Source organism: Dasypus novemcinctus, chromosome 3, assembly GCF_030445035.2.
Source record: "Dasypus novemcinctus isolate mDasNov1 chromosome 3, mDasNov1.1.hap2, whole genome shotgun sequence".
Classification (NCBI taxonomy): domain Eukaryota; kingdom Metazoa; phylum Chordata; class Mammalia; order Cingulata; family Dasypodidae; genus Dasypus; species Dasypus novemcinctus.
The window spans coordinates 124,271,594-124,508,996 of NC_080675.1; the positions used below are offsets into that span (position 1 = coordinate 124,271,594).

At 37.9% G+C, this 237,403-nt stretch overlaps 2 protein-coding genes and 1 non-coding gene across 6 annotated transcripts in view; 2 read left to right on the forward strand and 1 right to left on the reverse strand.

The window, feature by feature from the left end:
• The first annotated feature begins 34,481 nt into the window (after positions 1-34,481).
• TRPM7 (transient receptor potential cation channel subfamily M member 7) lies at positions 34,482-194,840 on the forward strand. Its single transcript, XM_058294201.2, has 40 exons — positions 34,482-34,791; positions 63,255-63,334; positions 69,539-69,577; positions 78,549-78,747; positions 92,176-92,389; positions 93,908-94,032; positions 94,868-95,039; positions 96,433-96,607; positions 97,214-97,337; positions 98,326-98,398; positions 101,208-101,308; positions 106,272-106,406; positions 109,167-109,220; positions 115,622-115,762; positions 116,031-116,165; positions 120,360-120,640; positions 121,968-122,196; positions 143,578-143,733; positions 143,807-143,950; positions 145,776-145,904; positions 147,440-147,718; positions 150,827-151,001; positions 153,659-153,785; positions 154,791-154,975; positions 156,438-156,570; positions 157,695-158,410; positions 160,544-160,608; positions 162,234-162,299; positions 164,778-164,874; positions 167,552-167,619; positions 170,254-170,288; positions 172,496-172,521; positions 174,826-174,876; positions 174,956-175,021; positions 175,628-175,911; positions 176,033-176,115; positions 176,279-176,484; positions 179,685-179,736; positions 179,844-179,950; positions 193,315-194,840. The coding sequence occupies exons 1-40, from the start codon at positions 34,789-34,791 to the stop codon at positions 193,443-193,445; spliced, it is 5,661 nt and encodes a 1,886-aa protein (XP_058150184.1). The 5' UTR covers positions 34,482-34,788; the 3' UTR covers positions 193,446-194,840.
• LOC111767368 (U6 spliceosomal RNA) lies at positions 43,285-43,393 on the reverse strand. Its single transcript, XR_002799206.2, has one exon. It is a non-coding gene; the product is annotated as a U6 spliceosomal RNA (small nuclear RNA).
• A 17,521-nt stretch (positions 194,841-212,361) lies between the features above and the next one.
• Positions 212,362-237,403, forward strand: part of USP50 (ubiquitin specific peptidase 50) — a 40,653-nt gene continuing 15,611 nt past the window's right edge. Inside the window, exons 1-6 of one of the 4 annotated variants that reach the window (XM_004471547.4) lie at positions 212,362-212,598; positions 213,975-214,169; positions 214,437-214,632; positions 217,740-217,949; positions 219,303-219,445; positions 222,703-222,835. In XM_004471547.4, the coding sequence (XP_004471604.2) occupies positions 212,546-212,598; positions 213,975-214,169; positions 214,437-214,632; positions 217,740-217,949; positions 219,303-219,445; positions 222,703-222,835 (930 nt within the window). In that variant the 5' untranslated portion in view covers positions 212,362-212,545. The remainder of the gene's footprint in view (positions 212,599-213,974; positions 214,170-214,436; positions 214,633-217,739; positions 217,950-219,302; positions 219,446-222,702; positions 222,836-237,403) is intronic. The other 3 variants (XM_058294207.2, XM_058294206.1, XM_071214196.1) reach the window with 3 other exon arrangements.

Genomic DNA, 237,403 nt, shown 5'->3' on the forward strand with positions numbered 1-237,403 from the left:
TTGAGTTGTTTTTTTTTTTTTTTTTTCCATTTGTTTGCTTGGTTTTTGTTTGTTTGTTTTTTTCTTTTTTTTTTTTTTTATGCTACATTCAAAAAATATATGGTCCCCATATAGCCTCCCACCCCCCTCACCCCACTCCTCCCATAACAACAACCTCCTCCTCCATCATCCTGGGACATTCATTGCACTTGGTGAATACATCTCTGAGCAGTGCTGCACCACATGGTCAATGGTCCACATTATAGTTTACAGTCTCCCCCAGTCCACCCAGTGGGCCATGGGGGAGATGTCCAGTAACTGTCCCTGCAGTACCACCCAGGACAACTCCAAGTCCTGAAAATGCCCCCACATCACATCTCTTCCCACTCCCCACCCTCTGCAGCTACCATGGCCACTTCTCCATCTCAATGCTACATTCACTTCCATTACTAATCACAATAGTTGCAGAATAGAATATCAGTAACTCCACTCTAATCCATACTCTATTCCTCCATTCTGTGGACCCTGAGATGGTTATGTCTGCTCCACCTCTGTATCAAGAGAGTGCTTAGATTCCACTTCGATGAAGGATGCATTTCTCCTGTTTGCAGTTGTAGGCACTCTTGGTTCCCTGGTGTGGTGGTTGACCTTCTTCACTTCCCTGTTAGCTGGCTGGGGTAAGTCCAATAAACCAGAGGGTAGGAGTTGCAAGTCTGTTGAGGCTCAGGGCCTGGCTATCACATGGACAGTCCAGAGATTCAGGTTCCCTGAGTATACAGTAAACCCCAGCGCCAACCACAGGTCTGATAAAAGTGACAGGAGAGGCTTGTGAACAAAGGTCACATCTGAGTCTAACTCCACTGCACTCAGGAACACAAACTCCAAAGTAGGGCCAACTGACATGGCACTGAAGTCCATCTGCCATGACCACAGAACCTCTTGGTCTCTCTAGTCCTCAGAATAACCAATACCTGGGGTTGTATCTACTATAGCTGTCTCTGGGACTCTATAAAAGGGCAACCCCTCTGATGACCTCCTGGTTTGTTTTTTTTTTGGAGACTCATAACCATATAAACTCATTTGTCCTTTTCATTTCCCCCTTTTATTCAAGGTCAAAAAGCATTTTTAACTCCTGATATTACATGTAGGCTGAGATATTCTGCTGGTCTGAGTTGACCCTTTTATTCAAGGTCATTCTCCAGCCACATCATCAGCTGGTACTTGGTAGTAATCCCTCAGTGCCAGGGAGGCTCATCCCCGGGAGCCATATCCCATGCTGGGGGGAAGGCAATGCATTTACATGCTGAGTTTGGCTTTGAGACTGGCCACATTTGAGCAACATGGAGGCTCTCAGGAGGTAATTCTTAGGCACCCTGCAGCTCTAGGCCTAGTTATTATCTCAGACACACAGGCTCATAAGCATAGTCCTTAGCATCAAGGGCTCATTATTGGACCATCCTTCCTTACTGGTCTTAGCCATTGCACTCGGGATTGTTGGTATTCCATTAGGGAATGCGACAGAGCACCCCCAACCAGGAACTCAGCACTCCCCCAGCCATCGTTCCCAACAGTAACCACTATGAAAATATCCAAACATTTTTATGCACCCCACACATATGCCCTGGAGAACTCCCTCCCAACCATGCACTCCCCCACCAATAACACACCACACCAATATTCCTCCCCTGCCACCATTGAAGCCCTCTGTGGTCCAAAACCTCCCCAAAAATGAAGCCATATATATTGCCAGGTTCCATTAATAGTAAAATGGAATATAGTGATGGGTTTAGAGGTTAGATATAGAATACATACTAATTTAGAAAAATTAAAGTAAAAATAAATTGGGGTATCAAAAAATTTAAAAATGAAAAAGCTTTATGTTTTATGTTTTGCCTTCCATCACTGCAATAAGTGTTACCCTGTGTACACATTGGCAAAGGCAACCTCTTCCATCTCTTCCTCAGTGTCTATGTCCTTCCTTTTTTTTTTTTTTTCATAATTACTAAGCTTGTCTTCACAAACGTTTTAGACCACAGTAATTCATATATACAATATACAGCACTCCCACATATTCAACATCAGACACTTTGTCCCTTCCCCAGCAATACTCTTTTTACATGTTCATACTATATTTACTACAACTGATGTATAGATATTGAGACAATAGCTTTCAAAACAGGCTACACTTGGGTTTTCCTTCAATCTGTTTATATGGTGTATTACATTGATTGATTTTCTTATGTTGAACCATCCTTGCATACCCGGAATGAATCCCACTTGGTCATGGTGTATAATTCACTTAATGTGTTGTTGAATATGGTTAGCAAGTATTTTGTTGAGGATTTTGCATCTAGGTTCATTAGAGAAATTGGTCTGTAATTTTCCTTTCTTGTGGTGTCTTTGTTTGGCTTTGGTACTAAGGTAATGCTGGCATCATAGAATGAGTTAGGCAATGTTCCTTCTGTTTCGACTTTTTGGAAGAGTTTCAGCAAGATTGGCATTAGTTCTTCCGGAATATTTTATAGAATCACCTGTGAAGCCATCTGGCCCAGGGCACTTCTTAGTTGGGAAGTTTGTAATGACTGATTCTATCTCTTTACTTGTGACTGGTTTGTTAAGATCATCAATTTCTACTTTTGTCAATAGAGGCTGCTTATGTGTTTCTAGGAATTTGCCTATTTCCTCTAAATTGTCCTTCTTGTTGGCATACAGTTTTTCAAAGTTATCCTCTTATGAGAATCTTTATTTCTGTGGGGTCAGTGGTGATATCTCCTTTCTCATTTCTTATTTTGTGTATTTGCATCTTCTCTCTTTTTTTCTTTGTTAGTCTAGCTAAGGGTTTGTCAATTTTATTGATCTTCTCAAAGAACCAGCTCTTGGTTTTGTTTATCTTTTCAAGTGCTTTCTTATTTTCTATTTCATTTAGTTCTGCTCTTATCTTTGTTATTTCTTTCTTTCTTCTTCCTTTAGGGTTACTTTGTTGTTTTTTTACTAATTCCTCCAAGTGTGCAGTTCTTCAATTTTATCTCTTCTTTTTTTAAAAAAAAAATTTATTTTTTATTTATTTCTCTCCCTCCCCCCCCCCCCAGTTGTCTACTCTCTGTGTCCATTCGCTGTGTGTTCCGCTGTGACTGCTTCTATCCTTATCAGCGGCACTGGGAACCTGTGTTTCTTTTTGTTGTGTCATCTTGTTGTGTCAGCTCTCCACGTGTGCGGCGCCGTTCCTGGGCAGGCTGCACTTTCTTTTGCGGTGGGCAGCTCTCCTTATGGGGTGCACTCCTTGCACGTGGGGCTCCCCTACACGGGGGACACCCCTGCATGGCATGGCACTCATTGCACACATCAGCACTGTGCATGGGCCAGCTCCACACAGGTCAAGGAGGTCCGGGGTTTGAACCACAGACCTCCCATGTGGTAGGTGGATGCCCTATCCATTGGGCCAAATCCGCTTCCCTCTTTCTTCTTTTTTGATGTACAAATTTATGGCTATAAATTTCCCTCTCAGTACTGCTTTTGATGCATCCCATAAGTTTTGGTGTGTTGTGTTATCATTTTCATTAGTTTCAAGGTAGTTACTAATTTCTTTTGAGATTTCCTCCTTGACCCACTGTTTTTCTAAGAGTGCGCTGTTTAATTTCCATATCTTGTTGTGAAATCTGGCCCTTGCAGATTTCCAGCTTCATCCACTGTAATCAGAGAAATTATTTTGTATGATTTCGATCTTTCTGAATTCATTGAGACTTTCTTTGTGGCCTAGCATATGGTCTATCTTTGAGAATGATCCATGTGCACTTGAGAAAAATGTATATCCTGCTGTATTTGGGTATAATGTTCTGTATATGTCTATTAGGTCCAGCTCCTCTAATATAGTGTTCAAAGTTTTTGTTTCTTTATTGATTCTCTTCTGAGATGTTCTGTCCAATGGTGATAGAGTTGTATTAAAGTCCCCCACTACAACTGTAGAGGCATCTATTCTTTCATTTACTTTTTCCAGTGTTTGCCTCACGAATTTGGAGGCACCCTTGTTAGGAGCATAAATGTTTATGATTGTTCGTTCTTTTTTTTTTTTTTTTAAGATTTATTCATTTATTTATTTCTCTCGCCTCCCCCCCCCCCACCCCGGTTGTCTGTTCTCTGTGTCTATTTGCTGCGTCTTCTTTGTCCGCTTCTGTTGTCAGCAGCATGGGAATCTGTGTTTCTTTTTTGCTGCATCATCTTCTTGTGTCAGCTCTCCATGTGTGTGGCACCATTCCTGGGCAGGCTGCACTTTCTTTGTGCTGGGTGGCTCTCTTACGGGGAGCACTCCTTGTGCGTGGGGCTCCCCTATGTGGGGGATATCCCTGCATGGCACGGCACTCCTTGCACACATCAGCACTGCACATGGGCCAGCTCCACACAGGTCAGGGAGGCCCGGGGTTTGAACCGCGGACCTACCATGTGGTAGACAGATGCCCTAACCACTGGGACAAGTCCGCCACCTGTTCATTCTTCTTGAAAGATTATCCCTTTCACTAATATGTAGTGTCCATCTTTGTCTCTCACAATTGTTTTGCATTTTAAAATCTATTTTGTCTGATATTCATATAGCTACTCCTGCCCTTTTTTGATTATTGTTTGCTTGTAAGATTGTTTTCCAGCCACTCACTATCAACCTCCTTGAATTCCTGGGTCTAAACTGAGTTTCTTGTAGACAATATATAGATGGGCCATATTTCCTTATCCAATCTTCCAATTTGTGTCTCTTAACATGTGAGTTTAATCCATTGACATTTAGTGCTATTACTTTCAAGGAATTACTTACATTGGTCATATTTTCTTTGGATTTGTGTTTGTCTTATGTTGTTTGATTTTTTTTTCTCTTTTTGTAGTTTTAGTTGTTCTTACATTCTCCTCCAACTCTGTCTCTCCTGTTTGTTTCTTTCCTCCTGCAGAACTCCCTTTAGTATTTCTTGCAGGGCAGGTTTCTTGTTGGCATACTCTTTTAGTTTCTGTTTATCTGAATATTTTGAACTCTCCATCATTTTTTAATGCTAACTTTGCTGGAGAGAGTATTCTTGGTTGGAAATTATTTTCCTTTAGTACCTTGACTATGTCATACCATTGCCTTATTGCCTCCATGGTTTCAGATGAGAGATCAGCACTTAATCTTATGGAGCCTCCCTTGTATGTGATAGTTCTCTTTTCTCTTGCTGCTTTTAGTATTTTCTCTTTGTCTTGTGCAGTGAATAATTTGACAAGTATGTCTTGGGGTAGGTCTGTTTGGGATTTATGCTGTTTGGGGTGTGTTGTGCTTCCTGGACATGTGCATCCATCTCCCTCAATAGGTTTGAGAAGTTTTCAGCCATTATTTCCTCCAACACCCCTTCTGTCCCCTTTCCCTTCTCTTCTCCTTCTGGGATGCCTATAATGCATATGTTTGTGCATTTTGCATTGTCATTTAGGTCCTTAAGTTCCTGCTGGATTTGTCCTTTTTTTTTTTTTTTTAGATTTTAAAAAAAGATTTATTTATTTCTCTCCCCTCCCCCCAACCCTGGTTGTCTGTTCTCTGTGTCTATTTGCTGTGTCTTCTTTGTCTGCTTCTGTTGTTGTCTGCAGCATAGGAATCTGTATCTCTTTTTGTTGAGTCACCTTGTTGTGTCAGCTCTCTGTGTGGGTGGCGCCATTCCTGGGCAGGCTGCACTTTCACGCTGGGAGGCTCTCCTTATGGGGTGCACTTTTTGCGCATGGGGCTCCCCTACATGGGGGACACCCCTGCATGGCACGGCACTCCTTGCATACATCGGCACTGTGCATGGGCCAGCTCCACACAGGTCAAGGAGGCCTGGGGTTTGAACCGCGGACCTCTCATGTGGTAGAAGGATGCCCTAACCACTGGGCCAAGTCTGTTTCCCTGTTCTATCTTTTTATTGATTAATTCTACTATCTGTTTTATTTCAGATGTACTGTCTTCCACATCACTAATTCTTTCCTCTGCCTCTTCAATCTGCTGTTATTTGCTGAGAGTGTATTTTTGATTTCTTGGATTGTGCTATTGATCCCCATCATCTCTGTGATCTTTTTGTGCATGATCACAATTTCTTCTGTATGCTCTCCAAGTGTTTTCTTAATATACTTAATCTCTTACTTCACTTCATTGAATTGGTCCATGATACATGTTTTGAGAGCTTTAATTACTTGTTCAGTGTTCCATTTCTCTTCCTGGGTTTTAGTTTGTTCATTGTATTGGGCCATGTTTTCCTGATTATTGGTATGGTCTGTAGTTTTTTGTTGCTGTCTGGTCATCATTTTATCTTGTTGAGTTTATTCTGTTGGTTATCTTCTTATTCTAGCCTTGGGGTTTAACTGGGTGTTGTTTTTATGTGTGTGTTAAGTCTTCTCTTTGTCACTTTTTTCTTCTTATTCTATTTCCTTGTTGTTGGCTAAGTTCCCTCAAAGGAAAATATTAGGTCCAGAGAAAGCAAAAGTGGTAAGAAAAGAAAAATATAATAGTAGTACTGATAGTCAGTGTTAGCAGAAGAACCATGTGAGATCTAGGAGAATGAATATAGAACTCATGGAAGCTGTGTATAGTTAAAACTGTAAAAAAGTGGACTACCTATAATGAGATATTAAACTGAATATGGGGAGGAATATACTATGAATTAAAAGGTCAGTGTGATCAGGAGAGAGGGAAAAAGAAAAGAAAGGACAATAACAAAGAGTGAATAAATGATAGTAAACAGATTAGAGGTATTAAAGATAAAAAGTCAGAAATATTGGGGGCTAAACAGAGAGAGGCAGAATGTAAGAGAAACAATAAATGATGGAGGAGAGAATGATGTAAAGGAAAGGGGATAGTGTTGGTCACCAAAATCAGTACACACAGAAAAGAGAAAATTGAGGATGAGGAAGCACAGCAAATAAGAAATGTTGCCTGCAGTATTGATATAAAAAAAAGAAAAAAGGGGGGGAAGGAGAAAGAAAGAGAGAAGGAAAAAAAAGCAGAGAGGGGAGAAAAAAGAAAGAAGAAAAAGGGCAGTGGGGGGAATAAAGAGGAATAAAAAACAAGAGAACAGACCAACAGAAAAGACCAGACAAGGCCCCAGGCAAAGAATCCTCTTTGCAATTGAATAAATTGCTTAGGAGTCTAACCTTCTCTCTTTCTCCCTTCTTTACTTCCCTCTCTCCCAAGGCAGCAGGAAGGCTGGATGAGGGCTCCTGTAGGAAATTCAGATGAGTCCCTTGTGAACCAACTCACCTGAGAAAACAATGACTCTTAATTTCTTGAGAGAGCACCCACCCCTTGCCAGGAACCCTGAATATGCTATTGGAAGCCTGTAAAGCACGTCCTACTGTCCCTCTCCCTTAGGGCTATAAGGGGGCTGGTTAATTTTCTGACTCCACCTTCTCCCAGACCAAGTTTCCTATCCCAGAGTGTTTAGGTAAATTGGGCGCTCTCACCAGATTTGCCTCTTCTCTATTCCTAGGCTCTCCCCAGGTCAGCTAATATCTCCTCCAAACTCAATAAAAAGGGGGGGGGAGGGGACCAGAAAATTGAACCTGCACTCCTTGGCCCCTCTGCACCTCCCACCTAAACTCTCCCACTTCCGGAGTCAGTCTGTGCCCGGAGGGGTAGGACAATGCCGGATTTCAGGGATGCTGGGCTCGGGAAACAGAGGCCTGGGAAAATGTGGACTTGGGGTATTTAGCGTGGGCCATGGGGGTTCAGGGGACACAGGCTTGGGGTTCACACATTTGGGGGACACAGGGCTTGGAAACTCTGCCCCACGACCAGCAGTTCTCAGTGAAGCTGTGGCTCTTAGCCCTAGGCAGGGAGGGATTTACCTTCCCAGGGCTTCCACGTTAAGTGTTAGAAACCCACAGTTCTACCTTGGACAAACACCAATTCTGCTGCAGTCTCTCCAGATCAATGTCCAGACACCTCCACTCTATAGGTTCCCAAAATAGCCTGCTCCAGTAGAACTCTGTCACCACACAGCCGATCTTTTGTAAGAGAGATGACGACAGTGTACTTACTCAGATGCCATCTTCCCCACCCTCCTGTTTGCTTGTTGTTTTTTAAGGAGGCACCAGAGACCAAACCCAGGATCTCCCATGTGGGAAGCAGGTGCTCAACCACTGCTCTAGCCACATCCCATATAGGAAACTTTTATCCTCCTTCCCCCTCCCCCACTCTGCTCTTTTTGCTGTCTGTGCCCATTCACTGTGTGATCTTCTGTATCTATTTCTCTTTTTGTCTTCCTTTTTTCCTCCTCTAGGAGTCACCGGGACTCAATCCTGGGGAACTCTGATGTGGAGAGAGGTTCCCTGTCACTCGCATCACCTCAGTTTCTGGTTTCTGCTGTGCTTCACCTTGATTCTCCCCTTCATCTCTCTTCTGTTGTGTCATCATCTTGCTGTGTGACTCACTTGCACGGGCACTGGCTCACTGTGTGGGCACTCAGCTCCCCACGTGGGCACTTGGCGAGCCAAGTGGGCACTGGCTTGCTGCATGGGCACTCGGACAGGCCCTCAGCCCACTGTGCAGGCACTGGCTTGCCGTGCAGGCATGTTTTCTCTTCTTTTTTACCAGGAGGCCCCAGGGATCTAACCCAGGTCCTCCCATTTGTTAGACAGAAGTCCTAATCACTTGAGCCACATCCACTTTCATATGGGAAGCTTTTAAAATATGATTTTCAACTGGGCAAAAATTTTCTAAGTATGACATAAAACTAAGAAGTCATGAAAATACTAAAGAACCCAAGTAAAAATTCTGTTTGGAAAAACACTACACAAAGTAAAAAAAAAACGTGGGAAGTTATCTGTAAAATATTGCAGAAAGAAAACATTTCTTTAACCTATAAAGAGCTCCTATAAATCAATAAGAAAAAACTAACAAGCCCATAGAAAAATGATCAAAGGTGATTGACAGTCATGGAAGAGAAATACAAGTGTATTTTTACATATATAAAGATGTTCATGTATGAGAAAAAAGATAATTAGAACTGTAATGAGACATCATTCTTAACCTTTCAAAGTAGCAAAGACCAAAAAGTATGATAAAACATTCATGATGCTATGGAGGAAATGGACACTCTCATACACTGTGGTGAGACTAAAAATTGGTTCTTCTTACCTGGGAGGCAATTTGGCAGTATATAATCAAAATTTAAAATCCACATCCCCTTTAATTCAGTAATTCCATCACCAATATTACCCTACAGATATACTCTCACATAAGTCCAATGTTCTCTGTACAAAAGTATTTATTCATTACACCATTGTTTGAATAGTGAAAACTTGGAAGCAAGTAAAATTCCATATTTAGAGGACTAACTAAATTATGGTCTTATAATAATGGAATACATTAAGAATTTGATGCATTATGAACAGATATAGGAAAAGCTAAATTGTTAAAGCAAAATGTAAAAGTCTTATAAATAGTGGGCTATAATTGGAGAGTATTTTTAAAAATAGGATAAATTTATATAGAAAGATTCAAGAGAAAGGAAAGAATGTGAAAAGTTATCTTTAAAAGTTAGGGGATAGAAAACAGAGAGTTGACTGGTCTAGGGAACTGGTTCTCAAAGTGTAGTCCCTGGATCAGCAACAGATCACCTGGTAATTAGTTAAAAGTGCAAAATCTTGGTCCCGACCCCAGACCTAAACCAGAAATTCGGGGGATGGGGCCCTGCAATCTGCATTTTATGAAGACTTACAGGGAAGCAGATATGGCTCAAGGGATAGGGCTCCTGTCTACTATATAGGTATAGGAGGTCCAGGATTTGATTCCCGGGGCCTCCTGGTGAAGGCAAGCTAGTCCATGCAGTGAGCTGGCCCAAATGGAGAGCTGGCCCGCACAGGGGTGTTGATCTGCATGGAAAGCTGGCACAGCAAGATGATGCAACAAAAAGAGACACAGAGGAAAGACAATAAAAGACAGAGCAGACCAGGGAGCTGAAGTGGCACAAAAGATTAAACACCTCTCTCCCACTTCAGAAGGTCCCAGGATTGGTTCCAGTGCCACCTAAAGAGAAGACAAGCAGACACAGGAGAACACACAGTGAATGGACACAGAAAGCAGACAGCAAGCACAAAACATGAGAGCTGGGGGAGGAGGGCAGGAATAAATAAATCTTTTTTTTTTTTTTTTTTTTTTTAAGATTTACAGGTAGTTGCATGGTGAAATTTGAGACTCAGTGTATCAGATTCTCCCAAATTGCTGAGTCCTAGCCCCAGGTCTGGGTGGAGTTCAACTAAGAATTTCCATTTCTAACAAGTTCCCAGGTGAAGTTGATGCTGCTTCAAAGATGGGGACCACACTTTGGGATATACAGGTCCAGGGAAATATAGTAGGATTGACGGGTTCCATAATGGGTCTGCTTGAGGTCTTTGATCTTAAATTTAAAGTGACCACTCTGCTTGGTTGTGTGTGTATACTTTTTCCTCCAGGCTCATTTGGTTACACATGTGCAATATTGAATTCAAGGCTGTGATTTTTAAAATTTATTTCTCTCCCCTTCTGCCCCTCCCCACACACACACACCTTGTCTGCTCTCTTGTGCCCATTTGCTGTATGTTCTTCTGTGTCTGCTTGCAACCTTGGCACCAGGAATCTGTGTCTCTTTTTGTTGCATCATCTTGCTGTGTCAGCTCTCCATGTGCGTGGTGCCACTCCTGGGCAGGATGCGCTTTTTTCGCGCAGGGAGGCCCTCCTTGCAGGGCGCACTCTTTGTGCGTGGGGCACCTCTACATGGGGGGCATCCCTGCGTGGTATGGTACTCCTTGCGCGCAGCAGCACTATGCATGGGTCACCTCAACACATGAGCCAGGGGTCCCTGGGTTTGAACCCCGGACCTCCTGTATGGTAGGCGGATGCTCTATCACAAGGCTGTGAGTTAACCAAGCAAGTTCAAGAAAGAGAGGAACAAAAGAATTTAGGTTGTGTTTGAGGGAGAAATACAGTTGATTGATCATGGAAATCAAACTGGATAAGGAGGGGACATGAGGATTTGAGAGGCATGATTCATACTTAAAAAGTGTTAGGATAATGCATTGTAAGTCCCACTTGGGTTTGGGATATTAGAAGGCGTAAATTGGATGGCTGGGCAGAATGGCATGTTAGAAACTGAGATTACAAGGAATTGCGATTATCGGCAATGACAAGGGCAATGTTGTGTTGCCAGATAAAATATTAGGTGCCCATTTAAATGGGTATTTTAGTTGAACAACAAATAATGTTTTTAGTATATATGTCCCAATGTATATATAAGGCGCATTTTGTGTTAAGTTCAATTGCTAAACCTATCAATCCTTGGTGAGTATAAAGAATAAATGTCATTAATTAAATTCATTGCAAAGGATTTTTGCAGTGACCTTTATGCCTTTAATATTTCTAGGGTTACTGAAGACTGAGTTATAGTTTCATGAGCCAAGTTACTTTCAGGATACTTATTTTGAAAACACTTGGAAAAATAACTATATAATTATATCATATAAAGCTTATATGTTTATTAAGGATTTAATAGTATGGAGAATAATCTTATTTTTTAAGTTTATATACTTATCAAACTTATTCATACAGAGAGTTTGCTAAGAAAAATGACTGTTCCCAGCTCCTTCTCACCTATTCCATTTCCTTCCCCAAAGGCAACTATTTTCAGTTCTGTTAGCTGGTTATTTTGGTATTTCCCACCACCACTCTCAATAACATAATTGCATCAGTATTTACTTTTCAGTTTAGGTTCTTTCATATGAGCGATAAGAATTTATCTCTCTTTTCTCCCCACCACAGAGTCATATTTTCCTTTCCTCTTCACTTCTCATATAGTAATATCATAATTTCTGTTAGATCAGGATTCAGGTTTCTATTATTATGACATTTTTTCCCCTTTAGAGTTGAGACATATAATAAACTATAATTGCTGTTTTAGTTTCCTCCAGCAATTAGCATGAAAAAGGCTGACTTTAAACAATGGGAATTTATTAGCTTATAGTTTAAGGCTTTGAGAATGTCCAAGTCAAGGTATCCTCTGCCATATGGCAGGGCACATAGTGGCATCTGCTGGCCTCTCTCTTCTCTTCTGGGTTCCATTGATTTCAGCTTCTTGCTCCCATGACTTTTTCTTTCCCTGTCTGAATTTTATTCTCTTATAAAGGACTCCAGTAAGAGGATTAAGACCCATCTTGGCCATACCTTTACTGAAGTAACCTCATCAAAGGTCCTACTTACAATTGGTTTATAGCCATAGGAATGGATTAGTTTTGAGGCCATGATTGTCTGGGGGTACATACAGTTTTAAACCATCAGAAGTACTTTTCCAACATCAGCACCCCTTTATCTCCTGTATTAGTCAACCAAAGGGGTGCTGATACAAAATACCAGAAATCAGTTGGTTTTTATAAAGGGTATTTATTTTGGGTAGGAGCTTATAGATACCAGGCCATAAAGCATAAGTTACTTCCCTCACCAAAGTCTATTTCCATGTGTTGAAGCAAGATGGCTACCAATGGCTGCCAGGGTTCAGGTTTCCTGGGTTCCTCTCTTCCCAGGGCTTGCTTCTCTTTTCTCTGTGTGATTACTTTCCAGGGCTCCAGCTTAAGACTTCAGCATCAAATTCCAACATCAAAACTCCAACATTAAGAACCCTTTAACAGAAGCGGACATGGCTCAACTGATAGAGCGTCCACCTACCATACAGAGGGTCCAGGGTTCGATACCCAGGGCCTCCTGACCCATGTGGTGAGGTGGCCCACGCTCAGTACTGCCGTGTGCAAGGAGTGCCATGCCGTGCACGGGCGCCTCTGCGTAGGGGTCCCCTATGTGCAAGGAGTGCGCCCCACAAGGAGAGCTGCCCTGTGTGAAAAAAACACAGCCTGCCCAGGCATGGTGCCACATACACAGAGAGCTGATGCAGCAAGATGACACAACAAAAAAGAGACACCGTTTCCCAGTGCTGCCTGACAATGCAAGTGGACGCAGAAGAACACACAGCAAATGGACACAGAGGAGACAATGGGTGGAAGGGGAGAGAAATAAATAAAAATAAATCTTTAAAAAAAAAAAAAAGAACCTTTCAACTCTGTCCTCTGCCATGTCTTTTATCTGTGAGTCCCCACCCCTTGGTGCTTAAATGTGTTCTTTTTTTGAAGGAGAAAGCTATTGTCACAGTTATTCTTTTCCTTGTTAAATTGATAGGGTAAAGGAGCGATTTTTAAAAAAAACTAGTTTCACCATGGAGGACAGTAGGTTAGTCAGTCAAATCATGACCACCCAGTTTTGTTATAGTCCACACCACTGAAATACAGTCTATAAAACTAGCACAGCTCTTCCAACTTGGAACCATTCATTCACATGATTGGCTGAAGTGCATTAAAAATAAAACTTCTATTAAAAAGTATCATGCCACAGAAAAGACCAGAATGGATATAGGGGTCCTGGAGAATGTGGATTTCTTCCAAAGTCTGTCGCTACCATTTCTACTCTCAACCTATTCCCAAAAATCAAAAGCTACTTTCTTGGAGGTGCTGTTTTTATGTGGAAATTTAAAACTTGCTAGGAATACCAGTTTCCTTCCTTTGGAGATCAAGAGTCAAAACTAGGTCTTTACTCTGTCTAGCTCCCTGGAGATGCACTGATGGGGAGGGGTGTACAGGGTGGTTGCAAGAGATGTTAAAACAGCGGGCACTAGATATAGTCTTAGTTTTCCATGGTTGAACTTTGCATTATGAGAAACAGTTGATTGAACAGGCTGGGAGGAAGCCAGAATGGTGCTTTTTTTTTAAAAAAAAAATCCTATTGCTGTTTCATTGATGCCATATATTCTCTTAACTCTGAAATTATTAACGATAAGGTTTTGGTTAGTTTGTTTTTTAAATTGGTTATCTTTGTATAGGCTCTTTCTTCCAATTCAATTTTTATTTATGTTATATTAAAGAAGCTTTTTCAGAGGGAGGGTAATATTTCATTTTCTGCTCATGTTTAAGAATGAGACACTAAAAAAATCAGTTGGACACTTTGAGCACCAGAGTGGGATTTATTGAATGTGAGGTTAATTGTAGGATGATCTGGTTCTGCTTCAGGGAAACCCCCAACATCAGTTTCTCTTGGGCTGGTCAGATTTCCCCCATGTGGGATAAAAAGGTTGGGGGGTGCTATAATTCAACATGTATACATTTACTCCCCAACAACATTTCAGTGTGTTACCCAGGCACTCAACCATGACTTGTAACCCTCTAGGCCAGAGAACTCATTATATTCTATCTAGAGAACAAATTCAGTTTTCAGAGTGGAGGAGGGACATTGGCCCAGCCGTATGAAGTTGAGGAGGGGATTAGTGGTTCCAGGAGACCAGAAGAGCATCCTGCAACATCCTTGAAGGAATGGAAGAGGGGACTGCCCATCTTCAGAGAAGATTCATAAGTAGAATGCTCCACGCCCCAGAGGCCAGTGCCAATCCTCCACTGGTGGCACAAGCCTCCTCAGGAGCTATTCCATGGCTGGAATTAGAAACTCCACTTGCAAAAAACGGGGGAGGAAGAGATGGTTGGGCACCAACTTCAGCTATTGATGAGTAAATTCAGCAGGCTAAAGTATAATCCTAAGAACAACTAAAGTTTGAACCTGTCCTCGTCAAAAAGAGGCCAGTAGCCCCCATTTTAAATCTGCCTCTGGCACGAGGGGAAGCAGGGTAGGCTGAAACTCACAGTGCTGGTAGGGACCGGTTTCTTTTCACCCAAATCAGACTGCAGGTCTAGCCTAAGCCACGGCCCCACCTTCCACAAGGAAGAAGCTGGGAGGACTTCTCTGGGAAAATACAGGCCACAATGTGGGAGCCAGTGATCATCCTAATCTGGCACAAAAGCTGCCCCAGGAGCTATTTTATGGCTGTCGTTGAAAGCTCCATTTCCCAAAAACAGGGGAGGAAGAGATGTTTGGCCACTGATTTCAGCTACTAATAAGTAAATTTGGCTAACTAAAGTATAACCCTAAGAACAGCTAAAGTTTGAATCTGTCCAAGTTGGAAAGAGGCTGATAGCCACCATTTTCACTCAACCCCCAGCATGAAGGGAAGCCGGGCTGACTGAAAATCACAGTGATGGTAGAGACTGGTTTCTTTCACCCAGATCGCCTTGCAAGCCAACCATAGACTTCAGTGCCAACTCTAGCAGGGAGGAAGCTGGCAGGCCCTGCACCAGCCTCTCCAGGTAACTGCAGGTACATTCGACTGACACAGACAGAATAGTCAGAAGTATACTGGGGCAACTGTGGTCATTTTTAGATACACATGGCATAGATGGCTGCCTATACCTGCAGCTCCATCCCTGCCCTAGGCAAGAGAGGAAGGGACACGAAACTTCATCAGTCTCTCTGGGCAACTACAGTCTAGGCCTGTACAACTTGGATTATTACACACAGATATGGCTCTGTCCCTACCCATGGTGAAGGAGAAAGGTGGTACAAGCTTCATCAGTCCCTGGGGCGATGCAGGCAGCTTGAGCCCCCCACAGCTTACAGCACCAACTATATCCTTGGATCCTGCTACACAACCAGAAGGGAGAAAGGGCAAGAAAGCCCTAAACTAAAGAGAGAAACTGCACCCAGAATAAATACATCTAGTAAGTCAGACTTCAAGACACCAACAAGACATTACAATCCATACCAAGAAACAGGAAGATATGGCCCAGTTACAGGAACAAGATAAGCCTTCAGACAACATAAAGGAGTTAAGACAAATAATCATAGATGTTCAAACAAATTTTCTTAATAAATTTAGTGAGAGGGCTAAAGAAATTAAGACTATTAAGAAGACACTGGATGAGCACAAAGAAGAATTTGAAAGCATACATAGCAGATCTTATGGGAATGAAAGGTGCAATAAATGAAATTAAAAATACACTGGAATCATGTAAGAGCAGATTTGAGAAGGCAGAGGAAATGATTGGAAGGATGGTAAGCTTGAAGACATAACCTCTGAAAGCAAACACAAAAGAACAGATGAAGGAAAGAATGAAAAAAAAAATGGAACCAGGTCTCAGGGGACTAAAGGACAGCAAGAGATGTGCAAACAATGTGTCATAGGTGTCCCAGAAGAAGAGAAGGGAAAAGGGGCAGAAGGAATATTTGAAGAAATAATGGTAGAAAATTTCCCAACCCAATTGAAGGACATAGATATCCATGTCCAAAAGGCACAATGTACTCCCATCTGAATAAATCTGAATAGACCAACTTGGAGACACATACTAATTAGAATGGCAAATGCCAAAGACAGACAATTCTGAGAGCAGCAAGAGAAAATCAATGTATAACATATATGGGATACCCAATGTAGCAGTTTGTTATTATTGATGAATTCCAAAAAGAAATATTGAATTATGTTTATAAACTGATCTTTTCCTCTGGGCAAATTAGATTATATTGGATTCATAGGTTTACTTGATTAAGTAATTATGTAAACCACTTGTGCCATTAGGGTGTGTGGGGACTCACAGAAAAAAGTCATGGCAAATCACAGAGTTAAGGGTTCTTAATGTTAGAGTTTTGATGTTGGAGTTTGATGCTGAAGCTGGAGCCCTGGGAAGTGAGGAACCCTGAACCCAGAGAGAAGCAAGACCCTGGAAAGGAGGAACCCAGGAAGCCTGAACCCTCACAGATGTCAGCAGCCATCTTGCTCCAACATGTGAAGATAGACTTTGGTGAGGGAAGTAACTTATGTTTTATGGCCTGGTATCTGTAAGTTCCTACTCCAAATTAATACCCTTTATAAAAACCAAACAATTTCTGGTATTTTGCATCAGCACCCCTTTTGTTTGACTAATACACCCAATAAGATTAAGTGAGATTTCTCATCAGAAACCATGGAGGAAGGAAGACAGTGGTATGACATATTTAAGATACTGCAAGAGAAAAAGTTCCAGCCAAGAATCTTATATCTGGCAAGACTGTCTTTCAAAAATGAGGGGAAGTTTAGAATATTCACAGATAAACAGAAATTGAGAGAGTTTATAATGAAGAGACCAGACTTGCCAGAAATACTAAAGGGTGTGCTCCAGTCTGAAAAGACAGGAGAGAAAGGCTTGGAAGAGAGTCTAGAAATGAAGATTATATTACTAAAAGTAACTAAAAGTCTCAAAAAGAGTGGTGAAAATAAAATATGACCAATAAAACTCAAAGGTCAAAATGGGTGAAATAAGAACTGCCTTTACAGTAGTAACATTGAATGTTAATAGATTAGACTCCCCAATCAAAGGACACAGATGGCAGAATAGATAAAAAAATATGAGCCACCTATATGCTGTCTGCAAGAGACTCACCTTAGACCCAAGGATACCAACAGATTGAAAGTAAAAGGCTGGAAAAAGATATTCCATGCATTATCGTACACAGGGGAAAAAAGCCAGAATAGCTATACTTATATCAGATGAAATAGACTTTAAAAGACACTAGAATGTACAATCTCAGGAGGAAGTCAGGGAAAAAATTCCATTTACAATAGTGACTAAAAGAAACAAATATTTAGGAATAAACTTAACCAAAGTTCTAAAGCATTTGTATTCAGAAAACTATAATACACTGTTAAAAGAAATTTTAAAAAGACCTAAATAATTGGAAGAACAGTTCATGCTCACAGATTGGAAGACTAAATACTGTTAAGATGTCAACTCTACCTGAATTGATATAAAGATTCATTGCCATCTTAATAAAAATTCCACTAGCATTGGTAAAAAAGCACTGAAGTGGTATAAAGTTAAACGCATAGACCAATGGACCCAAACTGATGGTTCAGAAACAGACCCTCACATTGATGGTCAAGTGATTTTTGACAAACCTGCCAAATCCATTCAGCTCAGGCAGAACAGTCAACAAATGGTTCTGGAAGACTGGATATCCATAGCCAGATGAAGGAAAGAGGACTCCTATCTCACACCTTATATAAAAATTAACTCAAAATGGATCAAAAGCCTAAATATAAAAGCAAGAACCATAAGGCTTCTAAAAGAAAATGTAGGAAAACATCTTCAAGACTTGGTGGTAGGTGATGGATTCTTAAAGGAGATAAGAGGAGGACTGAGGTGGACTACTGATTCTTTTTTTTTTTTTTTTTTTTTTAAGATTTATTTATTTATTTAATTTCCCCCCCTCCCCTGGTTGTCTGTTCTTGGTGTCTATTTGCTGCGTCTTGTTTCTTTGTCCGCTTCTGTTGTCGTCAGCGGCACGGGAAGTGTGGGCGGCGCCATTCTTGGGCAGGCTGCACTTTCTTTTCACGCTGGGCGGCTTTCCTCACGGGTGCACTCCTTGCGCGTGGGGATCCCCCACGCGGGGGACACCCTTGTGTGGCGCGGCACTCCTTGCGCGCATCAGCACTGCGCATGGCCAGCTCCACACGGGTCAAGGAGGCCCGGGGTTTGAACCGCGGACCTCCCATATGGTAGACGGACGCCCTAACCACTGGGCCAAAGTCCATTTCCCCTGATTCTTAATGTATGTAGAAGTTTTAATTAACTTTGCTGTAAAAGTGTGGAAATAGAATTGATGGTGACACATTATAGTAAGTAAGAGTTGGTTTATAAATGGGAATGTGGCTGAAAAGGGAAGTCTAGGGATGTAAATGTCAACTGAAAGCAAGCTAGGGAATAATCTAGGGACCAAATAACATGGTAAACCCAGAGGTGGATGAGAAATTTGGTTGATGGTACAGATGCAAGACTGTCCTTTGTGAGCTAGAGCAGATGTACATTACTATTGCAGGGTGGTGGGAATGCGGAAAAGCTTGGTGAAAAATACAACTCAACTGGCCTATGGACTGAGGTTAACAACAATACTGAAATATTCATGCATCTATGCTAAAGATATACTGGTTGGTAATGGGGGAGTATGGAAAAAATGTGCCAAATGTACACTATGGACCATGGTTAGTGGTAACAGCTGATAATACTATCTCATAATCTGTAGCAAATGTTCCACCATGTTGTGGTGGGTTGATAGAAGGGTGTTGTAATTCTGCACATGTGCATGATTGTTTTGTACGTTACAACTTCTGTAATAAAAATAAATTTTAAAAAATAATAGGGTGGGTTGGGGGAAAAATACACCAAATGTAAGATATGCAGTATAGTTAGTAGTAAGATTTTGACAGTATACTTTCATAATTTGTGACAAATGTCTCACAACAATGCAAGGTATTGTGGTAGGCTAATGTATAAGACTGCTGTATAATATACATGTATGCTTTGTAATAATAGAGTGTGTTGGGGGGAAAATACACTATTTGTTAGATACTTTGGTTAGTAGTAATAAGTTGAGGATGCTCTTTCATCATTAGTTAAAAATGTTCCACGATAATGGAAGGTATCAATGGTACAGTGAGGTATAAAAGCCCTGTATGATGGCATGTTTGTTTTTTTGTAAGTTCACTACTATTGCTATACACTTATTGTTTTTATGTATGTTTATATGTGAGTGATAGATGTCAATAAATTTTTTTAAAAATAAAAAAAATTTCTGAATATATATGGAATATACTCTATTTTGGAAATATATAATTGTATTAGTCAGTCAAAGGGGTGCTGATGCAAAATACCAGAAATCTTTTGGCTTTTAAAAAGGGTATTTATTTGGGGTAGAATCTTACAGTTACCAAGCCACAGAGCATAAGTTATTTCCCTCACCAAAGTCTGTTGCCACGTGTTGGAGCAAGATGGCTGCTGACATCTGCCAAAAGTTCAGGCTTTCTGGGTTCCTCTCTTCCCATGGCTCATTTCTATCAGGGCTCAGCTAGCTCCACAGCTCCACAGTTCCAGCTGTACACTATCAGGCAATCAGCTCGTCTCTCTTCCCAGGGCCTCTGCTGTGTCCAATTGAGCCTTCTCCCCTTCCTCACACATCTGTTTCTCTATGTGTTTACTTTCCAGGCTCCAGGATCAAAACTCCAAACTCCCTTCTCTGCGGTGCAGTTTCTCTGAGCGCCCCCTTGGTCCTACGGACATGGCCCAATTAAAGCCTTAGTTATTATTTAATCAAGTAAAACCTCTGAATCCAATATACTCTAATATGCCTAGGGGAAAAGACCAATTTACAAATACCATCCAATATTTCTTTTTGGAATTCATCAATAATATTAAACTGCTACAATAATATATACCCCCCAAAAAAGAGGAAAAAAATTGTACACAAACTAAATGGATATACCTAATTTTGTATCAAGGGGGAAAATGTCAAATGACCCAGAACACAGTATTGTTTCTGTACATCTTTAGGGAAATATTAGGTTCAAATAGAGGTAGAGGGAAGCAGACTTGGCCCAATGGATAGTGTGTCCGCCTACCACATGGGAGGCCCACAGTTCAAACCCCAGGCCTCCTTGACCCATGTGGAGCTGGCCCATGTGCAGTGCTGATGCGTGTAAGGAGTGCCCTGCCAAGTAGCGGAGCCCCACACACAAGGAGTGCACCCCATAAGGAGAGACATCCAGCATGAAAGAAAGTACAGCCTGCCCAAGAATGGCACTACACACAAGGAGAGCTGACACAACAAGATGACACAACAAAAAGAAACACAGATTCCTGGTGTCGCGAATAAGGACAGAAATGGTCCCAGAAGAACACACAGCAAATGGACACAGAGAGCAGACAACTCGGGGGGTGGGGGTGGGGGTGGGAAGGGGGGGAAGGAGAGAAATACATAAAAAATAAATCTTCAAATAGAGGTAGAAAGAAATCTTATATTTCATTCTAGTTTTAAGATATGCAGAATAAAAGAGAAACAAGTTAATTACCTGTAAAATTACCTGTAATATTACATTATAATTGAAAATATCAGTAATAGTTCATGATTTTCTTTTTTTACAAAAAAATTTCCTAATTCTGTACTTTGTAAAGACCTACCAGAAACAACAACCTAATAGCATTAAGAACTCCTAGCATCCAGATTGTGGTCTCCAAATATCACTACCCATTAAAAAGAAATTAAACTCCTTAGAGGACAGGCTAATTCTCTTAGAGGAAGGTCTAGGACATCTTATTGTGCCACAATGCAAGAAAGCTTTCAAAGACTGAAGGAGTCACCTCAAAAGGACAAAGAAACCAAGATAAAGAGGCTTCCATTGACCAAATGTGATGCAATCTGGGCACCAAAAGAGTACTGAATGTAATAAATATTTTTAAAAAACACATTATTTTATAAAAATGAAAGAAGGAAAAAGAAAACCACAAATCAATGGACACTGTTGGAAGTAATGTTTGCCAACTCTTTAGCCTTAAAACTGGCAATTAAAAGGAAATTATTAGATACTCATTTTGTCTCTCCTCTGTAAACTGTATTTCAGGGTATTCAAATAACCATAGCTGAAGGGAGATCTCTTTTCTTTTATGACTAATTATATGCCACAGTAAACAAAACCAAAACAGGGGTGCTCCTGAGGGCTCTAGAGACACCGGACATTATAGACGAGGCACATAACCCCATGAAATCAGTACCCCACTAGTGGACCTTACCCTGGAATATATTATAATTTCTCCAATGTAGCAGAGTTAGAATCGTTCACAATTTTCCTACACATGACTTCTTCTACCCCTGTTATTTGAACCTACAATTAGGATTATATTCATTAAATATATGTTCCAGAGACTTAAATCTTTAGGCTGTTCATATGGTGGTTGAACTCTGAATCACAGCAGAGTTGTGGCCAACATGCACTCCCCAGTTCATTGGACTTGCCCAGGACAACTAACAAAATGATGATGATGGACAACCCCATCCAAAAATGCAAAGGGTATCTAAAACTGCAAGCAAAACAGTTCCTCTCATCTACCCCATAAGATCTAAGTCCTCTCTCAATCTGAGGCAGAGTGGGCATCACCAACCCCAAATCCTAAAGATTGAGGAATGAACAAACATAAGGGGAGAATGCAACCATGGACCAAAGTAGACATTATTGTTGTAGTAACGGAAAAGCTTGTAACATTGATATAAAGATAGTGATTACCAGAGGTTCTACAAGGACGGGGAGGAAAGATTAAGTGGAACATAGGGCATTTTTAGGGCATTGGAAATGCCCTGCATGACATTGTAATGACTAATACAGGTCATCATGGAGGAACAAGTTGAATGTCACTCAAGGAAGCAAACTTACAAACACTGAATGTGCAACATTCCAAGGAATAGCTCAATTTTGTTTTAAAGATTTAAACAATTTTTTTTATTTACCCCTCCCCACCCCCCCGCCTTGCCACCTGAACTTGCTGTCTGTTCTCTGTGCCCATTTGCTGTGTGTTCTTCTGTGCCTGCTTTTCTTCTCTTATCGTCTTCTCTTTAGGAGGCACTGGGAACTGATCCTGGGACCTCCGATTTAGGAGAGAGGCATTCCATTGCTTGAACCATCTCAGCTCCCTGGTTTGTTGTGTCTCTTCTCTGTGTCTCTTTTTTGTTGCGTCATCTTGTTGTATCAGCTCTTTGTGGTGTGGGAGCTTGCCTTCACCTGGAGGCCCTGGGAACCAAACCCAGGACTTCCTATATGATAGAAAGGAGCCCAATCACTTGAGCCATATCTGCTTCCCTGAATTTTTAATATACGTGTAATTTTTCTTTTTTTTTTTTTTTGAGGTACCAGACCAAGAATTGAGCTCAGGACCTCGTATGTGGGAAGCTGGCACTCAAACACTGGGAAACTGGTGCTCAACCACTGAGCTACCTCAGCTTCCCTGAGTTGGTTTTTTCATTTGTTTGCTTGTTGTTTGTTTTTCTGGTTTATTTTTTTAGAAGGCACCAGAGATTGAACCTGGGACCTCCCACGTGGGAAGAAGATGTTCAACTGCTTGAGCCACATCTGCTCCCCTAAAATTTTTTATTAGAGAAGTTGTAAATTTACAGAAAAATCACGCAGAAAATATAAATACCTCCCCTTTTATTAGCACTTTGCATTAGTGTGCTTCTTGTAGCTATAATTCATAGTTTATATTAGGGTTCACTGTTTGTATAATTTTATGATTTCTTAAAAATTTTTATTCTAGTAACATATATACAACCTAAAATTTCCCTCTTTTGACCACATTCAAATACATAATTCAGTGCTGTTAACTGCATTCACAATATTGCACTACTATCACCTTCACCTATCACTAAAACTTTTCCAACACTCCAAACAGAAGTTCTGTTAACAATTATGCATTAACTCCCCATCCTCTACTCCAACTCATAACCTGTATTCTAGTTTCTGACTCTACACTAATAATTTCATATCGGTATGAATTACAATTTTTTAAATTGGGTCCTTTGTCTTTTTGTTGTTGAGTTGTCGGAATTTTTTAAAAAATATATTCTGGATATTAAACCCTTATTGGATACGTGGTTTCCAAATATTTTCTCCCATTCTCTAGGTTCTTTTTATACTCATGATGAAGTCCTGTACTGGTTTTTGCAATAAATCAATGATGTAGGGGAAAGAGACCTGAGGAGGGAATGTATGCGCCAGAGTTAAAAAATTTCTGCGACATGACAACCAAATCCCTAGTGTAGACCTTGTTTTTATCCCAGTTCAACAAACCAACTGAAAAAGACATTTGCGAACCAACTGGGAAAATTTGATTAAGAAGTGGGTATAAGATGATACCAAATAATCATTGTTAATTTTGTTAGATGTGATAATGGCATCATAGCTATAAAAGAAAATGTCTATTTTGTTTTTATAAATGCATGCAGCCATATAGAGGAACAAAATGATAGGATGTCTAGGATGTACTTTTTTTGTCTTAAATTGAAACACTGTATTTAACTCTTTCATTATTATTGGGAATAGAGATTGTTTCCAACTCTTTTATTGTTCATGCTAAAATAAATAACAGGTTCATTTAACTCTTACTCCTCTTGAGAATTATTTTCTTGTAGGATTTATTTTTGAATCATTCCACTAAGAAAATGGGAAAAATAGGAGTGTAAAAAGGATAAAGCAAACGCAATAAATTCTTGATAATCATTGAATCTAGGAGGTATGTCTCTATTCCTACATATGTATGACATTTTTCCTTTAAAAAACTTTGAAAAACTGATTGCTTTGTGAAGTTTCAAGAGTGAACACAATTCGATTTGTGTTCAATTCATTATCTTTTACCTGCAGCTCTCATTATGTTTTTACTCTTCATTTCAGCCATACATTTGTAATCATTTACTATTAAGTGCTTTAATTGTATTTAAATATTGGTCAAGCATAGGACCAATTCTTGTAATTAATAGCTGGTTGCTTGGTTGTTTTGTGTTTACATATTTTAGTTTTACTTAGTTTTATGCACACTGCAGTTGGCTTTTAGTATCTTGAAGTATATTAGGCTGTGTTTAGCTACCTGAATGTTACCCCTTTGAGATATTCATGAAACAAGATGGAAACCTCTTAAGAATAATGAGGCAAATATACACATATTCATATACATAAACACACATATATACTTACATTAACTCCATATCATGGTCCTTTAACTTGAATTTTATGATCTTCCTTAGATAACCTTGTTACATTAAAATTTAAATAAACTGCTATTAAATTAAGATATATGTTAGCAATGTTACTATGTAGTAGAAATAATAGTATCCAGCATCAGAAAATCAGATCTTTCCTTGTTTTCAATTTTTTACTAATATTCCATGCAGAAAAAGGCCTTTATAGCAAGCCAGAATAATCAGCAAAGTAAACAGCCTAATTGTGAAGCTAGATAATCGTTTAAATATGCTTATCTTTTTTATATATCTTACTACTTGATTTGCTCAAAAACATTGATGTATCACAGTAAATGAATAGCAATTCACAACTAGAACTGCTCATTAATAATGTACAAAATGATGTATATTAAAATAAATAACAGGGAAGCAGATGTGGCTCAACCAGTTGGGTGTCTGGCTACCACATGGGATGTCCCGGGTTTGGTTCCCAGTGCCTCCTGGAGAAGGCAAGCAAACAATGAGCAAATAGATGAGAGAACCATGGGGGAGCAGGGGGAAATAAGGAAAAATAAAAGTAAATAAATAAATCTTTTTTTAAAAAGTCTCATGATCCTTAACACACAAAATCACTTGTGTATAATCTGATCACCCCTCAAGTCTTTGTGATTACACCTCAAAATATGATAAAAACGAAACCATCCTTCTGCCTCAGACAATTTAAGGTATATAAACTTCATCAGGTTTATTTCAATTAGCATAGTTTGATACATTTAGTTTTAGATCCCTTTAAATTCTCTGTCCAAAGAAATTCCATTTGCTATGCTCTCACATATGCTTCAGAAAAGTTTATGTAGTCCCAGTTATAACATTTTTCATTAACACAATGTCTTTGCTAAATTTAACAGGGAGTTTCTCTCTATGGTTACTAGTAATTTCTTCTAGCTTTTGTCCAAATATAAACAGTTGGAGCAGCTTTAAAACTTTCGGAAAATATGTTTTTCCCCTTTTAAAATAAACTAGGGCCAAAGAAAAGGATTAAGAAAAATGTTTATTATTTGTATATTATATAGTATCAGAATATTCACATAAAATAAAATTGAAGAAGCCTAACATTCACACTTTAAATTATTCAAGAACTATTTATTGAATACTATGGTAAGCTAGGTACTTGTAGTAAGGTACTAGGGTTAGAGATTAATATTTCAAACATTCCAAATATTTTATTTTGTAAGTTTTTGTCTTCCAAATTAGATTCTTTCAAAAGAATGCATTAGAAAGAAACCCACTAATCCTCTATCCAAAGTATAGCAAAAATTGTTTGAACTGGCTTAATCACTCTCTGCTTATATAAACACAGGATTCTGTAATGATTTGCCAAATATTTACTAGTGTCTTATTTCAAGTTACACAGAAAATGACACAAAATTGACATTTCATATACTGGCTGTCTTTTTCATTGTTTTGGTGCTTTAATCGATTTTAAGTGTTTTAGTGTTATAAATGTTCTAAACTGTTCCATTCCAATTTTGAGATATAGTATTCCATTCTCATTTTCCAGGGACTCCTGCAGATCTGTTCAGGAAGAAGTCAGAGGCATGAGTAATGTGGAAAAAATCGTATAAGCCAGTTGTGTGGGCCAAGTGAAGTAAAGATCCTTGATTAAACAGGTTGAGGAAAAGATTTTGTGAAAGACTTAGTTTGACTGAACTGTATATACTCTTCTTTATTATGAGTGACAGATTTCTCAGTTGTGTCACAAGACATAATATAGCATGAGAGTTTAGGCACAAACTTTGGAATCAAGACTGTCTTGTTTCAAACTCCTGCTATATCAATTTCCTCCTCTGTACAATGGGAATAATCATTGTATCTAGCTCAAAAAGTTGAGTTAATACATGTTAAGCAATTAGAATAAGCACTAGGCAGTTAGAAACCACTTAATAAGTGCTGCTATTCAATGTAAGGAAACAAGCACTTTCATGTTTTTACCTTTTTTTTTTTTTTCACTATGGAGCCTGCTGTTATTTATTGTAATGTAAACTTCTATATTTGTATGGACATCAATGTTTTACATAATTATGGAAAGTCATAAAACCTGGCTAATGTAAGAGACAGTAATCACTCATAAATTGTTCTACTTGTTACTTCAAATATAACTTAGAAAAAATTTACTGCTCTCTAAAAATATATTTTCTAGGTTGGAATTAAGTCTCTTTATTATTAAACACCATAAAACCTCAGAGACACTTGTAATGTTTGAAACAGTTGCTTTACAATTACTATATTCTTATTGCAACTGTTTGAGTTTAATCAACAATCTGTGTTTCTGATGGTTTCTAGGCCTAAAATGCAACACCAAGTATTGTATATATTTTTAAAAGTTTAAGTTACAAAGAAAAAAAAGAAGAAATTTTATTACTGATATTGTGGAACTAATCTGTGTTGGACTGACCGAGGTTTGTTTTGTTTGTTTGTTTAATTTAATCTCTCTTCTACTGTCTCTGTGTTACATAATCTAGTTCTATTCTTAACTATAATGTTTTAGACTTTAAGTTTCTTAGGCATATTAAACAATTATCAGTATCTCTACCCTCTTTCCAAGCAATAAAAGGGCATTAGAATGATGGTCCTCAAGTTTTTTTTGTTAGCATACTACCAAAAATAACTTTTATGGTGGCAATGGTATCACACATTATCAATTTAAATAACAGCACTGAATTGTATATGTAGAAGTGGTTAAAATGGGAAATGTGAAATTGTATATATATTACTACAATAAAAAATTTAAAAAACAATATTGGTTTTGAAAAATTACTACACAATCCTCTCAAATCTTTTTATTTTAAAATTTTATTTTGAAATAAGTTCAAACTTACAGGACAGTTGCAAAAGTAATACAAAACCCATATAGAGAACTCCAACATACCCCTCACCAGAAAAATTAAAAATTTTTCTAACTTTGTTATATCATTAATCTATCTACCTACCTACTTACCTACCTACCTAGCTACCTACCTACTTACCTATTTTCTGAACATTCGAGAGGAGAGTGCATGTATCATACCCCCTGAATACATAATACTTCTATGTACCTATGAACAAGGATATTCACTTATGTATTACCTTAAGTGCAGTTATCAAGTTCATGAAATTTAACATTGATATAAAGCTTATGGTCTATATTCCATTTTTTCTCTTTCTTTTTTTTTTTTTTTAGGAGGTACTGGGGATTGAACCCAGGACCTCATACATGGGAAGCAGGCACTCAGCCACTTGCATTACATTCTTTTCCCCATTTTTTCTTATGTCCCAATAATGTCCTTTTCAGCCTTTTCTCCTCCATTCTTATATCCTATCCAGTATCATTTATTGCAATGGTCATTATCTCTTTAGTTTCTCTTTCTTTCTTCTTTTTTAAATTGTGGAACCATATATACAACATAAATCTTCCTACTTCAACCCCTCCCAAGCAAAGCATTCATTGGGATTAATCACATTCACAATGCTGCAGCACTCTCATCACCACCCATTATTAAAACTTTCCCTTTACCCCAACCAGAAACCCTGCACTCGTTTTGCATTAACTCTCCATTGTCTCTTCTCCCTACTCTTGGTAATCTGTATTCTACTTTCTGTCTCTCTAATACTTTCTTTGTGCTTACCATGGGACTTAAATTTAACATACTAACCCTACAACAATATCATTTACTTTGATACCAACTTAACTTCAATAGCATACCTAAACTATGTTCTTATACCCTTCTGGTCCCCACTTATATGTAGTTCTTGTCACAAATTATACATTTATACCTTATGAGTCCAAAACCATTGATTTATCATTTTATGATTTTATCTCAATAATAATAGTACTTGCTTGAAAATCTTCTATTGACTGCACTGTTATACTTCTCTACAACAAAAGTATGTATTTACCAGTAGTTTGAAGCATTAAGATAGAAAAGGAGTTGTAGCAGTTTGATATTGTTTATGAATTCCAGAAATAGATATCAGATTATGTTTGTAAACTAGTTTGTTACTCTGGGCATATTAGATTATATTGGATTCAGAGGTTTCACTTTTATTTGATTAAATAATAACTAAGTAGGATGCTGAGTCCCTGCCCCTTTGGTGGGTGGGAACTCACAGAGAAACTGCACTGCAGAGAAGGGAGGAGAGAGACTTAATGCTGGAGCCTGGGACGTAAGCACACAGAGGAAGAGAGAAGTCTCCTTTAGATACCACAGAGGCCCCGGGAAAAGAGATGAGCCATTTGCCTGATAGTCTAACAGCTGACTTTGTAGAGAAAGCAGAGCAGCTGAGCCCAGAAAGAAATGAGCCCTGGGAGAGAGACGAGACTTGTTGCAGCCTGTGGCTGAGATTGGAAGAAGCTGAGACCATGGAGCTTTAAGAGGAAGAGGAAGCCTGAACCCTTGCAGGGACCAGCAGCCATTTTGCTCCAACATGTGGCAACAGACTTTGGTGAAGGAGGTAACTTATGCCTCATGGCCTTGTGATTGTTAAGCTTCTACCCCAAATAAATACCCTTTAAAAAAGTACCCAGATTTCTGGTACTTTGCATCAGCACCCCTTTGGCTGACTAATACAGGAGTGATTAGAGTTATTGCTCTAGGCCAGTGGTCTTCAAACTGGGGAACATATGCCTATAAAAAGACTTTCCAGGGAAACGGACTTTGGCCCAGTGGTTAGGGCATCCGTCTACCATATGGGAGGTCCGCGGTTCAAACCCCGAGCCTCCTTGACCCGTGTGGAGCTGGCCATGCGCAGTGCTGATGCGCGCAAGGAGTGCCGTGCCACGCAAGGGTGTCCCCCGCGTGGGGGAGCCCCACGCGCAAGGAGTGCGCCCATGAGGAAAGCCGCCCAGCGTGAAAAGAAAGAGCAGCCTGCCCAGGAATGGCGCCGCCCACACTTCCCGTGCCGCTGACGACAACAGAAGCGGACAAAGAAACAAGACGCAGCAAATAGACACCAAGAACAGACAACCGGGGGAGGGGGGGAATTAAATAAAATAAATAAATCTTTAAAAAAAAAAAAAAAAAAAGACTTTCCAAGGAATATGACAAGTATTTAAGGAAATGATGTTTAAGGAATTGATTTCCTATTTCCCTTACATTCAATTTCTTAGGAGTATCTCTCGTTGTCCTTATATACAGTGTATAGTAGGAAATTAGAAACTTAGATCCCTATGTTCAGAAAAGAGGTATAAACAAAAGGCAAAACATTTCAGGAGAGAGGCTCAATAGGCCTAAGCTCTATGCAAGGGAGTGACCTAGAACATACAGTTTGGTTCACAGATGTTCAACAAATACGGTGAGTATATGAATGGCTGACTGATTAAACAATAGAATATAGAATTTCAGACTTCCCTGTTCTGCCCTATTTCATGTAACCCTCTACTATAAGGTTTAGTATGCTGCCTTAATCTGTCATGAAACTCCGCATGCCAGAAGCAGAGGACATAGTTACTTAACATCTTTAGATTTTGGCCTATTAGGGGTTTTGTTTCTTCAACAAACATTTACTGAATACCTACTAAGTATGTGTCATCAAGTATTGGGTTAGAATACACTGGTGTATAAAATGGATAAGATTATGATCCTAATGAAGTTGAATTGTTTTTGTTTTTTTTCTTGTGGGGGTGGTTGGGATAGAGTTAGTGTTTAGTTTGCCAAAGAGCTACTGGTGCAAAGTACCAAAAATATATTGGCTTTTATAAAGGGTATTCATTTGGGGTAAAAGCTTAGCCCAATCAAAAGCCCTAGAGGGATCTTATAAAATAATCTAATCAAAGGACCCCAACTGAATTTAATGCAGTGAAAGGGCCTCAAACATCCATAGGAATGGATTGGTTCAAAAACATAATCTTTCTCTTTTTGGGATTCACCAAATTCAAACTGTCATGGTTCACTCTCTGAATCCCAAAAAAAGACAAGTTCCTTCCATATGCAAACTACATCCATTACAACATAATATTTCAAAATCTTTAAACCATGTCAGTAACAATGCAAAGTACAAAATTATAGGCACACAGTTTGTTTTGCTTCAAAAGCCCCCTCTGGTTGTAGACCTGTGATCATTGAGGGATACACTTTTGGTCTGCTAGGCTGCTGAAATGCAATATACCAGTTCTGAGGCTGTGAAAGTGTCCAAGCCAAGGCATCATCAAGGCGATGCTTTCTCCCCAAAGACCAGCTGCTAGCAATCCTGGACTCCTCTGTCATATGGCACAGCACATAGTGGCATCCGCTGGTCTTTCTCTTCTCTGAGTTTTGTTGCTTCAGTTTCTTGCTTCCAGCTTTCTTTCTCTGGTTCTGTGAGTCTCTCTGTCTCTTTCTTTCTCTCTGTTCATTCCATTTATAAAGGACTCCAGTAAAAGGATTAAAACCTACCCTGGAGGAGCCAATATGGCTCATGATTGAGTGTGCGCCTCATGCATACAAGGTTCTAGATTCAATCCCTGGCCTGGTACCTCAAAAACACCAAATCAAACCAAACCAAACCAAAACCAAAACCAAAAACAAAAACAAAAAAACCCACCCCGGGCCACACCTTACTGGAGTAATCTAATCAAAGTGTCCCCACCCACAATAGGTTTGCATCCACAGGAATGCATTAACTCTAAGGATATGGTTTTCTGGAGTCCATAAAAGCTTCAAACTACCACAATTACATTGGAGGCTGGCTACCACAGCAATTACATTTATCTTCACTATAAGTTAGACATGTTTCTGTCTCCATCCCTCTAGGCCAGTGTTTCTTACTCTTTTTGTTCCATTATTGCCCCCCTCAGAGCTTTTTCAGACATTTTTCTGAATTACATCTTCTCTCATGAAACTTTTTTATTTCTCTCCCCTTCCCTTCCCCCCTCCCCCCCCACCCCATTGCCTGCTCTCTTTGTCCATTTGCTGTGAGTTCTTCTGCGTCTGCTTATATTCTTGTCAGTGGCACCGGGAATCTGTGTCTCTTTTCGTTGTGTCATCTTGCTGCGTCAGCTCTCCGTGTATGTGCAGCACCACTCCTGGGCAGGCTGCACTTTTTTTGCGCTGGGCAGCTCTCCTTACGGGACCCACTCCTTGTGCGTGGGGCTCCCCTACGCAGGGGACACGCCTGCGTGACATGGCACTCCTTGCGCACATCAGCACTGCACATGGGCCAGTTCATCACATGGGTCAGGAGACTCTGGGTTTGAACCCTGGACCTCCCATGTAGTAGGCAGACACTCTATCAGTTAAGCCAAATCCACTTCCCTCCCATGAAACTTTTAAAACTTATTATTGTTATATATAAAACTCAAAAATTTTCCATTTTAACCATTTTTAAGTGTACATTCGTGGTATTAATTACATTCACAATATTGTGCCACCATCACCAAAATCCATTACTCCAAGTTTCCCATCACCTCAAACAGAAACTCCGTAGACATTAAGCAATAACTACCCTGTCCCCCCATAAAATTTTTAATGCCACAGATATATTGTATGTTTATGTAATGTAGGTTTATCTATCTGTTACTATGCTTTAAACACAAAAAGAGTAATGCTTTTCACTCCCCCTCCCCAAGGATCAATTTTCACTTCCTTGGAGGCGATATCACCCGCTTTGAGGTTAAGAATGTATGTACCTGACTGTGAGCTAAAACTCCAAGAGTTGGTATAGTACCAATCCTTATCATCTTTTTATCCCATTTGAGTTTCCAAGCTGCTAAAACAGTTACCATACAATGAGTTGGCTTAACCAACAGGAATTTATTGACTCATGGTTTCAGAGGCTAGAAGGTTTATTTCCTCCAGGGAATGTTATCTTTTGACTGGCCAGTAATCTTTGGGATTCCATGGGTTTTTTTTGGCATTGCACATGGTGGCCTCTTCTCTTCTAGGTTCTGTTGACTTCCACTTAGTTTCTTGCTTTCCCGTGGCTTGCTTCTCTTTTTGTGTTCAATTTTCTTTGTTTACCAGGATTTCAGCCATATTTGATTAAGGCTCACCCTCATTCAGTTTGGGCACACTTTAACTAACAAGCATCTTCAGAGATCTTATTTACAAATGGCTTCACACCCACTGTATCAGGGGTTGGAACCTGAACATGCCTTTTGTGGGGAACATAATTCAATCCTTAACATCCCCTAAAGGATGCACCTAGCTTAGTGCTTTAAACAGAGTATAGTAGAGGACAGTAGTGTTCGTTGAATTGAAGTGCTATAAATAACTGGGCACGCTCTGGGAGGTCTGAATAAATGATCCAGTGAGAATGGGAAAATAGAGATGCCTGACCAAAACAGAAACAGAGTTCCTACTGAAAAGAGGTGAGAAAGAACATTTAATAACTCCTTCAGAAACATGAAATTTTTCAATCTTATTCATCAGTAAACTGAATAGGACTGCTCCTGACATATACTTAGGACACTCAACACATATTTAAAATTTTTTGAATGGATAAATACATCCTCCAGAAGTAATTGCTCACTGAAAGTGGCCATATGTGAATTTCAAGGCTTTCTGATCATCCATAAAATAAGAAATTTATTTTTATTGTTCAATTAATAATCCTACTCCCTATTTCCAACTTTACATTCTCCAATTTACCAAAAAGTTATGGAGTAAATGTCAAGGTTTTATTCATGTTTCATCATCAACCAAGCTAGGGCGACCGTATTGTGGAAACAAAGTAGTCAGAGCCACAAAGTGCTCTCTTATCTTTTCTCTCTCTCTCTAATCTGTTTTAGATTTGTCTCTACCTTCTTGTTATAAACTCTCTAAGGGCAGGAACTGTGTAGGTGTAGCTGAAACTAGAAAATAATCAAACATTTTTTGAATGCATGCATAAATTAGACAAGATCCCTGCCCCAGGGGGCTGGCAATCTAAATTTAGAACATTTTTTTTTTTAAACCCTGATCCTGTTGGACCTGACATTTGGGGAAGGAATACTTAAGACCTGAATATTGTTCACAAGCACGGTTAAAACTTGTTAGGGAAAACAAGTTTTGTTGGAGAAGATTCTGCTTCAGTGAATTGTGGGTCATAACGTTTAAGAGGTAATAATTATGCTGAGTGAAAGCAAAGCAGCCAGGCAAAGAAGAGTCTGTGTTGTAAGTTCCAGCATGTAAAACGTGAGAATATGCAAATCAATCTACAGTAATAGATCAGTAGTTGCTAGGGGATGGGGATACGGAGGGTCAGAATGCAGGGATTACAAAGGGCAGGAGGATATTCGAGATGATAGATATGTTCACCATCTTGACTGTGATGTTGATTTCATGTATGTACACATGTCAAAATTTATCAAACACTACACTTTATATATGTATAGTTTATTGTATGTCAATTACTCCCCAATAAAGATGTTTTTTTCTTTTTAAAGAGGAAAGGTAGAATTAGATGATAGAGGGTCACACCGAGAAATATTTGAATTTTTTGGGAGCAGGTAGTGATATGTAAAGGCAATGTTTTAGGAAGATTACACTGATTTTGGTTTTCAGACTGCAAAACGAGAATCAGGAACAACATTCAGTAAGCTATTACTAAAACCCAAATCTGTGTGGCAGCAAGGGAAACGCAAAGACAGAAATACGTATTAGACACCGGTAACAATTTAGTCTTCAAAGTACCTGTATGCGTGTCTAACAGGATTTAACTCTGGAGGTAAAGGGTGGCGTCCATAGATAATAAATCCAGGAGAATTCTTGCTGGCAGAAATAGGGGAAGCCATTGGAAAAATATAATTTAGGATAAGAAGATAATTTCGCATTTTGGACAAGGAGTAATATTTAAGGCATAGAGAAAAGGTTGGGAAACGCCGCTCCAGCATGCAGCGTAGAGGTCAGGCCCAGTTCGCACGCCACAACTCCAGGCTGGATGGAGGCCGGGAACCTTACCCGTCAACTTTTGTTTCATCAAGTTCCATTCAGGGAGCAGAGACGTAGAGGTGTGTGCGGCCGACAGAGATCTAGAGAGAACACTCACCCCAGCTCGTGAAGCAGAGGTTTGGGGGTGGAGACGCTCGTGCCCGGCGCGTGCGCGCGGCGCGTAGGGGGCGGTCTGGAAGTTAGGGAGCGCGCGCCCTTCACGTGACCCGGCCCGCGGGCGGCGACGCACACTGCGCGCCCCTCACGTGGTCTCGCTACAGCCCCGTCGCCGGCGGAGGCGGGCGCGGGCGCGGGCGCGTCCCTGTGGCCAGTCACCCGGAGGAGTTGGTCGCACAATTATGAAAGACTCGGCTTCTGCTGCTAGCGCTGGAGCTGAGTTAGTTCTGAGAAGGTTTCCCTGGGCTGTCCTTGTCCGGCAGCCTCTGCTGTCGCCTCGAGAGACGCTTCCCGATAGATGGCTACAGGCCGCGGAGGAGGAGGTGGTGGAGTTGCTGCCCTTCCGGAGTTCGCCCCGTGAGGAGAATGGTACTGGACCCACGCAGGCCCCAGCGCAGAAATGGCTCTGGGGTTTGCGGGCGGGAAGGGGAGGACCGGGAAGGCAAGTTTGTGTGCGGAGCCGCGTTCCCTCGGGCGAAGGATCCCAGAATTGCTTTGAGGCTTCCGGAGTTGCCCAGGCGGGACGCGTGTGCAATTCGTCTGGGGGGTGAGGGGCGGGAAGCAGGTAGCAAACCTGGCGCGACAGCTCGTCGCGGGAATCACTCTCGCGGAGACCCGGCTTCAGCGTGAGCCGCTTCGAAGCGGCTGCGGCGCGAGCGGCTGATTACCTGGCTCGGCTGGGCAGCCGCAGCACGCCAGACGCAGCGCTCAGCCTCCAGGCTCCGCATCTCCCGGGAGCGCGGTCCTCCCGGCGCCAGTTGTAGACTGATAAGGGAGCCAAGTGTTCTGCTCAAGTTCTAGATGGAAGGGTAAGGACTGGGAGGGAACCAAAAGGAGGAAGAGGACGTGGGCTTGGAGCTGTGCCTTGTGTGCTGCGCAGCGGGCACTCCACAGGTACATTTTAATTTTTGAGCCAAAGGGGAGGGATTTGACGGTATTGACCGTAAATCTGATTTGGGAAGGATTAAGGATTTTACTGGGACGCTGCTTTAGGTACCAAAGCGATGTGTTGTCTAGATGTAAGCCGAAAACTCCCTAGAGAAGGGTTGGTAGTATTTTAAACCGATGCAAAATGGAAGAGGAGGCCGTGCACTGCAGCTCTTGGATAGAGCTTTTGTTAAGGCCAGGATGCATATTTGAATTTCTTACAAAGTAAGTACTTCAGATCAGGGACTTTAAAGCAGGAAAAGTATTTCTGATCAGCACTTGAACTTGATAGACTTTATGCAAACAACTCTCCCTCTGCTGGAGTCTGGCAGATTTACTTTTCCCTGGAAGCTAACTCAAGTACCGGAGAAAACTGAAACCAAGGTTCTATACCACGAAAGTAGTTATACGTTGAATGAATACTGTATCTTCCGCTGTTTTGCACTTCATTGGTAATGTAAAGTCAATAAGAAAGTCATTTTACCTTTTTCTTAAAATTTAAAAGGAGGTAATTAGATCCATCTACTGACCGCGAATTTTCGAGTTTATTTAAAATAAATGTTTAAGGGAAACTGTCTTGGGGGAAAAGTTGAATCGAAGTGCCTTTTTGTTTAAAAAAGCAAAGCATTAATCCTGATTTGTTTATTGTTATTTTTTAAAGAGGTACTGGGGATTGAATCCGAGTCCTCGTTCATGAGAAGCAGGTGTTCAACCACTGAGCTTCGCCTGCTTTTCCATCCTGATTATTTAAAGATATGTCTAGTTTGCCTTTAAGGTGATAAATAATTTAAATTTGAACATGATATTTTAATATTTTGAAATTTTCAAATACATTAAAACCTGGAAGTGGAGATGATTCATCTTCAAAGCCATTTCCTCCTAATGTTTTACGAGAGCAACCAGACTTCTTTTGTTTCTAGTGAAAAACTTATAATTTCTTAGCCTTACTTCAGGTGCCCTTTTCAAATCCAGCCTCTTACCTTAACATTTTGCTAAGTTTCTCCTGATTCTATTGCCCTTCCATTTGTGTTGTCTCTTTTGTAACAGGAGTACTCCCCCAAATAAGACTAGTCTACATAAATAGTGTAGGGTACTTGACACATTGTATGCATTTACTGTTGGTTGAACAGATTCTTGAAGCTTGGCACTTTTATAGACATGTTAACTATGTAGCTGTCAGTAGTCCTTTTGATCCTGCAGGGGGAAATATCTCACTTTAAAAATTGAAACTGTTTCATTTTATTTTATTTTTACTGCTTGAGTCCTGACTGCTATTGAGTTGTGTGATTTTAAAATTTTAATTAATAATTTTTTTGCTAAATTGTAATGAAATCTTTCGGTAGTCTAAAACCTGGGGTCCTCCATTCAATAATGATAATTTGCTTAGCTTCCTCAGCTTTCGAAAAGGTCAACACTGTGACCTAAGTGCTTGCTTAAATGTGTTGTATTTGCAATGTATAGTTTTTAAAATTTTTGTAACTATTGTTTAAAACATTGGCTTCTCTGATAATTGCTACTTTGACACTAAAACCAAAGCACACAAAATTTTTCTGTATTTAAACAAAGCTTTAAAAGTAGTCAGCCTCCTGGCCAAAAAAGAAAACAAAACACAAAACAAATACAGCAAGATTAAAGCAAAATACCAAAGAAACACAAGTTAAAAAACTGAAGGGGAATCAAAAAACAAGCTACGGAAAATACTTGTTTTATTCATTTTCTAATTTATTTAGTGTTTAATATGTTCCAAGCACTGTGCTAGGCACTGAAGAGGCAATGATGTGTTATACAAGGCCCTGCTTTAAAACAGTTACCTTCTAGATATTTATTAAAGATAAACTTGTCTTTGTCTAATGGAAGATACACCCATTACTTTTTATAAAACAAACATTTAGTCTCTACTATGTTTCAGGCACTTTGATACTTAGTAGTCTAGAAGGCAGTATGTAGATGGGCAAACACCAAAAGGATAGTATGATACTATGGCATGGATTATTATGGAAGTTTTGGTAATCAGGGAGAGAGGAATGTCTGGGTAGGTTTGTAAGGGAGCTTGTAGTATTGTAGAGTCAATAGGAATTGAAATTAACCTGGAACTAGAAGGGATATTTAAATTTGTGAACTTAGTGAGAGAAGAACATCTGTAATTTGTTCTGGGAACTACTGTAAAATACTGTACATAAGTTTGGAATGCATGGAGTATAGGGTGAAGTGGAGTGCTGGTGGGAGTGTTATAAAGATAGGCAAGGGTCAAATTTCTGCCATATAAAAGTGTTTGGATTTTATTCTATAAGTGTTGGGGATCCACTTAAGGGAACATAGACAATGTGCTGGTGTAGGGTTATACTGGAGAGAGTCCCATAATGAGGAGGCTATTGTTAGACTATGACCAAAATTTGAGGGCGGGAAATGAAGTAGTAGAAGAAAAGAGTGAATAGATTTAGGTGTTTAGGGGTTAGAATTTTGAGGACTTTGTTACTTTTGTGGAATAATACCTCTAATTGAGCGTGTGTTGTCAAATGGCAATCATCAGGACAAGGCATAAAATGGAAAAAATGTAATAGTTGAAAAATGCACTTAAAATGTGCATTTTTTGTTTTTTTCCCACCCCCCTGCAGGATGCCTGTACCTACCCCAACCCCCACCCAGGACAGGGCCCTGCATTTTTGATGTTTAAATGAAGATCTGTTGAAGCAAGCACATGCATAATTTAAGTTGGAGAGTTCAGTCAATCATAGATACTTTGGTCTAGTACTCTGATATTCCCTTTTACTCCTACATGCATTCTTATATGGAAAAGTTCAAACATTTGTAAAAGAGGAGCCCTCATATAAAGTTAGTAGATAACACAAAATGTTATATTAAAAAACATGAGGTTCCCATACACCCCACTCCCCACCCCCTATCATTTATTTTGTTTTATTTTTTGAAGATACAAAGATCACAAAAAATGTTACATTAAAAAATAGAAGAGGTTCCCGTATACTCCCCCACCCCTACTCCACTCCTCCCACATCAAGAACCTCTTTTACCATTGAGGCACATTCATTGCATTTGGTGGATATGTTTTGGAGCACTGCTGGACCACATGGATTTACACTCTCCCCCAGTCCAGTCAGTGGATTATGGCAAAAATATATAATGTCTAGCATCTGTCCCTGCAGTATCATTTAGGACAACTCCAAGTCCCAAAAATGCCCCCATATCACATCTCTTCTTCCCTCTCCCTGCCCTCAGCAATTAACATGGCCACTTCTCTACGTCAATGCTCCAATTTCTTCCATTACTAGTCACAATAGTTCTATAGTAGAATATTAGTAAGTCTACTCTAATCCATATTTTAATCCTCCATCCTGTGGACCTGGAATGGTGATGTCCACTCCACCTCTATATTGAGAGGGGGCACAGATCCCGTATGGATGATGTGGCCACATTTGAGCAATGCGGAGGCTTTCAATTCTCCTACTTGCAGTTGTAGGCACTCTTGGTTCCCTGGTGTGATGGTTGACCATTTTCACCTCCCTATTAGCTGACTTGGGTAAGTCTAACAAACCAGAGAGTAGAAGTTGCAACTCTGCTGAAGCTCAGAGCCCAGTTGGCATGTGGACAGTCCAGAGATTCAAGTCTCCTGAGTATACACCAACCCTAGCACCAATGACACGTTTAGTAAAAGTGACAGAAGAGGTGTGTGTGTAGAAAGGTCACATCTGAAGTCCAACTCCATCACACTCAGGAACACAAATTCTGAAGTAGGGCCCACTGACACAGCTCTGAACTCCACAGCCATCTGCCATGACCATAGAACCTGTGGGTTTCCGTAGCCCTCAGGAGAACCAGTACCTAGGGTTGTACCTACTTTGGCTGTTCCTGGGGTCCTGCTGAGGCGTGCATAAGCATGACCCCTCTGATGACCTCCCGACTCTTCTGAAGACCCTTAGCCATATAAACTCATTTGTCTTGGCCATTTCCCCCTTTCATTCAAGGTCAAAAAGCAGTTTTTAACACATGATCCTACATGTAGGCTGAGATATTCTGCTGGTCTGAGTTGACCCTTTTATTCAAGATCTCTTTCTAGTTGCATCACCAGTTAGTGATTGGTAGTAATCCCTTGGTGCCAGGGAGGCACATCCCCGGGAGTCATGTCCCATGCTGGGGGGAAGGTAATGCATTTACATGCTGAGTTTGGCTTAGAGAGTGGCCATATTTGAGCAACATGGAGGCTCTCAAGAGGTAACCCTTAGGCACCCTGTAACTCTAGGCCTAGTTTATATTTCAGGCACACAGGCTCATAAGCATAGTCATCAGTATCAAGGGCTTATCATTGGACCATCCATCTTCATTGGTCTTTGCCGTTGCACTTGGGGGCATTGTTGCTGTTCCATTGGGGAATGTGACAGAGCTCTCCTGGGTAGGAACTCAGTACTCCCTCAGTTGTCTTTTGTAAGTCTTAACTACTATGAAAATACCCAACATATATCAGAACATTTTATATACCCTATATAGATGCCCTGGAGAACTCCCTTCCAACCATCAATAACACCTCTCACCAGTGTTCCTTCCCTGCCATAGTTGAACCTCTGTGTGGTCCAAAACTTCTTAAAAAATGAAGCCTAATATATTGCCAAATTCAATTAATAGGAAAATGAAATACAGTGATAGGTTTAAAGATTAGAAATAGAGTACATACTCTTTAGTCTTTTAAACCTTTTATTGTGGTAACATATAAAACACAAAATTTCACATTTTTAACCACATTCTTATGTACAGTGTTCAGTGATGTTAATTATATCCATAATACTCTGCTGTCATCACCACTGTCCATTACCAAAACTTTTTATCACCCCAGCCAGAAGCTCTACACATTAAACATTAACTCCCCATCTGCCCAGCCTCGGGTAACCTGTAATCTACTTTGTCTATTTATATTTATTGATTCTAGATATTTAATATAAGTGAAATCATCTAATATTTATCCTTTTGTGTCTTTCTTATTTCATTCAATGTGATCTCTTTAGGGTTTATCCATGCTATGGCATGTATCAGAACATCGGTCCATTTTAAGGCAGAATTACATACCACATTTTGTTTATCCGTTCAACTGTTGATGATCATTGGGTTGCTTCCACCTTTTAGCTGTTCTGAATACTGCTGTTTTGAACATTGGTATAGAAATATCTATGAGAGTCCCTGTTTTCAATTCTTTTAGGTTCTCTTTCTTTTTGGAGAACCATTCAGAACATGAGTAAGTTTCTAAAGTCTATTTTAAAATGATTGCCCCTTAAATGCCTGTTTTAAGTTTGGTACCTGGAGGAAAGATTTAAGTGGTTGAGAGGAGTTTATGGATGTGAGCATCATTTGGCCATTTATGAGGATTTGAATTGAGTCATTTATGTGAACTGATGTATAAGAATTTAGATGTGTGTCACTTTTAGAAGGTACTTTGCAATTGTTAGATTAGTTTGAAAATGAATGAAATGTTTGGCTCAGAATTGGATCTCTTCTAGTAAGTTTACAAAAAGAAGATGGTTTCAGTTTGCATTTAGTGCTTTTAGATATTTGGTGACCCTTTGGTTCAGTTTATCTTGTATTTAGAAATTTATTCTGGGTCTTTTTAACCTGGGTTTTGGGAGTCTGTGTAGTTTGCTCACCACTTAGAGGTTTTAGAACTTTGTTAAGGAAATTTTGGTCTGTCGAGGTAAGCAGTTCTTTAACTTTGATTGACTTGGCTCATGACTTAAGCTGCTTTGCCAAGTAACAGTCTTTTATGAACATCATTGTTACCTTCTCTGTAAAAAACAGATTATAATCTTTCCTCTACTTGACTTCAGAAACAATACTAGGATTAGTCTGTGAAAAGCTATTTGTGTCTCCTACCATTATGTAAATGTGAAATCTAACAGGCTTAGTACCTTTTTTCAGACAATCTGGTAGTAAGTACCTTAGAAATAATAGAAGGAAAATTATCCAATTTTCTATATTGGTTATAGTTAGACTATAACTATAAGGAAGAGACCAGGGAAACATTAGAGAAAGGTAGGGCTGTAAATTACCCTGTTTAAAAAAGTAAATAAATAAATTACCCTGCAGTATGGAAATCAGTGGTCTTCCTAATCTTTAAAGAGTATAATTTGCAATATCTAGTACCCAGAAGGTACTCTTGGCCAAAACAAAAAAGTGCATAATAGGCTTAAGCAGCCACATTTTCACAATATTAGCTAATATGTATTAGCATTTATCTGTGATCATTGTTCCAAGTACTTAACATATATCAAATTATTATTCCTCAAGAAAACCCTATGAAGTAGGCACTGTTGTTATTTCCACTATTTACAGAAGGAACAGAGAAGCAAAATAATTCTCCCAAGGATATGAGCCTAGTAAGTGGTGGAGTAGGTGTTCACCTACCAAATTATAGAAACTTGGAGAAGTATCTTGATATTTAGGGGTATGTTAGATTTATGAGATCTCAGATGACAGGTATTGACAAGTATTAAGTAAAAAAGTTAATGTCATTTAGAGAAATGTCTTTTTTTTTTTTTTTAATTGCTGTACCGTATTTTCTTCAAGTGATATTGAAACCTAGTAGAAAATTTTTTGACCCAATTGGAAATCCAGAATCTACTAAAACAAAAAGATAGAAGGACACTTATTGGTTTCTTTGTCCCTACAATATAGGTTCTAACCTAACTTTAATATGAATCTGCTAAAATGAATCAATAGTAGAATTTTTTTTTTATTACTAAATTTCTATGTAGTAATGTTGGGATAGGTTATTCACAACTTATTTATATGCATTTAATTTTGACAAAGTACAAAGACTTAATAATCTGAGATGATCCTTAGTAGATTGGAAACAAATAGATTTCTGTGATGGGTAGAATTCTTCATTCTGAAGTTTAATATGCAGGTATTTGTTGCAACAATTCCCTATCCCCACTTAAACCTCCTTTTAGTTTTTCCATGGTACAGGTGCTTTTTCTTTTAGTTGGCACAATTAAGGGTGTAGACGTATACTAAAACCTCCAGAAACCTATCTTGAATGTATCAACAAGTGTCATCACACTTCACACTATTCAGGGATAGAAAATAGGTTGACATTATTCACAATATGAAGGCCTGAGTTTTCTAAAAGACAATGTCCTAATACTTTCTTTAGATTTCTTTTTCAAATTAATTTTTGTGCCTTTATCTGAAAATAGATCAGTGGTCATTGAATTAGATATATGTGATGAATCCATTAAATTTAAAAGATTCTGTTGCTTTGGGGGAAATGTTTTATTAGTTAAAGGGGAGGCAAGAATAAAAATTAAGATTAATTGGTGTCATTTGACTTCAAGTATATAATATTTTAAAATAAATGTATGGGGAGTGGGTATAGCTCACTGGTTGAGTGCCTGCCTCCCATATAGAAGGTACTGGGTTCAATCCCTGGTATAGGGGTGGGGGAATAAATATATGTAATTTTGAGTTCTTTGGTAATTATTTTTATTATGGAATTCAGTTATATAAAATGGTGTAGAACCCATGTATGTACCTGCACTCAATCTTAATAAAATATTACAGATAAAATTGAACTCATCCATATATCCAATCAAAATTTCATTCCTCTTTCCATTTCTACAGACCTATCATCCTAAATTTAGCCTTTATTCCTTTCCATGCTTTTGTGGTATTGTCACATATGTTATAGACAGCATATAGTAATTTGTATTTCTAAATTTTATAAATGTGGAATTATGTACACCTCTATGGATCTTGAGGATTTTTTTTTTAAACCAGAATTCGGTTTTGGAGATTTATCCATGTTGATACATGAAGTAGTCTAGTGTATCCCTTCCCCCTTTTTTTTCAAAGAGCATAAACTATTTTCAAGAACAAAAGAAAGATATAGTAAAAACCAGATTTTGGGGGGGGACATCAGTCAATTAACTTGGCAAAAAAAATATAGAACACTTCACGAATTTGTGTGTTATACTTGCGCTGGGGCCATGCTAATCTTCTCTGTATCATTCCAGTATTAGTGTATGTACTACTGAAGTTAGCGTGCTAGTGCATCCCATTCAACCACACTATATTATTCCATTACGTGATTATGCTGTACTTTGCCCATTTTCTTATTACTGGGCATTTAGGTTTTTTACCTTTTTTTTTTTTTTACGCAAATGATGATGCAACACTTTCATATGTTCTCGTCTTATGAGAGGTTTTTTTAGTATATATACCTAGAAGTGGAATCGCTCATCATAAGGTAAGTGCATGTTCAACTTTATAAATATTGCCCAAGTGTTGATCAAAGTTCTTGTGCATTTTACATTTCCAGTAGAAGTTGATTTACCATTTTTCGTTTATCTTTGCCCACTCTTAGTTTGTCAAACTCATGAATGTGAAATGGTTTCTTTGTTTTAGTTTATGTTTCCCTGGCTACTAATAAGGTTGAATATTATTTCAGGTTATAGATTTTTTGTTAACTTACTTTCTATGGTGAATTGTCTGCTCTTTTTTTTTTTCTTATTTGTTTGTAAGAATTCTTTATGTATCTTGGATACTAATCTTTTGTTTTATGAGCTGCAGATATCTTCTGTGCTCACCCCCTACCTCCACACCCCAATTTACTAATGACAGGTTCTTTTTTATTTTTTGGTTCTTGGTGTATATTGGTGTTTTGTGGGTTTTTTTTTTAAGATTTATTTTATTTATTTCTCTCCCCTTTCCCCCTGTTGTCTGCTCTCTGTGTCCATTCGCTGTGTGTTCTTCTGTGTCTGCTTGCATTCTTGTCAGCGACACGGGGAATCTGTGTCTCTTTTTGTTGCGTCACCTTGCTGCATCAGCTCTCTGTGTGTAGCGCCACTCCTGGGCAGGCTGCGCTTTTTTCGCGTAGGGTGGCTCTCCTTGTGGGGGCACACTCCTTGCACATGGGGTTCTCCTGTGCGGGGGGCACCCCTACGTGGCAAGGCACTCCTTGCACGCATCAGCATTGTGTGTGGGTCAGCCCACTGTGGGTCAGGAGGCCTTGGGTTTGAACCCTGGGTCTCCCATATGGTAAGCGGATGCTCTATCAGTTGAGCCAAATCTGCTTCCCTATATTGGTTTTTAATTTTAGTGTAGTAATTTGTCAATTTTTTTTTATGGTGCATGTTCTTTTCTGTCTTGCTGAAAAGTCAATCCTTCCTTATCTATAAATATCCTTCTATTTATAAGATAAAGTTATTCTTTTTTTTTTTTTTTTTGGTAAAAGTTTTAAATTTGCTTTTCACAATTTGGCTTTAATCCACCTAGAATTCATTTTTGATGTAGTGTGAGGTATGGAAAACCAATTGTCCCACCATTATTTATTTAACAGTTCATTTTTTTCCTGATTTGTATTGTCTTAATCACATATCAAGTTTCCTTCTATGCAATTTTCTGTTGCAAAGGATTCCATTTTTCGAGTTTTTTTTTTTTAAAGATTTACTTATCTCTCCCTCCCCATTTCCCTTCCTTTTCCCCTCCCCCACTGTTTTTGCTGTCTTTATCCATTTGCTGTGTGATCCTTCTGTATCTATTTCTCTTCTGGTCTTCTCTTATTTCTCCTCTAGGATTCACCAGGGTTCGGTCCTGGGGACCTCTGATGTGGAGAGAGGTTCCCTGTTAGCTGCACCACCTCAGTTGCTGGTTTCTGCTGCACTTTACCTTGATTCTCCCCTTTGTCACTCTTTTGTTGTGTCATCATCTTGCTGCGCAGGCACTTGGCTCGCCATGTGGGCACTGGCTTGCGGCATGGGCACTAGCTCTCTGCACGGGCACTGGCTTGCTGCACAGACGCACTTACTCTTCTTTTTTTTCACCAGGAGGCCTCAGGGATCGAACCTGGGTCCTCCTGTATGGTAGGCGGAAATCCTATCTCTTGAGCTACATCTGCTTCCCCTGTTGTAGTTTTCTTTTCCTATGGTAATATATTTATTGTGAATTTTTTAGCATTCTTAGTTGTCCAGGTATAATTTATTGATTTAGCATTAGAAATTTAAATGAGTTTGTTTTTCCTTCTGCTGATATAATTATCACCTTTATCCTTTTCCTCCTAGAAAGAGGTTTTTTTTTTAAAGATTTATTTATTTATTACCCCCTTGTGGCTTGTTCCATTCTTTGCGGTTTCTTCTCTGTGTCCATTCACTGTCCATTTTTTCTGTATCTGCTTGTCTCCCTTTGTTGCATCATCTTGCTGTGTCAGTTCTCCGGGGTGCATGGGCCATCAGCTCTCTGTGGCGCATGGGCCAGCTTGCCTTCACAAGGAGGCCCTGGGATGTGAACCCAAGGCTTCCCATATGGTAGACGGGAGCCCAACTGATTGAGCCACAGCCCTTTCCCCCTAGAAAGAGTTTTGATCTCTTTCCATTTTCCTAATACTTTTTCATGTTAAAATGAGTTGTTCTAGTAAGACGTTCTTTAAAGTACCTGAGGAGAAATTACTGTTTCAGCTAAACTGAAAAGTTGCCACTTTTTAGTCTGAGTGTGCCTAGTGTTCAATTATTTAAACTTTGGCACCCCAAGATACCTCATGGTGGTAACTGCTTGCATTTCTTTTTATCAGACATATTCTATTCACAAATCTGGGGAGTATTTGGTGGTTAAATAATCATGGTAGCGTTTTCCCTCAGGTCAGCAGGAAAGCAAAATGAGCAGGAAAAAAAGGTTAAAACTCTCTTTACAATCACGGTCATGGTCTTAATTTGATTGAATTTAATTTTTTTTAACAAATCAATTTTATTGCTATATATTAATAAATCATGAATCCATCCAAAAGTGTACAAACAGTGGTATTGTTTTAATCACGTAGTTGTGCATTAATTCAATCATTTTTAGAGCATTTTCATTATTCCAATAATAATAATAAACAAAAAACTCATCACTTCTCAGTTTCCCCTTCCATACATAGCTCCTCTTCTGTTTCCTTCTTTCTAATTTATTTGTATTTACATTTTGTAAAAACAGTCTTATGTATGCAATATCACCCATATTCATATTTCACTTGAGGTTTCACTATGTTATACAGTCTGTTATTTTTTACCTTTCCTTCTAGTAATATACATGACTTTAGACTTACCCTTCAACCACTGTCATGTCCATGTAATAGCTTGTCTAGTTACAAACACAATGATATACTTTCACCATTTCTCCTCATTTCCAAAGATTTACAAACAACCTTTTTACCAATTCTGCACAGGTTAACCCTCAGCTTTCCATTCTCTACCCTCATTATATTTTCTGGTGACCTACATTCTAATTATTAACTCCATGAATATACACAATATATTTTGGTCATAATAGCATAGGCATACAGTATTTGTCCTTTTGTGTCTGGCATCCTTCATGCAACATAATGTCCTCCAGGTCATCTGTGTTATCATATGCTTCATGACTTCGTTTCTTCCCACAGCTGCATAATATTCCATAATGTATATACACCACAATTTGTTTATCCATTCATCAGTAAATGGACACCTGGGTTGTTTCCATCTTTTGGCAATCCTGAATAATGCCACTGTGAACATCACTGTGCGGATGTCTGTTGATTTCACTGCTCTCAGTTCTTCTTGGTATATGTCTAGTAATGGTATTGCTGGGTCACATGGCAAGTCTATGTTCAACTTCCTTAGGAACTGCTAAACAGTCCTCTATGGGCACAGCTTTTTCCTATCTCAGCTGTAGGCGAGCATAAAGCTAGTCCCTGTATACTCCTCTCCCCCTCTTTTCTTTCTGGGCTCAACTGCTCTGTTCTCTTCACAAGGTCACCTTTAGATTATCAGGCTCATCTCTCCTGGGGGCCACAGCCGTGTCTAATGAGCTGTCTCTCTCTCTCTTAGTTCTTCTCCATGTATTTACTTCCTGTGTGAGAGTCTGTTTTATCCCACCAAAGGGGTGGGGACGCAACCCTGCACACACTAATGACGTGGTCAAATAAAAGCCCTAATCTTTTTTTTAATAAAGTAGAAGTGAAGCCTCTGAATTTAATACAATCTAATATGCCCAGAGGAACAGACCAGTTCACAAACACAATCCAATATCTATTTGGAATTCATAAACAATATCAAACTGCTACATGTGGTGTTAGCATGTTTCCTCAGGCAGAAAGGGATCTTAAATGGCCCTTTATGCACAGTAACATATAACCACAGTTTTTATATTGAGTTGCATATTTCTTTTAATCCACTCTTAACTGGATTAATGTAGACTGGGAGGTGCTTGACTTCTCATCTAAACTGAGACTTATTTACAGTGAGAAGAGGTGTCTCTAGAACCACTGGGAAGTTAGTCCTTTCTGCTTGGATAATATAAAATTCAGATATCCCTCTTTTGGTGGCATTTTCATATCTAGAATCATTGAGTATATTTAAGATGTAAAATAGAATATTTTCCAAATGAAATACCTTGAAGGAGAATTTTTAGTAATCTTTAATTCCCCCCCCCCCCAATTTTTGCCAGTCATATCTAGGCAGGAAGGATGCTCCCTAATTTGTGGGAGAGTGGAATGTAGTTTGAAGGCTTATTTGTAGTGTATGTGCCCATTATTGGTGGAAGACTGATGGGAAGAATAGTTGAAGTGAAAATAATGAACTTGGTTAAGCTGTGACTATGTGCCAGGCATTGTGCTATATAGCATCTTCAATGAATCATTTTGTTTAATCTTCAGAGCAACATTGTGAGGCAGGTACTGTTATTATCCTATTTAACAGATAAGAAAATAGAGAAAGAAGTAAACAGCAGAACTGGAATCCCAGTTCAGGTTAATTTGACTCCAGAATCAGCGCTCTTTAACCACTGATGATCATTGAGTTTAAAGGCCCCTTTTTGTGCTAACACTGTTGTGATTATAGTTAGACATTTTACTTGGAACATTTAAGTTTGGGATTTTCAGATTTGTGGTTGTAGTTTGCCATCTTTTGGTAAAATTTGGTAATGCAACCTTGAACAAATAGTATGCTGCATTAATATCTAGCAACAGAAGGAAAAGAAAAGTGTGAAATTAATATATATTTAAAAACTGCAAAAAGTTATCATTGCATGGGATTTACAACTCTCAGCTAGAGTATGTGAGGCCAGTCCCTACTGTAATGAGCAAAGGCCATAAATAGTGAGAATATTATGTGTGGGAGAGAATATATTCACAGTTGGCTGCTACCCTAACAGAATGAGAGGTAGTAAGTCCTTGAAATAAACAGAATTGGTGATATTGAAGAGTGCTATTGGTTGAAGTAGGAAGACGATCTTAATGAAAGAAGGGTAATTAATTAAGTTGGAGAAACTGTTAGAGATAGTCTTGCTGATGTCATTGTACATTCCAGTATGCACAGAATTTAGTAAAAATTCATGAACATGGGAGTGATTTAAGTAACTTTTAGCAAAATAATTCTGGGTGAATTTGTCAATTAGAAACTATTATAGAAGGCTTGAGGTGGTGAAGGGATAGTACTGACAGTATTGGCAGTTATTTATTTATCTATTTATATTTAACAAGAATAATATAATGAAAGTAACCTGTGAACAAGATTTGTACTATGTCTTAACTCAGAACATCATGCTGAGTTGCTTTATATTTTATCTAAAATACTCCTAAAAATGATCGCTAAAATCAAGTAAAGTGTGTCAGAAGAGCTGTTCTTCGGTTGGTGGTGAATGAGGAAGGCCATATAGTTTTAGCTAAAACTTAAATATATGTACTCACACATCAGATTTTGCTCGGTGATGTGTTCGTTTTATAATTATATCCATATCACTAATAAAATGCCCTTACTATTAAAATTCCTGCAGGAAAAGTTACTTTGTTATCTATTCTACCTCTAAAACTCATTAGGCCCACCTCTTTTCTCCCTTATTGAAAAGTAACCCCCAGTACAAGGATTTATTGGGATTGTAGAAATGGATAAAAGAAACATCAGTGTCCAAGAAATAGTGTAGCAGAAGAATCTGAAGTGTCTTCATATGTGCTTGTTGGATTGAATTGACTCAGTGGGAAAGTAATACAATACTTTGGTGGGATTTAGATCATGGGTTGGCAAACTGTGGCATGTGGATAAAATCTGACTGAGAGCCTGTTTTTTTGTTTTTTGTTTTTAATTGTTTTTATTAGAGTAGTTGTGGGATTACAGACCAATCATTCATAAAATATGGGAATCCTTATACATCATGCCACCACCAACACCTTGCTTGTATTGATGTGGAACATTTGTTACAACTGATGATAGCACTTTTTTGTAATTGTACTAATAATTATTCAGCAGTAGTTACCTTTGTTATAATTGATGAATGATTATTAAAACAGTACTATTAACTATCATCCATAGTTTATATTAGATGTATTTTTTTCATATAGCACTCCATTATTAAAACCAATTAGTGTTGTACATTTGTTATAATTCATGAAAGAACATTCCTATACTTGAACTATTAACTAGTCCATCGTCTACAATAGGATTCACTGTGTTATACATGTAGTCCTATATTTTGTTTTTTTAACCTTTTTTTAATGACTCACATTTTTTTTAAAGATTTTATTTTTTAAAAATTTATTTACCCCCCTCCCTTGCTGCTTGCTTGCTGTCTGCTCTGTGTCCATTTGCTGTGCGTTCTTCTGTGTCTGCTTTTCTCCCTTTGTTGCATCATCTTGCTGCACCAGCAGGCCAGCTTGCCTTCACAAGGAGGCCCTGGGAAGCAGACCCAGGGCCTCCTGTACGGTAGATGGGAGCCCAATCGGTTGAGCCAAATCCCTTAACGTTTATTCTAGAAATATATATATCCTAAAATTTCCTCTTTTTAACCACATTCACCTATATAATTCACCCACGCAATGTGCTACCATAGCTACCATTCATTTAGAAATCTTTACAATCAACCTAAATACAAATTAAGCATCAGCTCCCCTTTCTCTGATCCCATTCTATCCCCTGGTAATTGATATTCTGATTTCTAACTCTGTGAAATTACTTATTATAATTAGTTGTACAAAGTAGGCATCAACTCCTCATTCTCTAACCAATCTATCCCGAGTCTTCCCAATTCCTCTGAAATTGCTTATTATATTTAGTTCATATCAATGAGATCATACAATATTTGTCCTTTTGTGTTGAGTTTATTAATATTTCACTTAGCATAATGTCCTCAAGGTTCATCCATGTTGTCACATGCATCAGGACTTCATTCCTTTTTATGACTGTATAATATCCCATCATATATATGTATCATATATTGTTTGCCTATTCACTGGTTAATGGGTACTTGGGTTGCTTCCATCTTGTAGCAATTTTGAATAATGCCACTATGAACATCAGTGGGAAAATATCTGTTCAAGTCCTTGCTTTCAGTTTTTCTGGGTACTAGTAGTGGGGTGGGCAGGCTATATAGTAATTCTATGCTTAGATTCCTGAGGAACTGCCAAATTTTCTTCCACAGTGGCTGCACTATTTTACATTCCTAAGCAATGAATGAATGTTCCTATTTATTCACATCCTGTCTAACACTTGTGGTTTTCTGTTTTTTTCTTTAATAGTAGCCATTCTAGTGGGTATGAAATGATATCTCATCGTGGTTTCAATTGCCATTTCCCTAATAGCTAGTGATGCTGAACATCACTTTATGTGCTTTTTCACCATTTGTATATCCTTTTTGGAGAAGTGTCTATTGACTGCAGCTCCACTGAGATTCTTGCCACTTCATTTGAGAATGTAGCAGGACTCCCCCGGATGGGAATTTATTATTTTGTTATTGTGTGGGTCTGCATCCTCAGAGATAACACCCTATGACAACATGAACACATACGTGTTCCATAGAGGCATGCCCTGTTTTGGCAACCACTTGCCCTCCTGGGCTTGCCCCGCTTATAAACCCTCTGTGCCACTTTGACTTCTCACCTCCTTTGCCATATCATACCCTCTGGGGAGCTAGACTCAAAAATGGTTTTGTCACTTCTGTTTCTCTTCCTTTTCAGACAGGGTCTGGTCTTCTTGGCCAATCTTAAAAATAATGAAATGAAGGAAAAACAACAGCAAAACATCACAGATCAATATTTGGAAAACAGATGAGTGTGAAAAAGAGAACATTACCCATGTACAGTCTGTCCTCACTGGTGTATTTGGAGTCTGTTGTGCACCTCCAGGGTGGCTTAGTTGGGTTTAGAAACTTGGACCCCTGTGCTTGTCCTGGCTTTACTTTCTTCGCTCTCCCCCTCAGGCTTGGGATGGAGAGGCTCTCTCTGGGCTCAGCCTTTCACACTGTCCTTCCCTCAGGCTGTGAGGCTACTGCTGTCAACTGTGTGGAGACTTTCCTGGGCCATTTCTCACCTCTCCTGAGCCATACCCTCCACACTTCCAAGATGAGTGAATCCCCACTCTGCAGCCGAGCAGGTGGTTTTGGGCTTTCTGCCTAGGGCTGCCAGGGTGGGGTGGGCTCTCTTCTTAGATTCTCTGCCTGTCTTGTCAACAGGGAGACAGTGGTTTGCCCTCCTGCACTTTCTGGTGCTGGATTAGGCGCAGACAGCAGGCTGCAGGATTTGCCGCAGGCCCTGCACCGGTATGGCGTCTCACTACTGTGGACTCGGTAGTACTCTTTGAGGGTATAACTGACAAAAAGCCTTGCCATGCACTGTGCTTTCGAAGGGTTCCCCTTACTGTGGATTTTCTGGTGAAGCGTGAGGTTGGATTTGGGACTGAAGGTTTGCCGCATTCCCAACATGCGAAAGGCTTCTCGCCCATGTGCAGCCTCTGGGATAGCAGGCGCAAGGAGTTGTGTTTGAAAGGTTTCTGGAACACTGTGCACTTGTAGGACTTGACCCCTCTCGGGGTCTTCTGGGCTGATCGAAGCAAGGGTCTCTGGCACTCCCGGTTTCCCTGGGTGTGGCCCTTGGCGTGCAGCTAGTGATACTTCAACAGTGAGGACTTGTGGATGATGCACTGCCCAAACTGCAGGTACTTGTAGAGCCTCTCTCTGGGGAAGCAGCAGAACATACAGTGAAAAGCACTGGTAGGCCGTTGTGTAATTTCTGGTGCTGCAGCAGCTGGGAGCTGTGCCCTAAGGCCTTGCCACAGGCACTGTACTCTACCCCGCGTGGATCCTACCTTCAGGTAACTCAGGGTCACCCTGTGGTAACACCCCAAAACTGTGCCTGATAGTCCTTCTGGCTTAGAGCCCAACCGCCATCCAGGAATCTGGGCAGGGGCTAATCTTGATCCCTATTTCCTCAGCCACTTGCAGAATCAAGGCCCCTAGCTCCTACCCTTGCTCCAAAAGAGGGAAATCAGGGTCAGTTTGGTGATGAGAAAACCCAGCAAAGCCATGTTCCCGTAGTTCTCCAGCATCATGTCCCAGGAGAGTGCCTGCTGGCTAGGAACCAGGCAGTTCCCCTCTTGCGAAGTGCACTGCCACATGCTCAAATACAATGGCCTCTGGGGCTCCAAGCATCAGTTGCTCCACTGCTATTCCAGGGTACCTGTCTTGGGGTGAGGGCAGTTAGTGTTCTTATCTTTCTTCCCTCATGAGGTCAGGCCTTTGATCTGCTGCATCCTCAGGGCTAACCATGTGCTCATTGGTCTTGTGAAATGAATGAATCGATATGTGAGGCAGACTGTTTTTTGCCAGTCTCTCTATTATAATATAGGTTCCAGGAGGCTGGGGACCATGCCTGTTCACTGTAGTATCCCCAGCACTGGAAGAGTTCTTAGGACAGTAAGTGCTCAGTAACTGCTTGTGGAATAACTGTTGTTCAGTCAGTGACTAAACGCAGGTGTGGGAAAACTGGCCCAAGGTAATGTGATGGCCAAAGGGTGTTGGGCTGCCAGTTCTTGCAGAAATTGCTGGGGAGAAGCCTCTAGCCGGCACCTGCAGCTTCCTTGTTGGGCTTGCGCAAATGCTTCACCTCCAGGCGAGGCCTTGGGGGATGCAAACCAGGACAAAACAGGGCTTCCCAGGAGGAGTAGCCACTTCCCAGGGCCTCTCTGCCCCAGGCATACAGGGTTCAGGGCAGTGGCCTGCACACCTCCCACTGTAACTGGTGGGGATTGTAGGTTCCCGAAAGACAATGCAGACTTCGGTGGCCAGGACTCTCCCCGTGTCCCAGAGCTACAGGAGAGCAGGCCTCTTCAGTGCAGGGTGCAGCCTCTGCCAGGCCAGAATGAAGGGCCATGCCCCTCCTTGGTGCCCACCCTGCTTGGGGGCAGCTTTGACCATTTATATTGCTGAACTGGTGCCTGGGACCACGGTGGGAGGAGTGCTGGGTGCAGAGCTGCACTCTGTGAGTTTTAAAATGTTGTGTTCTCGTTTTGATTAGTGTCAAGGTATTTATTGGTTTCTTTTGCAATTTCTCTTTTGACCCACTGATTGCTTAAGTGTGAGTTATATAACTTCCATGTATTTGTGGATTTTCCAGAACTCTGCATATTGTGGATTTCCAGCTTCTTTCTGTTATGGTCAGAGAAGATGCTTTGTATAATTTCAGTCTCTTTAAATTTATCGACCTGTCTTGTGATCCAACATGTGGTCTGTCCTGGAGAAGGATCCATGAGCACTTGAAAAGAATGTATGTCCTCCTGCTTTGGGGTGCAATACTCTCTAAATGTCTGTTAGGTCTTGTTCATTTATCATATTATTTAAGGATCTCTGTTTTCTTATTTATCCTTTCTCCAGGTGTTCTATCCAATGATGAGAGTGGTGTATTGAAGTCTCCAACAATTATTTTAGAGATGGCTACTTCTTGCTTCATTTTTGCCAGTTGTGCCTCATGTATATTGGGGTGCCCAGGTTAGGTGCATAAATATTTATTATAGTTATTTTTTCTTGGTGAATTGCCATTTTTATCAATATAAAATGAACTTCGTCTGTTGTAACAGTTTTGTGCTTAAAATCTATTTTGTCCAATCTTAGTATTGCTATTCCAGTTCTCTTTTGGCTGCTCTTTGCTTGGAATATCTTTTTCTAACCTTTCACTTTCAACCTAATTATGTCCTTAGGTCTGAGGTGAGTCTCTTGTAGAATGCATATAGATGGCTTATATTTTTTAAATCTATTCTGTCAGTCTTTGTCTTTTGGGGAATTCAATCCATTAACACTCAGGGTTATTAAAGGCATTACTTCATTCATTTTATCCTTTGACTTTCTGTTGTCATATCTTATTATTGTTTGTCTTTCTACCCTTAAGTTACCCTTACTAATAACCTTCATTTCTACACTCTTCTTCAATTCTCTTCCAACCCCAACCCCTTTTTTTTTTCCTTTCAGGCTGCAGCACTCCCTTTAGTATCTCTTGTAAAATCTGGTCTTTTGGTAACATAGTCTCTCAGTTTTTGTCTGCGAAGACTTTAAACTCACCCTCATTTTGGAAGGACATTTTTGTTGGATAGAGAATTCTTGGCTGACAGTTTTTCTCTTTTAGTACCTTAAATACAGCATACCACTTTCTTTTTGCTTCCATGGTTTCTGATGAGAGGTCAGCATTTAATCTTATTGCATTTCCCTTGTATGTAATGCTTTACTTTTCTCTTGCTGATTTCAGAATCTTCTCAATCTCTGATATTCATCATTGTGAATAGTAGGTGTCTTAGAGTAGTTCTGTTCAAAGTTATTCTGCTTGGGGTGCATTGACTTTCTTGGATATCGATGTTTATGTCCTTCATAAGGATTGGGAAGTTTTTTCGTCATTATTTTCTCAAATATTCTTTGTGCCCCTTTTCTATTTTCTTTCCCTTTTGGGACACCAATCTTGCATCTCATTTGTTTGTGTTTCACATTGTCTTTCAATTCCCTGAGACCCTGTTCCATTTTTTTCTCTTATGTACTCTTTCCCAGTTCGGATGTTCTGTCCTTGAAATCACTAATTCTGTATAGAAAGAGTTCAAATCTGCTGTTATGTGCCTGTAATGTTTTTTTTTTAAGATTTATTTATTTTTATTATTTCTCTCCCTTTCCTCCCCTTCCCTCCCCAGTTGTCTGCTCTCTGTGTCCATTTGCTGTGGTTCTTCTGTGACTGCTTCTATCCTTATCAGCGGCGCCGGTTGTCTATGTTTCTTTCTGTTGCATCATTCTGTTGTGTCAGTTCTCTGTGCATGCGTTGCCATTCTTGGGCAGGCTGCACTTTCTTTCATGCTGGGCGGCTCTCCCTACGGTGTGCACTCCTTGCGCGAGGGGCTCCCCCTCATGGCACAGCACTCCTTGCGCATATTAGCACTGCTCATGGGCCAGCTCCACACAGGTCAAGGAGGCCCGGGGTTTGAACCGTGGACCTCCCATGTGGTAGGCGGACGCCCTAACCACTGGGCCAAGTCCACTTCCCTCCCCTTCCTTGTTTTGTGCTTGCTGTCTGCTCTCTGTGTCTGTTTGTTGTGCGCTTGTCTTCTTTTTAGGAGGCACCAGGAACTGAACCCAGGACCTTCCATGTGGGAATGAGGCACCCAATGGCTTGAGCCACCTCTGCTCCTGTTTGCTAATTTCTACTTAATGAAATAAATTTAAAAATAGATAAAATACGTTAATTCTGATAACACAACCTTAGTTTTCATATTCATCAAAAACATTTTTAATTACTCAAACATGAGAATTGGAATTGTTTGCATATATTTGGAAGAGAACTACTGACTATTTTCCATAAGGAAAAGCAGACCTGAAACATCACATTATATTACAACAGTTTAAACATGTTAGCGTGTTATGTGTGATTTCCAGATTTTCTCCCATTGAGTAGGCTGTCTTTTCACCCTTTGACAGAGTCCTCTGAGTTGCAACAGTGTTTAATATTGAGGAGGTCCCAATTATTTGTTTTTTTCTTTTGTTGCACGTGCTTTGGGTGTAAGAGCCAGGAAACCACCAACAACCACAAGGTTTTTAAGATGTTTCCCTACACTTTCTTGTAGTTTTATGGTCAGCAGATGGTGCTCCTCTGCAAACCTTTTCACCAGGCTGTTTCCTTCAGTCTCTGCTTTACAGTATTGCTGGTCTGGCCAGAGCTGAGATTCAAAGCAGGCTCTGCTGGCTGAATTTACTGAAGAAAAGTCCTGTGATTCACCCTTCATCTTCCCTTGTAACAGCTGACCAGGAGGAAGACATCTTTTCCTTTCTCAGTCAGCTGCAGTGAGCCAGGGGTTTTATCCAGGCTTAATAATGTCGAGGGTGGGGGATGCCACCACAATGGTTTGGTAGATCAGGTTTGTTGTTTCTGGTTCTTGGTCTCTCCCTCAACCTCCTGGGAGTTGTACAGCACTGTTCTGGTCTGCTGACTCCCAAAGCAGGTCCCACATATTTGACCCTTTCTCCCTTGTTTTTGTGAGAGAGTTAAGCCTTGCATGCCTACTCCAATGCCATCTTCCCAGACCTCCCCTTTTTTCTTTCTTCTTCTAGGTCTAGGTAACTATATAATATATACCTTTTCTGGAATGTTAATCAAAGTCTTCAGTTTAGATGTCCTTTTTTCAGTGCCTTGTTAGGGAGATTTATTTTTAAAAAAAAAATTTTTTTTAAATATTTTCATCTGGTAACTTGTATACAGCCTAAAATTTCCCATTTTATCCTTTTTCAAATATACAATTAATTGTTACATTTGTCATTAATTACAGTCAGAAAATTGTTCCTCTGTCATCATCATCCATTGCAAAAATTTCTCAAACAGAATGTCCATACCAATTTAGCCTTAATTTCCCATTCCCCATCCCGACCCAGCCCCTGGAAATATGCATTCTAGTTTCTGATTTTATGAAAATTTGTGTATTCTACTTATTTCATATAAGTGAGATCTTGCAACTTTTATCCTTTTGTGCCTCCATATTTCACTCAACATGTTGTCTGTAGGGTTCTTCCATGTTATAGCCTGTGTCAGAACTTCATCCTTTTTACAGCCAAATAATATTCCATTGTATGTACATGCCACATTTTGTTTATCCATTCATATGTTGATAGGCACTTGGGTTGCTTCCACCCTTTGTCAACTGTGAATAATGCCTCTGTGAACATTGGTATGTAAATATCTGTTCTAGTTCCTGCTTTAAATTCTTTTAGGCTACCTAGACATTGGGTTGCTGGGTCATATGATAATTCTATCCTTAAATTTCTGAAGCATTGCCAGACTTTTCTACAGTGGCTGTACCATTTTATGTTCTCATCAACAATGTACAAGGTTTCCTGTTTTTCTCTGCATCCTCTCCAACACTTTGTTTGTTTGTATAATACTCATTACAGTGGGTATGAATCATATCTCATTGTGATTTTGATTTGCATTTCCCTAATGGTGAATTATAATGAGCATCTTTTCTGGTGTTTATTGGGCATTTGTTTATCTTCTTTGGAGAAATGTCTATTCAAGTCTCTTCCCCATGTTTTTATTGGATTGTTTGTCTTTTTGTGTTGCATTGTTGTAGCTCTTTATATAACCTGGATATTAAACCCCTTATCAGATATGTGGTCTCCAGATATTTTCTCCAATTCTGTAGGTTTTTTTAAACTTTCTTGATAAGGTCCTATGATGCACAGAATTTTAATTTTGATGAAGTCCCATTTATCTGTTTTTTCTTTTGTTGCTAATGGTTTTGATATAGTCTAAGAAACATTGCCTAATTCAAGGTCCTAAAGTTTTTCTGTGTTTTCTTCTAGCAGTTTTATGTGTTTGCTTTTTAAACTGTTTTTAAATGTACAATTCAGTGGCCTTACACATTTACAGTGTTGTACTGCTATGACCTCTTTCCATTACTGAACTTTTTAATAACCCAAACCAGAAAATCTTTGCTCATTATGCAATAATTCTCCATTCCCTCTTCTCCCACATTATCTCTTTTTTTTTTTTTTTCCCCAGGGACTGGGGATTGAACCCAGGACCTCATACGTGGGAGCTGGTGCTTGACCCCTGAGCCACATTGGCTTCCCTGAGTTGGTTTTTCATTTGTTTTGCTTTCCCCCCCCCCCTCCCAGGAGGCGCTGGAAACTGAACCCAGGACCTCCCATGTGGGAGGTGGGAGCTCAACTGCATGAGGCACATCTGTTTCTCACATTATCTCTTTAAACAGTGCCTCTGCCCAGTCTCTCCTCCTTCTGGAACTCTACCAGTTGTTCCTCATTCTGTTTCACATTCCTCTTAACATTCTCCTCCCCCTTAAATAGCTTTATATGAGTATAATATGCATATCATAAAATTTACTCTTTCTAGGTGTACAACTTTTTGATGATTTTTAGTAAATTTATTCAGTTGTGTAACCACTATAATCCAGTTTTAGAACACTTCTATCATCCCAGAAAGTTCCCACATGCCTCTTTGCAGTTTATCTCTGCTCCTATCCCCAGCCCTAAGCAAGCACTGATCTACTGTTTGGCTCTATGGTTTTACATTTTTTAGACATTTCATGTAAATTCGGTCATCATATACTATAAAAACCTATGTGTATGACTTTTTCATTTAGCATAATTATTTTTTTTTATGAGGTCCCAGGAAACTTGGGACCTCATATGTGGAGGTGCTCAACTTGAACTACATTCCATTCCCAGCATGTTTTTGTGGTTCATCTGTATTGCATGGTGGTTTTTTGTTTGTTTGTTTTAAGATTTATTTTATTTATTACTCCCCACCGGCTTGTTGTTTGCACTTGCTGTGTCTGGTCATCTTCCTTGTTTCTTTAGGAGGCACTGGAACTGAATCCAGGAGTTCCTATGTGGGAGGGAGGTGCCTGATTGCTTGAGCCACCTCCATTCCCTGCTTTGTTGTGTCTCTCATTATGTTTTTTTCCTTCGTGTACCTCTTGTTGCGTCATCATATTACATCAGCTCTCTGGGTTGCTCGTCCTCTTTAGGAGGCGCTGAGAACCTCTCTTCCCTGCTTTTTTTGTGTCTCTCATTATGTTTTTTCTTCTTATGTCTCTTGTTCTGTTATCTTGTTGGATTAGCTTGCCACGTTTGCGTGTTGCGCTGCTTGCTGTCTTCTTTAGGAGGCATTGGGGATCAAACCAGGGACCTCCCATGTGGTAGGTGGGAACCCAATCGCTTGGGCCACATCTGCTTCCCTTTATTGCATGTTATCATTAACTGGTTCCTCTGTATTGCTAAGTAAAATATTATTGTGTGGATATTCCACATTTTTTCTTATTCACTCTATGTATGCTCTTTGAACATTCAGATAGAAGTATTTTTGTGGACAAGTTTTGATTTTTCTTGTGAAAATACTTAAGAGTAGAATGTTGGGGCCATATGTAAATTTACATTTAACTTTAAAAAAAAAACAAAACTGTAATCAGAAGTGGCTGTAGCATTTAAAATTCCTAACAGCAAAGTGTGAAAGTTCCAATTTTTATATCCTCGCCAACAGTTGGTATTTTGCCAGCCTTTAATTATCACTATTCTACTTGTGGTGAAATTGTAGCACATTGTTTTAATTTACATTTCCCTCATGACTCTTGATATTGAGCATCTTTTCATATGCTTATTTGCCATCCGAGTATCTTCTTTGGTGAAATGTCTCTTCATGATTTTTGCCCATAGTCTAATTGAATATTTTGCTTTTTTTCTGGTGAGTTTTGTGAGTTCTTTATATTATGTGGACATATCAATATGCTTTGCAAAGATTTTTTTGTGTGGTTTGTCTTTTCATTCTTTCACAGTGTCGTCAGAAGAGCACATTTTTTTTTAAGGAGGTATCAGAGATTGAACCTGGGACCTTGTACATGTGAAGAAGGTGCTCAACCACTGAGCTATACCCACTCCCAGAGATTAATTTTGATGAAATCCAGTTAATCAATTTATTCCCTTGCAAATTGTGCTTTTTGTGTCATATTTAAGAAATCTTTGCCTAATCCAAGGTCACAAAGATTTTATGTCTTCATCTAGAAGTTATGGTTTTAGGTATTATATTTAGATCTCTAACTTCAAGTTAATTTTTACGTATCATTTGAGGTATGGCTCCAAGTTCATATTTTTGCATATAGATATTTAATTGTTTTAGACCATTTGTTGAATAGGCTGTCCTCTCCTGTACTACTTTTGTAAAAAATGAGTTTTTCATGTATGTAAATGTTTATATCTGAACTCTTTATTCTGTTTCATTTGTATTTTTGTCCATTTTTATGTGAGTAAATTGGACTGCGTGGATTACTGTAACTTTAAAATAATAGTTAAAATCAAGTAGTATTAACCCTTCAATGACCTTTAAAGGCCAGGTAGTAAATATTTAGGCTTTTCAGGCCACTTTATTCTGTTGTAAAATGAAAGCAGTCATAGACAATAAAAATGTAAATGTTCAGGCATGGTTGTCTTCCAATAAAACTTTATTTAAGCACACTAAAATTTGGATTTCATGTAATTTTCAAGTGTTGGGAAATATTATTCTTTTGATTATTTTTAGCCACTTAAAAACATAAAAACATTCTAAATTCATGGACTACAAAAACAGGTAGTGTTTTTAGTCTGTCGGCCATAAAAGGAGCAAAATGAAAATTTCATCAGTTTAAAGAGGTAGGTTAAATTGGTTTTAGTGTAAATTCAACCTTTGTTATCATGTGTCAGAGCAACGCTACTAAATTCTTTTTATCAGTTTACAAGCAGAAGTCACATGAATAAATGTTTTTGTCTTTTCTGCTCAGCTTCAGTGTTGCGGTTGTGGAGTGGGAGAAGGGGTGGGGGATAAGGATAATACACCAGCAGTTTAACTGACATGGTCTGATCTCTTGGTTCAGGACCATGTTCTAAATGTGATCCTGGGCTACAGTCTCATTGCTCTGGACTTCATCTTTATCCAGAAATTAAGAGGAGTTAGACTAGACACAAAGTTTTTATGCTTCTACTTCAATTGAGAAACTTTCGTTGCTAGTGCTCCTCCAAGTATTATAGTTAGCAATATAATTTTTTTTTTTTTTTTTTTAAAGATTTATTTTTATTTATTTAATTCCCTTCCCCTCCCCCGGTTGTCTGTTTTCTGTGTCTTTTTGCTGCGTCTTGTTTCTTTGTCCGCTTCTGTTGTCGTCAGCGGCACGGGAAGTGTGGGCGGCGCCATTCCTGGGCAGGCTGCTCCCTCCTTCGCGCTGGGCGGCTCTCCTTATGGGTGCACTCCTTGCGCGTGGGGCTCCCCTACGCGGGGGACACCCCTGTGTGGCACGGCACTCCTTGCGCGCATCAGCACTGCGCATGGGCCAGCTCCACACGGGTCAAGGAGGCCCGGGGCTTGAACCGCGGGCCTCCCATGTGGTAGACGGACGCCCTAACCACTGGGCCAAAGTCCGTTTCCCAGCAATATAATTTTTGTTTTTATCTTTATCCTTTCCTTTTTTCTTTGGGTTTGTCATATTTATTTTTTTAATTTTCAGTCTTTCTTTTTCTAATGCAATTATTTAAGAGTTTACATTTCCCTGATAGTATACATTTAAACTGCATTGCACAGGTTTTAAATTGCATAGGAGTTTCCACTGTTATTCACTTTGAATACGTTTTAAAATTAACTGATTTTTCCATTGATCCTCAAGTTATTAAAAATGTTTGAAGTATTTGGGGTTTTAGAATGTGTTTACATTATGTTTTTTAAATTGTGATCAGTTAATATGATCTGAAAGGTAGCCATTCTTTGAAATTTGTTGACTCTTGCTTGTGGTCAAGTATATGATCAATTTTTTAAAATGTCTCATGTGTGCTCTGTAAGGATAGATATTCTAGTTCATATATGCTCAAGAAGAATGGATATTCTGGTTGTTAGATTCAAAAATCATTAAGTCAAGTTTGCTAATTATGTTGTAAAATCTTCTAAGTACATTTCTTGGTTATTTTTTGCCTGGTTGACCTTTCAGTAATTGAGGGAAATGTGTCAGTCTTCTACTGTAATGTTAGGCTTTTCTTACATTAATTTTGACTTTTATGTATTTTGAAATGCTTTTATTTGGTTATTTATAAAATTGGAGTAATATCCTGGTGGATTGGACTCTTTTTTTATTTTTGAAAGATTTATTTATTTATTCCCCCCCCCACCCCCCCAGTTGTCTGTTCTCTGTGTCTGTTTGCTGCGTCTTCTTTGTCCACTTCTGTTGTTGTCAGTGGCACGGGAATCTGTGTTTCTTTTTGTTGCGTCATCTTGTGGTGTCAGTTCTCCATGTATGCGGCACCATTCCTGGGCAGGCTGCGCTTTGTTTCGCACTGGGAGGCTCTTCTTACGGGGCGCACTCCTTGCGCATGGGGCTCCCCTACGCCGGGGACACCCCTGCGTGGCAGGGCACTCCTTGCGCGCATCAGCACTGCAAATGGGCCAGCTCCGCACGGGTCAAGGAGGCCTGGGGCTTGAACCACGGACTCCCATGTGGTAGACGGACGCCCTAACCACTGGGCCAAGTCTGCCACCAGATTGAACTTTTATAATCATTTAATACCTGTGCTATCCCTATTCATGTTTGGAGTCTATTTTTTTTTTTTACTACTTTTATTTTTTTCTCTTTATAAATTGATTTATGTTTGTATTTTATACCTTATATTTTCTACATCATATTACCTTTCTTTTGATTTGAATTTACTTTGTATCTTTTTCCATCCCCATATTTTTTTTCCATTCCATGCAGTTATGCTTTAGGTATTTATTTCAGAAATGGCATATAGCTAGTTTTTATTTTTTTAATTAAATTTGGCAAGGACTTTTAAATGATTTACATCCTAACTTTTCTTGAGTTTTTTGGCTCACAGTGGGAATCTCAGATTTGTCCTCCATCCTGTCTTACAGCTAAAGTATTTGGACAGTACTTTATATTTTGTAATCTAAATCATAGCACTTAAATGGAACGAATCCATTCCTTTAAATGTGCTGTAATCAGTAAGCTTATAGTATATAGTAAATATTAGGGAATTGAAAAAAAGTCAATTAATATAGAAGTATTTATGTTTTTTTATCATAAAATTATTTCCTTTTTATATTAGTGGGTTAATCTGTAAATCATTCTTAACTTTGTTTTTAGTCCCAGAAATCCTGGATAGAAAGTACTTTGACCAAGAGGGAATGCGTATATATTATACCAAGTTCCAAGGACCCTCACAGGTAAGCATACTTTTGTTTCCTCAGGGCTCTTCTAGAAATTTATATTTAATTTGTAGTGCTTTCTTAAAAATAAAAATAATAATCAGTAAATTATTTATAATTACTGTTGATTTTTCTTCTTTTGGTATTTGGAGGAGAGACAGCATTGGCAAGATACCAGTATTTTGGAGTTCTTACTGACAAGTGTTCTATCCTCAGCCTCCCTCAAATCAGGCTAGTATATTACAAAATAAGAGAGGCTTTCTAATGTAACTTATTCACTAATATTGAGAAGTTCAAGATAAATGCTTACCTGTTTACTTTTTGAGCACCTACTGAGACCCTAATACCAGTTCATGTTGAAGAAACCAGTACAGCATTTATATAGATTACCCATATTATTATGTTACATGGAGTTCTTTTTTTCTTCATTGCATCTTTGATCTCTTATCTCGTGTCTAGTGTCCTTTCCCTAGCTTTTTTGTTAATTCTGTATTTTGACAAACTCTTTTTAGATCATTAAAATAGATAACTTTAATGTGTATCCCAGTTTCTAGATTCTGTGATTCTTTTTTCTGTGAAAGATAATTTTAATTTCATAGTATTTTAAAAGTATGTTTTGTTACAATATCATATCACTTTTCTTAACCAGAGAGGATAAATGGCATTTCCAAGGTCATATAGCTAGTAATTCGTAAAGATGGGATTAGAATGTAGGCCTCCTTAATTCATCATGCCGTTCCTACTGTAAGATACTTTTTCTTTCAGTGAGAAAAAATTGTGATTTTGCGTCATTGAAAAAAAACAGATTAGGGAGTGGGTGTAATTTAATGGTTATATACCTGCTTCCCATGTACGAGGTCCTGGGTTCAAGCCTTGGTACCTCCTACAAGCAAAAACAAAACCAGATTATCATTATGGAGTTTCATTTCCTACAATTTTATTAATTTCACTTTGCACTAAAAAATAATAAAAGCATTTGTCAGGTATTAACAGAAACCTCAAGCTGTTAAATTTCCTCAGCCTTAGCCATTCATATTAGATGTAATTTATAAACACCATTAAGTGGTTAGTTTTCTTTACTGGTGGAATTTTTTTTTTTTCACACTTTTTATTTTAAATAGTCTCAAACTTGTGGGACAGTTGAAAAAATAACAGACATTCCATAGGGAGAATTTCAACATCTCCCCCACCCCTACCCAGAACCAATTTTTAACATTTACCAACTTTGCCTTCTTTCCTCCCTTCCTCATTTCTTTTTTTTTTTTTTCCTTGCTCACCTTTTCTTTGCCCGTTTTTCTGAACATCTGAGAGGTTTTTTTCACACAGCATACTCCTCAAACACATAATACTTCTGTGGACATTTCTTACAAACAAGGATATTCCTTTAAGAAATCACCTTGAGTGCAGTTATCAAGTTCATGAAATTTAACATTAATATAAAGTTTATAGTCTATATTCCAGTTTTTTCTTATATCCCACTGATGTCCTTTGAGCCTTTTCTCCTCCATTCTTTGATTCCATCCAGTATCAAGTATTGCATTTAATTGTCATTATCTCTTTAGATATGTCTCTTTGAAACTGTAGGGACATTTATATAAAACATAAAATCTTGCTATGCCAACCCCTCCCAAGCATACCATTCAGTGGGATTAATCACAGTCACAGTGTTGCAGTACCTTCACCATCATCCATTACTAGAATTTTCACTTTACCCCAAACAGAAACTCTGCTCTTATTTTGCATTTTAACTTCCCATTGCTCATTCTCCCCACCCCTGGTACTCTGTACTTTCTAATTTCTGTCTCTATGCATTTGCATATTCTCTGATATTTTCTTTGTGGTTACCATGGGACTTAAATTTAACATCCTAAATCTGTAACAGTTTGGTTCATATTATTTGCTTTGATACTAACTTAACTGCAATAGCATACCTAAACTAAGTTCCTGTACCCATCCATCCCTGCACCTTTGTGTAATTCTCACAAATTTCTTATTTTTACATTGAGTCTGAAGCCATTGATTTAACATTACATTTTATGCATTTGCCTTTTAGACACTGTAGGAAGTAAAAAGTAAGGTTATTAATCAAAATTATAATAGTACTGGCATTTTTATTTGTCCATGTTATTGTCTTTACTGTAGCTTTTTATTTCTTCATATGGCTTCTTTCAATTGTCTGGTGTCTTTCTTTGCAACCTGCAGAACTTCCTTTAGTCTCTTCATTTCTTGTCGGTTCCATCTAGTGGTGATGAACTCCTTCAGTTTGTCTTAATTCCACCCTCATTTTTGAAAGACAGTTTCATCAGGTAAAGAATTCTTGGCACTTTTTTCTTTCAGCACTTTAAACATATCATCTCACAGCCTTCTTGCTCCATGGTTTCCAATGAGAAATCATCCCTTAAATCTTAATGAGGGGAAGCGGATGTGGCTCAATGGATAGAGTGTCTGCCTACCACATGGGAGGACCAGGGTTCAAAACCAGGGCCTCCTGACCCATGTGATGAGCTGGCCCATGTGCAGTGCTGATGGGCGCAAGGAGTGCTGTGCCACGCAGGGGTGTCCCCCATGTAGGGGAGCCCCATGCACAAGGAGTGCGCCCCATAAGGAGAGCTGCCCAGCGCGAAAAAAGTGCAGTCTGCCCAGGGTGATGCCGCACATATGGAGAGCTGACGCAGCCAGACGATGCAACAAAAATAGACACAGTTTCCCAATGTTGCTGACGAAGAATACAAGGAGACACAGAAAAACAGACAGCTAATGGACACAGAGAGCAGACAGCTGGGTGTGGGGAGGGAAGAGAAATAAATAAAACAAATATTTAAAAAAAAAAATCTTAATGAGGGAGAAGCTGATGTGGCTCAAGTGATTGGGCCCCTGCCTACCACATGGGAGGTCCCTGGTTCAGTTCCCAGTGCTCCTAAATAAGACAGCAAGCTGGCACAACAAGGTGATGCAACAAGGGGTACAAGAAGGAAAACATAATGAGAGACACAACAAAGCAGGGAATGGAGGTGGCCCAAGGGATTAGGTACCTCCCTCCCACATTGGAGGTCCTGGTTTTGGTTCCTGGTGCTTCCTAAAGAAGCAAGGAAGACAAATTGACACAGCAATTGCAAACGAGAGGGGGTGGGAAGAAATAAAATTTTTAAAGAAAAATTTTAATGAGGCTTTCTTGTATATGACATTGCTTTTCTCTTATGGCTTTCAAAATCCTCTGTCTTTGGCCTTCAACAGTTTCATTATAATATGGCATGGCTTGGGTTTATTTGGGTTTCTCCTGTTTGGAATTTATCAAGCATTTTGGAGGTGTGTATTCATGTCTTTTGTTCAATTTGGGAAATTTTCAGCCATTGACTATTCTCTCTTCATCTTCTAGTACTCTCACAGTATGTATATTGGTATGTTTGATCGTATCCTGTAGCTAACCTTAACCTCTATTCACTATGCTTCGTTCTTTCCTCTCTCTGCTTCTCAGACTGGATGGTTTCAATAGTCTTACCTTTAAGTTCACTGATTATTTCTTCTGCCAGCTCCAATCTGCTGTTGAATCCCTCTAGGGAATTTTAAATTTCTGTTCCTGTGGTCTTCAGCTCTGCTTGGTTTCTTTGCTCTATTTTGATATTCCTTTTGTTCAGTTATTGTTTTCCTTTAGTTCTTTGTCCATATTTTCCTTTATTTCTTAGAGCATATTTAGGACTAAATTTTGAAAGTCTTTAAAATGTCCTGTCTGATCCTCCTTATTGATAGTTTTTAATGATTTAATTTTTTCCTTTGTCTGGGTCATCACTTCCTGTTTCTTTGTATATTTTATAACCTTTTGTTGAAACCTGGACATTTTGATGTTATCGCTGGAATTTCAACTTTGAAGCTTCTGTTCTTTAAATTTATGTCCAGCTAGCATGACTATGTTTTTCTTGAATGTCAGGAGCTAACCAAAAAAACAGAAAAAGGACTAAAGGAAATATGTTTCCCAGTATTTGCAGATTGAACTTTGTGAGTACTCCCCTTCAGAGCTTATTTATACAGTGAGTTTAGAAAATAGCTCCAGGCCAAAGCCTAGTGGTCTCCTTGATCCTTTCTACACATACTTCTTGTCTTGGGAATTCCCCCATTTACATGGTTCCCAGTGTTCGCTCTTCCCTAGGAAACAGTTTCCTTATGAACTTGGACACTGCACTGTATGTCCTGTAGCCAGCAATTCCTTGTTTCAGGTAGCTGCTTGGCTGCTTTCCCACAGTGTTTTGTAGGTGAGCTCTGTAAGTCACCTGCACTCAGGGCAAATTCTGGGACAGCAAATCCCTCAGACCATCACCAGACAGACTGGGCCAGATGTATGTGCACCCAGTATGTGTGCATTTTGGAACTATGACAAGGGATCTGCACTGGGAGTGTCACTGACTCTTCGCTGAGCTAGTGAGTGGTGAGGTGGGACCAGCCAGGATTCCAGGATATCCTTCTGCTTTTAAATATCATTTTTCTTGATTTGGCACTTGCCTTGTTATTACAGTCCTTTAACTGTTTTATGGAGCTTTGAGAAAGATGTTTCTGCCAGTTCTTGCTGGTTGTTTAAAGTTTCTGTGGGTGAATGGAACCTTGAAGATTATCAGTCCACCACCTTGATTGAGGCAGTGCCCCACTAGTTGCATTTTAAAATTAATTTTATGGAAATAATGAATATATTCACCTGTTACAAGGTACCAAAAACTGTAAGTGAAAGTCTTCCTATCACTGTGCCTTAGCTATCAAGTTCCCCTTTCCAAAGACACCATTATTACCCATTCTTGAAATGCCTTCCAGAAATAGATAAACTGTTTATATATATATAAGCAGATGTGTATATATTTCCTCCCTTTTTCTTTTGTTTTAAAATACATACACGCCTTGAATTTATTATTTAATCTTGGGAATAATTACCTCATCTTAATAGTTGCATCCTGTTTAATTGTATGTCTGGACCATAATTTGTTTTACTACTTACTGATGGACATTTTAACTATTTTTAGGCCTTGCTTTTTTTAAACTTTTTTTTTTGTTTAAGGCTTATTTCTTTAATTATTCCCCTCTCCTCCTTTGTCAGCACTCACACTGTTGTGTGCTTCTCTTCCTTTTAGGAGGCACGGAGAACTGAACCTGGGACTGCCCATGTGCAAGACATGCACCTAATAGCTTGAGCACCTCCACTCTGTGCTTAGTTGCATCTCTCATTATGTTTTTATCCTTGTATCTCTTATCGCATCAGCTTGCTGTCTTGCTTGTCTTCTTTAGGAGACACTGGGAACGAACCTGGGACCTCCCGTGTGGTAGGCAAGAGCTCAGTTGCTTGAGCCACATCCGCTTCCCTCGGGGCTTTTATTTATTTATTTATTTGCTATTAAAAGTGCTGCAGGGGAGCAGATGTAGCTTAGTGGTTGAGTGTCTGCTTCTCATGTATGAGGTCCTGGGATCAATCCTTGGTACCTGCTTAAAAAAAAAAAGTCCTGAGTGAATAACTTTGTACATTAATCATTTTACACGTTATATAGACATTTTTTAAAAATGGTATTAGAACATGAGGAGTCTCCATTTTTTTTTCATTTTGATGAGTATGCCCAAAATGCCCTCCATAGAAGTTGTATAAGTATACTCCCATCTGCAGATAAAATACGACTATTCTCTGTTCTCAAAAAGGTAATGATTTAAAAGATGAGTCTATCTTAATCACATAGGTAGAAAATGGTATCCCACTGTAGTTTTAATTTGCATTTCTCTTATCAAATGGCTTTTCATATGTAATTTTTTTTCCTGGGAGCTATCTTTTAAAATAATTTTCCTTTTTAATGTTGGCATTTTTTTCCTTATTGATTTGAGGAATCTGTTTATATACTAGAGAAAACATCCCTTTGTCTTCAATTTTTTTTTTCTCAATTTCTCTTTAGACTTTATTAATGACATATTTTGCCAGTTAAAATGTTGTATTTTTATGTAGTTCAAGTTTATGATTCTTTTTGTAGTTCCTGGGTTTTATGTCCCAGCTAATTGTATTAAAATATGGAAACCATGGGAATTTAAAAAATTACATGAATGTATAAATCAAGGTATGTATATGACCTGTGGTTTCTACTGAAAAATTATACTAAATATAAAATTTTCCTTTGCTTTGTCCTTGCGTTTAGATTTTATATAATTTACTTAATTAAAATTTATTTTCTTCTTGAACTAATATATTTTGTCTATTGTTTACAGATGCCTTCCAGGATGTCAAATTTGTCAACAACTTGTCAGGTAGGTTTAATTAAAATCAATATGATTTAAGAAAATAACTAGATTTGGAAAAAATAAATCTATTGGAAATGTCTTTTAGAATACAGTAGGATAATATTCACAGGCTTCTATATTAGCAAAGTACCTTACCCAGATTTAGGAGGTGAGGGGATCAAGCAAGGCTTCTGGAAATTCAGGTGATGCTACCTGAGCTATGTCATAAAGTTGAGCATGAGGTAGTTGGGCAGAGATTGAGTATATTTTAGGTACAGAGAGCAGGATGTGGAATGGCTTGGCAGTCAAAGAGATTGTGATTCTCTCAGGAAATTGCTGAATGTAAGATTGGGATTGGAGAGGTCTGATCCTGAAGAAATAAGTAGGAGCCAGATCATTTAAGGTCTTTGTGTACCAAGGCAAATAGTTAGGATTTTGTGTTAGAATAAGGAGAGTGACATGCTCAGATTTTTTCATTTTTGAAAGTGCATTTGGCATTTTGAGGAAATTGGTTTGGGAGAATAAAGACCAATTAGTAAAGTATGTACTAGTGCCTATGATGATGATGAGAGGCAAATATATTTGGAGGTATTAGATAAATTCAATAGGATTTGATGGCTATGAAGGAAAGCAAAGGTTTGAAGATGGTATCGCGATTTCTTTATTGGACAGCTGAGTAAATGATAATGTTCATTATGGTCTGATGAAATACACACGGAAAAAGAGAAAATGGTCTCTGGTTGGCAGGCTGGGAACAAAAGTGCTTAGAATGAATTCATTTTAGATATGCTGAGTTGATTTTCAAGGAAATAAGGAAAATAAAAGATAGTTTTTATATTTGCCCCTGTTTTTACCTACTCTAGTACAAAGCACAGTTTCCTCCATTTTTCTCTAAATGGGAGGTTCTGTCTGGTGTCATCTCTTTTTTTTTTTTTTTGGTTTCTTTATAAACTTTTCTTTTTTTCCCCCTTCTTCCCCCAGTTGTCCGCTGTCTGTTTCCATTCGCTGTGTGTTTTTCTGTGTTCACTTGGATTCTTGTCAGTGGCACCTGGAATCTTTGTCTTTTTTGTTGTATCATCTTGATGCATCAGCTCTGTGTGTGTGTGGCACCATTCCTGGGCAGGCTGCACTTTCTTTTGCACTGGGCGGGTCTCCTTACAGGGCGCACGCCTTCCGCGTGGGGCTCCCCTACGCGGGGAACACCCCTGCGTGGCACGGCACTCCTTGCGCGGCACGGCACTCCTTGTGCGCATCAGCACTGTGCATGGGCCAGCTCATCACATAGGTCAGGAGGCCCTGGGTTTGAACCTTGGACCCCCCATGTGGTAGGCGGGCGCCCTGTCCATTGGGCCAAGTTCGCTTCCTATGGTGTCATCCCTTTTAGGCTCAAGAACTTCCTTTAACATTTTGTATAGAGCAGGTATGCTGAAAATGAATTCTGTCAGCCTTGGTTTATCTGAAAATATGTTTATTGGTCTCATTTTTGAAGGATATTTTAGCCAGTTAAAAAATTCTAGGTTGACAGTTTTTTCATTTCAGCACTTTAAAGATGTCATTATATTGTCCTCTGGCCACTGTTTCTAGTGAAATGTCAACTGTCATTAATATAGTTGTTCGCCTGAATATAATATGTCTTTTTTGTCTCTGGATGCTTTTAAGATTTTTTTTTTTGTATCTTTGGGTTTCAGCAACATGTCTATCATGTTCCTAAAAGTGATTCTTTTTATAATTTTCTCTGCTTGGGTAAATATCTACACGTTGATATTTTTCTCAAAATTGGGAGGTTTTTAGTCATTTTTCTTCAAATATTTTTCTACCCTATTCTCTCTACCCTCTGAAACTATGGTTACACATGTATTAGATTGCTTGATAATTTCCACAGTTCAGTAAGACTTTATTAAGCATTTAATATTTTTCTCCAATTATCAAATTAGTTAATTTCTATTGGTTTGCCTTTGGATTTGCTAACCCCTTTTGTTACAATCTCCAATGTGCTGGTAAGCCAATCCAGTCAATTTTGCATTTTCACTTTTCACATTTTTTCAGTTTTGGAATTTCCATTTAAGTTCTTTGTTACAGGTTCTGCTTCACTGTTGAATTACCTTATCTATACCCTCTTTATGACTCTCTCTTAAAGCCCTCGAATGTAAGTATAATAGTTTCATTAAAGTCTCTGTTTACTAATTCCAGTATCAGCATCATCTAGCATCTGCTTCAGTGGACTACTTTTTTCCTTGAATATGAGTCACAGTTCGTTGTTAATTTTTTAATTTCATGATGAACATTGTGGATGATATGTTATAGGGGTTCTGGATTATGTTATCGTCCTTTAAAAGGGTGAAAGCGTGTTCACTTTTGTTCTGAAAATAAAGTAAATCATTGGCAATTTTTTTGTCCCATGAGGCTTGATTTTTATTCTGTTAGGGCAGCTCTATTTCTGTTTTGAATTTATTGGGAATACATGGACTGTACTCCTAAGGTATTGCCTTTTTGTGGTCTCAGTTGAATGCCCAAGATACTCAGTGATGCCTCTTTACTCTGAACTAAAATTGGGTCTCCCAGGCTTTTATGACCCTGTTCTCAGGCCCACAGTGGGTGATTTACAGTAGGTCTTAAAGAGTTTTACCTTGCACAGATGCAACTCAGCAGATAGCCAAGGGATAGCCAAGGATCTGTGGTACTCCCATGCAGGTTTCTTTATCTCCTTCTATACTCTTTTCTCTGGTACCTTGCCCCACAAATTCCAACTGTTTCAGCAGCCTGGAATTCTTTTCTCTGCCTCTTCACTCAGCTTAATGAGATACTCATTTTCTGTCAAGGCATCACTTCTGTGTACCATGGTTGAGAAATTACCCCACGTAGAAAGCCTGTGCAATCTTGGGTTCTTACTGCATTTGTTTCCCTCATTTCAAGGATCAGATCCCATGCTTCCTCTTTTGCAATGCCTGAAAACAGTTATCTTATACATTTTGTCCACTTTTGTGTCCTTACTCCCTAAGACTACCCCCAGATTCAGTTTTTACTGGAAGGACTCATAAGAGTCAGCATGTAGTGGTTCTCACAACTAAGATTTACCTACAGTAAATGGATACAAATACAAATCTGCAGAGGGAAAAGGCTTGTGAGATGAGATTGGGAACAATCCAGGCACAAGCTTCTGAATAATGGCTCACTGGTGTCACACAGCATGTGTTTAATTTTTCCAGTGAATTATTATGTTAACACATGTGAAGTGTTGTCTACCAGGAAAGGTCATCTGAGCCTAGGAATCCAGTGTTTTAGTTGAGGATTGGTCATGTACTTGTATATTGTCTAGCATATACCAAAATTCCAAACTGCTAGAAGGAAGGTAGGCATTCAGCATAAGTGACTTTGTCTGTATAGACAGGCAAAGTGAAACACTCTTATTTAATAATGTAGGGAAAGTTGTATATCACTGTAAGAAACTGTTTACTGGTCAAGGTCCCAGATGCCAGCCAAGGGCCAAACTTTTTTTTGTTTGTTTAAGATTCATTTATTTATTTATTTCTCTCCCCTCCCCCCCCACCCCGGTGTCTCTTCTCTGTGTCTGTTTGCTACGTCTTCTTTGTCCGCTTCTGTTGTTGTCAGCAGCATGGGAATCTGTGTTTCTTTTTGTTGCGTCATCTTGCTGTGTCAGCTCTCCATGTGTGCGACACCATTCCTGGGCAGGCTGCACTTTCTTTTGCGCTGGGCAGCTCTCCTTACGGGGCACACTCCTTGCGCATGGGGCTCCCCTATGCGGGGGACACCCCTGTGTGGCACGGCACTTCTTGGGCGCATCAGCACTGTGCATGGGCCAGCTCCACACGGCTCAGGGAGGCCCAGGGTTTGAACCGTGGACCTCCCATGTGGTAGACGGATACCCTAACCATTGGGCCAAGTCCGCTTTCCTTTTTTTTTCCCCATTCAATTTCATGTTCAATTTTTCCACTTCATCAGCCTGGCTTTTGATTTATCAATTTTATTGGCCTTTTCAGTTAAGCTTTTTGTTTCTTTGATATTTTAAGTGTGTTTATTCTTTTCTATTTTGTTGAATTTTGCTCATTATTGTTTTCCTTCTGCTTAATTTGGTGTAATTTTGCTCTTTTTAGATTTTAAGGTGAAGGTTTAGGTTATTATTGCTTTCAGATTTTCTTTCAAATATAAACTATACTATAAATTTTTATGCTTATTCTATATTTTATTCCATACACACACCCAAAAACAAACATACATACATGCCATTTAAAAAGCTATTTCATGTAGACACAGATGCATAGTATCCCTACCAAAAAGAAATACTTAATACTTTAAGTGGTCATTTTGAGAAGATAAAACACATAAATTGAAATAAAAGTTTTTTTTTTTTTAAGGAGATACCAGGGATTGAACCCAGGACCTTGTACATGGGAAGCAGGCGCTCAACCACTGAACTACATCCACTCCCCAGGGAGAGTTGTTTTTTTCATTTGTTTTTGTTTATGGGAGGTACTGGGGATCAAACCTGGGTCCTCGTACATGGAAGCAGTTGTTCAACCACTTGAGCTATATCTGCTCCCCTGGTTTTTTTCCTTAACAAACTGTTACTTATTAATGAGGTATGTGTACCTGCTGGACATTGTACAACTTCTCAAAGATTGACATCAGATTTAACACAGCAACTCTCATTTCTTGGGTTTATTACAGGAATTACCAAATGCCTCACTTCATGTCAGTAAGGAATGTAGTATGATCTAATGCTGACACTGAACTTTCTCAAATTAGTAGTTCACGTGGTGTCCGATTTCACTGCTTCCCTCAAATTTAAAATACCTTGTCATGCCCTTATGAGTTGGCTGCTATGCCCTCGAATACCTCATTGTATAGTTTGGAAAACAAGGTTTACAATATACATCTTTAACTTATCATAGCCAGCCTTTAATAATATACCATTTTATGTATGGTATAAAAGTGTTATTTCCTATCCTTTGTATTATTGTGATCATGCATTTTTCTTCTGTGCATCTTAAAAACCCTATCATGCATTGTTACTGTATTTGCTTAAAAGTATCAGTTATATTTTGAAGAGATTAAAGAGTGAGAAAAATTTTCATTTATGTTTATCCACACACATTTACCATTTTTAATGGTCTTCAATTTTTTTTTTTTTAAGATTTATTTATTTCTCCCCATCCCCTCATTCTTTGCACTTGCTCTGTCTGTTCATCTTTCTTGTTTCTTTAAGAGGCACTGGGAACCAAACCTGGGACCTCCCATGTGTAGGCAGGAGCTCATTCGCTTGGTGGGGCAGCACTCCTACGCGAGGCAGTACTCTGCGCAGGCCAGCACTCCCTGCTGGCGAGCTCACCACACTGGCCAATGTGCCTTCACCAGGAATCTCTGGCCATCGAAACCTGGACCTCCTATACAATAGATGGAAGCCCAATTGCTTGAGCCACATCCACTTCCCTGCGTTCAGTTTTGAAAGGTGTTTTCAGTAGATACAGGATTCTAAGTTGACAGTTGTTTTTTTTTTTTCTTATCATCCCATTGACTTTTGGTTTGTTGTTGTTTTTTTTTTAAAGATTTCTTTTTATTTATCCCCCCCTTGCCGCTTGCTTGCTGTCTGCTCTGTGTCCATTTGCTGCGCATTCTTGTGTCTGCTTGTCTCCTTTTGTTGTGTCATCTTGCTGCGCCAGCTCTCCGCAGGCATGGACTGTCAGCTCTCCATGGGCGTGGACCAGCTTACCTTCACAAGGAGGCCCTGGGAAATGAACTCAGGGCCTCCCATGTGGTAGATGGGAGCCCAATATCTGCTTTCCCCTTGATTGGTTTTTGATAAGTTGTCTACCATCATTCTTATCTTTGTTTTTCTGTACATTATGTATCATTCATACCCTGGATGCTTTTAAGATTTTGTCTTTCTCACTGATTTTCAACAGTGCCTTAGTATGATTTTTTTCAAGTCCTGCTTGTTTTTTATTGACCATCTCAGCTGTGTGGGTTCATTAGTTTTTAAGTTTGGAAAACTTTTGGTCAACATGTTTGCTTTTTCTTTTTTACTATATTCCCTCACTCCTGCCTCTGCCTCCTTTCTGGGACTTAGTTATATGTATGTGACAGTGTTCTACAGGTCACTGATAGCTTGTTCCCCTCCCCACCCTGAGTCTTTTATCTCAGTAGATTCAACTGCTGTGTCTTCAAGTTTACTAATTTTCCTCTTTTGCAGTATCTAATATTTTCTAAATCTCATCCTGTCACTTTTTCATTTCAGATATTGTATTCTTTATCAGTAGATGTTCCAATTAGGTCTTCTTTGATACCTTCCAATTCTTTCCTCATTATGTTCATGGTTTCCGCTGTTTTCTGAACTCATGTATAGCAGCTGGAGCTTATTTATAATCTTTGTTTTAGTGCCCTTGTGCTAATTTCATGATCTCTGTCATTTCTAGTTCTTCATTTATAGATTGACTTTTTTTTCTGTTCTTTATTTTCATATTTTCCTGCATATTTGCATTCCTGTTAATTTTTGATTGGTGCTACATCTTTTGAATTTTATAATTTTGGATGATGGATCTTGTATTTGGTTAGGGAATTTTAGATTTTCTTTAAAATGCAATTAAGTTACTTTGGATTGGTTTTCTCCTTTCAAGTCTTGCTTTTATATTTTGATAGGTTGTATCCTATTGAGGTTTAATTTAGCCTTGCTAATAAGGTTATAGCCTTTGTGGACCCTATCATAGGCTTTGTGTTTTATGAGATATCTCTATCCTCACTAGTGGGAACATAAACTGTTCCCTGCCCTTTGTATGCTTCAGGAATTGTTTGAGCTGGTAGTTGTTACATTTGTCTTGTCTTGGGTAATTTATTCTTAAATACATTGTCTAGGAGACCCTTCTGCAGATCCTTGGAACTTTTTGGTGTAGCTCTTTTCATTTTCTGCCTTTTAAACTGGCTGCTTTGGCTTTTACCAACTCTCCATCTGATTTAAAATTTCTTAGACCGCTTGGCCATCCTACCCAGCTTGATTTAAAATTTTCCTAATTCATTTGCGCTGTCAAGCTTTGTTTGGGTTTCTCCTTCTTGTATAATGGTTCAGTAAGTGCTTCTAGGCAGAATGTTATCCCTCTTTCTGTCCCTGGCCCCAGGCATCCAACCATCAATTTGCTTTTTGCACTGTAGATTAGTTTGCATTTTCTTGAATTTTATATACATGGGATCATGTAATTATGCACTCTTTGGCATAGCCTTTTATCGCTTGGCATGATGATTTTGAGATTCATCTATAGTGTTGCATGTGTTAGTAGTTTGTTCCTTTTTATTGCTGAATACTTTCTATTGTATGAATACACTATTTATATATATATGTAGTTTTTTAAAGTTACCCCCCCCCCATGGCTCCTTTGTCTGTCTCCTTGTTGTGTCTGCTGGTCTTCTTTAGGAGGCAATGGGAACTGAACCCAGGACCTCCAATGGGTGAGGTGGGTGCCCAACCACTTGAACCATGTCTGCTCCCTGCTCATTGTGTATCCTGGTTGTACCTGCTCATTGCCTCAGCTCATTGCATCTGTACATCTTTAGGAGGCACCAGGAACTGAATCCAGGACCTCTTGTGTGAGAGGCAGCTGCCCAACTGCTTGAGTCACATCTGCTCCCTGGATATACCGTATTTAGTAGATGCTCTGAACTAAACTGAGATGACTTCATCATGTACTAATGTATTTATATTATTTCATGCTACAAACAAGGTATTAATATATCGATATCCTAAAATCAGAAAGTAAGACTATTTTCCTGCTCTTCATTGATTCATTTTTTAAGTGTTGAAAACTATGTAAAATACATGCTTTATTGTGTGTAGTGTACTTATATTGACTTACAATCATTGTTAAAACACAGAAATCACTTAATGAACTGTGAAAACACTTTGTTGATTACTTTAGAAATCTATGTAAAATACATGCTTTATTCACCACTGTGTACTTATATTGACCTACAACCAATGTTTTTTTAAAAGATACTTTGATTATGTAAATGTTTTACAGAGAATATATAGGGGATTCCCATATGCCCCACTCCCAACACCTCCCACATTTTCCCACATTAGCAACATCTTTAATCAGTGTGGTACATTCATTGCAATTGATAAACACATTTTGGAACATTGCCACTAAGTATGGATTATAGTTTACATTGTAGTTTACACTCTCTCCCATTTGACTCTGTAGGTTATAGCCAGATATATAATGGCTTATATCTGTCATTGTAATGATTCCCAGGTCCTGGAAATGCCCCCCATTACACCTGTTTTTCCGTCTCTCTAAACCCAGAACATCCATGGGTCACTGCCTTCAAAACAAGGTGTTTCTTCCATTGCTAGAATCACAGTAAGTCTATAGTAGAATACTAGTAAGTTTATTTTAGTCCATAGTCCATTTCCCAATCCTGAGGACTCTGGGATGGTGATACCCCCTCCACCATTAATTGAGGGAGGCTTCTGATGGATGGGATGCTCTTATTTGCAGTTGTAGGCATTCTTGGTTCCTTGTTATGTTGTTTAGCCATCATCTCCTCCCTGGGTGAGTCCACTGAAATGAAGAATAGGTGTTGTAACTCCGTTTTTTTGTTTTGTTTTTGACATTTTGCCTTTCATCACTGTAAGTGTATGTACAGTGGCATTTTCTTCTATTTTCTCCACCAGATTCATTTTTTTAAAGATTTATTTTATTTATTTATCCCCCCCCCTTGCTTGCTGTCTGCTTTCTGTGTCCATTCACTGCACCTTCTTCTGTGTCTGTTTGTCTCCCTTTGTTGTATCATCTTGCTGTGCCAGTTCTCCACAGCGCAGGACGTCAGCTCTCCGCAGGCGCAGTCCAGCTTGCCTTCACAAGGAAGCCCTGGGAAGCGAACCTGGGGCCTCCCATTTGGTAGATGGGAGCCCAATCAATTAAGCCACATCCACTTCCCCACCAGATTCATTTTTATTAATTTTCTTTTGTATCTCATTTATCCCCTTTAGGTGCTTTTGTGGTCGCTTGGTCAAGCAGCATGCTTGTTTTACTGCAAGTCTTGCCATGAAATACTCAGATGTGAAATTGGGTGACCATTTTAACCAGACAATAGAAGAATGGTCAGTGGAAAAGCATACAGAACAGAGCCCAACGGATGCTTATGGAGTCATAAATTTTCAAGGGGGTTCTCATTCTTACAGAGCTAAGGTATGTCATGTATTTGATATTATACTTTATTTATATTGTTATCTAAATAATATGCATTTGTTTTCTGACAGTTTCTAAAACACTATGTCAGAAAAATGGCCTGTCATTCATTTATATCTTTTTTAAAAATTCTTTTTATTATTATTTTTTTATTTTCAGTATTCTTGTATAGGTGCATACAAATATAGAATTGTTCTGTTTTCATATTGTGTTGAACCTTTTTGTCATCATGAAATGTCTTTATCTCTTATCAGTTTTCTTGCCAAAGTCTACTTTTTCTGAAATCATTATTCCTAAACTTTATTACAATTAGCAGTATATTATCTTCTCTTTTACTTGGCACCTATCCTTTCAATCAGCATATAGTTTTTTTTTTTCAGTCTATCAATCTTTTAGTTGGCACATTTAATACATTTACATTTAATAAAGCTACACTGTATTTTAGTTTCAAATTACCATCACATTCATTGGTTTTGTACTTTTCTCATTTGTTATATTATTTTCTCTCTTATTTTTTTTATATAATATTTTTATTTTTAAAGAAGCTTTAGATTACATAAATGTTACATAGAAAATATAAGGGATTCCCATATGCCCCACTCCCTTTCCCCTCATTATCAACATCCATCATTAGTGTGGTACATTTGTTACAATTGATTAACCCATTTTGAAGCATTGCTGCTAACCATGGACTAAAGTTTATGTTCTAGTTTATACTTTCTCCCACATAATTTTGCATGTTATGGCAAAATATACAATGCCATGTATCTGTCACTGCAGTGTCATGCAGGGCAAATCCAGTGTCTTGAAAATGTCTTTTACACCTATCCTTCCTTCTCCCATCCCTCAGAACCTCAATGATATGAGTTACATCAATGATATGAGTTCTTCCATTGCTAGAATAATAACAAGTCTACAGTAGAATAATAGTAAGTCTACTTTAGTTCATTGTTCATTCCCCAGTCTTGATCATTTCGGGATGGTGGTGCCTACTCTTTTCTAATTGAGAGGTGGCTTAGATCCCATGTGGCAGATAGATGGAGCTATTTTGCTTACAGTTTCAGAGACTCCTTGGGATGGGTGTTGTCAATCATCATCTCCTTGTTAGTTGTCCTGGGTGAACCCAGTGAACCGGAGAGTAGGTTTTGCAGCTCTGCTGAAATTCAGGACTCAGCTAGCACGTAGGTGAACCAAAGATTTAAGTTCTGGGACATATATTTATCAAGCATAGTACTAATTATAGGTTCAAATAAAAGGGACAGAAGAGCCATTGTGTAGAGAAACTATAAATAAGTCTAACTCTCTTACAGTGGGCAGCATAAATTCCAAAGTGAGGCCCACTCACGGGGTGCTGAATTGTTGAGCTGTCTCCCTGCTTATAGTTTCTGGATATCACTAGAACCCTCAGGAGCCCGCTATTTGAGGCACTATTTACTGTGGCAGTCAATGAGATACTGCTGAGACTTGCAAAGCATAACCTCTGGAATGACTTCCCAACTTACTTTGAAATCTCTTAGCCATAAAAACTCTTCTCTCCCTTTTCATCAAGGTCTTTTTCCAGATGTATTGCTAATTGGTGCTTGGTAATAATCCCTTGGTGCCAGGGAGACTCATCCCTGAGAGTCATATCCCTTTCTGGTGGGAAGGTAGTGCTTTTATATGCTGGGTTTGGCTTAGAGAAAGGCCACATTTGAGCAACAAGGAAGCTTTCATGGGGCAACTCTTAGGAAGTATATAATACTAGGGTAAGTTTCAATTTCACAAGAAAAGGTTCATAAGTACAATCATTTTCAAGGGTCTGGAATAATGGTCTGTCTTGATTCACTGGATATTGCTTTTGCACTTGGGAGATTCTTGATGTCCTATTAGAGAATGTAGCAGACTCCCCAGGATGGGAATTCAATATTCTTTTGGTTATTGTGTGGACTTCCACCCCACTGAGACAGTGTCCCATGAACACTTGAACATATTCATGTGTCTTAGAGGCATACCCCAGTTGAAACTCTTCCCATGCATCACATCACTGACACTTCACACCAGTGATCCTCCTCAGCCACTGCTGTGACCCTTCTGTGATCCAAAATGTCTCCAAAAATGAAGCCAACAAAATAACCAAATAAAATTAATAAGAAAATTAAACAATTTTAAAAAGAACCAATAAAATACAAAAAAGTTTAAAACAATTTGCAATAATGAAAAAAAATTTTAACATTGTCTTTCATCACTGTAAGACCTGTTGTCTTGTATGTGCATTGATTTTTCTTTTTTACATATATTCCCCCAGTGTCTTTTTTTTTTCCATTTTACCTTCAAAGGAGCTTTAGGATACAGGAAAGTCACATGAGAATACAGATGATTCCCATATATCCAATGCCCCCCCCCTTTTTTTTCCCTCTCCCTTATAAACTTTTTACATGTAGATGGTACATTTGTTAAAAATGGTGTACAAATATTGAAGCATTGCTACTAACCATGGTGGATGGTTTACATTACATTATGGTTTACATTTTGGATCATGCACTTTAATCGGTTTTTACAAAATTTGAAGTTGCTATATTTGTTATTGCAAGATCATGCAGAACAATTCTAATGCCCTAAAAATGCCCTACCTTCCATCTATTATTCTACTCCTCTCCCCCACCCCAAACCTATGGTAATCATTAAGTTTCAGTTTTTGAAGAATATGATTCATAGTTACTTGCAGTAATATTGAGGCCTTGACATATTGGTCTGTTTTCTTTTGTTAGGCATTGCCTATGTTCTCAAGGGATTCTTGTCCTCTAATTGAGAACATAGCAGGACTCCCTACAATGGGTGTTTAATATTTTCTTGTTTATTGTGTGGGTTTCCACCCACTGATATAATACACTATAACAATATGAACATACAGATGTTCCATAAAAACCTGCCCCAGGTGTACACTATCCTGTATACCCCACCCCACCCAATATCCTACACCAGTAACCCTCCCCTGCCATATTTGTCATAAGAACATTGCCAACATTATAGGTTTAACCATAGACTTGTAAATCCCCAGAGTTCATCTGTTCCTTCCCTCAACCCTCTCTTCAGTCCCATGGATAGCCCAACCCAACACTCTACCCTACCTCCCCTCAAAGACCAGTACCACTGAACCAAGTCATAGGACTGTACAATTGTCATGTCCGTCCACTGCCCAACCACACCCTTCCACCTTATAGATTTTGCCCTTATGGGCATCAGGTCACCACCCTCTACTCTTTCTGCCTCCTCTAAGCCTGTCTTCCAAAGTCTAGCTCTGTGAGTCTGCTCACTTTGCTTAATTCATATCAGTGTGGTCATGTAATATTTGTCCTTCAGTGCCTAACTTACTTCACTCAATATAAGGTCTTCAAGATTGATCTGTTATCCCATGTGTTAATACTGCATTCCTTCTTACAGGTGAATAATAATCCATTGTATGTATATACCACAGTTTGCTTATCCATTCATCTGTTGATGGACATTCGGGTTGCTTCCAGATTTTGGCAGTAGTGAATAATGCCACTGTGAACATTGGTGTGCATGTATCTGTTCGTGTCCCTGCTTTCAATTCTTCTGGGTTTATACCCAGAAGTGGAATTGCTGGATCATGTAACAGTTCTATAGATACCTTCCTGAGGAACCGCCAAACTGTCATCCACAATGGCTGCACCATTCTACATTCCCACTAGCAGTGGATAAGTGTTTCCTTTCCTCCACATCCTCTCCAACACTTGTAGTCCTGTTTTGTTTCGTTTTTTTAAGATTTATTTTTTATTTATTTCTCTCCCCTTCCCTGCCCTCCCCTCCCCCCCAGTTGTATGCTCTCTGTGTCCATTTGCTGTGTGTTCTCTGTCCGCTTATATTCTTGTCAGCAGCACCTGGAATCTGTGTCTCTTTTTGTTGTATCATCTTGCTGCGTCAGCTCTCTGTCTGTGCGGTACCACTCCTGGGCAGGCTGCACTTTTCTCATGCTGGGCAGGTCTCCCTACAGGGTGCACTCCTTGCGCGTGGGGCTCCCCTGCTGGCATGGCACTCCTTGCACGCATCAGCACTGCGCATGGGCCAGCTCATCACATGGGTCAGGAGGCCCTGGGTTTGAACCCTGGATCTCCCATGTGGTAGGTGGACGCTTTATCTGTTGAGCCAAATCCACTTCCAAATCCTGTTTTTTTAATAGCCGCCAGTCTAATGAATGTAAGATGATATCTCACTGTAGTTTTGATTTGCATTTCCCTAGTAGCTAGTGATGTTAAACATCTTTTCATGTGCTTTTTAGCGAATTGTATTTCTTTTTTGGGGAAGTGTCTATTCAGATATCTTGCCCATTTTTAAAATGGGTTGTTGGTCTTTTTATTTTTGAGAAGTAGGATTTCTTTATATATGTTGAGTATTAGGCCCTTATCAGGTAGTTGGTTACCAAATATATCCTCCCATTGAGTAGGCTGCCTTTTCACTTTCTTGACAAACTCCTTTTAAGTGCAAAAGTTTTTAATTTTGAGTAAGTCCCATTTTTCTACTTTTCCTTTCGCTGATCGTGCTTCGGATGTAAATTTTATGAAACTGTTTCCTACTCTAAGATCTCAGAGATTCTTCCTTACATTATCTTCTAGGAGCTTTATGGACTTGGCTGTTAGATTTAGATCTTAAATCCATCTTGAGTTAATTTTTATATAGGGTGTGAAGTGGTGGTCCTCACTCAGTCTTTTGCTTATGGATAGCCAGTTCTCTAAGCACCATTTGTTGAAGAGGCCGTTCTCTTCCAGTTGAGTGGGATTAGTGGCCTTGTCAAATAACAGTAAATTGTATATGTGAGGCTCTACATCAGAACTTTCAGTTTGATTCCATTGGTCAGTATGTATGTCCTTGTGCCAGTACCATGCAGTTTTGAGCACTTTAGCTTTGTAATATATTTTAAAGTCAGGTAGTGTGAGTCCTCCAATTTTGTTTTTCTTTTTCAATATGTCTTTGGCTATTAGGGGCCTCTTGCCCTTCCAAATAAATTTCATATTTATCTTTTCCAATTCAGTAAGAAATGCTGTTGTAATTTTTATTGGGGTTGCATTAAATCTGTTAATCACTTTGGATATGACAGACATCTTGATGTTTAGTCTTCCGATCCATGAACAGGGAATATTCTTCCATTGGTTTAGGTCTTTGATTTCCTTTAACAATGGTGTGCAGTTTCCTGCATACAAGTCCTTACATCTTAAGTTTATTCCTAGGTATCTGATTCTTTTGGTTGCTATTGTAAAATTGTTCATTATTGGTGTACAGAAATGCTACTGGTTTTGTACATTAATCTTATAACCTGCCGCTTTACTGAACTCATTTATAACCTCTAGAAACTTCATTGTAGATTTCTCAAGGCTTTCTATGTATAGGGTTATGTCATCTATAGTGAAATTTTTACTTCTTCCTTTCCAGTTTGGATGCCTTTTAGATCTTTTTCTTGCCTAAGTGCTCAAGCAAGTACTTCTAATACCATGTTTAGTAAGAGCAGTGACAGTGGGCATCCTGTCTTGTTCCAGGCCTTAGAGAGAAAGCTTTTAGGATTTCACCTTTGAATATGATGTTAGCTGTGGGTTTTTCGTATATCCCCTTTTTCACTTTGAGGTAGTTCCTTCCATTCCTATTTTTTGAAGTGTTTTTATAAGAAAATAGTGCTGTATTTTCCCGTGCTTTTTCTGCATCAATAGAGATGATCATATGATTTTTTTCTGTTTATGTGATGTATTACATTGATTTCTTATGTTGAACCATCCTTGCACACCAGGGATGAAATCCATTTGGTCATGGTGTGTAATTTGTTTGATGTGTTGTTGAATACAAATAGCAAGTATTTTGTTGAGGATTTTAGCGTCCAGGTTCATCAAGGAAATTGGTATGTAATTTTCTTTTTTGTGATTTCTTTATTTGGCTTTGGTATTAGAGTGATGTCGACATCATAGAATGAGTTAGGCAATGTTCCCTCCATTTCTTTTGGGAAATATTTAAGCAGGATTGGTGTTCTTTCCAGAATGTTTGGATGAATTCACCTTTGAAGCCATCTTGTCCTGGGCTCTTCTTAGTTGGGAGGTTTTTGATGACTAATTCAATCCTGTTACTTGTGATTGGTCTATTGAGTTCATCAGTTTCTTCTTTGCCAATGTAGGCTGGTTATGTGTTCTGTATCCTTGCACTTGTCTGTGTTCTCTTTGAAAAAAAGTATTAGAACCAGAGAAAAAGAAAGAGGTAAAAAGAGAAAAATAATAGTAGTAATAATAATACAAAAAAGGTAGCAGAGGAATCGTAGAAAAGCTAGGAAGCTAAATAAATAATATGAGTAAAAGAAAATAAGAAACAAAATAGAGAGGGAAAAAAATTGAATGAATTAAAAGGCAAGAGAGATGAAAAGCAGAAAAAACAGAGGGAGGTGGTTGGGGGGAGGGGGGAGGGAGAGAGAGAAAAAGAGGAAAATGAAGACCAAACAAGAAGTGGAATGAAATAAAATCAACAGAAGTCAGCAGATAGAAAGATGAAGGAAAGACTAGAAATAAAGTAGGTTGAAAATATAAGTTAAAGAAAAAAAGGAAAGAAAAGAAAGGGAAAAGACAACAAATAAGAAACAAAACAGCAACCAAAAACAACCCAGGATAAACAGCCTTCCCTCTTATGTCACTAGTGACCTTCTTAGGCTCCTGGTCCTTATCAATTAATCACCCTTCATCCTGCCCTCGGCAGGTGACTACCCAGTTTTAGCAAATAAAATAAAAGGAGAAAAAGAAAGAAAAAATAACAGATAAGAAAAAATGTAAAACAAAACAACAATCTCAGTCTATACATTCCCTATTATAATGTGCTAGCTCTGTGCCTGATAACTTTTTGGATCTCTCCTTGGATCCCTTCTCTTAGGGGGTACCAGAGCTCGAACCTGGGACCTTCTACATGTAAGGCAGGAATTCCTCCCCTTGTGGCTCTATTGATTAAATAGGCTTCTAAAGGTTTATCTGGCTCTTCTAGCCCATGTTTCCCTCATGAATGTTGAACTCCTAACAGTTTTCAGAGGCCGGGCTAGTTAGGTGCCTGTCTCCACCCCTTCCCTGACCAAGTTCCTCTCTCCTGGGGTTGCTGGGTGTGACAGCTTACCTGAGTAGATCCACCCCCTCTCCTCTTCCCAGGGCCACCTCACTGCTGGCTCAGGTCCTCCCCAAATTAAAGGGGCAGAGTATGTAGCCCAACCCACCGAAAGGAAACCACTCTTCACCCTCTGCCAGATCTCTCTTCCTTCCAGGGAGCGTTCCCTCCCTCTCAGCTGACTGATTAGAGCCAGGGGTTCCATGGAAGCTATTTGCCTTGAGGGTGGGGCTTATGCACCAGCTGTTTCTAGCCACAGGTGCCAGGAACTCACGATTTCTTTTGGCCTCTATGTCCTTCTTCCTGGTCAATGCTCTGCAACCTCCTGTTCTGTAGGTTCCCAAAGCAGCTCCCTTAGGTAGGCTTTCCCCCTTTCTCAGCCATTTTTTGTGAGAAAGCTGAGCAGTGACTCCTATATTGACACCATTTTCCCAGAACTCCCTTTTCTTGTATTCTTTTACTATTTTTAATAATTTCCTTCCTTCTTTATTAGCAAGTTTTGTTTTTTTTAAAATATTTATTTCTTCCCACCCCCTTGCTGTTTGCGCTTTCTGTGCCTTCCTTGTTTCTTTTTAGGAGGCACCGGAAACCGAACCTGGAGCTCTGACATGGGAGGGAGGTGCCCAATTGCTTGAGCTACCTCTGTTCCCTGCCCTGCTGTGTTTCTCATTGTGTTTTTCCCCATGTGCCTCTTGTCATCATTATGTGTGAGCTTGTTGTGCCTGCTTGCCACCTCAGCTTGCTGCCTTGCTTTCCTCCCTAGGAGACACTGGGAGCCTTTGCTCCCTACTCTGCTACTTCTCTCATGTTTTTTCTTCTTGGGTCCTTTGTTGCGTTACCTAGTTGCATCAGCTTGCCATGCCTGCCTGTCGTGCCAGCCTACTGTTCTCCCTAGGAGACACTGGGAACTGAACCAGGGACCTCCCATGTCGTAGGCGGGAGCCCAAGTGCTTGAGCCACCTTTGCTTCCCTATCATCAAGTTTTTCTTTCTTTTTTAAGATTCATTTTACTTATTTATTTCTCCTTACCCCCTCATTGTTTGCACTTGCTATGTCTGTTGTCTTCCTTGTTTCTTTAGGAGACACTGGGAACCTAACTCAGGACCTCTGATGTGGAATGGAGGTGCCTAATCGCTTGAATCACCTCCATTCCCTGCTTTGCTGTGTCTCTCATTATATTTTTCCTCCTGTGTTCCCTTGTTGTATCGTCTTGCCTTGCCTGCCTATTTTGCTAGCCTGCTGTTTCCCTAGGAGGAACTGGGAATCAAACCAGGGACTGCCCATGTGGTAAGCAGGAGCCCAATTGTTTGAGCCACATCCACCTCCCTCTTAGCAAGTTTTTTTTTTTAAAGATTTATTTTTAAAATTTATTTCTCTCCCCTTCCCCCCCCCCCCCCCCCAGTTGTCTGTTCTCTGTGTCCATTCACTGTGTGTTCTTCTTTGACCACTTCTATCCTCATCAGCCATACTGGGAATCTGTGCTTCTTTTTGTTGCGTCATCTTGTTGTGTCAGCTCTCCATGGGTGCGGTGCCATTCTTGGGCAGGCCAAACTTTCTTTTGTGTTGGGCGGCTCTCCTTATGGGGCGCACTCCTTGCACGTGGGACTCCCTTACGCGGGAGACAGCCCTGCATGGCACGGCACTCTTTGCGCGCATAAACACTGTGCATGGGCCAGCTCCACATTGGTCAAGGAGGCCTGGGGTTTGAACCGCAGACCTCCCATGTGGTAGATGGATGCCCTATCCATTGGACCAGGTCCACTTCCCCCTGTTAGCAAGTTTATACATTCATTTTCTATTTTCTCTAAATGCATAAGTGAGTTTTAACTTACTACTGTATAATATATTAATGCTTTTACCAATTACTGAATGATATAAGAATCTTTAGAATACTTGTAACTGCATTTATTTCCCTCATGATTTATGTGCATTGTTATTATGACTTTTAATTCTATTTGTATTTTAAATCCCATAAAACATTCAGATTTACCAACAGTTTTATCCTTTAGATTTTTCTGCCTATGTCCTTGCATCTTTGAGTTTTGACCTAAAAATCCATTTCAATATTTATTTTCTTTAGTAAGAGTCTCTTGGTGATAAAATCTCAGTTTTTATTTTTCTGAAAGATGTCATTAGTTTGCCCCTTCCTTCCTTCCTCCCACCTTCCCTCCCTCCCTCCCTCTCTTTCTTTCCTTGTTTCTTTCTTTCTCTCTTTCCTTCCTTGTTTCTTTCTTTCTCTCTTTCCTTGTTTCTCTCCCCTCCCCTCCCCTCTCCTTTCCTCCCCTCCGTTTCACCAGGAAGTGAACCCTGGGCCTCCTATATGGGGAGCTACTACTGCTCAGCCACTGAGCTGCCTCAGCTCCCCTAATTTGTTTTTTGTTTTCTTTCATTTCTTTGCTTGTTGTTTCTTTCTTTTTTTTTTTTTAGGAGGCACTGCAGACCAAACCCACGACCTCCCATATGGGAAGCAGGCCCTCAACTGCTTGAACTACATCCACTTCCCTTGCCTTCATTTTTGAAGGATATTTTCATTGGAGATGGAATTCTGGTTGTCATTTGTTTGTCTGAAAATATTCTCCTGTCTTTCGGGTTTCATTATTTTTGTTGAGAAATCAGCTTAAGGTCTAATTACATCCTTTGAAAGTAATGTTTAGTTCTTTCATGGTTTTGAAATTTTCATTTTTTTTTTTTCACTTTATTATTATGTGTTTGGATGTGGTTTTCTTTGTATTTTTCTCTATTGGAATTAATAGTACTTCTTGAATCTGTGACTTTTATTTCTTTCATCAGTTTTGGAAAACTCTGAATAGTCTCTCTTCAAATACTTTTTCTACTCTGGTCTCTCTGTTCTTCTGGAGGAAGGAACAATTACATGTTAAGTTTCACCTTGTCTTATATATTTTTTTACTTGTTTTCTGTATTTCCTAACCTTTATTTCTTCACATTTCAGTCTTAATATTTTCTGCTGATCCAGTCACTGAGAAGTCACTGTTTCTTTTTTCAGCTTTGTATAATTGCTATGGAACTCACTTTTTAAATTCTTTCAGAATTATATTTTTATAACTCTAGAATTTTTCCCCCTGATCCTATGTTGAAAATGTTCATCTTTTAAATTGTCCACAAAACTATTGGGAAATGGATTTGGCTCAACTGCTAGAGCATCCGCCTACCATACAGGAAGTCCAGGGTTCAAACCCAGGGCCTCCTGACCAGTGTAGTGACCTGGCCCACAGTTAGTGCTGATGTGCACAAGGAGTGCCTTGCCATGCAGGGGAGCCCGTGTAAGGGAGTCTGATGTGCAAGGAGTGCGCCCGACAACGATAGCCACCCCACAAAAAAAGCGCAGCCTGCTCAGAAGTGGTGCCACACACACGGAAGGCTGACACAGCAAGATGACACAACAAAAAGAGACACAGATTCCTGCTGCTGATGACAAGACTGCAAGCAGACATAGAAGAACACACAGCGAATGGAAACAGAGAGCAGACAACGGTGGGGGCGGGGGGAATGGGAGAGAAATAAAAAGTAAATAGTCTACAAACTACAAAACATTTTAAAATCTATGTCTGATAACCTAATTATCTGGGTCTAATTTGGATCTATTTCTATTTTCTGTGTTTTTTTCCTATCTTTTTTAAATTTTGTATTCATTTTGGTATACTGGATATTTTTTAAATTTTTGTGCTAAACGAAAATTTTAGGGATATTTTGATGCTCTGGGTGATGCTTATTACTGAGAGGATTGACTCTTTCTGGTGAATAGCTAGGCTAAGGGCACATTACCATTTTTAAATTATGGGTGTAAATAACTCAGCTATGCTTTAGTCTTTGTATTTCTAGTTCAGTCTTAACTCCTAGTATGTTTTTCTAAAGATTATTTTGTTTATTTAATTCTCCTCCCCCTTGTTGTTTGTGTTGCTCTCTGCTTTCTGCATCTGTTCATTGTTGGCTCTCTGTGTCTGCTTGTCCTTTTTTTTTTTAAGGAGGCCCTCAGATCTGAACCCAGGACCTCCCATAGGGAAGGGAGGCGCCTTATTGCTTGAGCCACCTCCACTGCCTGCTTGTTGTGCCTCCTCATTGCATCATCTCATTGTGCCATCTCATTGTGTTATCTTGTTCCATCAGCTAGCAATACCAGCCCATCACATCAACTCACTGTATTGCTCGTCTTCTTTAGGAGACACCAGGAACTGAACCTGGGAACTCCCATGTGTATGTAGACACCCAACTGCTTGAGCCACATCCATGTTCCCTCCTAGTATGTTTTCATTAGGGTTCCACTTAATAAAAGAGTAGGTTGTTTACTAGGGCCCTTCTTTCTCGCATCCCAGACCTTCAGTGGTCGTCACCAGATCACCATCCCACCTTATTCCATGCCAAGTTGTAAATTCCTTCCCAAAGCCTTTCACAACTTCTTAGTTTCTAACTTGTGGATTTCATTGTCAGCAATTGCTGTAAAGGGAAAAGTAGTACCAGATGGTGTGCTCATTTTTGCGTTTGCCTATTCTTCTGGATCCTCATTCTAGAAGTTCTCACTGCTTTCATAGCTCTCTGATACTTGAAAACAGATTTTTCAATAAAAAAAATTTTTTCCTAGTTTCTCTATTTTCCAGGAGCAGAATTGGTCCTGAACAATATTGTCCTGGGGTTCTTAACAACGGGTCAATGAGCTTTAGTTGAAGTTTAAAAAACCATTATTGTGGGGATGTGTTGGTGCAGATGTGATATATTTATTAAATAATACATAGTATAGTGTGGACTTAGTAAGGGGTCTATGGTTTTCACATGGCTGGCAAAGAGGTCTCTGGAACAAAAAATGTTAACAATCCCTGGTCTAGGCCATCATTGTGGAAGTGGAACTCCTCATTTATTCATAACAGTTTGTTTCTTTAAACTCTAGACAGTTTTATGAACAGTACTGCAGGTACTCAAGTATAATAATGAGTTAAAACTAATGCAGAAAGACAGTATAGAATAAATCCCTATACAAAACATTCTTAAGGGACTCTGCAGTCTTCTCAGTTTTGTAGTGTTCTGGTATTTTGGAGTTCATTTGTCACTGCAGGGATTTTTAGGGGCATTTGATCTCTCTTCATAAAGGAATGGGCAGTATATTGTTTTGTAAAGACCTTTTCCTAGAGATGAAAAAATATTCCTCTTTCAATATCTGACTGAAGTTTTGTATGAGTTAATTCGTATATATGTATATGTATCCACTTTAGACAACGATAATGGTTGTGTGGTAACAAGTATTTTTCGCAATGTTACTTACAGAAAGATAATTTGTTTTATCTTTCAGAGCAGAGAAAAATAATTCGAATACTTAATAGTTTCTCTCTTGCTTTTTCTATAAAATTATTTTTTTTAAAGATTTATTTATTTCATTACCACCCCCCCATTGTTTGCTTTCTGTGTCTGCTTCTCTTCTCTTTAGGCAGCATTGGGAACCAATCCTGGACCTTCTGGTTTGGGAGAGAGGTCTCCAATCTCTTGCACCATGTCAGCTCTCTGGTCTGCTGCATCTCTCACTGTCTCTCTTTTGTGTCTCTGTTTGTTACGTCATTTTTCTTTGCCAGCTCTCTGCATTGGCCAGCATTCTGTTCGAGCAGCTTACCTTCACCAGGAAGCCATGGGAATTGAATCCTGGACCTCCCATATGGTAGACAGGAGCCCAATTGCTTTAGCCACATCCACTTCCCAATCTTATTTTTTAAGTATTAAACTGTTGAAGCCATACAGACACAATGAGATTATTTTTCAGTTTGATTAATTTTCCACCTGATCAAATCCAGTTATTTCCAGTGATGGAAGCAATCATGCACATTGAAAATACCTTTTTAATTTTACTGTGTAGTCACAATTCTGTTATAAATGGAATAGGTCATTGATAAATCTTACAGTCAGTTCAGTATTTGCCTTTGGATTATTACCATTCTCTTCCCCTTCATTATAATTGTATCCTGCCTTAATACTTCTCATATTTAATCAGGGTTATAAAAATTGTATGTATATTTGTAATTAGACTTATGGTATTTGAGTATAAGCAGAAGGAGTAACAGTTTTGAGTCTTAACCTTAAAGTTTAAAAATTAAGAGTGCCATTACCTTCTATAGACCTCAAAGAATGATTTTTTTTCTATGCTAATCATTCGATGTTGCTTATTTCTAGGGTTGTAAATACATTAAAAGTAGTTTGTGAAATCTATTTTTAAATAATCTGCCTTTGATAAGACTTTTGTGAAGTTATATAATGAGAATTGCTCTATGAAACTTATGAACAAATTGAACTATTTTGTCCCTTTGGTCTTTTTAGTATGTGAGGCTGTCATATGACACCAAACCTGAAATCATTCTCCAGCTTCTTCTTAAAGAATGGCAAATGGAATTACCCAAACTTGTTATTTCTGTACATGGGGGCATGCAGAAATTTGAGCTTCACCCAAGAATCAAGCAGTTGCTTGGAAAGGGTCTTATTAAAGCTGCAGTCACGACTGGAGCCTGGATTTTAACTGGAGGAGTAAACACGGGTAATGTGACCAATTTTGTTTAGTATTTTTTAAGTTTTTCATAAAATTATTTAGGAATTTGACGTAATAGTCAAATTTTAAAATTTAAATTTAAATGTAATTGTTAACCAGTCTAAAGTTTCAGTTTAAAATGGTAACTTTAAAAGTGTGTAGTTTTGATTTAGGCTTTTAAAAATAATATAGTAATCTAAAGCTTAAATACACTCTAATGCTGGGGTTGGCAAACTAAGGCCTATGAGGTAAATCCAACTTTTTCCTTGTTTTTGTAAATAAAGTTTTATTAGAATACAGCCACGCTCATTTGTTTACATATTGTCTTTGGAGTGAGTAGTGTGTATGTCCCACAAAGCCTAAAATATTGACTATTAGGGTCTTTACCAAAAAAGGTTGCTGGCTACTTACTGGTAAATTGATAGTAAAGTGATAATTGGTTGTCTATGGAGTGGTAAGAAATAGTTTTAAAAGTTAATTTTTAGTATATATTTGCCTTTCATTCACTGTCTTCCTTTTTACATACATGGATTGGATATATGGAAGAAAAATTACTCTATTTATTTATTTTCCTGAGTTATCAGGTTGGGGGATTGAACCCGGGACCTCATAGGTGGTGAGCTGGCACTCAACCACTGAGCCGCATCGGCTCCCCTGAGTTGGTGTTTTTTTCATTTGTTTGCTTGTTGTTTGTATTTTTTGTATTTAGGAAACACTGGGAACCAAACCTGGGATCTCCCGTGTGGGAAGAAGGCACCCAATTGCTTGAGCCACATCCGCTCCCCTCAACACCTCTTTTTTTTTTTTTTTTTTAAGATTTATTTATTTATTTAACCCCCCCCCCCCCTTGTCTGTTCTCGGTGTCTATTTGCTGCGTCTTGTTTCTTTGTCCGCTTCTGTTTGTGTCAGTGGCGCAGGAACTGTGGGCAGTGCCATTCCTGGGCAGGCTGCACTTTTTTTTCATGCTGGGCGGCTCCTCACGGGCGCAAGCACGTGGGGCTCCCCTACGCGGGGGCCACCCCTGCGTGGCAGGGCACTCCTTGGGCGCATCAGCACTGCACGTGGGCCAGCTCCACACGGGTCAAAGAGGCCTGGGGTTTGAACCACGGACCTCCCGTGTGGTAGACGGACGCCCTAACGACTGGGCCAAGTGCGTTTCCCTCAACACCTCTTTTTTGATCTTCATTTTTTATTTGACCCTTTTCTCACTGGTGGGAATATATCAGTTAACAAAACAAAATATTTACCTTCATGGAGTTTTTATTCTAGTAGAGGAGACGTAGACAATAAACATTAAACTAAGTAATGTATAATATGTTAGATGATAATAAGTGCTGTTGAAGCACATGAAAAAATTTATTTTTTTCCCCCATTTTGTTCCTTTTGTACATTTGCCTTTTGGATCTTGTTGCCTTTTATCTTTATATATAAAGGAAAATATCACCCATTATGTTACAGATTGAACATAGGATTTTTCTGAGCAGGATAAGACTTTCAAATAAAATGAATAAATTCTTTTATGAATAGGTGTGGCAAAACATGTTGGTGATGCCCTCAAAGAACATGCTTCCAGATCATCTCGAAAGATTTGCACTATTGGAATAGCTCCATGGGGAGTGATTGAAAACAAAAATGACCTCGTTGGGAGAGATGTAAGAATGATTTTTCAAAAAATGTCTTATTTGAATTCATGTACAAACAGAATTACAGCAAGAATAGTGCAAATTAACTGAAAACATTCACGATCATATCATACTTTTCAGATTAGTAAGTTAAAGTATTTTCCTGAAATATTTTTGTGGTACTTTCAAAAATACATTCTTTCATAATTGTCATTATAGTGTTTGTCCAATTCTGGTTTCTTTCTTTTTGCATAACATTATTTCAGACCTTTTCCATGTTAGGCCGGTCTTTACAGTTATATTTTTAATCACTACATTCCATTAAGATTTCATTTTACTTTCACTAAGGTAGGAATTAAATGCTAGTGGTTTATTTGAATGGTTTAAAGAGATGTGATTTGGTTAGAGATTTTCATTAAGAGATTATTAAAAAGGAATTACATCATCACTTTTAAGAGCTATTATATTCCTAATATCAATTTTAAAGAGTCTACAGTATGGCTATAAAATAACATATTTGATTGCTTTTTATTGCATTTATTCAATAACTTGTTAATAGTTTCTTTGCACTATCTATTATTGCTTCTTTGCATGTAATGATGAAATATTAAATTTTGTAATGTGGTCCAGAATATAATTGTACAGTTTGGTCCATTATTGATTAATCCCCTTCAGCTGCTTAATAGTTTCTGCCTTCTGATACCTTATTTCTGTATATAAAATATAGAAATAATCATATTTTCTGTTTATTTCTATATGTAAAATGGAATTTTATCTCTTATTTGATTTTGGAGATTATTTCAACATTTAGTTTAAATTTTATTTAATCCTGCTCACTAACTTTTATGTTTGCTGTTGTGTTTAGGTGGTTGCTCCTTATCAAACCTTACTGAATCCCCTGAGCAAACTGAATGTTTTGAATAATCTACATTCTCATTTCATATTGGTGGATGATGGCACAGTTGGAAAATATGGGGCAGAAGTCAGACTAAGAAGAGAACTTGAAAAAACTATTAATCAGCAAAGAATTCATGCTAGTAAGGGAATTCAAAAATTTGTTGTTGTTGAAAGTATTCTGGGCTATATTAACTGCTAGCAATATTCTAGAAAAAGGTCAAATGTTCTGCGAAGTATTCTTGTCTTTACTTAGCAAAATAATAAATGAAACAATAAAGAATGGCTGACCTTAGATAAAATAAGACCTAGGAAAACAGAAGTCTTGGCTAAATAGGCTAATTACTGAGGCTAAAAAGTTTCATTGGAAGCTCTCTTGTCATTGTAAACCCATCATTGCCAAAGGAATTCACACCTTTTTTTTTTTGGAAGTACTTGGGAGGGAATCGAACCTGGGAACTTGTATGTGGGAAGCTGGTGCTCAACCACTGAACCATATTAGCTCCCCTGAATTGGCTTTTTTGTTTGTTTCCTTGTTGTTTTGCTTTTGTTTTGGAGGCACTGGGGACTGAACCCAGGACCTCCCATGTGGGAAGCAGGTGCTCAACCGCTTGAGTGACCTCCAGTCCTCCACACACATTCTTAATATGTGATATGTTCTAGCACATGACTTTGAAACTCAAGATTGAAAAGTAAAAGGGAGGGAAAAAAAATCACTTTTGTTTCATGAAGTAAGAATGAAAGTACCACCTTGCTTAAAGTTTATAAAATGAGTAGGAATCACTCTTTGGCACATGTTTCTTAGATGTTAAAATTCTTGAGACTAGTATTCCTTTTCAACCATGGTTACATTTTCTGGTTCAACATCTAGATATTTATTTCAAACTGAAGTAATTTTGTAAGCCTAGAATACCAAGAATGTGAGCTCTTTGACAAAGCAAAGCAGAAATATAAAATCTACAGAATAGTGTGTCAGCTAGTGTTGGAATCATTATTATCTAAAATCAAAAATATTTTTAAATCTCAAATTAAGATATATTTTATTTTTTCTTTCACTACATTGCAGGATATTGTACCACAAAAATAGGTATTCTTCCCTAAATTTTTTGGTTGCTTTTTTGAGGTCTTTGAATTTTATCATTTAGAATCAGAAGTACACATTTTAGAAATGAATAAAAATAGAAATAGGTTAGATGTTCCTTGATGCAATATTCAAACAAACCGATGTTACAAATTACTTGTCAGGAGTTCATTCGTAAAATACACAAAGTTATTTTTACTTTTTAGTGAGTATCCTTTCTCTAATATGTGTGTTATATTATAGTATTGGGTTTTCTAATATTGTCACTTAAGGATAAGACTAAGTCAGTGAAAAAATAGTATTTAATTTATGTTAGATTGGTATCACATTGAGTGCTTAAAATGAAATCAACACATAGTCTTATAAGAAATTAGGTTTTGACTTTCTTATTTTGACTGAGTAGAGAAAAAGATTAAATTATTTAATCTTGCTCCCCCCCCCCCTTTTTTTTTAAGGAATTGGCCAAGGTGTCCCTGTGGTGGCACTTATATTTGAAGGTGGGCCCAATGTCATCCTCACAGTGTTAGAATACCTTCAAGAAAGTCCCCCTGTTCCAGTGGTCATATGTGAAGGAACAGGCAGAGCTGCAGATCTACTGGCATATATTCATAAACAAACAGAAGAAGGAGGGTAAGTGTATGATTATGAGGTATTTTTATTAGCTCTATGTAAAAAGGATTGTGGTTTTTAAAATACTGGATTCATTTCAATGTTTTATGGACATAAAAAAAGTTTAAAATTTAATACAGTACTTTGGTAAGCCTGGAGAAAATAGCCTGTCTTAACGTTACTGAAAGAATTAAAATATTAGGATCTCCATGGAAGACAGTTTTGTAAGACCTATCAAAGTTATTCTGAGGCATATATCTTTTGATCCAATAGTGACTCTTTTCAGAATTGATTGTACAGATGTACATGTGCAAAAATGATGTATAAACAAAGTTATTCTTTACAATGTTTGTAATAGTAAAAGAGTGGAACAAAATAAAACATGGGGAGCACATGCCTTGTGAAAACATTCATAAAGTAATTGAGAGAGAAAATTACTGCATTCCATTTTTTCCCTTTATGATATAGTGGGAATCTCAGAAAGGGAAAAATATAATTTCATTAGGGTCATATATTTAATATTAATATAATATATTTGTAGGTGTTACCTACTTGTACTTCATATTGGATCTTATAAATAATAGAAGATGAAATCAATTAGTTAAATTATGTTTCCTCTTATTCCAGGAATCTTCCTGATGCAGCAGAGCCTGATATTATCTCGACAATCAAAAAAACATTTAACTTTGGCCAGAATGAAGCTGTTCATTTATTTCAAACACTGATGGAGTGCATGAAAAAAAAGGAGCTTGTAAGTAAAATTTAGTAGTATGTCTTTTTATTTCATTCACAGCACAGTGAAGTACTTTTGTTTTTAAGTTGGATATTAAAATTTTAAATCTTTTTTAAACCATGTTAACCTCTGTTCAAGCTGAGAGGTTTCATGTAAAAGCATTATAATGTTTATATTGTGTTTAGACAGTATGTTTACATTTTATTTTAGGAAAAGTTTCAAAACTACTTCCAAATAGATTACGTCCAGCATCAAAGAAGAACTCTAGAGTTAGGGGCTTCTCTGATAATATATTTGGAAACATTTTTTAAAACTATTTTATCCTGAGTGCTCAAACCTATTAAAGATCAATGCTGCTTAATTTCTGTCATGCAGACACAGGGTTAAGTTTTCAGAGGTAAAACTTTTTAAACAGCTCTATAAATAGGCATAGTATGACCTGATTTGCTGTCTTCTTTCATTGTAACTTTTTGTATACTGTGAGAATGATGTGAGTTGAAAAATTTGTATTGGGATTATAATAAGCATCTTTTACGGTATGAAAAATATTATTAAATAAAAATTTCTCAAATGGTGTTTTCTTTCAAATAATTTTAAAAATTTATAGTAAAAGTATTGAACAAAACATATCATTCAAGAATAGTGGGATTTATTCTGATGAGTAACACACAGCCTTGGCCTCTGAGTTGCTTACTCTAATGGGGGACATAAGGTATTTTGAAAAATAAATATACTATAAAGCCAAATATTTTTAATATATCTGCTATTTTATTTGGTAAATAATATGAAGTCTTTTAATTTTCTGTGTTTTGGGCAGAAATAAAGTTATCATTATATTATAGTTATTTATAAGTTTATCACAATAAAGTTATTTATAGTTATTTCTGATCAAAGGAAAAAGACAAGCCAAAACCTGTATCCTCCGTGTAGTTTTAAATTATGTTCCATTGATACCTGAGCTTTAAAATTGTTAAAGGCCTAATATTATGAATTAATCTTTAAATAGATTACTGTTTTCCACATTGGATCAGATGAACATCAAGATATCGATGTAGCGATTCTTACTGCACTGCTAAAAGGTAAGATTTTAAACTTTTTGTGTGATATTTACTTTATAGCCTGTTAATATAAAAAAGACATTTTAATTTGCTTAAATTCTTGGGAAGTGAAGTTTTTAATAATTTTATCTTTGTTATATTGAGTTTTTGTTCAGTAAGGTAGCTTTTCAATTTACCTTGTAGAACTTTTTGTTGTTTATAACAGGGTTTTTACCATCCAACCCATTTAATTATGTTAAGCATCTACCAATTCTTAATCAGCTGAAAAATAAAAATTTAAAGGAAATAACCAAGTTAATAGTTGATAGAAATTAAAGCTAAGATCCTTAAACATGCTCCTTTTATTTCTGTAGGGAAAAGTTGGAAAGTAAGAAAATTATTGGGTATCTTCAAGGACTAAGGGATCAGTGCAAATGCATACATTGAACTCTTTTTCTCTCATTATTTTCCCAGTGACATCCTAGTGATAATAGTATAGGGAAATAATCTTTAAAAAAGCATAGAAGTTAGAATGGTGATCTGTACAGGTTCCTGAAAGTTAAAGTATGGAATTATGCAGTTAAGGACAGAGTAAGAGGGGACTGGCTTATTGTTATTCATAAGGATTTCCGAGATATTAGACCAAAAAAAGAGAAAAAAAAAGGTAATAGAAACCATTTTAAAAACTGCTATAAAAAGATATCAAGTAATATAGTTATATTATCTTAGGATTAATAGGTCATAAATAATAGGAAATCCCAAAACCATAAAGGAGAAAGAATCAACAAATGGGATTGCTTAAAGGTATAAAATAGCACCTAATCTTGCCATATATTTTCATACAGTTTATATTGTTTATCACAACAGCCCTGAGAGGTATATTTCCTATTATTTTCCCCCTTTAATAGTAGAGGAAAGTAAGGAACAGAAATTTTAAATAACTTGGAAGCATCACAAGGAATTGTTTTAAATTAATTAGAAAAGGATGAATACGTCAGAAAATGAGTTGGAATTTGTAGCAGTTTGATATTATTGATGAATTCCAAAAAGAAATATTGGATTATGTTTGTAAACTGATCTTTTCCTCTGGGCATAATAGATTATATTGGATTTATAGGTTTACTTGATTAAGTAATTGTGTAAACCTCTTGTGCCAGTAGGGCGTTGAGTTCCCAGCCTTTGATAGGTGGGGTCTCACGGGTTAAAGGCATGGCAAAGGATAGAGTTAGGGGTTTTTAATGTTGGAGTTTTGATGTTGGAGTTTGATGCTGAAGCTGGAGCCCTGGGAAGAAAGGAACCCTAAGCCAAGAGAGAAGAAAACCTGGGAAGAGAGGAACCCAGGAAGCCTGAACCCTCACAGATGTTGGCAGCCATCTTGCTCCAACACATGAAAATAGACTTTGGTGAGGGAAGTAACTTACGCTCTGTGGCCTGTTATTTTGCATCAGCACCCCTTTGGCTGACTAATATGGTATTTATGTAAATTTTATTTGCAGAGGAATAATAATGCTTGGGGAACATGTGGAAAGGTGGTCATGGTTGTAATAATAAAAGTAAGTTAAGGGACGTGGATGTGGGTGCCTGCGTACCACATGGGAGGCACCAGGTTTGGTTCCCGTTTCTTCCTAAAGAAGATGAGCAAGATAGTGAGCTGATACAACGGGCTGGCATGCATGCTGATGCAACAAGATGATGCACAAAATGATGTAATGAGGAGACACAACAAGAGACACAACAAGCAGGGAGAAGATGTGGTTTAAGCGATTGGATGCCTCCGTCCCACAGGGGAGGTCCCAGGTTCAGTTCCTGGTGTTTTCTGAGAAGACGACGAGCAGACACAGAGGACAGACAGCAAATGCAAAGAATGACGTGGGGGTTGGTGGTGTGGTGTGTGGATAAATAAAATAAATTCTTTTTAAAAAAGTGTAAATTAAGGGAGCAGATGTGGCTCAAATGATTATCTGCTTCCCACATGGGAGATCCCGGGTTTGGTCCCTGGTGCCTCCTAAAAAACAAACATACAACAATGAAACAAATGATAAAACCTACTCAGGCGGGCCAGTGTGGCTCAGTGGCTGAGCATTGACTTCCCCATACAATGTCCCGATTCAATCCCCATCCCCGTTACCTTAAAAAAAATAAATTAAAACAACAGTGAAAACTTTTTCCCCTACTGACATTTGGAGAAATGGGTACTTTTATTCTCCTGGTGGATGAGTGAGTTGGTATAACCTTTCTGGAATATATTTTGGCAGTATATCAAAGCCTTAAAGTATATATCCTTTTACCTAGTAATTTGACTTATAAAATATCAGACTTGACATGTACACAAAGATATACTTTAAAAATTTCTAAATAATCTGAATATCCAGTAGGTGGAGGATTTGTTAAATAACTTACAGTTCATCTTTAATATATATTAGGTAATAAGGTATAGGTAATAAGGTAGCCCTGTTTAGGCTGTTAAGGAAAACTAATGTATGATATTAAGGTACATGAAGCAGGCTACTGAGCACTTTATATATTATGATAGCAAATATATATGTATGAGCTTATATATCCATAGAAAAAAACCCTGAAGAGATATTTTTCAGAAGTACTCTTTCTTTGATAGATTATCTTTGTTTTTGTCTCATTTTTAAAATATTCTGAATTGTTTGCAATGAGCCTGTGTTACTTTTAGAATTGGAAAAAGAGTCTTCAGCATTGGGTAATCTTATCTCTATCATAGGTTGCTTCTGAATGGTGGCTGCAATTGAGTTTAAAGAGGAGTGGAGAGAATAATTCATAGGTGTTCACATTTTTTATGAAGATTAATTAAATTTACCAACTCTTTACTTTATTTGACTAGGCACTAATGCATCTGCATTTGACCAGCTTATCCTTACACTGGCATGGGATAGAGTTGACATTGCCAAAAATCATGTATTTGTTTATGGACAGCAGTGGCTGGTATGTAATTATCTATATGCATAATTAATGTAATTAAATAAAGCAGTAACAGATTATTTGCTAGAGCCTGTGACCTAACTTGACATTTTACCTCTCTGTCCAAAGTATAAAATTAGTTTAGCTAAACATTTCAACAACAACCAGATCCATGTAGGATATAATAAATTATATTGGCCTCTTGGTAAAACCATGTTGTCTGTAGTATATATGTGTGTGTGTGTGTATATATATAAAAATTATATATATATAAATTATATATATAAATACAAAGACCCTATAACTAAAAGAAGTCTTGGAAACAGTGCTCTATTCAAGAGTACTCTTTTCAGTAGCATTCTCCCAGATGTTCCTTTGGCAGTCTTTCCCCCGTATTCATAAATGGCAACAGTCTCTTCAGTTTCTCAGGTAAGAAAACTTAAGTTTCATTCTTTGCTGCTTTCTCGTCTATTCTAATCCAATTCCATCTGTAATTTTTATCAGATTTAATTGAAAATATGGAGTTTTACCATCCTGGTCTGATCTACCATCATCCTTCTGTATTACTACAGTAGCATCCTGTTTAGTTTCATTGCTCTCCTTTTTCTACTTTTACACATAAGATGGAGCACATTACCTTTAATATTTATCCAGAACAGAATCCAAAACTCTTCCATTGACCTAAAAGGCTATACATTATTACTGTATATGCCTTATTACTATTAATACCTTTCTTACCTTATATGCTACCAATATCCCCTTTGCTGTCTTTCATCTTGTCCTATACTTTGAACATATCAAGTATTCTCCTACCTCTAGAATTTAATATATTTGCTGTTCTCTCTCCCTAGATCATTTTCCTCCTAGATATTTACCAGGGTTTGCTTGCTTGTCTCTTTTTGTGCTTTAATGTCTCCTCCTCAGTAAGGACTTCCTTGTCTACCCAATTTTTTTTTAAACAAACCAGTTTTACTGATACATATTCATCCAAAGTGTATACATCATATTTGGTATAATCACATAGTTGTGCATTTGCCACTACTATCATTATTAGAGAATTTAATTATTTCAATAATAATTTTTTAAAAAAGAAAATTCATCACCTCTTGATCTCTCTGTGCTTCCTCTGCTGTATATAACTACTATTTCTGCCTATTCTTGCACAATTTTTTATTAAACAGTTTTATTGAGATATATTCATATACCATACCATCTGTCCAGTGTTTAATCAATGGCTTTAAGTATAAGCACAATGTGTTGTACATTCTTCAGCATAAAAAAATTTTAGAACACTTTCATTGCTCCAAAAAGAAAGACTCCACACACTTTAGCTTTTTTTTTTAAGATTTATTTTTTATTTCTCTCCCCTTCCTCCCCGCCCCCCCGCTCCCCCAGTTGTTTGCTCTCTGTGTTCATTCACTGTGTGTTCTTCTGTGTCTGCTTGTATTCTTGTCAGCAGCACCAGGAATTTATGTCTCTTTGTTGCATCATCTTGCTGCATCGGCTGTCCTTGTGTGCAGCGCCACTCCTGGGCAGGCTGCACTATATTCGTGCGGGGCGGCTCTCCTTGAGGGGTGCACTCTTTGCGTGTGGGCCAGCTCACCACACAAATCAGGAGACCCGGGGGATCAAACCCTGGACCTTCCACATGGGAGGCAGATGCTCTATCAGTTGAGCCAAATCTGCTTCCCCACCTTAGCTCTTATGTCAGAATTTCTTATGTTTTTTTCCTCTTTATTATTTATCATCATCTGATAAGCCATGTATTTTAGCTATTTTATTACTTATCTCTGAGCCTAGACTTAGAAAGTAAAATTTATGCGAATAGGAATGTTTTTCAGTTTTGTTTACTGCTGTATTTGTTTTCTGGCACTAAGTAAGAGTAGTAAGCATTTGATTCTTAAATTTTTGTTAAATGTCTAGGTCAGTAGGCTGGCTAAATTAAATATTCATCTATACCTTGTAGTACTATCCAGGCTTTACAGAAGGAAGAGCTAGATCTTCATAATAAGTGTAAATAACAAGGTACAGAAAAATATACACGGTATGATCTTGCTTGTGACAGTATCACTTTATGAATATACGTGTATTCATGCATATCTGTGTGCATTGTGTAATCATAGTAGCTTTCTGAAAACTTTCAACATGGGATACCTCTGGAAATATGTGGACCAGAGGAAAGAAATTTTATTTATTTTGCATAGTTTGATTTCTTTTTTTTAAGCCTTGGAAATATATTTCCTATATAATAATAAAATAATAATTGATTTAATCACCTCTACTCTTACAGAGACACTTTTTTCTTTTTTTTTCAAAATGATTGTGGCTATTCCTATCTCTTGCTCTTCTCATATATGTTTGATGATTGGTTTTTCCAGTTTTGCAAAGAAGGCTGTTTGAATTTTGTTTGGGATGATGTTGAATCTGTAAATTGCTTTGGGTAGAATTGACATCTTAATGATATTTAGTCTTCCAGTCATTGAATATGGAGTGGTCTTCCATTTATTTAGGTCCTTGATTTCTTCTGGCAATATTTTCTAGTTTTCTGTGTACAAGTTCTTTACATTCTTAAATTAAATTTATTCTTAGATATTTTATTCTTTTAGCTGCTATTGTAAATAAAGTTTTGTCCTCTTGATTTCTGCAAACTATTCTGTTCATTGCTTGTGTATAGAGACAATCCTGTTTTTTCATGTTGATCTTGTACCCCATCACTTGGCTAAATTCATTTATTGGCTCTGGTAGCTTTGTTGTGGATTTTTCAGAATTTTCTGCATATAGGATCATGGCATCTGCAAATAGGGAAATTTTTACTTCCTACATTCCAATTTGGATGCTTTTTATTTTTTCAAATTGCTGTGGCCAAAACTTCCAGTACAGTATTGAATAACAGTGGTTGGCAATAGGCATCCTTGTCTTGTTAGTGATCTTAGAGGGAGAGCTTTCAGTCTTTCAGCATTAAATAGAATGTCAGCTGTGGGGTTTTCATAAAGGTACCTTATCTGTATTTTGTCAAATACTTTTTCTGTGTCAGTTTGGATGATTGTGTTTTTTAATCCCTTCATTCTGTTAAGGTGAATTACATTAATTTCCTTATGTTGAACCACCTTTGCATACCTGGGGTAAATCCTGTTTGATCATGTGATATAAGTCTTTTGATGTACTTTTGGATTTGTTTTTCTAATATTTTGTTGAGGATTTTTGCAACTATAAGGGATATTAGTCTATAATGTTCTTTTCTTGTGGTATCTTTATCTGGCTTTTGTATTAGGGTGATTGATGTTAGCCTCATAGAATGAATTAGGGAATGTTCCCTCCTCTTAAATTTTTTGGAAAAGTTTGAACAGTATAGGGATTAATTCCTTGGAATGTTTCATAAAATCCACCTGTGAGCCATCTGGTAGTCAGCTTTTCTTTGTTGGGAGGTTCTTTTTTTGGTTTTGTTTTGTTTTTGTTGTTGTTTAAGATTATTTATTTCTCCCCTTCCCCTCCTCCCGCCCTGCTGTTTTTGCTGTCTGTGTTGTCTTCTCTTCTCATTTTCTCTCCTCTAGGATTCACCAGGATTCGATCCTGGCAAACTACTGATGGGGAGAGAGGTTCCCTGACAGAGAGGATTTTCAGCAGAGCCAGTTGTGCACTGTGGCTTGAGAGCCATGTGTTCATGATGCAGATGTAACTAGAGATGAAACTAGAAACTAGTCTGGGGACAGATTGTTGGGAGGTTTTTGATGACTGACTGAATCTCTTTCCTTGTTGCTCTGTTGAGTTCTTCAATTTCTTCTTGAGTCAGTATCAGCAATTTGTTTCTAGAAATTTGTCCATTTCATCTTCATTACAGAATTTGTTAGTGTACAGTTGTTCATGGCATCCTCCTATAATCCTTTTTATTTCTATGGGATTGGTAATATTGCTCTCCCTTTCATTTCTAATTTTAGTTATTTGCATCCTCTCTTTTTTCTTTGTCAGTCTAGCTAAAGGTTTGTTGATTTTATTGATCTTTTTTAAAAAACATTTTTATGATGTTTCTTCTATTTATTTTTTATTTGTTGGGAGGTACTAGGGATTGAACCCAGGACCTCGTACATATGAAGCAGGCATTTGACCACTGAGCTACACCTGCTCCTTTCTGTTGTTTTTTAAATCTTTATTTCTATCTGCTCTAATCTTTACTTCCTTCTTCTCTTTTGGCATGTAGTTTGCTCTTCTTTTTTTTTTTTTTTTTTTTTTTTAAGATTTTATTTTTATTTATTTAATTCCCCTCCCCTCTCCCGGTTGTCTGTTTTCTGTGTCTTTTTGCTGCGTCTTGTTGTCTTGTTTCTTTGTCCGCTTCTGTTGTCGTCAGCGGCACGGGAAGTGTGGGTGGCGCCATTCCTCGGCAGGCTGCTCCCTCCTTCGCGCTGGGCGGCTCCTTATGGGTGCACTCCTTGCGCGTGGGGCTCCCCTACGCGGGGGACACCCCTGTGGGGCACGGCACTCCTTGCGCGCATCAGCACTGCGCATGGGCCAGCTTCACACGGGTCAAGGAGGCCCCGGGCCTCCTTGACCCGCGGACCTCCCATGTGGTAGACGGACGCCCTAACCACTGGGCCAAAGTCCGTTTCCCAGTTTGCTCTTCTTGTTCTTGATCCTTTAGTTGTGAGTTTAGGTCTCTGATTTGGGATTTTTCTTCTTTTTAAGGTAAGTATTTAGATGTATAAATTTTTTGCTGTAGGGTATTTTTTCCCCCAAATTTCTTGACTTTTTTTTTAATCGTTCCAGAGAAATAATTTCTTTGGTATGTTCTTTGGAAAATGTTGCTGTAGAGAGGTCTTTTCATCAATTTCCTATATGACATAAGTTCTAGTCTTTAACTATTTTGCATCTTTCTTTATCTTCTCTAAAACTGTTCAATAACAAATAGGTATGAATCATAAAAACTTGCATTTAGAAGTGGTTTTATGTAATTACAACATTAAAAATAAATGTACTAATATTGGTTCTTTTTTAGGTTGGATCCTTGGAACAAGCTATGCTAGATGCCCTTGTGATGGATAGAGTTACATTTGTAAAACTACTTATTGAAAATGGAGTTAGCATGCATAAATTCCTTACTATTCCTCGACTGGAAGAACTTTATAACACTGTAAGCCTATGTTACATTTGTTTATTGACAAAATTTTGTTATCTTTGTTATCTTGGAAATTTTGTTACTTTACCTGGACCTCTCCAATCCTTTAGTGTCTTGCTGTGTTTCATAGAAAACTTGTACCGTCCTCTGTGAATTGTGAATTTCTTTTGAGCAGGGATTATATTTTTGTTTTCACCCATTTTTTTCCCCCTTTAATTGTGCTTAGCACGGTTATATTCAAGTTCGTTGGTGTTCTACTATCTCTAGTGAACAGATGTAAAAATTAAAAGGATTATTCAGTGTGCTGAAGTAAGGTGTATCCCGGAAATGTAAAGCATTTATGTTACAGTAAAACTAAAAAATGATACCTTTAGCAAGGCAAGTGATATTTTAAATTGTATAACTCAAGGTTACTGATATAAAAGTTACCTTCAGGGGAGCAGGTGTAGCTCAGTGGTTTGAGCACTTGCTTCCCATGTTCGAGGTCCCAGGTTCAGTCCCCAGTACCCTCTTTAAAAAAAAGTTACCTTCAGCATCAGTTCTTATTTAAGTTTTGTAAAGTTTATAAGGGCTTATGTCATGATAAAACTGATTCAAAGTTTTTGGTATCATGACCCTTCTACATAAAACTTATTGAGGGATTCAAATGGCTTTTTTTCCAAAGAACTTATATTTGTGTGTATTGATATTTACAGTCTTAGAAAAGACATCTAAGAGATTTTAAAAATATTAATTCATTTTAAAAAGTAATTATAAAAGTAACAGTTATAAAAATGTTAACATAGGTAACATTTCTAAATTTTAAAAATCAGAATGGTAGCATTTTTTAATATTTTTGCTAAAGCCAGAAATTAAAAAGATTTGCAAAAAAAAAATCTCTTAATGCCTGGCTTTATAGAAAACAGCTGAATTCTCTTATCTGTTTCAGAATTCAATATCTTGTGATATATAGGATGTCTGAGTAGTCTCTGGAAAACTCTACTGAGCACTTGTAAGAGAATATCTTAATAATATAAAAATAGACTCCTTAACAGGGTCTTGGGTGGCCTTCAGGGGTCCCTGGACCACAGTTTGAAAACTGTCCTAGGATATAATTTATACAAAGAAGTTATAGTTAATGGATTAAGATAGGTAGAACTCATAAAATAGCATTTAAATGTCTAGGTGATTATCATACTGCTGAGGAAAATACAATGAAATTCTTCCTAATACCTAAAAAATATTAAATACATCGACTTTGAAGATACATTTGTTTCTGAAGTTAACCTATGGGTGACAGTTACCAGAGAAAACCTAGCCCTGAGTGGATAGCTAAATATTGTAAGACATAAGACAGAGAAAAATAAGGTAAAATACAGTTTGGATGCAAGACCATTTTTAGTCATCATTAGATAATAAATAGAATTCAAAAGCTAGCAACATCTAGGAAAATAATAATTCTTTCTGGGAAGTAGATGTGGCTCAAGTAATTGGGCTCCTGTCTACCGTATCGGAGGTCCAGGGTTCAATGCCTAGGACCTCCTGGTAAATGTACACTGGCCCATGTGGCGGAGCTGGCCTACTTGGAGTGCTGGTCTGCAGAGAGTGCTGCCCCACGCATGAGTGCTGGCCCATACGGAGAGCTGGCACAGATGACACAGCAAAAAGAGACTCAGGGGAAAGAATTAGAGACGCAGCATCTCAGGGAGCTGTGGTGGCACAAGAGAATGATCGCCTCTCTCCCACTCTGGAATGTCCTAGGATCCATTTCTGGAGTCGCCTAATAATACAAGCAGGCACAGAAGAACACACAGCAAATGGACACAGAGAGTAGACAATAAGGGAGGGGGAAGAAATAAATCTTTAAAAATATTAATAATAATTCTTTCCAAAAAGTAGTAGGTTTACCCTGTTAGATTTGAAAATCTATCAGGGTTTTCCAAATAGAAGAGATCTAAAAGAAAATAAATTAATTTGATTTCCTTACTATAATAACCTCTCATTTTAAATGAACAGTAACACAATGGGAGAAAGCCCTATTTAATGATTCTTTTCAACCATAGGATTTAAAGTATTGAGAATTAGTCACTTAGTTTTTTGCCACGTGGAATTCATTGCAATAAATTTCAGATATGTTAAAGCACTTCTTAAAAATTTTAAAGAATGTGTTTTCATTCTCAAAAATGTAATCTTGAGAGCATTAAGTGTTCTCATTTAATGGGTGATTCATTCCTGGGTGTTTTTTGTTTGTTTTCAAAATATAAGATGCCATCAAAAATATGACTATGTAAAAATAAAACTTGTTTATCTATTTGAATAAAATACATAAAGGAAAGTAAGGTAATAGAAAAATCTGGCATATATAAATGTTAAAGGTTTGTTACCCAAAATATATGTGTTGATACCATTTGATGAGTAGTGAGAGAAACAGAGATGAGGACATTTTCACAGAAGAAAGAGAAAGTACAGCTCCATTATCAATGAAAGGTATATTTGAATTGATGAGATAACTGTGAAGCTTGCAATGTTGGCGTGATTGTTGGAAAACAAAACTTGACCCTCATTTTAGTGATACTTAATCTTGTTGAAAGCAAATAAGATTTACCTTTTGAAGGTAAATGAGATGGTTATTATCTTTTTCTTTTTTGTTTTATTTTTATGAACATAAGAAGGTAATTCAAAAGCAATATAATCTGTACAAGAAGGTTTCTAAGTCCTGTAAGTACCAAATGGAATTTGCTTACATTATTTTGGAAGAAAAATAATACAGCTTGCTCTAATTTTTTATCCCTAAAGAAACAAGGTCCAACTAATCCAATGCTATTTCATCTTGTTCGAGATGTCAAACAGGTAAGAAGTTATTTTTTGTTTTTGGAAAATGTAATAACTCTAAAAAATCGTTTATACTACATCTGTTTCCAGGAAAGTATTTAAATATATCTTAAAACTAGAAGCAGAAAAATGACCACTTTTAGAACAACATAAAATTATATAAGGGCCAAATTTATGGTAAAGTAGAAACTTTAAAGAGCATAAAATATCAGATCTTCATGAAAGATTTTACCAATAAAAATGCTGAAATACTCTCATTTTTTATTTACAAAGAAATAATTTATTTGCCTAAAAGTTGTAATTTTCATTTAAAAACAGGAAAGAAATGCATTTCTATGAATATCCAGAAAAATATAGCTTATTTTTTTAATTAGAGAAGTTGTAGGTTTACAGAAAAATTATGCATAAAATATAGAGTTCTTATATACCACCCTATTATTAACACCTTGTGTGCCACATCGGTTACAATACATGAAAGAACATTTTATAATTGCATCATTAACCATAGTCCATCGTTTACAATAGAGGTCACTGTCTGTGTTGTACACTCCTATATTTGTTTTTTTAAATTTTCCTTTAGTAGCATGTAGACAACCTAAAATTTCCAATTTTAACCATTTTCAGATATATAGTTCAGTGCTGTATATACGTTGACAGTGATTTACCGCCTTCACCAACATCTATTACCAAAACTTTATGGTCATCCCAAATAGAAACTGTGTACAATTTAATCACTAATTCTCCATTCCCTACTCACACCTTGTACTCTGACTGCATGAGTTTGCTTATTTAAATGATTTCAGTGAAGTTATACAATATTTGTCCTTTTGTGGCTGGCTTATTTTAGTCAACATGATGTCTTCAAGGTTCATCCAAGTTGTCACCTGTATCAGAACTTCATTCCCTTTTTTTTTTGGCTGATTAATATTCCATTGTGTATATATACCACACTTTGTTTATTCATTCATCAGTTGATGGACTGCTTCCATCTTTTGGCAATTGTGAATAATGCTGCTATAAACATCAGTGTACAAATATCTGTTTGAATCCCTGCTTTTATTTGTTTTTCATACATACCTTGTAGTGGGATTGCTGGCCTATATGGTAATTCTATACTTAACTTTCTGAGGAGCCGTCAAACTGTCTTCCATAGCAGTTACACCATTTATATTCTCATCAGTGATGAATGAGTCTTCCTATTTTTATGTATCCTCAACTCTTGTAATTTTCCATATTTTTTTTTTAGGTACCGGGGCCAGGGATTGAACCCGAGACCTTGTATGTGGGAAGCTAGAGCTCAACCATGAGCCACATCAGCTCACCTGAGTTGACTCCCTTGCTTTTTTGACCATTGTTTGTTTTTTTTTGTTTCTAGGAGACACCAGAAACCAAAGCCAGGACCTCCCATATGGGAAGCAGGTGCTCAACTTCTTGAGCCATGTCCGCTCCCTCAATGTTTTTAATTATTGCCGTTCTAGTGGCTCATTGTGATTTTGATTTGCTTTTCCCTAATAGCTAGTGATATTAAGCATCTTTTCATGTAATTTTCAGCCAGTTGTAGATCTTATTTAGAAAAATGTCTCTTCAAGTTTTTGTCCATTTTTAATAGGGTTGTTTACCTTTTTTATTGTTAAGTTGTAGGATTTCTTTATATTAAACCCTTAGTGGATATGTGTCTTCTAAATGTTTTCTCCCATTGAGTAGGTTTTCTTTTTACTTTAATGATAAAGCCCTTTGATACCCAAAAGTTTTAAATTTTGATGAAGTCCTAGTTATCTTTTTTTCTTTCGTTGTTCATGCTTTTGTTTTAAGGTCTGTGAACCCATTGCCTAACACAAAGTCCTGAAGATGCTTATAAGCATAGTTTATAAATTTTGATTATTTTAGGTTTTGATCATTTTGACTTATATGGTATAAGGGTAGGGTCCCACCTTCATTCTTAGCAAACTGGGCACCCTTATCAAATATCAGTTGGCCATAAATATGAGGGTTGATTTTCTTAACTCTTAATTCTGTTCCATTGGTCTATACGTCTGTCTTGTGCCCGTACCACTTATTTGTTTGCTATGGAATGGTTATAAGTTTTAGGATAGGGAAGTGTGAGTCTTGTAACTTTGTTCTTTTTCAAGATGGCTTTAGCTATTTGTGTCCTCTTACCCTTCCATATAAATTTGATGATTGCCTTTCTATTTGTGCAAAGAAAGCTATTGGAATTTTTATTGGTATTGTGTTGAATCTGTGAATTGCTTTGGGTTGAAATGATATCTTAACAATATTTAGTCTTCCATTCTATGAACATGGAATGATCTTCCATTTGTTTAGGTCCTCTTTGATTTCTTTTAGCAATATCTTTTAGTTTTCTGTGTACAAGTCCTTTATATCCTTGGTTAAATTTATTCTTAGATATTTTATTCCTTTAGTTGGTTTTGTAAATGGAATTTTTCCCCTTGATTTCTGCTTCAGATTGTTCATTAATAGTATATGGAAGCACTTGGTTTTTGCGTGTTGATCTTGCATCCTGACACTTTTATTCATTCCAGTAGCTTTGTTTTTTCAGGATTTTCTTTATATAGGATTATGTCACCTAAAGAATGAAAAGTTTTAGTTCTTTTCCAATTTATATGCCTTTTATTTCTTTTTCTGCCTAATTGTTCTAGCTGGAACTTATAGTACTGTCTTGAACAACAGTTGGGACAGTGGGCATTCTTGTCTTGTTCTTCATTTTTGGAAGGAAAGCTCTGAGTCTTTCACCATTGAGTATGATGTTAGCTATGAGTTTTTCATGGATACCAGTAGTCATATTGAGGAAGTTCCCTTCTAGTCCTAGTTTTCTAAGTGTTTTTATCAAGAAGGGCTGCTGGATTTTGTCAAATGCCTTTTCCACATAAATTGAAGTAATCATATACTTTTTTAATGTATTCTGTTAATGTGGAGAATTATGTTAATTGAGTTCCTTTTGTTGAACCACCCATGTATACCTGGGATGAATCCTACTTTCTCGTGGTATCCTTATCTGACTTTGTTATTAGGGTGGTTTCTTTCATAGAATGAATGAGGGAATGTTTCCTCCTTTTCAGTTTTTGCTGAAAGCCTTGTTTGTGTGTCCAAAATCATATTTTTATTATACTTTTTATTCATTTGCATTTTAATATCTGTATGAATCAAGAAGTGGAATTACATAACAATACAAAACAGTAGTAAAGCATTTATAATTACCCGCATGGTTACCTTTACTAGAGATCTTTATTTCTTTATGTTACTTTGATCCACTGTATAGTATCCTTTCTTTTCAGTCTGAAAAACTTCTTTAGGATTATTTGTAGGGCAGGTCTAGTGGTGACAAATTCCCCCAGCTTTTGTTTATCTGGGAATGTCTTAATATCTCCCTTCTATTTGAAAAAAAACCATGTCTTACCAGATATGAAATTCTTGGTTGAGGGCTGTTTTCTTTCACCACTTTAAAAATACTTAATAGCACTGCCTTTTTGCCTCCATGGTTTCTGGTGAAAAATTGGCATTTAATCTTATTGGAATTTCCCCATACATAATTTGTAGCTTTTCCCTTAAAACTTTCAGACTTCTCTTTTTGTCCTTAGCATTGGACAATTTGATTACTTTGTGTTTTAGTGTGGTTCTCTTTGGATTTATCCTGTCTCCAATCTACTATTGAAACTGTCTAGGGAATTTTTCATTTCAGTTATTGTGTTTTTCAAATCCACTCTTTGTCAGGAAGAGATTCCTAGATTGTTCATTCATTGTTTTCCTCATATCCTTTATTTCTTTTTCCATTTTTTTCTTTTATAACCTTGCACGTTAAATTGTTAACTCTGGGATTTAATCCCTGAACTTTCCCTAAAGTTTGTATCCAGATAGTGATATGACAGATTTTCTTAAATGCTGAGGGAAAGGGAATGGTAGTAGCCACAGTAGGGTGGGTGAAACTCACCGTTATTTATGGCAGTTTACCAGCCTCTTCTTCCCACTCCTCCCTGGATGCTGCACAGTGTTATCCTAGAGTTTCAAAGTGGTTGGTTCAGACAGTTTCTGCCGCTTCAGTAGTTTGGGTGAAAGGACTGATTCTTAGAGCTTCTTACTCTATCATCTTCCAGCAATCCTCTCATTTATTTTTTTTATATCCAGTATTTGTAGTGATTAAATCTATAACAATACCATGTGGTCCAATTCAGTTCTTTGGAGACCAATTTGATATAATGTTATCCCTCTTCTTTCCTACTTCGCTTTTTTTTTTTTTTTTTTTTTTTTAATGTATTAATAGCTTTAAACATTTACAGTTTTATTTCCCTGGATGAAAATATACTTACATTATTTTATTAACTAAAATATACTAAAATCCTTTATTTCTAGGATTCATTTATTTGAACTTTTTCTTGTTACTATAAATGAGTTGTACTATTAGACAATTGAAAATTTAATGATATAAATGCCATTTTCTATTTTAATTTTCTGTTTTGTTACTTATTTAATACTAAACTAACATCCCATTAGAAGAACTTAGATTTTATTATACTTGAAAAATATTTTTCTTTAATTTAATTTTTTTCCATGCAATTTTTTTATGGCTTTATAGATATGTATATAACATACCATAAAACTCACCCATTTTAAGCATACATTTTAGTGGTTTTAGTATATTCACAAAGTTGTGCAACCTTGACTACAATCTAAATTAAAACATTTTCAAAATCCCAAAAGGAACCCTGTATCCATTAGCAGTCACTACTTTCCATTCGAACTCCTCTTCCTTCCCTCTCCCTGGGAAGTACTGTCTATTTTCTGTCTCAGTGGATTTCCATATTCTGGACAATTCACATTAATTTGAATTATTTAAATAAAAATTACATTTTAAAAATTTGTTTATTTAAATAAAAACTTTTTTTTTTTTTTTTTTTAATGAAAAATTGAATAATGGAGGGGAGCTTTTCTGTTCAGGAGTTTCCAGCCCCATTAGCATTATGATTTACTTATGTCGGTCAGCAGAAAAAAGTATAGTAGTTAATTCTGGAAATGAATATGAGCTTATTATTTTTAACTTTTAATGTATCAATGGCTTTTATAATAAACCCAATTTTCTTGGCATATAATTTTTATTTCCATAAGTTGTAACCCTAAGAGAATGGAATATTTGAACATTTTCTCTAAGATTTATGAGTCCCTTGAGAAATTACTTTATTATGACACTTTTTAGATAATTCACTTTATTTTCCTTAAGTATTTCCCATTCAAGTGAACTTTTTGTTATTTTAAAACAATGAAATTGAATATCACACATGGCATTCTCAATCGTAAAGCAGAGTTTGAGTTTGCTTGAGGTAAAACAAAAACAAAAATCTTGTATTTAAGTTGGGAACATGTAAGTTTATTCCATTTGAATCATTTTAAATTGGAAATTTAAAGAATATAGATATCTAGAAATCAGGTATTTTATAGATAAACCAAAACATTACCAGTATAACCTTTATTGATTTACTTTGTTTTATTATTAAAACCTTTAAAAAGTACTAAATTCATGTAATTATAATTTGGGAAATGGAAAAAATAGTAGTTAATAGGAACTCAAAATTGTTGATAAATATAAACCATCTGGTAGGAGAAACATGAAGTTTGGGAAAATAGCAAATGCCCAAAATCAGTTATATAACTTTTTCTATGTTGTAACATGTGATTAAAACCTTTATTTTTTTTTATTTCTAAAGATTATGTAAATGTTACATAAAAATTATAGGGGATTCCCATATGTTTTACCCCTTCCCCCTCCTCTATAATTATCTTAATGAAATAAAACTGATTTTTTTTCCTGAAACAGGCAGTCTTTCCAAATTCAAAAATGGTTTTATGTTCCAAGAGTTAATTTGTAATTTGATTGTTGCCTTGGGAAAATGAAGTCTTAGCTCTGTACAAAGTTATATATGCTAGTTAAGTACTGCACTAGGCTATAAAAGTTGTGTAACCTACAATATTTCCGATATATTTTTTACTAAAAAGTGTGTATGGACCAGACTGGAAGCATAATTAACATTTATAACATTATTTTTGCAGAAAAATATAATTTGTGATGTGTATTACAGTAAAAATGTAATACTTGGCTCTTAGAGCTTCAGGTCTTTCTATGTGTGAAGTGTTACGGGCAGTGGAGAGAGAATATTGTTGATACTTCATGCTGTGATCCATAGTCTTGTGCTGAGCCACATCTTTCAGATCTCAAAACTTAAGATTCTCCTCTTAGAAAAGGAAACAGAGAACTAGTCATTCCTTTCTCCAGTAAGATAGCTGCTAGCAACTTAAGCTCCCTGGAACAAGCAAACATATGTCATTTTGGACAATAGATCCATTTTTAGGTGTGATATGAAAATATTGAGAAATACTATACTATGTATTTAAAACTAATGTTTTGTTTCCAGGGAAATCTTCCTCCAGGATATAAGATTACTCTAATTGATATAGGACTTGTTATAGAATATCTCATGGGAGGAACCTATAGATGCACCTATACTCGGAAACGTTTTCGATTAATATATAATAGTCTTGGTGGAAATAATCGGGTATGTAAAAATTTGGGAGCTATGTGTGTGTGTGTATATATATATGTGCTTTAAAATGAATCCATATAATTTAAAAGTTAATTTTTCTGTTAGAATGGTGAAAGTAACATTGTTTTAAAAATACAAGAATTTCAACCATGAATAATCAGAAATATGTATGTGTGTAAGTATGCATATACACACATTAAAAAATATATAAATTAAGTGATTCTTGAATTTTATAACATCATATTTAAATCTGTAAAAGCTAATAAATTCTCATTTTCAGAGGTCTGGCCGAAATACGTCCAGCAGCACTCCTCAGTTGCGAAAAAGCCATGAATCTTTTGGCAATAGGGCAGATAAAAAGGAAAAAATGAGACATAATCATTTCATTAAAACAGCACAGCCGTACCGACCAAAGGTATATTTATTTAAACACTATCCTTTCTGGATTTGGGATTTTGTTCTTTCTGAATTAATTAGTATTATGATATTAAATTACTTAGTATTGTGAAACAAAAAGCTACATGTTTTAGTAAGAATTAAATATTCTCTTATTTTTGGGTATCTTACCTCTTTGAGTCTTGATTTTCCTACATAGTGAGATATTCATAACGAGTTAATGATGCTATTTCGTTTTTCAAATTTAGCCAGTATAATAACCAAAATTTCAGAAATATTTAACTTTTTTTAACAAGTTTAAAACATATTTAAAGTAGAATTAATTATTTAAAAAGATTTATTTATCCCCACCCCCCCATTGCCACTTGTTTGCTATCTGCTCTCTGTGTCCATTTGCTACGCATTCTTCTGTGTCTGCTTGTCCCCTTTGTTGCGTCATCTTGCTGCGCCAGCTCTCCTCCAGCTCTCTGTGGGCACGGGCCGTCAGCTCTCTGTGGGAGTGGGCCGTCAGCTCTCCGCAGGCACGGGTGGTCAGCTCTTCGCAGACATGGGCCAGCTTGCCTTCATACAGTAGACGGGAGCCCAGTCAGTTGAGCCACATCCGTTTCCCTAAAATACAATTTATAAAATGCTTAATCTGCCGATTCAGGAGCCTGCAGTGTGGGGAGGGGTGGGAGTGGGCAGCTACCTGCTGTACCAGCAGAGCAGGTCTGCAGGGGGTACGGCCCACCCTCCTATGCCCTTCTGTTCAGACACTGAAGGGGCCGAGGTGCACCCCTAGGATCATACAACCAGAAAACATGACCCCAGAGATCCCTTGAGTCTCTGCTTACCAGGGAAGCTGGACGTAGCCCTGTTGGACTGTGGACTATCCCTGAGGAGAGCATCCCCAGATGGGGTGGGGCAGCGTATGGCTGGGCTGGGCAGGGCAGGGTGAGACAGGTGGGCTCTAGAAGAGGCTGACGGTAACAGATAGGGTGTTGCCTCCTGCTTGTAGGTAGGGAGCACCCTGATTGAGTGGGCTAAGCGTTGATCACCAAGCGTGGACCCCCAGCTCCTTTCGTTATAGGCTGACAAGACTGGTGGCTCATGGGAAACAGTTAGCTGGAAGGTCTGAGGCCTGGCTCATCGGGGCAGGGAGGAGCTGGGGGAAGGGGGCAGTAATGTGAAGGCAGATAAAGGGGCAGCAGCCTCAGGTGTCTGCCCTTCATGCCCCCCCACCCCCCATCCTCCTGGGGTTTTCCAAGCCAAAGCCTATCGCTTAACAGTAAAACAAAACAACAAAAAAACAACACTTTAGGAAACTTAAAACTACCAAAATACCCCAAAAAAACCCACATAAAATCCAAACTGTTCTCTTATCTCCCCTCTACCTCCCCCAACACAATAGTTTCCTGTTTTTCTTTTTCTTGCCTACCATCTCTCCATTAGGAAGCCAAGGATATGACTGCTGGTGGGTGGTGACAGGCACACAGTGGGCAGAGCCCTATCTTTGGCCAGAGGGTAGCTAGAGCACTAGTCCCTGCCATGTCTTCAATCTGTAGATGACCATCAGCAAACTTCTCTTTAGCTCCCACTAGAGAAGGGGACACAAGGAAAAGGGGTCCCAATGGTTAAGCACTTAGGACCTTCCCACCTGGCCTACTTCTGCACCCTTCTCCAACTGAAAGGACGGTCTTGCCTTGGGCCAGAAAATACTGTTACATGAGGGATGGTCACTACACGTTTTAGAATGTGGAAATTTGGTCAGGGCAGTGGAACTATAAAGACAGCAGCCAACTTTCTCCCTTGCTTTCCTAGAGGTAATTCTCCCTCAGAACAGTTTGTGGGTATGACTCAACAACCTGTGGGTTCTTAGAAACTAGAGCTTTGTTCCAGCTCTGCTCACGGATGATTACCTGGCTTCACACAGCTATAAGGCTGTGCTATGGACTAGTAGCAGACTCAACTGGCAGCCAGCCCTTTCTCCTAAAGCAAGGATGTGGTGAGACATGGTTTGTAAGGCCTGGTCTAACATTCCCACAGGGCAAGGCAAAGAGTGAGTCTGCTAACGTAGCTTGTCACTCTGGCCACCACAAGAGCTGTCCTAATTGCAAAACATCACACTAACCACCCCAAAAGTCACCCACTGGTCAGGAAAGAGGAGGCTGGCTGGCTGGCTAGCTGAGGGATAAGGTGCAGTGCAACAGAAGAGACAAGTTGACCTGAGAGGAGCCAAAGAACACACATAGCATTTCTGGGGCAGCTGACCTCTTGGCTTCTTCCAGCACTAGGCGCTAAAGCAAATCTCCGGGCTCCAGAGGAGGAAAATTGCCTTCATTCAAGACTTTTGCTCTGGAAAAATGGGTAAAGGGTAGCCTGGGCCTCTGAGAAACCAGCCTGTCATCACCAGTCTTTGCAATGCAAAGCATTTCCCAACTCTATTATCAGAATGGTTTCCTCCCAGGGTACAGATTTCTAAAAGGAAATGTGTCAGGTATACTTACCAAGCTGTGCCATCAATGGCGATGGAATGCTATAGACCCTTGAGTTCAAGCCTTGCTGGGGGAGAAAGATCCATATACCCTCTGAAAACACGAGGCAGAAGAGTCAAAGAGGTCTGGAGTCAGACTCTCTCCTGCTTTTCCTCCTGTCGACAGCCAAATACTGAACAAGTCTCAAAACCCTTACTTCTAACCCCAGGTGTGCAGTCTCACTCCTTGACACAATGCTCTCTTCTAGAAGTAGCAAACCTGTCTTGTAGGGAACCCCTGAAGGGTAGGGGAAGAAGTCTGTTCACTTTCTCTGTCCCCCAAAATACTTGAGATGGGCATGGCATCCTCCTTGGGCTCTCTAAACCTATAGAGCTAGCCCAGTGTCCCGGCAGCGCCAAGATGCCCTGGGACTTAGCTGAGGGGAAGAAAGTATAGGCATGTGGTACTCACCTGTCCTGGGGGCTGCAGAGCCTTACCCCTTTTTTGGGGCAGCAGTAGGAAAACAGAATAAGCTAAGCTCACCAAAATCCTGTTGGTTAAAAGTGAAGAAGACATGCACTTGGGGAGCGGGGTTCACATTTGTGTTTTGAAATCTCATATGATGAGCATATAAACTGTTATTGCTGGCACTGGCTTTACCCCAAGTAGCACAGTCTGACCCTACTTTGCATCCTTGGAGGCCCCCCAGCCCTGCCCTAACTCCCACCTTTTCCCTTTCCAGTGACCTGAGACAGCCCTTGTTGACATGCCAATCAATGGGAGGGAGGAGAGGTGGGAGGTCACAGTGCGTAGGGTTCAAGGTCACAGTGGGCGGAGCAAGGGGATCACAGTGCCAGTAAGTTAAGTCATTCTCTCTGCTCAAGACCAGCTGTCTGCCACGGCAGCCTGACCCATAACAGACGACCCAGAAGGCAGTGATGGTGGCAGCAGTGGCATCCTTTCTTGTCCACATTTATCTGTGCCTTTTGAAGCCTTGTGACCCATCAGGACCCAAGGGCTGTCTGATCACATTATTGAGCTACTTGTTGTATTCTGTTTGGGAGATCCTGATTGGACTGTCGAGGATGGGTTTCTCCTGCTCCTCCTCAGGGCTGGCACTGCCCTGTATCTGCTTCTGGGCCTCCGCTGTGCTAGGGACTTGAAGGGCTGGCCTGATGGTGGAGTTGGGGCTACTGACCACACCGTTGCTGGTGGGCCTCTTAAGGATGTGTCTCTTGAGGATGTGGATCTGTGGAGGGGGCCCAGTGGGAAGGCTATCGTCCTGAATCACAGTGGGCACCTTGGGAGGAGATTTGTACTGCCTGCTCTCCTTTTGTGTGATTTTCAGTTTTTTTCCCAACTGTCTATTTCCCCACTATCTGCCACCTCCCCACAGCTCTCAGTGACTTCCTCATCTTCCATCTTACTCGCTGCTTTCAAAAATATTTAACTTTAAATGCCTCCTTTTATTCCATTTTTACTTGATTGAGAATATGCAAAACAAAGGTGTATCCAAATTTTGTTACAGAAACAATTGTGCTGAAATGCCCTTTGTAAAATAAATTATATTTTTTATTAAAGTACCATTTGTATATAATGAAATTATGAGTTATAATAAAATCATGTAAAATTGATACTAAATTTTATGGATAGGTTTATCAAGTTGAAAATAGCATAAAATTATTTCGTAAAATTTTTCACTAGCGTGAATGTCATATAGCCTTATTAATAAATCTTTTACCATTCTCCCTCCCTCCAAGATTGATACAGCTGTGGAAGATGGAAAGAAGAAAAGAACCAAAGATGAATTTGTAGATATTGATGATCCAGAAACCAAGCGCTTTCCTTATCCACTTAATGAACTTTTAATTTGGGCTTGCCTTATGAAGAGGCAGGTGATGGCCCGTTTTTTATGGCAGCATGGTGAGGAATCAATGGCTAAAGCTTTAGTTGCCTGTAAGATATATCGCTCAATGGCATATGAAGCAAAGCAGAGTGACCTGGTCGATGATACTTCAGAAGAACTAAAACAGTATTCTAAGTAAGTTATATTTTATTTTTTGAAAATATTTTAAAAATATTAAACATACCATGTTTGAGTGGCTGTTTGCTTCATGCACTTAATAGAGACCTAAATATATATTGAAGACTATATAAATACAATATATATAAAAATATAGGGATATAAATAATTTTGGGTACAATTAAGAGGCTGTTTAAGAATTTTTAGAAAATTCAAAAAGAAACTTTTCTGCTATACATGATTGCAATTCAAGAGTTAACTGTTTAAACAAGAAAGAAGAAATGCCAGAAATCAGTTTAAAAATTGCACAAAATAGCAAAGAGATTAGGAAAAGTTCCCATTTGGGATTGATAAGGAAAGGAAGTAAAGTTTGAGCTGAGTTCTAGGAATAGGAGTGAACCCAAACAGAATGGCATTTCTGGTGGTATAACTGCAGATATAGAAAAATAAAATAAGTTCATGAAAGTTCAGTGTTTATTTAAGGGAGTATTAAAATATTAAGCCAGAAAGGTAGTTTGTAGGAAACTTTTCTGATAGATAACAGGACCTCCGTCTTGGCAAATAGACTGTTTTGGGACGAGATTAAAGTGGTGTAACTGAAAATAACTCAAGTAAGGATCCTGTGATCACTTACTGGGGATTGAAGTTTTATGTAAGTGGTTACAGTGGTTCAGGTGAGATTCTTTACAGCCAACCCCAGAGTCTGTGAACTCTGGTACAAAAATCAGATAAATGAATCTTGATGTAACGAGGGATCCTTCAGGCTCTCTGAATGTGAGAAGTACTGTCAAGTCCAATTGTAAAGGTTATCGATTTACTGTGGTGGTTTTGCAGTACTTTCTTTGGAAAATAGGGTAGTCACACAAAAGTTTCTGGATATATCTTTATGATTCTTTTGTATCTGGTTTAATGACCCTCTGTACTTTCAAGTATTTTACATTATTAGATTCATCCCTATACACATTATTCTTCCTCTCTAGTAAATACTAATTATTCTGTGTTTGAAATACTAGACAGACTTTTTGAACAGAGCAATGTGACATTGTCAGTTTTGGTTCCTTGTGAAATTAAATCTTTCTTTCCAGGACTAGGAGAAAGTGCTCTTCTGGGAAATTAGATTACCCTTTTCAGTCTTGCTCTTAATGTGGCGTATTTTAATATTTTATGTTTTCCACATAGATTGTACGGATGCCTAAAAACATAGAGCTACTCGGTTTCTAATGCCTCACAATTCTTTAAGTGTCAGTGAATATATTAAAACCTGGAAAGTGTTATGAATAAGAATAGTGGTTTAAAAACTGCAATTTGGTCATGTAACTGTATTTTGGTTTTTATCTTTGTATAGTGATTTTGGGCAATTGGCAGTTGAATTACTGGAACAATCCTTCAGACAGGATGAAACTATGGCTATGAAATTGCTCACTTATGAACTGAAAAACTGGAGTAACTCAACCTGTCTTAAGTTAGCAGTTTCTTCAAGACTTCGACCTTTTGTAGCCCACACCTGTACACAAATGTTGTTATCTGATATGTGGATGGGAAGACTGAATATGAGAAAAAATTCATGGTACAAGGTATACCTTAGAATGTGTGGTGTGTGATTGGATAAAAAAAAAAAAAAAACAGAGGAATTAGTCCTGGTATATTGTAACATCCTTATGTATGAGGGTGATAGGGATGGTAGTTGGTATTTCATCCTAAATGACATAATGGACTCTTTTTTTCTTCTCCTTTTTTTCACTTCCGAATCCTCTTCAGATTATGGTTTATAATGATTGTTGCCTCTATCTGAGCCAGAAGTATGAGGGAAGAAACAAATGATACTATTGGAGATTACAGACCTAAGCAGCCATGAAAAAGAGTTGCTCCTTTATGAAGGGATCATTCCAAAATTCTGGAATTCAGGACCTATTTATTAACCTAATAATCTGTTACTTCAATTAGATTTACCTGTTTTTCCTTTCTAAAAAGCAGTTTTATTGAGATATAATCACATACCATATAATCTATCCAAAGTAAACGATCAGTGGCTTTTAGTATATTCACAGAATTGGGCATTCATTACCACAGTCGATTTCAGAACACTTTCATTATCCAAAAAGAAAAACCCCATAACCTTTAGTAGTTAAATCTCAATCCCTCTATCCTTCTCCAGCCCTTCTACATACCCACTAATCTATTTCTGTCTCTATAGGTTTATATTACATTGTATAAAAATGGAATTGTATGATTTGTAGCATGTTGTGTCTAGTTTCTTTAATTTAGCATAATGATTTTTTAAAAATTTTTTTAAATTAGAGAAGTTGTAGGTTTACAGAAAAGTCATGTGAAAATAGAGTTCCCATATACTCCCCTGTGGTTGGCACTCTGCATTAGTGTGGTACCTTTGTTACAGTTGATGAAAGAATATTTAAATATTATTATTTAATGTTTATTTAATTATTTCCATAGTTACATTAGGTCTATTTTTTTCTCATATACCAACCTATTATTAACACCTTGTATTAGTGTTATGTATTTGTTATAATTCGTGAAAGAACATGCTTATAGTTTTACTGTTAAACCCAGTCCATCATCTACAGCAGGGTGCAGTGTGTTATGCTGTCCCATATTTTATCTTCATTCTAGTAATGTACATGACCCACAACTTCCCTTTTCAATCACATTCACTTACCGTTAATTACACTCATAATAATGTGCTACCATCACCACCATCCATTTCTAAGCCTTTATGATGAACCTAAATAGAAATTCTGTACAAATTAAGTTTCAGCTCCCCATTCTCTAACCCCACTCTATCCTCGGGTAACCTGTATTCTAGATTCTAAATGAGAGTTTGCTCATTATATTAAGTTCTCAACACTAAGATCATACAATATTTGTCCCTTTGTTTTTGGCTTATTTCATTCAGCAGAATGTCCTCAGGTTGTCACATGCACCAGGACTTTGTTCTTTTTTTAAAAAAATTTTTTAAAGATAAATTGTGAGCTTACAAAATAATCATGTGTAATGTGTAGAATTCCCATTCATTCCTTTTTAAAGATATTCGTTGTTGGGTTGTAGAATTTCTTTGTTCTGGATATTAAACACTTACTGGATATGTGGTTTCTAAATATTTTCTTCCATTGAGTAGGCTGTCTTTTTAATTTCATGATGAAGTTCTTTACACAAAAGTTTTTACTTTTGAGGTGGTCCCATTTATGTTTTTTCTTTCACTGCTTGTGCTTTGAATATAAAGACTAAGAAACCATTGTCTAACACAAGATCCTGAAGATGCTTCCCTACATTATCCTTGAGGAGTTTTAGTCCTGACTCTTATATTTAAAAGGTCTTTGACCCATTTTGAGTCCTTTTTTGTGTGTGTAAGATATAGGGGTCCTCTTTCATTCTTTTGCATATGGATATCCAGTTTCTCCCAGCATCATTTCTTGAAGAAACTATTCTTTCCCAATTGAGTGGACTTGGAATCCTCATCAAAAATAAGTTGGTCGTAGGTGTAAGGGTCTATTTCTGAACTCTTAATTGGATTGCATTGATCAATACACATCTATCTTTGTGCCAGTATCATGCTGTTTTGATCACTGTAGCTTTGTAATCTGTTTAAAGTCAAGAAATGTAAGTTCTTCATCTTTGTTCTCCTTTTTCAAGCTGTTTTTGCCTATTTGGGGGCCCTTTGTCGTCCAAATAAATTTGATAATCGGCTTTTCCATTTCTGCAATTTAGGCTGTTGGAATTTTGATTGGGATTGCATTGAATCTGTAATTCATTTTGGGTATAATTGACATCTTAACGATATTTCGTCCTCTAATCATTGAACATGGAATTTCTTTCCATTTATTTAGGTCTTCCTTGATTTCTCTTAGCAATGTTTTGTGGTTTTTTGTGTACAGGTCTTTTACATCCTGGTTAAATTTATTCCTAGATATTTGAGTATTTTAGTTGCTATTATAACCGGAATTTTCTTAATTTCCTCCTTGGTTAGCTCAATACTAGTGTATAGAAACACTACTGATTTTTGCATGTTGACCTTATACCCCACTATTTTGCTGAATTCATTTATCAGCTCTAGTAGCATTGCTGTTGAGTTTTACGGACTTTCTAAATATAGGATCTTGTTATCTGCAAATAATGAAAGTGTTACTTCTTTCCAATTTAGATGCCTTTTATTTTTTTTAATCAATTTTATTGATATTTACTAATAAAACATACTGTTCATCCAAAGTATACAACAGTGGTATTTGGTGTGTTCATCACTTAAGTTATTATTAGAGCTGGGTAGAGCTTTTTTGCTTTGTTTATTTTTACTATTGAAATAATGAAAACACCTTTTACTTCTTTTTCTTGCCTAATTGTTCTAGCTAAAACTTCCAGTACAATTTTTTGGTTACAGTGGGTTTTTCATGTATGCCCTTTATCATGTTGAGGAAGTTTCCTTCTATTCCTAGTTTTCTAAGTGTTTTTATCAAGAAAGGATACTGAATTTTGTCACATGCCTTTTCTTTGCCAATTGAGATGATCATGTCATTTTTCCCTTTGTTTTGTTGATGTGATGTATTGCATTAACTGATTTCCATATGTTGTATCACCCTAGCATACCTGGGATAAAATCCACTTGATCATGGTATATAATTCTTTTTTTTTTCCTTTAAATTGTTAAGCTCTATTATAAATTAAAATTTCTTTACCAAAAAATTGCACATAATATTTACCACTCTTAGGTTCTGATGCACTGGCATTATAATTATTTTTGATGTACTGCTGGATTTGATTTGCATATATTTGTTGAGCATTTTTGCATCTGTGTTAATAAGAGCAATAATAGATCTATAATTTTCTTGTAGTATCTTTATCTGGGTTTGGTATTAGAGGGATGTTGACCTCTTAGAAACTCTTGTGAAAGAGTTTGAACAGGATTGGTGTTGATTCTTGGAATGATGAGTAGTAGAATTACCTGTGAAGCCGTGTGGTTTTGAGTTTTTCATTGTTTGCAGGTTTTTGATGATGGATTCAATCTCTTTACTTGAAATTGGTCTCTTGAGGTCTTCTTTTTCTTCTAGATTCAGTGTAGGTTGTTCATGTGTTTCTAGGAACTTGTCCATTTCATTTACATTGTCTAGCTTGTTGGCATTCAGTTGTTCCTTGTATTTTGGTTTTGTTAATTCTCTCTATTTTGTTTTTTATTTTATTCTCAATTTCATTTATTTCTGCTCTAATTTTTGTCATTTCCTTCCTTCTGCTTGCTTTGTGGTTAGTTTGCTGTTTGTTTTTTCCTAGTTATTCCAGGTGTGCAATTAGGTCTTTGATTTTTAGCTCTTTTTTCATTTTTAGTGTAAGCGTTTAAGACTATAAATTTCCCTCTCAGCATTGCCTTCTCTGCATCTCATAAGTTTTGATATGTTGTGTTCTCATTTTCATTCATCTCCAGGTATTTACTGATATCCCTTGCAGTTTCTTCTTTGACCTATTGATTAAGAGAATGGATTTTCCAGTTCTATACCCGTTTTTTATTTCCATCTTCATTCCATTATGATCAGAGAAGATGCTTTTGTATGATTTCAGTCTTTCTGAATTTATTGAGACTTGGTGACCCAACATGTTGTCTATCCTGGAGAATGATCTGTGTGCACTTGTGAAAAATGTGTAGTCTCCTTTTTTGGGGTTCAGTATATGTCTGTTAGGTCTAATTCATTTATTTTATTATTCAAGATCTTTGTTTTCTTATTTATCTTCTGTCTAGATGTTCTAGCTATTGATGTGAGTGGTGTGCTGAACTCACTATTATTGTAGAGGTGTCTCTTTCTCCCTTCAGGTTTTTTTTTTTTTTGTTCTTTTGTTGGTTTGTATTTTTTTTGAGGTACCAGGGACTAGGGATTGAACCTGGGACCTCATGTGTGGGAAGCTGGTGCTCAACCACTTAGCCACATGGGCTCCACTCTTTTGTGGGTTTTTTTTTTAGTTTGTTTTGCTTGTTGTTTGTTTTTTTCTTTTTTTAGGAGGCACTGGGAGCTGAACCCAGGACCTCCCATGTGAGAAGTAGGCACTCAACCACTTAGCCACATCCACTCCGTCCTCTCCCTTCAGTCTTTTTATTTTTCTTTTTTTAGGAACTGACAGTATTTATTAAAATACTTGACTTAAGCATCTGCAATGGTGATTTCAGCCTCTACTCCTGGCTCAGTACTTAATGGAAGTAAGCTATTTAACAATCTCAGAAGGATTGTGCAGGTCAACAAGTCGCTTGTGGATCCTTATCTGGAAATGATCCCAAGTCTTTGAACCTTCACCACAAGGAGTTTTCCTTGTAGTGATTCTTAAGAGTCTTCATAGGCATCTAAACCAGTCCCTTCACTTTGAGGTTCTTTTCCTTTGTGCCTCTAATCAAGTCAGTCTACACCTTCTGCAGAGACTTCATGTGGCGGTTGGTCAGGGTTAATCACCACCTCTGGTTCCATGGATGTATCTCCAGTGTCCTTAAAGGACATGGCTGTGTTGTGGCTTCCTGACCAACTTGTTCCTTGGTCAGAGCGAAAAACTGTGAGTTAGGAGGACCGGGGAGCTGGAGGACTGGTACAAGAGCAACTGCATTTTCCTCAAAAAGAGACCCCTTCAGTTTTGCCAGTATTTGCTTCATGTATTTTGGGCCACCATGGTTTAAGTGTATAAATATTTATGATTGATATTTCTTTCTGGTGGGTTTCCCTTTTATTAATCTATAGTGTCCTTATTTGTGTCTTATAATGGCTTGTGACTTAGAGTCTATTTTGTCCAATTTTTATATAGCTATCCCAACTCTTCTGGTTACTGTTTGCATAGGATATCTTTTTTTCAGCCTTTCTCTTTCAACCTATATGTGTCTTTGCTTCTAAGGTGAATCTCTTATAAACAACATATAGTTGGATCATGCTTTTTCATCTGTCCTGCCAATCTGTGTCTTTTGATTAGGGAGTTTAATCCATTAACATTCATTTTTATTACTAAATAGGCAGTACTTCAAACATTTTGTCCCCTCGTTTTTATATGTCATCTTTTTTTTTTTTTTTTTTTTTTGTCTCTTTACTGCAACCTCCTTTTCTGTATAATTGATGTTTTTTGATGTATCTGACTGATTCCTTACTCATTTCTATTTGTGTATATTTTAAAATAATCCCCTGGGGTTTATATTACTCAACTTTGATCTATATCCTACTAATTTGAAAAGATACCGATTTAGCTTCAACAGTTTACACGTTCTCTGCTCCCATACCCTTCTTTTCCCTCTCTTGATGTTGTTTTTGTCCCACTTTACCACTTTATATTTTGCATGTCCATTATCAGGAAATATGGCTTTTTCTTATTCAATCATATTCTGATTCTTACATGAATTAAACAGTGAGGTCTATACTGAGAATACAGAACTATTGAGTGTTGCATTTACCCTTTTCATTATCCTTTCTAATGATCTTCATTTCTTCGCAATACTCTAAGCCCCTCTCTCCTGTCTTTTCCTTTCAATCAAAGAACTCCCTTCAGTGATTCTTTTTATTTTCATCCTCTCCTCCTACCCCTCCCTGCTGTTTTTTGCTATCTGTGTCCATTCACTGTGTGATCTTCTGTATTTATTTCTCTTTTTATCTTCTCTTCTTTCTCCTCTAGGATTCAGCGGGATTCAATCCTAGGGACCTCATGTGGGGAGAGGTTCCCTGTCAATTGCACCATCTCAGTTCCTGGTCTCTGATGTGCTTCCCCTTGACGCATCCCTTTGTCTCTCTTTTGTTGCGTCGTCATCTCTTGCTGCATGACTCACTTGCGCAGGCACTGGCCCACACGCGGGCACTCACGTGGGCACTCGACTGGCTACATAGGCACTCCACCCAAGCTGAGTGAGCACTCGGCTCACCGTGCAGGCACTCGGCTCGCCACGCAGGCACTTGCTTGCTAGGCACGCTTTCTCTTCTTCTTTTTACCAGGAGGCCTAGGGATTGAACCCAGGTCCTCCCATATGGTAGACAGAGGCCTTATCACTTGAGCTACATCCACTTCCCGCTTCAGTGATTCTTGTTGGGCACATCTTTAGTTGACAAACACTCTCAATTTCTCTTTATCTGTGAATATTTAATCTCTCCCTCATCCAACAGTTTTTCTGAATGAAGAATTTTTGATTGGCAGTTTTTCTTTTTAAGTACCTTAAATATATTATACCATTGCCTTCTTGCCTCCATAGTTTCTGATGAGAAATTGGTGCCTAGTCTTATTGAGGATCCATTGTGTATGACAAATTGCTTTTCTCTTGCTTTCAGAATTTTCTCTTTATCTTTGGCATTTTTTTTTTCCTCCAGAAATCATATGCGTTAAATCGTATGAGTAGAATTCCAATTGAATGTGATTCTACAGCAAACTTCTGACAGTGAAACACCAGAAACTTAAGTGCTTATTAACAGCATGGATTGTTGAATTTAACAAAACCTCAACACCGTAAAGATAATAAAACTACTTTGCATTTTATAATTTTATTTAACACTTCCACATATCTTTTTGATTAAATATATGAAGCTAAAGCTTAGTGTGAAAAAGAAGAAGGAGGAAAAAAATAAAGCTTACTGGGATTATTGTCCCTGGAGAGTAGTAATAAATAATATTATTATTGTTATTATCGTATCTTTTTTTATTATTATTATTATTTTATTTTTTTAGGTATCAGGGCCAGGAATTGAATCCTGGACCTCATATGTGGGAAACCAGCACTTAACCCACTGAGCCACATCAACTCCCTTAAGTTGTTGTTTTCATTTGTTTGCTTGTTTTTTTCTTTTTGTTTTTAAGAGGTACTCAAGTGCTTGAGTCACATCTGTTCCCCATCATATCTTTAAAAAAAAAAAAAAAGATTTATTTATTTATTTCCCCACTCCCCCCTGCAGCTTGTTTTGCTATCTGTTCTGTTTGTCCATTCACTGAGTATTTTTCTGTGTCTGCTTGTCTCCCTTTGTTGTGTCATCTTGCTGCGTCAGCTCTCTGTGGTGCACAGGACAGCCTACCTTCACAAGGAGGCCCTGGGACAGGAACCCAGGGCCTCCCATATGGTAGATGGGAGCCCAACTGATTGAGCCATAGCTGCTTCCCCCATCATATCTTTTTTAAAAGCAATTTTATGAAGATGTATTCACATACCATACAAACTATCCAGAGTGTACAATCAATGGCTTTTAGTATAGTCACAGTGTTGTGCCTTCATCACCATAAAAATTTTTAAAAATAATTTCATTATTCCAAAAAGAAAAACTCCATACCCCTAAGCAGTTACCTCTCATTTCCTCTGTCCTTCCCCATCCCTGCATAACCACTAATCTAATTCCATCTTCAAAAATTGATTTATATTTACATGTTATATAAATGGAATCATATGATATATAGTACTTTGTTTGGTTTCTTTCACTTAGCTTTCTTTTTTCTTTTTTTCCTGCTGATAACATCTTACATTATTGACATAACATTTGTTCAATTTCAATAGCTTTGGCACTTGACATTCTGATTAGTATGCTTTGAAGTTGGTCTATTACTATTTATTCTTGGAGCACATTGTACTTTTGGATATGTGTATGTTTTACATAAGTGTTGGGAAATTTTTGGTCATTATTTCTTTGAATATTTTTTCTGCCTCTTTTCCTTTTTCTTCTCCTTCTTCATCATCCATCATAAGTTTGTGTACTTCGTGCTGTAATTGAAATCCCTGAGACACACTGCTCAGTTTTTTCTATTCTTTATTTCATCTGTTTTTCTGACTACTTGATTTCAGTTGTCCTGTCTTCTGGTTCTGTGATCCTTTCTTCTACCTGTTCAAATATGCTGTTGTATGCCTGTAGTGTATTTTTTTTTTAATTTTTAAAAAAATTTATTGAAGTATATCACTCATACATAAACATACATAAACAGTAAGTGTATAAAAGTAGTTGTGAACTTAAAAAACAAACATACATAACATCATACAAGACTTTCATACCTCACCTTACCATTAATACCTTGCATTATTGTGAAACATTTTTAACTAATGATGAAAGAGCATCCTCAAAATAGTACTACTAAACAAAGTATTCTTTGCCCAACCTACCTTATTATTATTATTTATACATCATTTTTACATGAACATACATAAAAATAAGTGTATAGTAAAAGTTATGAACTTACAAAACAAATGTGCATCACATCATAGAAGGGTTCCATATATCAACCCCCCACCAACACCTTGCATTGTGAGACATTTGTTACAAATTATGAAAGAAAACTGTCAGAATTTTACTGCTATCTATAGTCTTTATCTTACATTTGGTGTATTTCTCCCCCAACACATTCTGTTATTTTTAAAATACATTTTTATGACAGCAGTTGTAAACTTACAAAACAATCATGCACATGTGCAGAATTCCCATACAACACCCCTCCATCAACACACCACACCGTGGTGGAACAGTTATTACAGATTATGAGATAATATTATCAGACTATTACCAATTCCACAGCTTACATTTAGCACACGTTTTCCATACTGCCCCATTATCAACACAGTACATCTTTGGCATAGATGCAAGAATATTACGTTATTACTGCTAATCACAGTGCATAAGCCACTCCAGTTGTATTTTTCCCATGCTTCTCCACATTCCCACAACCCTGCAATAGTGATACACATCTGCTCTAGCTCACAAAAGACACTCTTGCATCTGTACCATCAACCACAATTCTCATCCACCCCCTGGGTTTACTCTGCTATTCAGTCCCTAGATTATTCTCTAGTTTTCTGTCATTTGGTATTTACATCCCTAGAGTATCCTTTTCAACTACATTCCCATTTAAAAACCAGCTCTTACTCAATATAATATGTTACCATTATATTGTACTCTGTACATTTCCATACTTTTACAATAAAGTTAATGAAAACTTCTACATATATTAAACATCAGTCATCCATCTCAGTCTTCCTCTTATCTTCTTTAAGAATCCACAACCTGCTTCCAGGTCTTGAAGATATTTTCCTACATTTTCTTCTAGAAGTTTTATGGTTCTTGCTTTTATATTTAGGTTTTTCACCCATTTTGAGTTAATTTTTTTTTAAGGTGTGAGAAAGTGGTCCTCTTACCTTCTTCTTTTGGCTATGGATATCCAGTTCTCTCAGCACCATTTGTTGAATGGGCTGTTCTGCCTAAGCTGGGTGGGTTTGACAAGCTTGTCAAAAATCACTTGACCAGACATGTGAGGGTCTGTTTCTGAATCATCAGTTTGGTTCCATTGGTCTATGTGTCTGGCTTTATGCCAGTACCATGCTGTTTTTACCATTGTAGCTAGGTAATATGATTTAAAGTCCAGAAATGAGAGTCCTCCAAGTTTGCTTTTCCTTTTTAAGATGTTTCTGGCTATTCAGGACCCCTTATCTTTTCAAATAAGTTTGATAATCCTGTTTTCCTTGTATTTGAAAAATGCTGGAATTTTTATCAAGATTGCATTGATTCTGTATAGCAATATGAGTAGAACTGACTCCTCAGTGATGTTTAGCCCACCAATCCATGAGCATGGAATGTTCTTCCAATTATTTAGGTCTTTTTTTAATTTCTTTTAACAGTGAGTTGTAGTTTTCTGAATACAAGTGCTTTACATCATTGGTTAAGTTTATTCCTAAATATTTGGGTTTTATCTGTCATATTTCATTTTCACCGCTCTTGACACTTTTAGTTATTATTTTGATAAAATCTTCATTTCTAGACTCTCTTCCAGGACTCTTTCTCCTATCTTTTGTTTTAAGGCTCTAGCACACCCTTTAGTATTTCCTGCAAACCTTGTCTCTTGGTTACAAACTCTCTGAGTTTATTTGTGAATATTCTACACTTGCCCTCGTTCTATTTATTTATTTATTTCTCTCTCCTCCCCCCCCCCCACCCCCGGTTGTCTGTTCTCTGTGTCTATTTGCTGCATCTTCTTTGTCTGCTTCTGTTGTTGTCAGTGGCATGGGAATCTGTGTGTCTTTTTGTTGCGTCATCTTGCTGTGTCAGCTCTCTGTGTGTGCGACACCATTCCCGGGCAGGCTGCACTTTCTTTCGCACTGGGCGGCTCTCCTTACGGGGTGCACTCCTTGCACGTGGGGCTCCCCTACACGGGGGACACCCCTGCGTGGCATGGCACTCCGCGCGCGCATCAGCACTGCGCATGGACCAGCTCCACATGGGTCAGGGAGGCCCGGGGTTTGAACTGTGGACCTCCCATGTGGTAGACGGACACCCTAACCATTGGGCCAAGTCCGCCGCCTGCCCTCATTTTTGAAAGACAGTCTTGCTGTATGCAAGATTCTTGGCTGGAACTTCTTCTCTTGCAGTATCTTAAATATACTGTACCACTGTCTTGTTGCCTCTGTGGTTTCTGATGAGAAATCAGCACTTAATCTTATTGGGTATTCCTTATATGTTGTGCATTGCTTTTCTCATACTGCTCTCAGAATTCTCTTTGTCTTTGGTTTTGACATTCTGAGTAGTACATGTCTCAGAGTTGGTCTGTTCAGATTTATCCAGATGGGAGTATGTTGTGCTCCTTGGAGATGGATATCTGTATCCTTCAGTAGGGTTGGGATACCATTATTTCTTCAAATATTCCTTCTGCCCCTTTTCCCTTCTCTTCTCCTTCTGGGACACCCATGGCACCTATGTTTGCACATCTCTTGCTGCTGTTTAGTTCCCTGAGACACTGTTCAATTTTTTTTCCATTCTTTTCTACATCTATTCTTTTGTTTGCTTGCTTTCAGAGGCCATTTCTTTAAGCTCACCAGTCCTTTCTTCTGCCTTCATAAATATGCTATTTTATGATTCCAGTGTATTTTTTTTGTAAAGCTTTATTTATTTTACTTTATTCCTTTCCACTTATTTACTTAATTTATTCCTTTCCCCCCTTGTTGTTTGTTCTCACTGTCTGCTCTCAGCTTTCTGCAGCAGCATGTGCCATCAGCTCAGGCCAGCTTGCGTTCACCAGGATGCCCTAGGAATTGAACTCATGATTGAGCCATGTCTGTTTCCCTCCAGTGAACTTTTAATTTCATTTATTGCACCTTTCATTCCCATAAAATCTGCTATTTTTCTATGTATGCTTTCAAAATCTTCTTTGTGCTCATCCACTGTCTTCTTAATATCCTTAATCTCTTCAGCCATCTCATTGAATTTATTAAGGAGATTTTTTTGAACATCTATGATTAGTTGTTTCAATTTCTTTATGTCATCTGGAGACTTATCTTGTTACTGGGCCATATCTTCCCGTTTCTTAGAATGGATTGTAATTTTTTGTTGGTGTCTTGGCATCTGTTTCACTAGGATATTTCTTCTGGGTGCAGTTTTTCTCTTTAGTTTAAGGCTTCCTGACCTTTCTCCCTCACTGGTTGTGCAGTAGGAGCCAAGGATGTAGTTGGTGCTGTAAGCTGTGGAGGCTCAAGCTGACCTCATTGCCCCAGGGACTAATGAAGCGTCTCCCGATTTTCTCCTTTGCCAGAGGTCAGGACAGAGCCACAGCTGTGTGTAATAATCCAAGGAGTGCAATCCTAGACCACAGTTGCCCAGAGAGACTGATGAAGCTTCATGCCCCTTTCTCCCCTTGTTGGGGTCAGGGTGGAGCTGCAGGTGTAAGTAGCAGTCTATGCAGTGTGGGTCCAAAATGACTGCAGTTGCCCCAGTAGACTTCTTACTATTCAGTCTGTGCCATCTGAATGTACCTGCAGTTACCTGGTGAGGCTGATACAGGGCCCACCAGCTTCCTCCCTGCTCGAGTTGGCACTGAAACCTATGGTTGGGCTGCAAGGCAATCTGGGTGAAAGAAACCAGTCTCTACCATCACTGATTTTCAGTCAGCCCAGCTTCCCCTCCTGCCGGGGGTGGAGTCAAAATGGCAGCTAATGGCCTCTTTCCCACTTACAGGTTCAAACTTTAGCTATTGTTTCAGTTATACTTTAGCCAGCTGAATTTTCTTATGGGTAACTGAAGTCAGTGGCTAGCCATCTCTTCCTCCCTTGTTTTTGGGAAATGAAGCTTTCAACTGCAGGCATAAAATAGTCCCTGAGGCAGCCTTTGCTGCCAGAGGAGGATGACCACCAGCTTCTGCAGCCTGGCCTGTGTTTTCCCAGAGAGGCTGGTACAGCTTCCTCCTATGGGAGATGGGGTAGGGCTTAAGCTAGAGCTGCAATCCGATCTGGATGGAAAGAAGCTGGTCTGTACCAGCTCTGTGAGTTTCAGTCTGACCTGCTTCCCCTCATGCCAGGGATGGAGTTAAAATGACAGCTCCCAACCTCATTTTAACTTGGACAGGGTCAGACTAGCTGTTCTTAGGATTATTACTTTTGCCTGCCGATTACTAATCAATAGCTGAAGTTGGTGCCCAACTGTCTCTTCCTTCCCCTTTTTTGGGAAGTGGAACTTTTAATTCCAGCTGCAAAAAGCTCCCAAGGTGGTCTATGCCTCCAGTGGAGGATGGGCACTAGCCTCAGTAGAGTGGAGTGCTCTACTTATAAATCTTCTCTGCACTTGGGCAGCTTCCTCCTTCCATTCTTTCAAGGATGTTGGATGCCCTTCTGGTGTCCTGGAGTCCCCAAACAGTGCTTTTTAGATATCTCCGGGTGATTACTAACTGCCCTGTAGCTGTCTCTAGGATCTCCTTACCCTGCTGCCATCTTGCTAGTTGCCCTCCCTCTAGTGTGTTTTTTTTTTTTTAATATTTATTTATTATTATTTTTTTAAATTACATTAAAAAAAATATATGAGGTCCCATTCAACCCCACCGCCCCCGCCCCCCACTCCCCCCACAGCAACACTCTCTCCCATCATCGTGATACATCCATTGCACCTGGTAAGTTCATCTCTGAGCATCACTGCACCCCATAGTCAATGGTCCACATCATAGCCCAGACTCTCTCACGTTCCATCCAGTGGGCCCTGGGGGGATCTACAGTGTCCCGTAATTGTCCGTGAAGCACTATCCAGGACAACTCCACGTCCCGAAAACGCCTCCACATCTCATCTCTTCCTCCCGTTCCCCACACCCAGCAGCCACCATGGCTACCGTTCCCACACCCATTCCACATTTTCTCTGTGGACATTGGATTGGTTGTGTCCATTGCACACCTATGTCAAGTGAGGGCTTAGATTGCACATGGGTACTGGATGCACTCTTCCCGCTTCTAGTTGTAGACACTCTAGGCTCCATGTTGTGGTGGTTGACCTTCTTTAACTCCATGTTAGCTGAGTGGAGTAAGTCCAATAAGTCAAAGTGTAGGAGCTGAAGTCTGTTGAGGCTCTGGGCCTGGGTGTCATATTATCAGTCCAGAGATTCAAATCCCCTACATATATCTTAAACCCAGCTAGTGTGGTTTTTTTTAAAGATTTATTTATTTATTTCTCTTCCCTCCCCCCACACCCCGGTTGACTGTTCTCTGTGTCTATTTGCTGCATCTTCTTTGTCCGCTTCTGTTGTTGTCAGCGGCACGGGAATCTGTGTTTCTTTTGGTTGCATTATCTTGTTGTGTCAGCTCTCCGTGTGTGCAGTACCATTCCTGTGCTAGCTGCACTTTCTTTTGTGCTAGGCGGCTCTCCTTATGGGGCGCACTCCTTGCGCGTGGTGATCCCCTACGCGGGGACACCCCTGCGTGGCACGGCACTCCTTGCGCGCATCAGCACTGTGCATGGGCCAGCTCCACATTGGTCAGGGAGGCCCAGGGTTTGAACCGCCAGCCTCCCATGTGGTAGATGGACGCCCTAACCACTGGGCCAAGTCCGCCACCCTCTAGTGTATTTTTAATCTCTTGTATTGTGTCTTTTAACCCCATAATTTCTGTTATGTTTCTTTTTATACTTTCAGATTCTTATTTATGTTCATACATTGTCTTAATATCCTTTATCTCTTTTTGCATATTTTCCATCATCTCCTTGAATTGATTTGGGAGATTTGTTTGAACATTTGGGAGATTGATTAGTTGTTTCAACTTCTGAATCTTCTCTGAAGTTTTAATTTGTTTCTTTGACTGAGCCATATCATCCTGTTTCTTGGTATGGTTTATAATTTTTTTTCTGATGTTTAGGCATGTGATTATCTTGATGAGTTAGCTCTGGAGGTCTGTTTTTGTCTCTTATCTAGGGTTTTATTATTGATTGGCTTTGTGTTAAGGCTCTTATTTAAATTTTGGTCTAACTTATTCTAGACCTTTAGAATAATTGGTGTTTTTGAGCTTTTCTTTACCTTGCCCTGGATTTATGGTAAAATTTTTTTTTAAAAACTTATATTTTATATTTTTAAAGAAGCTTTAGATTACATAAATGTTACATTGAAAATATACTCGTTTCCCATATACCTTACCTCTCCCCCTCCCACACTTTTCTCCATTAACATCTTTCATTAGTGTGGTACATTTGTTACAGATGATGAACATATATTGAGTATTGCTACTAACATGGTCTATAGTTTACATATGGTTTACACTTTGCACCACACAATTTTATAGGTTTTTGACAAAATTTATAATGGCTTCTATCTGTCATTGCTGTGTCATGCAGAATAATTCCATTGTCCCCAGAATGCTCCATGTTATACCTATTCTTCTCTCTCCATCCTCTCAGAACCTCTAGTGACCGCTGCCTTTATATCAATGTTAGAAGATACTAGAATAATGATGTGTACTTTAGTCCATAGTTGCATTCCCCCTTATATTTGTCCACTCCTCAGTCTTGAATATTTTGGAATGGTGATGTTCGTTTTGCCTCTGTTCAAAAGGGGGCTTTGATCCTTTCAGGCAGATGAAAGGAACTCTTCTGCTTGCAGTTGTAGATTCTCTGTTTTTTGGAATGGACGTTGTCCAACATCATCCTTTTGTTAGTTTTACTGGGTTAGGCCGATGAACTGGAGAGTAGGTGTTAGTGGTGCAGTTTTTTTTTTTTTTTAAGATTTATTTATTTTATTTATTTCTCTTCCCCCCCCCCCCCCCACAGTTTTCTGTTTTCTGTGTCTATTTACTGTGTATTCTTCTTTGTCTGCTTCTGTTGTCAGTGGCACAGGAATCTGTGTTTCTTTTTGTTGCATCATCTTGCTGCGTCAGTTCTCCGTGTGTGCAGTGCCATTTTTGGGCAGGCTGCACTTTATGTTGCACTGGGCGGCTCTCCTTATGGGGCTTACTCCTTGCCCATGGGGCTCCCCTACACAGGGACACCCCGGCGTGGCACGGCACTCCTTGCGCACATCAGCACTGTGCATGGGCCAGCTCCACACTGGTGAAGGAGGCCCAGGGTTTGAACCGCGGACCTCCCGTGTGGTAGGCAGATGCCCTAACCACTGGGCCAAATCCGCTTCCCAAGTGGTGCAGTTTTTAAGACTGCATTTTTTCGTGTAACTGTTTCACCTATAGAAGAGTTTCTTTTCCACTTTCCTTTTCCAGGACTTTTGGTTTGTTCTGTTTGTTTTTGCGCAGACTTTTCTCCACAGCTCCTTTGATGTCTTTAAATTTTTTCCCTCACTCACAGCCCTGTTTTCCTTACACTTTTTTAGTACTGGGATCCATTCTGTCTTAATAATAGTTTAGTTTAAACCATCCCCTCCCCCGTGTATTTTTTTTCTGTGAGGCTCTTCTGCCTCCAATTTCTTCCCAGTTAGTGTATCCCACCCTGGGGAGTCAGCTGGGGACACTCCAGAAAGGTGGGACACTTCAGAAAAATCTGTTTTACATACTTTTTCTTAATGTTAGGTGGTCCAGCCAACTGAAACTGGTTTGAGTGAGGGCCCAGCAGTTCTTGCCAGCATTTCCATTGTGCCCCACCCCTCATATCCCTTTTCTATGCAGTACTTCTCAATGGCTTGTGTTCTGCCCTGGGTCTCTGCTGACTTAGGTCCCTGTACCTGGATATGCCTGGAGTTCTAACTTGTAACATGTTGTGAGTCGTTGTACAGGCTGTGTTTGTTGTAGGATGATCCTAGGTGCTGCTCCTTCTGCGTGAATCTCAAGCCTTAAGGGACCAAGGGAAGGCAGTGTGGGACAGAGTTTTCCTAGTGATGTTTTCCCGTTTATTTGATTCAGTGTTTGTTGAATCTTTCTCCAGTCTATGCTGTCTTCCCGAGTTCTGAACAATTGGGATTTGTCCTTTTTTGCACAAATTCCCCAGGGACACTCTTTCAGGCAATGTCCTACATTGTTATGGTGATAATGTCAATCAGAGTTAGCTGTTTTTTAAAATTTATTTTAATTGTGGTAAAATATATGTAACATAAGAATCATTGTAACCGTTTTAAGTGAACAATTCTTTGGCATCTTTATGTGGATATACAGTGTAACTTTCACCACTGTTTCCAGACTATTGATCATCACAATCCAATACTCATACTTATTTAGCAATAATTCCCCATTTCCCCTTCCTGCCATCCCTGGTAACTATTCTGCTTTCGTCTTTATTAATTTGCTTATTCTCATTTTAAATAAATCATACAATATTTGTTCTTTTGTGTCTGGCATATTTCACTCAACGTGATATCTTCACCATTCATCCACGTTTGTAGCATGAACCAGCACATCTTTTTACAGCTGAATAATATTCCATTATATGGAATATACCACATTTTGTTTATCTATTCAACTGTTGATGGACACTTCGGTTGCTTCTTCCTTTTGGCTATTTGTGAATAATGCTGCAATGAACTATGGTATACAAAGATGTGTCCGAGATACTGCTTTCAATTCTTCTAAGTATATACCTAGAAGTGCAGGGTTGCAGGGCCATATGGTAATTCTGTGTTTAATTTTCCAAGGAATTGCCATCTGATTTTCCACAGAGGCCCACTTTACACTGCCACAAACAATGTACAGGGGTCCCTATTTCTCTCTGTTCTTCTCCAGAATTATTTTCAGGTTTTTAAATAATAGCTATCCTAGTGGATATAAAATGGTATCTCACTGTAGTTAATTTACATTTCTCTAATGGCTAATGAAGTTGAATATCTTTTCGTATACTTATTGGCCATTTGTATATCTTCTTTTGAGAAATGTCTTTTCAAATCCTTGACTCATTTTTAAATTGGGTTGTCTTTTTGTTGTTTAGTTGTAGGAGTTCTTCATATAATCTGGGTATAATGTAAACAGTAGATCTATTTATCATATAGATAGTCTAGATTATATTATAGAGGTGTTATATAGAGATGGGTTCATATATAAATATATATATATATGAATTTTAAGGGTCTACCTAACAGGTGGTGTCCAAATATTTTTTCCCATTCTATATCTTTTCATTTTTTTAAAAATGCCCTTTGAAGCAAAAATGTTTTTTAACTTTGACGAATTCCAACTTATCTATTTTATCTTTATTGGTTCTGGTGTAAAATCTAAAAATCCATTGCCTAATAAGGTCCTGAAGATATTTCACCATGTTTTATTTAATGAATTTTTATAAGTTTGGTTCTTATCTTTAGGGTATTTTTTTAATCAGTTTTGCATTAATTTTTGTATACAGTATAAAGTAGAGGTCCAGTTTCATTCTTTTGCATGTGAATTTCTACTAGTTCCAGCACCATTTATTGAACAGACTATTTTTCCCCATTGAATGGACTTGGCACTGACCATAAATTTATAGATTTAACTCCATTCTCAAGTCTATCCCATTGGTCTGTATGTCTGTCCTTATGCAGTTACCACACTGTTTTATTTACTGTGGTAGCTTTGTAGTACATTTTGAAATCAGGAAAATGTTAGTCCTCCAATTTTGTTCTTCTGAAGATCACTTGTTCTATTTCTTCAAAAACAGCTGCTGGAACTTTTCTACACTGAAAATTCGTAGATTGCTTTAGGCAATATTGACATCAAAACTATATTAAGTCTTCCTATCCACAAACGCGGTCTGTCTTCATTTATTTTGGAACTTCTTCAGTTTCTTTTAGCAGTGTTTTGTAGTTTTCAGTATAGAAGTCTTTCACTTCCCTTATTAAATTTATTTCTAGGTATTTTATTCTTTTAGATGCTATTGTAAATTTTCTCAATTTTCAGAGTGTTCATTACTCTATATACGAACATAACTGACTTATGCATGTTTATCTTGTATCTTGTAAATTTGCTGAATTAGTTTATTCTAGCACCTGTATTACAGATTCTTTGGTATTTTTTATATAGGATCATGTCATCTGTAAATGGGGGTAATTTGACTTCTTTTCTATTTGGATGCCTTTTATTTCTTCATTTTGCCTGATTGCAAGAGATTGAATAACAGTAACAGTGGACATTCCTGTCTTGTTCCTGATCTTAGGGGAAATCTATCGGTTTTTCACTATTGAGTTGAGTATATTATTTGCTGTAGCGTTTTCATAAACATTCTTTATCATGTTTAGTAAGTTCCTTTCTGTTAGTAGTTTTCTCTGTTTTTATCCTGAAACATCAGATTTTTTTTTCTTTATTTCTTCTATGGCTTTGAGTTACCTACTAGTGTCTCTTTTTTTCTTTTTTTTAAAGATTTATATTTTTAATTTATTCCCCCCCTCCCCCCCCCCCATCTGTTCTCTGTGTCCATTCGCTGTGTGTTCTTCTGTGCCCATTGCATTCTTGTCAGCGGCACTGGAAATCTGTTTCTCTCTTTGTTGCGTTATCTTGCTACGTCAGCTCTCCGTGTGTGCGGCACCACTCCTGGGCAGCCTGTGCCTTTTTCACATGGGGTGGCTCTCTTTGCAGGGTGCACTCCTTGCGCGTGGGGACACCCTTGCGTGGCAGGGCACTCCTTGCACGCATAAGCACTGCGGGTGGGCAAGCTCCACACGGGTAAGGGAGGCCGTGGGCCTTCTGAATGGTAGGTGGACACTCTATCAGTTGAGCCAAATCCGCTTCTCTCTGGTGTCTTTTTATTTCAGCCTGAAGCACTCCCCTTAGCATTTTTTCTAGGGCAGGTCTCCTGGTAATGAGGTCTTTCAGTGTTTGTTTATCTGTAAATGTTTTATTTTCTCCTTCAATATTGAAGGACAATTTTCACTGGATAAAAAATTCTTGGTTGACAGGTATTTATTTTATTTTATTTTTATTTTTATTTCATTTTATGGACTTTAAATATGTCATCTCACTGTCTTTTGGCCTCTGTGATTTCTGATGACAAATTCACTTTTTATCTTATTGGGTATCTTTGTATGTGACATTGTCACTTCTCTTGCTGCTTTCAAAATACTTTGTTGGATTTTGACAATTTTGTTATAATGTGTCCTTGGGTAGATCTCTTAGAGTCTATCCTGTTGGAGTTTGTTGAGTTTTGTTGAACTTCCTGGATGTATATATTCAAGTCTCTCATCAGATTTGGGAAATTTTTGCCATTATTTCTTTAAGTACTTTTTTGGCTGTTTTTTTCTCTCTCATTTCCTTTTGGAACTTCAATCATACATATGTTGATATGTTAGATAGTGTCTCCCAGATCCCTCAGGTTTTGTTAATTTTTCTTTTTATTTCTTCTTACTCATTTCAATTTATGTACTTTGTAGCTTCAAAATTTGTTTGGTTCCTTTTTATAGCTTGTTTTGTTTGGAGAATGTTTTCCTAGTTTTCTTTAATTCTTTGTATATGGATTCCTTTAGCTCATTGAGCATATTTAAAATAGTTAATTTAAAGATTTTGCCTAGTAATTCTAGTGTATGAGCTTCCTCAGTTGTGGTTTTGGACTAACTATCTTTTTCCTGTAATTGGGCCATACTTTCTTGTTTCTTTGTGTGTTTTGTAATTTTTTGTTGAGAATTGAACATTCTGAGCTCTGGAAACCTAGTTCTTCCATTCCTCTGCAATTGCTAGGTGTTTTTGCTGTTGTTGTTAAGGACTGGAGCTGTCAATTTGTGACTTTTCCAAAGTACTTTTGCTCCTTAACTGGGAATGGAAAGTGACAAGAGGAGGGGAAAAAATTAGGTACTGCCTCTTTAGACTTCTCTGCTGCTTTTCCCTAAAGGTGATTGAAACAGTGGTGTCTTCAGTGCTGGCCCCCAGTGATGGGAAGTAGCTGATTAAAAGCATTTATTAATGATCAGACCACATTCCTCTATATGGCTGTATTTGGGAGGAATAGGCTTTTAGTCCATTCTGGCACCATCAAGCTACATCAGAAGCCTGGGCTACCCTGCTGCTTGTTGGTCGTAGTTGGGGCTGGGAGATGGCAGCCACTGTGGGAAGAATGAAATTAATCAAAATTTACAGTAATTTACTCCACCTCCTGTCTGGATGCTGTACTTTGTTCTGCCTGACTCCAGAGTTCCAAAATAGTTGATTCATTAATTTCCTACCAGTTCAATAGTTGCCATTTTCCTTCTGTCCTCCTCTGAATTTTAAGGTTAAGAATTTGGGTAAAATGTTTACTGTATTTTGTTTTTCATGGTGAGATACAATGACTTAAACTTTTTTTTTTTTGTCTTATATTTTTAAAAATAAGATAAAGAAATGTATTAATTGAAGGCAGAAATCAGATATATTTAACCATTACATATATTAATCTTCCACTAAACATAATGGTGAAAGATTAACCAAAAGAAACCCTGTTACATAATTATAATTTCTTTGTGCTTTATTATTGTATAGGTAATACATAAAATTAGAAATAAAAACTTGTTTATTTAAGCATGATATGAGTAATTATGTCATGAAACACAAAGAAACATAGGATAGAATTAAGTATATAGCATCTTCATAAGGTTTGAGTTTTATTTATAAAATGTATTTTCTGAACAAATTGCTATCTTACTGTTTTAAAATATAATTATTGTCTTTTCTGTACCCTCATTTTCATAATACTGAAATGTTTTTTGTTTTTTTTGTTTTTGCTTAAAACTATTTAACCCCTTTAAATGTGTAATAAACAGATTTTAGTTCTTTCCTCACACTATCAGGGGCAAAATGACTAGTAATATAGGATATTTCATGCTTTTTTATTGCTTTTGTGTTCTTTGTTCAAGAATGTAAACTTACATGTTTCTAAAATTTTTAGGTCATATTAAGCATTTTAGTCCCACCTGCCATATTAATGCTAGAATATAAAACGAAAGCTGAAATGTCCCATATTCCACAATCTCAAGATGCCCATCAAATGACAATGGAAGATAGTGAAAACAACTTTCAAAACATAACAGAAGAAATCCCCATGGTAAGGAGGAAAAAATTATAAAGTAAATACAGTTTCACTGTGAATGAATGTATAATAAATATTCTTATTTTAGGAATTATTTAAAGAAATAAGGATTTTGGACAGTAATGAAGGAAAGAATGAAATGGAAATACAAATAAAATCAAAAAAGCTTCCAATCACACGAAAGTTTTATGCCTTTTATCATGCACCAATTGTAAAATTCTGGTTTAACACGGTACGTTTTAAAATTATATTATCCTAATATTTTTTAAACATAGACTTTAGGGGACCTTTGTGCTAAACTTTTTACTAATCTTGTTGCATCTTTTTTTTCTTTTTTCTTTTTTTAAAATTTTTGTTTTTTTGTTTTTCTCTTACTAATCTTGATATAACTTGGATCATTGAGAAAATATTTTCCATTTAAAAGAACAATAGGTTTGTTCAGCTAATTTTTATCCAATTGCCAACATATAGAATGATAAACACTAACAAATTAGTTCCAACTGAAACTAAAGGTTTATTAGACAAATATGAGGTGGTAATGTTAACTGATCATGATTAGAACTAATCCAGATCATTCATAGGCTTCTATTTATCAAAGTTTAGTAGCTTATTTTTTAAAGTGTATTTGAGTACATTTTCAGTTATCTGCTGCATAATTGGCTTTTTTCGTGCTTTATGAAAATATTATTTTATTAGCAGATCAAAGATACTATATATATCTATATAGGGATGGACTCTTCTGAAGAATCCCATGAGATTAACCTCTTCTTAAAAGCAGGGTAGAGTAATTGAGTTTTTACTCCCCTTCCCAGGAAAACTTTTCATGACAAAACTCATAGGTGTTTTTCCATTTGTTGTTATTTTCATTTTTATCATGAACAGTCATTTTTGAATTGCCAAAGTATAGAAATAGTTTCGTTGTAAGAATCATGATTGAGAAATTGTTTCTTCAATTACTGCTTTCTCACTATATATTTATACCATTAACCTGAGACTAATTTATGATGTTTCCTTCTCAGTATGAAAATTTTCATATTTCTCCTTGTCCAGATACTGAAACTGCAGTCGCATTATCTAATCTAGTCCCCCAATTTTTCCTCAATGGTGGATGTAACACAGATTTCTTTTATTTGCATGCCTATAAATAGCTATATAAAATGGTCAACCCAGGTACCTATAGGAATTTCTCTTTTCTTTCTGTATTTATTACAGATCACTTCTCTACCTTGTCATAGTGTATATCAAGGATGTGGTTTTCACTAAGACTCATACAAGCAATCATAGAAATGAGAGGACTCTTAGATATAATTGCTCAAGGGTCAGTGTTTCTGGGTTTTCCTATGAAACTAAATGAATCTTCTGGTGTTATACATACACCTTATTACACCACCCTGTAACCTTTTTTAAGAGTATTAAAGGTGGCCCTTTCCCTCAATGTACTTTTGATTCCTTTTCTTTGTCCTCAACTTCAGTAAATGGGAGCTAGAAAAATATCAGTTGTCTTTTCTAGGAATACTGTTTGGTTGGGGCCTGGAGGGAGCAGGTAATGGTCTTCTTTAATGACTGTAGTGGTGCAGTTCTGTAGGAATTTTAATACATTATGATATTTTAGGTGAAATATAGGTTAAGCAGACTTATATGGATTATCCTGTAAACATGAACCTGGTATTATAAAATTATTTCTATTGGGAAGTTCTAAAAGGTTAACAGAGTTCTTTTGAAAGCTAGGGATCATTTGTAATTTGATAAATGTAATCTCCCTGAAGAAGGACTACTTTTAAAACTTTTAATTATTGAAGTTGGGGAATAGTTCATAGGGGTTCATTTAGTCTGGTTTTATTTTTGCTTCGTTTTGTTCTATTTTGTTTTTTAAAGGAGGTACTAGGGATTGAACCCAGGACCTTGTGTACATGTGAAGTGCGTGCTCAATCAAACATTGCGTTTATACCTGCTCCACTAGTCTATATTTTTGTAAATGATTGGAAATGTCTATAATAAAATTTTTAAGCCTATTATTTCATAATTTTTATTTATATAACTTTATTTTCTTTTATTAGTTGGCATATTTAGGGTTTCTGATGCTTTATACATTTGTGGTTCTGGTACAAATGGAACAATTACCTTCAGTTCAAGAATGGATTGTTATTGCTTATATTTTTACCTATGCTGTTGAGAAAGTCCGAGAGGTATGTTCTTAGTTTATCCTACCAGTAACTTACTATATGTGTGGAGGTTGTGTGTGTACTTGTGTTTTCTAGGTGAGGATTGTCTGTAGGTATGCATGTGTGTTATTTGTAATTTCTTTAGGTAATATAAAAATACAGAACATGTTTAATTTTTCCTATTGTAAAAATCATGGTAAAAGAATAGAGATCAGTGATTGTCAGCATTACAAAGATAATGATTTGTCTCAGAAACATAACTTAGATTTTTATAACATATTTCTCAACATTGATCAGAATACTCATTTATGCTTGAAACTCTTCAAAAAGAGTATTAAGTATACATATAGCCATCAGATAGGTAAATTATAAGTAGGTTTTAATTTTGCTCTTATATTTTATTGCCCACCAAATTATGCTGTATTGCACACTACATTGTCATTTAGATTTAGTTCCCTGTGTTTTTCAGGGTTTTCCATTTAAATTGTAAATTTTCTAAAATCCTGATTCTGAAAAAATTGTTTCCCTTAAATAATTGTTTATACTTTCTTGTCCGACTGGTAGCTTCTTAAATGTTTTATAAAATACTTTCTTAAATACTTCTGAAATATTTCCTGTCTCTGCTTTACATGAAATCATACACAAATTTGCAAAAATAATTAGAAGATATACTTCTCTCACACTTAGATGTAATAGGAGTTTATCTTATTAGATAGCTTATGCATTTTTAGTTCATTTGAGTATAGTGCTTATGCTAATTAAATCTGTTCTCTATTATTTACCAACTTTAAAAGAAGTTAAATTGTTAAATGATAAAATCAAGTTGCAGACTATTTAAAGATATGTATATATTTACTCTTTCCCTCTCTCTACATATTTTATATATATATATATATATATATATATATATATATATATAATATTTAAACACTTCCCCCAAGGATTCATCAGATAAGCATTTGCCTCAAGTGGGAAGCTGAATTATTTGACCAAGGGACTAGAGTGGAAGGGAGACTTCATATTTACTCTATGATAAATTTTGATTTTGAACCTGTGATGCATCACCATCTTAAAAGATTTTTTAGATCGTTTTATTCAAGAGATTTATATATTTTAGATAAGATGGATAAATACAGCTACTTGAGCCCTAAGTTACTTTTTGCAAATAAAATATCTTTGGAAGATCCTACCAGGATATTTTAGTGTTGCTTCAATGAGAAATAAAACAACTTTACAAAAGGATTTCATATTCCAAGTCTAGAGGACAGTGTTCTGATCTAAGCTTTTCAATTTTTGGTTGGATAACTTTGTTTGGGCAGGTTATTTATCTCTGAGTATTTCTATTTTCTTGGTCTTTGTAATGAGATATAAGAGGTATCTGCCTCTGGTATCTCATTGAATTGCTTTGTGGATCATATGCATCAAAATATACCAAGATAATCAGTGAAAAGCACTTTAGAACATTAAAGATATATGAAACCTTCCGTGATATTTTACTGAATGTTAGCAAAGGTTTAGTATGAAGAAATTGATTATAACCTTTTTATTTAAACCTCTAGATCTTCATGTCTGAAGCTGGGAAAATAAGCCAGAAGATTAAAGTGTGGTTTAGTGATTACTTCAATATCAGTGATACAATTGCCATAATTTCTTTCTTCATTGGATTTGGACTAAGATTTGGAGCAAGATGGAACTTTGAGAATGCATATAATAATTATGTTTTTGTGGCTGGAAGATTAATTTACTGTCTAAACATAATATTTTGGTATGTGCGTTTGCTAGATTTTCTAGCTGTAAATCAACAGGCAGGACCGTATGTAATGATGATTGGAAAAATGGTAAGTTGAGAGGCATCTGATAATCATGTGTTATTGAGAGTTTTTTCTTACAAGTATAAAACCATTATGAATAGTTTTACTTGAATCTGTGAATAACATGCTTGTTATTTTATATTCATTCACCTCATAATCCAAAGATACCATATTTTATTAACTTCTGAAGAAAATTATTTGTTGGGATAACTTTTGGGATCAGAATGAAAAAATACATACTTGTAAGCTTCAATCTGTTTACTTTTTTCATCTTTTCATGATACCATCCTAAATCAGTCCACTGGCACCTGGCATCTATGTAGTCTGGTAATCTGTTTTTTTTACAACCACTCTGGCCAGGCTTAGATGTTGCATCCCCTTCTTAAAATATATTTTAATGATTTTTCCATTGCTTCTGAGAGATCATTGTCCTTAATTAGCCCATAAGGCCTATCCAGCTTGGTCCTTACTTTCCTTTTATTACTTTTTTTTGTTATCTTTTCATTTTGAGATTATGAACATGCTGTTGTAAGATATGATACAGAAAGATCTCATTTATCTTCCAACTAGTTTTCTAAACTTTATGAAACCACATTTTGTCTTTTTGCCTTTACCAATCCTATAGTTATTTTATTTTAATCTTACACTTTAGTTCAAGAAGCCCACCATACTTAAAATATTTTAGGAAATTATATGAGCTATTATATAACTGCCAGTATGGTTCATTGATTAAATGAATGAAAGGGAATGTAAGAATTCATGGAAAGAGAGACATCTGTAAAGGTTTTTATTAAAACAACGAGATGTGAGCTGTTTGTTGAAAGTTAACATAGTCCTGAGTAAAAACACACAGCCTAACTACAAGTTTTATGATACAGAGTAGTCATTTGGCAGATTGGATACACAGAGTGTATTCTCGGTTATGTAGATCATTGTAAACTGGGCAGTCTGGACTTATTCATCTTTGTAGCCGCAGCTTAGTATAATGCTAAGAATATAATGAATACACAGTGATAAAAGAATGTTAAATTGCTCTGGAAATCTGCTACTAAAAAATGTCACCTCTTTAATATTTAAGGTATGTTTTAATGAAGGCTTTCTTTTACTGATGGCACCCACTTTAATCAATTGAACATTAACCATTATGAAAGTTTTGAAGGGGGGGTAGAAATGTGAAAAACTGCTGTGTGAAGACAGAAGAGCTTGCAGCTAATTCTGTCATGAAGACTCACAAAGAATTTGGCATTTGAAAAGAAGTGGGAAGTATATAGGCCTCTGAGCAGGGAATTTCTAATCAAAAAAATTCCTTTAAAGGCTGAAGATATGAAAGATTAAAATACAAGAAACTTTTCTCACATTTTGCATCTTCAATAGAGATCTAACTATTGAAAATACACACAGTGAACTCTAAACTTCTGCTCATTTTATATACATTTTCAATCTAAGCTAGGAATCCTCCTTTCAGAGATGAGGAAACTGAATATTCAAGTATTTTAAATTAAATTTGGATCAAACACAAAGAAGGTTGTCAAAGAGACTTTATGTGCAAACGTATAAAATCCAAGTTAGTGGCTCATCTAACCTTCAATATTAAAGGTGAAGCATCCAAGTCTAAACTCTTCATTTGAATTGACCTTTTAAGACTCAGCTGTCTTACACAGTTTGGTTTTCCAAACTTATGTCCCTACAAAAGTATTCCATCCAGTCTAGACTTATTGTCTTTTTAGCACCTTTCACATTCCTGCCTTTCTCTTTACTCTCAATATATAGTCATTTTAAAAATGCATGGAAATGTCATAATCTCTTTTAGATTTATCATTATTACTACTGTTAGTTCACAGTAGCTGAAGACAACTATATTAAAATTTTATAGAAATTATCAAACTTCAGACTACAACTTTATTGGAAATAAAGACTTTTGCTCTTCAAAGGTTCCCCTTCCCCCATTAGATTATTATCCATGGATGAATTTTACATATTCCTGGAGTAAGATAGCATTGACTTTTTTTTTTTAGGTACCAGAATTGGGGATTGAACCCAGGAGCTCATGTGGGAGGCTGGCACTCAACCACTAAGCCACATTGGCTCCCACATTTACTTTTTAATATGTAAATACTGAGAGCTTGTACACCTAAATAACTAAATTAGTACTTAAAGTTTTTATTATAGCATGTTGCTTAATTTTTTTTAGTTCTTGATCATTTTTAAATGATCTCCTAGTAAGCAACTCAATTTAGTTATAAGTTTTGTTGAAAGTAAAGAATTGTAAACTACCTGACTTGCAAAAGGACATTGGTGGTTTGTTTTTTTTTTTTAAGATTTATTTTTTATTTATTTCTCTCCCCTTCTGCTCCCCCAGTTATCTGCTCTCTGTGTTCATTTGCTGTGTGTTCTTCTGTGTCTGCTCGTATTCTTATCAGCAGCACCGGGAATCTGTGTCTCTTTTTGTTGCGTCATCTTGCTGGGTCAGCTCTCTGTGTGTGCGGCGTCATTCCTGGCCAGGCTGCACTTTTTTCACACTGAGTGGCTCTCTTTACAGGGCACAATCCTTATGCATGGGGCTTCCCTACGCGGGGGATACCCCTGCATGGCACGGCACTCCTTGTGTGCATCAGCACTGCACGCGGGCCGGCTCATCACATTGGTCAGGTGGCTCTGGCTTTGAACTCTGGACCTCCCATGTGGTAGGCAGACGCTCTATCAGTTGAGCCAAATCCGCTTCCCAGGACATTGGTTATTGCTTTTTTTTCCCCCAGACATTCGTATCACATATATTTTCAACACCTGTACTGGTAATCCAGTTTGTTGCTTTGTCTGGCTCCTGGGAGGTTTTCACACTAAGACGTGTGTCTATAGAGAAGGTTCATGTGCACTAAAGATTGGCATACCCCAGTTTGAATCAATGATATCATTGATTACATAGGTACAGATGCCCATGAGTTGCCAGATGATAATTTTTTACGTAATCTCCTTGATGGTAAGGTTTATGTAGTGAGATTTCCCTGAATAATTTTAATGGCGATAAACTCAGATTCCATAGTTATGTATTAGAACATTGGAAACATTTTTTAACATGAAAAATTGTTAATAGTTTTTAAATTCCCATGTATTTTAATAGTGTTTATTTTTCAACAGGTGGCAAATATGTTCTACATTGTAGTGATTATGGCTCTTGTATTACTTAGTTTTGGTGTTCCCAGAAAAGCAATACTTTATCCTCGAGAATCACCATCTTGGACTCTTGCTAAAGATATAGTTTTTCATCCATACTGGATGATTTTTGGTGAAGTTTATGCATATGAAATTGATGGTAAGGATCTATGTTTATAAATTCATCTTGTCCATATTGCCTTATACTAACAGTGCATATTTTCGAAGTCAAAACTGCTAACCAGCCTAAACCTCCCATAAAACATTAGTTAACCCCAGAAAGAGAGATGTAACAAAACTTAATTGAAAAAGTATTTTAGAGTGTTTTCACCTGTAAGTCATGGAAATCTGTCTAAACTGGCTTAAATAAGGACATTTAGTTGCTCACACAATAGAGATAGAATGGTCTTTGGGGTTGGGTGATTCATAGGTAAGGACCCCTGTTATTTTTATCTCATACTCTGGTCAGACAGATTTCCTTTAAGATTGTATATCTCCATCACTAACAATAGGATGAAAGTGACACCATCTTTCTGTGTTTTTTTTTTTAAGAGGGAAAAAATTCCTTTCATAGAACCCCCCATTGAACTTGTCCTTACATCTCTTTTATTCAAACTGTCTTCAGCCTTGACCATCACTGAAACAATTAAATGGTGATGGTGGATAGTGGCGGGATTACCTTGATTTGCTTAGACCAGTTGCAGTGGATTGGATATGGAGGGTTCGGTCACAGTGTTGATGACAAAGATAATTACCCTGTGTGAATTTTAAAAGATTCATAGCATATTGAGTTTCTGTCAAAATCTGTTAAAACATAAAAACTTCTTGTAACTATCAGATTCAACCAAGAGTCTGTTTTCTGTCTAAACTGAATAAATGAGATCTGTAATACAGATCATCTCCCCCACACCTACCTGTTCAACCCTTTTGCCCATTATTAACACCTTGCTTGAAAGAGGACTTTAAAAGAATATTAAGTCTGTTGCACAATTTTATTACTATGACATTTTAATACCTATATACTCTTAAGATAGTTAAAAAGGCTAGAAAGCTTGCCAGCATATATAGTGCTAAAAATTTTTAGGGGTACTCTTCTACTGCCTTCCACATCTAAGTTATAGAATCTTTATTTTTTTAGTTCTCTCTCTCTTTCCTATTCTCCTTCCCACCTTCTTTCCCCCCTCATGTGTTGCTTCCTCCCTGTGTATTGTACAGAAGATGAGGTAATGAGGTGGCCATATAGGGAGAAGACTACGCCTTATTACCAGATGGTAGTTAAAATGAGGTTTCTGGCTTATTTCATTCAACGTGATGTCTTCAAGCATAATACATGTTGTATAGCGTGTATCACAAAGTAGTTAAAATGGGAAATTGTTATGTATATGTTACTACGATAAAAACTTTAAAAAAAAATAATGAGATTTTATTAATCTGGTCAAATTTTGTGTTTAATGGCTTCCTTTTCAGTGTCATTTCCACGTCTTCATTGTCTTCTTTTCTCGTATGATGTGACCATAGTTGTATAAACGTTATAAAGCAGTGGGTGTCTTTTTTCTTTTCTTTTCTTTTCTTTTCTTTTCTTTTTTTCTTTTCACAATTTTGTTGAGATATATCCATATATATACCATACAGTCCATTCAAATTGTACATTCAGTGGGTTTTGTTATAATCACACAGTTGTGCATTTATCACCACAATCAATTTTATAACATTTTAATATAGTTTCCTCCATCCCCTTTCTCAGGTCTTTGCTTCGCCACACCTCTTTAAATAGAATGAAAATAGATATATAATATTTTTGAAGATGAAAGTATCTTACACTTCAATATGCCTATAAAACCATTTATTTTAGAGAAATAGTACAGCTATTTTGACAATTTCATTCATGTATATATTATTAAATATATACTCTAAATCTAAATGCTAAGTATACCATAAATACTCATAAAACTTGTCACTAATTCATGATCATTTAATTTTTTTTTTTTTTAGGAGGTGCCAGGGATTGAGCCCAGGACCTCACCTCATACTTGGGAAGCAGGCGCTCAACCACTGATTTACAGCCGCTTCTCATTGGCAATTGTTTTTTTCGTTTGTTTGTTTGTTTGTTTTTAGGAGGTACTGGGGATTGAACCCAAGACCTTGTACATGGGAAGCATGCGCTCAACCACTTGAGCTACATCCATTACCCATCATTTAATTTTAGTCCTTTTCCTATCTAGGTGGGTATTTCTTTATTTCTTGTAACTCTGTGGTAGGTATAACAGCTTTTCCCTTCCTTATTTGCTTTTGATTATGCTCTCCAACCATCTTTTGTGACAAAATATAAACTCAGTTATCTTTATGTTTGTAAACTTTCAGGGTTTCCTCTGGTACTACCATACTCTTGTAGTTCAGATTTTTTTTTTTTTTTTAACAGAAATGCTGGTATGTCTGAAATCCAAGAATTTTACCCTCCTTAATGTTGTACTAGCTAAATCCTGCTTTGAAGGGTAGATATAATACTAAAATGTACTTCCTTATATGGAATAGAGGGATAGAATAGATAGTAGTACCACATCTTTTACACAACCTTTCTGTATTGGAATACTTTTAGATTGGTGTTGCTACAACTGCCTGCCCTGAAGCTTTTGTTGGTATCTGTGAAACAGATTTGTAATTAATCAAAATTATTACTTTAAAGTAATAAAAACAATCATGATAAGACATAGTTACTACTTTAAAAAGTGTAAAAAAATTTAAAATAAAACATTTACCTCATTTAAAAAAATGTAGTTACTGATGAATTGCTCTATTACAATTTTTTTTTTTTCAAAGTGTGTGCAAATGATTCTACCATCAAGGAGATCTGTGGTCCTGGGACATGGTTGACTCCATTTCTTCAAGCAGTCTACCTCTTTGTACAGTATATCATTATGGTTAATCTTCTTATTGCATTTTTCAAGTAAGAATTTTATTCGTTTTTTTATTCTAATGACATCACTTATCATACAGTTCTACTTCTAATGAAGGAAATATACAGAATTTAAAATCCAAAAGTTTTTATTGAGGTTTAAATTACTAAAATTATCTTTGAAAAATTACAAAAAAGGCATGCATTTTTAAATGAAATGATTTCCAAATTAGAAGTTTTTCATTTTTTAAAAAATTTAACCTTTGTATGCAATTCATACTACGTTGCCAAAGAATACACATTCAATACAGAAAACAGAGAGGCAAATAGAAAACTCATTAATAATCCCACTTCTAATATTTGGTATACATCTATCATATTTTATGTGTATATGTTAAAGTTTTTATTTTCAAAATTTATATTCTTAATTTTAATACTGTTTTTAACTAAGCAAAATGTCATAAACATCATCCCACATTAATAAAAATGTATCTCTAATCTATTTTTAATGGCTACCTGGTATTCAAAGATATGGACCATAATTTTTCAGGCTCAATTTGATGATAATTTCAAAATTTTTTTCTTTGCTCCTAAAAATTATATTGTAGTTAAACCTTGAATGTTTAAGTATTTCTTTAGAATGTTTTCCTAAAAGTAGAATTCATATGTATAATTTTATAACTTTTTGCATTCAAGTAACAACATGGATTTGTCCCCAAATCCCTGCCATCACTGGTTATTATTTTATAATTGTTGCCAAAATGATGATACATGAAGTTATTTTTATTTGCATTTATTTGATTACTATTAAGGGTGAACTTTATGTTTCAGTCATTTATATATCATTTTGAAATCTTAAAATCAATATTTTCTGCCCATTTTTCTGGGAGGTTATGATTAAGACCCCCCAACAATATCAACCTTTTGCCTTTTAGTCTTGTCTATAGTAATGTACTTTTTTCAAGTCTTATTTAGAACAGCATGACAGTATAATATTCAGTATTTTAAAACTTTAAATATGATTCCTGTTCTTTTTTTCGTTTTTTGTTATTCAAGCAATGTATATTTACAAGTGAAGGCAATTTCGAATATTGTGTGGAAGTACCAACGTTATCATTTTATTATGGCTTATCATGAAAAACCAGTTCTGCCTCCACCACTTATCATTCTTAGCCATATAGTTTCTCTGTTTTGTTGCATATGTAAAAGAAGAAAAAAAGATAAGACTTCAGATGGGCCAAGTAAGTAGAAATATATTAAGACAAATGTTTTCCTGTCATAACTTATCAATATTGCACTAGAGTTTAGGCGTTCCTTTTACTCAGAAGACTTGGCTGATGTCATTATAAAGACTTTTGTTTAAATTAGCTGTAAAAATGGATTTAGTATTAAACTTCAGTATGGTGTTTTGCTTTGTTAAGATGGTGATATAGGGAAGCAGACTTGGCCCAATGAATAGGGCGTCTGCCTACCACATGGGAGGTCCACAGTTCAAACCCCGGGCCTCCTTGACCTGTGTAGAGCTGGCCCATGCACAGTGCTGATGCATGCAAGGAGCGCCTTGCCACGCAGGGGTGTCTCCTGCGTAGGGGAGCCCCACAAGAAAGGCGTGTGCCCCGTAAGGAGAGCCGCCCAGCATGAAAGAAAGTACAGCCTGCCCATGAATGGCGCCACACACACGGAAAGCTGACACAGCAAGATGACACAACAAAAAGAAACACAGATTCCCAGTGCTGCTGATAAGGATAGAAGCGGTCACAGAAGAACACACAGTGAACAGACATGGAGAGCAGACAACTGGGGGAGGGGTTGGGGGGAGAGGGGAGAGAAATAAAAAATAAATCTTTAAAAAAAAAAGGTGGTGATTTAAACTGTTACACTGTAGTTGTTCTGTGAACGTTTTTGGTGGTCTGTAAACCATAACGTTTTTAGTACATTCTGTTGACTGCATGACCCTGATCATTGTATCAAACTGTGTTCAAGATTTTACAATGGCTATCTGTTTTACCAAATAATGTCTTGAATTCCTGTGGGTATGTGGGGCAGGGAGGTAGAGAGAGAGAGAGATACAGAGAAGAGTTGTATTAGGAAAAGGAAATTAGAAGAGGAGGATGTACTTGAACTTGTTCTGTTTGGTTTTTTTTTAACTTTTTTTTTTTAATTCTTTTTTATTTATTTCTCTCCCCTTCCCCGCCCTCAGTTGTCTGCTCTCTGTGTCCATTCGCTGTGTGTTCTTCTGTGTCCGCTTGTATTCTTGTCAGCGGCCCTGAGAAACTCTCTTTTTCATTCTATCATCTTGCTGCGTCAGCTTTCCATGTGTGCGGCGCCACTCCTGGGCAGGCTACGCTTTTTTCACGTGGGGCGGCTCTCCTTGTGCAGGGGACACTCCTGCATGGCACAGCACTTCTTGCGTGCTTCAGCTCTACGTGTAGGCCAGCTCATCACACGGGTCAGGAGGCCCCGGGTTTGAACCCTGGACCTCCCATGTGGTAGGCGGATGCTCTGTCATTTGAGCCCAATCCACTTCTCTGAACTTGTTCTGTTCATGTCACTCTGTGAGTCATGAAAAAAAGGGCTTTATTTGTTTCGTACTTTAGAAGAACAATAGTTAAAAGAGAAAAAATTGTAGATGATGCATAGTCTTATGAACCCTGAATAATCCCTGTCTTATGAAAGTGTCTTCATTAATTTTTCTTCCCTTAGAGCTTTACTTAACAGAAGAAGATCAAAAGAAACTTCATGATTTTGAAGAACAGTGTGTTGAGATGTATTTTAATGAAAAAGATGACAAATTTCATTCTGGGAGTGAAGAGAGAATTCGTGTCACTTTTGAAAGGTTCAGAAACTCTTTGATTATAATTGATATGTCAAAATGGGTTCTATTATCTATGTCTTATGCAAAAAATTTAGTTTTTTAATAGTTTTACATTATATATTGAAAGACAATTCAGTTCTTTATTTCTCATACTTCTTACATATAAGTAATCTGTTAGTTTTTGACACTGGTTACAGAGGACAGGTGTTTATGTTCTTTGTTAATGGGAGGAGGTAAAACTGTCCTTGTTATTTTAAAGCATTTTTTTTTCCCATTGCCTTTGCTACATTCTGGAGATATATGGTATTTGTCCAGTTATAGTAATGGTAATGGTAATTCTATGTATATGTAGCTGTATATACAATTTTTGAGTTACTTTTATTTGAATAAATTAGGTTAAATAGATTGTGCAGCATAACATATTTTGTACCTGTATTAGTCAACCAGAGGGGTGCTGATGCAAAATACCAAAATTGGTTGGTTTTTATAAAGGGTATTTATTTGGGGTAGAAGCTTACAGATACCAGGCCATAAAGCACAAATTACTTCCCTCACCAAAGTCTGTTTTCATGTGTTGGAGCAAGATGTCTGCCAATGTCTGCGAGGGTTCAGGCTTCCTGGGTTCCTCTGGGCTCAGCTTCTGTTTTCTCCACAAGGTCAGCTCTAGATTATTTAGGTTAATGGGTCTATCTCTTTCCTGGGGCTCCAGCTTAAGACTTCAGCATTAAACTCCAATATCAAAACTTCAACATTAAGAATCCCCAACTCTGTCCTTTGCCATGCTTTTTTATCTGTGTCACCACCAAGAGGTGGGGACTCAGTGCCCTAATGACATGACCCAATTAAAGCCCTAATCATAACTCAGTCAGGCCCAGTTACAGATCAGATCACAAATATAAGCCAATATCTATTTTTGGAATTCATAACCATATAAAACTGCTACAGCACCCTTGCATTTCATTATGATAGGATTAGCACTGGATCCTTCTTAAACACAGGTGTGCCTTGTATAAATAAATAATCAATACCCTGTTTTATATCTTGAGTGCATGTAAAATTTCTTTTGACCATTATCAATTAAAAAAATGAATTTATGAAACACTAATTTTTAATATTTGGAAAAATAAACTTTTTTCTCCCTACAGAGTGGAACAGATGTGCATTCAGATTAAAGAAGTTGGAGATCGCGTCAACTACATAAAAAGATCCTTACACTCATTAGATTCTCAAATTGGCCATTTGCAAGATCTCTCAGCTCTGACTGTAGATACATTAAAAACACTTACTGCTCAGAAAGCATCAGAAGCTAGCAAGGTTCATAATGAAATCACAAGAGAATTGAGTATTTCCAAACATTTGGCTCAAAATCTTATTGAAGATGGTCCTATGAGACCTTCTATATGGAAAAAGCACAGTGTTGTAAATACACTTAGCTCCTCTCTTCCCCAAGGTTGTCTTGAAAGTCATAATCCTTTTTTTGGTAATATTTTTATGAAAGATGAAAAAGATCCCCAAAGTAACATATTTGGTCATGCTTTACCTTTAATACCACAAAGACAAGAATTCAGTTTTCCAGAGGCTGGTTCCTCTTGTAGTGCCTTATTCCCAAGTGCTATTTCTCCTCCAGAGCTGCGACAGAGACTACATGGGATAGAAATTCTAAAAATTTTTAGTAAAAATCAAAAACCAGGCAGTTCATCTAATAGCATACCACATCTGTCATCTCCCCCAACCAAATTTTTTGTTAGTACACCATCCCAGCCAACTTGCAAAAGCCAGTTGGAAACTGTAACCAAAGATGAAGAGATTAATTGCTCTAAAGCTGCAGAAGGAGATAATATAGAATTTGGGTCGTTCGTTGGTAAGTTTGGCAAACTGATATTTGTATGCAGTATTTACTGTACAAACAAAAATAATTAACTGATAAAAATTTTTACTTTTGTGACAAATGGACTATTTTTTTTTAAGATAGCCATGGCCTTGCTGTCTTTTTTATTTATTTATTTATTTTTAAAGATTTATTTATTTCTCTCCTCTTACCCCCCCACCCCGGTTGTCTGTTCTCTGTGTCTATTTGCTGTGTCTTCTTTGTCCGCTTCTTCTGTTGTCAGCGGCATGGAAACCTGTGTTTCTTTTTGTTGTGTCAGCTCTCCGTGTGTGCGGCACCATTCCTGGGCAGGCTGCACTTTGTTTTGTGCTGGGCGGCTCTCCTTACGGAGCACACTCCTTGCGCGTGGCGCTCCCCTGCGCGGGAAACACCCCTGCGTGGCATGGCACTCCTTGTGCACATCAGCACTGCGCATGGGCCAGCCCCACACGGGTCAAAGAGGCCCCGGGTTTGAACCGTGGACCTCCCATGTGGTAGACGGATGCCCTAACCACTGGGCCAAGTCCGCCGACATGGACTATCTTTTCATAGAATATATTTTTAAAACTTTGAAAAAGAATCAAAAGTGGGAGAAATAGATTGAATTGGGCTAGTTATATTGACACATATCTTTTTGGTGCAATTTATTACAATAACAATTATATAGAAAATTTACGTGAACTCTGTTGTTTGACTCTGAAGCTCTTATATTGAATTTGATCAACTCCTATTGGAGAAGTATAAGAGTGATTTTTAAGTGTTAGGTTCTTGGGAACAGTTGGAAGATACAGGGGAAGCTAAAATCACTGGTAAAGAACAGTACCTTACAAATAAGTAACCATATAATTTTTCATCCTAATAAGGACACTGTTGAGAAGTGAAAGGGTACGTGATTAATAATTACATTAGAACAGCATGTATAAACCAGGGTTCCCCTTGAAAAATGTATATTTATGATCTACCTACTCAGAGAAGAGAGGAGTGAGTTATTCTTATACTCTAGATAGCTTAAGTAAAATAAGAACTGAAAAAAAGTTCATTTTGGCAATGATAGTACCTTAATGAACTTGGTGAAAACTTTTATTGAGGAAGTTGATCTGAGTGAAGCCAGGTTGCAATGAAATGAAAGTATAAATGAGGACATAGCAAAAAAGGGATAACTGGGGAAATGACACTTTTAAAAGCTTGGCGGTGAAGCAAGAAGGTAGCAGAATTGTGGTTTGTATGTTTAGGTTTTTATTTTTTGTTTTTTTAAATAGTAATGGAGACTTAAGCAAATTTAAATGCTGACAGTATGCCATGTGGAGGGAAAAGTTAAAGTAGAGATGCTTCATAGAGCTAGCTATGTTCCTAATATTTGGGAGAATATGGTTTTCTAACAGTTGCATGTTAGGTTATGTATTTAACAGAGAATTCTTAGAAAATAACTTGAGTTTCAGAATAAAATTCTGTGAGCATAACCAAAATGTTCTAAGCTATGATTGAAGCAGGCCCTCTGCCTTTGCAGGTTTGAATTTTTTCAACAGATGACTTTTCTAATCTTGTCTTTAACACTTGTTCTTAAACTTCCCAGCCTGAAAATATTCCTAGTCATGGAAAATCCATACTTAGAGATTGTTCCAAGAATTTGTGAAGCCCATGTAAAATCTCCATTTAGAGCATTAATGCCAACCATACAAGTTAACTAGGTACTGATCATGCTGCTAAGCTATGTGGAGTTCACTGTGAATTTAGAGAAATGTAACACTTCTTACATAAAAATCTATCCCAACTGATTTTTTAAAAATCCATTTTAGTCTGTTAATATATTAGCACTGGGATAAATATATGATATAATGCTTTTATATTTTATTAATAAAATGACCTTTCTCTCATTTCTTTTTGAGTTTTAAACTTTATCATTTGTTAGATTCTTTTAGGAGGCCTTTGGCTTTTACCGTTACTGTAAACTGAGCTACTAATCTCTGTTAATCTCTTGGCAGATATTTTCAATATTTATCAAAAAAGCCATTTGAAAAACAATATAAATCATTTGTTTTGTAGATTTTGACCAATGGCATTATTTTTGAAAGACAAGGAAAACTAAATTTTTTTGTTGTAATCTTTTTTTTTTTTTTGCTATTAAAGGACACAGAGATAGTATGGATTCACAGAGGTTTAAAGAATCATCAAACAAGATAAGAGAAGTATCTGTAAGTAATCTTTATAATAGTACAATAGTTTACTTCAGTTTTATTTCACTATTTTGAGATTAAGTTAAAAATAGAATTAAACTTGGGGAGCAGATATAACTCGGGTTGAGCACCTGCTTCCCATGTACAAGGTGTGGATTCAATCCCTGGTACCTCCTAAAAAAAAAAAACTTTATTTTTTTTTTTGAGCAAAATTACAATCTTAGCAGAGACCAAGAGACCATGGTCAGCATGATGTTTCAGATATTTGAAGCTGTACACCATTGAGAAAAGAAGAAGAAACAATTATTCAGGAATATGAAAATATTTATCAATAACTTGGTACTTTTTATAATATCTAAAGTTAAAAATATCACCCCTTTGACCTTTGTCCTTTTAAAATTGCTCCACCCTGTATGTATATTCATTGACTAAACATTAGCTGAGCTCAGCTCTTTCCCAGGCACAAAAGTTTATTAGAATATGACCCTGGCTTTCCAGGAAGCTGCAGCATAGCAGTAATAACTGTATATATCAGTAATTGTAATATAATATGCATATAACATGCATATATAACAAGTGCTAAATAGTCAATAAATATTTGTTAGATAAGTTTGAAACTATATAGTGAATACCTGGTTCAAAAGGTGTGGTTTTTGACTGAAAAGTAATTTTTATTTCTTAACTGTTGCTTTTAAAATCACCCTTGTATTAGTTTCCTAGGGCTACTGGAACAAATGACCACAAACTGAGTGGCTTAAAACAACAGAAATTTATTCTATAGTTCTTGAGGCCGGAGATCCAAAATTAAGTTGCTGGCAGGGCCACGCTCATTCTGAAGGTTTCCTTCTGTGTTTCTTCCCAGCTTCTGATGGTTCTTGGTAATCCTTGATATTTCTTGGCTTATAGCTGTATCTTTCCAGTTTCTTCTGTCTTTATATGGCTTTTGTCCCTGTGTATCTGTGTGTCCTCTAGTCTTCTTATAAGGACATCAGTCATTGGACTTAGGGCCCACCCTAATCCATTATGACCTCATCATAATTGCATTACATTAATTACATCCTTTTTTACAAATAAGATCACATTTTGAGGTTCCAGGTAGACGTGAGTTTTGAGGGGCCACTATTTAACCCACTACAATCCATGAATATATTTTAGAGCCCTAATGGTAATAATGTAACTATAACAAGATAATTTAAGAGGACCTGGAAAAGTGTTTAAAAGCTCAATCCCTTAAAGAACTAAAGCTGGTGAAGTGGTCAAGTGAAAAATACAGTGTAGACAAGATTATTCCTAAAGCTAAAGCCAAGGAAAGGATGACATAAGAGTATTTTTATGAATGAGTCTTCCTCATGTGATCCATAGTTTACTGTCAAAGCATATTACCTATGTATAAAAAGTAGATTCAAGTGTATTTTGATGATTTAAATAATAACATTTGTATTTTTTACAGTCTGCTTAAAGTACTGTACTACATTAAATAACTAATGTCTACTAATTAGATATTATTAACTTGGAATTTCAATTGATGATCATAGACAAATTGAGATGTCAAAGTTTCATGATGTTTTGGGTTTTTGTTTTTTTTTTTCCATATTTGCCTTTGCATTTGTTAAGTAATTGCATGATTTTCTTACCTCAAATAGGAACAGCAGAGTGATGTAAGAAACACGATTTTGGAGGATAGAGAAGAGGAGATGCCTAAATATCAGGTAAAGTCTCTTTTAGTACAAGAATCTGAAAGTCAGCTTAAAATATACATATTCATTTAGATTGAGAAACTAGGTATAAGTCTAATCAACCTATCATAAGACTACATTTCCAACAGTATTTCTAACCATTTTAATTCTGTGACATACTTATACAGATCTGAATTTTTCTTATATATCATGACTTAGAGGGAAGGAAAGAGCAGAATAAATGGGTAGGGTGCATTTAGGTTGCCATGGCTGAAACTTGATGAAAAGAGAAAGAAAGAAGAAAAGAATAAGAAAATGTGATAGGAAGTAGAAAGAATGGACAAATCTCTACCAAAGTTGATTTTATAATTACTATAATATGTAACATGGTATGTCTGCATTCCATATAGAATTTCTTTCTTTTAAGTTTTAACTGAAGTAGATTTTACAGGTAAATGAAGTGTTTTGTATACCTCCATAAATATTAATAAAGCTACTTATAATTTACAATTATTTAAGCTTAATAAAACATACCAATCATTTTCTTTTTCCTGTAGACAAATATCCTTTTATTAAAAAGCTAGACCCAGTATATTTTTGCTTAATTAAGCAGTACAGTTGTGTCAGTGTAAGAGTGCTCAATGCGTCCTATTTTAATCATTTCTTGTAGTATAATTAGCTCTTAGAGTGGAATGTGCATTATAGTGGGTAGTATATTTGTTCACTTTTTTTAGTGAAGGTAATTTTTAAATATTTTAATTTTGTAGTTGGATACTTGGAGTCCTAAAATTATTAATAAAACGTACTAATATAGTTATTAGTATCCGAAATGATGTTTGACCCCAGGTTTGTCTAAATCCAGACCTGTACACTTAAATGACCTTAAAGACCTGTAGTCTTGTACTTACATATATTTATTTAGGGAGGAGACATACTTATTTAGAAGAGTAAAAGTATTTCCTTGGGGAGCGGATGTAATTCAAGTGGTTGAGTGCCTGCTTCCCATGTATGAGGTCCTGGGTTTGATCCCCTGTACCTCCTGAAAGCCAAACAAATGGAAAAACCAACTCTCAGTGGGGAGCAGATGTTGTTCACTGATTGAACACCTGCTTTCCAAGTAGGAGGTCCTGGGTTCAATCCCCAGTGCCTCCTAAATATATATATATATATATATATATATATATATTTCCAATTGAATTGTTCATGGAATGCTTCATAAGGAAAGTAGGATTTGAACAAAGCCATAGAAGGATAGGTAGGCAGTTTCATGGCTAAAAGAGTATTTTTAGGTGGGAATAACATAAAAAACACTGAGGCAGAAATAGAGCAAATATAGAACACAGTAAAGCAATTGATAGTTTGACTAGCGACAAATAGGTTCATTATATATGGAGCTTGCGTTTTGACTAGAAGGGGGTCTGGTGTTATGACAGGCTAAACTGTTGAACAAATAGAAATCCAAAATGCTAAGACTCTTCTCTAACTTAACACTTAAGATCTGGGTGTTTTATGGAATGAAATTAATCTGAATGTTAAAAACTCAAAGGATGATTAAATTGGTGGAGAACATGAGATAGAGAAGGTTTGGAATAACCTTTGCGTGAGGTTGTTAACTAAGAAATTAAGGGAAAATCAAGAACAGGATTTATCAGCCTCCAAGTGTCAAATATCATGAAATTTTACTAGGTATATCAGCACTTAGATTTTATTCAGGAATTCTAAATGTATAAGCAATAGAAAATAGTAAGGGAGTGCTGGCCCATGCAGGAGTGGCCTGCATGAATTGCTGGTCCACATGAATTGCTGGTCCACGCAGACAGCTGGCATGCGAAAATGACGCAACAAAAAGAGACACAGAGAAGAGACAATAAGAGACACAGTAGACCAGGGAGCTGAGGTGGTGCAAGAGATTGAGTGCCTTTCTCCCACTCCAAAAAGTTCCCGGTGCTGCCTAAAGGGAAGGCAGCAGAAACAGAAGAACACAGAGCGAATGGACCCAGAAAGCAGACCACGAGCACAAAAAGCAATGGGGGGAGGGGGGAATAAATAAATAAATATTTTTTAAAAATTTAAATAGAAATGTGTAAAACTTAGAAAAGCCAAAGCAAATGTGAAATACAGAATTGCAACAAATTCGACATATGAGTGATTAGATATCTGTTATGCATATCAATAAGAAAGCTACTAAGACCCCCCCCCAACCAACCCCCAAATTGCTGTGTATGTGTGTGTTTTTACTATTACTACTATGTCAAAAACCAAACCTGGAAAGGAATACACAGATAGTGTTAGTGTAAGATTGTTGCTGCTTTTAGTAGGGTGTTTTGATGGAGTTTTTGAGATTGTCATTGAAGAGAATAACCATAATCTGTAATATGTTCCTTGGTATCCAGGTAGAATAAAGCAATACTGAAGTAAATGACCAAGGGACCTTTTTATATCGCTACTTAGCACAGTGATTGAAAATTCAGTTGAATTGTTTTAAAATTATGTGTATGTGTGATAATGCAGAGTGATAATCCTCCTGAAAACACTTTGAAAGAAGTGAATTCTCATGCTGGATTTACTGAGTGTTACAAAACTTCCATTCCTCTTCATTCAGAACAAGGTAAGTGTTTTGACTACATGAATTATTTAGCAAACATACTCATTTGAGCTTTAAGTTTCAAATGCCTGAGCAAAGTCCAGGAGTCAGAAGATGAAGATTCTGGTCTGTCATTGCTAATCTAATCTTAAATAATTGACACTCAGTCATAGCATCCAAATATATATATATATATTTTTTTTTTTCTTTACAAGTTGTTTGCTCCATTAAGATAAAGTATTGAAGACTTGTTTTTTACAGATCTGTTGATTTTAGCTTTTACAAAAGAATCTTTAGTGTTTTATTCCGTAATCATTTATTCAACATATTTTTATAGCTTAACTTTTAACAAATAATATTTATTCAGTTCAAAATTTATATAGAGTTTAAAACATCTCTCTCTCATTCTATCCTTACCTGTTTATTTCCCATCCCTCTAACCCTACATGTAACTTCTATTATTTTTGTTTGCCCTTTCAGAGCTACATTTTGCATATACAATCATATATTACTATATAGTCTTTTCTATCTTTCATCTTTTACACTAAAGGTAGCATACCATACGTGTTGTTTTGCACCTTTATTTTTTCTAACAGTGCATCTTGAGGATATTTCCATATTTTGCTTTTTTTTATCAGTCACTTATATAGACACATAATTGAAAAGTTGCATAATTATAAAGGTACTTTAAGAAAATCAGTACTACTTTGTTCCCCTCACCATCATCTCTCTTTCACTCTTCAATATATTGAATTCAGCCATATGATGACTACCTTGGAGTTATTCCAGGGTTGAAAGTTGGCTTAACATTCAAAAAAGCAGTGTTAGTATTACTGTAGTTGATGAAAGTAACAGATTAAAAGAAAAAAATCATATGATCATTTCAGTAGTTGTTTTAAAAAGAATTTGATAAAATTCATATCTACTCATTCAGACTCTTAACAAAGTATCAGTTAAATGGAGATTCCTTTATCTGATAAGGATACAAAAAGTTATCACAAACAACATACCTCGTAATAGTGAAAGCCCAAGATGGGCAACAAGACCAGGATTCTGGCTGTTATCAATTCTATTTAACATTCTATCAAGAGCAATAAGGCAAGAAAAAAGAAATGTAGAGAGAGGTGAAAGAAATAAACTTTTTCATATAGCATGAATGTTATTTCTAAAGTAATATACATATACTGCTACATCTTCATTTGTCAGTTTTAGGTAGTATCTATTAACTTCCCACTAAAGAAAGCAAAGATTGAGCTCTTTCCTGTTCTCTGTTCCCAGAAAGCACAAACACACTTTGCCCTTTTCTACCAATATAGATTCATCATAATTTTGGTTAGGTCAACACTAGATTTTCTGCTATTTGGCTAAGTTTCTTTAGTACATTCAGATAAATCATGTATTCTGTCAGTCTTAGAATCTTGAAGAAGTTTTGCTCAGAGCCTTCTTATATACCTTAATTTGTTCTTTTTGCCCTGTACATATGGATTGCAACTTTAGATCTGAGATTTTGCTTCACTATCCATTCTGACATTTTTCCTTTATTATGCCATAAATTTGTAAGTTCTCTTTAAATTAATTTTTAGCATACTGAATTTTTTTCCCCTTGGAAATAGGCAGGCTTTATTTGCAAGTTCATTTAAAATAAACAAGATTTGACAGAGGTGTGGCATCTTAATCTTGGGCTGGGGGAAAACAGACAATTCTTTTTTGCCATTTGTGGAAAATGATGTATGTACAAGATTATTCATTGCAACATTGTTTATTATAGCAAGAGATTGGAAACAGACCAAATGCCCGTCAATAGGAATTTAGATAAATTACCGTATAGCCATAATATAATTCAGTGTAGCATCAAAAAAGAATTAAGTCTTCTGTGAACTGACATGGAAAGGTCTCCAAGCTTAAAGTTAAAAAAAAATCCTAACAGGATACATAATACTATATAGTATGCTGTCGTTTATGTTTCAAAAAAAAAAAAAAGGAATACACACACTTGCTTCTGTTTTCTTTGTACATGAAATATCTCTGGAAGGATACAGTAGAAACTAATTACCTTGACTGCCCCTAATAAGTGTGATACAGGAATAGGAATGAGAGAAACTTTTCACTTCCTTCTCAGTCTTACTGCCTTTTCACAAAAATAAACAGAATTATATAATGGTCCTGTAAGAGACTCCATGGGTATTACATTCAGCAGTGCTGGTGTCTTAGTTTTTCAAGGCTCCTATAACAAAGTACCACAAAGCATTTGGCTTAAAACAGGAATTTGTGGTCTCACAGTTGTAGAAGTTAGAAGTCCAAAATCAAGGTGGTGCTTGCTTTCTCTGAAGCCTGTAGGGAAGAATCTGTTCCATGCCTCCTTAAAGTGGTGGCTTGCAGAAATCCATGACATCCTCCCCTATATCTCTTCCCTTTTTATAAGGACTCCAGTCCTATTGGATTATGGGCCAACCCTATGCCAGTATGATATCATTTTAACTCATTCCTCTGAAAATACGTTATTTCCAAATAATATATTCTGAGGTACCAGAGATTAGGACAACATTATTTCTTTTTTTTTTGTGGGGGGATACTGTTTACCCATAACATCCAGGGAGAGGCAAGTTGTTTTAAAGGTAGTACTATGCTTGGAAACATTTTGTGTTTGGTTATTTAGTATTAAAAAAAATTAGCCGTGTAACCTTTTTTCTCCTTATTGTAGAAATCAGTAGTAGAAGGCCATCTACAGAAGAAACTCATGAAGTGGATTCCAAAGCAGCTTTATTACCGGTTTGTACATTTCAATTAAATGCACCTTTTAAAGTAAATTTTTATTAGAGAAGAGCTAAAAGGTGGTGGTAATTTATTTAAGATTATGTTAAGCTTTCAGAAAAAAATTTATCTTTAGAAACTGACTTCAGTGCATAGTAGTAATTATTGTGATGAATAGTCAGGAATTTTTAAAGAAAAAATTGCGCATAAAGAGGCAGGAGGGAAGCAAATGCGGCCCAACCAATTGGGTGCCTGCCTACCACATGGGAGGTCCTGGGTTCAGGTCTCAGGGCCTCCTAAAGAAGTTGAGCAGATGCTGCACCCACTGCAATGAGCTAGATGCCACAAGCCAGCAGACACCGCAGCCTGCAGGGAGTGGATATGGCTTAGCCTGTTGGGCACTCGCCTCCCACGTGGGAGGTCCTAGGTTCTGTTCCCATTGCCTCCTGAAGAAGGCGAGCAAACAGTGAGCAGACAGATGAGAGAACCATCTGGGGGCGATGGGGATTAAAAATAATAAAGTAAATAATTAAATCTTAAGAGAGATAGGAATCTCTTTTTGTTTGAATTCAAACGAATTACGTGAGCTTGTTTCCAGCCAACTGAGTTAATTTTTGTTTTACAAACACCCCTTAAAAGCACACATTGGCAACCAAGGCAAGTAGTTATGGAAAAAGCAGAAAAAATGATCACTTAGAATCAGTTATAAACTAGTGTCCATAATTGTGATCCTGAATCATCAAGAAATATTAACTTATATTCAAAATAGTCTTTTCTCCTGTAAAGAGATAGATTAATGTTGTTAAAAATCATGTTAGAAAATACCTATTTCAATGGGTAAAGAAGGTTAGTGAATATAGAGTTTCACAGTTAAATATACTTTGTGGAGGGACCTACCCTGAACCTACGCTGCACAATATTGCCGCAGATAAAGCCCCATTGAAGATGATCTTCCAATATCAAATTACAAAACTTGGAATCACTTTACACAAAGAGAATTAAACCTTTAATAAGAAAGTAAAATTATTGTTCACAGATTATAAAATAAGTATGGTTAAAGTGACATAAAAGAATTTGAAACACGAGAAAAGGAAAAGATAATATTCGGAAAGCCTGGAAACTTAAAATATCTAGACACACAAAAATAAAAATTTAGTGGGATTTAAATAATAGATCAGTGGAAACGGATGTGGTTTAAGCGATTGGGCTCCCATCTACCTTCTGGGAGGTCCAGGATTCAATTCCTGGGGCCTCCTGGTTTCGAAAGGCAAGCTCGCCCACATGGAGTGCTGGCCTGTCGGAATGTTGGCCCACACAGGAGTGCTGACCCATGTGGAGAGCTAGCATAGCAAGATGATGCAACAAAAAGAGACACAGAGGAGAAACAGTAAGAAATGCAGCAGACCAGGGAGCTGAGGTGGTGCAAGAGATTGGCCAACTCTCTCCCACTCTAGAAGGTCCCAGGTTCCCAGGATCAGTTCCCGGTGCCACCTAATGAGAAGACAGGCAGGGAAGTGGACTCAGCGCAATGGATAGGGAGTCCGTCTACCACATGGGAGGTCCACTGTTCAAACCCCGGGCCTCCTTGACCCATGTGGAGCTGGCCCATGCACAGTGCTGCCGCATGCGCAAGGAGTGCCATGCCACACAGGGGTGTCCCCTGCGTAAGGGAGTCCCACATGCAAGGAGTGTGCCCCATAAGGAGAGCCGCCCAGCACAAAAGAAAGTACAACCTGCCCAGGAATGGCGCCACACACATGGAGAGCTGACATAGCAAGATGACGCAACAAAAAGAGACACAGATTCCCGTGCTGCTGACAACAACAGAAGTGGACAAAAGAACATGCAGGGAATGAACACAGAGAACAGACAACTGGGGCAGGGGAAGGGGAGAGAAATAAATCTTTAAAAAGAGAGAGAGAGAGAGAGAGAGAAGACAGGCAGACACAGAAGAACACAGAGCAGACAGCCAGTGCAAAACAACGACTGGTGGGGGGGGGGGCGGCTGAGGGGGAGAGAAATAAATCTTTTTAAATAAATAATAAATTAGACTTCAGCACAGTTGAAGAGAGAATTAGTAAACTGCACCAGAATGAAACACAGAACTCTAAGTAGATGGAAAGTGCTAATTGGCCTTGAGAGGGTAGAAAGAATTAAAGAGATTACAAATGACTTAAATTTTCCAAATTGATGAAATATGTAAAAATTCAAATTTAGAAGCATGAGTTCTAAACAGAAGTAAAATAAATCCCTACTTAGAAACATGATGAAACTATGGAATAAAAAGCATCCATACCTGCACACAAGCAAAAAAAAGGCTGCACGATAAATATGCCAAACTATTTGTGACTATCTGAATGATTTTAATTTTTACACTTGGATTTGTTTTTCTTTTAGTAAAGGGACATGTATTTTTAGAATCGTAGCAACAAGTGTCTTTTTCAAGAGAATGAAATTGTCATAAGAATAGTTAAAATTTTTTAAGTGCTGACACATGACTAAAAAGGCTATTGTATTAGTTCAATTATGTGATACAGATTTCATATTAGTTTTTCAGCCCTTCATTTCTTAAAACATACAGGAAACAAAATAAGATGAAACAATCTAGAGATTTTTTTCTTCAAGTTTTTGTTTGTTTGTTTTTGACTAAAGGATTGGTTACAAGATAGACCATCAAGCAGACAAATGTAAGTAAGCTTTTCTTGTTAACCTCAAAAGTGTCATAGTTTTTGAAAGTTTTTTGTTGTTGTTTTTTGGTTTTTGCTTTCTGTGTCATCTTTTTACTGCTCCTTTATCTGTGTATGTGTGTGTGTGGTAACATATAACATAAAATTGACTGTTTTAACCATTTTGTTCGCTTTTCTTGGGTGATAATTATCCAGCATCTCCTGTCTTTACATAGAAGAAATTGGGGGAAATAATTTATTATGAGTTAATATTTAAATAATATTTATTTTCTATATCTATATTATATTATAACCATATAATTATAGCTGTTAAAATCTTCCTTGTATTTCTGCAATATGGTTTTATTATTTATTCCTGTTTTCAATTTACTTTATTCAAGAACAATTTGTTCAAAGACCTTTTTGAGACTTTAGTTTCACTCTTAATTTCCTTGCTCACCATTCTAATTAACAAATCTTCCACCTGCTTTTGGAAGGCACTTTGATGCTTAGAGAATTGATACGCCGTATACATTAGAAGGTCTACATCCAGGGAGATCCACTAGAAAGCTAATGTTGTAATTCAGGATCAAAAGTAGAAACAAAAGGCAATTCTGGCAGGTAAATTGTTCCTGGAAAGTAAAAACATTTAATGTCAGATTAGACACGGTATAAAGAAGAATCCAAGATTCTGTCTTTCCAACCAGGGAGTTAGTATTTTAGGATGCTGAAGGACATTTTAAAAAAAAATGTCAGGGAGCAGATGTGATTTCCACAATGGGAGATTCTGGTTCCCGTCCCAGTACCTCCTAAAAACAAACACAAGCCAACAAACAGAAAAGCCGACTTAGGGGCTCAGTGGATGAGCACCAGCATCCCACATATGAGGTCCACGTTCAATCCCTGACACCTCAAAAAAGAGTCTCCTAGTTTTGACACTTACTTAACCCTGGAACCATAGTTGAATTAATCTCTGATGTGGACTACATGAAAGAAACTATTAAATTATTATATATTTCACAGTTTCTCCCCTTTCGTATATCAGAAATGGATGTGAATTTACACAGAAGAAAATAATTTCATGCCAGGTGCCACGTGGAATAAGCAGTTCAAATTATTTGGATATACTGGTCCTTAATGGCATTTGGAAGACTTACCTGTAGTCAGACTACTTAAGATTATAATATCTTATCTAACCTAATGAAGAATGTAAATAAAGAATAGGTATTTGAAGTTGATGTTAATTCAGATGTCTAACAAAGGAACATTCTGCAGCAAATGCTGACCCATGGAAGTACCAGAAAGGTGGGACTGTACAACACTTTTTGGATTCTGAGAAAAGAGTGGTTTATCAGCAGTAGGCAAAGAATTGTACTAGTGTAAAAAAAACATTTCCTCTAAGAAAATGTTCCTGATATTGAAAATCATTGAGAACAGCTGGAGTCAGATAGAATGTAAAAGAAGGAAAGGAACTTTAAAAGTCCTCTGCTCCGGTGGATGTGCTGCAATGATGGAAGAGGTTGATGTGAGAGGGGTGGGGTGGGTGGGGTGGGGGTATATGGGGACCTCATATTTTTAAATGTAACATTTAAAAGAAAATAAAGAAGGAAAAAAAAATCCTCCGCTCCAGACCTCTTAAGAGCCCTGAGCAAGGCCACATAGCTATATAATGGGAGATCTAAGCCTCTAACACATTTTTCTTGATTACCATTCCATTCTCCCCTCCATTATACCCATTTCTACACTGGTATAGTATAGAAGCTTTGAGAAAACTTTTTTTTAACATTGGAAATTGCATTTTCCAAAATGAGGTCTATTTGCTATTCTCTCAATTCATATCCATCAATTCTGTTACAGTAGTCATTTTAAGACATCATTATAGTATGGAAGGGATCTCCATAAATAAAGTAGTCATGGAACATTTTACTCTATTAGCATTGAGTCTTCAGTTTGTCACCAAAGTGCTAAAGGTATTTCTGTAGGTGTATCTTAGAGATAGAAGTTGTTGATTAGATATATATATATATATGGGTATCAATATTCTGTGTAAGGACTTGGGTCTGGCTTAAGGGAAATGGCAATATTCAAACACGGGTGAATCTCAGAATTCCTTTAATAATGTTACATTAGGTAGTCTTCATAATGTCCTAAAATCAGAATTATGGTTGATTAATAGCCAAAACTAAAATTGTGGCACAACTTAATTTTATTTTTTGATGATTTTTTAGGCCATCTGAAGAAGGAACCTTAAATGGTGAGTCCTTGCGGTAGATTTAACATGAAAAATTGAAAATTATAAATGAGCTATGATAGCAAATACTATCACATTCTTCTATGTAGGAGATTTTAGAAATAATGTTTAAAAAGGCCACAATAATGGAAAGTTCTTCCCCTCAGATGGTTTCTCTTTAATTAGAGGTTTCATGAACACATGAACTCATGTGAATGATGATCTTTTTGTCACCCTCCTTTTTATCCACAGTTCCAGTCTGCTGCTTCTGTTATGTTCCCTGTTTTAGTGAATGACACTCTTTTCAGGTAGCTAGGTAAAACCTGAGAGTTGAACACCTTGCCTTTTCATATAAGTCCTGTTGCATTTTCCTCTTAAATATCTCTAAAATCCTATCCTTCACTGTACATCCACTGCTGCTTTTAGTTCAAATATTTTTTATCCTTTTTATTGAAATACATAACATACATGCAGAGAATTGTCTAACTCATGAGCCTATACCTCAGTGAATTCTCACAAAGTGAACATATATACCCAGAGCCAAGATCATAAAATGACAGTATTACCAATATCCCAGCTCCTTTCTGTACCCTTCTTGTTATAAACTGCCCCTAACACAGTAGACTAGTGCTTGTTTTTATACCTTATATGAGTGAAATAATATATTATTTATGTATTCCAGTATTTGATAGACATTTCAGTAGCTGCCAGTGACTGGCTATTCCTAATAGTCTTGTTATGGACATTCTTGTACATGTTATTTGATAAACATATGTATTTATTTTCTCTTGGGTATATACTTAGAAATGGAATTGCTGGATTGCAGGATTTGCATGTGTTCATCTTTAGTAGTTACTGCCAAGTTGGTTTTCAGAGTGGTTGTGCCAGTTTGGGCTATCTTCCTTAAGTTTTACTTCTAAGTCTAATATTCTACCACCATCATATTCCTAACATATTTGATCATGTCATTCTTCTGCTTTACATTTTCCCATTGCTATTGGATAAAATCCAGTTTCCTTTCTTAGCATGAAATGTTAGGCTCTTAACAATTTGTTGTTCCTTTTTTCTGGAGTCCCACCTTCTAATAATTTGCTTATACTCTTGCTCACTAATTTTTAACCTTGGCTATCTGAATTGTATGATGATACATACCTACAGAATTAGAAAATTTTAGGGTGTAACATGTTCAAAAAGGTCCACAGGTGAATATAATGTATATTTCATATTAAAGTACTATTTGTATTAAAAACACTAGAAGCAGATGTGACTCAAGTGGTTGAGTGCCTGCTTCCCACACAGGAGGTCCCAGATTTGGTCCTGGTTCCTCCTGGAAAAAAAAAAAAAGAAAGAAAAAACCAACTCAGGGGAGCCACTGTAGCTCAGTGGTTGAGCACCGGCTTCCCACATAAAAGGTCCCAAGAACCCCTGTACCTCAAAGACAAAGTAACAAAAAACCTGTCCTATCCATATTAAAGTACTTGCAGTTTTCCAAGTGTGGCATGCACTTTAACACTTCCATACCTTAGTAAATGTTGCCTGAAATACATCAATAACTTCCAAACTACTCTTTTTCTCCTTTTCCTCTGAGACAGCCTTCAACCTCTCTTATATCAGGAGACATTAGGTACCCCTCCTCTATAGTCCTGTAGTGTGTATGTTTGTGTTTTTGTGTGTATACACATATATATTTGTGATTATCACAGTTAAAACTGTTGACTGGCTTTTTTCTGCCAGATGATAATTTCCATTTATTTGTATTCTAGAAACTTGGCACATAGCAGGTTTGATTTATTTTCTGTCTTTTTCTTCTTTCTACAATTAAAAGTAAAGTCCCCAAACATAATTCAGTGATGGGCAGAGGTCCATTTTGTGTTTCACACTCCAGAAGGTCATCTTCCCATGGTAGGCCTACTCACTCTAGGCCTGTAATGAATTCTGTGGACCTGCTAAAATGTTTACATGGCCACAGGCCCCAGCATTTAAAGGTTAGAAACTACAAAAGTTTTCTTTTTTTTTTCCTACTTGGGGGTTAGGGAGAACTATGCTAAGAATACAATTTAGGAGTTAGGAGAACAGGAAACATCATTGTGCTTCAGTTGTTTGCACAGTGACCACTAATATGACAGAGTAATATAGCACATAATGGCCATATTTTATTTTTCCTTTTTTTTTTTTTTTTTTTGAGGAGAGTCTACTTTAAGGATTATTATGAAAATAAGACGATTATATGGCAAAGCCTGATCAAAATTTATGGTGCACTGTACTTTCAAATGTCTTTTTTTCTTTCTTTCTTTCTTTTTTCTTTTTCTCTTTTTTTTGCCATTTTAGGTCTTGCATCTCCATTTAAGCCAGCAATGGATACAAATTACTATTATTCAGGTCGGTAATATTTAAAACAAACTTTAGTAATATTTTCAACTTTTGGGTGTTTCACTATTTCTCTTGCATTTTTATACAGCTGTGGAAAGAAATAACTTGATGAGGTTATCACAAAGCATTCCATTCACACCTGTGCCTCCTAGAGGTAAATAAAAGGGGGTGTGCGGGGATAAACCCTTTACTAGTTTTTTTAGCTATGGCATAGAATATGGGTTGGGAAAGAAAGAAGAGGAATCACATTATAAGAAGTGTCAATTTCTTATAAATTCTTCGGTATAATGAAGTTTTAAATATTACATGGGTCTAATATTCAGAAATAGAAGGAATCATCATAAGTACTGAATTCCTTTATTTTTGGGATATCTAGAAACAGCGGTGTATTCTATTTTAGGAAAGCTTTTGATCCTTTGTCTAGTAAGGAAAGCTGGTAAATTAATATCACAGAGTCTGTGAAACAAATAGCTCAAACCTCCTTTTTGAAAGTTTTACTTGACAAGTATTTAGAATTTTAAAAATGCATATTGCTGATCATTACTAAATACACGTCAGTTCAGAGATATTATGGAAATAGTCTTGATATATTCATAGGAAATAGATTCCTAGCATTCATTGCTCATAGATTACTTTTTATAAAATTAGAATTTCTATTCCTTACTTAATCCTAACCAGGGATACCTGCCAATTTTTATTCTAATTTGTCATTTTTATAGAGGCATAATTTAAGTTTAAAATGTGTCCATTTATGTTGCAGGTGAGCCTGTCACAGTGTATCGCTTGGAAGAGAGTTCCCCCAACATACTGAATAATAGCATGTCTTCTTGGTCACAGCTAGGCCTTTGTGCCAAAATAGAGTTTTTAAGTAAAGAGGAGATGGGAGGAGGTTTACGAAGGGCTGTCAAAGTACAGTGTACCTGGTCTGAACATGATATCCTCAAATCAGGGCATCTTTATATCATCAAATCTTTTCTTCCTGAGGTGGTTAACACATGGTCAGGTATTTATAAAGAAGATACAGTTCTGCATCTCTGTCTCAGAGTAAGTACCAGAAATATAAAAAGTGAAACAGAATTTGAACTTTATATTTTCACTTCTAGTATGATAAACTCAATAAAATCTAATTTAAATACTGAACACAGTTTTATTGCCCCTTTTGTAGGAAATTCAGCAACAGAGAGCAGCACAAAAGCTCACATTTGCCTTCAACCAAATGAAACCTAAATCCATACCATATTCTCCAAGGTAAATCTGTAAATTTTTCTATAATCTTGTAGTATTCTATGGACAGCATTCTTTTTTGACCTTCATGATTGATGCTGAAAATTTAATTGCTTACCCATTTTACAGATCAATGAGAATTTTATTAACAAAACTTCTAGTAATATCTGTAACTATTTCTCATAAGGTTCCTTGAAGTTTTCCTGCTATATTGCCATTCAGCAGGACAGTGGTTTGCTGTTGAAGAGTGTATGACAGGAGAATTTAGAAAATACAACAATAATAATGGAGATGAGATTATTCCAACTAATACACTGGAAGAGATCATGCTAGCCTTTAGCCACTGGACTTATGAATATACAAGAGGGGAGCTACTGGTACTTGATTTACAAGGTAAATTTATAAAAATAATGAATAGGGGAAATTGTACAGTAGGTTTCTCACCTGTCCATATATTATGAATGATACACAGAAAGCCTTAGCTTTCTTACAGCATGATAGTATCAGGTAGTTGGAATTCTCACATAATAGTTGGATTCCTGCAGAGATAAAGTGGAAACTATTAGTTGGCCCCAGGTCTCTTCTGCCACATTGTACTGGTCAAGGTAAGGAGAAAGGAAATGGATTCTAGTGGTTGATGGGTGGCGCAGGATGTGGGCAGGGAGAAAAAAATTATCACTGTCTTTGTAGACAGACGCTATCATATGCGTGAGGGAAAAAAGTAGTTGTGGTTGGGACTGGGCAGCTTTGCCTAGAGTGATCAGTTTCACATCAAGGGCAAAGGAAAGTTAAATTGAGCAAGTTGCCAACTCTCCCTGGATGCTTTCACAAAAAAGCTTCCATAATTTTTCTCCCTAAAGAGCAATCTTAATTTAAAATGTTAATACAGACCAGATTTCAAACATATAAAGAATGGTTGTTAGAATGATAATCACTCTGATTCCTTTCAGTATACAGATACAAATTTAAAAGATTTATTAAAAAGCAAGTGGTATTGATTCTACACAGAATGAAAATCTTTATAAAATTAACTTCTTTATAAGAGTTCATCATTTTGTATAAATGATAGTTGTATACATAGTGAAAACTGATGTATATTATTAGGCCTATCCAATTATGACAAAAACCTTAATTAAAATATATTCTTAAAAATATATATGTATATATATATTTTTTCTTTAAGTATCATTTAATTTGTTTCAAGCTTGCATGGGAAATAAAGCCAAAACAGATTTTTGTCTGACCTGTTCTAATCAATAAGTAAATTAATTAATATGTTCTCCACATAATATGTTCATTGAGCCAGTTTTCATTGAGATTACTACAAATTAAACAATATAGAGAACAATTTAAGTTTACCCATCCTTACTGTTTCTCTATTCTGTGAAAATATATAAACAAATGGAGACATTTTCATTTTTTAAAAATCATTTTGTGCTATGTTATATTGGTGATTCCCCCCAAATGGTGTCATGCTATATATATACATATATATACACATATATATATACATATATATATATGTATATAAACGCTAACAGTATATATATCCTGGACATCTTCCAGGTCATTACTCATAAATCTGAGTTATTCCTTTTAACCACTGCATGATAGCCTGTAGTATGGAAGTATAGCATGGTTTCCATTCCCTGTTGATAAACATTCACCTTGCTTTTAATTTTTTGCTACTATCAGTGGTATTGCAGCAAGCATATTTATAACGTTACTATTCTCTCCATAGTTTCCTAAATTGCCTTACTAAGAAGAAATTAGTGCAATTTTAAATTTAATAGATACTGCCAGTTATTTTTGCAAAAGGTTATAGGAATTCATTTTCGCAGTACTATACACTGGTGCCCATTTCTCTACAGTCTCTCCATTATAGAATATTCTTAATCTTTTTTATGTCTGCCAATATAGTTGCTGGATTTTCTGTAGGTTCTTGGCTAAGCCACAAGAAATGACTTTCAAGAGCAAGCCAGGTTAGTTAGGCCAGTAATTTATTAAAGAATGGAGAGAAGAGAAATGAGCGAAAATAACAGATTAAGGGTCCCAGGTAGCGAGGAAGGGACTGAAAAGTGATAAACAGGGCCACTTTACAGACTACAATTTCCTATTGCAGATTAGAATAGGGTTTACTTGTGTGCTGATCCGGTTGGAGGGTGGGGATGGCCAGAACAGGGGGTTTTGCTTTAGCACTTACCTTTTTAAACCATTAATTGTTCTGCCACTTTGCTAGTGACAGGGGAGGAGTACCAGCTGTTGACTGTTTTCATTATCTTATCCCTCAATCCCCTGGGAGGTCCCAATCATAAGGCCCCCTGGAGAATAATATCTGGGGGTTCTGCTGGCTTCTGGAGGAAATCTCTTTCTGAATGGGAGTTCTCACAAGGGTTTTCCAGCAGCCATCTTGTGGAGTATTGTGGCCACATGTTCAATGGCAGTGATTTTTCTGCAGGGTTCCAGCTCCATCTTTTTATTCCCTAACTAGCCTGCCTCAATATTATGGATGAAAAATCATGTGCCCCGACCCCCACTCAAATTCCCTTATGTGAATTTGTAACCATTTTATTTGATTTTTTTATGGGTTAAATTTTAATGATTATTCAAAATATCTAGAGGTGTTATTTATTTATATATATGAATGAATATATGAGAGAGACTAAAAGTTTCATCCACACCTCTAATAGCTATGGGGAAATGTGGAGGTGAAAGAAAATTTTCAGTCTTTTTTTTTTTTTTTTTTTAAAGATTCATTTATTTATTTAATTTCCCCCCCTCCCCTGGTTGTCTGTTCTTGGTGTCTATTTGCTGCGTCTTGTTTCTTTGTCCGCTTCTGTTGTCGTCAGCGGCACGGGAAGTGTGGGCGGCGCCATTCCTGGGCAGGCTGCTCTTTCTTTTCACGCTGGGCGGCTTTTCCTCACGGGCGCACTCCTTGCGCGTGGGGCTCCCCCACGCGGGGGACACCCTTGCGTGGCACGGCACTCCTTGCGTGCATCAGCGCTGCACATGGCCAGTTCCACACGGGTCAAGGAGGCCCGGGGTTTGAACCGCGGACCTCCCATATGGTAGACGGACGCCCTAACCACTGGGCCAAAGTCCGTTTCCCCCACTGGGCCAAAGTCCGTTTCCCTTTCAGTCTTATTCTTTATGTAATCTAAGTCTTTTACAGGAATTTGTATTCATATGTTATTCATATGTGATTTTTTGAAATCCAAAACACTTTTAAAAGGCTATGTATTTTGCTTTTGTATACAGAAGTGTCCTTTGCTGACTAAGACAAAACAGGGGCAGATTGTATAGGTATTTCACTAAGAAGATAATGATTTGCAAATATGTCCCTATTACATCAGAAGTTGAATATCAACAGGAACTTACATGCCTGCATTCCAGCTCTGACATTTGCTTCTCATTTACATCACAGTAGCTGTGCTTGTTTCTTAAGTCGTTATAAAATATCAGGAGTGAAAGCCTGCACATTTTTAATAATATAACTTCATAATGGTTGATGAATCTCTCAGGACTGTTTTTATTATGCAGATATCAATGTTTATATCAACTATATATTGTCCTTTTTATCTGTATATATAAAGGTGTGGGTGAAAATTTGACTGACCCATCTGTGATAAAAGCAGAAGAAAAAAGGTAATGCCAGTCTTGTAACAATTTCATTAAGATATATTTTAATAATTTAAATTCTATAGTTCTACTTGTATGAACTGCCTTTTCTTTTTTAACTATCAATTCTACAGATCCTGTGATATGGTTTTTGGCCCAGCAAATCTAGGAGAAGATGCAATAAAAAACTTCAGAGCAAAACATCACTGTAATTCTTGCTGTCGAAAGCTTAAACTTCCAGGTAAACATTTTCTTAATCAGTATAATGTATAACTGGTACCAGACTTCATTATTATAATACCTCATAAGGCCAAAGGCACAAAGGTTTAATTTCTAAATGACTCTAATTATGTTAGCTTCATCAGCTCCTTCACAAATGCATGTTCATGATTATAAATGGAGCTAGCAGGAAAATATATATGGTTCTGTGATTTCTTTCATTACTAACAAAAATTCAGAATTCATTATGTGTCTTATGGATGCCAGGAATTGTGCTAAGTATTGGAAATTAAATAGTGACTATAGCATCCATACTCCCTGCCCTCATGGAGTTTAGTCAAATGTATACTGAAGAGATTAGGAGACAGTTACAGGACTGTGATAAAGGCCAAGACAGGAAGAAAATTTAATAGAATGCTATAGAATACATAAGCAGGTCACTTAACTCAAACTTAGAGGTCAGGGAATGCTGCCTGGAGTAACTACAGATAAAGGATGTCAGACCTAGACCGGAGGAATGAACAGCCTTTGAGTTAACCTGACAAAGAATTGAGAGAAGACTATTCCATCATTCAGGGATTAGAACCACAAATATATCTTCTCATGATAGTAGCATCATCTTGTATTTGAAGAATTACAATTTACTATTGAATTGGAAGTTTTAAGTCAAACCAGTGATTCTTTCCTTTTGGTATGCATCAAATTCCCCAGTGGAACTTTAAAAAACACTACAGCTGCCTGGGACCCACCTCAACTGTATTTTCTAAAATTCTCCTAATAATGAGCAATTATGTAATATTAAGATTTTGGATTCTAAAGCCAGACCACAACTTGAGAATAACTTTATCATAGAGTTTTTTTGAGGATTAAATGAGTTGATATTTGTTTAGAACAGGCACATAGTAAACATTATTTGGGTATCTATCATATTTTAAAAATAGCCAGAAATGATAATCATTGTGATAGGAGATGAGTTCATTCTTGGGGAAAAAGGGCTTCAGAGTCTTTTTCTCACTTTTATCCTCATTAAAGTTTGTTGTTTAACATAGCCATCTCTGGTCCTTAGGCTCCCCAGCAGTTAGTTGGTACCGTAAATGCTTAAAACTTGCCAAGAGCATGCAGTATGAACACATCATTCCTTCTCTTGGGTGATAGCATGATATAGTAGAAAAGGCCTGAGAATCATTCTCTATTTTGCTGTATGACCTTAGGCAATTTATTTAACTTCTGAGGGTCATTTTTCCTCATGTATGGAGATGGAGAGTATAATTTGTGTTTCATAGGGACGTTATAAGAATTAAGAAATAAAATATATGTAAGAATATTATATATGTAAATATGTGTAATGTACTTTAGTACTCAGTACATTTCTCCTTTTTACCTCTAATCTTACCTCTAATCCTCTAATCTTTTTTTTTTTTTTTAAGATTTATTTATTTATTTCTCTCCCCTTCTCCCTCCTCGCCCCCCACCCCGGTTGTCTATTCTCTGTGTCTATTTGCTGTGTCTTCTTCTTTGTCCACTTCTGTTGTCAGCAGCACAGGAATCTAATCCTCTAATCTTAACAGCAAAGAGACCGAGACTTAATCTGTAGCTAATCATTGATTTTAAGACTCATTGAAATTATTTTCAGATTTATGAAGGGAATCTCAGGTATTTAATTTAGTCCTTAATTTTATGTTATTTTGAAATTATGATGACTAAGTAAATAATGTTGTATCTATTAAATGACATTATAAATTAAAAACCATTCTTTTGAAGACTCTGTGACAATGTGAAAAAAGACCCTTAGAGTATAATAAATTTAATTTAAAAAAGGAGGGAGAAAACGGAAAGAGGGATGGAAGGAGGGAGGGAGGAAGGAAGGAAGGAAGGCACAAGTAGACAAAATATGTATATGAATAAGGCTGAAAAATATTTCAATATAAAAAGTATTTGTGTTAAGAGTGTTGGGATTATGCTGGTACAGTATATAAGATGTGTATGTCTTTTTTTTTTTTAAGATTTTTAAAGGTTTATGTTATTTATTTCTCTCTCCTTCCCCTCTGTTGTCTGCTCTTTGTGCCCATTTGCTGTGTGTTTTTCTGCACCCACTTGCATTATCAGGCGGCACTGGGAAACTGCATCTCTTTTTTTGTTGAGTCATCTTGCTGCGTCAGTTCTCCATGTGTGCGGCACCGCTACTGGGCGGGCTGCACTTATTTCATGTGGGGCAGCTCTCCTTGGGCACACTCCTTGCATGTTGGGCACCCCTGCGCGGGAGCACTGCGCGGGCGCCGGCTCACCACACCGGTCGGGAGGCCCTGAGGATCAAACCCTGGACCCTCCGGTAGACTGACACTCTGTCAGATGAGCTATGTCTGCTTCCCCTGTATGGTCTATTGACCATATTTTAAAACTAGTCTTTTTATCTGTTCTGTGGCAGTAAAAATAGCAGTGGTAGAAATAGTGGCTGTTTTATTTATTTAATTTACATAGTGTAAAATTCACTCTTGGGGGGTAGGGGCAGATACAGTTTTTTTGCATTTGGGCAGATGCATGGAATCATAACTACCACCATAACGAGTACTGAACATTTCTCTTGCAACCCGCCACCCCCCACCCCAGCCATTTCTTTGTATTGCTTCTTTATGGTGAACTCTTCCCTCTACCCCTAACCCCTGGCAACCACAGATCTGGTTTCCATCCCAATACTTTGCCTTTTTCAAAACATCATATAAAAGAAATCAGACAATATTTAACTTGAGTTTGGCCTAAAATATATGAAAGTCATATTCCATATTATACATATCAAAGGTTTGTTCCTTTTTATTGCCAAATATTATCCTATTGTATGGATGTATTATAGTCTGTTTATCCATTCACCCAACAGAAGTATATTTGCGTTTTTTTCCTACTTTTGGAGACTCTCACTAATGATGCCATAAATATTCACATATTTATGTGAACACATTTTTCATTTCTCTAGGGTAAATACACGTGCAGGGCCTTGGTGGTCAGTGTGTTTGCCTAATAAAAAAACTGCCAAATTGCTTGCCAAAGTGACTGTACCATACCATTTTCCATCCCACCAGCAATATAGGAATATTTCAGTTGCTTCAAATCCTCCCCAAGATTTGATATTCTGAGTTTGGTTTGTTTTGTTTGTTTTGTTTTGATTGGCTGGTTGGTTGGTATTTAGTCATTCAAATATAGGCATGTAGTGGTTTCTCACTTGATTTTAATTTCCAGTTTCCTAATAACTAATGGTGTTGACTATGTTTTTTTTTTTAAGATTTATTTTTTATTTATTTCTCTCCCCTTCCTCCTCCCCCCAGTTGTCTGCTCTCTGTGTCCATTCGCTGTGTCTTCTTCTGAGATCGCTTCTGCCCTTATCAGCGGCACCAGGAATCTGTGTTTCTTTTTGTTGCATCTTCTTCTTGCATCAGCTCTCCGTGTGTGCGACAACATTCCTGGGCAGGCTGCACTTTCTTGGGTTGATTCCACCTTTGGGAAATTGTGAATAATGCCACTGTGAACAATGGTGTGTAAATATCTGTTCGATCCCTGATTTAAATTTTTTAGGGTGCACAAACTTTTAAATTTTTATTACGTCCTACTTATCTATATAATTTTTCCGTTGCTCTAGCTTTTGGTGTAAAGTCAAAGACATCATTCCTAATACAAGCTCCTGAAGATGCTTCCCTTTTTCTTTCAAGGAATTTTATAGTTCTGGTTCCTATATTTAAGTCTTTGGTCCATTTTGAGTTGATTTTTGCATATAGTGTGAGATAGGGGTCCACCTTCATTCTTCTCCATATGGCATACAGTTTTGCCAGACCATTTGTTGAAGAGACTGTTCTTTCCCAATTGAATAGATACAGCACCCTTGCCAAAATCATTTGGCTGGGGAGTGGAGGTAGCTTAGTGGTTGAGTGCCCACTTCCCATGTACAAGGTCCTGGGTTCAATCCCTGATGCCTCCTAAAAGAAAATTAGTTGGTCAAAGATGAGAGGGTCGCTTTCTGAACTCTTAATTTGATTCCTTTGGTCTATATGCCTGCCACTGCACCAGTATCATGCTGTTTTGGGTGTTTTTTTTCCTTCCATTAAAAGCAAGTGTTTATTTTGTATGAAAAAAATTACAGAATATTGATCACAGGAACAATTTTCCAGTTGAACCAAGTAATTATTGTTCATATACTATAATGCTGTTATTTTACATTTATCTAGTCTACTATAGCTCTTTTTTTTTGGTTATTATTTGCATGGAATACCTTTTTCCAACCTTTCACAACCTGGCTGTCTCCTTACATAAGAGGTAGGTCTCTTGTAGACAACATATAGACAGCTCATTTTTTAAAATCTATTCTATCAGTATATATCTTTTCCTTGGGGAGTTCAGGCCATTAACATTCAGTGTTATTACTGTAAAGGCATTACTTCATTTTGTTCGTCAGCTCTCTGTTGTCATTTTGTTCTATTGTCTGCTTATTCTTTAGTTTATCCTTCCTAATAATCATTTCTAAACTCTTCTCTAAATCTCTTGCCCTTGTGTTTTCCTTTCAGCCTGCAGCACTCCTTTATATCTCTTGCAAATCTGGTCTTTTGGTATCATGTTCTATCACTTTTTGGTTGTCTCTGAGGACTTTGAACTCACCCTCGTTTTTTTTGTTGTTGTTGTTGTTGTTTTTTAAAGATTTAATTATTTATTTCTTTCTCTCACCTCCCCCCCACCCCGGTTGTCTGTTCTCTGTGTCTATTTGCTGCATCTTCTTTGTCCGTTTCTGTTGTTGTCAGTGGCACGGGAATCTGTGTTTCTTTTTGCTGCATCATCTTGTTGTGTCATTTCTCCGTGTGGGCAGCACCATTCTTAGGCAGGCTGCTCTTTTCTTTGGCGCTGGGCGGCTCTCCTTACGGGGCGCACTCCTTGCGCGTGGGGCTCCCCTACACAGGGACATCCCTGCATGGCAGGGCACTCCTTGCGCGCATCAGCACTGCGTATGAGCCAGCTCCACATGGGTCAAGGAGGCCCAGGGTTTGAACCGCAGATCTCCCATGTGGTAGATGGATGCCCTAACCACTGCGCCAAGTCCACTGCCTCACCCTCGTTTTTGAAGGACAGTTTTGCCAAATACATAATTCTTGGCCGGCAGTTTTTCTGTATCAGTGCCTTAAATATATTATACCACTTTTTTCCCTCCTTTGTGGTTTCTGATGAGAGGTCAGCACTTAACCTTATCGAGTTTCCCTGATATGTGATGCTTTGCTTTTCTCTTATTGCTTTCAGAATCCTCTCTTTATCGCTGATATTTGTTATTCTGAATAGTAGGTGCCTTGGGGTAGAGCTATTTGGATTTATTCTACTTTGATATTGATATTTATGTCCTTCATAAGGGTTGGAAAGTTTTCGGTCATTATTTCCGCAAACATTCTTTCTGCCCCTTTTCCATTCTCTTCACCTTCTGGGACACCAGTAAAAGGCAAATGTTTGTGCCTGAGACTTGTTCCCTGAGACTCTCTTTCCTTTTTTCCATTCTTTTCTCTTTCTATTCTCTTCTTTTCCAGTTCAGATATTCTGTTTTCGAAACATTCATTTTGTCTGCAGGCATTTCAAATCTGTTACATGCCTCTAATGTATTTTTAATCTCATCCATTTTGTCTTTCTTTCCCATGAGGTCTTTGCAGGCTTTCAGATTGTTCTTTATGTTCTTCCAGTGTCTTCTTAATATCCTTTATTTCTTTAGTTATATTTTCTTTAAATTCTTGAAAGTGATTTAGGAGAGTTGTGTGATTATCATTGACTCATTGTGTTCAATCCTGTATCTCTTCAGGATATTTGGTTTGTTCTTTTGGCTCGGCCATTTCTTCCTGTTTCCTAGTATGGCTTGCAACTTTTTGCTAATGTCTAGGCCTCTGAATATGTTGGCAAATTTATTCTGGTGTCTAATTCTCTCTCTTGCCTTTTTTTTTCTACAGCTCTTTTTTTATGTTTAGTTCAACTTATTCTCAGTCTTTAAAATTGCCCAGCTTAAGTTTTCAGGATTGGGCCAGGGACTCAGTAGTGGGGCTCAGATTTTCTCCCTGGAGTTTGGATACAGTGTATATGAACTGTTTTTGTCCATGCAGTTTCCAGACCAGCCAGCAGATGACACTGGTCAGCATACCTGTTCCACAGAGGTGTTTCAGTCTCAGCTTTTCTGTGTTCCTATGTTGAATTTCCAAATCAGAGGTTCACAGTGGGCTCTGCTGGCTGAATTCAATGAAGGAAAGTACCCTGACCTCCCCTCCCTTTTTCTTTGAAATGTCTAACAGGGAGGAAGATGTCTTTTCCTCTCCTAGTCAGCTGCAGTGAGCCAGGTGTTTTACCCCAGCTTAATACCTTCCTGGCCACCATAGGGGCTATGTAACTCATGTGTGTCATTTTGGCTTCTTTGTGTCTGTCCCTCACACTCCTTGGAGTTATGTAGCACTGTCCTGCTCTGTTGACCCCCAAAGCAAGTCCCTCAGACAGCTTTTGGCTCTTTCTCCATTGTTTTTGTGAGAGCATTCAGCTCTGCCTATTAGTGTGTCGCCATTTTCCCACAATCCTTGCATTGATTCTTTTATCATTATGCAATGCCATGGTACTTTTTCATGTTCTGAAGTCTCCTTTGTTTGATATTAATATAGGCACCCCCGCTATCTTTTGATTAGTCTTTTCATGGTATTATTTTTTTCCATCCTTTTTTCTTTTAACCTATAAATATTTATAATTACATTTAAAATGTGTTTGTTGTGGACAGCATATATATAGGCCCATATAGGTATTCGTTTTTGGTATGTCATATTTTATTTTTATTTTTTACAACTTATCAGGAATTGAACCCAGGACCTCATACATGGGAAGCAGGTGCTTAACCACTGAGCTACATCTGCTCCTATTTATTTTTATTTTATTAGTTTTTTTTAGTAGGTACAAGGAATTGAACTCAGAATAGCGTATATGTAAAACATGCACTCAACCACTGAGCTACACATGCTCCTCAGGTGTTAGTTTTTGTTTTGTTTAAATATCTACTGGTCTTTTAATTGATGTGTTTAGATCCTTTACATTTAATGTAACTATTGATAGGGTTAAGTTTAGATCTGCTATCATATTTGTTTTCTGATTCTCATCTCTTAGTTTTCCCTCCATTTTCCTCTTTATTCTTTTGGATTATTTAAAGAAAAAATAATTTTTTTTTAAGGAAGTACAGGGGAAGCACACACTCAAACCCCACTGAGTTACACCCACTCCCCTCAATAACTTTTTAATGTTCTCTTTAATTTATGTTTAGATTTTTAGTGGTTGCTTTATCATTTCACAGTCTGCTTAGAGTTAATACATTACTGCTTCGTGTGAAATCTAGAAATCTTTCTGGTCCCTTATAATTTTTGTTTTCAGTAATCATATATATTTTAAAGTACTTAAGAGGAGAAAAATAATCTTATATTTACTCAGTATTAACCATTTCTTTTGTTCTTCCTTCATTTCCACAATCTTGCTGCATCAGCTCTCCATGTGTGCGACGCCATTCCTGGGCAGGCTGCCCTTTTTTGTGCCGGGCGGCTCTCCTTACAGGGGATGCTTCTTGCGGGTGGGGCTCCCCTACACGGGGTACACCCCTGCATGGCACGGCACTCCTTGCGTGCATCAGCACTGCATGCAGGCCAGCTCATTACACGGGTCAGGAGGCCCTGGGTTTGAACCTTAGACTTCCTGTGTGGTAGGCAGATACCCTATCCATTGGGCCAAATCTGCTTCCCCAGGTTTTTAATTTGTTTTATTTTTCAATCCAGTGATTTCCTCCACTGAAAACTTTTGTTTTTCCAATCATTTCATGTCTGTTCACCCTTCTATCATGGAACATGGTTGTAATAGATGGTTTAATGTCTTTGTTAATTCCAGCATCTGGGTAATCTCATGGTTAGCATCTCTTGGGTATCTTTTCCCTAGAGAATTGTTATGATGTTCCTGGTTCTTTGTATGTATGACATTTTGAATATTATGTTGTGAGATTCTGGATTTTGTTTAAAATCCTCTAAAGAATGTTGGTTTTTGTTGTTTCTTTTAACAGGCAATCAGGTTGGCTATGTTCAATTTACAAGTTACAGTCTATCTTCTGTGACTGTGATTCCAGTGTCACTTTAGTTTTTAAAGCTTTTGCAGTGTTACTCAGGTCCTCCTCACATGTGTAACATCCAGGGCCTGGTCTGGGACCTAACTAGTATTCTGTACCATAGTTTAGTTCTTGAGGCCTTTGCTGTGCTATATTTCTACTACTCATATGCCACTCAGGAGAGAGCATGGGACTTCATAAAAATTTTAGGGATCTCTTTCTCCATTTGCCTTTTCTCATGATTTTCTCCACACCATGGCTTCTGATAGCCTCTTGTTTTGGTCCTCTGATTAGAAAGCCAGGATTTTGGCTTTCTGAGGACTCAAATACTTCCCACAACTGGATCCAGCTCTGATGTGAAATGGCAAGGGAAAAGAGAAATACAGATACACTCTATGGATCACAGAAGCACTAATTCCCAGTTCTTCTGGTCAGACAAAAGTTTCTCTCAAAGTTTTATGTACTTACCCAGTTGCCACCACTACAGTAGTGCCTCTTTGTGACCAGGGCTTGTCTCAGGTCAGGGATAAAGAAGCAAAAAAGAGAAAAATATAAAAAGGAGCAATCCCCTCACCCTCTCCATTCCATAGGTCTCCCTTTCTGTTCTTTGGGCAGAAAGAGAGGGTTTATCCTGAAGTTTTTTCTGCCTGTGCTCACTGTATATTTGTGGGACCACACTGTCTTCAAGTCCAAACCTAGAGATATGGAAGGAAAAAATAAACGGAAAACTTGCTGCCTTCTTGTGATTTTCTTCCATAGTCTGCTGGTTTTGCAAAAGTTGCAAATAGTAGCTTTAGGTGTTTTCTGGGGATTTTTACTTGTAACCAATGGGAGAGAGAAGGTTGTGTGCACTCCATTTTTTTTTTTAAGTTTTTACAGCACAAAGTGTAAACCTTAATGTAAACTGTAAAACTTGGTTAGTAGAAGTGCGTCAGTGTTGGTTCATTAGTTGTAACAAATGTACCACACTAATGTAAGAATGGGGGAAAGTGTGAGTGGGAGATGGGGTTATTTGAGATTCCCTTATACTTACGATGTAACTTTTCTATAATCTAAATCTTCTCTAAAAATAAAGGTTATTATTACCCCTAAAAAAAAAGTTATTAGGGTTTCTCAGTGTATGGTTGGGGGAGGGAGGGGTACCTCCTACACCAGAAGCACCTAAGGAACTTAAAAAAACAAAACAAAACAAAATGATTGTAGGTTTATAGGAAAATAATGCAGAAAGTAGAGTTCCCATATCCCATACCCCTGCATACTTCCCATACAGTTTTCCCAATTATTAACATTTTGTATTAGTGAGATACCTTTGATATAATTGATGAACCAATATTATTATAATTATATGATTAACTGTAGTCAGTTTACATTAGAGTTTACTCTGTTATACAGTTGTTTAAAAAAAAATTTTTATTCTGGTAATAACATAGATAGAATCTAAAATTAACTAAAAACTGTGTTGTGCTATCATTTCCACCATCTCTTACCAAAATATTTCCCTTACCCCAAACAAAATGTCTGTACCAATTAAGCTTTAACTCCCCATCCCACCTGTGCCCATTTGGAACTTGTATTCTCATTTCTAATTCCATGAATTTGTTTTTTCTAATTATTTCATATCAGTGAGATCATATATTTGTCCTTTTGTATCTGGATTATTAAAATGATGTTTTCAAGATTCATCCATGTTGTCACATGTATCAGAACATCATTCCATTTTACTGCTGAATATTCCATTATGTATGTATATACCTCGTTTTGTTCATTCTTTTTTTTTTTTTTAAGATTTCTCTCTCACCCCCTTGTTGTTTGTACTTGCTATCTGCCCTGTGTGCCTTTTCCTTTCGTGCTCTCTATGTCTGCTTGTCTTCTTTTTTAAGCACCAGGAACCGAACCCAGGACTTCCCATGTGGTAGGGAGGCCCCCAATTGCTTGGTCCTCATCCACTCCCAACTTGTTGTGTTCTCATTGTATCTCCTCGTTGCATCATCTTGTTGCATCAGCTCACCATTCCAGTCCATTGCATTAGCTTGCTGTCTTACTCATCTTCTTTAGGAGGTACTGGAAACCAAACCCAGACCCTCCCATGTAGTAGACAGGTGCTCAACTGCTTGAGCCATATCCAATCCCTAACTCATTTCTTGAGAGATACTTGGTGTTCATTCTATTTTAGCCCAGATCTAGAACTCATGAATTTAATAGCAGCCCAGAAATAGTTTTTGGGTTTGGATTCAATGTGGTTTTTAATAGCATATCTACTTTTTAAGTTATTATTATAAATAGGATTTCACAGAAGGGCTGTTAGAAGCAGTCCAGCCCCAAATCCATCAATTTTACTGATGATATAATTGGAGGTCAGATGATTTGCCCATGGTTACACCATTAGTTAACAGCATAATTAGGACATGAAATATAATTCCATATCTATCTATCATCTTCTTACATTATGGCTACAGGTTAGTTTGCATTCCCTAACACCATACTTGCATAGTCTTAAACAAAAATTTATCAAAAAAATAATTCATACAAATAGTATAAATGCAAGAATGTCCTTCTGTGAACTAGAACAGATATACGTCACTATTGCAGGCTGATTAGAATATGGAGAAGCATGGGAAAAACACAATTAATGTAACCTATAGACTATGGTTAATAGCAATACTGTAATATTATATCAATGCTAAAGATGTACTATGTTATTAATAGTGGTATAATGGAAAAAATGTCAAATGTATGCTGTGGACCATAGTCTACACACAGTCTGATATTATCTCATAATCTGTAAGAAATGTTCCACAACAGTGTGGTGTGTTGGTGAAGGAATGTTGTATGGGAACTCTACACATATGCATGTTTGTTTTGTAAGTTCACATTGTCTGTAATAAAAATATATTTAAACATTAGTTAATTTAAAGAAAAATTCATACAGTGGTAAATATGTAGCTCGATTATTGAATATTTCTCAAAATTAGTTCATATTCTGAGTGTTCTAGTTTAGAAGGAGATAAAAGCTTAAGGATATATACTGGCTATGGTTAGTTTAAATTATAGATTTGATATCAATTCATTGTTTACCAATTCTTGTCATATATATCCATAACTCCCTAAGTGATTTCATACTGTCCCATAACTATAAATGTAGTCTACCTACTGATAGAACCAAAGTTATTCGAAGGCTTAAGTTCTTTACTGAACTTCTGTTTATATTCAATGATCAACATTTCAATTTAGATACCCTAAAGCATTTTTTTTTTAAGATTTATTTTATTTATTTATTTCTCCCCATCCCCTTGTTTTGTTTGCATTTGCTGTGTCCATGTGTGCTCATCTACATTTTAGGAGGCAATGGAAACCAAACCTGGGGCCTCCCATGTGGGAGGGAGGCACCTAATTGCTTGAGGCACTGCCAATCCCTACTTTGTTGAGTCTCTCATGTTTTCTTCCTTGTGTCTCTTATTGTGTCAGCTCACTATGCCAGCCCATCGTGACAGCTTGTCTTCTTTAGGAGGCACTAGGAATCAAATCCGGGACTTCCCATGTTGTAGGCATGAGCTCAATTGCTTGAGCCACATCTGCTTCACCCTAAAGCATCTTTTTTTTTTTTAAGATTTATTTTATTTCTCTCCCCTTCCTCCCCCCCCCCCCCAGTTGTCTGTTCTCTGTGTCCATTTGCTACATGTTCTTCTTTATCTGCTTCTGTTGTTGTCAGCAGCACAGGAATCTATGTCTCTTTTTCGTTGCATCATCTTATTGTGTCAGTTCTCCGTATGTGCAGTGCCATTCCTGGGCAGGCTGCACTTTCTTTCGTGCTGGGCAGCTCTCCTTACGGGGTGCACTCCTTGCACATGGGGCTCCCGCACGCGGGGGACACCCCTGCGTGGCACGGCACTCCTTGCGCGCATCAGCACTGCACATGGGCCGGCTCCACACGGGTCAAGGAGGCCCGGGGTTTGAACCGTGGACCTCCCCTGTGGTAGATGGGTGCCCTAACCACTGGGCCAAGTCCGCTTCCCTAAAGCACCCTTATAGTGTAATAACAGGTCAATTCTAGGACTCCTGATTTCCATCTCTTACCCCTAGCCACAAAACTGTTTCCTCATTTAATGTTAAGCCAGTTGTTCGGGTCCTAAACCTAAGGGTTTTCTCTGATTCGTCTTTCTTGCTCTCCACAGCCAATCCATTAAAGCCTCTCAACTCTAATTCTGAAATATCCCTGGAATTGATCTATTGTTAATTATCTTGTTTCCTTGACTACTGCCAGTTGACCCCTAATTGGACTCCATATGACAATCAGAAGTCTTTTATAACAAATCAGATTATGTTTCTCTCTTCCTCAGAACCTTCCAGTCACCTTTTCATTGCTGTCTGTATTCCTTACCATAGCTTTAATTCTCTAAATTGGGAGTTGCAGACTTTTTCTTTAAAGGGCAAGTTAGTAAGTATTTTAGGGTTTGTGGACTATACCATCTGGTTGCAACTTCTAAGGTCTCCTGTTGTAGTACAGAAGAAGCTATAGACAACATTTAAATGAAAGCTCTTTACAAAACAGGTGTCACAGACTATATAGTTTGCTGTTTGTAATGAAAACGCTTTACAAACAGGCACTGGCCCTTAATTGTTTCTCTCATTTTTTTTTTACCAGTCTTCCTTTCAATCACTATACGCAAGCCATTCTGCCTTCTTGTCATTCTTAGAACACACTATGTCCATTTCCTTCTTTGCAGTAAACATTCCTTTCACCTAAAAGCACTAACTGCTGGAACTTAGATAGGTCACTTCTCAGTATACAGGTCTCTACTCAAATCTTAGCTTCCCTGGCTTTTCTGCCCAGCCCTGTCTAAAGAATTATCTAATATGCCGCCTCTAGCCCTCATCACACTGTTTTGTTCAAAGCACTCTTCACTACTTGAAAGTCTGCCATTTTTCTATTTGCTTTGATTTTCTTCATCTTCTAGAATATAAACTTCTCGAGAACAGGAACTTTGTGTGCCTTTTTCATTTGGGCATTTCCCCACCCACAGAGCAGTTACTGGCTCATGTTTGGTGCATAATATTTGTTATTACTTGTTGAATTAATTAACTACTTTCTTTTTATGTGTATATATATAGTGACTATTGAATTTATAACTAACCTAGTAGAAAATAGATATGACACTTTAGAGAAAAATTAATTTAGAAAATGTTCGTAATTCTCCATTTTTAAGAAATATTGACTTCTTTTTTTTCTTTCTTTTTTCTGTTTTTGTTGGGGGGGGCGGTGAATGTAGATCTGAAGAGGAATGACTATACGCCTGATAAAATTATATTTCCTCAGGATGAGCCTTCAGATTTGACTCTTCAGCCTGGAAATTCCACCAAAGAATCAGAATCAACTAATTCTATTCGTCTGATGTTATAATATTATTGAATCATTGGTTTTGCCTACACCTCACAAAAATGATACTTTGTCACTTTTCCTTCAGGAAGAGCTTGTTTAGTAATAGAGAAAGGTGTGTGCAAATTGAATTTGCTGACTCTGGCACAGTTGATAGGTCACATTTTTTTGTTTTTGACCTAATTAAACTAGTCAGTAAGAAACTCACTATAAGATATAGCTGATAGCTGATAAATTTTAAAAGTAAAGGAAAATTAGTATTTATTACTTTTTAAAGGGCTCTTTTTAGCAGAGGATTTCATTTGACTTTGTTCTGATGAGGGTCATACCCTCTATTATGTGGTGCAATACCATTAACCAAAGTTAGGTATTAATGCAGGTTTTATTTGGCAGCTGGTTTACTGCCATTAAGCTAGAGAAATGAAGAAATCACCCAGCCTTTTGCTTAAGTGGAAGTCAAAGTTCTTCCTCGCTGCAGTCAGTGAGAAACCTAGTGTTGATGTCACTAGCTCCCAGCTAGATAATTGTTTGCTTCTGCAAAGGAGATTATTTGCTATAATTTTAGAGTCAAAGGAATAAAAGGAACCTGAGCTGAAGACCATTTTCTTAAAGAAACTTTATAAATCAGGGTTAGGCTCCATAATTAAAGTTAAAGCCATTTTTTTGTTAAGTAGAGCCCAAATTGTGCAAAGGTATTAGGGGTTTTTTGTTTTGTTTTGTTTTGTTTTTAATATTGTTTTATCAAGTCAAACAGAAGAAGGTCAGGGTAGACTGATAAATATATAAATGGAAAAAGTTAACTCATTGTTCAAACGAAGTTACCTTGTGAGAAAAGTTAACACTATCTGTATCTGTAGTGACAGCCTGGAAGTCATATACTTCTCCAAAGATTTTATTGACCAGTATATTAAATCAGAATATAAATATGAACTCTTGCATATATTTACAATTGTATAGGAACATTTGAACATGAATATTGTTTGTGGTACTTATTTAAGAAATTAATTGAGTTGGATTATCATGTGATGTTGGAAGATTGCAATGCCACTTTATGCCAATAAAATGTATTTTAATTGCCCCAGATATTGTTGAATACTTGACAAAGTATTTCATTTGACTAAAGCTTTCCATTTGAAGTTTTATGCTTTGATTTTTTTTCTTTTCTTTCATTCTTTTTTTCTTTGCTTTTTTTTTTGTTTCCTAGGTACTAATTATAATTTTTCTTTGGGAAGGAGCTGTGTACAGCTTATTTGTATTCAGTAGTGTATCTCATAGATACAGACAAGACGAGATAAGCTGTTTAAATAGTGTTTAATATTGATAAGAAAGAAAGTGTATTAGTTAAAGATATTATAACATATACATTTTGTATATCATTAAATCTTTAAAAGTAATTAAATAAATTTATTCTTGTTTACAGATGTTTAGTGAGTTTGGTCATTCTGAAAAATTACCTGGCATTTTCAGTGTCAGCTTGTTTTTTTTCAAGAATATGAATTTTTTTTTCTCATTATGCCAAAGAAGGAATATATGGATTGTCTGTTGATGTTTAATTTTATGTTGATTATTTTTACAAGATAATAATAATAGCTATAACATTTTAGTGTTTAATATGTGGTGCCACATACCTTACATATATTAACCTTTTTAATCCCATAATAATTTGTGAAATAGGTATGATCATCATTATTCTATTTTACAGGCCTTAGGGAAGTGAAATAACTTCTAAAATAGGAGGTACCAGGGATTGATTGAACCCAGGACCTCATACATGGGAAGCAGATGCTAAACCACTGAGCTACATCCGCTCCCCAATGAAAGTTGTTTTTTTGTTTGTTTTGTTTTGTTTTGCTTTGCTTTGCTTTGTTTGGGAGGTACCAGAGATCGAACCCAGGATCTCATACATGGGAAGCAGGCATTCAACCACTTAAGCTATATCCATTCCCCCTAAGATTCTTATAAAGAGTAAGTATCAGCACTAAGACTCAAATCCTGGTAGACGGTAGACTGTCTCTCATCTCTCCTCTTAACCCCTATTCTGCACTGACTTTCAAGCATAATAAATCTCACATAGATGGGTTCTGTACCAGTTCTTGGTCATTTTTCTGACCCAAACATAGTCCATTAATGTTGGTAAGTTCTAGAAAGTAAAGTTTACCCAAAAGCCAAATTTCTTACCCCAAAGAAGTGTTCTCTTTATTTAGATTGTTGTAAAGTCATCGTTGTTACCCCATGGTTTGAATCTGTTGTTTGCTTAATCTTTAACATTTCTTCTCAGTTTCTCCTATTGAGGAGAACAAAACTATAGCTATTTTACCAAATTGTTTCTCAAAATGTAAAATTCTGCTTCAGATGTTTTTTAATAGTATGCTTTCTCTAATCTGGTGATTTATGTATGTTTATTGTATGAGAATGTATAGAAAAGATAAAAATGATAAACGAAAAATATAAAAACTGTCCTCTTTGGGGAGTGGGTGTAGCTCTGTGGTTTTGCAGCTGCTTCCCATGTACAAGGTCCTGGGTTCTATCCTCTTCTCCCACCATCAAGTTGGATTATATTGCTTTCATAGCTACTATCCGGCTATCTCCCTACTAGACTGTAATCTTCAAAGATAGAAGGAACCCTTAGGGTTTTTCATTTACTATATCCTCTAGTATCTAGCACTTTGCATGCACAAAGTGGTAGGCACAAAGTAAAAAAACTTCTGAATATTAAAATGGTTTTTCACAATACTAAACTGTCTCTTAAATAAGATAGATCATGATGATGTATGTAGCCTTAAGTATTTCAGTAAGCAATCAAGGCAACACTGTCCAATAAATAGATGTTTATCCCTTGGTAGAGAGAGCAAATAATTATTTGCAAGAAAGAATTTCTCTGCAGTGCAGAGAATTTTATTATCCTTCTTATTTACATATATATTCTGATTATTTCCTGGCTAGGCTTCACACAAAGCATCTGTATTTGTAGTACCCAGATTATCAGAGGTGGCAAAACTAGCATAGGGAAAGTTTGTATCATTTCAGGTTTTAGACTGTAACTCACCTTTATAATAAACTACCACTTGTCCAATTTTGATTTTATTTCAAATATCCACATTTAACCTTCATGATCATTGATTCTCAGCAAGAGTACCTAAACAATTCAATAGAGTAAAAAAATAGTCTTTTCAACAAATAAGCTGGAACACTTTCATATGCACATGGAAAATAATTAACTTATACCCCTACTTTGTACCAAATACAAATATTAGCTAAAAATGGACCAAGAGACCTAAATATAAGAGCTAAACAAAACTCTTAGAAGAAAACAGGGGCAAGTGTATGGCCTGTGGATTAGGCAATTATTTATTAGATATGACACCAAAAATGCAAGCAACCAAAGGAAAGAAAATAGACAGATTGAATTTAACGAAAATGAAAAACTTTTGTGTTGAAAGTACACCATCAATAAAGTGAAAAACCCCACAGAATGGGAGAATAGTTTTACAAATCATCTAGGGGGTTGCAAATTAACAATAAAAAAAGACAACATAATTTTTAAATGGGCAAAAACTTTGAATAGACATTTCTCCAAAGAAGACATGCAAATGATCAACAGACACATGAAAATTTCTTCTCCATCATTAGCCATCAGGAAAATGTAAATCAAAAGCACGTAACACCTACTAGAATGGCTGTAACTAAAAAGACAGACAATAAAAACTGTTAGCAAGGATGTGGAGAAATTGGAACTCTCATACACTGCTAGGAGAAAAAGAAGTCTAGCTACTTGGGAAACCTTTGGATTTACTTAAAAGATTATACAGATGAACCAGCAAGATGGCGGCGGAGTAAGGAGCTCCTAGAGTCAGCTCCTACTGCAGGGCAGTTAGCATACACCCAGAGCTCTCTGGAGTTAGCTGAAGCACCTATTTGGGGGCTCCAGAAGAGCATCCTACAACATCTTTGAAGGAGTAGAAAGAAGAGACTGCCCATGTGCAGAGAAGACTGGTAAGTAGAGCACTACACACTGTGGAGGTTGATGCCCATCCTCCACTGGAGGCTCAAGCCGCCTTGGGAGCTGTTGGCAGCTGGAATTGAGAGCTCCACTTCCCCAAAACGGGAGAGGAAGAGATGGTTGGGCACCAATTTCAGCTACTGATGAGGAAACTCAGTGTGCTACAGTATAATCCTGAGAACAGCTAAAGCTTGAGCCTGTCCAAGTCAGAAAGAGGCCAATAGCTGCCATCTTAACTCCGTGCCTGGCATGAGGGGAAGCGGGGCAGACTGAGAATCCCAGTGCTGGTGGAGACCAGCTTTTTCCCATCTAGATTATATTGCAGGTCTAGCTTAGGCCCCAGTGCCACCTCCAGCAGGGAGGAAGCTGTGGGGACCTGCACCAACCTCTCTGGGAAATTACCGGCTAAGCCACAGAGGCCGGTGATTATCCTGCTCTGGAGGCACGAGCTGCCCCAGGAGCTGCTCCATGACAGGAATTGGCAGCTCCATTTCCCAGAAACGGGAGAAGGAGATGGTTGGTTGCCCATTTCGTCTATTGATTGGTAGAACGGGGATGTGAACCAGCTCAAGTCAGAAAGAGGCCAGTAGCCGCCATTCTGACTCCGCCCCCAGCCTGAGGGGAAGCTGGGCTGACTGAAACTCGAAGTGTTGGCAGGAACCAGTCTCACGCGGATCAGCCTGCAGCCCACCTAGGCTTCAGCCCCGCCTCTGACAGGGAGGAAGCTGAGGAGCCCTGCACCAGCCTATATAGGTAACTGCAGGTAACTTTGCCTGCCATAGATTGAGAATCAGAAGTCTACCAGGAATCTGTGGCCCAAGAAAACACGTGCCATGTGCCGTAGGCTCAATAAGCATGAGGAGAACCTGAAGACCGAAAAACACAACGGAAGGAGCAGCTGTACCCGCTGCAGAAGTTTGCGGTCAAGGCCTAAGCATCATGGTATTAATAAAACACAAACTGGCTGAACAAAAAAAAAAGTCTACCAGGGCAACTGCGGTCATTTTGGACCTGCACTGTATAGACTACTGCCCACACCTGTAGCCCCCATCCCTGCCCCAGGCAGGGGAGAAAAGAATGTGAATCTTCATCAGTCTCTCTGGGCATACACTACAGTCTAGGCATACACAACTTGGATTATTACACTCAACTGTGACTGTCCCTACACCTGGCAAAGGAGAAAGTTGGAAGAAGCTTCATTGGTCCCTGGTGCAATGAGGACAGCTTGAGCCTCCCCAGCTTACAGCACCAACTACATACTTGGCACCTACTGCACAACCAGCAAGGGAGAAACAATAGGAAACCCTAAACTAAAGAGAAAAACTGCACCCAGGATAAAATCTCTAGGAAGCCAGATGCAAAGACACCAACAAAAAATTACAATCCACACCAAGAAACAGGAGGCAATGGACCAGTTAAAGGAACAAGATAAGCCTCCAGATGACATAAAGACATTGAGACAACTAATTATAGATGTTCAAACAAATCTTAATAAATTCAATGAGATGGCTAAAGATACTAAGGATATTAAGAAGACATTGGATGAGCACAAAGAAGAATTTGAAGGCATACATAGAAAAATAGCAGACTTTATAGGGACTTAAGGTGCAATATATGAAATTAAAAAAACATTGGACTCATATAATAGCAGATTTGAGGAGGCAGAAGAAAGGATTGGTGAGCTTGAAGAAATGGCCTCTGAAAGTGAACATACAAAAGAACAGATGAAGAAAAGAATGGAAGAAATTGGACAAGGTCTCAGGGAACTAAATGACAGTCAAAGACAGGCAAACATACATGTCATGGGTGTCCCAGAAGGAGAAGAGAAGGGGAAAGGGGCAGAAGGAATATTTAAAGAAATAATGGTAGAAAACTCCCCAACCCTATTGAAGGACATAGATATCCCTGTCCAAGAAGCACAACATACTCCCATCCAAAAAAATCTGAATAGACCAGCTCCAAGACACATACTCATCAGAATGTCAAAGACCAAAGACAAAGAGAGAATTCTGAGAGCAGCAAGAGAAAAGCAATGCATAACATATAAGGGATACCCGATAAGATTATGTGCTGTATCTCACCAGAAACCATGGAGGCAAGAAGACAGTGGTCTGATATATTTAAGATACTACAAGAGAAAAACTTCCAGCCAAGAATCTTATATTCAGTAAGACTGTCTTTCAAAAATGAGGGTGAAATTAGAATATTCACAGACAAACAGAAAACAGAATTTCTGAGCAAGACCAGAATTTCAGGAAATACTAAAGGGTGTGCTAGAGCCTGAAAGGAAGAGGAGAGACAGGCATGGAAGAGAGTTTAGAAATGAAGGATTATATCAATAAAAGTAACAAAGTGTCAAAAGAGTGGTGAAAATAAATATGACAGATAAACCTCAAATAGGAATAAACTTAACCAATGATATAAAGCACTTGTATTTAAAAATCTGCAACTCAATGTTAAACCAAATCAAAAAAGTCCTAAATAACTGGAAGAACATTCCATGCTCATGGATTGGAAGACTAAATATTAAGATGTCAATTCTACTCAAATTGATACACAGATTTAATACAACCCCAATAAAAAATAACACCAGCATTAAAGAAAAAGTTGAAAACATGAGCATTGAATTTATTTGGAAGGATAAGGAGTTCTGAATAGTCAGAAACATCATAAAAAGGAAAAATAAACCCTCATCTCCATTCTTTAAATCATAATACCTACTAATAGTGGTAAAAACAACATGGTACTGGCCTAAAGACAGACACAATAGACCAACGGAACCAAATTTAGGCTGAGAAACAGACCCTCACAGGTATGGTGAAGTGATTTTTTACTAGCCTGTCAAACTCAACACAACTCAGGCAGAACAATCCATTCAACAAATGGTGCTGAGAAAATTGGACATCCATGGCTGAAAGAAGGAAAGACGACCCATATCTCACACCTTTTCCAAAAATTAACTCAAAATGGATCAAAAAACTAAAAAGCAAGAACCATAAAACTTCTAGAAGAAATTACTGGAAAATATCTTCAAGACCTGGTGGTAGGTCGTGGATTCTTAAAGGAAATAAGAGAAGGACTGAGTCAACTACTAATGTTTAACGCATGTAGAAGTTTTAATTAGCTGTACTGTAAAGTTGTGGAAATTATAGAGTGGACGGTAACACAATGAGTAACAGCTAGTTTATAAATGGGGATGTGACTGAAAATGATAGTCTAGTTATGTAAATGCCAGTTGACAGAAGGCTAGAGAATAATCTAGGAACCGGATAGCACAGTAAACCAAGATGTGGGTGAGATTTGTGGTTTTGAAACAGATGCAAGAGTGTCCTTTGTTAGCTAGAACAAATGTGCATCACTACTGCAGGGTGATGGGAATGTGGAGAAGCATGGGAAAAATACAGCTGGAGTCACCTATGGACTGTGGTTAGTAGTAGTAATATAATACTCTCGCATCTATGCAAAGAATGTACTGTGTTGATACTGAGGCAATAAGGAAAATGTGAGCCAAATGTATGCTATGGGCATGGTAACAGTCAGATGATATCTGTAGCAAATGTGCCACCACAGTGTGATGTGGTAATGGAGGGGTGTTATTTGGGAATTCTGCACATGTGCATGATTGTTTTATAAGTTTACAACTTACATCATTAAAAAATATTTTAAAAAATAATAGGATTGGAGGAAAAACACACCAAATGTAAAATAAGTGCTATGATTAGAAGTAAGATTTTGACAGTGTTCTTTCATAGTTTGTAACAAACAACTCGTGACAATGCAAGGTGTTGGTGGAGGCTTTATGTATGGGACCCCTGTATGATGTTATGCATGTTTGCTTTGTAAGTTCACAACTTTTACTATCCACTTAATTTTTAATGTATGTTCATATATAAATGATATAAAGATAACAATCGGATTGGTTAGGGGAAAACTACTTTGTTTAGTAGTAATATTTTGACAATGCTCTTTAATCATTAGTTTAGAAAGTTTAAAAACCATGCAAGTTATTGGTGGTAGGGTGAGATGTTATATATGTTTGTTTGATGTTATATATGTTTGGTCTATAAGCTCACAACTATTATACCCTTATTGTTTATGTATGTTTATGTATGAGTGATATATTTCAATAAATTTTTTAAAAACATTAAAAAATTATACAGACACTGAAAAGACTAAAAGTGAACTTCTACTTCACACTATATACAAAAATTAAACCAAAATGGGTTAAAGTCTTAAATATAAGTACTAAAACAATAAAACTCCTAAAAGAAAACATAGTGGAACATTTTCAGGACCTTGTATTAGGCAATGGATTCTTAGATTTAACACCAAAAGCATGAGCAACAAAAGGAAAAAGTAAATTGGATTTCATAAAAAATTACAAACTGTTGTGCATTAAAAGCTTTATAATGAAAGTGAAAAGACGACAACCTACAGAATGGAAGAAAATATTTGGAAACCATCTATCTGATAAGGGTTTCATATCCAGAATGTAAGGAACTCTTATACTCAACAACAAAAAGACAATCCAGTTTTAAAAAATGGGCAAAGAAGACTTTTCTCCAAAGATCTACAAGTGGCCAGTAAAACACATGAAAAGATGTTCAGCTTTATTAGTCATTGCAATGAAAACCACAAGGACATATACCTCATACCCACTAGATGGCTATTTAACAAAAAAACAAAAGTGTTGGTGAGGATGTGGAGAAATAGGAGCCTCATTACATTATTGGTAGGAATGTAAACTGGTGCAACTGTTGTGGAAAAGAATTTGATGGATCCTTAGAAAGTTAAAATCACCATGTGGGAAGCGGACTTGACTCAACAGATAGAGCATCTGCCTACCACATGGGAGGTCCAGGGTTCAAATCCAGAGCCTCCAGACCTGTGTGATGAGCTGGCCCACATGCAGTGCTGATGCGTACAAGGAGTGCTGTGCCATGCAGGGGTGTCCCCTGCATAGGGGAGCCCCACACTCAGGGAGTATGCCCCATAAGGAGAGCTGCTCTGCGCGAAAGAAAGTCCAGCCTGGCCAGGAGTAGCACCGCACACACGGAGAGCTGACACAGGAAGATGACACAACAAAAAGAGACAGATTCCCAGTGCCACTGACAAGAATGCAAGCAGACACAGAAGAACACACAGCAAATATGGACACAGAGAGCAGACAACTGAGGGGGAGGTACATGCTACAACATGGTTGAAATCTTGAAGACATGGTGTTGAGTAAAATAAGCCAGATACAAAAGGACAAAGTTTGTAGGACTTTACTTACATGAAATAAATAAAATGTGTGAATTCAGATTCAAATTAGAATACAGACTACCATCAGAGGTGGGAGTGGAAGTGGGGAATGGTGAGTTTAAATGGTAGAGTTTGTTTAGAGTATGAAAAGCTTTGGTAATGGATGGTGTATGATGGTAGCACAACATTGCGATTTAATTACGCTGCAGAATTTTATATTTGAAAGTGATTAAAATGCAAAATTGAATGATATATATATATGTTATCACAATAAAAATTGAAAAGAGACTGCAACACAAAACTCCTATGTAAACTATGAAATATAGTTAATATAATAATATTGGCTCATCAATTGTAACAAATGTACCCCACTAAAAAAAAATGTTAATACTAGTGAAAACTGTGTATAGGGGATACATATGGGAACTTTATTTCATGATTTTTACAAAAAATTTATTTCCTTCCCCGCCCGCCCCCCTGCCCCCCCGGTGTCTGCTCTCTGTCCATTCGCTGTGTGTTCTTCTGTGTCTGATTGCATTTTTGTCAGCGGCATCAGGAATCTGTGTCTCTTTTTGTTGCGTCACCTTGCTGCGTCAGCTGTCCATGTGTGCGGCACCACTCCTGGGTGGGCTGCGCTTTTTTCTCTGGGGGCAGCTCTACTTGTGGGGTGCACTCTTTACATGTGGTACTTTCCTATGCAGGGGCACCCCTGTATGGCACAGCACTCCTTGAGCCCCACAGCACTGCGTGTGGGCCAGCTCACCACATGGGTCAGGAGACCCTGGGGATCGAACCCTGGACCTCCTATATGGTAGGCGGACACTCTTATCAATTGAGCCACATCTGCTTCCCTTTCATGATTTTTATGTAAACCTACAAGTCCTCTAATAATTTTTTTTAAGTTTATCCATAGTTATCATATGACTCAGCACTTCACTCCTAAGTATATATCCAAGAGAACCATGTCTACACAAAAACTTGCACAGAGATCTTCATAGCAGCATCATTGATAATAGCCAAAAAGTGGAAACAAATGTCTGTCGACTGTTGAAGGATAAATGTGATCTCTCTCCAATGGAATATTTGGCAATACGAAGCCATGAAGTTCAGATACATGCTGCAACATTCTGAAGACCTTTCAGTTCAATCTGACTGTACTTTATAAATAAAGTATACAATGCAATGCAATAAAACATGGGAGCATGGAGCTTGATAGATCTGAGCTCACTGCCACTTACCCCATGTGTTACTTTGGCCACCTGAGCAACTCTCTCTGACAGTACTTGATAATGTTGTGAAGATGTAATGGGTTAAGTACTCAACACATAGAAGTATTCAAATATTAGGTCCCTCCATACTACCCTCTTTTCTTGGAAGTTCCACTGAAGAGAGGAGGACGTTAAAGAAAATAGAGAACTTGATAGTTATTTTTTTCTTCAAAGGAATTAATCCTATAGCTTATTCCCCCTATAATTAAAATGGCAAATCATTAGCAGATATGTGTGTATAATGTGCATCAAAATGCACAAGTTTGCTTCACATTCATCTCAAGATTAAGAGTGAAATTAGGTCATGGCAGATGTGGTTCACTGCCATGTCAGTTGGCCCTTCTTTGGAGCTGGTGTTTCTGCGTGATGGAGCTGGACACAGATGGGATCTCTTTTCACAAGACTTTCATGCTACTTTACTGGAATTGTAGTTGGTGCTGGGGTTTAAGATATATCTAGGGGATTTGAATCTCTGGACTGACAATATGATAGCCAGGCCCTGAGCCTCAACAGACTTCAACTCCTACACTCTGATTTATTGGACTTACCCCACTCGGCTAACATGGAGTTGAAGAATGTCAACCACCACACCGTGGAGCCTAGAGTGCCTACAACTGAAAGCAGGAGGATTGCATCCAGTATCCATGTGGAATCTAAGCCTCCTCTTGACATAGATGTGCAATGGACACAACCAATCCAAGGTCCATAGAGAAAATGTGGCATTGGTGTGGGAAAAGTGGCCATGGTGGCTGCTGGGTGCAGGGAATGGGTGGAAGAGATGAGATGTGGAGGCGTTTTCAGGACTTGAGTTGTCCTGGGTGGTGCTTCAGGGACAATTACCGGACATTGTAGATCCTCCCAGGGCCCACTGGATGGAACGTGGGAGAGTATGGGCTATGATGTGGACCATTGACCATGAGGTGCAGTGATGCCCAGAGATATACTTAACAAATGCAATGGATATGTCATGATGATGGGAGAGAGTGTTGCTGTGGGGGGAGTGGTGGGGTGGGGGCGGTGGGGTTGAATGGGACCTCATATTTTTTGAATGTAATATTTTAAAAAAATGAATAAAAAAATTTTTAAAAAAAGTGAAATTAATGAAAAAAGTTTTAAAAGCCACAAATACCAACTGTAAAACTAAAATAGAATTAGTGTAAAGTAACCATTCAATCATATCCAAGTCACATATAAGAAGGCAACGCAATAGAAAATACTTGGGAAGAATAGGAAACAAAATAAATCAAAGAGATGAATAGGTTAGCTATATGAGAATAAAGACATAATTCATACACTTGTGTATAATAGCACAATGACTGGCATAAAGTAGAGGCACAGTATATTCTGGGTAGATGAACAGGATATAACTGGTTTAATGGGCATTCCAGAATGAGATTAGAACTAGAAATGAATGCTACATTTTGGTAACTACTAATAAAGAAAAAGTTTACATAGGAAAAACAAATTAACATTAGCATTCTCACCTGTCATAAAATCTAGGAGACAGCAAAGCAATAGTGTTGAGAGAGGGAGAAGTTTGAAACCAGCAGATGGTGTACTACTCATGCATTTTCTTAGAAAATATTAGTCAAGGATATACTCAAGCAAAAGAAAGATTTTAAAGAGAAGAGATAAAGATACTGAGGTAAGCAAAGTTTCAGTGAAACATACTTTTTTTTAAGCTTGAGCCACCTCTGCTCTGTTGTGTCTCTTATTGTGTTTCCTCGCTGTGTCTCTTGGTTGCATCATTTCACTGCATCGTCTTGTTGCATCAGCTTACTGTGCTAGCCTGTCGTGTCAGCTCACTGTCTTGCTCATCTTCTTTAGGAGGCACTGGGTACCAAACCCAGGATCCCATGTGGTAGGCAGGAGCCCAGCTGCTTGAGCCACATGTGCTTCCCCATTAATTCTTGATAGGATCAAAAAGTAACTTTTAGTTTGGGCAGCACCTGCTGTCCTAACTTTTATATGTGATCTCAGGGCCTAAATAAATGAATGTAAAATTTCATCCAAACTCTCATTACATGCCACCCAAAACTCAAATAGATCTCTTGTTATTCAAACTTTGGATCCAAATAGATTAAGATGACAAGGGCAACTTGTATATTTGTTCAAATATTTAAAAGTAACAAATAGAAAAATAGAAAAATACAATTTCCAAACCATTCGAAGGGAAAGAATTCTGAGGGAGATGGGTGGTTTAGGAAGAAAAATCACCAGAGAAAGTAAATAATGAGCAATATTCCTTTCTCCCTTACTACCTTCATTTCCTTCATAGTTTAGTCTAAAAGCCATTGGGGAAGGACAAGCAAAGTAGGCATCATGTTGGGGGGCAGCAGTGTCAGAGCAAAGTAGGGTGAGGATAATGTCAGTTTCTAGGTGGGAGGAGATGGGAAGGGTGGCAGGAGAGATGAAAGCTTAGTTATATCCAGAGAGGTTGATCAAATAGGGAAATATATCGAGGCTAACTGCAGTCAACTGTCTCACTTCTGGATATGAGATTATAAATATGGAAAGGGAGAAAATTAGAATAAACTCTGAAAAGCTGGCTTGGTATTGGAATTATCAGTGTGAATTCATGGTTCTCAAAATATAGAAATGTACTGTGGATATGTGTATGTATGTAGACATAAATTTATTCCCTAGCTTTTTCTCCTGAGAGAAATAATAGCATAAATACCCCCTAGCTCCCAGATATTGTTTCTAAGAAGAACCAGGACTCTTAAAGAAATGGCTCCCATTGGGACTGGGGCAGGAAGGTACAAGATAAGCCTGGAAGATCTTGCTGTATCAAAAAGTAAAGAAGTACTCAAGGAATTATGGGGACATGTCCAATGGACACAGTTTTGAAGGGCCCCCTGCTGGCTATTTGGGTCAATTTGAACACCAAAATAAATAATGATAATATTATTATCCAATGAATAAAATAGGAATCCACAAGTCCACACTCCTTAAAAGAAAATAAATGGGGGAAGGAGAAAACTTATAGTGGAAAAGCAACTGATGATGGAGTTGGAATGATGGCATTAGAAAAATCACTATTTGACAACCACCGTAATGATCATTATTTCACCAAGATATCAATTAATGTTAAAAGTAGTGTGTGAAAGTTTGATGGGGAATGAAATATTTATATGTCTTAAATCCTCCCTGCAAAATACTGATTACAAAAAGGAAAAGAGTAACTACAGTGGAGAAGCTTAGGAGACCTCTGACGGATTGCTTTAATGTATGACCATCATCAATAATTTAAGTGATCACAGTTAACATCATAAGTATTGAGACAAATCAAAATTATGTACCACCTGATATGATGCAATAATGCAGCATCACTTCTGTGATAGTCTTATAAAAAAATGTATAATGTGATGGGAAGCAAATATAGCTCAACTGATTGGGCTCTTGTCTACCATATGGGAGGCCCTGGGATCGCTTCCTGGGGCCTCCTTGTGAAGGCAAGCTGGCCTGTGCGCCACGGAGAGCTGATGGCCCGTGCCCACAGAGAGCTGTCATAGCAAGATGACGCAACAAAGGGAGACAAGCAGACACAGAAGAACATGCAGCAAATGGACACAGCAGACAGCAAGCAAGCAGCAAAGGGGGGGTGGAGGTAAATAAAATCTTTTTAAAAAATGCATAATGTGAATCTAATCATGGGGAAACATCAGACAAACTGAAGTTGAAGGTTATTCCTCAAAATAACTGAATAATAATCTTCAAAACTGTTGCATTCATGAAAGTCAAGGAGTACATAAGGACCATTCCAGGTTGAAGGAGCCTAAGAGGCGTGAAAACTAAAAGTAATGCATGACCCCAGCTTAGCCATACCAGGACTCATGACCCACAGAAACTGTGACATAATAAATGTGTGTTGTTTTAAGCCACTAAGTTTGTGGTAATTTGTTACATGGCACAGATCATAGACCATTTTATAAGAATAGGTAGAAATATCTTTTTTTTTTTTTTTTAAAGATTTATTTATTTATTTAATTCCCCCCCCTCCCCTGGTTGTCTGTTCTTGGTGTCTATTTGCTGCGTCTTGTTGCTTTGTCCGCTTCTGTTGTCGTCAGCGGCACGGGAAGTGTGGGCGGCGCCATTCCTCGGCAGGCTGCTCTTTCTTTTCGCGCTGGGCGGCTTTCCTCACGGGCGCACTCCTTGCGCGTGGGGCTCCCCCACGCGGGGGACACCCTTGTGTGGCACAGCACTCCTTGCGCGCATCAGCACTGCGCATGGCCAGCTCCACACGGGTCAAGGAGGCCCGGGGTTTGAACCGCGGACCTCCCATGTGGTAGACGGACGCCCTAACCACTGGGCCAAGTCCGTTTCCCAGGTAGAAATATCTTGAACAAAAGATTAACAAATAGAATCTGATTGGATTCATGAAAAGTATGCTGACAAGATGGCTTTATTCCAGGAATAGAATATTCGCTTAATATGTGACCATAATCAATAATTAGCCACAAAAGCAGAATGAAGAAAAGCTCATGATTATCTCATAGATACAGAAAAAAAAGAAATCCTACACTCAATATCCATTCATGATTCAAAACTTATCCCTTTAGAAAATACCATATTTAATTGTGAATTATTCCAAGCTTTCCCTCTGAAATCAGGAATGAACTAAGGATGCTTACTGTTCCCAGTTCTATTCAGTATTTTACTGGAGGTCCTAGCTAATACAAAAGATAAGAAAAGATACAAGGGGGGAGCAGATGTGGTTCATGCAATTGGGCTCCTGCCTACCATATGGCAGGTCCAGGGTTCGATTCCTGGGGCCTCCTGGTGAAGGCAAGCTGGCCTGCATGGCGAGCTGGCCTGAGCAGAGTGCTGGCCTGTGCAGGAGTGCTGGCCTGCGTGGCAAGCTGGCCAGAGCTGAAATAGCAAGATGACACAACAAAAAGAGACACAGAAGAGAAACAATAGAGATGCAACAGACCAGGGAGCTGAGGTGACTCAAGAGATTGAGCACCTCTCTCCTACTCCAGAAGGTCCTGGGATCAGTTCCTGGTGCCACGTAAATAGAAAGCAAGCAGACACAGAGGATGGACAGAGAGAGCAGACAATGAGGAGGGAGGGGAATAAATAAATACATCTTTTAAAGAAAAAGATACAGGGAATGGAAAGGAAGAAATAAACCTGTTTTGCAGGTGACTTTAATGTGTAGACAATCAAAATCTGCATAAAATCTACATACAATCTAGACTTAAGTTTAGGAATGTTCCTGGCTATGAGATCAAGATACGAGAATTAATTGTATTTCTGCACACCTGCCATCAAGCATAAATTGAAATTTTTAGGCAGACCTCACTAATTAGAAGAAACCCGAGGACTGGGAAGAACTTCACTTGTAAGAGGAGCAGGATTACAGGAGACAAGTCCTGCAGAACCACCACTGCGGTGACTTCAAGAAACACCCTGCAAATATACCAGAAATACCAAATAGCTGGAAGAGTTGGTATGGATCTAGTTGCCAGGATCCCTTATCCAGTTGTCAAAAAATGATTTTTTTTAAAAAGATTTATCTTTTATTTCTCTCCCCCCCCCCCCCCCCGCCCAGTTATCTGCTCTCTGTGTCCATTCGCTGTGTGTTCTTCTGTGACCGCTGCTATCCTTATCAGCAGCATGGGAATCTGTGCTTCTTTTTGTTGCGTCATCTTGCTATGTCAGCTCTCTGTATGTGTGGCGCCGTTCCTGGGCAGGCTGCACATTCTTTCGCACAAGGAGCGTACTCCGTGGGCGTGGGGCTTCCCTATGCAGGGGACACCCCTGCGTGGCAGGGCACTCCTTGCGCGCATCAGCACTGCGCGTGGGCCAGCTCCATACGGGTCATGGAGGCCCGGGGTTTGTACTGCCGACCTCCCATGTGGTAGGCAGACGCCCTATCCATTGGGCCAAGTCTGCTTCCCTGATTATTCTTAATAACAAGTATGTACGACTTTGTGTAGCCTGAGCATATATGTATGTTCATTTTTCTTCTTAACCACTTGGACATAAGTGGAGAGGCAAACTATAGACTTTGGCACCTTGTTTGTTGTTGTTTTTAATTTACTGGTAGTATATATCTTGAAGATAAATCCACATTAAATCTGAAAGCAGGTTGCATGTATCGTACCCCTTTATCTCTAAATACTAAAGTGTGTATTTCCTAAGAACAAGGACATGCTCTTGCAAAACTACAGTACAATTTTATCAAAATCAGAAGTTTCAGCATTGGTAGAAAGTGCTTCATGTATAATCCATATTCAAATCAATTTCATTGTCTCAATAATATTCTTTTACAGCAATTTTTTTCCTGATCCAGGATCCAGTCCAGGATTAGACATTATATTTAATTGTCATATTTCTCTAGTCTCTCTTAATCTGGAATAGTTCTCAGTTGCTTTCATCTTTCCTGATATTGGCATTTTTAAAGAATTTAGCCTTTTAATACCTCATTCATTTTGCTTGCTGCAGAATTGAGAAAATACAAATTGAATTGTATTTGTACAATTCTTTACCTATTGTGGCAGTTTGATATTGTTTATGAATTCCAAAAATAGATATTGGGTTATGTTTATAAACTGGTCTGGCCCTCCAAGCATATCAGATGATATTGGATTCAAAGGTTTTACTTTTACTTGATTAAATAATAATTAAGGCTTTGATTGGGCCACATCAGTAGGACATTGTATCCCCGCCCCATTTGTGGGTGTGGACTCACAGAAAAACCACACTGCCGAGAAAGGAGGTGGGAGTTTTGAGTTGGAGCCTGGGATGTAAGCACGCAGAGGAGCAGGGCAGCTGAGCTCCAGGGAGGGAGACAGAGCCGGTTGCCTGAGAGTCTACAGCTGGCCTTGAGGAGCGAGCAGGGCAGCCGAGCCTGCACAGAAACAAGGCCTGGGAGGAGAGGAACCCAGGAAGCCTGAACTCTTGGCAGATGTTGGCAGCCATCTTACTACAACACATGGCGACACTTTAGTGAGGGAAGTAACTTATGCTTTCTGGCCTGGTAACTGTAAGCTTCTACCCCAAATAAACACCCTTTATAAAAACCAACCAATTTCTGGTATTTTGCATCAGCACCCCTTTGGCTAATATATCTATATCATCAGTTGCTTAGCAGGCTCAATAGATTTGAGTTAGCTCAAAGCAAGAACAGGACTGGTCCCAGCTCTGGAGCTCTAGAGGTTTCCCCTTTCTAATAAGACTGCTTCCTCAACCAGGCTGCTTTCACTACTAGGTGGCTGCATATAGTTTCTGCCTGCTTTGCATTTAGTGAGGTTTCCTCTCTACTGAAGCTGCTTTCTGTGATGCATCCAGCCCAGCTATGCCATACTTTAGCACAGTTCTCTGTGAGAAAATGAGAGCTTAAGAGACCATGTGAACTTCTCAGCTTTTCAATTCTTCTATAACAAACCCTGTCTGGGGGAGCAGATGTGGCTCAAGCAGTTGAGTGCCTGCCTCCCACATGGAAGGTCCTGGGTTTGGTTCCCAGTGCCTCCTAAAGAAAAAACAGACAATAAGCAGACAAGGGCAAACAATGAGCAAACAGACAGGGAGCCATCTAGAAGGGTGGGGGGTTGCCGGGTGGGAAACAACCCTGTCTTTATACTTACCGAGTGGTCCTTGTGGTGTGCGTGTCCTCTTGCACCGTATTTGATGGCCATGAAGGGAAATACTCTATCCCAATGCTATGTGCTTATGGAAGCAGAAGAGTGCAACTGCCCCCAGGGTGAGAAACATTCTCGCAAGGCCCCTAGGAGTGGCCCCGTCACTGGGAGAATGGATGAGTGCCCAAAGCAGGCTGAGTTGCCATAGTGTCCACTAACTCGAGATAATCCGTGTGTGTGTGTGTGTCTAATATATATACACAGAAAAACTGAATGGTGGAAGAAGAGAAGTTAAATGTGCAATTTTTTAAAAAATTTCTCTCCCCTTCACCCCCCCTCCGCCGTCCCTCCCCAGTTGTCTCTTCTCTGTGTCTATTTGCTGTGTCTTCTTTGTCCGCTTCTGTTGTTGTCAGCGGCACAGGAATCTGTGTTTCTTTTTGTTGCGACATCTTGTTGTGTCAGCTCTCCGTGTGTGCGGCGCCATTCCTGGGCAGGCTGCATTTTCTTTCACGCTGGGCGGTTCTCCCTACGGGGCACACTCCTTGCGCATGGGGCTCCCCTGCGCGGGGGACACCCCTGCGTGGCAGGGCACTCCTTGCGCGCATCAGCACTGCGCATGGGCCAGCTCCACACGGGTCAAGGAAGCCCGGGGTTTGAACCGCGGACCTCCCATGTGGTAGACGGACGCCCTAACCACTGGGCCAAGTCCGCTTCCCTATATGTGCAATTTATTCGCTGAAATCTTTTTAAAGCATTTCAAACAACCAAGTAACAGTTGGTTATGGCAACATGATAGAATCTTGAGGGCGAAGGAAAAGGATTATGACACAGAGAAAAGTCTGAATTGGAATGGTGCCTGAAGTGCAGATGAAAATCAGTCTGAAGTTACTGAAAGGGGGGAGGAGCATATAAATTGTTTAAAACAAACAAACAGAGCCAAAGTAACAGGCTCAGAGAAATGAAGTTAAAAGGCTTAGCCATAGCTCCTGAATAGAAGAGGAAGGCCGCCGTGGTTCCGTTACAATGACTTCTCAGCGGGCTTTCCCTGCGGATGACTTCGGTATCTACTATGTCCTGTGAGCCTCCCTCTACTATGGCTTTCTAGATAAATTCAGTTCGGGGGACGAGCCATGCTCAAAGAGTCAGGGAATATATGCCACATGTATGAAGGTTCCCCCACATTTGACCCACGGGAGCTCCCCAAAAAAGGAAGGGAAGAAGTTATGTAATATCTTGGCAGTAGATAATGTACTTCCTAAAGTGTGACAGCCAAGGGTCTCCCATGACATCAGTAAGTAAAAGTAATGCAGGTCTGACCTATTCACATGAGCGCTTTAATTCTCTAGCTTACTGTTAACAACATCCTCCATCAGTCACGTCCTTAACAAAATTTTTGTTACCATTTATTAACTACTTAATGTGTGCCAGGTACCTGTGTCATTTAATTCTTAAAACAGTCTAATAAAACAGCTAATAATATTCCTATTTTATAGATGAGATACAGGCATAAGAGCCACAGATCATACAAGTAGTTAAGTAGCAGAGTCAGGATTTAAACTGAGATCTATTTGTTTACAAGGTCTATGCTCTTTCTCATTATTTATATGGGTTTATTATGTACATACGTATTGCATAATTATGCATCTGTGTACAAATACATGTATCATTGTGTATGTTTCTATATGTGATATGTATTATGTATATTCTGTATGTATGAACAAATATGTGTGCTCTTAATACATGCATTTCTACTCAATATGTATATGTATTATGCTCTCAATATGATATATGTCATGTATTATATGCTCTTAATATATGTTGTACAAATCCAAATAAATCTAGATGTGTAGACAGATAGACCCCTTAGTATGTTATACCATGACAAATGATTAAACCACTTCAACATTGTATCTTATCTGTATAATGAGATTTAGAAATAATTGCACCTCCCCTATAAAGTTGTTGAAAGGATTAAATAGGAAAATGCACGTTAAGCACTTTATATAGTGCAGTGTTCACTGACAGGTAGCTATTGTTATTATTCACTACTAGCTATTGTTATTATAATTACATATAATAATTACTACTCATAATTAAGTTACTTGCCCAGCAAGAAAGGAAACACTTTGGTCCTAACTATAGTGGGAAAATTTGCATTTTTAGCCCAGCAATGCTGAAAGGCCAATATTTTCTGTCTCCTTGCTTTGGTTTTAGGAAGAAGCTTTTATCTCTGGCTTATTTTGCTGCAGGCACTTGTTCAAAGAGTTCAGGAACAAGTAATGCAATTTTAGACTCCAAGTTCGAATACTTCTGTCCTTGGTAGGGAATGTGTTTGAGGGAAGTCTTACCAAGAACTCTTTGTTTCAAAAGGTTGAGAGGGGATTATTTTCCATTTGTACATATTTTGTTCCTTCAAATTGCTTTCCTTTCTTTCCATGTGGCACCAAAACAGCACAGAATGTACAGATTACTCTGATACTATTCCAAGTAATGAGGCTAATGAGAACCAGCCCCATTTCCAAGGTGTGACTGGTCTGCGAAACTTGGGCAACACATGCTACATGAATGCCATCTTACAGTGTCTCTGCAGCATCTCGCCACTGGTGGAATATTTTCTCTCCGGAAAATACATTACTGCTCTTCACAAGTAAGACTTTTGCCCAGCAGCCCGGCCTTTCCCCCACCCCAGACCCCTAAGGTGAGGTTAGGGAAGGAATCATCTTGAGTCCCTACAAAGGGCTGAATAAGTCAGGAGAGGCTGCAGCTACCCAACTAACATATCTAGGGTGAGTAAAGCAAGAAAGTCAACCAAGAAATGAATAAAATTCCAATTTTTATCTGATACCCCATGATCAAGTTTAGGTACTTTCTTTTCATTAAATCAGCCAGAAACATACCCCTTCCTTCTTCCAAGGGATTGTGGTGAGGTTGCCACTGCTTTTGCCTACTTGATGACAGACATGTGGCTTGGAGACTCAGACTGTGTCTCACCAGAAATATTTCGGTCAGCTCTTGGCAACCTTTACCCAGCATTTACGAAAAAGACACAACAAGATGCTCAGGAATTCCTGATTTATGTCCTGAATGAACTTCATGAAGCTCTGAAAAAGGTAAGTGGGATAAATGGCCTTGAATTGGGATTGGCTGTGAGCTTTATCAGCAAGTTTCATTTTTCATTCATTGTTCAGTAAATGTTGCCTACTTTGTGCCAAGCACCGAAGTATGTGCTGGGGATACTATGTGGAGCTTTCAACTTAGTATTTAAATAGGTTTGTATTTACCAAACTGATCTGATCATCAGAATCCTATGGAAAGATTTTCTTTTTAGGTACTGAGGCTGGGGATTGAACCCCAGACCTTGCATGTGGGAAGCTGGCCCTCAACCACAGAGCCACATCAGCTCCCCTGAGGTGGTTTTTTTGTTTGCTTGTTGTTTGATTTTTTTTTAAAGATTTATTTATTTTATTTATTTCTCTCCCCTTCCCCCCCCCCCCCCCCCCCCCCCGCGTGTTCTTCTTTGTCCGCTTCTGTTGTTGTCAGCAGCACGGGAATCTGTTTCTTTTTGTTGTGTCACCTTGTTGTGTCAGCTCTCTGTGTGTGCGGCACCACTCCTGGGCAGGCTGCACTTTCTTTCACGCTGGGCGGCATTCCTTATGGGGCGCACTCTTTGCGCGTGGGGCTCCCCTACGCGGGGACAGCCCTACGTGGCACAGCACTCCTTGCACACATCAGCACTGAGCATGGGCCAGCTCCACACGGGTCAAGGAGGCCCAGGGTTTGAACCACGGACCTCCCATGTGGTAGACGGATGCCGTAACCACTGGGCCAAGTCCGCTTCCCAGTTTGATTTTTTTTAACACAACCCCCCCCCCATTGTCTGCTCTCTGTGTCCATTCACTGTGTGCTCTTCTGTGTCCGCTTGTATTCTCATCAGGAGGCACTGGGACTATGTCTTTTTTTGTTGCATCATCTTGTTGGGTCAGCTCTCCGCGTGTGATGCCATTCCCGGGCAGGCTGCAGTTGTGCATGGGGCAGCTCTCCTTGCACAGGGGCCACTCCTTGCGCGGGGGGCACCCTTGCGCAGTGGCCGCCCTTACACAGGGGCATGCCTGCATAGGCCGGCACTCCTTGCACGTGGCAGCACTATGTGTCGGCCAGCTCACCACATGAGCCAGGAGGCCCTGGGTATCAAACCCTTGGACCGCCTATATGTTAGGTGGATGCTTGATCTGTTGAGTCACATCAGCTTCCCTGTTGTTTGATTTTTGTTGTTGTTTTTAGGACCTCCCATACGGTAAGCAGGTGTTCAATTGCTTAAGCCACATCTGCTCTCTGGGAGGATTTTTAAAACACAGATTATAAAGCCCTCTTATTGAATTAGTACACCTGGGACTATCTTTTGAAAAAGCTCATTTGGTGTTTCCAGGGATCAGCCAGGTGTAGGAAGACATAATCTAGTTCTTTTTGCAAATAAGTGCTGCATGGACTACTTTTTAAAGCAGATATCACATTTTTTATAAAAATACATTACTCATGAGAAATAACATAGAACTTTTCAACAAAATAAGTTTTCTTGATACCTACAAACCCGTAAAAATATTTAGCTTGGTATTAGATTTAGGGACAGACCTATATACTGCAAAGTTTTATCTTTGTGCCAAACATGCCTAACCGGAGTTCTTCATTGGATTAGGAAATAAAACATTTGATAAAACGTGAAATCCCAGCTTCTAGGGGGTTTGCCTTTTTTTTTGCAACACTCACCGCTTTCAGCCTTGGTCTGAGACCCATACTCTCCAAAGATAAATCTTTGATTTAATGCAATGTCCTTGTGCTGATGTGAGCTCATTAGGAAATAATTAGCATAAGGGATTACAATTTATAGCCATTATATTTATCATTTGTAATCCTTGATTCCATTTTTCATTTTGGCTGATAAAAAAATATTCATGGTGGTTAGGACTTTTTTTAGCTGGAGGGGAGGGTGGTGGTCAGTAAAAATAATTTAGGCCCTCGTCTGCAGCCAGCTTGAAATAAATAGCTTCCTGGTTCCTAAAGCCAACACGGAAGAGGGGTGTTAAATTACTTCAGGGGGGACCTTGGCAGCAAGAGGAGCAAGCGAAAGTGGAGCACGCCGCACAGCTCCACATTACAGCTGGCTGTGGAGCTAATGAGTCTTCAAATGTATATTCTCCTGAGGCTCGAAAATCACTGAAAATTCAGGGTCTGCTCCCAGAAATGCTGTTCCTCAGTATTAGCTAGGTTCACCAGACCACAAGGCTTAAATAGGGCCGCTTTAGGAATTTAAGGTTTGTTCTTTTTCCAATGTGTTTTCTAACAGCAAAAGGAGAGAAGGGTAGGATGTAACCTGAAGGGACTGGAGGAAAAACCAAATTCCTTTATTTTACTACCAGCACAGGCTGTATGATCTAGAACTAATTCAATAGCACACTCTTGTTGCTGCCTCCCTTCACCCCTCCTCCTTGCCTTTGTTATCTCCCTTTTCCAGCCGTTGCTATCCTTCCCGCCAGTCCCGTCCACTTAGCCAACTCATAATCTGCCCCCTTTCTTAATCACCGCCTACTTCATAGCTGCCTGCACAGTTCCGCCTATCCACTACCGCCCCGTAGTTTACCCGCCCCAATTCCTACCCCTCCCTTGACCCGACCTTATATAATCAAGTGTATTTCCACAATAAAATTGGACTAGCTCATTCTCACAGGCTGTCTCCGTGGTTTTTACCGCGCGTCCCCCACGCCTGGAGAACCTACGCGCTGGCCTAGGGGCTCACCGCCGAGCCGTGGAAGCCCGCCCGGTCCTCGTGGGTTGCTAACTTAGAATAGCAGCCCACAGCAGGGGTTGCTAACTTGGAATAGCAGCTCACACACTCTCTTCCCAGGAAAAAATTTGCCTTCAGGACACTAGATAATGATATCAGGGGTATCAGCTTATGTAACTAAAACCTGTGTTTTACCAAAGACAGGCAATCATTGTCCCTTAAAAAGAGGGAAGTATCTGAATTATCAGAAACCACATAAAATATATATTGTCTTTGAAATATTTTTCTCCATTTATTGTCTGAACCCACAACTAAGTGGATTTTAGTAGAATATATCATTCCGGTAGAAGAAAAATAATTCATTATATTAGAAAAAAATTTTTTAAATAACAAATAGTTCATTTGGGATGGGGGGGGTGGCTTTGTCTCTTGCTTTAGTACCACCGAAAGAGATCACATGAGAAAGGATCTACTCAAAGATGCTGCAGGAAGGCGGTCACCAACGAGTCCTCCATCATCACCCAGCTATTTGAAGGACAGCTGAATTATGGGATCATATGTTTAAAGTGTGAGAACTGCACCTATAAGAATGAGGTCTTCACTGTCCTCTCCCTCCCCATTCCATCAGAATATGAATGTTCTCTTCAGGTAGGGATTCCCTATGCCTAGATACTTCTTTTTCTGTTGTTGTTATTTTTTCTGTTTTTTTTTTAGTTTCTTTTCTTTTTTAGTTATTTTTTGTTTATATATATATTATATATTTTTGTTTTAATTTTGCTTTACCCCTAGCCCTTGATTTTCTCAGGACTCTTACATTTCTTAGTATGAACGGGCTCCTCTATAACTTAAAAAAATGTATTGGAAGTCCATAATGATAGCATTTGATTGAAAAGCAACATACTGGCCAAACGACTATGAAACAGTTGTATTTTTAGGTGTATTCAACAAAACAACATCTTTGTAAAATTAAAAATACAGGTCAGATTTATTCAGTCTTTTGAGATGGCTTGGTGCATATATGGAACTGATAACTTCTTACAAAAAAAAAAAAAAAATTTAGGGCCCTCCTTCACCCCAGAAGTCTACGGCCTCAACTTGAGAACCAGATACAAAAGATTATGACTCTTAGTCTTGAGCTTTTATATTATGGACTAAAGTTGGGGAATATATTGGGAAGGGAGAGTAGAATCTCCTGCCTTAGTCTAATTTCCTGCACCATAATGCCAAAAGATAACCTGTCAGGTGAGGGTGAGCGGGGTGGCCATCAGAAAAACAGGAGTCAAGGGGGCAGTCAGTTTCCTTGTGGAATAGTACAAATTTATATTTTTCTTCCTTATTTATGAAGCACATCTATTGCTATAAGTTTCACATAGCCATTTCCAAATACTAGAACTGGAAAGTAGAATCCTATTACATATTCTCAGCTCAAACTGCTAAATATTGCCTGTAAAGAATCCCAAAGACTCTTGAAAACGAGGCACTGGCAGGTCTAATGAAAATACATTCTGTCCTCATCTTCCTCTTTAGCAGAGCTGGGGACCTGGCCACATTTAGGATGTCTCCTGTGCATGTGGGATCTAATTTATCTCTGTTCTGATGTTTTTACTATGGGCCACCCCAAAAGGCTGAAATATGGTCCTTTTCGTTCACCAGATCACATTAGTAAAGGAGATGAGTAACATAAAACATCTGTCTGTTTAGCTAGTGTAAATTGCAAAGTCAGTATTATTCTAAAATAAACCAAAAAATGTTAAAATGCTGATTCAGATTTTATACGTGAGATGGATCCATTTCTTTAATCAAGTGAGAAAAATCTCCTTTGCCAAGCAGATTTTACAGCTATCTAGGCTGTAGCTTGAGGCACTGGTATCTCCTGGACTTGTTAATTTGAAAAAAGCATCGAGGATTACATTTCCATGACTTACAAAATTCTGATATAGACAGAGATTACAGTTTCCAGTTGATCTAATTTGGTCACTAAATGCCTTTTTTCCTTGACAGGACTGTCTCCAATGTTTTTTTCAACAAGACACACTGACCTGGAATAACCAAATTCATTGCTCCTTTTGTGAAACCAAGCAGGAAACAGCTGTGAGAGCCAGTATTTCCAAAGCACCAAAAATAGTTGTTTTTCACTTAAAAAGGTACGGATTTTGACATTTTGTAGGCAGATTTGGCCTAGCAAAACAGTTTTACAAGACACATTTTCCCATCAGTTTGGAGGCAACACAATAATTCTCTATGTAGAATATATTGGGAAGTGGCTGAGCACCTGCTTCCCATGTACGAGGTCCTGGGTTCAATCTCTGTACCTCCTAAAAAAAAAAAAAGAACATATTTAGATTAGTGAAGTTTCTTCTTAGAAACAAGAGTTGATGTCTATTTCGAATATCCAGTGAAATCTTACTGCTCTGTTAGCTCAGTTCCCTTCCCAGTCCCTCCAAAATTGAGGTAATGAGCTCCAGGTAATGATCATCAACTCTACATGGCTCATTCTGAGAGGGAAGGAGCATTTAAGACCACATTGATAATGGAACAAAGTCTAATCTAAGAATTATTTCATTCAAAAGACTATACTTCTCATATATACTATGAAGAAGTATAGTGAGGGAGGGACAAACTGTGACTCCAGAGCTGAAAATAATCTAAGAACTGGGCTCCAGATTTGGCAGGAACAGAGTTTTTTGGTTTCTTTACTACCACTTAATATCATTCATAGCTACAAATATATCAGCAGTTAAGATTACTAAGCTCACAAAAAAATGAATTTACGCAGAACTTGAAGGAAGTCAGTGAATTTAGTGAAGGGCCCCTACACTGTACTCTGTTGACATAGTACAATTCTCAGTCCTGTTGTGTGGATTGTCCCAGGATAGGACAAGTTCCTAGGTTACACCGAAGCTTTCAGCCTACACTTGGAAGGGGGCAGGGGAATGGGATGAACTGTAGGAATGAATATTGAAAAATGATGAATTTTCCAGGCAGAGAAGAGAGAGAAAAGAATAATATATGCAAAGGTATATTGATATATATGTTAAATATATGAGGTTGGGGCAGGAAGTAGTGATGATGAAGCTGTAAGGCAGATGAAGGCCTTGTGGAGAGTCTCATATCACATATTGAGACATTTGGATTTTATCCTTTGGGCAGCAGTAAGTCATTGGAGGTAAGTAGTGTGCCAGACTTAGGTTTTATAAAGGGAACTTAAGTGGTTTGGGGGATAGTTGGGAATGGAGAGAGCCTGGAAGTGGGGAGAATAGGTAGGGTGCTGTTGGAAGAGTCTAAAGAGGTGAGGGCCTCGACTATGGTGGTAGGGGTTGGGGATAGAAAGAGTGGGGATAGATTCAAGAAGTTTTCAGGAGGTAGACATAGAATCACTAGGGCCTGAGTGGTGACTCTGGTTGTGATTGGGAAGGTTTGGGGCAATGAAGGAGCAGAAATAGAGAATGGCTCCAGGGTGTCGGTTGATGGAATGTATTACATTTGAAGGAAAGTTATCTACTAGGGGTTCCCAAATGCCAGTCCCTGGATTGATGGTTGAGTATCATCTCATATCATATGCTTTTAAAAAGTAAATTCCCTGGCCCCGCCCTTAGTTATTTTGATTCTATAGTCTGAAAAGGAGTCTAAATATCTTTTTTTTTTAATTTTTAAAATTTTTATTTTTTATTTTTTTATTTTCCCCCTCCCCCCCACCTGTTTTTGCTGTGTCCATTCACTGTATCTATTTCTTTTTGTCTCCTCATCTTTCTCCTCTAGGATTCACCAGGATTTAATCCTAGGGACCTCTGATGGGGAGAGAGGTTCCCTGTCAGCTGCGCCACCTCAGTTCCTGGTCTCTGCTGCACTTCACCTTGACTCCCCCCTTTGTCTCTCTTTTGTTGCATCATCATCTTCCTGTGTGACTCATTTGCATGGGAACTGGCTCACTACATAGGCACTCGGCTTGCAGCGCGGGCACTTTCTCACCATGCGGGCACTCACGTGGGGACTAGGCACGCTACATGGGCACTCAGCTTGCCACTCAGGCACCCACATGGGCACTTGGCTCGCCGTGCTGGCATTCGGCTCACTGCGTAAGCACTCAGCTCACCACGCAGGCACTTGGCTCGTTGTGCAGGCATGCTTTCTCTTTTTCACCAGGAGGCCCCAGGGATCAAACCCGGGTCCTCCCATATGGTAGGTGGAGGCCTTATCACTGGAGCCACATCCGCTTCCCCTAAATATCATTAAAAAATTTTTTTCCTAGCTTTTTATTTAAAATTTTTCAAATCTATGGAAAAGTTGAAAGAATATATAACAAATATCCATATACTCTTCATCTAGAATCTTTATCAGCTAATAACATTTTGCCACATTTTATTTTTCCCTTTGTCTCTATAACTCTCTCTCCATCCCTCTCTTTCTCTAATATTTCTTTGTTTTCTTCCTTTCCTCTTCCCTCCCTGTTTTTAGCTGAACCATTTGAAATAAGATACAGACAGTATAGCATTACATGCTTAAACGCCAAAGACGCATTACCTGAGAATAAGGACATTCTTTTACAAAACCACACCATTCCATGCCTAAGACATTGAGCAATAATTCATATCATCTAAGATATGCTTCATATTTCCCCTTTATCCCACAAAGTCTGTCTTAACGTTTTCTTCCCAGTCTAGGATCCAATCAAGGGCCATACATTGCATTTGGTTATCTCTTTAGCCTTTTTTAACATAAAACATTTCATTTCCCTTTTATTTTTGTTTTAATTTTTCTCATGACATTGACTCTTTGAAAAGTCTGTTTTTAGAAAACATCCCCCATTTTGGATTTGTCTAATTGTTTCTTCATGGTTAGATCAGGGTAAACTTTTTTTTCTTAGCAAGAATCAGATATAGGTGATATTGTGTACTTTTCCATTGCATATATCAGAACTCATAATATCAGTTTGTCCCTCTGTTGGTGATGCTAAGTTTGATCACTTGATCATGGTAGTGATGATAAGAGCTCACTATTTAAAGGAGTATTTTCCCCTTTATAAATTCACTCTGGACTCATGACTGTTTTTTAGTGTGTTAATATCTGTCACTTTTTTTTGATGTTCAAATTGCCCAAAATTGGCCAATGGAATCCACTTTAAGACAGCTCTGTGACCCCCAATACTTTGTTTTGATTAAGGTATATTTACATACAGTAAATATCATTCTTTTTAGGTGTACAATTCTATGAATTTTGACAAAAGCAAAATATATTTAACAACAACAACAACAAAAAAAAGGAATTCATGTAAAAGTCTACACCAAAAAATCTTTCCAAGAAATTATTCTTAACTGTGCTTGGAATTGTCAAGAAATGTGGACTTCATTCATGAGTGGTACACAAATTTACTTTGTATTTCACATATTTATTATTCCCCCAGGTTTGACATACAGGGTACAATGAAAAGGAAACTGAGAACAGATATTCATTACCCACTCACCAATTTGGACCTTACTCCTTATATTTGTCCAATTTTCCGGAAACATCCTAAATACAACCTCTGTGCAGTGGTGGTGAGTAAAATACTAAAACTACTTAAAAATAATACATTTTAAAGGAAACTAGAATTATTTATTAAATCTCTATTCCTTTCATTTCTCCATGACTTCTCCTATACCTTCCTTTTAAAAACAAAATATAGAGTGTGGAAACTCCCTGCTTTGATCTGGAATATTAGAGCAGTGAACAAATAAAATTCCCTGTTGACTGCCTTCTCAGTTTCCCTCCACTCAATGACTATCTTAGATTTTGGGATATAGCAGATTGTGCTCCTAGAAGCAGCAGAAATCTGTACCAGTAGTTTTATGTTTATTAATTTGAAGGCCAAAGCCCTTAAAACCCTAGGTACATGCTGGTCACAAAACTCAGTACCTATAAACACCCAATCCTAGGAAAAAGGGGTTCCTCTCTGGCTCTAAGCCAGTTTTGATCAGTCAGGATTCTGTGAAGGAAAGAAAGCATGGAGTATAATTCAGACCAAACCATTCAGAAGTTCTTATATCTCCAAGCACCAAACTATTCTTTGGGTTTCTAGTCAGGTTCATGACATTTAGAATCTGCTCCATAACCACACACATATTTCAGATTGGACTTGGAGAATCTAGTCTTATCTATATCAGATGTATGGACTCTTACCAGAGCCAAAGTAATTCACAGTCTTCTGATATATTGAAGTCAAATTTTCCTTTTCAGCTTATTGTTCAATTTTAATATATTAATCCTACTGATCTTTCTCTTTAAGTATCTCGCAGAGCCAGACTTTAAAACTTTAAAAAAATTATCACTTCATTTTCTTTTCACCTCAAGCCTTGACATTCTCTTTATTTCCAATTTATCCTACCCCAATATATGGATTTTCTTCTTCCACTCCCCAATTTGGAAATCTAGAGTGACCGCCTCTTCTCCTTCATATAAAAAGGAGACTCTAATGTAAATTCCAAAATACTGCAGGGACTGCCTCCCCTATGTTTTACTGCCCTAATTTCTCATTATAGGTGTTTCTGCTCTAAGAAAATCCAGAAACAAAAAGCTGAATTTATAAAAAAATTTATGGCAATTACCTGCATTGTGAAAAGGTATATATACATTTGTAGTTTAAAAAATCACCCTAAGCTTCCTATAAATCCTTAATCCGTTCAGTGTTTAAATTATTAGTTCATTGAGAGACCAAAGTTGGTTAAGAAAGAGAAATACATTTAGAGTTTACTGCAAATTGAAGATTTGACAAAAATAAGAGCTAAACATCTTTAAAATTATGATGTATGGCCATCAGAAGAGACCACCTAGAGCTTTGCTGTTTGAGGTCTGCAAGGGACCTTTGGCATAGGGACCACCCAACAGAAATGCAAAATCTCAGGATCATCCCAGACCTGCTGATTAAGAATATGCATTTTAGCAGCATTCCCTTGTGATTCACATACATATTGAAGTTTGAGAAGTACTCATCTAGACTAAACAAGAATATATTTTACAACAAAGATCCTTACCCAGCCTTTCCTTGAACCTTTGAAGAGCCTGTTTCTTTACAGGGCAGGCTCTGCGACTACCAGATTTTTTGTTTATTTTATAAAACTTAGAACAGTGTTTGGTACATAATGAGTGACATATTCATTTAATACTTATTACAAATCTGCAAGGTAGGCACTATTATCCCCATTTTACAGAAGGGGGAAACAGGCACAGAGAAGTTAAATAATTTGCCCCATGTTAGACAGCTTACCACAGCAGAGCCAAGATCTGAACCCAGGCAGTTTGGCTCCAGAGAGCTCTACTCTCTCAACACGTGACGTTCCTTTAAATATTTTAAAATAGCAGTCATAGGCTACCAATATTTAGTTCCTTAAAGCCCCCTCAAATGATTGGCTTCTGGAAAGACTGCTTTTTAAAAATTTGAAATATTCCAGGCACAGAAAACAAAACAGAATGTAACCAAGCACCCTTATTACCATCTACCTACTTTAAGAAATAAAATATTGTAAAGTTGAAGCCCCCTATAGATCTTTAATGATCCATTCTCCTCTGTTCCCTGATAAAACCTCTATCCTGAATTTGGTATGTATTGTTCCCGTGCATTCTTTCATAATTTTACTGTATATGTTTGTACCTATACATGATATGCAGTATTGCTTTACATGTTTTGTAAAATTGGAATCATAGGATATAAATTCGTAACTGCTTCATTTTTGGCTCTGTTATTTTTATGGTATTTATCTATGTTGATACAAAGAATACTGCATTCTTTGTTTTTTTTAATTAGAGAACTTGTGGGTTCGCAGAAAAATCATGCATAAAATAGAGCATTCCCTATTTATTAATACCTTGCATTGGTATGGTACAGTAGTTACAATTGATTAAAGAATATTTTAATGATTGTATTATTAACTATAGCCATGCTTTAACTTAGGATTCATTGTGTAGTGCAGCCCCATGGATTTTTAAAAAATTTATTCTGTTACTATATCTACAACCTAAAGTGCATTAATTTCAACTGCCTTTAGTAATCCATTATATAAACATCTGTTTATCATTTCTCCTCTTGATAGGTTGTTTCCAGTATTTTGATTCTGTAAGCAGTGTTGTAGAATGCATTGGCATGTGCTAAAAAAATGAAGCTTTCATTCTGTTTTATACATGTATGTGTGTCCCGAGACCACATTTTGAGAACTGACCTAAATCTCTCTTTTAATCTATATTAATGTAGAAAATTAATCTATTAATGGAGCTAATTATTTTGAGTTTCTTTCTGATATTTTCTTAGCTAATGTTTTTGGTTTTTTTTTTTAAGATTTATTTCTCTGCCCCCCCTTTCGTTGTCTGCTCTGTGTCCATTTGCTGTATGTTCTTCTGTGTCTGCTTGTATCCTCATTAGGAGGCAATTATTCTCTTGTGCCATCTCAGCTCCCTGATCTGCTGCATCTCTTATTATCTCTCCTCTGTGTCTCTTTCTGTTGCGTTACCTCGCTGTGCCGGCTCTCCCCGTGGGCCGGCACTCTTGCGCGGGGAGGCACTCCTGCATGGGGAGGCACTTCTGCATGGGGTGGCACTCCTAGGCTGGGCAGTCCTCTGCACAGGCCAGCACTCCGTGCAGGTCAGCACTCTGCATAGGACAGCTTGCCATACGGGCCAGCTTGCCTTCACCTGGAGGCCCTGGGTATTGAACTCTAGACCTCCCATATGGTAGATGGGAGCCCAGTTGCTTTAGCCACATCTGCTTCCCATAATGTTTTTAAAAGTTTTTTTGTATCTATATTCACAATCAACCTAAAGCCTCTTTCTCATACTTTCCTTTACTGTTTTTGCTATCAGCCTTATTCTAGCCTTTTAAAATGAATAGGTCTTTCATTTCTATTCTCTGGCACAGTTTGTATAAGAAAAAAATAAACAGTTTCTTGAAAGTTTGGTTGACATAAACAGGAAAACCATCTGGACCTGGAATTTTATTTTCTTGGTGGCTGGATTTCAAAATATTGATACAGTTTGCTTTAGTCATTATGTAGAACTATTTAGAATTTCTTTTTTTCCCCCTCCATTTGGAATTTTTCCTTTTCCCTTCCCCCCCACTGCCCTGCTGTTTTTTGCTGTCTGCGTCCATTTACTGTGTGATCTTCTGTGTATATTTCTCTTTTTGTCTTCTCATTTTTCTCCTCTAGGATTCACTGGGATTCGATCCTGGGGACCTCTGATGTGGAGAGAGGTTCCCTGTCACTTGCACCACCTCAGTTCTTGGTTTCTGTTGCGCCTTGCCTTGACTTTCCCCTTCATCTCTCTTTTGTTGCATCATCATTTTGCTGCACAACTCACTTGCGTGGGCACTGGCTCACCATGCAGGCACTCGCGTTGGCATTCAGTTCACCGTGCAAGCTCTATTTCTTCGTTTTAAAAAATAAATTTTTTATAGAAGTAACTCATACATAAAGTGTGCAAACTATGAGTGTGCCAGTTAATGAATTTTCAAAAAGTGAACATGCCCATGTAATCAGAAAGCAGTTCAAGCAGAATATTACCAGCATCCTCATGCCATATGTGTCCCCTTCTAGTATGGGAAACCACTGACTTCTACCAGGATAGATGTGCTTGTTTTTGTGCTCTGTAGAAATGGAATGTAATCTTTTGTGTCTGGCTTATTCTCAAGATTATACAGTCTTCAGCCATATTGCTGCATCTTCTGTAGTATATCCATTGTTGAAAATACCACAGTTTCCTTATTTATTCTACTTTTGATGAGCTTTTGGGTAGTTACCAGCCTTTGGCTATTAGGAATATTATCACTATTAACATTTTAGTACATGTCTTTCAGTGAACATAGTACATAATTCTTTAGGGACTATACTAATGAGTGGAACTGCTGATTCAAAGGCATATGAGAGAAGCCTCCTGTCCCGTGTCGTGAGCTGGCCTACGCACAGTGCTGATGCGCACAAGGAGTGCCATGCCACGCAGGGGTGTCCCCTGTGTAGGGGAGCCCGACATGCAAGGAGTGCGCCCCCGCAAGGAGAGCTGCCCCACGCAAAAAGAGCGCAGCCTGCCCAGGAGTGGCACTGCACACACAGAGAGCTGACGCAGCAAGATGACGCAACAAAAAGAGACACAGATTCCTGATGCTGCTGACAAGAATGCAAGCGGACACAGAAGAACACACTAGCGAATGGACACAGAGAGCAGACAAGGTGGCGGGGAAGGGGAGAGAAAAAAAAGGCTGAATGTTCAGCTTTAGTAAAGATGTCCAATAGTTTTCCAAAGTCATTGTACCTATTTACACTGCCACCAGTAGTGAATGAAAGTTTCAGTTGCTCTGAATCCTTGTTATAACACTTGGTGTATTTTTGTTTCTTTATTTTGTTTAAGCCATTCTGGTTAGCTACATACTGCTATGACACTGTGAGTTAAACTGGCATTTCTCTGAAAACAAATCAACTTGATGACTTTTTCATGTCTTCATTGGCCTTAGGATATCTTCCTATGTGAAATGCCTACCCAAGCCTTTTGATCATTTTCCTATTATGCTACCTTCTTTTCTCTTATTGATTTGTAGTTCTTTACAAATCCTAGATATTTATATATCTAAAAGATATTTTAATTATCTCTCAGTTTGTAGCTTGCTTTTTTCACTCGCTTTATGGTACTTTTTTTTTCTCTCCCCTTCCCCACCCCTCCCCCCAGTCATCTGCTCTCTATGTCCATTCGCTGTGTGTTCTTCTGTGTGTCCGCTTTATTCTTGTCAGCAGCACCCGGAATCTGTGTCTCTTTTTGTTGCATCATCTTGCTGCATCAGCTCTCCGTGTGTGCGGCACCAATCCATCAAGCTGCACTTTCATTGTGCTGGGCGGCTCTCGTAAAGGGGCGCACTCCTTGCCCGCATCAGCACTGCGCGTGGGCCAGCTCACCACATGAATCAGGAGGTCCTGGGTTTGAACCTTGGACCTCCCATGTGGTAGGCAGACGCCCTATCCGTTGGGCCAAATCTGCTTCCCTATGGTACTAATTCTTAATGAATCAAAGTTCTTAATTTTAGTCTATTTTATCAATGTTTTTCTTGTATGGTTTGTGTTTTGTTGTGTGTGTTTTGTTTACCCCAAGTTCATGAAGACACTCTCCTATATTTTCCTCTTTTAAGCTTTATTGTTTTACCTTAATGAAGTTTTTTAAATAATATTTTTTCCAGAAAATTGTCAACTTTTTACGTTTTCAAATTTAGTAGTGTATTAGTCAGCCAAAGGGGTGCTGATGCAAAATACCAGAAATTGGCTGGTTTTTATAAAGGTATTTATTTGGGGTAGGAGCTTACAGATACCAGGCCATAAAGCATAAGTTGCTTCCCTCACCAAAGTCTACTTGGAGCAAGATGGCTGCCAACATCTGCGAGGGTTCAGGCTTCCTGGTTCCTACTTTCCTGGGGCTTGCTTTACTCTGGCTTCAAGGTTCCTCCCTTCCTGGGGCTGGCTTCTCTTTCCTCTGCGTGCTGACTTCCCAGGGCTCCAGTTTAAGTCTTCAGCATCAAACTCCAAAATAAAAACTCCAATATTAAAAGCCCTCAATTCTGTTCTGCACCATGCATTTTATCTGTGAGTCCCCACCCCTTAGTTATGATTAGCCCTGATCATAGCTCAATCATGCCCAGGTACAGATCAGATTACAAGCATAATCCAACTTTTCTTTTTGGAATTCATCAGTTATATCAAACTTCTATAAATAGCATAAAGTTTCTTATATTATTCTCTTGCTATTTAAAAAATCTCTATTATATTTAGTTTTCTATTCATTCTTTTTTTAAAAATTAATATTTGATTGTGGTAAAATATACATAGCACAAAAATAATTCAAACCATTTTTAAGTGGACAATTCTGTGACATTATGGGTACTGACAATACTTTTTTTACCATAATCCAGTTCCAGAGCATTTTCATTATCTCTAATAGAAACTCATACCTATGGAACAATTACCCTCATTCCTCACTCCCCACATCTCTGGAAACCACTACTCAGCTTTCAGTCTAAAATTTACTTCTTACTAGTATTTCATATAAGAGACACTATACAGTATTTGTCTTTGTCTGGCTTATTTCACTCAAAATTATGTTTTCAGGGTTCATCCATGTTCTAACATGTATTGGTACTTCACATCTTTTTACGGCTGAATAATATTCCATTGTATGGATATACCACATTTTGTTTATCCAGTCATTTGTTGATAGATATTTGGCTTGCTTCTTCCTTTGGCTATTGTGAATAACACTGCAGTGAATTTTAGTGTACAAATATCTGTTCAAGTCCCTGCTTCCAATTCTTTGGGAGTATATACCCAAAAGTGGGATTGCTGGGCCAAATAGTAATTTTATGTTTAGCTTTCTGAGGAAACGCCAAACTGTTTTCCACAGCGGCAGCACAATTTTACATTCCTGCCAAGTACTAAAGTTCCTATTTCTCCATATCCTTACCAACACTTGTTATTTTCTATTAGTTTGGTTCTTTTTATTAAAAAAATATTAGTCATCCTAGTGGGTGTGAGCTGGATTCTCATTGTAGTTATAATTTTCATTTCCATTTCTATAATGGCCAGTAATATCAAGAATCGTTTTATAGCTTATTGGCCATTTGTATTATCTTTTTTGGAGAAATGTCTATTCACAACCTTAGCCCATTTTTAAATTGGATTGTGTTTTTGTTGTTGAGTTATAGGGGTTCTTTATATATTGTGGATTTTTTCCCCCTGTCTGTGTTCATTTACTGTGTGATCTTCTGTGTCTGTTCCTTTTTTTTCTTCTCATTTTCTCCTCTAGGCTTCACAGGGATTTTATCCTGGGGACGTCCAATGTGGGAGAGAGGTTCCCTGTTCCGTGCACCACATCAGTTCCTGGTTTCTGTCGCATCTCGCCTTGACTCTCCCTTGCATCTCTCTTTTGTTGTGTCATTATCTTGTTGCGTCACTCACCACACAGACCTGTCTCACCATTGAAGCCTGGCACGCCTTTACTAGGAGGCCCTGGGGGTTGAACCTGGGTCCTCCTGTATGGTAGATGGAAGTTCAATCACTTGAGTCACATCCACCTCCCTCTATTGTAGATATTAAACCCTTATCAGATCAGGAAGCAGTTGTGGCTCAACTGATAGAGCATCCGCCTACCATACAGAGGGTTCAGGGTTTGATCCCCAGGGCTTCCTGACCTGTGTGGTGAGCTGGTCCACGCACAGTGCTGCTGCATGCAAGGAGTGCCATGCCACACAGGGGTGCCCCCGCATAGGGATGCTTCACGCTCAAGGAGTGCGCCCCACAAGGAGAGCTGCCCCGTGTGAAAAAAGTGCAGCCCGTCCAGGAGTGGCACCACACACACAGAGAGCTGATGCAGTGAGATGATGCAACAAAAAAAAGCAACACAGTTTCCTGGTGCCTCATGACAAGAATACAAGCAGACAGAGAAGAACACATAGTGAACAGACACAGAGAGCTGACAATCAGGGGAAGGGGAGAGAAATAAATAAAATAAATCTTTAAAATTAAAATGAAAATAAAACCCCTTATCGGATATATTATCTCCAAATATTTTCTCCTATTCTATAAAGCGTCTTTTTCATGCAATTGATAGTCTTTTTTTTAAAGATTTATTTCTATTTATTTCTCCCCACTGCTTTGTTGTTTTGCAGTTGCTGTGTCTGTTGTCTTCCTTGTTTCTTTTTTTTAACACTTTATTTTTTTTTAAGATTTATTTATTTTATTTATTTCTCCCCCCCCCCCCCACCCCCAGTTGTCTGTTCTCTGTGTTTATTTGCTGTGTGTTCTTCTTTGTCCACTTCTGTTGTTGTCAGCGGCACAGGAATCTGTGTCTCTTTTTGTTACGTCATCTTGCTGCGTCAGCTCTCTGTGTGTGCGGCGCCACTCCTGGGCGGGCTGAACTTTTGCGCTGGGTGGCTTTCCTTACGGGGCATGCTCCTTGCGTGTGGGGCTCCCCTGCGCGGGGACACCCCTGCATGGCATGGCACTCCTTGCCTGCATCAGCACTGTGCATGGGCCAGCTCCACACGGGTCAAGGAGGCCTGGGGTTTGAACCACGGACCTCCCATGTGGTAGACGGACGCCCTAACTGCTGGGCCAAGTCTGCTTCCCCCTTGTTTCTTTAGGAGGCAATGGGAACCGAACTTGGGACCTCCAATGTGGGTGGGAGTCACCTAATCGCTTGAGCCAGCTCCATTCCCTGCTAGGTTGTGTCTCATTAAGTTTTTCTTCTTGGGTCTCTTGTTGCATATTGTTGAGTCAGCTTCCTGTGCCAGCTCTCTCTCTTCTTTAGGAGGTACCAGGAACTGAACCATGAATCTCCCATGTGGTAGGGTGGAACTCAATCACTTGACCCACATCCACTTCCCTGTTGTCCCTTTTTTTTTTTTTAAGATTTATTTTTTATTTATTTCTCTCCCCTTCCCCCCACCCTCCCTTGTCTGCTTTCTGTGTCCATTCGCTGTGTGTTCTTCTGTGTCCACTTATATTCTTGTTAGCAGCACTGGGAATCTGTGTCTCTTTTTGTTGCGTCATTTTGCTGCGTCAGCTCTCCATGTGTACGGCACCATGCCTGGGAGGGCTGCACTTTTCCCTCATGAGACAGCTCTCCTTGCAGGGCACACTCCTTGCCCATGGGGCTCCCCCCACGCAGGGGACACTCGTGTGTGGCACAGCACTCCTTGCACACATCAGCACTACACATGGGCCAGCTCGGGTCAGGAGGCCCTAGGTTTGAACTCTGGAGCTCTTATATGGTAGGCAGGCACTCTATCCCTTGAGCCAAATCCACTTCCCATTCCCTGATGTCTTTTGATGCATGAATTTTTAATTTCAATGAAGTCCAACTTATCTATTTTCTTTGGTTGCTTGTTTTTGGCATAAAATCCAAAAATCTCTTGCAAATACAAACTTCTGAAGATATGTCCCTATATTTTCTTGTAAAAGTTTTGTAATTTTAGCTCTTATATTTAGGTTGTTGATCCATTTTTTTAAATTATTTATTTATTTATTTTAATTACATTATGAAAAATATGAGGTCCCATTCAACCCCACCGCCCCCGCCCCCCACTCCCCCCACAGCAACACTCTCTCCCATCATCATGACACATCCATTGCACCTGGTAAGTTCATCTCTGAGCATCACTGCACCCCATAGTCAATGGTCCACATCATAGCCCAGACTCTCTCACGTTCCATGTTGATCCATTTTGAATTAATTTTTGTATATGGTGAGAGGTAGGGGTCTAAATTCATACTTTGGCATGTGGCTTTCCAGTTGTCCCAGCACTACCTGTTGAAGAGACTATTCTTTTCCCATTGAATGCACTTGGTGCCCTTTTAAAAATCAACTGGCTATAGATGTATGGGAGTATTTCTGGGTTATCAATTCTATTCCTTTGGTCTATATATCTATCTTTATGTTAGGAACACACTGTTTTAATTACTGTAGCTTTGTAGTAAGTTTTGAAATCAAGAAGTGAGTCCTCCAGCTTTGTTCTTTCTCAAGACTGTTTTGTCTATTCAGTTCCCCTTGCAATTCCATATGAATCTGAGGATTGGCTTTTCCATTTCTACAAAAAAGGCTGGTGGATTTTTTTTTAAGGGATTGCTCTGAATTTGTAGGTTGCTTTTAGTAGTAGTGCCATCTTAATAATAAGTCTTCCAATCTATGAACACAGGATGTTTTCTTTGATTTCTTTCAGAAGTGTTTTGTAATTTTCAGTGTACAAATCTTACAGTTCTTCCCTTAAATTTATTCCTATATATTTTATTCCTTTAGATGCTATGGTAAATGAATTTTCTTGATTTCCATTTTAGATTGTTCATTACTGATGTATAGAAATCCACCTGATTTTTGCATATTTATTTTGTACCCTGCAATGTTGCTGAATTTGTTTATTAGTTCTAGTAGTGTTCTGGTGGATTGTTTGGGATTTTCTATTTATTGGATGATGTCATATGAATAGGGATAGTTGACTTCTTTCTTTACAGTATGGATGCCTTATTTTTTTTCTTGCCTGGCTAGAACTTACAGTACAACATTGAATTACATTGGTGACAGTGGACATTCTTATCTGGTTTCTGATCTTAGGGGGAAAACTTTTAGTTTTTCATCATTGAGTATGATGTTTGATATAGGTATTTCATAAATGCCCTTTTTCATATTAAGAAAGTTCCATTCTATTCCTACTTTTATGAATGTTTGTATCATGAAAGGATATTGGATTTTTTTTTTTTTAAGATTTATTTTTATTTTATTTAATTTCCCCCCCTCCCCCGGTTGTCTGTTCTCTGTGTCTATTTGCTGCGTCTTGTTTCTTTGTCCGCTTCTGTTGTCGTCAGCAGAACGGGAAGTGTGGGCGGTGCCATTCCTGGGCAGGCTGCACTTTCTTTCGCGCTGGGCAGCTCTCCTTACGGGGCGCATTCCTTGCACGTGGGGCTCCCTACGCGGGGGACACCCCTGCATGGCAGGGTACTCCTTGTGCGCATCAGCACTGCACATGGGCCAGCTCCACACGGGTCAAGGAGGCCGGAATTTGAACCGCGGACCTCCCATGTGGTAGACGGATGCCCCTAACCACTGGGCCAAGTCCGTTTCCCTGGATTTTTTTTTGAAGATTTATTTATTTATTTCTCTCCCTGTCGGCCCCCCCCCCCCCCACCGCCTGCCCCAGTTTCTGTTTTCTGTGTCTATTTGCTGCGTCTTCTTCTTTGTCTGTTTCTGTTGTTGTCAGCGGCATGGGAATCTGTGTTTCTTTTTGTTGCATCATCTTGTTTTGTCTGCTCTCCATGTGTGCGGCACCATTCTTGGGCAGGCTGCATTTTCTTTCCCATTGGGTGGCTCTCCTTACAGGGTGCACTCCTTGCGCATGGGGCTCCCCTTCGTGTGAGGCTCCCCTTGGAGGGGAACACCCCTGCGTGGCAGGGCACTCCTTGTGCGCATCAGCACTGCACATGGGCCAGCTCCACACAGGTCAAGGAGGCCCACAGTTTGAACCGCGAACCTCCCATGTGGTAGGTGGACGCCCTAATCACTGGGCCAAGTCTGCTTCCTGATATTGGATTTTATAAATGCCTTTTCTGCTTCAGTTGAGATGATCGTATTTTTTATCAATATATAATGACATTTTGTGTCTCTTGTCAAAATTTTTGACTTAAAGTCTATTTTGTCTGATATTAGAATAGTTACTTCAGCTTTCTTTTGGTTACTATTTACATGAAATATTTTTTCCATCCTTTCATTTTCAACCTATTTGTGTCTTTGGATCTAAAGTGAGTCTTGTAGACAGAATATAGTTGGGTCATGTTTTTAATGCATTCTGCTGGTCTCTGCTTTTGTAATCATTTTAATGTGAATATAATCCATACACACTTAAAATGATTACTGATAAAGGACTTACTTCTTCCATTTTGCTATTCGTTTTCTATATGTCATGTCTTTTTTGCTCCTTGATTCCTCTAATACTGCCTTTTTTGGTTGACTGCTTTTATTTTTTCTAGTGTATCATTTTAAATGCCCTCATTTCCTTTTCTGTATTTTTTTTTCAGTTATTTTCTTAGGGGTTACTAGAGGACTTAAAAGTAACATCCTAAATTTAATAACAATCTATTTTGAATTGATACCAACTTAGTTTCAATAGCATATGCAAATTGAGTCCCTATACAGCTCCATCCTCTTCCATTGTTGTTATTGTTACAAATTAAAATGTTTATACATTCTGGGTTCATTAACATAGATTTATAGTTATGTTGTAAATCATATAGAAAACAAAAAAAAGAGGAGTTACAAACCCAAAATAACAAGTACTAGCTTTTATATTTACCTATGTAGTTACCTTTATCAGAGTTCTTAACTTCTTTATGTGGCTTCAAGCTACTGCCTACTATTCTTTCATTTCAGCCTCAAGGACTCCTTTAGTACTTCTTCCAGAGCAAGTCTATAAGGGATGAAATCCCTCAGCTTTTATTTATCTGGGAATGTCTTTCATTTTTGAAAGACAGTTTTGCTAGATAAAGAATTCTTTTTTTTTCCCAAAGAGAGAAAGAGTTTTATCCATTGCATAAGCAATGGAGCACAGAAGTCTCATGGCCCAAAACTACCTCTTGGATCTATATAAATTCTAATATTTTATAATATCTGGGAGCTAATGAATAATTGGGATGGAGCTGGACACAGGTTCCTTAACATTAAGGAGCTGGGCCAGACAGACTGGGGTAGGTTGGGATAGTGTTATACAGAATGGACAGTTACAAGATCTTTCATATGGATATCAAGCAGAGGTGGATGGAGTGGTTACCATCCCAGTAAGTATACACAGGGGTGTGTTCAAACTAGACTTATCATCACAAAGGTAAGCATACACGAGGGTAAGGTTTATATAAACAGGGGTGGGACGACTCTAGCCAACTTCAGCAATTTCAGCTATCAACCTTTTGCTATTTTATAATACGAAGGCATCTGTATAATGATTTAGTAATCATAATTATTTGTTAATTCTTAACCCTTGGTTTAAATTTCTTCCTCCCTGTAAAATAATTTTTTTTTAAATTATTTTTTTATTCTACCCCCGCACCATGTTGTTTGAAGTCGCTGGCTGTGCCCATTTGCTGTGTGCAGTCTGTGTCTGTGCCTCTTCTCTTTAGGAGACACCAGGAACCAAATCTGGGACCTCCCACGTGGGAGAGAGGCACTCAATTGCTTGAACCACCTCAGCTCCTTGGTTTATTGTGTCCCTCATTGTCTTTCCTCGTTGTGTCTCTTTGTTGCATCATCTTGTTGCGCCAGCTCACCTTCTCCAGGAGGCCCTGGGAACTGAATCAGGGTCCTTCCATGTGGTAGGCAGAAGCCCAATTACTTTGAGTCGCATCCACTTCCCAACTTGATTAACTTTTTTCTTTTTAATCCTGCTTTAGGTTATACCACACTGCTTTCTGCCCTACATGATTTCAGATAAGAAATTTGCTGTTATTCTTACTGAGATAATTTGTGACAAGTTACTTCTCTCTTATCTCAAGATTCCCTTTGTATTTCGACAATTCAATTATGTGTATCAGTTTGTGTTCCTTTGAGTTTATGCTACTTGGAATTCACTGAGCTTTTTAATGTAGAGATTCATATATTTCATCAAATTTGGGAAATTTTGGGCCTGTTTCTTCATATATTTTTTTCTGCCTTTCTTTCTTTCTCCTTCTGTGACTTCCATAATGCATATGTTTATATGCTTGATGGTGTCCCACAGGTCCTTCAGGCTCTATTCATTTTCCTTTCTGCTTCTCAGGCTAAATAGTTTCACTTTTCCTTTCTTCAGGTTTTCTTGTTCTTTCCTCTACCTGCTCAAGTCTGCTTTTGAACCCTTCTAGTGAATTCTTCATTTCAGCTATTTCACTTCTAAGCTCCAGAATTTCTAGTAGGTTCCTTTTTATAATTTCTATTTCATTATTGTGATTCTTTGTTCAAATATCATTCTCCTGGCTTCCTTTCATTCTCTGTCTATGATTTCCTTTGGCTCTTTGGTCATATTTAAGATGGTTGATTAAAAATCTCTCTCTAGTATAAGTTCAATATCTGGGCTTTTTCAGGGACAGTTTTTATCAATATATATATATGTATTTCCTTTGAATGGGCTATACTTTCCTGTTTCTTTGTATGCTTTGTAACTTAGTGTCAAAAATGGACATTTTGAATAATATAATGTGGTAACAATGGAAATCAGATTCTTCCCCATTGCCAGAATGTGCTATTGTTTATTGTTGAATGCAGTAATCCATTTAATGTTTTTCCAAAATATTTTTGGAAGGACTGTATTCCTTGTCATGTGTGGTGAATGAATCTTTCTTACATTATCTCAGGAGTCAGCCAGTGACCTGATAAGAATTTCCTTAAATGCTGTAACCAAAGCAAAACAACAACAGTAACAAAAACAAAACAAACTCTGCAGATTGGCTCTGAGCTGGGCCTTCCTTCAGCACTAAGCCTGATTAAAGCTCTGCTTTAGCCTTCACCCTCTGCTTACACAGGGCGCACATACCAGACTAATGTGAAGCCAGGGTTTTCTAAGGTCTTTTCTTAACAATGGTTTTGCCATGGGGATG

Coding starts and splice junctions, on each gene's coding strand:
- TRPM7 (XM_058294201.2), top strand. Junction 78,748..92,175: donor CTCATTCTTACAGAGCTAAG/GTATGTCATGTA, acceptor TGGTCTTTTTAG/TATGTGAGGCTGTCATATGA. Junction 96,608..97,213: donor AAACAAACAGAAGAAGGAGG/GTAAGTGTATGA, acceptor CTCTTATTCCAG/GAATCTTCCTGATGCAGCAG.